The following is a 288,358-nucleotide window of genomic DNA, read 5'->3' as shown; positions in this document are numbered from 1 at the left end:
CACATGGTGTTTATACTTGCGTATTATTGTTTGTACAGATGAATGTGGTACCTTCAGGCGTTTAGAAATTGCTCCCAAGGATGAACCAGACTTGTGGAGGTCTACAATTGTTTGTTTTTTTACGTCTTGGCTGATTTCTTTTGATTTTCCCAATGATGTCAAGCAAAGAGGCACTTAGTTTGAAGGTAGGCCTTGAAATACATCTGCAGGTACACCTTCAATTGACTCAAATGGTGTCAATTAGCCTATCAGAAGCTTCTAAGGCCATGACATCATTTTCTGGAATTTTCCAAGCTGTTTAAAGGCACAGTCAACTTAGTGTATGTAAACTTCTGACCCACTGGAAATGTGATACAGTGAATTATAAGTGAAATAATAAGATGTCCTAACCGACTTGCCAAAAATATAGTTTGTTAACAAGAAATTTGTGGAGTGGTCGAAAACAAGTTTTAATGACTCCAATCTTAGTGTACGTAAACTTCTGATTTCAACTGTAAATCCATTATTTAAAAATGGAAAGAATATGGCACCACAACAAACAAACACATCAACAAACACAAGAAAATTCCACTATGCTGCATCAATTGGGCTACAGGTGATGATGCTTATTGCAAATAGCATACCTGATAACATGAACCATGCGTGGGATATATAGTGGCTTGCGAAAGTATTCATGCCGCTTGGCATTTTTCCTATTTTGTTGCCTTACAACCTGGAATTAAACCAGATAAAATTAAATACATTTTTGGGGGGGGGGGGGGGGTTTGTATCATTTGATTTACACAACATTTTTGTGAAACAAACAAGAAATAAGACAAAAACAAAACTTGAGTGTGCATAACTATTCACCCCCCAAAGTCAATACTTTGTAGAGCCACCTTTTGCAGCAATTTCAGCTGCAAGTCTCCTGGTGTATGTCTCTATAAGCTTGGCACATCTAGCCACTGGGATTTTTGTCCATTCAAGGCAAAACTGCTCCAGCTTCTTCAAGTTGGATGGGTTCCGCTGGTACAGCAATCTTTAAGTCATACCATTTGGATTGAGGTCTGAGCTTTGACTAGGCCATTCCAAGACATTGAAACGTTTCCCTTTAAATCACTTGAGTGTTGCTTTAGCAGTATGCTTAGGGTCATTGTCCTGCTGGAAGGTGAACTTCCGTCCCAGTCTCAAATCTCTGGAAGACTGAAACAGGTTTCCCCTAAACTATTCCACTGTATTTAGCTCCATCCATCATTCCTTCAATTCTGACCAGTTTCCCAGTCCCTGCCGATGAAAAACATCCCCACAGCATGATGCTGCCATAGCATTTTCATTGATGGTCAAAAAGCTAAGTCTGACCAGAGTACCTGCTTCCATATGTTTGGGGAGTCTCCCACATTCCTTTTGGCGAACACCAAACTTGTTTGCTTATTTTCTCTTTAAGCAATGGCTTTTTTTCTGGCCACTCGTCCGTAAAGCCCAGCTTGTGGAGTGTACGGCTTAAAGTGGTCCTATGGATAGATGCTCCAATCTCCACTGTTGCGTTTTGCAGCTCCTTCAGGGTTATATTTGGTCTCTTTGTTGCCTCTCTGATTAATGCCTTCCTTGCCTGGTCTGTAAGTTTTGGTGGGCGACCTTCTCTTGGCAGGTTTGTTGTGGTGCCATATTCTTTCCATTTTTTTAAATAATGGATTTAATGGTGCTCCGTGGGATGTTCAAAGTTTTGGATATTTTTTTTATAACCCAACGCTGATCTTTACTACTCAATGACTTTGTCCCTGACCTGTTTGGAGAGCTCCTTGGCAATTTCTCACATTGAATAGCCTTCATTTCTCAGAACAAGAATAGACTGACAAGTGTCACGTTGTGACCTTAAGTTCCTTTATTTTGTCTGTGTGTCAGTTTGGTCAGGGCGTGAGTTGGGGTGGGTAGTCTATGTTCTTTTTTCTATGTTGTATTTCTGTGTTTGGCCTGGTATGGTTCTCAATCAGAGGCAGCTGTCGATCGTTGTCTCTGATTGAGAATCATACTTAGGTAGCCTGTTTTCCCCATTTTGGTTGTGGGTGATTGTTTTCTGTGTCTGTGTTTCCACAGAACTGTTTCGTTTTCAGTTTGTGTAGTGTTCAGTTTTGATTAAAAATATGACGAACACTTACCACGCTGCATATTGGTCTGATCCTTCCTAATCCTCCTCAGGAGGAAAACCGTTACAACAAGTTTCAGAAAAAAGGTCTTTGTTTCTAGTCATTTTGAGCCTGTAATCGAACCCACATGCTGATGCTCCAGATACTCAACTTGTCTAAAGAAGGCCAGTTTTATTGCTTCTTTAAATCAGAACAACAGTTTTCAGCTGTGCTAACATAATTGCAAAAGGTTTTTTTAATGATCAATTAGCCTTTTAAGATTAAACTTGGATTAGCTAACACAACGTGCCATTGGAACACAGGAGTGAAGGTTGCTGATAATGGGCCTCTGTACACCTAGATAAAATATCTGCCGTTTCCAGCTACAATAATCATTTATAACATTAGCAATGTCTACACTGTATTTCTGATCAATTTGAGGTTATATTAATGGACACTTTTTTTCTTCTTTCATAAACAAGGACATTTCTAAGTGACCCCAAACTTTTGAACGGTGGTGTAGGTCCGTACATTGCCCACCCCTGCTCTAGGATCGACATCCATTGGCAAGATGCCAAATGACTCCTGTCATTGTCAACCAGGCGACAATGCACACAACCTGCATCATGATTCTATCATGTTATTCAAGCATTGTCTCATGGTCTGAGTATCTTTACAGTTACTTTCAAAGACCAGCTTAATCCCACCACTAAAACCTGGTTTGACAGTCAAGTGGGACATTGGCTCATGTTTCTACCCTCAAGGGATTAAAGGCTAATGCATTCAACTCACCACTCAATGAAGAGGATGGTGATTACTTTATTGTCCATTTCCTTGAGACAGCTTCAGAGGAAACTGCCACAAAGTCTTAGTCATTATCTATAGCCTAATCATGGAAAGGTGGAATTGTAAGATGGAAATTGCCACAAATAAAGTGACTGCTGTAAAACCATCCATCATATTATTAGAGAAATGTTCTGGTACCTATTCTTCTAGACATGCCTTTATCAAATCAAATTGTATTGAAATTCTTACTTACAAGCCCTTAACCACCAATGCAGTTAAGAAAATAGTTAAGAAAATATTTACCAAATAAACTAAAGTTGAAAAAAAGAACACAATAAAAGAACAATAATGAGGCTGTATATACAGGGGGCACCGGTACCAATTCAAATGTGCTGGGGTACAGGTTAGTCGAGGTAATTTGTACATGTAGGTATGGGTAAGGTGACTATGCAAAGATAATAAACAGCGAGGATCTGCAGTGTAAAAACAAGGAGGAGGGGGGGGGGGGGGGGGTTGGTGATGTGGACACCAAGGAACTTGAAACTCTCGACCCGCTCTACAAACAGTGCCTTGCGAAAGTATTCGGCCCCCTTGAACTTTGCGACCTTTTGCCACATTTCAGGCTTCAAACAGAAAGATATAAAACTGTATTTTTTGTGTGAAGAATCAACAACAAGTGGGACACAATCATGAAGTGGAACGACATTTATTGGATATTTCAAACTTTTTTAACAAATCAAAAACTGAAAAATTGGGCGTGCAAAATTATTCAGCCCCCTTAAGTTAATACTTTGTAGCGCCACTGTACATCTCTGCACTGTACATCTCTGTTGATGTTAATGGGGGCCTGTTCGGCCCGCCATTTCCTGTAGTCCACGATCAGATCCTTTGTCTTGCTCACATTGAGGGATAGGTTGTTTTTGTCCAGGCACCACACTCCTCTCTATAGGCTCTCATCATTGTCGGTAATCAGGCCTACCACTGTTGTCAGCAAACTTAATGATGGTGTTGGAGTCGTTTGGCCATAAAGTTGTGGGTGAACAGGGAGTACAGGAGGGGACTAAGCATGCACCCATGAGGTGCCCCAGTGTTGAGAATCAGTGTGGCAGATATGTTGTTGCCTACCCTTACCACCTGGGGGCGGCCCGTCAGGAAGTCCAGGATCCAGTTGCAGAAGGAGGTGTTCACTCCCAGGGACTTAGTTTAGTGATGAGCTTTATGGGCACTATGGTGTTGAACGCTGAGCTGTAGTCAGTAAACAGCATTCTCACATAGTTGTTCCTTTTGTCCAAGTGGGAAAGGGCAGTGTGGAGTGCGATTGCATCATCTGTGGATCTGTTGGGTCAGTATGCGATTTGGAATGGGTCTAGGGTATCCGGGATGATGCTGTTGATGTGAGCCATGACCTGCCTTTCAAACTTCATGGCTACCACCGTGAGTGCTACGGGGCAGTAATCATTTACATGTATGGCCAGCAGCATACCACCCTGCATACCACTGCTGGCTTGCTTTTGAAGCTAAGCAGGGTTTGTCCTGGTCAGTTCCTGGATGGGAGACCAGCTGCTGCTGGAAGTGGTGTTGGAGGCCAAGTAGGATGGAACTCTTTCATCTGGTCTAAAAAAAAAAATATATCCCAATGCCCCAGGGCAGTGATTGGACACCGCCCTGTGTAGTGTGCCATCTTTCGGATGGGACGTTAAACGGATGTCCTGACTCTCTGAGGTCATTAAAGATCCCATGGCACTTATCGTAGGGGTGTTAACCCCGGTGTCCTGGCTAAATTCCCAATCTGGCCCTCAAACCATCACGGTCAACTAAATAATCCCCTAACAAATTGGCTCATTCATCCCCCTCCTCTCCCCTGTAACTATTCCCCAGGTCATTGCTGAAAATGAGAATGTGTTCTCAGTCAACTTACCTGTTAAAATATTCAGATAACCCGCCTAAATTGTATTTATCTTCACTTCCTTGGGCACAAGGACTATAGTAGTCTGCTTGAAACATGTTGGCATTACATACTCGGTCAGAGAGAGGTTGAAAATGTCAGTGAAGACACTTGTCAGTTGGTCCAAGCATGCTTTGAGTATACGTCCAGGTAATCCGTCTGGCTTTGTGAATGTTGACGGGTTTAAAGGTCTTGCTCACATCGGCTACCAAGAGCGTTATCTCCCAGTCGTCCGGAACAGCTGGTGCTGGTGCTCTCATGTATGCTTCAGTGTTGCTTGCCTCGAAGCGAGCATAAATGGCATGAAGCTTGTCTGGTAGGCTCGTGAAACCCAGCTCGCATCTGGGTTTCCCTTTGTAGTCCGTAATAGTTTCCAAGCCCTGCCACATCCAATGAGTGTCAGAGCTGGTGTTGTAGGACTCAATCTTAATCATGTATTGACGCTTTGACTGTTTGATGGTTCTTCTGAGGGCGTAGTAGGATTTCTTATAAGTGTCCTGATTAGTGTCCCGCTCCTTGAATGCGGTAGCTCTAACCTTTAGCTCAATGCAGATGTTGCCTGTAATCCATGGCTTCTGGTTGGGATATGTACGTACGGTCACTGTGGGGACTATGTCGCTAATGCACTTATTTATGAAGCCGATGACTGAGGTGGTATACTCCTCAATGCCATTGGATGAATCCCGGAACATATTCCAGTCTGTGCTAGCAAAACAGTCCTGTAGCGTAGCATGCGCGCCATCTGACCACTAAGTTTTAAGCGAGTCACTTCCTGCTTTAGTTTTTGCTTGTAAGCAGGAATCAGTAGGATATAATTATGGTCAGATTTGCCAAATGGAGGGCTAGGGAGAGCTTTGTATGCGTCTCTGTGTGTGGAGTAAAGGTGGTTTAATGTTTTTTTCCCCTCTGGTTGCTCATGTGACATGCTGGTAGAAATTAGATAAAACAGATTTAAATTTGCCTGCATTAAAGTCCCCAGCCACTAGGAGTGCCGCTTCTGGATGAAGCCATTGTCTTAAAGGAGGTAGCTGTTCTGTCTTGCCGATGCATGGAAAACCCAGCCAACTGTATTTTATCCATGTTGTCATTCAGCCATGACTCGGTGAAACATAATATACTACAGTTTTTAATGTCCCGTTAGTAGGATCGTCTCGAACCGAGCTCATCCAGTTTATTCCCCAATGATTGCACGTTGGCCAATAGGACGAATGGTAGAGGTGGGTAATCGCTGTTCTGACATCAGAAGCTCTTTTCGGTCATAAGAGACAGTGGTAGAAACATTATGTACAAAATATGTTACAAACATGGCTTTTGTGGAACGATAGGCTTCGATGCTTCGATGGTGACTGTTGTCGATGTGTTTAGAGGGTCCCTGGTTTGAGCCCCAGTTGGGACAAGGAGAGGTACGGAAGGAAGTCTGCATAGCAGCATATCGGCAATAGCAGGTGATGGTATACAATTAATTAATTAGCATGAGAGGGAAGGTAATATCAGCAACATAACTTGGCATAAATTACTATAGCATTCAATGACCATAGCATATATTGGTTAGCAGAAAACTTCATGAAAATGATGCTCGGTTCTGGATTGCCAGAAAGCTAGCAACAATAACAAGAAACTGCCACTAGGTGAATCGTAGGTGGCTTGTTTCACCTTGTTTGATCTTGCTCTCAATACCATATCTTGTTTTGAGGTGTTTTGACTGACGTCTATGGTAATATGGCACAAATTTGCTAGCTAGCTAACCAACAACTGTAATGATGTATTTGTGCAACTATTTATGTTTTCAATAAACATTGAAGACTAAATATAGATTTTTGATAACATGTAAACTAAGCCAAACCTGACTGTTTTGCCCCATAGTTGCATACGTGTCGGGTTTGTTGCTGAACCCCAGCCTGTGTATAGAGCAGTAAGGGATTAGCCTAAATGACCCATAGCAGTTATAGCAGTTGAAGCAGCATATAGCAGTGCAATATTAGCCCGGGAAAAGCACACCTGATTCTACTTGTCAACAGGTGTTTTTGTCCCGGGCTACAACAAAAATGTGTGCTGTTGGGGGTACTCGAGGACCAGAGTTGGGAATATATAAGTGTTTCAGAGTGCAATGATAATGGCTCTAAAACCCTGCAACAACAGCAGTAAATAACAGCCAGGCTGGAACATAAATGCAACTAAAGACTAATTGCAAAAATAATAATAGGCAAGCACATACCACACTAATTACTATGGGAAAAGCCAGCTAGCATGCTAACCATGTCAAATGCTCCAGAAGTGATGTCATTGGAAGCCATAAGTAACTGTAGGTCTAAGTGACGGGCTACTGGGATTTCTCAGAGAACTTCAAGTTGCCATTTTAATTTTAATTGTAAAGCTATTGGCTGTATTCGAGAGGATCAAAATCGTGAAGTGTCATGGGTACGATTTGACTAACTGACTGATCAACAAATAATAATGAGCAGTTAATTATGTTGCAAGGGCCTATGTAGATCTGTCAGAATGCTCTAATAGCCTGCAAACCAGACATGAACAAATTAAAAACAAATAAAGTGTAAAGAATAAGTACAAAGTAATAACACTATAATAACCATAGCACAACGATTAATCAGCTAATGACACTCAACAAACATTATGTACATAACTCGGGGGAATGAAGAGTTCACTTACTCATCATTGACACGTTCACACCACACCAGGGATGGTTCAGAGTTTATAATCCAGTTGTTGTCCATGGAAAAAAGCCAGCTTTATGTTGATAATCCTTTCTCTGGAAAGTGAGAATGACACCTGACCACGGCCTGGGCGGGCTGACATATAATATATCAGACCAGGCCTAAAGTTATGATCTCAGGCCAGGGTCAGTGTGATTGGCAGGTCAAGGTTCCCATTAGAGGCCTTTGTAGGTGGTTTAAAATCTGATACAAATCTGATTTATTTGACCTCAAGTGGTTTTTAGACGGTTATTTCGCATATCTTGTTGCTTGCTAGCATCTCTGTAGAAAGCAAGAGCACCACCAATCAGCCTACACTACTGTGCACACACCCATCGTGACTATGACATGTCATCAAATGCCTGCTGTCTGTTTGGTCACGTCTATCTTGCTGTTTGGACAGTCAGTATTCCAAAACGGATTTGAAAAACAAAACTGATTTGAGCATTATGGCCTGCAGTGTGAACAAGGCTTTATAGTTGAGTCAGCAGGAGTTTTTATTATTATTATTTCAAATATGAGAATGATTCTAGAATATGAGAATAATAACATGTACATCAATTAATCTATCTATCTACAACAGTGCCATGTTCGGTAGCCAAACATTGTCGAACATTGCAGCTAGATCATATGAATAAATACAACGTGATACCATATTCTACATTTCAGAGAGGGGTGTTTGTTCTACATAGCATATTTTTATTTCAACATTCCAAACGTAGCAGCTCAGTGAGACAGGTTACTCATACACACATTTCTTTAGAAAATAAGGAGAGTAATAATTATATGATGATTTTGCTTCCACCTTTGGGTATCAGCCGTGGTTACTGATAGGCTATTCCTATTTTTTAAATTAGTTTACCTACCTAACTACTGGTAACTGCCAAAATACAGGAAACACTTGGAAGCATATTGAATGCAGGTGCTTCCGACAGGCGTGGTTCCTGAGTTAATTAAGCAATTAACATCTCATCGTGCTTAGGGTGTGTATAAAAATGTATAGAAATGCACAGTTGCCCATTACTTTGGCTACCATGGCTAGAAGAATAGATCTTAGTGAGTTTGAAAGAGGGTTCACAATGAAGAATAGGGATTTTAGTGTGTGTCTTAGTCACTAGATCTCAACCCAATTGAACACTTATTGGAGATTGTGGAGTGGCACCTGAGGAGGCATTTTCCAACACCATCAACAAAACACCAAATTATGGAATTTCTTGTAAAAAAATGTTGCCGCATCCTTCCAATAGAGTTCCAGACGCTTGTAGAATCTATGCCAAGGTGCATTGAAGCTGGCGGCTCGTGGTGGCCCTATTAAAATCAAATCAAATCAAATTTTATTTGTCACATACACATGGTTAGCAGATCAGGAAGTCGGCCCGTCAGGAAGTCCAGTACCCGGTTGCACAGGGCGGGGTCGAGACCCAGGGTCTCGAGCTTGATGACGAGCTTGGAGGGTACTATGGTGTTAAATGCCGAGCTGTAGTTGATGAACAGCATTCTCACATAGGTATTCCTCTTGTCCAGATGGGTTAGGGCAGTGTGCAGTGTGGTTGAGATTGCATCGTCTGTGGACCTATTTGGGCGGTAAGCAAATTAGAGTGGGTCTAGGGTGTCAGGTAGGGTGGAGGTGATATGTTCCTTGACTAGTCTCTCAAAGCACTTCATGATGACGGAAGTGAGTGCTACGGGGCGGTAGTCGTTTAGCTCAGTTACCTTAGCTTCCTTGGGAACAGGAACAATGGTGGCCCTCTTGAAGCATGTGGGAACAGCAGACTGGTATAGGGATTGATTGAATATGTCCGTAAACACACCAGCCAGCTGGTCTGCGCATGCTCTGAGGGCGCGGCTGGGGATGCCGTCTGGGCCTGCAGCCTTGCGAGGGTTAACACGTTTAAAATGTTTTACTCACCTCAGCTGCAGTGAAGGAGAGTCCGCATGTTTTCATTGCAGGCCGTGTCAGTGGCACTGTATTGTCCTCAAAGCGGGCAAAAAAGTTATTTAGTCTGCCTGGGAGCAAGACATCCTGGTCCGTGACTGGGCTGGTTTTCTTTTTGTAGTCCGTGATTGACTGTAGACCCTGCCACATATCTCGTGTCTGAGCCGTTGAATTGAGATTCTATTTTGTCTCTATACTGACGCTTAGCTTGTTTGATAGCCTTGCGGAGGGAATAGCTGCACTGTTTGTATTCATGTTACCAGTCACCTTACCCTGATTAAAAGCAGTGGTTCGCGCTTTCAGTTTCACACGAATGCTGCCATCAATCCACGGTTTCTGGTTAGGGAATGTTTTAATCGTTGCTATGGGAACGACATCTTCAACGCACGTTCTAATGAACTCGCACACCGAATCAGCGTATTCGTCAATGCTGTTGTCTGACGCAATACGAAACATATCCCAGTCCACGTGATGGAAGCAGTCTTGGAGTGTTGAATCAGCTTGGTCGGACCAGCGTTGGACAGACCTCATCATGGGAGCTTCTTGTTCTTGTATTAAGACACTTTATGTTGGTGTTTCCTTTATTTTGACAGTTCCAAGCTAGCACATAACGTTCTGAGAACCATATATTTCTTAGGTGGGAATTTCAGTAATTCAGCGTAACATTTCCTATAGGTTTTCTCATGGTTCTATTTAAAGTAATGTTCTCAGAATGTTCAGAGAATGCTAAGAAACAACATTCTGCTGTGGGAATTTCAGTACTTCAGCATAACGTTTTCTGCAGGTTTCCTCATGGTTCTCAAAACATTAAGAAAACATACCATTAAAAATCACAACTAAACATTAGTAAACAGCCTGGGTTTAATCCCAGGATGTGTCACAACCGGCCGTGACCGGGAGTCCCATAGGGCAGTGCACAATTGATCCAGCGTCTTCCGGGTTAGGGGAGGGTTTGGCCTGGGTGGCTTTACTTTGCTCATCAGGCTGTAGCGACTCCTTGTGGCAGGCCGGGCGCCTGCAGGCTGACTTCGTTGGCAGTTGAACAGTGTTTCCTCCGGCTTATTGGTGCAGCTGGCTTCCAGGTTACGCTGGCAGGTGTTAAGAAGTGTGGTTTGGCGGGTCATGTTTCGGATTACGCTTGGCTCAACCTTCGCCTCTCCCGAGACCGTAGGGGAGTTGCAGTGATGAGAGAAGATCATAATTGAATCGCAATTGTACAATGTAGAAAATAGCATAAATAAAGAAAAACCCTTGAATGAGTGGGTGTTCTAAAACTTTTTACCGGTACTGTACATTCCCACAGAGATGTGATGGAAAATTGTATGTTTGTGCTTTTCAAATAACCATATTATGTGTTCCTGCAAGTGACTGATTGAACAAACCCTCACTATCAGTATCTGCAATTTGGCAGTACGCCCAGACCCTTGTTTTGAGAATCAAAGATATCTCTGTTTCAAAGTCTCAGTTTAGAGAATAATCCTTGTGTGGTATTGGTCTGTCCCATGCATAACCCAATATTAGTTGGTCACATGAATGAAGCGAACATTAATGATTCATTAATTATGAATAAGCTAAATCGTGCAAATATGACTTGTCTGCAGTATTTAAGAGACAGACGTTCACTGTGGTGCATCAAGTTTGTTGGAACTTCTCCAGCGCGCTGATAATAAACAATGATTCATTTAAGATTGACTTTGAGTGACCCTGTGTAAGAATTTCCACAACAGAGGGGAGGGATCCCCTAAGTACTGGTGGCCCACCTTGGTGCAGGATGTCGCCCTCTACATCAACTCCTGCTACATATGTGCCCATACCAAATCTCCTTGGCACGCTCCAGCAGGGACACTCCTTCCCCTTCCCGTGCCTCAGCGGCCATGGTCCCATCTGTCCATAGATGTTGTTACTGATCTTCCCCCGTCTGATGGTTTCACCACTGTTACAGTTGTTGTGGACAGATTCTCCAAATACTGCTGTCTTATATCTCTCTCTGGTCTCCCTACCACTCTCCAGGTTGCTGATGCACTGTTCCAGCAGGTCTTCCGGCACAATGGCCATCCGGAGGACATCGTAGGTATGGAGAGCCTCTTAGGAGAAGCTGTGGGCCACGGCCAGCCTCACATCTGGGTACCAGCCTGAGTCCAACGGGCAGGTGGAGATGAATAACCAGGAGCTGGGGAGGTTCCTTAAAAGTCACTGTCAGGGCCGGCAGGGAGAGTGGGCCCTTGTCCTTCCCTGGGGAGAGTGGGCCCGGTTACTTCCCTGGGGAGAGTATGCCCAGAACTCATTTTGTCACTCCTACACCGGGTTGACTCCATTCCAGTGCATCCTGGGTTATCAGCTAGCCCTGGCCCCCTGGACCCTGAGCCGAATCCCCTGCAGTGATGTGTGGTTCTGGTGCGCAGACGAGGTTTGGAATGCTGCCTACGTGAGGCTCCAACACGCCATCCGCTGCCAGAAGGAGCAGGCGAACTGCCGCCACAGTGAGGCTCCCATCTTTCAATCTGGTGATTGCGTCTGGCTGTTCATCAGGAACCTCCTGCTCCGCCAGAAGCTGAGCCCCCGGTTTGTGGGGCCTTTTAGTCCTTTGGAAGGTCATTGAGGTAACATATCGATTACAACCCCCCATAACATACCGGCTCTTTTCATGTTTTTCTCAGCCCGGTTGATTCCTCTCCCCTGGCTGGTGCTGTCCCCCGAGACACGCCTCCGCCTCCCCTCGACATCAATGGGACCCCTGCCTATGCCGTCATGTCCCTCCTGGACTCCAGGTCCAGAGGAGTGCTGTTGGTTATTAAGCAGCATTGGTTTAGTTTTTTGTTTGACCGTTTTTTTGGTTACTACATGATTCCATATGTGTTGTTTCATAGTTTTGATGTGTTCACTATTATTCTACAATGTAGAAAAAAGATAAAATAAGAAAAACCCTTGAATGAGTAGGTGTGTCCCAACTTGACTGATACTGTTAATAATAATAATAATAATAAAAGCTCTTTCAGATTCAGAAGGGTCTATGTAGAACCCTTCTTGTCTTCCAAACAATCCTTCTTCCCTTCTAAACAATTATCAAAGAACCCTTTCTTCCAAAAACAGTTCTAGGCACAAGTCTTTGCCTTAAAAAGAACCAAAAAAAGGTTCTTAAGATTAAAACGGTTCTTGGTAGAACCTTATTACTTCATAAAGAATCCTTTTGAAACCGAAAATGATTGTGGGAATGTTGGAAGATCTGTGCATTTGCCAGAAAATCAATGCATACATGAACCTATCTTGATCGTAAAATCGAGGGCGATGTCATTTAGGGACGATACACAGTACATTCGGAAAGTATTCAGACCCCTTGACTTAATCCACATTTAGTTACGTAACAGCCTTATTCTAAAACAGATAAAAATACAAATTCAATCCTCATCAATATACACACAATACCCCATAATGACAAAGTGAAAACAGGTTTTTAGAAATGTTTGCAAATGTATTAAATATTTAAAAAAACATTGAGCTCAGGTGCATCCTGTTTCCATTGATCATCCTTGAGATGTTTCTTCAACTTGGAGTCCACCTTTGGAAATTCAATTGATTGGTCATGCTTTGGAAAGGCACACACCTGACAATGTAAGGTCTGACAGTTGACAGTGCATGTTCGAGCAAAAACCAAGCCATGAGGTCGAAGGAATTGTCTGCGGAGCTCTGAGACAGGATTGTGCCTTGGCACAGATCTGGGGAAGGGCACCAGGACATTTCTGCTGCATTGAAGGTCCCAAATAACACAGTGGCCTCCATAAGTTTGGAACCACCAAGACTCTTCCTAGAGCTGGCCTCTCAGTCAAACTGAGCAATCAAGGGAGAAGGGCCTTGGTCAGGGAGGTGACCAAGAACCCGAAATATCACTGATAGAGCTCCAGAGTTCCTCTGTGGAGATGGGATAACCTTCCAGAAGGACAACCATCTCTGCAGATCTCCGCCAATCAGGCCTTTATGTCCAGACGGAAGCCTGAGGAAAAGGCACGACAGCCCGTTTGGAGTTTGCCAAAAGACACCTCAACGTGTCAGACCATGAGAAACATGGCCTGAATGCCAAGCTTCACGTCTGGAGGAAACCTGGCACCATCCCTACGGTTAAGCATGGTGGTGGCAGCATCACGTTGTGGGGATGTTTCTCAGAGGCACGGACTGGGAGGCTAGTCAGGATCGAGGGAACGATGAACGAAGCAAAGTATAGTGAGATACGTGATAAAAACTTCTCCAGGACCTCAGACTGGTTCAACTTCCAATAGGATAATGACACAGCCAAGACAACACAGGAGTGCTTTTCGCGGCAAGTCTCTGAATGTCTTTGAATTGCCTAGCCAGAGCCTGGACTTGAACCTGATCGAACATCTCTGGAGAGACCTGAAAATAGCTCTGCAGCGACGCTCTACATTTAACCTGACAGAGCTTGAGACAATCTGCAGAGAAGAATGGGAGAAACTCTCCAAATGCAGCTGTGCCCAGCTTGTAGCGTCATACCCAAGAAGACTCAAGGCTATAATCGCTGCCAAAGGTGCTTCAACAAAGTACTGAATAAATATTTTAATACTTATGGAAATGTGAAATTTAATTTATTTGTTATGGAGTATTGTGTGCAGATTGATCCCCAAAAAACATTCATCAATTTTAGAGCAAAGCTGTAAAGTCAACGGGTCTGAATACTTTCCGAACACACTGTGGAACGTGACACCGGACCTAGCCATGTTCTATTCATTCAACATGCATTATAAGGTGACTTCCAATGTTTACCCAACTCTGAATAGGCAAGATGACCTCTACACACAAATAATTTCATTTCCTGTATCTGGAAGAGATCATACGGGGAATAATGTACTGAAATGCCATATTCATGTCCTCATAAACCATAAAGATAGTCTTTAATGTTTTCTAAGGAAAGATATTAGATTTCCTGATGAATCAGTTCATTGGCGTAATGTACATTTTATGGCCCATTGTGGTTTGTGAGGACAGTGAGGTCATGTAAAGAACTATTAGTCAAAATATTAGTCAATCCCCAGTTTCTTTGTTTTGTCCTACTGCTGTCCTACTCTGTCACCTGGGAGATCATAGGGCTTTTTTATAGGTCTGAGGTTCAAACTCAGGAATGAGAATTGAGAGGAAATTCTAGCTCAGCTGTGTGTGTGTGTGTGTGTGTGTGTGTGTGTGTGTGTGTGTGTGTGTGTGTGTGTGTGTGTGTGTGTGTGTGTGTGTGTGAGAGCCCATATATTATTAGGTTGCTAACACACAATTCTGGGAAAGGGACTAGGGATGTAGCGGTGGGTACCTAGAGAGATGCTTTCCTCCGAGACTTAGTGGCTGTGTGGTTGTAAGGAAAATCTGACCATTATTTCAGTGATATCACAGGCTTCTACACTAAGTCCCCCAAAGCTCATGGATCAAGGAATCATTAGAATTTGTATGACATTTGAAGAGATATATTTAACATAGGGGACAACAGGGGGGAATGTGATGTAATTTCCTGTCCTCAGTTATTGTGGTTTAATCACAGGGGATTTGAGCTGTGGCTGAAAACTAGCTGTCATATCCTTGTTTTGTCCTTCCTTGTTTCTTGAATTCCTCTCAAAGCTCATTGTTGGAGGAGGTCCGTGAGTAGGAACTTGGATTATGTCCTCCAATTACAGTGCCTTGCAAAAGTATTCATCCCCTTTGGCGTTTTTCCTATTTTGTTCCATTACAACTTGTAATTTAAATATATTTTTATTTGGATTTCATGTAATGGACATACACAAAATAGTCCAAATTGGTGAAGTGAAATGAAAAACCCCCAGCTTGTTTAAAAAAAAAAAATGTTTTTAAAGGAAAAGTGATGCATGCATATGTATTCACCCCCTTTGCTATGAAGCCCCTAAATAAGATCTGGTGCAACCAATTACCATCAGAAGTCACATAATTAGTTAAATTAAATCCACCTGTGTGCAATCTAAGTGTCACATGATCTGTCACATGATCTCTGTACATACACATCTGTTCTGAAAGGCCACAGAGTCAGCAACACCACTAAGCAAGGGGCACCACCAAGCAAGCGGCACCATGAAGACCAAGGAGCTCTCCAAACAGGTCAGGGACAACGTTGTGTAGAAGTACAGATCAGGGTTGGGTTATAAAGAAATATCCTAAACCTTTTACATCCCACAGAGCACCATTCAATCTATTCTTAAAAAATTGAAAGAATATGGCACCACAACAAATCTGCCAAGAGAGGGCCACCCACAAAAACCCACAGACCAGGCAAGGAAGGCATTAATCAGAGAGGCAGCAAAGAGACCAAAGATAACCCTGAAGGAATTGCAAAGCTCTACAGCGGAGATTGGAGTATCTGTCCATAGGACCACTTTAAGCTGTACACTCCACAGAGCTGGGCTTTATGGAAGAGTGGCCAGAAAAAAAGCCATTGCTTGAAGAAAAAAAAGAGAAAACACTTTTGGTGTTCACCAAAAGGCATGTGAGAGACTCCCAAAACATGTGGAAGAAGGTACTCTGGTCAGAGGAGACTAAAATTTAGCTTTTTAGCCATTTAGGAAAACGCCATGTCTGGTGCAAACCCAAAACCTTGCATCATCCCGAGAACACCATCCCAACAGTGAAGCATGGTGGTGGCAGCATCATGCTGTGGGGATGTTTTTATCTGCAGGGACTGGGAAACTGGTCAGAATTGAAGGATGGCGCTAAATACCTGGAAATTCTTGAGGGAAACCTGTTTGTCTTCCAGAGTTTTGAGACTGGGACGGAGGTTCAGCTTCCAGCAGGACAATGACCCTAAGCAGACTGCTAAAGCAACACTTGAGTGGTTTAAGGGGAAACATTTAAATGTCTTGGAATGGGGGGGGTGAATAGTTATGCACGCTCAAGTTCAGTTTTTTGTATTATTTCCTGTTTGGATCACAATAAAAAATATTTTGCATCTTCAAAGTGGCAGGCATGTTGTGTAAATAAAATGATACACCCCCCAAAAAAATCTATTTTAATTCCAGGCTGTAAGGCAAGCCTGCAAGCCACTGTAGCTTTGAGAGTAATTGAGGAAGGTTGGACAGAGAAAGCAAGGATTTGACTCAGGCATATATGTACATTCTAAAATTATCCTAAAAATTAAGAATTTTCTGTTGGTTGCACCCCCTATTTTAATTTGCTCCATTGCTCAGGCAGCCACAAGGCTGTTTGGCTCTTCTTGTGTTCTTTAATTTTTGCTTCTTCCTGAATTGTGCACTAGTTCACTCCTCCCCACAAATTTAAAAGCATTGGATTGGTGTTGGAATGGGCTAGAGGGAGTTTCCATAAGTTATTTCCTTTCAAATCGAAGAAGGAAAGCGGACAAGTGCATATTTTGGGAGAAAGGAGAGATTATTGGGATGCAGACATGGTCTCCCTCTAGAATGATGATGAACATCTGAACTGAAGAATCCCTATCACTTCCAGAATCAGATGTGAGTCTTCTGCTGTGCCTTGCTGTTATTCTTCCTGTGTCCAACCTCACAAGTCTGGAAAAACATGGGTTTGGTCTCCAGACATTTATACAAATTAATAAAAAATGAAAAGCTGAATTTTCTTGTGTCAATTAGTATTCAACCCCTTTGTTTTGGCAAGCCTAAATAAGTTCAGGAGTAAAAAAATTGCTTTGCAATACTTTAACATGATCACGCAGTGAATTTCAAACACAGATTTAACCACAAAGACCAGGAAGGTTTTCCTCCTGGCTTTAACACAACAACATGTGGAATAAGTTTAGGGGTATGAATACTTTGAAGGCTTATACATAATCAGGAATTGGGTGTGGGAATTTCTCCATGGAGTTCCTAAACATCAACAAATACGGCACATATGTAGCTGTCTGTGTAGCTAGCTTGCATGCTAACCTTATCTAGCTACTTAATGTTCTGTTGTTGCTGGAGTTTTTTTTACTTCACAAGATTAGCCAGCTGGCTCTATGGACGATTCTAGAGCTGGATTTATCATGTGTACTGATGTAGGGAATACTTTGCCACAGATGGAAACCATTGGCCTATCTTTGACTTTTCCATTTGTTGATATGTCCAAAATGTTAGTATCTTCCATAAATTGCGCCTGCTAATCTGCCATAGAAATAGCTAGAAAGAATAAGATGACTCTCCGGTAATATGGATAAAGATCGCTGATATGCATTTTTATACATTGTAATGGACACGGTGCAACATTTGGCCTGGCAGGCTGCTGGCAGGCTGCAGTACAGCAAAGCCAAATCAGGTCAACCCATGCTCAATGTTCTCACAGGGGATTTACAATGATTTTACTCATGATCATGCACTCCGCAAATAGAACAATAAGTTCCTTGAATTTTCTTTTGCGGGTGACTTTTCATCTGGATAGACACTTATGGTTTCTAAAGTTAGACCAGACAAAGCAGTGGAGTGAAGCACATATGTCGTGAATAAAGACTTGTGGACAAAGCCATTCATCTTGGGGCGACAAATGGAGCGGGTTAGCAACATGCTATCATATTAGGCAATTATACCATTTATAAAATGGTCAGATATATGTACATTCTAAAATTATCCTAAAAATTAAGAATTTTCTGTTGGTTGCACCCCCTATTATAATTTGCTCCATTGCCCAGGCGGCCACAAGGCTGTTTGGCTCTTCTCAGCCGCGAAGAGTAATAACAGCCCTGAAATGAAAGGTAGGCTGAAAATAACATAAGTGGGCAGCTCGGATGTCACTTCAAGTTCAAATATTTCATACTTTGATGAATTGATAATGTGTATGGTTCAAAGAAATGATGCAAGAAGTGGCAAACAAGTCAGGCTGCTCAGCTGACATTCTGTAAATTGATAAATGTTGTGACTAAACTTAAAAATAAGCAAATAATATTACCAAACAAAGAAATCCCAATTTAAGAAGACTTGAGTACCTTAAATAATATAATTGGCAGAAATCCCATGGATGAACCATCATTTTTGTATTAGAGATCTAAGAATGAATGAGAAGGATTTCTGTTTTGAATTTGGACAAGTTAGTATGGGAGAGGTGGAAAAACTATTGTTATGCATCAATGATAAGCCACCAGGGATAGACAACCTAGATGGAAATGATAGCAGACAGTATTGGCACTATCATGACAAGGCGAGACCCAGATGCAGACACAGGAGGCAGATGGTAGGAGTGTTACAATATTTATTCATCCAATAGGATAAGGCAAGAGAATGGTCGTGGACAGGCAAAAGGGTCAAAACCAGTTCAGTCCAAAAGGTACCGAAGGGAACAGACCATTGTGGGCCACCAGAAACGTTGTCGAAGGAAGGCTAGCGTACGACGGGACCCTGGATGACAGGTCACCCTGGAGGAATGAGCCCATTCCAGGACTCGGGACCGGACTGGGTTAGCGACAAACAGCCAGTTAACCGTGCCCCATTCAGGTCCAGGCTGGGAGCGTTGTGCCTCGCGAACCATCTTCTCAATAACCCAATCCACAGTGGCAGCAAGGCATGAGGTAGGGAGGATGGTTTCGGAAGTCGAGGGTGTGGCAGAGGAACTTTATAGGTGGGAGAGAGCATCAGGCTTCACTCTTTGACCCTGGGCGGTAGGAGATGGTAAAGTTGAATCTGGTAAACAGTAGGGCCCACCGGGCCTGCCTTGAGTTGAGACGCTTGGCTGAACGGAGATATTCCAAATCATGGTTGGTCCAGACCAGGAATGGCTGTTCTGCTCCTTCCAGCCAGTGCCTCCACTCTTCCAATGCCATCTTCAACACCAGGAGTTCTCGGTTGCCAACATCGTAGTTCCTCTCTGCAGGACTGAGATGGGACAGGAAGGCACCAGGATGAAGCTTCTGGTCCTGGGCAGATCGCTGGAACAGGATGGCCACAAAGGCTTTTTCAACAGCTGGAGACCATTTGAACGGTACCTTGGGAGATGTGAGTGCCGAGAGGGAGGCCACCAGGGTGCTTTTGTCCCGAATGAAACGGCGGTAGAAGTTTGCAAACTCAAGAAACCGTTGCAACTGCACCCTGGACGTTGGTTGAGGCCAATCCACCTGTAACAGCTCTCCTCTTCGTCTGATGATGAGGAATAGGAATCATCGGAGCAAATCGCAGCGTGCTAAGTGTTCATAGTAAATTTAATTAAGTAAACTGAATGACAAAAAAAGATGAGTGAACGACACAAAATAGTCCTGTAAGGTGAAAAACACAAAACAGAAAGCAACTACCCATAAAACACAGGTGGGAACAGGCTACCTAAGTATGGTTCTCAATCAGAGACAACGATTGACAGCTGCCTCTGATTGGGAACCATACCAGGCCAAACACATAGAAATACAACACACAGAACAAAACAAAATGCCCACCCCAACCAAAATAGAGACATAAAAAAGGAACTAAGGTCAGGATGTGACACCACCACTGCTTTCACCTTTCCAGGATCCATCTGAACATTGCCCTCAGCAATGACATACTGTATCCCAGAAAGGTGATTGAAGAGCGGTGGAACTCACACTTCTCGGCTTTCACGAACAGCTGGTTCTCCAGGAGTCACTGAAGGATCTGTCTGACATGAAGAACATGTTCTTGTGCAGATCGGGGGGGAAGAAACAGGACGTCGTCAAGGTCCACAAACTGGTTTAGCATGACCCGAAGCACATCATTGACCAAAGTCTGGAACTGGCACAGAGAGACAGGAAACACAGGGATAAATGCACTGGGGAAAATAAGCAACACCTGGAGGGGGTGGAGACAATCACAGGAACAGGTGAAACAGATCAGGGCGTGAGAGGCACCTCTATTTAACATATCTTTATCCAAAGCCGAAAGGAGTGGGTGTGTCCACAAGCGTGGAAGGAAGCTTAAGTAATTTCACTGCCTAAAAATATTAGAGTAAAGCAACCTTTGCTGGCTCTAACAGCTGCTCAATCAGTTTGCCGCTTGCTCTTAGTGATGGGTCAAATTGGGGTCATATTAGGGGCTGCACCAAATGTTTGATGTAATATAGTACTTGATTATCCTTACATTGTATTAATAGAAGGGGAGGGGCCCTAAGTCCCCTACATTTATAGGGTCCTAGACTACAGATTAACAATATATATATATTAATTGTAAGGTTTTAGAATTGTTACACAGCCTTTTCTAAGTCTGCATTTTATAAAGAAATGGGGGGGGGGGGGTCTGTGAGAAAGCATTTCAAAGACAAACAAAGAGCCCTGCAGGGGAGTAGACGAGATAAGAGGCTAGTCAGACATACCTCTATAAATCAACTTGGGGGAGTGGACATTTACTGCTGAGGCCTTAGAAAACACTGGAACTATTGTATCTCTTGCAAGTTTGTATATCTGTGTATGCATGGGCTTGGACTGAAGAGTAGCAGGTAATGATGTATGCAGTGACATCACAGGTGGTTGACGACAAGCATGATAAAAGCAACTTTGACTTTTCCTATGGGGAAGAACTCATGAGAGACATCAGTTGTATATGTGATGTTTGATCTTTGACTTCTGTCTACAGCTGTATTTTGATTAAAATTGTTATGATTTATAAGTGCACATTTTGAGTGTTCCTTATTTGTTAAGTAAATTAAAACGGAGAAAACGGAACCAACGTTAGTAAACTGGATTGTGTTTGACCAAATACAATGCTATTTTTCATAGAACAAGCTAACTACTGACTTTCAGGAGACATATAGAGAAGGGCACACAACTTGTACTGCACTGACTCAGATGATTGGTTAACATAAATGGATAATAAGATGATAGTTGGAGCTGTATTGTTAGATTTCAGTGCAGCCTTTGATATTATTTGCAGTAACCTGGTATATTTATTTTTACCAATAGATGGCAGTATTGACTCAAGACGGGGGTTTGCTTCCCGCTTTCCGTAGCTATTTCCTATGTCTGCCTATATAACTATGATTAAGAAAGCTTCAGGTAGCTTAAGCCAGGTACATTGGGTCGTAACTCTAAGAAGCCTTTAAGGATACTACATTATTGATCATATATTGTTATTAAAAAAACTCACTTGAAATTGCTTTACATCACCTGCCATCACATGGTTGGAGAGTTATTTATCCAATAGAACCCAGAGAGTGTTCTTCAATGGAATGTTCTCTAACATCCGATATGTATAGTATGGTGTCCATCAGGGCAGTTACCTTAGACCGTTACTCTTCTCTATTTGCCACGAGTCTTACACAAAGCTTGAATGACTATGTCTACAGATGATTCCACATTCTACATGTCAGCACCCAAAGCCAGTGAGCTCACTGAAATTCTAAATAAGGAGTTACAGGCAGTATCAGAATGCGTGATTAATAATAAATTATTATATAAAACTTAAAGCATTGTACTGTATTTGGTTCAAAACATTATCTAAGACCTAAGACCTCCGCTCTCTCCACTGGCTTCCAGTTGAAGCTCGCATCCGCTACAAGACCATGGTGCTTGCCTACGGAGCTGTGAGGGGAACGGCACCGCAGTACCTCCAGGCTCTGATCAGGCCCTACACCCAAACAAGGGCACTGCGTTCATCCACCTCTGGCCTGCTCGCCTCCCTACCACTGAGGAAGTACAGTTCCCGCTCAGCCCAGTCAAAACTGTTCGCTGCTCTGGCCCCCCAATGGTGGAACAAACTCCCTCACGATGCCAGGACAGCGGAGTCAATCACCACCTTCCGGAGACACCTGAAACCCCACCTCTTCAAGGAATACCTAGGATAGGATAAAGTAATCCTTCTCACCCCCCCCCTTAAATGATTTAGATGCACTATTGTAAAGTGGCTGTTCCACTGGATGTCAGAAGGTTAATTCACCAATTTGTAAGTCGCCCTGGATAAGAGCGTCTGCTAAATGACTTAAATGTAAATGTAATGTAATGTAAATCTCAACTGGAGTTGTACATAAAGAGTGTGACCATTGAACAAGTTGAGGAAGTTAATCTCCTAGATGTAAAAATGGATGGTCAATTATCATTATCATGGGCAAGTTATATTGACAAAGTTGTTGTGAAATTGGGGAAGGGTATGTTTGTTATCAAAAGATGTTCTGCATTTTTTTACACAAATCAACTGTATAATTTGTTCAGGCTATGGTCTTGTCCCATCTTGATTACTGTCCTGTAATATGGTCTGCAGCTGGCTAAAAACAGAGCAGCACACCTTTCCCTTAACTGCACATACAATACATAACTAACATCAACAACATGCATGCCGGTCTTTGCTGGTTGTGGGTTAACGAGAGTTTAACTACTTCTCTTCTAGTTTTTATGAGAAATATTACTGTGACAAAAATTCCAGATTGTTTGCAAAACCAAATAACATTCAGCTCAGACACCCATACATACCCCACTAGACGCCACCAGGGGACTCTTCACAGTCCCCAAATCCAAAATGAATTAACAGCAACGCACAGTTTTTATACAGAGCCATGATCGAATGGAACTCCTTTCCATCTCCAATTCCTCAAACAAACAACAAAATTACCTTTAAAAAATGGATTTAAAAAAACTAATGGAATGGCAGGGTCTGTAATGGGATATACACACACACACAGACACACTCTAACACACTTTCTGTCCACGCATCGCGCCGACAGAAACAAACACCTTTCTGGTAAAAAGAGGGGCGGGGGCGTATGCCTTATGGCTAACGAGACGTGGTGTGATCACAGAAACATACAGGAACTCAAATCCTTCTGTTCACCTGATTTAGAATTCCTCACAATCAAATGTAGACCGCATTATCTACCAAGAGAATTCTCTTCGATTATAATCACAGTCGTATATATTTCCCCCCAAGCAGACACATCAATGGCTCTGAACGAACTTTATTTGACTCTTTGCAAACTGGAATCCATACATCCTGAGGCTGCATTCATTGCAGCTGGGGATTTTAACAAGGCTAATCTGAAAACAAGACTCCCTAAAATGTATCAGCATATCGATTGCGCCACCAGGGCTGGCAAAACCTTGGATCACTGTTATTCTAACTTCCGCAACGCATATAAGGCCCTGCCCCGCCCCCTTTCGGAAAAGCTGACCACGACTCCATTTTGCTGATCCCTGCCTACAGACAGAAACTGAAACAAGAAGCTCCCACACTGAGGTCTGTCCAACGCTGGTCCTACCAAGCTGATTCCACACTCCAAAACTGCTTCCATCACGTGGACTGGGACATGTTTCGTATTGCGTCAGGCAACAACATTGACGAATACGCTGATTCGGTGTGCGAGTTCATTAGAACGTGCGTTGAAGATGTCGTTCCCATAGCAACGAATAAAACATTCCCTAACCAGAAACCGTGGATTGATGGCAGCATTCGCGTGAAACTGAAAGCGCGAACCACTGCTTTTAATCAGTGCAGCTATTCCCTCCGTAAGGCTATCAAACAAGCTAAGCGTCAGTATAGAGACAAAGTAGAATCTCAATTCAACGGCTCAGACACAAGAGGTATGTGGCAGGGTCTACAGTCAAACACGGACTATAAGAAGAAACCCAGCTCAGTCACGGACCAGGATGTCTTGCTCCCAGGCAGACTAAACAACTTTTTTGCCCGCTTTGAGGACAACACAGTGCCACTGACACGGCCTGCAACGGAAACATGCGGTCTCTCATTCACTGCAGCCGAGGTGAGTAAAACATTTAAACGTGTTAACCCTCGCAAGGCTGCAGGCCCAGACAGCATCCCCAGCCACGCCCTCAGGGCATGCGCAGACCAGCTGGCTGGTGTGTTTACGGACATATTCAATCAATCCCTATACCAGTCTGCTGTTCCCACATGCTTCAAGAGGGCCACCATTGTTCCTGTTCCCAAGAAAGCTAAGGTAACTGAGCTAAACGACTACCGCCCCGTAGCACTCACTTCCGTCGTCATGAAGTGCTTTGAGAGACTAGTCAAGGACCATATCACCTCCACCCTACCTGACACCCTAGACCCACTCCAATTTGCTTACCGCCCAAATAGGTCCACAGACGACGCAATCTCAACCACACTGCACACTGCCCTAACCCATCTGGACAAGAGGAATACCTGTGTGAGAATGCTGTTCATCAACTAGAGCTCGGCATTTAACACCATAGTACCCTCCAAGCTCGTCATCAAGCTCGAGACCCTGGGTCTCGACCCCGCCCTGTGCAACTGGGTACTGGACTTCCTGACGGGCCGCCCCCAGGTGGTGAGGGTAGGCAACAACATCTCCACCCCGCTGATCCTCAACACTGGGGCCCCACAAGGGTGCGTTCTGAGCCCTCTCCTGTACTCCCTGTTCACCCACGACTGCGCGGCAACGCACGCCTCCAACTCAATCATCAAGTTTGCGGACGACACAACAGTGGTAGGCTTGATTACCAACAACGACGAGACGGCCTACAGGGAGGATGTGAGGGCCCTCGGAGTGTGGTGTCAGGACAATAACCTCACACTCAACGTCAACAAAACTAAGGAGATGATTGTGGACTTCAGGAAACAGCAGAGGGAACACCCCCCTATCCACATCGATGGAACAGTAGTGGAGAGGGTAGTAAGTTTTAAGTTCCTCGGCATACACATCACAGACAAACTGAATTGGTCCACTCACACAGACAGCATCGTGAAGAAGGTGCAGCAGCGCCTCTTCAACCTCAGGAGGCTGAAGAAATTTGGCTTGTCAGCAAAAGCACTCACAAACTTCTACAGATGCATAATCGAGAGCATCCTGGTGTGCTGTATCACCGCCTGGTACGGCAACTGCTCCGCCCACAACCGTAAGGCTCTCCAGAGGGTAGTGAGGTCTGCACAACGTATCACCGGGGGCAAACTACCTGCCCTCCAGGACACCTACACCAACCGATGTTACAGGAAGGCCATAAAGATCATCAAGGACAACACCCACCCGAGCCACTGCCTGTTCACCCCGCTATCATCCAGAAGGCGAGGTCAGTACAGGTGCATCAAAGCTGGGACCGAGAGACTGAAAAACAGCTTCTATCTCAAGGCCATCAGACTGTTAAACAGCAACCACTAACATTGAGTGGCTGCTGTCAACACACTGACTCAACTCCAGCCACTTTAATAATGGGAATTGATGGGAAATTATGTAAAATATATCACTAGCCACTTTAAACAATGCTACCTAATATAATGTTTACATACCCTACATTATTCCTCTCATATGTATACGTATATACTGTACTTATATCATCCACTGCATCTTTATGTAATACATGTATTACTCGCCACTTTAACTATGCCACTTTGTTTACATACTCATCTCATATGTATATACTGTACTCGATACCATCTACTGTATCTTGCCTATGCTGATCTGTACCATCACTCATTCATATATCTTTATGTACATATTCTTTATCCCCTTACACTTGTGTATAAGACAGTAGTTTTGGAATTGTTAGTTAGATTACTTGTTGGTTATTACTGCATTGTCGGAACTAGAAGCACAAGCATTTCGCTACACTCGCATTAACATCTGCAAACCATGTGTATGAGACAAATAAAATTTGATTTGATTTTGATTTGATATAATTTTTGTTGTATTTGTTTGTGTAATTTTTTTGTTGCATTTTTGTACATCGTTGTATTTTAAATTTGTATGACTTTCCTTGTCTATCAGTGTATCAGTGTTTTGTTACTTGTCATGTTTTTTGTGGACCCCAGGAAGAGTAGCTACTGCTTCTGCAAAAGCTAATGGGGATCGAGGTAAACAAATTAACAAATACTTTGACTAAAACAATTCATTATTGACTTAAATCATTGTGTAACATAGTGAGTAAGCTCTATTGTCTTTCAGCTCGAAAAAGTGGATTTCTACTGGGGTAGGCATTTAATGGCCAAAGCAGTATCTGGAGACTGTTCAGATGCTTTGATAAATCCCCAAAGATTAGTCAATGACTAGTCATAATTTACACTGTGGCTTTGGTAGTAATATAGGTGTACAGAAATATATTTTCCCGACTCTCCTCTTCCTTTAATTGTCCCAAGCCCTGTTATTTTAGGACCTGTTAGATGTTTTACAGGCTTTTTTGTGAGGTAAACAAAGAGGAATTGGGTTAACCTCCAGGGAGAATCTGGCGCCGCTTTAGAGGGACAGGAAGTTGGCAATATGTTGGTGTCCCGTTGCCGCACTGTCTGACGTTTGGTCATAGCCAGTGGACTTGGCGGTCTCAATAGACTGGGGAGTCAGCAAGGAGTCATTTTGTAGAGGTCAAAGCGCAATATATTAGCTGATTCACCAAGGGAGCTGTTCAGGGGAGACCTGTGTGTGAGGATGGTCTTTAATTACGAAGAGTTTATGTTTCTGTAGTGTAGGTAATTGTGTGAATAAGCCATTAGTCATGAGGTATTATGACAAGGGTGAGTCAACACCATCTTGATCACTGACCAGTGAAAGCATTTTGCGTAAAAGAGACATCTGGGCTTGTTGAGCAAATACTGTAGGTCACAAATAACTCATAGAAAAATTAATCCTCCCTTAGAAAAAGAAAAGGCATGCTTTCCTTTGAAGAGACAGCAGGAGAATATGAAACATTTACGGTCCCAGAGTGTTGTCTCTTCTGGCTATGTTTCTAGCTTCTAGTCTAATGCTCTGGGATTTGCTCTCTGTGCCAAGAACAAAGCAATCAGATGCGATAGCCTCAGAAATGCTTGGGTACGCTATGGACAAAAGCAGCAGCCAAGCCAGCAGCACGGTTGTTGCATGTTTAGGTTGTCTCTAACCAGCAGAAGCCAAAGGGTTTCAGTGGGAGTTTAGTGTTAACATTTTTCTAGTCCTCCCTGGACTTTGAAATAGTACAAACCGAGAGAAAGGTTGCTTAGATGGAGTAACATATAATGAAACCTCTTGCCCTTACAGTTAACGAATTCCTTGCTCAACACCTTACAGCCAGCCGTTATTAGTAATTGTCATGTAAGTACCCTGAGACTAAGTCCTCCCTATTTTATAGAATGACTGAGACTGGAGAGAGGGGGTATCGGAAGGTAATCTTTACTGGAGTTGTTCGGTGAACTTTGTTTGGTATCACTTCATTTGACAGTCCTTCTTTTTCAGGTCCTGGTATATGCTGGGAAATGGTATGGTAACGATACTCTCTTGTGCTTACTTCAAAGAAATACAATTTTAATCTAATTTTATTGGTCACATACATATGAATTCCACACTACAGTAATTGAATCTACATTTTACACTACGTGCTGGTCTTTGTTTCAATGAAAGACACCAAAAAGTAGTTATTTGGTAATCATTGTGTAATTGGCACATACCTTTTGTTGACTTGGAATTTTCTTGAAACATGTTGAGAAATATCATTGGGTGGTGTCTAGAGAAATGTGCAATGGTCCAAGGAGAGCAATAGTATTTCTGTGTGTGTAGACATTGCAACAGATGCAATACATGACCAAAAGTATGTGGACATCTGCTCGTCAAACATCTCTTTCCAAAATCATGGGAATTAATATGGAGTTGGTCCCCACTTTGCTGCTTTTTAACAGCGTCCACTCTTCTGGGGAGGCTTTCCACTAGATTTCGGAACATTGCTGCGGGGACTTGCTTCCATTTAGCCACGAGCATTAGTGAGGTCGGCACTAATGTTGGCCGATTTAGGCCTGGCTCGCAGTTGGCGTTCCATTTTATCCCAAAGGTGTTCGATGGGGTTGAGGGCACGGCTCTGTACAGGCCAGTCAAGTTCTTCCCAACCGATCTCGACAAACTATTTCTGTATGGACCTCACTTTCTGCACGGGGGCATAGTTATGCTGTAACAGGAAAGGGCCTTCCCCAAACTGTTGCCACAAAGTTGGAAGTACAGAATCGTCTAGAATGTCATTGTATGTTATAGCGTTAAAGTTTCCCTTCACTGGAACTAAGGGGTCTAGCCCGAACCATAAAAAACAGCACCAGACCACTATTACTCCTCCACTCTGCATTGGGGCAGGTAGCGTTCTCCTGGCATCTCGAAAACCCAGATTTGTCCGTCTGGACTGCCAGATGGTGAAGTGTGATTCATCACTCCAGAGAACACGTTTCCACTGCTCCAGAGTTCAATGTCGGCAAGCTTTACACCACTCCAGCCGACCCTTGTCATTGTGCATGGGAATCTTAGGCTTGTGTGCGGCTGCTCAGCCATGGAAATCCATTTCATGAAGCTCCCGACAATCAGTTCTTGTGCTGATGTGATGTTGCTTCCAGAGACAGTTTGGAACTCGGAGGTGAGTGTTGCAACCGAGGACAGCGAATTATTACACACTACGCACTTCAGCACTCTGCGGTCTCGTTCTGTGGGCTTGTGTGGCCTACCACTTCGCGGCTGACTTGTTGTTGGTAGTAGACGTTTCCACTTCAGAGTAACAGCACTTACAGTTGACAGGGGCAGCTCTAGCATGTCAGAAATTTGACAACAGACTTGTTGGAAAAGTGGCATCGTCATCACTGGGCTCTTCAGTAAAGTCATTCTGATGCCAATATTTGTCTATGTAGATTGCATGGCTGTGTGCTCAATTTTATACACCTGTCAGCAACGAGTGTGGCTGAAATAGCCGAATCCACTCATTTGGAGGGGTGTCCACATATTTTTGCATATACAGTACCAGTCAAAAGTTTGGAGACACCTAATGTACTCATTACAGGGTTTTTCTATATTTTTTACTATTTTCTACATTGTATAAAATTATGAAATAATACTTGGAATCATACAGTAACCAAAAAAAGTGTATTTTATATTTGAGATTCTTCAAAGTAGCCACCCTTTGCCTTGATGACTTCTTTGCACATCCTTAGCATTGTCTAAACCAGCTACCTGGGGTTGTCAACTGGAATGCAATTAAATTAACAGGTGTGCCTTGTTAAACGTTCATTTGTGGAATATATTTTCTTCTTAATGCGATTGAGCCAATCAGTTGTGTTGTGACAAGGTAGGGGTGGTATACAGAAGATAGACCTATTTGGTAAAAGACCAAGTCCAAATTATGGCAAGAACAGCTCAGATAAGCAAAGAGATACGACAGGACATTATTACTTTAAGACAATCTGGAAAATTTCAAGAACTTTGAAAGTTTCTTCAAGTGCAGTCACAAAAACCATCAAGCGCGATGATGAAACTGGATCTAATGAAGACCGCCACAGGAAAGGAAGACCCAGTGTTACCTCTGCTGCAGAGGATAAGTTCATTAGAGTTACCCTGCCTCAGAAATTGCAGCCCAAATAAATGCTTCACAGAGATCAAGTAACAGACACATCTCAACATCAATTGTTCAGAGGAGACTGCGTGAATCAGCTACTAAAAGACACCAATAAGAAGAAGAGACTTGCTTGGGCCAAGAAACATGAGCAATGGACATTAGACCGGTGGAAATCTGTCCTTTTGGTCTGATATATCCAAATTCTCTTTGTGAAACTCAAGAGTAGGTGAACAGATGATCTCCACATGTGTGGTTCCCACCGTGATGCATGGACCAAGAAGGAGAGTGATGGAGTACTGCATCAGATGATCTGGCCTCCACAATTACCCGACCTCAACCTAATTGAGATTGTTTGCGATGAGTTGGACAGCAGAGTTAAAGAAAAGCAGCCAACAAGTGCTCAGTAAATGTGGGAACACCTTCAAGACTGTTGGAAAAGCATTCCAGGTGAAGCTGGTTGAGTGAATGCTAAGGGTGTGCAAAGCTGACATCAAATCAAAGTGTGGCTACTTTGAAGAATCTAATGTAAAAGTGATATTTCATTTTTTTTTTGCTAAGCCATTATGGGGTATTGTGTGTCAATTGAGGAGAAGTCAAGCGATCTGAATAGTTTCCATATGCACTGTATGTGCACATATATTTAGAAAAAAACTATGGTTGATCTTTATAGGAAGATATGTAAATATATATAAATATTTACATATCTTCCTATATATATATTTTTTTGGCCTGCCTGTTTTGCATGTTATTTTGGCATTAATACATGTCATATATCAGGTTGCAAACAATGTCAACAAAAATATATATCATTGAGTTAGCAAAGCCGCATACAAACACACTCTCTTTTTTGTTTTGTTGAGTAAGGCAGCTCCAAAATGCAGGTGTTTCAGTGCTTTCTGTGGTGGGGCGAGCCAGCAGAAAATAGGATTGCGCTGTGATTGGCTCAGTGTTCTGTTACTAATGGGGACACTACGTCATCGCCAAGTTTAAGTCCTAAGTAAGGGTAGACATCCAAAAGTTCAGCCCTTTGGGTCCTGCCATAGAGTTATATCACAAGTGCCCTTCCAAGAAGGCTCAAGGTCATTGGCCACCGATAAAAGGATGTCATCACGTTATATGTACAGTAGCTTTGATTGGACTGATCATGTCAACATCTTACTTTCAAAGACTTAGCCATCAGGCACATTAAGCGGTTTGAAGTGCCCGATCCTCCCCTCACTTTTGAAGTGGAAATGTCAAGCGGAGGCTTGAGGTCATTGCACAAGCAGGGAAGAGGAGATTGCAAAATTAAGAATCAGAGAAAGCGTGCATTACCACGAGGACCTCAATGAGTGAAACCATTATGGTTGTGAGTAATTAGCTTCTAATGAAGTGACCATAAATGCTGTGCTACTGTCCTGCCATATTCTGTGCAATCAAAACATTTGTCTAGAATTTTCAGGAATATCAAAGACAAAAAACAACAACAAAAATCTTACATAAAATAATATATAATACAAATATATATATATAATAAATATTTTATAGAATATAGAATATAATACAAAATAGCATGTTTGGATGGATGTTTAATTTGTAGAAACAAAAAGCAATGCACCTGTATATAATTTCAAATTCATTCAGGTCTCCACTGAAAAGGTTAAAAAAAATATAGAGAATTTATGTATACAAATATATTTTCTGAACATAAGGAGTTTGAATTTTGAAAGGGCATTGCACATGACTGTTTTCACTTTACTTGCATAATGCAATTCAACAACTAAAATAAAAAATGTTATCTCAAAGATAAGTGCTGTGCATTTTCTGCTGAGTCATGCACGCAAAACAATTATTTCATTTTCCTCACTGTCCATCATTGATTTGGCGGTTTTCACTGGTGCCACTCAGTATGCAGTAAGTAGTTGCCGACCACAGACACGCACATGTATGGTCAATATATCCCTAGTCTGACGGCCAGTAAGAAATGGACAAATTGAGCAAACTTCAGTCACGTCCAGAAAATGTTATTTTCTGATCTGGTGCTGTACCTTGCTGTTGAGTTTGGCCACGGTACACATTTTTACTGTTCAGAAACTACTGTCTGACAAAAAAACAAGGGGAACTAAAAAAAGGGGAATCATTGTCTGCATACAGTAGGTACTGTTTCCCAGGGGATAGATTTGAGGCCCCTTTGATGAGTGGAACTTGGAGTAAAAGGATAGGCATGCCGCACAGTAAAAACATACTCCTATCTATGACATTTTACAGTACATCGCATGGATTCATGCTGTGGTTGTGATGAGAGGTATGTCAGAGACACAATGTAGATTGGCCAACTCTGATGTCATTCTACATTGTGTTGATAGGACACTGCCCAGGTTCGCTGTGGGTGGTCTAAGCATGAGGGTTTTGCCCAAACTGAGGAAAGTCATAACGTAACACAATAACTTACATAATAACATAACAGAATGAAGACCAATGTTAGTTTTGCTGCATTTTCAAACAATCAGTGATTTGCCAAAATAGAGAAAGACTCTGCAAAGAACTCTTACCTTTAAAAATGAGAAGATATAAAAAATAAAGTAAATAATATGGTATAACAAATTCATGCCAATAAGATTTATGAATAAAATGTATATTTTGATTTCCCTATAAAGTGTACTATTTTTGACGAGGGCCCATAAGGCTCTTGTCAAAAGTAGTGCACTATATAGGGAATAGGATGCCATTTAGGACACATATTTGACACTGTCTAGGATATAGCCTAGTTAATATAATGCCGCTGGAAAGGATGGCTGCCGTTTTATTGCCTCTAAACAAACCATGCTATTTTTTTTATTTTTTTTTGCATCGTTTGTAACTTATTTTGTACATAATGTTGCTGCTACTGTCTCTTATGGCCGAAAAGAGCTTCTGGACATCAGAACAGCGATTACTCACCTTGAATTTGATGAAGAGTTTTTCTTTAATGAGTCGGACGGGAGGGATTTATTCCAGACACCCTAACAGGTCCTCATCCCAGTCATTTGCAGGAAAAAGAGATGGAGATTTCGCGGAAGGAGATTGGGGTACCTTGTGAGGATCAGGCGACAAGTGGCTAATCTGCCTTTGCCATCCGTACTGTTAGCCAATGTAGAATCGCTGGAAGATAAATGGGACGAACTAAAAGCACGTGTATCCTACCAACGGGACATTAAAAACTGTAAGAGCTTAAGGTTCATCGAGTCGTGGCTGAACAACAACATTAAGAATATACAGCTGGTGGGTTATACACTCTATCGGCAGGATAGTACTACAGCCTCTGCTAAGACAAGGTGTGGTGGTCTATGTATATTTGTAAATGACAGCTGGTGCATGATATCTAAGGAAGTTATAAGGTGTTGCTCATCTGAGGTAGAGTATCTCATGATAAGCTGTAGACCACACTATCTATTTAGAGTTTTCTTCTGTATTTTTCGTAGCAGTCAACAGTACATACCACCACAGACCGATGCTGGCACTAAGACTGTACTCAACGAGTTGTATACCGCCAAAGGCAAACAGGAAAACGCTCATCCAGAGGCGGCACTTCTCGTGGCCGGGGACTTTAATGTAGGGAAACCATTTTACCAAATGTCACATGTGCAACCACTACAGCCCTTCGAAGTTCATCCACTCCTTTCTAAACAACTTTTTTTCCGGCATAAAATCCCAGAATCGCAACATGTTTTGATGGTAATGGGGTGCAATGGTCGCTAATGTTTTGTAAGAAAGTAGTGCGAGACAAGGCTGCTCACCCGCTCCACTCACATTTGCACAATACATATACTCTGAACATTTGGATGGACTATCGATTGAGATATTGGATTACGTACGTGGATCTGTGTTACTGTGTCCTTGAGAAAAGTCACCCCTCCCCCCTTTGTCATCCTATCCTGGTAAATCTGGTAGAGTATAAATCATGTTACAGTAGCTCCCTGATAGCATCGCTGCATGTTATGCTCCTCCGTCTTGGCTGGGGCAAACAGGCTTTAATCCATTACACACAGAATGCAAAACTGAGTAATTTCATACACTTGTTAATCTTCAGACAAGGGCATGGAGGGTACAATCTCCCTGACTACAGTGCGGTCTTCTATGTTGACATTGTTTGCAGGCTCTCTCTCTCTCTCTTTCTCTTCTCTCCCCTATGTTTCCTATTATCCAAATCTTTGGACAAGGGCATAGGGTACATGCGGTGTGCAAAACTCTTAGAGACTTACGCAGAAAGACTCACATCTGTAATCGCTGCCAAAGGTGATTCTAACATGTATTGAATGTATTTCAATTTCAATACATGTGCAATAATTTCTAAAAACATGTTCTGACTTTGTCATTATGGCGTATTGTGTGTAGATGGGTGAGGGAAATAAAAACATATAGAATTCAGGCTGTAACACAGCAAAATGTGGAATAAGTCAAGGGGTATGAATACTTTCTGTAATCTGTGTTTTCTTACACAGTGGTTTTGGCAACACCATGCAGGTGTTCCTCCATTAATTAGGTAGAATTAGAAGTTATACAATCTAACAAGTGCTGTCATGTTACTTAACGAGTCCAGAAATGATTTTGTACTTAGTGGAATGTTATCCTGAGGGTTTGTTTTGTTAAAGAAAAGTGAGCTACTTGTTCCTCTCATCATAAATTAGAGGCAAGATTCAAGACTATGTTGTGTCTTGGGATGTATACGATTCTAAATTGGTACTGTCTCTTGAGGGGAGGTTAAACTCTGTCCTAAAGGATACAGGTGAGAGGTCTATCTGGACAGATAAACAAACATTGTGTCACGTCCCAAGAAAATACAGCTGGAGCACTCGGGGGAAGAGTGATAACCTCCTGAACAAGAGGAAGCGGTACTGTTACTCTGTAATAAGGGTTCATCAATCGGATTCATTAACATGAGTTAGTGCTGTTGAAAAATTATTTAATCATCATGCATTATTCATCATGACAATCTCTTATTCATGAATGAATGCATGAACATCATGTTAATCATATTGTTATCTGTTTACTTTAGCCATTAATAAGGCAGCTGGACCAGTGGGTGAAGAGTGACATCCTCTCTGGAGGAAAGGAGGAGAGGGAAAGGGGAGGAGAGGTTACATTTCGGGCAATTCCCAAATTAATACAACAACATCTACCCCCTCTAACCCACATTAGTTCCCGTGCCGCACCCTTTTTGGTCTAAGAAAAGAGAGAGTGCTTGCGTTAAATGGGACTAAGGTCCTGAGGGAGGGATATTTGGAATGTGAGGGGATATGATTTTCACATAGACCTGATGCTATCAGAGAGATAGATGTCTGGGAGAGAGAGGGGAGTTCTGTACTGAAATTAGTCTAATCTTATCTCAGACTCAATGAGGAGGTATTGCGGTGTAAGTATTGAAATTCAACTCCATGTTTTATGCATCTGGGGTATATTTTACATGGGAAGGATATGTGATACATCACTATTGTGTGTAAATTCCATTGCACATTTAATAAATACAATATGTCATCATTACTGGATATGTGACAGGCCCTCTAAGCATGTACTTGGTTAGTTGCTGGAATTACTCTTTGTGAACTCCATGAGTGGAAAAGCATTCCTTTCTCTCTTGCCTTACTGGTTTTCAAAAATGGATTTAAGATTTAACATGGTGGTCATTGACTTCGAACTCCCACCTCTTCTAGAGAGCCAGTGGTTATGGAAGGGGGAGGGGAGTGTTAACAAATATTAGACCCCTGCCCTGAACCTTAGTCAGTGTTACTCGCTGACTATCATCCGGTAATCTCCCCTGCACCTTTGAGATTGCTGCCCTATTTACATAGTCATTGAACAATGGTCACTTTAATCATGTTTACATGCTGTTTTTCCCACTTCATATGTACAGTATGTACTGTATTTTAGTCAAGGCTCATCCTATATAACTGCTGCTATTCATATACTGTCCATACTATATATACACACCACTGTATACATATACAGTGCTTTCCGAAAGTATTCACACCACTTGACGTTTAACATTTTGTTTTATGTTACAGCCTGAATTTTAAATGGATTTGTCACTGGCCTAAACACAATACCTCATGATGTCAAAGTTGAATTAAGTTTTTGGAAATTTGTCCAAATTAATTGAAAATTAAAAGCTGGAATGTCTTGAGTCCATACGAATTCAACTCTTTTATTATGGCAAGCCTAAATAAGTTCAGGAGTAAACATTTTGCTTAACAAGTCACATAATAAGTTGCATGGACTCACTCTGCGTGCAGTAATAGTGTTTAACATGATTTTTGAATGACTACCTGATCTCTGTACCCCACACATACAAGTAACTGCTCAGTCGAGCAGTACATTTCAAAAACACAGATTCAACCACAAAGACCAGGGAGGTTTTCCACTGTCTCGTAAAGAAGGGTACCTATTGACAGATGGGTAAAAATATAATATAATATAAATTTGAGTATGGTGAAGTTATTAATTACACTTTGGATGGTGTATCAATACACCCAGTCACTACGAAGATACATTTAACATTTACATTTAAGTCATTTGGCAGACGCTCTTATCCAGAGCAACTTACAAATTGGTGAATTCACCTTATGACATCCAGTGGAACAGCCACTTTACAATAGTGCATCTAAATCATTTAAGGGGGGGGGTGAGAAGGATTACTTTATCCTATCCTAGGTATTCCTTAAAGAGGTGGGGTTTCACTCGGCTACCCTGCCACCCCTACACTCTAACCACTAGGCTACCCTGCTGCCCCTACACTCTAACCACTAGGCTACCTGCTGCCCCTACACTATAACCACTAGGCTACCTGCCGTCCCTACACTCTAACCACGAGGCTACCCTGCCGCCCCTACACTCTAACCACTAGGCTACCTGCCGCCCCTACACTCTAACCACTAGGCTACCTGCCGCCCCTACACTCTAACCACTAGGCTACCTGCCGTCCCTACACTCTAACCACTAGGCTACCCTGCCATCCCTACACTCTAACCACTAGGCTACCCTGCTGCCCCTACACTCTAACCACTAGGCTACCCTGCTGCCCCTACACTCTAACCACTAGGCTATCTGCTGCCCCTACACTCTAACCACTAGGCTACCCTGCCACCCCTACACTCTAACCATTAGGCTACCTGCCGTCCCTACACTCTAACCACTCGGCTACCCTGCCACCCCTACACTCTAACCACTAGGCTACCCCACTCTAACCACTAGGATACCCTGCCGCCCCTACACGCTAACCACTAGGCCAACCTGCCGTCCCTACACTCTAACCACTAGGCTACCTGCCGTCCCTACACTCTAACCACTAGTCTACCCTGCCGCCCCTACACTCTAACCACTAGTCTACCCTGCCGCCCCTACACTCTAACCACTAGGCTACCTGCCGTCCCTACACTCTAACCACTAGGCTACCCTGCCGCCCCTACACTCTAACCACTAGTCTACCCTGCCGCCCCTACACTCTAACCACTAGGCTACCTGCCGTCCCCACACTCTAACCACTAGGCTACCCTGCCGCCCCTACACGCTAACCACTAGGCTACCTGCCGTCCCTACACTCTAACCACTAGGCTACCTGCCGTCCCTACACTCTAACCACTAGGCTACCTGCCGTCCCTACACTCTAACCACTAGGCTACCCTGCCGCCTCTACACTCTAACCACTAGGCTACCTGCCGTCCCTGCACTCTAACCACGAGGCTACCCTGCCGTCCCTACACTCTAACCACTAGGCTACCCTGCCGCCCCTACACTCTAACCACTAGGCCAACCTGCCGCCCCTACACCCTAACCACGAGGCTACCCTGCCGCCCCTACACTCTAACCACTAGGCTACCCTGCCGCCCCTACACTCTAACCACTAGGCTACCCTGTCGTCCCTACACTCTAACCACTAGGCTACCTGCCGTCCCTACACTCTAACCACTAGGCTACCTGCCGTCCCTACACTCTAACCACTAGGCTACCCTGCCGCCCCTACACTCTAACCACTAGGCTACCTGCCGCCCCTACACTCTAAACACTAGGCTACCCTGCCGCCCCTACACTCTAACCACTAGGCTACCTGCCGCCCCTACACTCTAACCACTAGGCTACCTGCCGCCCCTTTACTCTAACCACTAGACTACCCTGCCGCCCCTACACTCTAACCACTAGGCTACCCTGCCGCCCCTACACTCTAACCACTAGGCTACCCTGCCGCCCCTACACTCTAACCACTAGGCTACCCTGCCGTCCCTACACTCTAACCACTAGGCTACCCTGCCGTCCCTACACTCTAACCACTAGGCTACCCTGCCGTCCCTACACTCTAACCACTAAGCTACCCTGCCGCCCCTACACTCTAACCACTAGGCTACCCTGCCGCCCCTACACTCTAACCACTAGGCTACCCTGCCGTCCCTACACTCTAACCACTAGGCTTCCCTGCCGCCCCAGGTTACAGTAGATGAGAACTGAAAGATGGTGCCCCATCATGCAAACATTCTGATAGAAATAACATTCTGAAGATGGATGGTCATTGACCTTTCACCTTTATTGCAGGACTGGGATACAACTTCAGCCTAAAACATATAGTAACCTCGTCCTTACTGTTACATCCACATCATACTTCCACATTACATCCACATTATATTCTGCATCGTTTAAAACGCACTAATTAAACCTCCTGGCCACACATCCTTACAGGTAGACATACAACATATTACATACAGCCTGTATGGTACAGCCTGAAATCTGAACGTGGAGGTCCCCTCCCCTATTCAATGGAACATTCCAGGCAGCCCCTTTCCCCCCACATAGCCCTGATGAGGGAGGCCCCCAGGGAGGGAGGGAGCGATGCTATATGAATCACCCCCAGTCAGCTGCTCTCTCCCTGGGCTCGGGTTGGTCATACCTGGGGTCCTCTGAATGGAGCCCTCAGGTAAAGATACAGGCGTCCTTCCTAACTCAGTTGCAAGAGAGGATGGAAACCGCTCAGGGATTTCACCATGAGGCCATGGTGAAATCAGAGTTTACAAAGTTTAATGTCTGTGATAGAAGTGAGGATGAAAAGCTGAAGATGAATCAAAAACATTGTAGTTATTCTACAATACTGACCCAATTGACAGAGTGGAAAGAAGGAAGCCTGTACAGGAAAAAAATATTCCAAAACATTTATCCTGTTTGCAAAAATACTGCATACAAAGTGCTATATTTGGATGGAGCTAAGCACATGCAACATTCTAAAGGAAATTCTGGTCTGCTTTCCACCAGACACTGGAAGATGAATGAATTCCATTTTCAGCAGGACAGTAACCTAAAACACAAGGCCAACTCTACACTGAAGACAGTGTATGTTCCTGAGTGGCCGAGTTACTGTTTTGACTAAATCAACTTGAAAATCTATAGCAAGACCTGATTTAATGGTTGTTTAGCAATTATCAACAACCAGTTTGACAGAGCTTAAAGAACTTTTGAAAGAATAATGGGCAAATGTTGCACAATTCAGGTGTGTTAAGCTCATAGAGACTTACCCAGAAAGACTCACAGCTCTAATCACTACCGAAGGTGCTTCTACAAAGTATTGCTTTAGAAGGTGTGAATACTTATGTAAATTAGGTATTTCATTTTCAATACATGTGCAATAATTTCTAAAAACATGTTTTAACTTTGTCATTATGGGTATTGTGTGTAGATGGGTGAGGGCTCATAGGGCTGAGGGAACATAGGGTCGACTACCTCAAGCACCAATTGCAAACAATGATCACAAGGTTAACTATCAATACTTATTTAGCAAGTAAGCATCAATTAAACTGATCAATTTACATCCTATAGGTCCTGGTCAAAAGTAGTGCACTACATAGGGAACAGTGTGCCATTTGGCCAGTGACTAACAGACATGGCTGAACTGAACCCTAACCGTAGTCATGTGCCAGCTCTTTCATAGCAGTTTCCTAACCCTCTGTGAAGTTTCGCCTCCCACTGTAGAAAGGTCAAAATCTGTTCGAAATAACACCAGGGTACTGATATCAAACCCAGACATGTGGCTGCTTAATGCTGCCTTGTTGTTCCCGTCAAAGACAGTCTAGCCGTCATTTCGTTGAAATTTCACCAAAGGTTCTGCTAAAGTCCTTGACCGGAATAGTTGTCGATTGAGCAGATGGCAAGGCCAGGCTTTTAACTGAGTGTCAGTGATTACAGCCATCATTAGCAGGCCAGAGGTAAATGTCCCTGTGTGAGAAAATGTGTGTGTGTGTGTGTTTGGTTTTACTATCCTCACCAGGATATTAAAACAAGGAACATTCGGACAAGTGGGGTCAATTTGCCAGTTGCCACAAGGAAAAGGTTCGGGTTGGGGTTAGGGAAAATTGGATTTTGAATGTAATACATTGTTTGATCCCCACAAGGATAGTAAAACAAACGTGTGTGGGTGGTTGTTTGGGTGGGTGGTTTGGCATGTGCTTGTGCATGTGTGTGTCTACAATAGTGTGTGCGTGTGGTGAGGTTTTGTTGATGAGGCCTGCTATCCCACACAGGACACATGGTAGCCTTGGCAGATCCTCTCTTAACTCTCCACTCAAGTGATATGCATGAGTGCATGTGGGAGCTATTAAACAGTCATTTGTAATCACAAGAAATATGGGGGAAGGTGTGAGATTGATAGGGATGAGAGAAAGAGAGAGAGAAACGCAGAGAGAGAGAGAGAGACTCAGAGAGAGAGAGAGACGCAGGGAGAAAGAGAGAGAGAGAGACGCAGAGAGAGAGAGAGAGACGCAGAGAGAGAGAGAGACGCAGAGAGAGAGAGAGAGATGCAGAGAGAGAGAGACGCAGAGAGAGAGAGAGAGAAGCAGAGAGACGCAGAGAGAGAGAGAGAGATGCAGAGAGAGAGAGACACAGAGAGAGAGAGAGAGACGCAGAGAGAGAGAGAGAGAGAGACAGAGAGAGAGAGAGAGACGCAGAGAGAAAGAGAGAGAGAGAGACGCAGAGAGAGAGAGAGAGAGACGCAGAGAGAGAGAGAGACGCAGAGAGAGAGAGAGAGACGCAGAGAGAGATAGACGCAGAGAGATAGATGCAGAGAGAGAGACGAGAGAGAGAGAGACGCAGAGAGAGAGAGACGCAGAGAGAGAGAGAGAGAGAGACAGAGAGAGACGCAGAGAGAGAGACACAGAGAGAGAGACGAGAGAGAGAGAGACGAGAGAGCGAGAGAGAGACGCAGAGAGAGAGACATAGAGAGAGAGAGACGCAGAGAGAGAGACGCAGAGAGAGAGAGAGAGACGCAGAGAGACGCAGAGAGAGAGAGAGAGAGAGAGAGAGACGCAGAGAGAGAGAGAGACGCAGAGAGAGAGAGACGCAGAGAGAGAGAGAGAGACGTAGGGAGAGAGAGAGGGACGCAGAGAGAGAGAGACGCAGAGATAGTGAGAGAGACGTAGAGCGGGAGAGAGAGACTAAGAGAGAGAGACGCAGAGAGAGAGAGAGAGACGCAGAGAGAGAGAGAGAAAGACGCAGAGAGAGAGAGAGACGCAGAGGGAGAGAGAGATGCAGAGAGAGAGAGAGAGACGCAGAGAGAGAGAGAGACGCAGAGAGAGAGACGCAGAGAGAGAGAGACACAGAGAGAGAGAGAGATGCAGAGAGAGAGAGAGAGACGCAGAGAGAGAGACGCAGAGAGAGAGAGAGATGCAGAGAGATAGACACAGAGAGAGAGAGATGAGAGAGAGAGAGACGCAGAGAGAGAGAGAGAGACGCAGAGAGAGAGAGAGACGCAGAGAGAGAGAGAGAGACGCAGAGAGAAAGAGACGCAGAGAGAGAGACGAGAGAGAGAGAGACGAGAGAGCAAGAGAGAGACGCAGAGAGAGAGACACAGAGAGAGAAACGCAGAGAGAGAGACGAGAGAGAGAGAGACGAGAGAGCAAGAGAGAGACGCAGAGAGAGAGACACAGAGAGAGAGACGCAGAGAGAGAGAGACGCAGAGAGAGAGAGAGACGCAGAGAGAGAGAGATAGAGAGAGAGAGATGCAGAGAGAGAGAGAGGGAGACGCAGAGAGAGAGAGAGAGACGCAGAGAGAGAGAGACGCAGAGAGAGAGAGAGAGAGACGCAGAGAGAGAGAGAGAGGAGACGAGAGAGAGAGAGAGAGACGCAGAGAGAGAGAGACGCAGAGAGAGAGAGAGAGAGACGCAGAGAGAGAGAGAGAGAGAGAGACGCAGAGAGAGCGAGAGAGACGCAGAGAAAGAGACGCAGAGAGAGAGAGATAGACGCAGAGAGATAGACACAGAGAGAGAGAGATGAGAGAGAGAGAGACGCAGAGAGAGAGAGAGACGCAGAGAGAGAGAGAGACGCAGAGAGAGAGAGAGAGACGCAGAGAGAGAGACGCAGAGAGAGAGACGAGAGAGAGAGAGACGAGAGAGCAAGAGAGAGACGCAGAGAGAGAGACACAGAGAGAGAGACGCAGAGAGAGAGAGACGAGAGAGAGAGAGACGAGAGAGCAAGAGAGAGACGCAGAGAGAGAGACACAGAGAGACGCAGAGAGAGAGAGACGCAGAGAGAGAGAGAGACGCAGAGAGAGAGAGATAGAGAGAGAGAGACGCAGAGAGAGAGAGGGAGACGCAGAGAGAGAGAGAGAGACGCAGAGAGAGAGAGACGCAGAGAGAGAGAGAGAGAGACGCAGAGAGAGAGAGTGAGAGAGACGCAGAGAGAGCGAGAGAGACACGCAGAGAGCGAGAGAGGGGGAGAGAGAGAGAGAGAGAGAGATGGAAGTGTCGAGAGAGACGCAGAGAGAGAGAGAGAGAGAGACGCAGAGAGAGAGAGAGGGGGAGAGAGAGAGAGACGCAGAGAGAGAGGGGGAGAGAGAGAGAGAGAGACGCAGAGAGAGAGAGACACAGAGAGAGAGAGACGCAGAGAGAGAGAGAGAGACGCAGAGAGAGAGAGACGCAGAGAGAGAGAGAGAGAGAGAGACGCCCGAGAGAGAGAGACGCATAGAGAGAGAGAGACGCAGAGAGAGAGAGACGAGAGAGCGAGAGAGAGACGCAGAGAGAGAGAGAGACGCAGAGAGAGAGAGATAGACGCAGAGAGATAGACGCAGAGAGATAGACGCAGAGAGAGAGAGAGAGAGAGATGCAGAGAGAGAGAGACGCAGAGAGAGACGCAGAGAGAGAGACGCAGAGAGAGAGACGAGAGAGAGAGAGAGACGAGAGAGCGAGAGAGAGACGCAGAGAGAGAGACACAGAGAGAGAGAGACGCAGAGAGAGACGCAGAGAGAGATGTAGAGAGAGATGTCGAGAGAGACGCAGAGAGAGACAGAGAGAGACAGAGAGAGAGAGATTATTTCCTTATCCTTTGAGGGAGAAAAGAAGAGAGAAAAAGACAGACAAGGAATTCGGATGCCAGTTTGCAATTCTTCTTCATTCCTCACCCTGTCTGGTGGTTGACCATAAGGTATATTCTCTCTTCTCCGTCTTGTTAGGTACAACCAGTGCTAGAATTGGACAAGAGCACACCTCTAATGTTATACTTACTGAGTACTGGCACCTCTTCTAGAATATTGGCTTTAAAAAAGTATGGGTACAGCAGGCACCTAAAGATATTGGAAGTATTGGAAACCAAAATGACTACCACCATCTATTTAGTGCAACTCAAACACATCAATTCAGGCACAGGTAACATCCTGTATTGTGTGCATATTCTTCAACATCATGTGTTCTGTGCATATTATTTTACCATTGATATGTTCTAGATTATTTTGAGACCTTAAGGAGAATCAGGCTACTGCTGGAGCATCTACCAATGGCATGTGATGTCAGTATAAATAGCCCTCACCTTAGATTTGGGACAGCAAAAATACTTTACTAAGGATTTATTAAGCATCTTATGAATGATCTTATAAATCGTTAATACATAATCTAAAAGTTGTTTATATATGTGTGAATGTGGGAGATGATTATTAAAATATGAGCAAACGTTATTATAATGTGTTACCCAGGCACCAAGTGCTATCTTGGTGCCAAGAAAACCCTCCTACGAAATCCTTAACCATGGAGCGTGGGAATCCGAGAACCATTCCCATTTTCAGCCGTTTTCCTCTTTTAATAGGAAAGCAATTTGGCATTTTTGATTACATAAATATTTTACTTACTAGGCTAATTTAAAAACCATTCGGGGAATTCAAATAAAATACATATAAAGTGTGTGGAAGTGCTTCTTTATATTTTAATTGTATGCCATTTTATGGTAATTACTCCCAATAATTGAACATAAACTCCATTGGAACAAGCAATTTGCTGAGGTAAATATGCCGTAGGAAATTTCCAGTAGCATGGGTGGTCGTTTAAAAGTTTGAATCCCCACCAACTTCTCTATAAACTGCACCCGGGGGTGTTGCATCAAAATCGGTCCCCTGATACATTTTGGTCCCAAGAGACAAACCCCCAATTCCTTGTCCATAACTGTCGATACGCTCCACTGACTTGCACTTCCTGTTTGATAAGAAATACCACAAGAATTTCTCATGGCTCCCTTCCATGACACTTCTCTGTCTAACGAAGAGGCCTTAGTCCCCACAGGATTCCTTTTGTCTCTTGGTAGGCCATCATTGTAAATAAGAATTTGTTCCAAATTGACTTGCCTAGTTAAATAAAAAAATAAAGATCCTATTTGAAATGGATTGAGGTTGCGGTTGATTCACTGTAACGGTTTTCTTGCGGTGAAGGAGAGGCGGACCAAAACGCAGTGTGGTCTCTATTCATGGTTCTTTAATTTATAAAGACACTATACATGAACAGACTAACAAAAAACATGAAAACCTAAAACAGCCCTATCTGGTGCAAACACAGAGACAGGAACAATCACCCACAAACACTCAGTGAAACCCAGGCTACCTAAGTATGATTCTCAATCAGAGACAACTAATGACACCTGCCTCTGATTGAGAACCATACTAGGCCGAAACATAGAAATACCCAAATCATAGAAAAACAAACATAGACTGCCCACCCCAACTCACGCCCTGACCATACTAAATAAAGACAAAACAAAGGAAATAAAGGTCAGAACGTGACATTCACCCCCACCTCAAGTACCATTACTTCATTATGACAAACATTTGTGAAGCAGAAAGGAAGGAGAGGTAGGCCTATGCAAGGATCCAATTATTTGAGAGAGAGAAGCTGTGAATAGAGTGTTGCTCAGAATGTGTTGAGACAAGTCTCTAATGACACTTCTATAAAAAGACTAGGTGAGTAAGGAATCACATATGCTCAAAGAATTTTAACTGCTCTGCCACTGAGCTGACTTGGAGTTTCCCCCCCAAAAAACAAAAGGATCATGATTAGACTGGCACTGCCTACACATCTATGAATTCAACGTTACTCATGGCATTCATATACCTTTCTAATAATACTGTACATGTGCTGCACAACGTAGCCAAAATATGTTATTCACCTAGTCAGTCTTATTCATTCCTCATGAGACGCAGAAACAGAAAAATACGATATAGAAATGATACCAAATCTCATATTTTTGCAACATTCCTTCCATTTCTGTTCTTGTTGGTGGGTACACTTTATTAGGCTAGTCCAGATAGTTCAGATAGTCATATTTTAGAAAAAGGGTTAAGGTTACTGCTAGGGCTGAGGTTAGGGTAAGGGTTAAGGTTAGGGTTAGTAGTTAGTTGAAATGTTACTGATAATCTGTGGAGCATCTACAAATGGACTATCCAAATAAAGTGTTACCTTGTTTTTTCATCATTAGAAATGTCACTGCAGACTATCAGCTGACTCACTGGGTTGTAATGGTCTGTAATGGTCCCAGTGGTCTTTGAAGAGGGGTTTTTCTCAGACCAATTTTGTGGTTGATCTGAAGGAGCTTGGAAAAAAAATAGAGGAAGTTACGACCCCGGGCACTGACTCAACAAAAGTGTTGGTTCAGTCACATAATAATACATAACTATGAGTAATACAGAGAGTGACTTTCTTTATTTTTCATAGTTTATGGTCTTTGGTCTGCACCTCATTATATTTATTTGTGAGTGTCTCCATCTCCTACTTCATAAGAGGGAGTGGCCACATTGTCCACTATTTGTTAGAATTGGCTACATTGCTGTCAGAAGTGGGGTGGGGATCTCCCTGCTCGGATGGTCCCATGGAGATGAGCACAAAGCTAGTCTCAGCCTCATGAGGTCAGACAGTGCTGTAATGTTGGTCATTTGTGAATTGGGCAACGTCTGTTCTTTTTTCTCAGCGAACAAAATCTGGGGTAGCGCGGTGCTCTTGAGCAGTTGGGTAATCAGGAGTGGTTTTGTCAAAGGAAGTGGTTTGGTGAAGAATATGGTGAAAGGAGTGGGTTGGTTCAAGCATCCACAGAAAGTTGTAGATCAGGTGGTTGCGAGAATGTGATTATGGTATTTGAAAGTTCAAATCCCTCATGTGCCACTGTAAGCTGCTTTAGACAGTCTAATAAATGGCCATACTACAGTTTAATATTTGTACCACAGATAAATAGATTGATTTGATCATTTAAAATCATTGAGGATGACACAAAATATTTTTTAAACATTGTGGTCCTCTTAAATAAATGGTAAAAAAAATGAACAGACATACTGTAAATCAGTGGTGTAAAGTACTTGTCAGGATTTGGCCAGGGTTGTTCCGGGTTTTGGTCACTAGATGCCCCCATTGTGCTTTTTGACCTTATGTTTTTTCCCTTGTTCCCCATTATTATTTGCACCTGTGCCTCGTTGCCCCTGATTGTATTTAAACCCTTAGTTTCCCTCAGTTCTGTGCTCTGTGTTTGTATGTTAGCACCCAGCCCTGTGTATTCTTGTCGATTCCGGTGGATGCTCTTGTGGAATTCTGTTTTTGAGTATCTCTTGAGGCTTTTTTGTGCTATTCCTACCACCTTTTGGATTTGCCATTTTTGTATTGAAGGACTTCTCCTTTTTTACTTTATTAAATACACCGTCTTAAGTACTGCTGTGTCTGCCTCATCTTCTGGGTTCTGCTGACTATTCATGGCTCAGTTGGTTAAGTGACTGTTTCTCACTCCGGAGACCCAGGTTCGTAGCCGGGTCCTGACAGTACTTAAGTAAAAATATGTTGATCTTCCCCTGAACAAGGCAGTTAGCCCAGTGTTCCACTGGTAGGCCGTCATTGTCAATAAGAATTTGTTCTTAACTGACTTGCCTAGTAAAATAATGGTAACATTTAAAAAAATATATATTTTTATATTTTTTACAACTTACTTTCACTCCACTAAAATCCTCTCCTTACATTTTCCTTGACACCCAAAAGTACTAGTTACATTTTGAATGCTAGGCAGGACAGTAAAATTATCTAATTCACACACTTACCAAGAGAAAATCCCCCGTCATCCCTACTGCCTCTGATCTGACAGACTCACGAAACACAAATGTTTCATTTGCAAATTATGTCTGAGGGTTGAAGTGAGCTATCCGTAAATTTAAAAAAAATCAAGAAAATAATGCTGAATGGCTTAAAGGACTTTGGAATGATTTATACTTTTACTTTTCTAAAGTATATTTTAGCGATAACATTTACTTTTGATACTTAAGTACATTAAAACCAAATACTTTTAGACTTTTACTCAAGTAGTATTTTACTGGGTGACTTTCACTTTAATTGAGTTATTTTCTTTAAAGTATCTTTACTTTCACTCAAGTATGACAATTGGGTACTTTTTCTACTACTGCTGTAAACATCATAGGCCTATGCTACAAGGCATACTTAGATTACACATGATGAAACAAAGGACAAGACGACATTGTCATAGCCATAGAGCAGTAGATCTAAACTGAGTTAGATGATGGTTTAATGATGATGATCAAATCAAATTTCAAATCAAATCACATTTATTTATATAGTCCTTCTTACATCAGCTGATATCTCAAAGTGCTGTACAGAAACCCAGCCTAAAACCCCAAACGGCAAGCAATGCAGGTGTAGAAACTCCCTAGAAAGGCCAAAACCTAGGAAGAAACCTAGAGAGGAACCAGGCTATAAGGGGTGGCCAGTCCTCTTCAGGCTGTGCCGAGTGGAGATTATAACAGAACATGACCAAAATGTTCAAATGTTCATAAATGACCAGCGTGGTCAAATAATAATAATCACTGTAGTTGTCAAGAGTGCAACAAGTCAGCACCTCAGGAGTAAATGTCAGTTGGCTTTTCATAGCCGATCATTAAGAGTATCTCTACCGTATCTGCTGTCTCTAGAGAGTTGAAAACAGCAGGTCTGGGACAGGTAGCACGTCCGGTGAAAAGGTCAGGGTTCCATAGCTGCAGGCAGAACAGTTGAAACTGGAGCAGCAGCATGGCCAGGTGGACTGGGGACAGCAAGGAGTCATCATGCCAGGTAGTCCTGAGGCATGGTCCTAAGGCTCAGGTCCTCTGAGAGAGAGAAAGAAAGAGAGAAAGAGAGAATTAGAGAGAACATACTTAAATTCACACAGGACAAAGGGATAAGACAGGAGAAGTACTCCAGATATAACAGACTGACCCTAGCCCCCCGACACAAACTACTGCAGCATAAATACTGGAGGCTGAGAAAGGAGGGGTCAGGAGACACTTTGGCCCCATCCGATGATAACCCCGGACAGGGCCAAACAGGCAGGATATAACCCCACCCACTTTGCCAAAGCACAGCCCACTCACCACTTGAGGGATATCTTCAACCAACAACTTACCATCCTGAGACAATGCAGAGTATAGCCCACACAAATGTCCGCCACGGCACAACCCAAGGAGGGGCGCCAACCCAGACAGGAAGATCACGTCAGTGACTCAACCCACTCAAGTGACGCACCCCTCCCAGGGATGGCATGGAAGAGCACCAGAAAGCCAGTGACTCAGCCCTGTAATAGGGTTAGAGGCAGAGAATCTCAGTTGAGAGAATGGTGCTCTATAGGAGAAAGCCCTGCCTCCAGCTGTTTGCTTAGAAATTCTAGGGACAATTTGGAGGCCTGTGTCTTGTGACCGTAGCATATGTGTAGGTATGTACGTCAGGACCAAATCGGAAAAATAGGTAGGAGCAAGCCCATGTAATGCTTTGAAGGTTAGCAGTAAAACCTTGAAATCAGCCCTTGCCTTAACAGGAAGCCAGTGCAGGGAGTCTAGCACTGGAGTAATATGATCAAATTTATTGGTTCTAGTCAGGATTCTAGCAGCCGTATTTAGCACTAACTGAAGTTTATTCAGTGCTTTATCTGGGTAGCCAGAAAGTAGAGCAATGCAGTAGTCTAACCCAGAAGTAACAAAAGCATGGATACATTTTTCTGCATCATTTTTGGACAGGAAGTTTCTGATTTTTGCAATGTTACGTAGATGGAAAATTGCTGTCCTTGAAACAGTCTTGATATGTTTGTCAAAAGAGAGATCAGGGTCCAGAGTAACGCAGAGGTTCTTCACAGTTTTATTTGAGACGGCTGTACAACCATCAAGATTAATTGTCACATTCAACAGAAGATCTCTTTGTTTCTTGGCACCTAGAACAAGCATCTTTCTTTTGTCTGAGTTTAAAAGTAGAACGTTTGCAGCCATCCACTTCCTTATGTCTGAAATACACAGGCTTCTAGCGAGGGCATTTTTGGGGCTTCACCATGTTTCATTGAAATGTGTCATCCGCATAGCAGTGAAAGTTAACATGTTTTCAAATGACATCCCCAAGAGGTAAAATATATAGTGAAAACAATAGTGGTCCTAAAACGGAACCTTGAGGAACACCGACATTTTCAGTTGATTTGTCAGAGGACAAACCATTCACAGAGACAAACTGATATCTTTCCGACAGATAACATCTAAACCAGGCCAGAACTTGTTCGTGTAGACCAATTTGGGTTTCCAATCTCTTCAAAAGAATGTGGTGACCGATGGTATCAAAAGCAGCACTAAGGTCTAGGAGCACGAGGACAGATGCAGAGCCTCGGTCTGATGCCATTAAAAGGTCATTTACCACCTTCACAAGTGCAGTCTCAGTGCTATGATGGGGTCTAAAACCAGACTGAAACATTTCTTATGCATTGCTTGTCTTCAGGAAGGCAGTGAGTTGCTAAAACAGCTTTTTCTAAAACAATTTGAGAAGAATGGAAGATTCGATATAGGCTGATAGTTTAAAAAAATATTTTCTGGGTCAAGGTTTGGCTTTTTCAAGAGAGGCTTTAATACTGCCACTTTTAGTTAGTTTGGTACACATCCGGTGGATAGAGAGCCGTCTATTATGTTCAACATACGAGGGCCAAGCACATGAAGCAGCTCTTTCAGTAGTTTAGCTGGAATAGGGTCCAGTATGCAGCTTGAAGGAATAGAGGCCATGATTATTTTCATCATTGTGTCAAGAGATATAGTACTAAAACACTTGAGTGTCTCTCTTGATCCTAGGTCCTGGCAGAGTTGTGCAGACTCAGGACAACTGAGCTTTGGAGGAATATGCAGATTTAAAGAGGAGTCCGTAATTTGATTTCTAATGATCATGATCTTTTCCTCAAAGAAGTTCATGAATTTATTACTGCTGAAGTGAAAGCCATCCTCACTTGGGGAATGCTACTTTTTAGTTAGCTTTGCGACAGTATCAAAAACACATTTGGGATTGTTCTTATTTTTCTCAATTAATTTGGAAAAATAGGATGATCGAGCAGCAGTGAGGGCTCTTTGATACTGCACGGTACTGTCTTCTCAAGCTAGTCGGAAGACTTCCAGTTTGGTGTGGCGCCATTTCCGTTCCGATTTTCTGGAAGCTTGCTTCAGAGCTTGGGAATTTTCTGTATACCAAGGAGCTAGTTTATTATGACAAATGTTTTTTTTAGGGGTGCAACTGCATCTAGGGTATTGCACAAGGCTAAATTGAGTTCCTCAGTTAGGTGGTTATGTAACGAACCTCGTCCTCCTCTTCTGAGGAGGAGTAAAGAGAAGGATCGGAGGACCAAAACGCAGCGTGGCAAGTGTCCATAATGTTTAATAAAAACAACAGAACACTGGATCAAAACAAAATAACGTGCATCAACAAAACAGTCCCGTGTGGCGAACAAACACTGACACGGAAGACAAACACCCACGAAACACAGGTGGAAAAAATGCTACCTAAGTATGATTCTCAATCAGAGACAACTAACAACATCTGCCTCTGATTGAGAACCATACTAGGCCGAACACAGAAACCAACATAGAAAAACAAACAGACTGCCCACCCCAACTCACGCCCTGACCATAATAAACAAAGACAAAACAAAGGAACTAATGTCAGAACGTGACAGGTTAACTGATTTTTGTCCTCTGACATCCTTGGGTAGGCAGAGGGAGTCTGGAAGGGCATCAAGGAATCTTTGTGTTTTCTGGGAATTATATGCACGACTTTTGATGCTCCTTGGTTGAGGTCTGAGCAGATTATTTGTTGCAATTGCAAACGTAATAAAATGGTGGTCCGATAGTCCAGGATTATGAGGAAAACATTAAGATCCACAACATTTATTCCATGGGACAAAACTAGGTCCAGAGTATGACTGTGAAAGTGAGTAGATCCAGAGACATGTTGGACAAAACCCATTGAGAAGATGATGGCTCCGAATGCCTTTTGGAGTGGGTCTTTGGACTTTTCCATGTGAATTTTAAAATCACCAAAAAATGGAATATTAGCTGCTGTGACTACAAGGTCCGATAGGAATTCTGGGAACTCAGTGAGGAACACTGTATATGGCCCAGGAGGCCTGTAAACAGTGGCTATAAAAAGTGATTGAGTAGGCTGCATAGATTTCATGACAAGAAGCTCAAAAACGTCATTTTCTTTGTGTAAACTGAAATTTGAAAAAGCCTGAAACTATGTCTAAAGACTGTTGACACCTTAGCGAAGCCATAGAAAAGGAAATCCGGTTGATATCCCTTTAAATGGAGGATAGGCATGCATAGGAACAGAGAGGTTTCAAAATAAGAGGCATTTCCTGATTGGATTTTCCTCAGGCTTTCGCCAGCAATATCAGTTCTGTTATACTCACAGACAATATTTGTACAGTTTTGGAAACTTTAGAGTGTTTTCTATCATAATCTGAAAATTATATGCATATTCTAGTTTCTGGGGCTGAGAAATTACAAAATTAAATTACTGCCCCCAACACGCAAAAGGTTAACAACAAGCTAAGCTGTGTTTTGCTATATTGCACTTTAGCGCTTTGCAATTTAGCGGATGTTGACGAAAATGATCCCAGTAACGGGATGGATGCATCAAGAAGATAAAGCATCCGGAGTGAAAAAATTTATAAAAAAATGATGCCAGGTAATACCAGACGATGTTGATGCAGATGGCTAACCGGCTCTGTTGTTATTCTGGGCTTCTCTGTAGCCTGTGATGCCAGGTGATGGTGATGGTGATGGAGTTGGCTTGCTGGTCCTGATGTTGTCATCAGCTCATCCTCTCTGTAGCCTGGACTTTGCACTCCCTTACAACAAACATGTAGCACCCACTTGGGTGACGCTTCTGCTGCTGTTCCAGTGCAAAAAAGCCCACCACACAGTCCAGAGCAGTAGACATCCTCACGATGACTTCTCTGCTATTTACATAATGCAGTCAGGTCTCATTGATCAAGACGCAGTCTAGCGCCAACAGAGATGGCCGCAGAGAGTGCCACAGAGATGGCCGCTTCGCTTTGCGTTCCTAGGAAACTATGCAGTATTTTGTTTTTTTAAGTGTTATTTCTTACATTGGTACCCCAGGTAATCTTAGGTTTTATTACATACAGTCGGGAGGAACTACTGGATATAAGAGCAACGTCAACTCACCATCATTATAACCAGGAATACGACTTCCCCGAAGCGGATCCTCTGTTTTGCCCACCACCCAGGACAATGGATCGGATCCCAGCCGGCGAACCAAAACAACGTTGCCGTAAAAGGGGCAGATGAAGCGGTCTTCTGGTCAGGCTCCGGAGACTGGCACATCGTGCACCGCTCCCGAGCATACTACTCACCAATGTCCAGTCTCTTGACAACAAGGTTGATAAAATCCGAGCAAGGGTTGCATTCCAGAGAGACATAAGAGACTGTAATATTCTTTGCTTCACGGAAACATGGCTCACTCGAGACACAATATCGGAGCTGGTACAGCCAGCTGGTTTCTTCACGCATCGCACCAACAGAAACAAGCACCTTACTGGTAATAAGAGGGGCAGGGTTTATGCCTTATGATTAACGAGATGTGGTGTGATCATAACAACACACAGGAACTCATGTCCTTCAGTTCACCTGACTTAGAATTCCTCACAATCAAATGTCGACAGCATTATCTACCAAGAGAATTCTCTTCGATTATAATCACAGCCGCATATATTTCCCCCCAAGCAGACACACCAGAAACCGTGGATTGATGGCAGCATTCGCACAAAACTGAAAGCGTGAACCACTGCTTTTAACCAGGGCAAGGTGACCAGAAAAATGACCGAATACAAACAGTGTAGCTATTCCCTCCGCAAGGCAATCAAACAAGCTAAGCGTCAGTATAGAGACAAAGTAGAGTCGCAGTTTAACGGCTCAGACACAAGAGGTATGTGGCAAGGTCTACAGTCAATTACGGATTACAAAAAGAAAACCATCTCCGTCGCGGACCAGGATGTCTTGCTCCCAGACAGACTAAACAACTTCTTTGCTCGCTTTGAGGGAAATACAGTGCGACTGACACGGCGCATTACCAAAACCTGCGGAATCTCCTTCACTGCAGCCGACGTGAGTAAAACATTTAAACGTGTTAACCCTCGCAAGGCTGCAGGCCCAGACAACATCCCAGCCGTGTCCTCAGAGCATGTGAAGACCAGCTGGCTGGTGTGTTTACGGACATATTCAATCAAACCTTATCCCAGTCTGTTGTTCCCACATGCTTCAAGAGGGCCACCATTGTTCCTGTTCCCAAGGAAGCTAAGGTAACTGAGCTAAACGACTACCGCCCTGTAGCACTCACTTCCGTCGTCATGAAGTGCTTTGAGAGACTAGTCAAGGACATATCACCTCCACCCTACTTGACACCCTAGACCCAGTCCAATTTGCTTACCGCCCCAATAGGTCCACAGACGACGCAATTGCAACCACACTGCACACTGCCCTAACCCATCCGGACAAGAGGAATACCTATGTGAGAATGCTGTTCATCGACTACAGCTCAGCATATAACTCCATAGTACCCTCCAAACTCGTCATCAAACTCGAGACCCTGGGTCTCGACCCCGCCCTGTGCAACTGGGTACTGGACGTGTGTTGGCAACAACATCTCCACCCCGCTGATCCTCAACACTGGGGCCCCACAAGGGTGAGTTCTGAGCCCTCTCCTGTTCACCCACGACTGCGTGGCCATGCACGCCTCCAACTCAATCATCAAGTTTGCGGACGACACTACAGTGGTAGGCTTGATTACCAACACTGACGAGACGGCCTACAGGGAGGAGAGGAGGGCCCTCGGAGCGTGATGTCAGGAAAATAACTTCATACTCAACAAAACAAAGGAGATTATAGTGGACTTCAGGCAACAGAAGAAGGAGCACCCCCTGTCGTGGAAATTTCCTTAATTACCAAATGATGAGGGAGAAAATCACAAAACAGTCAGAGTTATGCTTAATCTTCATCTTTAATAATTAAGCTTTTGCAATAGCATTTTGACATTCAACAGTTCAGTATCTCTAATGAAAAGTTGAGAGTCCCAACATAATGGCAAATGGGATACTTTATAGCAAAGATCAACCCCCCTAGACGACATGACAAACCACAGGTCTTAGGAACTTACTCACAAAGAAAGACTTTACTTCAGAGAGGAGTATCCCCTAGCCAGACAGAGTTGGCTATAAATTATCGTTCAGTTTGGTCTCCTAAACAATGGTACCAAGACATTACCCCCACCCTATGATATATATCAAATTGTAATTTAGATACAACCAATTCTAAATACAACCAATCCTGGACAAGCTCATGGAGAGGAGAGTGAGGCTATAGGTTAAGATAGGGGCAACAAAAGAGGGAGCATAGAATGATTCCAGACACTGCCATCCTCCTCTCCCCGATGGGAGAAGTAGGGAGTGACTGGCACACAGACACAGTGGAGCAAAAGATATGTTTACACATGATGACACTTTGACCTCTCCCCTCTCTGCAGCCCAAGCAACTTAGTCCTGACAGAGAACAGATAACTGCCAATGGCCACCACTATAGTACAACAAAATACATTCTTATGAGAAATAACTCATAAGCATATCATGAAAATAAAACATCCTATCTATGTTACCCAACTAATTCTGATTATTCCCCAACACCCCCTATCCACATCGACGGGACAGTAGTGGAGAGGCTAGAAAGTTTTAAGTTCCTCGGCATACACATCACGGACATACTGAATTGGTCCACCCACACAGACAGCGTGGTGAAGAAGGCGCAGCAGCGCCTCTTCAACCTCAGGAGGCTGAAGAAATTTGGCTTGTCACCAAAAGCACTCACAAACTTTTACAGATTTCCATTCGAGGGCATCCTGTCGGGCTGTATCAACGCCTGGTATGGCAACTCCTCCGCCTACAACCGTAAGGCTCTCCAGAGGGCAGTGAGGTCTGCACAACGCATCACGGGGGGCAAACTACCTGCCCTCCAGGACACCTACACCACCCGATGTCACAGGAAGGCAATAAAGATCATTGTTAGGTTAGATTGTTCGGTTAAATTGTTAGGTTAGATTACTTGTTGGTTATTACTGCATTGTTGGATCTAGAAGCACAAGCATTTCACTACACTCACATTAACATCTGCTAACCATGTGTATGTCACAAATAAAATTGTATTTGATTAACTAGCTAGACAAACTAGACACGTCAACCCTCCATCAGTCCTGCAAGTCTGTGGGTAAAAATAACCAGACTTATCCCATCCACAACTCAATTACTTATCAGAAACTAAAAAGCTGATTAAAAAGCGATCAAAAAACACAGAACAACATAAAATATATGTACACGATTTACAGAGCTCTCTGTTTAGGCTGCCTTACAGCGCTGTGGCAACCATGAATCCAAACACTCTTTTCTCTGCCTCATCTGAATCCAATTGAAGCCTGAGGTTTTCTCTTTCCGTAAATCGCCATCAGCTTTTATGTTGGTGGTATGTTGTTATAGCTTCGGTTAGTATTACTCAGATCAAACTAACTGAAAACAGCTGCCATATTTAGAATTGAATTAGGATCTCCATTAGCTGCTGCCAAGGCAGCCATTACTCTTCCTGGGGTCCAAACAGGAACAAAACAACACAACAAAATAATAGTCAACATCATAAATAAAACAATACATCACACAAGACATTGAGCACTGTAACATGTACACTGCTCCACCATTACACATTTAAATGTACAATATAACAACAATACAATATTAGAATATTACAATGTGTGGGTGTTGTTTTATCTGTTTTATTTTCATCTGATTTTACTGCTCGTTTGAGTTACCATATGTGGAAGAGATAAAGTCAAGTAGTGATACAGTCAATCTCTCCTCTACTTTGAGAGATATTAGCCCTCCATTTACATTTAAGGGCCTTGCTGCTCTGTTCTGGGCCAACTGTAATTTGCCTAGCAGCACTTGACCATATAACTGGGCAGTAGTCCAGGTAGGCAGTAGTCCATGCTTGATAAAACTAGGGCATGTAGGACTTATTTGGTTGATTGTGATGTCAAGAATGCAGAGCAGTGCTTTACCATAGACAGATCTCTCCCCATCTTAGCAACCGTTACATCAATATGTTTTGACCATGTCAGTTTACAATCTAGGATTACACCCAGAAGTTTAGCCTCCTCAATTTGCTCAAAAGCCCCAGTCATTATAAGATTTAGTTGCAGTTAAGGGTTTAGCAAGTGATTTGTCCCAAATACATTGCTTTTAGTTTGTTTTTTATATATTTAGGATGAGCTTATTACTAGCTACCCATTCTAAAACTGACTGCAGCTCTTTGTTAAGCATTGCAGTGATTTCACTTGTTGTGGTAGCTGACGTGTATAATGTTAAATCATCAGCGTACATAGAGTCTTTACTTAAGGCTAGTGGTAGGTCATTAGTAAAAATATACAATTTTTTATTTTTATTTTATTTAACTAGTCATGTCATTAAAGAACAAATTCTTATTTACAATGATGGCCTGTCCCGGCCAAACTCTAATCCGGACGACGTTGGGCCAATTGTGCGCCTCCCTATGGGACTCCCAATCACGGCTGGTTGTGATACAGCCTGGACTTTAACTAGGGTCTGTAATGACGCGTCTAACACTGAGATGCAGTGCCTTAGTCCGCTGCACCACTCGGGAGCAGTAAAGAACAGTAAAGAGTAAAGAACCAAGACAGCTGCCTTGAGGTATACCATTATCAGACACTTCCTGGTTTACATTAGATAGTCTTCCATTAAATAAACCCTCAGTGTTCTATTAAGCATGAAACAGATTGAGAATCTCACTGCCGATAGACTGCCAATAGATACTTATCACAGTGGGCGGGCGTTCCTTCTGTTGCTAGAACAAAAGTGATACCTGCTGCATGCTGAATCGGTAGCAACAAACCTACCAATTCTACTTGTAGAATCGCAATGCCAGTCAAGCGGCCAACAACTTGACTTTGAGCCAATCAGAGAGCATGAACCCCCACATGGGGGAGCCAAAAAAATAAGAAAAATAAGATATTTTCTCTGTACATCCACAGATTAGCCAGTCACACTTCATATGCAATGTAGGCTATGGAATGCTAGCTAGCTAAGTTCACAATGCACACAACACAAAATACTTCCTAGTATTGATATTATAATTAAATCACAATGGAATAGCTAGTTTCCATGAAATAGCTGCCTGTGTGAGCTGCAGAGTTAGTTCGCTAGCTAGCTAAGGACACTGTACTATGTTGTGCTAGCTAACAAATATTTTAACATTAGCTAGCTAAACATTTGGCTATGGGCTGGCACTGGCCGTAAGGGATTATGGAGAGTAAATTCAATTGTTTATTCGTCCTCTTGCTAAGTAGTTATCAAGCTGTGGCCATCTGGCTAGTATTCTACAAAACAACAACATTAGCTCAGATAGCTTGGAATTTAGACCATAGGCAATACGCATGGATATGCACTGTCAAACAAAGCTACTGCCACTCTGGTTTGGAGTATTTTAACAAGGCTGAGTGGCTGATGACTTCCAAGGACTTTGCTGTGTGAACACAAAAGAGATTTACATAGGTGCTAATGCCTCGATCACACCGACAGTGTCATTGCATTTTGATACACCAGAAGTACATTTCCATTGGAACCCTGTGTCTGCCTTGCAGTTGCAGTGCGTTCTGTGTGGTGCATACGCTGGATTTATCGAAAGTATGCATCAATCTGTATGTGCAGAAGGCTTGACAGAAATGGTAGCGGAAGGTGAATGTTAAACTTTTGTTGCACACATATCCAAATGATGCTGCGTACCATTTTGCGCAATGATGCTGTGCTGTAGGCGTGATCGAGGCATAAGTACTGTTGTCAGGAAAACATTCGACAATCCTATCAGTGTGATTGAGCTTTTAGATAGGTATGTCTCAGTCCACGATATGGCAGAGGATGTAAAGCCATTACACGTACATTTTTTCAGCAGCAGATTATAATTGATAATGTCAAAAGTTGCACTCAACAGCTCCCACAATATTATTATCAATTTCTTTCAGCCAATCACCAGTCATTTGTGTCAGTGCCATACATGTTGAGTGTCCTTCCCTAAAAGCGAGCTGAAAGTCTGTTGTTAATTTGTTTACTATGAAATAGCATTGTATTAGTATCAGGCCTCCCGTGTCTATGTAATATTGTTCATTATGATCTCAAAGTCCAAACTGATCCTGGATCTTCACTCCTACTCTGTGACGCTTTATGAATACCGGCCCCAAAGTGGCTGGAACTTGTTGTGGTTTCACCATTTGCAGCTGTCTCATGAAAAGATATTCCTCAATCTTGATAAAAAGCCAGTCAAACCATCTATCTTTCCCATGTTTTCTCTGGCATGATCTCAAACTGTTGGAGTTAAAGGGAGAATGTTTGGATGTGAGGGGTTGTGCGTGCGAGGAGAGCAGATATGCAAGGACCTCTCAGAAGTTGTGGTCATCTCGTGAGCTAAAACAATATTGAGCCTTGTCCAAATCATTTGGATTTCATGGTTTGTTGTTTCCCATGGTAGTAAATAAGTGACATAGCCCCCCAGCTAAGCTTAAACTCATACAGTAGATATGGCCTCAGTACCTTTTAATCATGTTTTGAGAATATTTCACCAGTTACTTGGTCATTTAAAAAAAAAAAAAAAAAAAAATTGTAATCAAAAATAAAGTTTGTTGGGATGATTTTTGATTGTGGAAGTACAGTATCTTGTGCCAACACAGCATTTGTTTCAGAATGTTTGTGCCTACATTGATTACATTCCTTCACAAGCAACAAAGCAAGTGAGAGATGGGGCACTTTCTCTAAATGAAATAATGAGTATGTTAGAAGTGCATGTTACTTGATTACTCATATGCTTAAATATTTTCAACATGAAGAATTCTTGTAACACAGTTAAACATATGTGTATTAATTTATTTTGTAGAACATATTATGAGCCATCACGAGGGGAGTGCTAATGCATTTCTCAAACCTTGAGCCGTTTTGGTAGAACTATGCACTGAGATAGAGAAAACTACTGATACTGGATGAAGAAAAATGTTCAAAGGCACCTGAAACACACTTGAAAGCAAACATATCACACCTAATTAACTTATCGGTCCTGAGACCACAGCAAAAATCGGCTTTTCATTTATCTAACTTGAATTTCTCTGCATGTCCAGCCCTTATATTAAGCCTCACAATGAAGTGTTTTACCATTTTCTTTTCAGGACAACCAGGGCTACAAGAAGAATACAAAGCAATTTGACATAAACAGTTGTCTTCATGCATATTATTGACAAATTGAAAAAACAAGGTCCACCAAAGCAAGAACCTGAGATATTGTTTGTGTGACAATATGTTGGTCACAATTTGGTGTTTTGAGAAAGAGATCTATTTTTTCTAAGCTATTATATTTATGTATGTATGTATGTATTTGTTTTTTTGTTTTTTTTCATATACCTCCAATGGGACCTTAAAAAATGAATTTGTTGCTGCAGACTTCACACAAGTTTGTGGCAAATTTGCTGCAAACTAAATAGTGTGCCACAAAATGTTGCGAGAAATTTGCAAACGTTTGCCACTATTGGTGAATCTGCGGTAAACCTTTGGCAACAATAATATTTATTGCCACTAGTGGCAAACAGTTCGCCAGAGGTTTTTTTCTGGCAGAGAATTCTCTCATGATTCTATTTGAATCTGTGGCAAACCTATGGCAGCAACATTTATTGTCACTAGTTGCAAACAGTTTGACATTTCTGGTGAACGCACGAGTTCCAAGACCAGTAACCAATCAAGTAGATTAGAAACATCTGGAAAATGGAAACCTAGCTATCTAGCTAGCTACTGTACCTACCAAAGTGTTTAACTTCCTAATAAACTTTACAATTGTATTAGCTAAATTATGCCTCATGTCATGTTTTATGGGATAGAGTGAAACACATTTTGTTGATTCTAGTTTCAATCTTTCAGCACCACTGACTGACTGGCGAGCACATAGCTAGCTAATGTTAGCTATCATATTTTTCACAATTCATGTGATAGCTAGCTAACTAATGATTTGTCTTAACACTTATATTTTTAGGTAAATACATTGCTGTATTATAATACCAATATGCTTGTCAATATGCAAGCATCACAGTTCAGTAACATGTTAGCATGAAAGCAAAACATAACTTTTGCCTAGGATATCCTTCCTCCACAAGTGGTGTTGGAAGAGGATGTATTGGGAGGGTGTCCATCAACACCCTGGAAATATGTTTGTGATGCACTTACTCATAACACTTTTTTTGAGTGATGAATGAGTGTACCGTCTTCAATTTATAAGTTAAGGTAAGTAAATGCATGTATGTAAATTATTTTTCAATCGTCAACATAGAAATGCTACCAAAATTGTTACAAATGATGGAGTTACTCATGATTTACTGAACAATATTTTGAAAGAGGAAGTAAAGTACTTAAAACATATGTTTTCGTTTCAGTCTCCTCCATCTCCACTAACTGAAGCTGTATGGATTTCTTTCCTATTAATAATGTAAAATTAACATGCCAAATTACAGAGGCGGAACATCTTGATGCAATTAAAGCCTTTAAGTCTGGGAAAACTCCAGGGCTTGGTGACATACCAAACTTGTTTTGAGATACTCAGTGTACCATTATTAGCATGTTTTCACCATTCCTATTTAAATGGTAGATTATCAGACACTCAACAAGAAGGTCTGATTTCATTATTACTGAAACAGGTGGTATTTGAAACAAGTGGTATTTCTATCAAGATCCAGTCCATTTAAAAAATTGGAGGCATCTTACTTCAGTGTTGTGATGCAAAAATTCAAGCTAAATACTTAGTGCATAGAATTAAAAAGGTTTTGTCACATATTATTCATCCTAATCAGACCGTTTTTTTACATGGACAATCCATTGGAGATTGTAGTGGTATGGGTGTAGCTGGTGCAGAGAAGTCAGGCGCAGGACAGCAGAGATGAGTAGCACAAGTAACTTTACTCAAATATTCCAATAACATGTCGTTATACCGAGCCCACAGTAACGGACCGAACATACATAAAACAATGACGCACAAAAACCACGTGTCAAATCAAAAATCCAATCCAATTTATTTATATAGCCCTTCGTACATCAGCTGATATCTCAAAGTGCTGTACAGAAACCCAGCCTAAAACACCAGACAGCAAGCAATGCAGGTGTAGAAGCACGGTGGCTAGGAAAAACTCCCTAGAAAGGCCAAAACCCAGGAAGAAACCTAGAGAGGAACCAGGCTATGTGGGGTGGCCAGTCCTCTTCTGGCTGTGCCGGGTGGAGATTATAACAGAACATGGCCAAGATGTTCAAATGTTCATAAATGACCAGCATGGTCGAATAATAATAAGGCAGAACAGTTGAAACTGGAGCAGCAGCACAGCCAGGTGGACTGGGGACAGCAAGGAGTCATCATGTCAGGTAGTCCTGAGACATGGTCCTAGGGCTCAGGTCCTCCGAGAGAGAGAAAGAAAGAGAGAAAGAGAGAATTAGAGAGAGAGCACACTAAAATTCACACAGGACACCGAATAGGACAGGAGAAGTACTCCAGATATAACAAACTGACCCTAGCCCCCGACACATAAACTACTGCAGCATAAATACTGGAGGCTGAGACAGGAGGGGTCAGGAGACACTGTGGCCCCATCCGAGGACACCCCCGGACAGGGCCAAACAGGAAGGATATAACCCCACCCACTTCACCAAAGCACAGCCCCCACACCACTAGAGGGATATCTTCAACCACCAACTTACCATCCTGAGACAAGGCCGAGGTATAGCTCACAAAGATCTCCGCCACGGCACAACCCAAGGGGGGGCGCCAACCCAGGCAGGAAGATCACATCAGTTACTCAACCCACTCAAGTGACGCACCCCTCCTAGGGACGGTATGAAAGAGACCCAGTAAGCCAGTGACTCAGCCCCTGTAATAGGGTATCACTTCCTGACCTTAGAGAGCCGTTTTATTTCTCAATTTTGGTAAGGTCAGGGTGTGATTTCAGGTGGGCATTCTATGTTGTTTGTTTCTATGCTATGGCCGGGTATGGTTCTCAATCAGGGACAGCTGACTATCGTTGTCTTTGTTTGGGAATCATACTTAGGCAGACTTTTTCCTTTTGGTAGATGTGGGTAGTTGTCTTCGTTTGTGCAAGTATAGCCTTACGGAGCTTCACGTTAGTTTTTGTTGTATTATTGTTTTGTTGGCGACATTTGCAAATAAATAAAAAAGTACGCTCACAACGCTGCACCATGGTCGATTCCATACGACGATCGTGACAGAACTACCCACCACCAAAGGACCGAGCAGCGTGGAGAAAGGGACTTATGGACATGGGAGGAGATCCTGGACTGTAAAGGACCCTGGAGGCAGGCTGGAGAATATCGCCGTCCAAAGGAGGAGATAAAGGCAGCGAAGGAGGAGCGACGACGATATGAGGAGGCAAGTCATCGATGGAAGCCCGAGAAGCCACTCAAAACGTTTTGGGGGGAGGCACACGGGGAGGTTGGCGGAGCTAACTCCCCGTGCTCATGGCAAGGAGCGTGGCACTGGTCAGGCACCGTGTTATGCGGTAAAGCGCACGGTGTATCCAGTGCACAGCACGGTGCGTCGGAGCCAGCTCTCCGCAAGTGCCACGCTTGAGTGGGCATCCAGCCAGGGCAGATTGTGCCAGCTCAGCGCTCTTGGTATCCTGCGCCGGCTCTGCTCACTGTGTCTCTGGTGCGCTGTGACAGTTCAGTGCGTCCTGTGCCTGCGATCCGCAAGTGCCGGGCTAAAGTGGGCATTCAGCCATGAGGAGCGGTGCAAGTGTTAAACACCAGATCTCCAGTGCTCCCCCACAGCCCGGATCGACCTGTGCCTGCGCTCTGGAGGTGCCAGGCTAAAGTGAGCATTCAGCCTGGAAAAGTGGTGCCAAGGAGAAGCACCAGATCTCCAGTGCTCCCCCACAGCCCGGTTCATCCTGTGCCTGCTCCACGAGTCAGTCTGGAGCCTTCGGCGACGGTCTCCAGTCCGGAGCCTGCAGCGACGGTCCCCAGTCCGGGGCCTGCGGTGATGGTTCCCAGTCCGGGGCCTGCGGCGAGCGTCCCTGGGTCCCGCGAGGGTACTTCCCATTAAGACAGCGCACTATCCGACCGATGCCAGGATGACCAGAGGAGGGTGACTTGTGGGCCCAATAGATCAAACGGTCGCGGACAGCAGACAGAACGTACAGACGCCCAGCTGGACACTGGAGGGGTGTGGGCTCTGTACGTAACGCCCACTCGATGTCCACGTCCAGCTCCCACACCACCGGGGCCACCAGGCAAGAGGCCGAAAGTATGGGAGTGTGATCTATGGATTTCTCCTCTGTGTCATATATCCGGGACAGTGTGTCTGCCTTAGCGTTCTGGGAACCTGGTCTGTAGGACAGGGTGAAAACAAAACGGGTAAAGAACATGGCCCACCTTGCCTGGCGAGGGTTCAGTCTCCTCGCCGCCCAGATGTACTCCAGATTACGGTGGTCAGTCCAGATGAGAAAAGGGTGTTTAGCCCCCTCAAGCCAATGTCTCCACGACTTCAGAGCCTTGACAACAGCCAACAGCCAACAGCTCCCAGTCCCCCACATCATAGTTTCGCTCGGTATACCAGAGCGCTGAGAGAACACAGCTACTATCCCAGCCTCGGACACGTCCACCTCCACTATGAACGCTAAAGAGGGATCCGTGTGAGCCAGCACGTGAGCCGAGGTAAACAGAGCCCTCAGGTGACCAAAAGCGCTGTTGCCACAGCTGACCAATGCAGTCGCACCAGTCCCCCCTTCAGAATTGAGGTAATGGGAGCCGCTACCTGACCAATGCCCCGGATAAACCTCCGGTAGTAGTTGGCAAAGCCTAGAAACCGCTGAACTTCCTTTACCGTGGTGGAAGTCGGCCAATTACGCATGGCTGAAATGCGGTCACTCTCCATCTCCACCCCTGAAGTGGAAATGCGGTACCCCAGGAAGGAGACGGTCTGTTGGAAGAACAAGGGATTCGGAGACATATGTTTTGATAGCCGCTGTCTTCTTACAGAAGGCGAGAGCCAAATCGGCATACTCAGAGGGGATGCGCACGGTGGAGACCTGGTCTGGACTTTCCAAAAAACTGTCAAACTGTCAAAAACAGTCGAAAACTGCCCGAAAGCGGCGGGTGAACTCCACGTAATGGTCCATCACAGCTTCTCCTTCCTCCCATACGGCATTGGCCCACTCCAGGGCTTTCCCTGAGAGACAGGAGATGAGGGAGGACACGCTTTCACGTCCCGAAGGAGCCGGGTGGACGGTCGCCAGTTGTTCGGTCGCCAGAGTTCCAGTTGGAGTAGGAACCACTGGCATCTGGCAGCCATCCCAACATACTCCCTCTGGAGCGCGAGCCGAATCCCACTGGGACCGGGTGAAGGAGGGGTGAACAGTGGTGTCTGTTGTAGTGGTGACGGTGGAGGCGCTGGAAGAACTCCTCCTGCCTCTCATCGTTCCATCGTCTGCAGCACGCGATCCATGGCGGTGCCGAGACGTTGCAACATGGTCGCATGCTGCTGGACACGCTCCTCGATAGCCAAATAGAGGTTGTCTGTTCCTGCTGACTCCAAATTTTGGGTGCGTGATTCTGTAGTGGTCTAGGTGTATCTGGTGCACAGGAGTCAGGCGCAGGATAGCAGATGACTAACACAAGTAAGTTTAATTAAATATTCCAATAACATGTCGAAATACCGAGCCCACAATAACAGACCGAACATACATAAAACAATCACGCACAAAAACCATGGGGAAAACAGAGGGTTAAATAATGAACATGTAATTGGGGAATTGAAACCAGGTGTGTAAAGCAAAGACAAAACAAATGGAAAATGAAAAGTGGATCGCCAATCCACTTTTCATTTTCCATTTGTTATGTTGTGGGGGTGCTTTGCTGCAGGAGGGACTGGTGCAATTCACAAAATAGATGGCTTCATCAGGTATGGTAATTATGTGGATATATTGAAGCAACATCTCAAGACATCAGTCTTCCAAATGGACAATGACCCCAAGCATACTTCCAGAGTTTTGGCAAAATGGCTTAAGGACAACAAAGACAAGGTATTGGAGTGGCCATCACAAAGCCCTGACCTCAATCCCATATACATTTTGTGGGCAGAACTGAAAAAGCGTATGCAATTTATTGTGGGAAGCTTGTGGAAGGCTACCCAAAATGTTTGACCCAAGTTAAACAATGTAAAGTCAATGCTGCCAAATACTAATTGAGTGTATGTAAACTTCTGACCCACTGGGAATGTGAGGAAAGAAATAAAAGCTGAAATAAATCAGTCTCTCTAATATTATTCTGACATTTCACATTCTTAAAATAAAGTGGTGATCCTAACAGACCTAAGACAGGGAATTTTTACATTACATGCACAGCTACCATAGATAGTCTGGCCTACAATTTACCATACTTGCTTTATTGGTAATTTGCACAGATGTTCTGTCACAGTGACCAACCTGACACACAACACACACATCACAGCCTGGGAGCAGCTAATGGACTCTTAGTGGTAAAGTGCCTTACTCAAGGGCACAACAGCAGAAGTATACAGAGATATCGTAGCTGGTAAACTGGCTGACAGATCATTTCCTGACCTCCCTGCAGATTTCCCTGCAGGCAGTTCTGATGTTCAAATATCGGCCTACCTTTCTGATCTCAAAGCTACTGTCACCCCCTTTGTGCAACCATTTGACCTAGCTTATCAACCCATCCCTCAAAGTATTTCATTTGGAAATGTGAGTGAAACTATCACTTAAGATCTCCCGCCTAGTGGTTAAGATCATTGATTCGAATCCACAGGCCAGCAAGTTGAAAAATCTGCCGTTCTGCCCTTGAGCTTTGGCAATTAACCCCAACCAACAACTGCTCCCCGGGAGCCGTGGATTTGATTAAGGCAGTCCCCCGCACTTCTCTGATTCAGAGGGGTTGGGTTAAATGTGGAAGACATGCATTCATTTTTTGGTTTAATGCATTGATTAGGTACCCCTTTTACCCTCTCTTTTGCAGTGGAAGGAGATGGAACATGAAACACTCTTGCTGTTGGAGGACTCGACTATAGCCTGAAGTTAAATGCAGTGAGTATTCTGTAAAAGCTACCTTTTTATAAACGAGGGGATGTCCTCGGGACACACACATGAATAGATAGGACTGTGAACACACCAAGAGACACACAAGCTTGCGCAGTAGCAGGGTCTTGCCAGGTACATGTTTAAAGATTGATTGTGTATTTTGAAAACTGATTGTTAAAAGGAATTTATAATTAATTTTATACTTTCTGCTCACAACAGAGTCAAATGTGAGAGCACAGCCCAGATGACCAAGTGGCTGAACAACGTCTGGCTGGCAAACCAGTTTGCGGAGTACATGAAAGAGACCATGATCCAGAGGGCTCAGTGGACCAGACAGAATGGGGCCAAGACAGTCAGAGAGTATTCGTGTCTACTGGATACTCCAGCATGGTGGGTTAAATATATATGGTGGGTTAAATATTTTACAAAAAGAGACTTGAATTTAATTATGTTTGCTGTGATTAACAGACTTCAATAGTTATGTTTTAGCCATAACTAGTGATGGAAAAGTAATTGTTTGTCTGGTTACACCATAACACAATTTTGAGTATCACAGGCATTAGAAACAGCATTGCATGTGGATATGGTGGGAACATGTGGATCTGAGCAAGTGTGATGTCATTGATGTTTGTTGATACGTATGCAAATGTGAAGTTGCCTACACAGACTGATGATGTCAGACCAATCGGAACTCCTCTCTTGGCATGTCCAGCCCACTCATTATCTCAGCCAATCATGGCTAGTGGGAAGGTTGCCACTTTTTCTGTGGCTTAACCAACAAGGCTCGTAATTTAACAATTTTATTTGTATTTACAGATGGCATACAAGTATATTATTAAGGCACATGAAAATTGTGGTGTCAGAAAAATAACCTCTCACTCAATTTCAGCAAAATAAAAGAGATGATCGTGGACTTCAGGAAACAGCAAAGGGAGCACCCCCATATCCACATCGACGGGACAGCAGTGGAGAAGGTGGAAAGTTTTAAGTTCCTCTGTGTACATATCACCGACAAACTGAAATGGTCCATGCGCACAGACAGTGTGGTGAAGAATGCGCAACAGCGGCTCTTCAACCTCAGGAGGCTGAAAAAATGTGTCTTGTCACCGGAAACCCCCACTAACTTTTACAGGTGCACAATTGAGAGCATCCTGTCTGGATGAATCAAATCTAAATGTATTTGTCACATGCGCCAAATACAGTGAAATGCTTACGTACCTACAAGCCCTCAACCAAAAATGCAGTTTTAAGAAAATACCTAAAAAAAGTAAGGGATAAGAATAACAAATGATTAAAGAGCAGCAGTAAATAATATATACAGTGGTTCCGGTACAGAGTTAATGTGCAGGGGGCACCGGTGTCGAGATAATTGAGGTAATATGTACATGTAGGTAGAGTTATTAAAGTGACTATGGAAAGACAACAACAGAGAATAGCTGTAGCGTTCCAGAGGGGGAGGGGGGCAGGGGGCAATGCAAATAGTCTGGATAGCCAATTGATTAGCTATTCAGGAGTCTTATGGCTTGGGGATAGAAGCTGTTTAGCAGCCTCTTGAACATAGACTTGGCGCTCCGGTACCACTTGCCGTGCGGTAGCAGAGAGAACAGTCTATGACTAGGGTGGTTGGAGTCTTTGACAATTTTTAGGGCCTTCCTCTGACACCGCCTGGTACAGAGGTCCTGGATAGCAGGAAGCTTAGCTACCGATGCACTACCGTCTGTAATGCCTTGCGGTCGGAGGCCGAGCAAATGCCATACCAGGCAGTGATGCAACCCGTCAGGATGCTCTCAATGGTGCAGCTGTAAAACCTTTTAAGGATCTGAGGACCCATGCCAAATCCTTTCAGTCTCCTGAGAGGGAATAGGTTTTGTCGTGCCCTGTTCACGACTGTCTTGGTGTACTTGGACCATGTTAGTTTGTTGGTGATGTGGACGCAAAGGAACTTGAAGCTCTCAACCTGCTCCACTACAGCCCCGTCAACGAAAATGGGGGCTTGCTCAGTCCTCCTTTTCCTGTAGTCCACAATCATCTCCTTTGTCTTGATCATGTTGAGGGAGAGGTTGTTGTCCTTGCACCACACGGCCAGGTCTCTGACCTCCTCCCTATAGGCTGTCTCATCGTTGTCGGTGATCAGGCCTACCACTGTTGTGTCATCAGCAAACAATGATAGTGTTGGAGTCATGCCTGACCGTGCAGTCATGAGTGAACAGGGAGTACAGGAGGGGACTGAGCACGCACCCCTGAGGGGCCTCCGTGTTGAGGATCAGCGTGGTGGACATGTTGTTACCTACCCTTAGCACCTGGTAGAGTGTAAAATCCACCAGCTGCATTAATGTCGTCGTTCAGCCGCAACTCTGGGTAAATGTAAGATATTACAGTTTTATTTTGTGAAGTGCACCAGTCCCTCCTGCAGCAAAGCACCCACACAACCTGATGCTGCCACCCCCATGCCTTTTTCCTCCAAACATAACAATGGTCATTATGGCCAAACAGTTCTATTTTTGTTTCATCAGACCAGTGGTCATTTCTCCAAAAAGTATGATCTTTGTCCCCATGTGCAATTGCAAACCGTAGTCTGGCTTTTTTATGGTGGTTTTGGAGCAGTGGCTTCTTCCTTGCGGAGCGGCCTTTCAGGTTATGCCGATATAGGACTTGTTTTACTGTGGATATAGATCCTTTTGTACCTGTTTTTTTCTGAGGTCTTGGCTGATTTCTTTTGATTTTCCCATTATGTCAAGCAAAGAGGCCCTGAGTTTGAAGGTAGGCCTTGAAATACATCCACAGGTACACCTCCAATTGACTCCAATGATGTCAATTAGCCTATCAGAAGCTTCTAAAGCCATGACATAATTTTCTGGAATTTCCCAAGCTGTTTAAAGGCACAGTCAACTTAGTGTATGTAAACTTCTGACCCACTGGAATTGTGATACAGTGAATTGTAAGTGAAATAATCTGTCTGTAAACAATTGTTGGAAAAATGACTTGTGTCATGCACAAAGTAGATGTTCTAACCGACTTGCCAAAACTATAGTTTGTTAACTTCTTGAAACTCCCCATCCCGGATCCGGGATCGTGACTAAAGCCTCAGGCTCATTAGCATAACGCAACGTTAACGATTTCTGAAAATCGCAAATAAAATGAAAATAATGCGCCTGCTCTCAAGCTTAGCCTTTTCTTAACAACACTGTCATCTCAGATTTTCAAAATATGCTTTTGAACCATAGAAATTGACTAATTTGTGTAAGAGTATGCAAAGCTAGCATAGCATTTTGAGTAGCATTTAGCACGCAACATTTTCACAAAAACCAGATAACCAAATAAATAAAATCATTTACCTTTGAAGAGCTTCTGATGTTTTCAATGAGGAGACTCTCAGTTACATACCAAATGCGCAGTTTTTCCTGAAAGCGTCTGTGTGTAGGAGAAATCGTTCCGTTTTCTACATTGCATCTGGCTACCGAAACGAACCGAAAATTCAGTCACCTACAACGTAAAACCTTTTCCGAATTAACTACATAATATCGACCGAAACATGGCAAACGTTGTTTGGAATCAATCCTCAAGGTGTTTTTCACATATCTCTTCATTGATATATCGTTCGTGGAAGCTTGCTTTCCTCTCTGAATCCCATGGAAAAATACTGGCAGCTGACTTTTGCGCACCAATTTCGGCGCAGGACACCGAGCGGACACCTGGTAAATGTGGTCTCTTATGGTCAATCTTCCAATGATCTGCCTACAAATACGTCACAATGCTGCAGACACCTTGGGGAAACGACAGAAAGGGTTGACTCACTCCTCTCGCGTTCACAGCCATATAAGGAGACAATGGAAAACAGAGCTTCAAAAGTCCTGCTCTTTTCCTGGATGCCGTCTCATCTTGGTTTTGCCTGAAGCTCACGTTCTAGGGCACGCACAGAAAATATCTTGGTAGTTCTGGACACGTCAGAGTGTTTTCTTTCGAAAGCTATCAATTATATGCATAGTCGAGCATCTTTTTGTGACAAAATATCTTGTTTAAAACGGGAACGTTTTTCATCCAAAAATGAAATAGCGCCCCCAGAGCATCAACAGGTTAACAAGAAATTTGTGGAGTGGTTGAAAAATGAGTTTTAATGACTCCAACCTAAGTGTCTGTAAACTTCCGACTTCAACTGTATATGGATCTGTGTCATTCACTTTGAAATGGAATGTGCTTATAGCATGATCGGTCGTGAATAGATGAGCTTGTTTCGTGATCAAAGCGAGAGCTGCATGTAGCCCAGCATGTTTAAAAAAAATAGTCTCATGGAGTGTAGGCCTACGCTGAACACCACACATTGGCTGCTACTGGAGGCTGTATGATAGAACAGCTATTTCCATGTTAAAATGTTATGGGATGCAATTTTTGATGGTATGCCAATCTGATAGGCCTACATTACGATCAAATAGCCGAAATAGCCTAATCTACCACTGTCTGAAACTGTATCTTAAAGCGGGTACAGCTTCAGTGTTCACAGTAAACACGCACTTTTCACACAAACAGTGTGAAGAACCAGTTACTGAAGAGTGTGTCAGGATTTGGCCAGGGTTGTTCCGGGTTTTGGTCACTAGATGCCCCCATTGTGCTTTTTGACCTCATGTTTTTTCCCTTGTTCCCCATTATTATTTGCACCTGTGCCTCGTTTCCCCTGATTGTATTTAAACCCTTAGTTTCCCTCAGTTCTGTGCTCTGTGTTTGTATGTTAGCACCCAGCCCTAGTGTTCTGTGTATTCTTGTCGATTCCGGTGGATGCTCTTGTGGAATTCTGTTTTTGTTTTTGAGTATCTCTTGAGGCTTTTTTGTACTATTCCTACCACCTTTTGGATTTGCCATTTTTTGTATTGAAGGACTTCTCCTTTTTACTTTATTAAATACACCGTCTTAAGTACTGCTGTGTCTGCCTCACCTTCTGGGTTCTGCTGACTATTCGTGGCTCAGTTGGTTAAGTGACTGTTTCTCACTCCGGAGACCCAGGTTCGTAACCGGGTCCTGACAGAGTGATCTATAAATTCCCCAGTAAATGCCTCGCACACTGAACAAGTCAGACGATCCAGTAGGGACAGATGTTCATATACTATACACTAGGTCAGCCTTCACTACACATCTTACAGTCACCTCAATAGGGGCTTATAATGCACCTTATTTGCTAGTATGGGGAACAACTTGCCACTTCCCACCTCCTTACCAATTCCCCACCCATGTGTACTAAAGGACCTAAAGTGTGGAAGAAAGTTAACGAGTTGTAAATATGTAGGAATGTCAGGAGCTATCTTGTTTTTGTCAAGGAGCATGTGATACACACAACATATGTTGGTCACAATTTACTGTTTTGAGAAACTTTTTTTCGAAGCTATTATCTTTTTTGTGTTTTTTTTTTTTTCTTCTTCAGTTTTCATGAACCTCCAATGGGAACAATGTTATCCAGTGTGTACCACTAGGGGGCGCTGCAGGAGCGTGAGGGTATAGAACACATAAAGTTCTTCTATAGCCATAAAGAGGATAAAACTGCCAGACTGAAAAACAAACTTATCTCCTGTGTCTTCTTTCTCCCTGTGTAAGATGTTTAGTAATGGACACAAGTACGAAATATGACTTCAATTATTGAGATATCAAGTTCATCTAACTTTACAATGGTGTCTAATTTGAGTATAAATATATTTTTGATCGAGTTAAGCTATGTTAGCATTTCCTCCATTGGAAGCTAATTGACATGTTTTTAGATTTTATTTCAAATGTATTGAGAATTAAATACAGAAATATCTCATTTACATAAATATTCACACCCCTGGGTGTTAGAATCACCTTTGGCAGTGATTCCAGCTGTGAGTCTCTAAGAGCTTTGCACACCTGGATTGTACAATATTTGAACAATATTCTTAAAAATATTCTTCTAGCTCTGTCAAATTGTTTGTTGATCATTGCTTGACAGCCATTTTCAAGTCTTGCCATAGATTTTCAAGGCAATGTAAGTCAAACCTGTAACTAGGCCACTCAGGAACATTCAATGTCGTCTTGGTAAGCAACTCCAGTGTACATTTGGCCTTGTGTTTAAGGTTATTGTCCTGCTGAAAGGTGAATTTGTCTCCCAGGGTCTGTTGGAAAGCAGACTGAACCAGGTTTTCCTCAAGGATTTTGCCTGTGCTTAGCTGTATTCCGTTTCTTTTTATCCTAAAAAAACTCCTTAGTCCTTGCTGATGAAAAGCATACCCATAACATGATGCAGCCAACACCATGTTTGAAAATATGAAGAGTTGTACTCAGTGATGTGTTGTGTTGGATTTGGCCCAAACATTACACTTGTATTCAGGACATGAATTTAATTTCTTTGCCACATTTTTTTGCAGTTTTACTTTAGTGCTTTATTGCAAACAGGATGCATGTTTTGGAATATTTTTACTCTGTACAGGCTTCCTTCTTTCTATTCTGTCATATAGGTTAGTATTGTGGAGTAACTACAATTTTTTGATCCATCCTCAGTTTTCTCCTATCAGCCATTAAACTGTTTTAAAGTCACCATTCGCCTCATGGTGAAATCACTGAGTGGTTTCCTTCCTCTCCGGCAACTGAGTTAGGAAGGACGCCTGTATCTATGTAGTGGCTGGGTGTATTGATACACCATCAATGTGTAAGAGAACAGGCATGGGTTTTCATTGTTTGATTTATTTGTAATGAAACAGTTTATCTGTGCAGATCTTTTGACAATAACTTTAAATGTGACAGAACAGCCTGAAAGGTAATTACTAGTTTCTATGTATTGTCTGTGAAGGGAATATTAATTGACAGATTTAATGTATTTTTGTGTTTTCTTTTATATTGTGAACATACTGGTCTATATGTTTGTACTTTTATGATATTAAAATTGAATTTGGTGTGAAACTTTAAAAAATTGAAACTGGAAAAAAGAGAACAATATGCATTACTGGATATTTTAAATATGAGTGACAACTGTTTGGAGTTTCTGACAGCCACTATGTGAGCTTATTACATTATATACACTTACTTATGATCGTCTACGTGGTAGAACCCTTTACCTTCTGATGACTTGTGTAGTTTGTGAGCATCAGAGCAAAACTTGTCTCAGCTTTTCATAGATAACGTTTAATAGTTTGTAGACCAAAGCATTCTGACTAAAAACATTTTTGTAAAAAAGACCTTGGCCCCTTCTGGATCCACGAACACGGTTATAGCTCAGCCCCCGTTAATCACAGAGTCTAACGGTTGGTAACGGATACAGAAGAAATAGACAATTCTAATGGTACAACCCAGAAGTATGTAGCTCAAACACACAATGTTTAAAAGGGGTTAGAAGTCCTAAATCGCGACGTTGCGATGGTGGGACTCATTGGGTTCAATCAAACTACTCTTAGATGAGTAATATACTGTAAGATAGTGACGCATTGTGGTACAGACTTTCCAGTAATTCCTGGTGCATACAGTACCTTGACTCTGGGAGACGGTGAGATGTGTATAAGGGGTTGCAATTTCCAGGGAAGTCATGATGCTGACACACACACCTTGCACACATGCATGCACACACACACTGCTTCAACAGTGCCAAACTGCCAAATATCCCCTTTGTAGCCCGAGGCAGGGGGCTGGCGCCAGGGAACACTCAAGTCCTCTGCTCAGCAAGAGGTTTATCACTAAAGCAGCCATGACTGCCGCACACACAGTATCAAAAGATGGACAGATCAGTTGCTTATTGGTGTGTGTGCATGCACACCAGATGTGCATACGCCTACAAACAAACACCATCAAAAGCTAGATCAGAGGCTTATCTGTGTGTTTGTGTGTAGACAGATGTACCAGTGGTGAATATTAAAATCAATGGAATAACTTTACTTACCCAATACCCATATTTCAGTGTGTTTGGGGTCACTTAGAAATGTCCTTGTTTTCCATGAAAACATACATGAAATTAGTTGCAAAATGAATAGGAAATATTGTAAGGAGCGTGACTGGCTGCAGGGAAGTCAGTCGCAGGAGAGTAGAACTGGGTAATAACCGGAGCAGTTTAATATGCAAAACCAACGGCACCCAGAACAACAACATATGGGTACAAAATAACCCGTCACAAACCAGTCAGAGTGCACAAACCCTTTACAACAAACAATTTCACACAGAGACATGAGTGGAACAGAAGGTTAAATACATGACAAGCAATGAGGGAATGTAAACCAGGTGTGTGGGAAAACAAGACAAAACAAATGGAAAATTAAAGGTGGATCGGCGATGGCTGCAAGACTGGTGACGTCGACCGCCGAATGACGCCCGAACAAGGAGAGGAACCGACTTTGGCGGAAGTCGTGACAAATATAGTCAAGACGTTGACCAGGTTAGAAATAATAATTGTGTCCTTCAAACTTTGCTTTCGTCAAAGAATCGTCCATTTGCAGCCTTGCAGACCTTTGGCATTCTAGTTGTCAGTTTGTTGAGGTAATCGGAAGAGATTTCACCCCATTCTTCCTGAAGCACCTCCCACAAGTTGGATTGGCTTGATGGGCACTTCTTACGTACCATACGGTCAAGCTGCTCCCACAACAGCTCAAAGGGTTGAGATCCGTTGACTGCTGGCCACACCATTATAGACAGAATACCAGCTGACTGCTTCTTCCCTAAATTGTTCTTGCATAGTTTGGAGCTGTGCTTTAGGTCATTGTCCTGTTGTAGGAGGAAATTGGTTCCAATTAAGCGCCGTCCATAGGGTATCGCATGGCAAAATGGAGTGATAGCCTTCCTTCTTCAAGACCCCTTTTACCCTGTACAAAACTCCCACTTTACCACCACCAAAGCACCCCCAGACCATCACATTGCCTCCACCATGTTTGGCAGATGACGTCAAGCACTCCTTCAGCATCTTATTTTTTTTTCTTTCTGCATCACACGAATGTTATTTTTTGTGATCCAAACACCTCAAACTTAGATTCGTCCAGTCTTCCTCTGTCCAGTGTCTGTTGTCTTTTGCCCCTCTTAATTTTTTATTGGCTAGTCTGTGAGATGGCTTTTTCTTTGCAACTCTGTCTTGAAGGGCAGCATCCCGGCGTCGCCTCTTCACGGTTGATGTTGAGACTGGTGTATTGCGGGTACTATTTAATGAAGCTGCCAGTTAAGTACTTGTGAGGCGTCGGTCTCTCAAATTAGACACACTAATGTACTTGTCCTCTTGCTCAGTTGTGCACCGGGGCCTCCCACTCCTCTTTCTATTCTGATTAGAGCCAGTTTGCGCTGTTCTTTGAAGGGAGTAGTATACAGCGTTGTACGAGATCTTCAGTTTCTTGTCAATTTCTCATATGGAATAGCCTTCATTTTCCAGAACAAGAATAGACTGACGAGTTTCAGAAGAATGTTCTTTGTTTCTAGCCTTTTTGAGCCTGTAAGCGAACCAACAAATGCTGATGCTCCAGATACTCAACTAGTCTAAAGAAGGACAGTTTTATTGCTTCTTTAATCAGAACAGGTGTCAGCTGTACTAACAATTGCAAAAGGGTTTTCTAATGATCAATTATCCTTTTAAAGGGATAAACTTGGGTTAGCTAACACAACTTGCCATTGGAACACAGGCGTGATGGTTGCTGATAATGGGCCTCTATACGCCTATGTAGATATTCCACAAAAAAACTGCCATTTCCAGCTACAATAGTCCTTTACAATATTAACAATGTCTACACTGTATTTCCCATCAATTTTATGCTATTTTAAATGGACAAAAAAATTGCTTTTCTTTCAAAAACAACAACAGTTCTAAGTGACCCAAACTTTTGAACGGAAGGGTATGTATATTTATTCATGTACCATCTATCTCTGAGTATGCATTGCTAATCTTTCTTCAAGTGCTTGAGTCATTTTTGAGATGTTTGGCCTTTACGATTGGCATTTAGCACTCTCCACCCATGAGGTCTCCCCTATCTCACTTGAACTCTGTGTGTGTGTGTGTGTGTGTGTGTGTGTGTGTGTGTGTGTGTGTGTGTGTGTGTGTGTGTGTGCGTGCGTCTAACCAGCCGCACTCCTATCGATCAACATGCCACATAGCAGCTGTTTCCTGTCTGCCCCTTTCTGACTCTCTTCTGTAGATCTACCAGTGCCCTGCCTTTTCCTGTCCCGAGGAACGCAGTAAACACATATCAACTTTGCGAATGCTTTCTCCCTCTGCACCCATTAAACCCAGGGATGCCAAGAGATAATTATATTAACAAGGACATCTTTAATAATATGAGATTGAATTGAATTTTTGATGAAGGACGAAACAGTGCTGACATTTTGGATCTCGTGATTTGGCCCTCGGTTTAGGTGATAACTGTCTCACAGGAAATAGTAGAGTAGCTGACAAAAGGCGGGGAAAAAGAACATGGCACAGAAATCATCTGTAGTGGTACCAGCTTTATTATGTCATGTTACAAAACCAAAACATCAATCATTTTATTGACACATTTAAAAAACAAAAATCGGCCGTTGAGACACAAACCGTACTAGCTGCAAGCAACAAGGCAAAAAAGGACATACTTTGACTTTGTTTTCGAGCTGCCTTTCTTGAAATTATCATAGCCTGCAATGATACGTAGGTAAGGCCTGGAATATGTCACGTTGGGTTTCCGTCAAGGCAACCACGTGTACATTATAAATGTGCAGAACGTACGAGTCAGCTGAACCCAAATGACACCAGACAGGTTGAACGAGGGGAATCAAATGATCACGTCTGGGAGGATGGCAGCTCTTGGCGACGCGTGCCACATTAACAGACACCACATTGCAGTTGGTGATAAACACATTTCTTTCCCTCTCCGATGAGTGACTGAATTGTTTTAAAAAGATAGATGTTTGTCTATTTTCAAATTTGTTTACTATGATAACATAATCCTGTGGTTGAAATTTCACCCTCAAAACAACAGTTTGATGATTTTCTATCTATGTAGATTCCACATCACAATACGTTGACAAGTTACATTGAAACAAGTTTGTGCCCAGTGTGTTATGTCCCAAATGGCACCCTATACCCTACCGTATATATATAAAAGTGCAGTATGTAGAGAATAGGGTGCTATTTGGGATGCACCCAAAGAGAGATATGTTCAGCAGATTGATGCATGCTGCTCTCTCTAAAATATTACGGGTTCCTTTTGAAATGTGAAATGACTTTGAACAGAAACTGTATCAATAACACATTTTCTTAAAACGGACAAGGTGAATCATCTTATCTGATAAAGGAAGCACAAAGACACACATTTGTTAAGCACTTCTGAATTGTGTATCTGCTGCAGGGCTAGTGGTGGGTTGCCATGGCTTCAGCCATTGATTACATACAGTGCCTTCAGAAAGTATTCACACACCCTTTTTTTGTGATTAAATTGAGATTTTGTGTCACTGATCTACACACAATACCCCATAAAGTTAAGTAAAATTTTGTTTGTAGAACATTTTGTAGATTAATAAAAAAAATTAAAGCTGTAAATGTCTTGAGGCATTTACATTTACATTCAACTCCTCTGTTATGGCAAGCCTAAGCTCAGGAGTAAAAATGTGCATAATAAATCACAAAAATTACATGTGTTCAATAGTGTTTAACATGATTTTTGAATGACTACCCCATCTCTGCACCCCACACAATCAATTATCTGTAAGGTCCCTGAACCGAGTACTGCATTTCAAGCACAGATTCAACCACAAAGACCAGGGAGGTTTTTTAGTGCCTTGCAAAGAAGGGCACCAGTTGGTCAATGTGTATATAAAAAAAGCTGAATATCCCTTTGAGCATGGTGAAGTTATTAATTAGGCTTTGAATGGTGTACCAATACACCCAGTCCCTACAAAGCGTCCTTCCTAACTCAGTTGCCGGAGAGGAAATAAACTGCTCAGAGATTTCACCATGAAGCCGATGGGTATTTTAAAAACAATTACAGAGTTTAATGGTTGTGATATGAGAAAAATGTGGATGGATCAACAATATTGTAGTTACTCCACAATACTAACCTAAATGACAGAGTGGAAAGAATTAAGCCTGTACAGAATACAAATATTCCAAAACATGTGTCATGTTTGCAACAAGGCACTTAGGTAATAAAAAAAATGTGCCAAAGAAATTTACTTTTTATCCTGAATACAAGGCATTATGTTTGGGGCAAATCCAACACATCACTGAGTACCATGTTATGAGTATGCTTGTCAACGGAGAAAGGACTAGGGAGTTTTTTAGGATACAAATAAACGGAATACAGCTAAGCACAGGCTAAATTCTAGAGGAAAACCTGATTCAGTCTTCTTTTCAACAGACACTGGGAGACTAATTCACCTTTCAGCAGGACAATAGCCTAAAACACAAGACCAAGACAACATTGAATGTTCCTGAGTGGCCTAGTTACAGTTTTGACATAAATCAGCTTGAAAATCTATGGCAAGACTTGAAAATGGCTTTCTAGCAATGATTAACAAACTATTTGACACAGCTTGAATTAAAAATAAATAATAATAATGGGCAAATATTGTACAATCCAGATGTGCAAAGTATTTTGTGTAGATAGTTGACCAAAAAGGACAATTGAAAACAAATAATTCTCACTTTGTAACACAACAAAATGTAGAAAAGGTTAAGGGGTGTGAGTACTTTCTGAAGGCACTCTGGAAGAGGAGGTTTGTGCCTCTGGTCTCCCATTCCCCTTTGCAGGAGCTTGAGAATATAAATCCATTAAACATCCTCCCACCACGAGGCAGGGGACCTTAGGCCGCCTTACCATAACAGACCGTAGCTATGGCAGCTAAAACAGAAATTGAGCTTTTCTTATTGGAAAAGTTCAGCTAGTTCCTCCGTTTCGGTCCATTTATCTTTTGTTCTGTGCCTAATGAACATGACCCAGGACATGCAAATGACATGACTAATCGGCTTTATTAATCAATCCAGAGAATAAACCGAATTAATCACATTTGTAATCAAAATCGTATGCCTGTTCCCGGGGAGCCAGCTGCAATGTAATTAACTCCATATAATTATGATGTCATTATTCTGTTTATTTCGTTAGTATTCGTGACTAGGGATCCAATTCAAGGCTCTGCATGTTGTTAATCTAATGTTGTCTCCCAAAGGTCACATGAGCATCTGATTTGCTTGTGCAAGTTCTATTGGTGGAGCTCGTCAGATCCCTCAGTTTGTTTTGATTATGGAAGAGTAATAACTTTTTAAAGGGGTGGTTAAGAGTCTAACTTTGTTAAAACACACATCTGGATGCCATCCCTGACGTGGGCCTATGACAGGAGGTGGGGTTCCAGAAAGGGTTGGGCGAATAAAGGCTGACGGATGGATGAGTCAGGCGCATATTTACAGAAGTGTTAACACACGCATACACACAAATGCACAAACGTACACACACCCACTGGCGCACACACACACGCTGGCACATTAATACACGTCTGTCAGTCTCAATCAGGATCTTCCGCAGTACTGATTAACGTGAATACATGAACAATAGGTATAATAGGCACATGGTAGGATTCCCTGTATACATCATGTATTTTCGGTGCCATCTCTTTGACACTGACACACACACGTGCACACGGGAACGACAGATTTAGAACTGCACACTGAACATCATAAACTCCTTGTCAGCTTCGGGTGCATTAATACATCAATGAGATCTGAACACACATCATAATAAATACTCAGGCTGTCATTTCATCACAAAGAAACCTCAAGAATACAGAGGACACCTCCTTTATCTTCTTACGATTCCAGCATAACATCACCACATACATTTTGCATGCTACCCAACTTCAAATAACCGACATCTGGTTCCAAGTTCATAGTGCCACTCAACCATTTGACAAAAGAAGGTGTCAAAAATAAATGTCATTCTCGAGCTCTTGCCCTTTGGCTTTTCGAGGTGAGCACCCAGTGGGAGGAGAGGTGAACAGATCATAGCTGCAGGGAGCAGGGATAGTGTGTGTGAATCCAGCTTGCATCACATGGATGTAGTCTCTGAATGTTCTATTCATGATACGCAATTCCCCAAATCACAAGGATGTCATATGATAGTGGAAGGAACATCTCAATACAAAGAAACTTCCCTGGGAGTCCCGGGGCATGCTAAAAGGGCATGGCGCCAACAACGCAAGCCTCTGGAACATGATCAACTCATATAAAATACAGTCCTTATCTGATTTAGTCCCTTCAGTGTTGTGAATCCTATGTTGCTGTCCTTGTAGTGGTCTCTGGTTTGGGAGTCCATGCTGTAAGAACATATAACGTGTAGTGCTTTTAAGAACATGACCCGTAATGCAACCCCACTCTCCTTGGAGTTCGAGTCCAACTGTCCGTCTGCTGCTGGCCTCCGGAGTCTTCCAATTTGAGCCTCTCAGAGCTTGTTCTAAAACAAGAACGCTGCAGCCTACGTTTGCAGGAATGTGTAGGTTGCTGATCGGCTTGTCCAGCTGTTGTAGCTCAACACCTCAACACCTCTTCCCCCGCCAAAGAACCAGACCACTGGGCAGGCCGGGACATGTGGGCAGCAGCTCTATTCTATTGGCCCCAATCAGGACCAATACATCAGCGGGTCAAACCATCTGCGTGGACATGGGGGGTGGATGAACTCAGAGGAAGCACTGGGATGGCACAGCTCCAGCTGGGCGGGCGTGTCCTTCCCCAGGGAAGACTTGAAGAAGGACTACCTGGAGCGCAGGAGGGGCACCTTGCACAACGCTCCCCAGAAGAAGCGCAGCACTGACGGGCTGAGGAAGATGAACACCCAGGGGTCCACGATGGAGTTGGTGGAGAGAAAGAGGAGGGCGATGAGGTCCGTCTTGTGGCTCTCTTTCCGCTGGCCCACGGAGTTTATGTACACACGGATCTAAGAGACAAGAGAGGAAGAAAATACACTGAATAGCAAGTCCTAATGTCTTACCGCGGGATGTCTAAGTGCGGTATCCGTGCCTGAGGCTTGTTTAACAGGTAACGCCAACACCTGCAGCACATACAGTATTCCTCCACCCCTCCCCAGCGTGGGTACGAATCCCAGCCCCACTACTATTCTTCATTCCCTCTCTCTGTTGTTCCCCACTCATTTCATCCTATCCCTCTCTGAATAAAATGAAAATACCCCCAAAATAAAGTGTCACCGCTGTCACCATCAATTTTTTATTTTTTATTTAACCTTTATTTAACCAGTTAGGCAAGTTGAGAACAAGTTCTCATTTACAATTGCGACCTGGCCAAGATAAAGCAAAGCAGTTCGACACATACAACGACATAGAGTTACACATGGAGTAAAACAAACATACAGTCAATGATACAGTAGAAACAAGTCTATATACGATGTGAGCAAATGAGGTGAGATAAGGGAGGTAAAGGCAAAAAAAGGCCATGGTGGCAAAGTAAATACAATATAGCAAGTAAAACACTGGAATGGTAGATTTGCAGTGGAAGAATGTGCAAAGTAGAAATAAAAATAATGGGGTGCAAAGGAGCAAAACAAATAAATAAATAAAATAAATACTGTAGGGAAAGAGGTAGCTGTTTGGGCTAAATTATAGGTGGGCTATGTACAGGTGCAGTAATCTGTGAGCTGCTCTTACAGCTGGTGCTTAAAGCTAGTGAGGGAGATAAGTGTTTCCAGTTTCAGAGATTTTTGTAGTTCGTTCCAGTCATTGGCAGCAGAGAACTGGAAGGAGAGGCGGCCAAAGAAAGAATTGGTTTTGGGGGTGACCAGAGAGATATACCTGCTGGAGCACGTGCTACACGTGGGTGATGCTATGGTGACCAGTGAGCTGAGATAAGGGGGAATTTACCTAGCAGGGTCTTGTAGATGACTTGGAGCCAGTGGGTTTGGCGACGAGTATGAAGCGAGGGCCAGCCAAAGAGAGCGTACAGGTCGCAATGGTGGGTAGTAGTTGTAGTTGGTGAACCAGGCGAGCCAATCATTTGAGAAACCAAACCAAACAATAACTGGCAAGGCTTAAAATAGCATATTTTTTAAGCTCTCGCAAACATCCTGTTTATCTCATTCTCCCAAAAGTAAAGCAGACCAGAATGTACTCCTTGCTGGTACCTAACCAGCCAAACCACATTCCTTGTATCCTCTATGTTTGTTTTGAAACCCTCAAACACATGATCGGCAATGGGTGAAGTTGGCAAGGGCCAACTTAATTTTAGGAGATCAGCTTCAATGTCAGATTATCGGAAACAGATCGTCTTTAGTGAAACAAAAGCTTCAGAAGAGGAAGCTAATTATGGAGTAACGCTCTCAAATAAACAAAAAGGAAGGCTGTAAAGTAATAAATAAATAAATATATAAACACATTTTGGCAGGACCTCAGAGGTTAGCAGCATGGGAACCTTGGTTGTGTCCTCTCGAACACCACCCTTCACTTGCTCATAAAAAGTGATCCACTACAACACACTACTGGGCCCATGGCGTTGCAAGGGTCACAGCAATGATTGACTGTGAGTGAGAAAACGTACCAACATGACCACGCACTGACGGTATGTAACCCTATACTCAAGAGTACTGTATTTAGATGATTTAAGACGGCCTTAAACTTGAGAAATTTTTTATTTTCCTAAAATAGCCTCACATTTTTATATATTAATTGGACCAAAGAAGATGGAAATATGCAATCCTACCTATGGAGAACATTCAAATAATATAATAATATGGATCTTTACTGTAACTGTGTCCTAGTTAAAATGCCAATATGTAGCTTTTTGGACGACTCGACCAAATTCACATAGTAATGTAAGTGATAGATTCGTCATTCTACTTGAAAGCAGAGTATAAGAATAATGATGATCCATGCTTCTTTGAAAACATACTGTAAATACGGAATAACAATATAAATGCAACATGCAAACATTTCTGTGATTTTACTAAGTTACAGTTCATATAAGGAAATCAGTAAATTTAAGTAAAATCATTAGGCCCTAATCTATGGATTTCATAGGCCCATCCATTTGGAAGCCAGGTCCACCCACTGGGGAGCAAGGCCCAGCCAATCAGAATGTATTTTTCCCTGCAAAAGGGCTTTATTACAGACAGAAATACTCCTAAGTTTCATCAGCTGTCTGGGTGGCTGGTCTCAGATGAACCCGTAGGTGAAGAAGCTAGATGTGGAGGTCCTGGGCTGGCGTGGTTACATGTGGTCTGGGTCTCAGATGAACCCGTAGGTGAAGAAGCTAGATGTGGAGGTCCTGGGCTGGCGTGGTTACATGTGGTCTGCGGTTGTAAGGCTGGTTGGACAAACTACCAATTCTCTAAAACAGGCGGCTTACGTTAGAGAAATGCACATTAAATTCTCTGGCAGCAGCTCTGGCGGACATTCCTACAGTCAGCATACCAATTGCACACTCCCTCAAAACTTGGGACATCTGTGGCATTGTGTTGTGTTGTGTGACAAACCTACACATTTTAGAGTGGCCTTTTATTGTCCCTAATGCAAGGTACACCTGTGTAATGATAATGCTGTTTATGATAATCAGCTTCTTTATTTGCCACACCTCTCAGGTGGATGGATTATCTTGGCAAAGAAGAAACGCTCACCAACAGGGATTTAAACACATTTCTGCACAAAATTTTAGAAAATTACACTTTTAGTGCATATGGAACATTTTTGGAATCTTTTATTTCAGCTCATGAAACATGGGACCAAAACTTTACATGTTGCGTTTACATTTTTGTTCAGTATATAATAATTTATCAAGCCTACAAGCAACACAAGACTCTATTATTATGGTGGGAGATTATAATACGGTTTTAAATACATCAAATCAGACTACAAAATATCACCCTTATACACTTAAGGAAATCACGAATATCGTGGATATATGGAGGCTTAAATATCATGACCTAGTGAGATAGACAGTTGAAGTTGGAAGTTTACATACACCTTAGCCAAATACATTTAAACTCAGTTTTTCAAAACTTCTGATATTTAATCCTTGAAAACATTCCCTGTTTTAGGTCAATTAGGATCATCACTTTATTTTAAGATCATGAAATGTCAGAATAATAGTAGAGAATGATTTATTTAAGCTTTTATTTCTTTCATCACATTTCCAGTGGTTCAGAAGTTTACATACACCCAATTAGTATTTGGTAGCATTGCCTATAAATTGTTTAACTTGGGTCAAACGTTTCGGGTAGTCTTCCACAAGCTTCCCACAATAAGTTGGGTGAATATTGGACATTCCTCCTTACAGAGCTGGTGTAACTGAGTCAGGTTTGTAGGCCTCCTTGCTCGCACACACATTTTCAGTTCTGCCCACAAATGTTCTATGGGATTGAGGTCAATGCTTTGTGATGGTCACTCCAATACCTTGACTTTGTTGTCCTTAAGCCATTTTGCCCCACCTTTGGAAGTATGCTTGGGGTCACTGTCTATTTGGAAGAACCATTTGCGACCAAGCTTTAACTTCCTGACTGATGTCTTGAGATGTTGCTTCAATATAACCACATCATTTTCCTTCCTCATATTGCCATCTAATTTGTGAAGTGCACCAGTCCCTCCTGCAGCAAAGCACCCCCACAACATGATGCTGCCACCGCCGTGCTTCACTGTTGTGATGGTGTTCTTTGGCTTACAAGACTCTCCCTTTTTCCTCCAAACATAATGATGGTCATTATGGCAAAACAGTTCTATTTTTGTTTCATCAGACCAGAGGACATTTCTCTAAAAAGTATGATCTTTGTCCCCATGAGCAGTTGCAAAACGTAGTCTGGCTTTTTTATGGTGGTTTTGGAGCAGTGGCTTCTTCCTTGCTGCCGCTCAGGTTATGTCATATAGGACTCGTTTTACTGTGGATAAAGATACTTTTGTACCTGTTTCCTCCAGCATCTTCACAATGTCCCACAAGGTCTGACCCATTGAGAATGTGATGAAAGAAATAAAAGCTGAAATAAATAATTCTCTCCACTATTATTCTGACATTTCACATTCTCAAAATAAAGTAGTGATCCTAAATTACCTAAAACAGGACATTTTTACTAGGATTAAATGTCAGGAATTTTGAAAAACTGAGTTTAAATATATTTGTCTAAGGTGTATGTAAACTTCCTACTTCAACTGTAGGTATAGCAGAGTGACTTGCATAGTCACTTGTAGGTACATTGGATAAAAGTAGAGACTCAGAGCTACAAAATGGTATATCATACACTGCATTTGAGGAACAATGGGAAAGTAATTCTGCGTTGAAAGTTGACAGACTTGTAAATACCAAGTTTTGAGAGAATAGTCTTTGAATATTTGGTACCTACTGGAGAACTCTCCTTTGTCTACACCCATTCAGCATTGTTCACGCCCTCTTAAGCCAGCCCCACCCATCTTTTTAAGGATTCGCATGAGGTGCTAAACAGTGAGTGGTGTAGTAAAGATTAAGAACAAATGTGGTAAAAGTAGTAGCCTACAATAAGGAAAAATTCCATGTAAACAGGAAGTGTCCAGATAAAAAATATTTTATAAATATTAGATAACACTTACCCAGACACACTTGTCTAAATTGATGGGTCGACAGCTTTTACCCCCAAGCCATCAGACTCCTGAGCAGGTAATCAAATGGCTACCCAGACTATTTGCACTGTGTGCCCCCCCAACCCTTATTTTACGCTGCTGCTACTCTCAGTTGATCAAATATGCATTGTCACTTGAACAATACATTCATGTACATACTACCTCAATTGCCCGGACCAACCAGTGCTCCCGCTCATTGGCTACTGCTACTCTCTGTTCATCATATATGCATAGTAACCATATCTACAGTTGTGGCCAAAAGTTTTGAGAATGACACAAATATACATTTTCATAAAGTTTGCTGCTTCAGGGTCTTTAGATATTTTTGTCAGATGTTACTATGGAATACTGAAGTATAATTACAAGCATTTCATAAGTGTCAAAGGCTTTTATTGACAATTACATGAAGGTGATGTAAAGAGACAATATTTGCAGTGTTGAACCTTCTTTTTCAAGACCTCTGCAATCCACCATGGCATGCTGTCAATTAACTTCTGGGCCACATCCGGACTGATGGCAGCCCATTCTTGCATAATTAATGCTTGGAGTTTGTCAGAATTTGTTGTTTTTTGTTTGTCCACCCGCCTCTTGAGGATTGACCACAAATTCTCAATGGGATTAAGGTCTGGGGAGTTTCCTGGCCATGGACCCAAAATATCGAAGTTTTGTTCCCCAAGCCACGTAGTTATTACTTTTGACGTATGGCAAGGTGCTCCATCATACTGGAAAAGGCATTGTTCATCACCAAACTGTTTCTGGATGTTTGGGAGAAGTTGCTCTTGGAGAATGTGTTGGTATCATTCTTTATTCATGGCTGTGTTCTTAGGCAACATTGTGAGTGAGCCCACTTCCTTGGCTGAGAAGCAACCCCACACATGAATGGTCTCAGGAGGCTTTTTGCTTTACAGGACTGATGGTAGCGCTCACCTTGTCTTCTTCGGACAAGCTTTTTTCCGGATGCTCCAAACAATCAGAAAGGGGATTCATCAGAGAAAATGACTTTACCCCAGTCCTCAGCAGTCCAATCCCTGTACCTTTTACAGAATATCAGTCTGTTCCTGATGTTTCTCCAGGAGAGAAGTGGCTTCTTTGCTGCCCTTCTTGACATCAGGCCATACTCCAAAAGTCTTCGCTTCACTGTGCGTGCAGATGCACTCACACCTGCCTGCTGCCATTCCTGAGCAAGCTCTGTACTGGTGGTACCCCGATCCCACAGCTGAATCAACTTTAGGAGACGGTCCTGGCGCTTGCTGGACTTTCTTGGGCGCCCTGAAGCCTTCTTCACAACAATTGAACCGCTCTCCTTGAAGTTCTTGATAATCCAATAAATGGCTGATTTAGGTGCAATCTTACTGACAGCAATATCCTTGCCTGTGAAGCCCTTTTTGTGCAAAGCAATGATGACGGCACGTGTTTCCTTGCAGGTAACCATGGTTGACAGAGAAATAACAATGATTCCAAGCACCACCCTCCTTTTGAAGCTTCCAGTCTGTTATTCGAACTCAATCAGCATGACAGAGTGATCTCCAGCCTTGTCCTCGTCAACACTCACATCTGTGTTAATGAGAGAATCACTGACATGATGTCAGCTGGTCCTTTTGTGGCAGGGCTGAAATGCAGTGGAAATATTTTGGGGGGATTCAGTTAATTTGCATGGCAAAGAGGGACTTTGCAATTAATTGCAATTCATCTGATCACTCTTCATAACATTCTGGAGTATATGCAAATTGCCATCATACAAACTGAGGCAGCAGACTTTGTGAAAATGTATATTTGTGTCATTCTCAAAACTTTTGGCCATGACTGTACATTTATTTTCTATTTTTTTCATTTTACCTTTATTTATACAGTTTTTTTCTCATTGAGATAATATCTCTTTTCCAAGAGAGACCTGGTCCAATAGCAGCAGAGGGAACAGCGTTTCAGACAAAACAACTTACATACACTAACACAACATTAAACAAAACTATAAACACACATACAGTACCACAAATATTTTACATTAAAAACACAAACATCTTGACTAAAAACAGCTGGCCTCAAAACAATTACACTCTTCTATGATATATACATAGATCAAGTGTTTAAACTCCACCAACGAAACTAGATCAACACATTTTAAAATGTTCAGGAGAGAATTCCAGGACCAAGGTGCTAAGTAACTAAAACTATTTCTACCATGACCTGTTCTAATTTTTGGTACTGTTAGAAGCAAATCAGAATGGGACCAAATTGATATTTATTTACTGACCTGCCTAAAAAAAGAACAGAGATAAAATGGCATTTTACCCAATTTGGCCTTATAAATCAGTGTATACCAGTGTTTAAGCCTACGTAAGGTCAATGACGACCAGTCAACAGCGCTGTAGAGATCACAATGATGTGTTAGACGGTTCTGATTTTAAATTAACCTGAGGGCTGCATGAATCACTGAATCAAGTGCTCTCAGGGTAGTGGCTGAGGCCTGCATATATATAACATCACTAAAATCTAAAACCGACAGTAATGTACATCGTGCCAGCCCCTTCCTCAAAAGAAAAACAAGCCTAATGCTGGTAATAAAATCTTGTTTTCAGCTGGAGCTTCCTTATCAACTTTCTACATGCACAGTGAAGGTCAGCTTATCATCAACCCACAAACCCAAATATGTGTACACTTGAACTTGCTCTGTAGTATGTCCAGCCAATGTAGCAATGACATGATTTGTAACATGCCTGGCATTTGAAAATACCATGCATTTTGTTTTACCCAAATTTAGAATCAGCTTTAAATCATACAGATTCTGTTGAATGATGTTAAATACTCTTTGGGCATTTTCAAAAGCTAAAGATAAACTACTACCACTTGAATAAAGAACCGTATCACCTGCATAAAAATGAACATCCGCTGTTTCAATAAGAACCCCAATGTTGTTGATATACAAAATGAACAACAGTGGGCCCAAAATAGAACCTTGCGGAACACCTGAGCACACCTCTATGGACTCAGATTTACAACCATCCGCCATTACACATTGTGTACGATTTGATAGGTAATTTATAAACCAATCTAGAGCATGACCAGTAATTCCACAACATTTTAACCTTTGCACTAACACAGCATGGTCCACGGTGTCAAAAGCCTTTGACAAATCAATAAAAACTGACACATAATGTAACTTCTTATCAAGAGCACAGTGGATGTCATTTAAAACCTTCAATGTTGCTGAAAAAGTGCTGTGTCCAGACCTAAAACCTGATTGCATTCCATTTAAGATGTTGTTTTCTTGGAAGTAGGTCTTGTGTACATATTACCTCAATCAGCCCGATTAACCTGTGTCTGTATGTAGCCTCGCTACTTTTATAGCCTAGCTACTGTATATAGCCTTGCTACTGATATTTTTCACTGTCTTTTTAATGGGTTTTTTCTATACTTACCTATTGTTCACCTAATACCTTTTTTGCACTACTGGTTAGAGCCTGTAAGTAAGCATTTCACTTTAGGGTCTAAACCTGTTGTATTCGTTGCACGTGACAAATAAACTTTGATTTGATTTGAAAGAAATGCTATAACCCCCAGCCACATATTGCCAAGTGGATGGGTCTCTACAACAGTACAGCCAAATGCTCCCCTTCAGAAGCTTAGATAAGCCCCCAAACCAGGAAGTACCAGTGTAGTAAAAATGGCATTGAATGAGGGCAGTGGTTAGCACTCTCATGGAGTCCTTATCAAGCAGCTTGGACTTTCTAGCCAATAACTTAGTCCTGGCTTTAACTATCCATAGCACTTTAGTGGCCATGCTCACACCTCCCAAGCTTCCATCAAGATCTTGCTACCATGGAAATGAAAATAATCACCCTGATTAACTCTTTAGTAATTTCCCAGTATACCTATTTGCTTATGGTCTTGCCTACACCTAGTGACTTGTTTTTTTAATTATATGAGCAAAAAATATTCCATTTGATTTGGAACGGCATTTCAGACTAAATTAAACAGGCCTATTTATATAACAAATATGAATTCAGAGGGCAGAAATGATTAAATATTAAAGCAGTAGACCTCTCCCTAAAGTCTTCAGTCACACAAAAGTTATACTTAAACCCAAACTGGTTATCTAGCAGATGAGTAAAAATGTCTCACCCCATATTCAAGAATGGCCATTTTCCCTTTAATCAGATTACAATCTCTCACTTTCGGTTATTTGAAAATTAAAATCTAAAATATTGCTATTAAAACATGCCATAAAAAGTTGGTTGCAATTTCAGTTTAATCCACCAGAAAAGACAGAACAAATATTACAAGAAATGTTATGGTTAAACTCAAATATACTAATTGATCAAAAAATGTCATAATTAAAAAATATATATATAATCTTTGCAAATGTTATCATAAAAAGGGCTGGTGGAGTAGTCACACATGCAGCTCACAAAAATATATGGAAATGTCTGCTGTACTCAAAATTACAACCAACTAATTGCAGCATTGACGCAAAAATGGAAGAGCCAAGTGGAAGGGGGAGAAAATAACGAACTTGTCTGTTGGCCTTGCTTTAAGACCAAAATTAGTTAAAGAAGTACAAATGCCATCAATATCCCTATCAAGTAATTCCACAATAATGATTGTAAAATGTGACCATCTCACAGGTTATTACTCTCAGTATTAGTGATACACATTCCTCGACCGGGCACACACACACACAAACACACACAGCCCCTGCTCTATGTGGCTAAGCTATGTGCACTATTTGGCTTTCCCAGTGTGACACACAAGTGCTGACCCCAGTAAAAGTGGGCCAATTTCCTGAAACAACCATAATTACTCCAATATCCTGTGGGTGGAACTAGCAGTGTGAACAACCTCGAGGAGAGTGAAAAACACACCGCAGCCAGGCCTTACTTCTGTGTCTGCACGGTGCACAGGACCTTAGGTACTCACAAAGTGCAATGGGGCCAAGCTCATCCATATGAATTATTGACACTACTCAGTGTGAGAGGGTTGATTAGTGCTCTCAATACATTCGTATTCCAGTAAGCATTCGGCAAATATAGTAATGGCTTTATAAGTACCTCCAGATGTTGATTCTCTACTATTCTTTCCTTGTTTCCTTTCTCTATGGCTCCTCAGAACGTATTGGAGAAGACATGGTTCCTCCTTTCTGACTTTCTCCTCCAATGCGTTTTTGAGAAGGAAGCGATGAGATAGGACTTGAGGAATCGAGCAAAAGACGACTGAAGAAATAGCCTACATGTAATTTTGGTATTCCCTCCAACCGAGGTGCAATTTTGTTTCCCAGGAGTCAGGGGGTCAGGGAACAGCACCTTATCCCCAGGGCTTAATCTACTAAACACAAATACTTCAGAGAGCTCCTTCAAATTCTCCACTAATTATGCTCTGTCTGAACCCTACGTACCCTGGAACTTGAGAAAACGCTGGTGGGATTGTTTCACGCGGTTTCTTGTTGTTTAGTTAGAGAGCACTCTGGGTGGATGTTGATGAGACAAGCAGATAGCTGTATTCTCAGTAGGTGTCCAATCGCAACAGTGAAACTATGTTTAATTATTCATCATATCATCTGTGACTGAGGGCACAGAGGCAGGATGCAGTTTCATTATCAGCTGACCGACCTAGAGTATAGGCTTGAATCCCACAGGGGGGTCTGACTGTGTCTGCATTGCCTTAGATAGAGTCTAGTGCACTATACTGCCTATAAGGCTACCTCTGAGAGATAAGAACGATTAACCAAGACGTGGGAAATACGCTTAAAACTATAGGAACTCATTTATCACCTTTTAAGAGTCCGAATTTTCGAACACAATGGAATGTTTGAAATTGAACAAATAATGTTATTTATAACTTATACAAGTTATGTGGTTAACAACCAGACTCTTACAGTATGTGGGGTCCTGTGTTTGGCACGATAAGCAAGGCCGATGTTCCGCTTTCACGATTGATTTACAGACTCTGTCATGGGACATCCATGCGTTTGTGCGTAGGGCCGTTGTTGCTTTTCTCCATCGGGGCAGACACCTTGTCAATTTAGCAGGAGATCATTCTTCTGTAACAAGCACATGTTTCATGCCATCGACCTATTGGTGACCTTAAATCTATCAATGGATCTCATCCATCATACGGAGCGGGGGTGGTTGAGATGGAAACTGAATTGGTCCCACTGTTGGGGACCTGGACCGCCACTGTGCGACCCTTATGAAGCTCCAATTGTGAGAAAGCTGACCTGACAGATAATGCATTATGATACAGTTATAATGCATTGACCTTTCGTAATGTATGACCCCCTTATAGCCTTATAACGAGACATCATAAATGTCAATGCACTCTAAATGATTATACCTGTCAGAGTTAAATGACCAAAGTTGACTTTTGTAATGACCAGTTTTGGTTTTGTGGGGGAATTTTTCTGTGTGAAATGTCACTGGTTGGTTGGCATTTGGTTTCCTGCCTACATGACACATACAGTGATCTATAAATAGGTACCACTCTGTTTCCTATTGTTGTCTACTTCCTTTCGCTTCTGAGTGTCTTTCATAAAATATAGTAATAATAACACAACTCCATGTAGTAAGTGTTGAAATTTGTAAGTCGCTCTGGATAAGAGCGTCTGCTAAATGACTTAAATGTAAATGTACATAATGTCTTTATATCATAGCATAACTGGCACACTATCCCCAGGGAACGCTAGTCTAATCTGACATATATCAAGAGCCAGGAGGATTCAATCACCACTTTATTGAACCAGAGGCAATTAGGACTAATGACCATGTAACTCCATGAATGGTGATATATGGGACACTGGGATTGCTGTGTCTTTACAGGACTCAATCTGCTAATCACAACAAATCACAGCTGACTGAGACAAGTGTCCACCCCTGACATACCATTGCACATGGATTCACAAAATCCCATCTAAAATCTTAGGTTAATGTACATTGATCCTCAAAATATACCATGAACAAGGCATTGAGGCAATACTTCAGTCAACGACAGGCGGATTTTTAGGAGCAGGAGAAATATAGCTCCAACATATGGGCACGATTTGACATGCTAGTTGTGGTTAACCTTTAATGCTTCATCTTCGGTTGCAAAATGCTTTGAGATATAGAAGACATATGTGAATGTCTTTATTGAAATTCAATGCCCTCTTTATTGCCTAACACTGAATAAGAACATGTGTTACTCATGTTTGTCTTTCTTTTTCTGAGAAACACTTTGTTTATACATGCACATTTTTATGCTGACTGTATTAGACAGGCATCCTAATATTTTTGGATGTCAAACTGTTTGGATGTTGGCTTTGCCTTTTACTTTCAGTAGACAATATGCCAAGGTATAATGCATGGCGAGACGGGCTATTAGCTTGTCTAACTATTATCATAATAATGATCATGATTAAATAACAGTAATTTTGAGTACGTTAAAGATTTCATAGAGAGACATAGCCTACCATATGAACCTCACATGTAGCCTACCACTGTTATAACAAGTAATATAGCATTAGAGCTGTCTGCAGACAAGTAAGTTGTTATTACCTATCAAGTGAGAAATATAGCTTGACTCGATTGCGCAAAATATGTGTCAGACTATCAAAGGGACACTTGGGAGGCGAACAGTACAACATTTAGAATAGTTTAAAAAAACTTACCACCAGAGGAAGGGAGCAAATCATGAATATCACCGTCATGAACACCAGTACGATGAGATGCTCGACCTCTTCGGACATGGAGAGGACTCTCCGGTCCTTCTTACTCCGAGTTGTCACGGATCCCCCGTTTAGTTTGCGCCTCCGGTACATCAAAACCAGGTGATAAACGACAAAGGCGTTACAAGCCGCTACAGAAAGGACTAAAATGAGCATAACAGTTGCATACAGGACTGGGTAAACACGGTCTTCGGGCATTAACGGATTCATGTCAATGAAGCACCACGTCCCCGGGCAATACTGCACGTAGTCCCCGAAACCCAAAAAGGGCATGATGCAAAATACCGCGCAAACTAAATAGATGAAAGGAATGGTGATGTATCCACAACGTTTAGTGATGTGCCGCCCGTAGAAGTAGGGGTAGCCAATTGAGAGGCATCGCTCGAGCGCCATGGCGAAGAGGAGAAATAAAGTGGCCAAGCTGAAAAAAGTCATACAGAATCCAAAATACTCACACATTGCAGGAGGTTCAGTGTTAAACATAGCAATAATGGTGGTGTTTAAGGAATAGGCAGCCAGGACGAAAGGGCTGACCAGACAGGTGCCCATCAGGTCCGTGACGACCAGCGTGGTGACCAGAACGTGAAAGAGCGACAGTCGCTGCCGGCTCTGGTACTTCCTGCGGCGGATCTCCAAAAGGATCAAAGCGGCCAAGTTCCCTATCACTCCGGCGGAGAACATGATCGCGCTAATGCGCGGGTTCCCCTTGTCAATGTGCAGATTGCTGTGGCATGGATCATTCTCTGTGTCATTTGCCATAGGAAGAGTTTTGCCTCCGTCAAAAACTTCAGTCCTGCTCTATCTGGGTGATATTCCAAAACGATTTGCTGTTCCGCAGAATTAGACTTTAAAAGGCTGTGGTGTCTGGGAGCTTGTGATAAGACAGGTTGAGAGAGGAGGGCACCTAATTGTGATGGCGCCACAAGCGTCTTTCTCTCCACCTTTTCTTCACACGAATTACAACTCATCAGTGAAGTATAGTGAGTTAAGGTTTCTATATCGTGGAGCTCCGCCCCATATGGGAGCTCTCCTCCTTGTGGTTTACCCAGCTACCTAGACAAGCAAATAGCCTGAGAGAAAATTATGCACACACCTGCAGTCAATAGGGGTAAAGGGGTCCCTATATAAGGGAATGCTTCCCCTCAATCAGCCTCCCATTATCTTCAGCAACAGGACTGGTCTGAAGAACCAGAGAAGCGAGAAGTCTCAGGAAAAACCCGGCATCCTGGTCTCGACTTAGTCCTTCAATGAGCACGCATTTTCCACACCCAAAAGCTCTTTTAAGAGCTCAGTATCGCTGCTCCACTATGGCGGCTACGGACGACTTACAGTTGAAGTCTGAAGTTTACATAAACCTTAGCCAAATACATTTAAACTCAGTTTTTCACAATTCCTGACATTAAATCCGAGTAAAAATTACTTGCCTCAGGTCAGTTAGGATCACCACTTTATTTTAAGAAAGTGAAATGTCAGAATAATAGAGATAATTATTTATTTCAGCTTTTATTTCTTTCATCACATTCATTCATGATGCCATCTATTTTGTGAAGTGCACCAGTCCCTCCTGCAGCAAAGTACCCTCACAACATGATGCTGCCACCCCCGTGCTTCACAGTTGAGATGGTGTTCTTCGGCTTGCAAGCCTCCCCCTTTTTCCTCCAAAAGTAACGATGGTCATTATGGCCAAACAGTTCTATTTTTGTTTCATCAGACCGGAGGATTCTTCTCCAAAAAGTATGATATTTTGTCTCCATGTGCATTTGCAAATGTGGCTTTTTTATGGGTGTTTTGGAGCAGTGGCTTCTTCCTTGCTGAGCGGCCTTTCAAGTTATGTCGATATAGGACTCATTTTACTGTGGATACAGATACTTTTGTTCCTGTTTCCTCCAGCATCTTCACAAGGTCCTTTGCTGTTGTTCAGGGATTGATTTGCACTTTTCACACCAAAGTACATTAATCTCTAGGAGACAGAACGTGTCTCCTTCCTGAGCGGAGTTAATGCTGTGTGGTCCCATGGTGTTTATACTTGCGTACTATTGTTTTTACAGATAAACGTGGCACCTTCAGGCGTTTGGCAATTTCTCCCTAGGATGAACCAGACTTATAGACGTCTACAAAAAAAATTCTGAGGCCTTGGCTGATTTCTTTTGATTTTCCCATCAAGCAAAGAGGCACTGAGTTTGAAGGTAGGGCCTGAAATACATCCACAGGTACATCTCCAATTGACTCGAATGATGTCAATTGGCCTATCAGAAGCTTCTAAAGCCATAACATCATTTTCTGGAATTTTCCAAGCTGTTTGAAGGCACAGTCAACTTAGTGTAGGTAAACTTCTGACCCACTGTAATTGTTATACAGTGAATTATAAGTGAAATAATCTGTCTGTAAATAATTGTTGGAATAATTACTTGTGTCATGCACAAAGTAGATGTCCTAACTGACTTGCCAAAACTATAGTTTCTTAATTAACAAGACATTTGTGGAGTTTTTGAAGTTTTAATGACTCCAACCTAAGTGTATATAAACTTCCGACTGCAACTTTATGTTTCTTGTGCCTAGGTTCACAGCACAGTAGGGGCGGCCTCACAGATCCCCCGGAATGCTCTAGCTGCGCCCTCCTTTCTTTAAAGGAGAGGAAGCAGAGGTGGGAATTTTTTTAGGGTAGATCTCCCTCTAGAGGATGCCATGTCTGTGTTAGCCACATTTTCTGAGGCGTCATATGACAACGGCACCTCCAGAGAAGAAGAGGATGTTGGGAAGTGTCTGGGTTTTTCTCTGGAAAAACCCACCCCACCAACCGTGGCTGAAATGACCTCCCTCCCTAGGGAGAGCGAGGGGAATTTCACATCCTTGGGCGAAGAAGAGACGAGCTCTGAGTTTTCAGCAGCCCCCTCCTACGCAACGGCCTCTCTGCGCTCTGATTTCCATGGTTGAGCTAACATGTTGTCTGTCTAATAAAGAATGGATTCCAATTGACTTTGTCTCAAGACAACCTCTTTTCCATGACAAACCAGAGACCGTTCAGGTTCCCTTTCTCTCTCTCTCACTCTCACCACTCTGAGTGTAGCACAGCCCACCTTGCGTGTGTAGCTGAGCACACACATAGACCGGTTTGAGTAAGGTTAAAAATAAGATGGCAGGGGTGAACATGAGCCCCCGAGCTACACCTTATAAAAACCTCACACCACAGTATCCTAGGAGTAATGTGGTTCAGGTTGTACATAGCAGACTGTGTGACTGTGTGCATAGAGATGAAAACACAATCGCTGTTTGGGGACGGTGCTCTGACTCCGGCTGGCACCTCAGTCAGTGCAGCTCAGACCAGTGCTACATTCACGAAGGGCTGGAACCACGAGGTTAAACGAGAATAACCAAGGCGGCTTCACCCCTGTTTTTCACAGAACGCGCCACTTTTTCCTCTCCCTTTAGAGGGAGGCCCACCTTGGGCTGTCGCACCACTTCAATGTTGGGGGACAGCGGCTTGGGCATAGAGGAATACAGGTCCTTCCTACTGTCTGCACCACAGCTTCGCACTTTCCCGCTCTCAGAGCATTATTGTGAGTGGCAGCAAAGCTGCACCCTCTCCCCCTGGCTAAGCCGGACGCTGGACAAGGGTTTTGCCATCCAAATCCTCCCCTGTTTTTGGGCATGGTGGAGATGGTGATGAAGATGCCAGAGAAAGTAACCGATTTGGGGAAAAAGATTACAGAACTTTTGGTGAAGGAGGCAGTCACAGTAGTTCCCCAAGAGCAACAGAACAGCAGGCTATATTCGCCCTACTTCCTAGTGCCAAAAAAGATGGGGGGAATGAAGCCAATATTGGATTTACGCATTCTCAACGAGAGCGTAGTCAAATGGCCCTTTCGGAAGCTTAAGACAAAGCGTCTGCTGGACTGTGTCTGCAACAAAGCTGTATAAGCATAGACCTAAAGGATGCATACTTCCGCGTCACAGGAAGCTCCTGCGTTTCGCCTTCCAAGCAAATGCTTGGAGGCAGAAATAAACCTTTGCGCCGTCAGGTAATATAGGTTTTGGCCTACCTAGACAACCTACTGGTTCACACGGTGAAGGCACATTCTGACATGACACTCTTTGGTCTCATGTCGTCTGCCCACTCTGAGAGTCCATTGGGGCTCCTGCCATGCAGTGAATGAAATGTGTTTTTTCAAATGATAAGCAGTGCTATCCCACCACCATTAAGGTGCTCCTATGTTCTGGCCTTTCTAGGGAGTTTTTCCTAGCCACCGTGCCTCTACACCTGCAGTGCTTGCTGTTTGGGGTTTTAGGCTGGGTTTCTGTACATCACTTTGTGACATCAGCTGAATTAAGAAGGGCTTTATAAATACATTTGATTGATTGAATGAATGATATGTACGTACGGTCAGTGTTGGGACAGTCGTTGATGCACTTATTAATGAAGCAGGAGACTGACGTGGTATACTCCTTATTGCCATCGAATGAATCCCGTAACATATTCCCGTCTGTGCTAGGGAAACAGTCCTATAGCTTAGCATCCGCATCATCGGACCACTTCCGTATTGAGCGCATCACTGGTACTTCCTGTTTGAGTTTTTGCTTGACAAGCAGGAATCAGGAGGATTATGGTCAGATTTGCCAAATGTAGGGCGAGGGAGAGCTTTGTACACATTTCTGTGCGTGGAGTTTAGGTTATGTAGAGTTTTTTCCCCTCTAGTTGCACATGTGACATGCTGGTAGAAATGAGGTAAAACTGATTTCAGTTTTCCTGAATTAAAGTCCCAGGCAACTAGGAGCGCCGCTTCCGGATGACCATTTTCTTGTTTGCTTACGGCCTTATACAGCTTGTTGAGTGCGGTGTTAGTGCCAGCATTGGTTTGTGGTGGTAAACAGACAGCTACAAAGAATACAGATGAAAAGATGTAGACCACATTACTTATCAAGAGGTACTCTAACTCGAGACTTCCTTCATATTAGAGATTGCACACCAGCTGTTGACAAAGGGGCACACACCACCCCACTTGATCTTAAAAGAGGCTGCTGTTCTGTCTTGCCGATGCACGGAAACCAGCAAAATGTATATTATCCATGTCCTTGTTCAACCACGACTTGGTGAAATAAAAGACATTACAGTTTTTCATGTCCCATCTCGAACAGAGCTCATCCAGTTGATTGCACGTTCGCCAGTAGAACGGATGGTAAAGGTGGATGATCCACTCGCCAACGCAGTTTCTTCGACCTATGTAACGGAGTCTCCTCTTAATAGAAATGACAGGGATTTGGGCCTGGTCCGGGAAGAGCAGTATATCCTTCACGTCCGACTCATTAAAGAAAAAATCCTTGTCCAGTCCAAGGTGAGTAATCGCTGTTCTGACATCCAGAAGCTCTTTTTAGTCATAGAAAATGGTGGAAACATTTTGTGCCAAAAAAGTTTAAAACAGTGCAACCCCCCCACACAAAATATCACAATTGCCAGGAGACCCATAGGGCGCCGCACAATTGGGGGGGGGGCTTTACTGGTGCAGTTGGCTTTAAGTGAGCGGGTGTTAAGAAGCACGGTTTGGCGGTTCATGTTTCGGAGGACGCATGACTCGACCTTTGCCTCTCCCGAGCCCGTTGAGGAGTTGCAGTAATGAGACAATATCGTAATAATAATTGCACAATTGGTCACGAGCCCGTAAATCAGAGACCATCTCCTATGGCGCCATTACAGTTGTGGTCGTAAACATGATTTAAATAAATTCTGAGGTTAGTGAATTTTTTTCCCATGACACCTTGAGTTGGACCAGCCACAGAGCTTGAGCAGATTCAAAAACAGCCCCAGATGGTGATAAATCAGGATTTTGCCTTATAGGCTGTTTCATACGTAAAGCTGCTTGCAGGCAGATTAGCAGTAAGTGCATTATGTATATGATCAAGAGTGGGTGCACTCTATTCCTGGAAGGCTGATGAGATTCAATAGCAGCCCCAGAGAGTGATAAATTAGGATGCTGGTTTATAGGCTGTCACGGCTTTTGTTCCAGTTCTCTGCTGCCTGTGACTGGAACGAATTGCAAAAATCGCTGATGTTAGAGACTTTTATCTCCCTCACCAACTTCAAACATTTGCTATCTGAGCAGCTAACCGATCGCTGCAGCTGTACATAGTCTATTGGTAAATAGCCCACCCAATTTTACCTACCTCATCCCCATACTGTTTACATTTATTTACTTTTCTGCTCTTTTGCACACCAATATCTCTACCTGTACATGACCATCTGATCATTTATCACTCCAGTATTAATCTGCAAAATTGTAATTATTCGCCTACCTCCTCATGCCTTTTGCACACAATGTATATAGACTCTTTTTATTCTGTGTTACTGACTTGTTAATTGTTTACTCCATGTGTAACTCTGGGTTGTCTGTTCACACTGCTATGCTTTATCTTGGCCAGGTCGCAGTTGCAAATGAGAACTTGTTCTCAACTAGCCTACCTGGTTAAATAAAGGTGAAATATATATTTTTTAAATAAAATAAAATGCCCCCATCGAGTGCATTGCAATCAACACAGTCAACGAGCTCCTTGATGAGGCAGTTATCGTGCATCTGAACAAATTAATAGATGATGCGTGGTATTTTGATTATCTTGTGATCTCGACAAAACAACTTTTGTTGTGTAGTGATCATGACACAAATAAGCTGTGGTCTAGACATAACGGTCTTGATTGAGATGAATGTCATGGTAATGTAGATTGTAACGTCTGCTTCCAACTCACATCCTCAAACACGTAGCTCCCCTGAACGCAGCTCACTCTCCAGATCCTAATCACCTGAATTCAAATCACCTGTTCACACACCTGTATGTCATTATCACACACTATTTAGTTCAGTTCTTTGCACCCCATCACTGTGAGGTATTGTTTGATTTGTGACACATGTCTTTTGGAATGCTGGTGTTCCCATGAATGATAGTTTTTGCCTGCCTCACTAACAATGTATTTTGCCTATTCCCTGCCTATACTTTAGCCTATCGGATTTCCTGTTATTTACCTATTGCCTGATCTCCCGGACTACGTTACTAGCCTTTTCCCTGCCTCTACTTTCACCATTTTGGACCCCTATATTTGACCTTCTGCCTGCCCCTGTGGTCCTTTGCAATAAACACCTGCTGCGCCCTGTGCTTGAAACCAGCTCTCTGTCTCCCCTCGTGTTCATTACATTGATTAGTCATCAGATTATATGTTATAGTCATTAAGACAGGAAAACCAGGTCTGATTCAATGCATTTCACCATTTATTTCGATAAGATATTTGTTGAGTATAAGCTATTCTATTGCCAATAAAGGGGAATACATTAGATTAAGTAAAAGGCTTAAAGTGTAATAGAATTGGTCGAAGTATGGCCATGACATCAGGCACATGCACAGATAAGATTCTACCCGTGCAGAGCACATGCCCATTTGCCCTTCCAGTCTACAAAGTGCACTTTTTTTAATTTCCACTAATATTTAGTTTTTTGAATACATTTTTGTTACTGGTATTCAGAACCCACTGGCTGCACCTATAGGTTGTTATCAATAAAACTTCACAATAAGATGCTGAGCATTCGATTTGGCTGCTGGGGGGTAGGGAGACCCTCAGCTCTGCTAAAACCATTGAAAACTGCCTTCCGTTTCCAAGTCAGAACTACAAATGTCTGATGCAAAAGAGGGTTTGGCCAGCAGGGATGTCCTTGTCGGGCTGGGCGCTGTGCAACCTGACACTGTCGCCAGGTGTACGGTGTTTTCTCCGACACATTGGTGCGGCTGGCTTCCGGGTTAAGTGGGCATTGTGTCAAGAAGCAGTGCGGCTTGGTTGGGTTGTGTTTCGGAGGACGCACGGCTCTCGATATTCGCCTCTCCCGAGTTCGTATGGGAGTTGCAGCGATGAGACAAGACTGTAACTACCAATGGGATACCACAACATTGGGGAGAAAAAAGGGTAATCAAATAAAATAAATAAAAATAAAATGGTTTGTCGAGATCGGTGTGGAAGAACTTGACTGGCCTACACAGAGCCCTGACCTCAACCCCAACAAACACCTTTGGGATGAATTGTAATGCTGACTGTGAGCCAGACCTAATCAGTGCCGACCTCACAAATGCTCTTGTGGCTGAATGGAAGCAAGTCCCTGCATCAATGTTCCAACATCTAGTGGAAAGACTTCCCAGAAGAGCTGTTAAAGCAGCAAAGGGGGACCAACTCCATATTAATGCCCCTGATTTTGGAATGAGATGTTCGACGAGCAGGAGTCCACATACTTTTGGTCATGTAGTGTACGTGTGGGTAGCCTCGAGATATCCAAATCAAATCAAATATCTCCTTAGCTACGCATACAAGCACACACATACATACACACACACACATACTAGAGAAATAACATTATGTCCAGAGATAAGATTTGCAGTAAGGACAGCATTCCCTCCTCAAACCAAATACCATGAGGTGTGCTGTTATGTAATTATTATCCTTTTCTCTTCTGCCCTCCTATGGATCTTTAGGGAAACTACACCAAATACTGGTATTCTGCACTAGACTCTTGACAAATGAGCACTATCAGTGGCGATTTTAGCATATAAACCTTGGTGGGGTGAAAAATACTAATGTGGGATGCTTGCCAGCTAAGTCACTACATAACACAACACTAAACAATACATTACATGAATTGCACTATGACGGTGACAAACGGTGACCACAAACTGTTAGAGTCCCAACACCTTACTACCACTGCTACACCTGGCTATCAGCGGAGCCTTGTATGGCAGCTAAACAGTTCATTCAGCATCATTTACTGCCTATAAAAAAACATAGCTGATATGGCTGACTTGCATACACAAATATGTTTTCTACTGACAATTGAGATATACAAACTATGGCATAAGAGGACGACAAGCCGATAAGAGGCAATCCGTAATTTAGATTAAGAAATTAATGAGCGAGCGACGAGTCAATATAGTCAATATAACTATTTGTTCAGCACTTTTGAAATGGACAGCAACAGAATTTAGAACATTCTTACAGCCGTTCTTACAGCGTACTCCCTGCACACCAAGTCAGAACCGTAGGATAAATAAAGAGGGCATATAAGCAGACAATGAAAGCTCTTACAATATTTGATTATTACATTTCTCTTAAACAAGTTATAGGCTACATTCACACCACCAAGTTAGAACAGTAGGCGAAATTAAGAGGTGAAAATATACCAAATTATTAGGGTGAGGCTCATGGGCAACTACCGGCTTACTACACAACATACACTTAGTATTACTTTCTTAGCTACAGTATACATATCTCCCTGGCATAAAACATAATTTATGCATCAGCATACAATACATTTTTGGACTCACTTGCTCACTTAAACAGGAAGGTGGCACGGCGGTCATTTGTGGGCAAATTTTGTCATCAAAGTCTGGCATTCTCTGGATTTATGGTGGAAACTCGGGGAAAAAAACACACAGCCACTCCACTGAATTGGAGGCTAGTGGTTGCTTTGCAATGCTTGCAGTTAGCCACTGATTTCTTCCAAACCACTCATTGTTGAATTAGCGATTTCCAACTTGTTTTGTAATGAGTATGTCCAATGGCCAATGAGCACCGAGATGTTCATCTATACATTCTCTTCATTATTTCTCTTCATATGACAAGGATTAAAAGGATTTGCCAGTAGATTGTCGACTTGATTCATGATGATGACTGCTAGCTAAGATTTTAAAAGTAAGATGTTGACATGATCAGTCCAATCAATCAAAGCTACTGTACATATAACGTGATTTGACATCATTTTATCTGTGGCCAATGGTCTTGAGCCTTCTTGGAAGGGCACTTATTATAAAGCTCTATGGCAGGACCCAACGGGCTGACATTTTGTATGTCTACTCTTACTAAGGACTTAGACTTGACCTGTCCTCATGAGTGACAGAACACTGAGCAAATCAGGCGCAATGCTCCTATTTTCTGCTGGCTTGCCCCACAACATGCATTTTGGAGATGCCTTACTCAAGAAAACAAAAAACGAGACCATGTTTGTATACGGCTTTATTAATTAATATATATATATTTTTTACATAATTTGCAAACTGATAGGTGACACATATGTATTTTTAATTTAAAACATTTAATACATTTTTTCATATTTTTTGGGGCAAAAAATTGTGGGGCTCTGTCCTGAATGACAGGTCACCACTGAGCACCATCCACCTCAACCACTGTAGTATCCCAGATTCTTTAACCCACTGTTATGCCAAGTTCTTAGTCTTCATACGAGTGTCAGAGTCTTCATACAAACTGTATCAAACACATTTGGATACTCATTGACATAAGCTGTTTCGTAATTTGTAATTTTAAGACGTATCTTTCTCCCGCTCACTCTATCTCTTGTGTTTGCACTTTTCACAGGACTTTATTCAACGAGTGAGGGAGCTCACCCCTGAGGAGGAGCAGTGGAAAAGGGTCACATTAAATAAAAATAGTTGGAATTCAAAACAGACCCTGATGACCCACAGTGTCTTGTGACATTCACCAGTGTGGCGCTTTGAAGAATTAAAGAAATTAATAAAGCTGAACAAAGGAAAAATGCCTTGGTCGCCACACCCCCATCCTCATCCAAGTACACAATCAATAACACGTCAATTGTCCGTGCTGGTTTGGTTTAAAGGGGTAGCCCCGTCTCTTTCAGGTGGACATGATTGTTCTTAATGAGCTTTGATGGAGGTGTGTGGCAACCAATGAGGGGAGGGCTCCCTTCCTTGTAGGAAGGGAGTAAGAAGGGGTTTTGTCAGCCGCCTTTCAAAAATGTGCATGCACATTTTAATATTCTGTGGTGAATGTGGGCTGCAGATGGTGGTGTGTCTTAGCGGATAGAGGAGGCAATGGCCGCCTGATAGTGGAGTGTAGGTGGTGGCATGGCTCAATTTGGCCACCCCATGGAATGCCACCCGTTCGGGGAGCATGACATACTGGTCATTGTAGGGCAGATGTGTCGAACTCATTCCACGGAGAGCCGAGTGTCTGCCTGTTTTCCCCACCCTTGTACTTGATTGATGAATTAATGTCATTAATTAGTAAGGAACTGCCCTCACCTGGTTGTCTAGGTCTTAAATGGAAGGTAAAACATATTGGAATGAGTTTGACACCCCTATTTTAGGGGGAGTGCTCTGGGGTGGTTGGCGCACTGACCACTGAAGGGGAAGCGTTCTGGGGGTTTGGTCCATTGGAGGGAGGGGTCTTGGCACTGACCACTGAAGGGGAAAAACTCTGGAAGGGTGGCACTTTGGATTTGTGACTAGGTGTCTGATATCCATCCCAACTTGACTGGAGATGGGGGTAGGTGCCTGGCTGCTCAGGGTAGGCATAGGGAGCCTGGTAAGGCTGAGCTGGTTGCTGGATTTGGGCCCGATAAGGCTGAACTCGTTGCTGAGCTGGAGCCACTGGGCTTTTCTCTAGGTAAAGTTGGGCATGGTAGGGCTGAGCTGTTAGCAGAGGTGGGACCTGGTAGGGCTGGAGTAGAAGCTGAGCTGGGTGTTTTAGTGTCGGCGACTGGTAGGGCTGACCTGGGGCCTGTTATGGCTGTGCCAGGGGCTGGTAGGGCTGAGCTGAGGCCTGTTATGGCTGGGCCAGGGGCTGGTAGAGCTGAGCTGGAGCCTGGCATGTCATGGCCAAGTCTAATGGGGATGAGGTGGTTGCTGAGCTGGGGCCTGGTAGGACTGGGCCAGGGCATGGCATGGCCGGGACGAGGCTGATGGGAATGAGCTGGTTGCTGAGCTAGGGCCTGAGCTGGAACCTGGTACGGCTGGGCCAGAGGCTGGTAGGGCTGAGCTGGGGCCTAGGCTGGACTCTGGTATGGCTGAGCCAGGGGCTGGTTGGGCTGTGCAGGGGAATGGCATGGCCGGACCAAGACTGATGGGGATGAGCTGGTTGCTGAGCTAAGTGCTGGCATGGCTGGAACAGGGGCTGGTAGGGCTGAGCGGGGGTCTGTGCTGGAGGGTGGTATGGCTGGACCAGGGGCTGGAGGCTGGTATGGGTAGACCAGGGGCTGGAGGATTCAATTTAGCCTACTAGAAAGTGTGTGCCCTCAGGCCTGGAGGGAAGCAGAATCCATTACTCTTTCAGATGGACATGATTGTTCCTAACTAGCTTTGATGGAGGTGTGTGGCGACCAATGAGGCGATGGCTCCCCTCCAGGTAGGTTGGGAGTGGTTTTGTACAAGGACAATAACCTAAAACACAAGGCCAAATCTATACTGGAGTTGCTTACCAAGAAGTCAGTGAATGTTCCTGAGTGGCCGATTTACAGTTTTGACTTAAATCTACGGCAAGACCTGTAAATGGTTGTTTAGCAATGATCAACAACCAATTTGACAGAGTTGAAAGAATTTTGAAAAGAACCATGGGCCAATGTTGCATAATCCAGGTGTGGAAAGCTCTTAGAGACTTACCCAGAAAGACTCACAGCTGTAATCACTGCCAAAGTTGCTTCCATAAAGTATTGACTCTGGGGTGTGAATACTTATGAAAATGAGATTTATTTGTCTGTATTTCATTTTTAATACAAATCTATTTAATTAAAACAAAATCCGGCTGTAACACAACAAAATGTGGAGTAAATCGAGGGGTATGAATACTTTCTGAAGGCACTGTGACACATAGCCACTGTTCTATTACCAATGGCAGTCTGAATAGTTGATATCTGACACACAAATAGATACTATGTTGAAGTTTGAAGAAGTCACCAACCTAATTCTGTTCTCCCCATCGACAAACCGTTGGTGAGCTGGCAAGAGGTGAGGCTGGAGGTGAGGTTTTTGCCAGAGCCCCATAGCAGTATAGATCGAATTTCCGAGCTGACAAGGTACATATCTGTCATTCTGCCCCTGAACAGGCAGTTAACCCACTGTTCCTAGGCCGTCATTGAAAATAAGAATTTGTTCTTAACTTACTTGCCCAGTTAAATAAAGGCAAAATATATTTTTTTGAATTGATCAGCTCTTGGGTCCTCATCAAAGATACTGGTCGGTCTCTCTCTCTCTCTCTCTCTCACTCTCACTCACTCACTCACTCACTCACTCACTCACTCACTCACTCACTCACTCACACCGTTGATTACATTATCAATGGTGGTTATGATTAGACTGGTGGAACCAACTTGATCACTATGTTCACTGTTCTATTTCACTTCAGTTATCTATGTATCAAAGCAGTGAAGTGGGTTACCTTCTGTATTTGTAGAAATGATGAGCCTGCAAAAGCCGTTGCCGCTGACAGGTGAAGGTTGCTGGCCAGATACTTGCCAACATGTGGCTGACTGTTCCATTCATAGGAATGCTCACAGCGAGGGCATGTCTGCATGATGCAGATAAGGGCACCCTTACTGGTCGTATTGGGCCAGTAACCCAAGCCGACAAGGTGAAAAATCTGTCGATGTGCCCATGATCATGACACTTACCCCTAATTGCTCCTGTAAGTCGCTCTAGATAGCGTCTGCTAAATGAGTAAAATGTAAATTTACAGTGCATTCGAAAAGTATTCAAACGCTTCACTTTTTCCACATTTTGTTAAGTTACAGCCTAATTCTAAAATTAATTAAATAAAAACAAATCCTCAATCTACACACAATACCCCATAATGACAAAGCGAAAACAGGTCTAGAAATGTTAGCAAATGTATTAAAAGTCAAAAACAGAAATAACTTATTTATGTAAATATTCAGACCCTTTGCTATGTATCTCAGGTGCATCCTCTTTCCATTGATCATGCTTGAGCTGTTTCTACAACTTGATTGGATTCCACCTGTGGTAAATGCAACTGATTGGACATGATTTGAAAAGGCACACACCTGTCTTATAAGGTCCCACAGTTGAAAGTACATATCAGAGCAAAAACCAAGTCATGAGACCGAAGGAATTGTCCGTAGAGCCCCGAGACAGGATTGTGTAGAGGCACAAATCTGGGGAAGGGTACCAAAAAATGTGTGCAGCATTGAAAGTCCCCCAGAACATGGTGGCCTCCATCATTCTTAAATGGAAGAAGTTTGGAACCACCAACGCTCTTCCTAGAGCTGGTCGCCAGTCCAAACTGAGCAATTGGGGTTGAAGGGCCTTGGTCAGGGAGGTGACCAAGAACCCAATGGTCATTCTGACAGAGCGCCAGAGATCCTCTGTGGAGATAGGAGAACCTTCAGAAGGACAACCATCTCTGCAGCACTCCACTGATCATGCCCTTATGGTAGAGATGCCAGACGGAATCCACTCCTCAGTAAAAGGCACATGCTGTGGGGATATTTTTCAGCAGCATGGATTGGGTGACTCGTCAACATCAAGGGAAAGATGAACAGAGCAAAGTACAGACTGATCCTTGATGAAAACCTCCTCCAACAGGACAATGACCCTAAGCACACAGCGAAGACAAAGCAGGAGTGGCTTCGCGACAAGTCTCTGAATGTCCTTGAGTGGCCCAGCCAGAGCCCGGACTTGAATCCAATCAAACATCTCTGGAAATAGCTGTGCAGCAACGGTCCCCATCCAACCTGACAGAGCTTGAGAGGATCTGCAGAGAAGAATGGAAGAAACTCCCCATCTACAGGTGTGCCAATCTTGTAGCATTATACCCAAGAATACTCAAGGCTGTAATCACTGCAAAAGGTGCTTCAACTGAGTAAAGGGTCTGAATACTTATGTAAATGTGGTATTACATTTTTTTATTTTGCATTTTAATCTAATGAAATGACATCTTTTTGCTAATGCACTTCACAACCAAAAGTACTTTACTAGTTGTATCTGCTTGGATGGGGAATTAGCCTACTAGTATATCAAGCTGGGTATTTTTTAATACAACGTTTCACATACTGTAACACACATTACCTGTCGTTGTTGATGAAGCATACATAATTTAACGCTGGTCTGACCAATCGGAATCCACACGTCAAGATTGTTTTGATCATGCAGACTGGGAAATGTTCCGGAAAGCCTCAGAGAATAATATTAATTTATACGCTGATTCGTTGAGTGAGTTTACAAGGAAGTGCATTGGAGATGTTGTACCCACTGTGACTATTAAAACTTACCCTAACCAGAAGGTGGCTGCATTAGGTTGCGGCATTCGCGCTAAACTGAAAGCGTGAACCACCACATTTAACCATGGAAAGATGACTGGAAATATGGCTGAATACAAACAGTGCAGTTATTTCCTCCTCAAGACAATCAAACAAGCAAAATGTCAATATAGAGACAATGTGGAGTCACAATTCAACAGCTCAGATACGAGACATATGTGTCAGGGTCTACAAGCAATCACGTACTACAAAAAGAAAACCAGCCACGTCATGGACACCGACTTCTTGATTTCAGACAAACTAAACACCTTCTTTGCCCACTTTGAAGATAGTACAGTGCCCCCGACGCGGCCCGCTACCAAAGACTGTGGGCCCTCCCTCTCCTTCTCTGTGGCCGACGTGAGTAAGACATTTAACATGTTAACCTTTGCAAGATTGCCGGCCCAGACGGCATCTCTAGCCGCGTCCTCAGAGCATGCGCAGACCAGCTGGCTGGTGTGTTTACAGACATATTCAATCCCTCCCTATTCCAGTCTGCTGTCCCCACATGCTTCAAGATGGCCACCATTGTTCCTGTACCCAAGATGACAAAGGTAACTGAACTAAATGACTATCACCCTGTAGCACTCACTTCTGTCATCATGAAGTCGCAGGAATCTCCACTTTCACTGTTGAAATTGAGACTGGTGTTTTGCGGTTACTATTTAATGAAGCTGCCGGTTGAGGACTTGAGGCATCTGTTTCTCAAACTAGACACTCTAATGTACTTGTCCTCCTGCTCAGTTGCACCGGGGCCTCTCACTCCTCTTTGTATTCTGTTTAGAGCCAGTTTGCACTCTTCTGTAAAGGAAATAGTTCACAGCGTTGTACGAGATCTTCAGTTTCTTAGCAATTTCTCGCATGGAATAGCCTTCATTTCTCAGAACAAGAACGAGTTTCAGAAGAAAGTTATTTGTTTCTGGACATTTTGAGCCTGTAATCAAACCCACAAATGCGATACTCCAGATACTCAACTAGTCTAAAGAAAGCCAGTATTATTTCTTCTTTAATCACCACAACAGTTTTCAGCTGTGCTAACAGAATTGCAAAAGGGTTTTCTAATGATCATTTAGCCTTTATAATGGTTGCTGATAATGGGCCTCTGTACGCCTAAGCAGATATTCCATGAACCATTTGCTGTTTCCAGTTACAATAGTAATTTACAACATTAACAATGTCTACACTGTATTTCTGATCAATTTGATGTTATTTTAATGGACAAAAAACGTCACGCAGGTACCACAACAAGAGAGGGAGAGGACGCGGAAGAGGCCAACACGGACAGGGAGGAAGAAATCAAGACTATCCATTCACACGGAGTAGGACCAGAACAAGGCTGTGATCAACATTTATTGAGAACCCCTTTTTGATGATTGCATAAGGGTATTGTCTAAAGGATTGTCCTTTGCCCCCCCATATACTCAACTAATGAATTTAATACAAAGATTGACCTATTTCGTTTCTACAGGAATCTACACCTGAAGTCCTGGTACAAGCAAAACATCTCTCAAACTACAGACGCCAGTGTCTCAGGTCAGACAGTTTCTGTTCCCTCAAAAACACCTTTTAAGCCCAAGTCCACCCTTTGTCTCATCGTCCAGAATCCCACACTAAATACATTTGCCAAGAAGGTGAATTTTGATGTGGAGAATCTGTTTAAGGGTAAAATTGACTCCAACCAAACACGACGTAACCTTTCTAAGACAGAGCAGGATGCAGTTGAATCATTGTCCAAAAATGAACAGATTGTCGTTAAAAAAGCAGACAAAGGTGACGCTACAGTAATGTGGAGTAAAGACAAATATGTGACAGAAGCCTACCGTCAATTAGACAATGATGAATTCTACCAATATCTTACCTTCAACCCTACAGAGGACCTAAAAACTGAATTGAAAGGAATCCTCACAGAAGCTAAGGAGAATGGCTACATTTCAGACAATGAGTTCAAATTGATTTTCAATGGCAGTCCGTGTATGGCTTCTTCCAAAAGTCCACAAAAATCTTGAAAATCCCCCAGGCAGGCCAGTCATTAGTGGCAATGAATGTAGATTGATTACTTTATTAAGCCTTTTCTGACGTCACTCCCAGCCTATCTTCAAGATACCACAGATGTGTTGAACAACATTAACTTGTATCACCATATCTGCATCCAATATTTATTTGTTCCCTAGAGGCTAATGTGACTGTTTCATCTACAGTAAATTAAACCCCAGATAGCAATGAGGACTCAGCCCAATCTCAGCCCGGAACTGATTTAATTGACCCGAATCCGGGTGCCAGGCTCGATTCAATGTCATATTGACTGACTGCCCAGAATCGGCCCATCACGTCTGCCAGAAGTAAGCCGACACTGCCGGTGTCTTCCCAGAATCCCCCAGATGTGGCCCGATGCAAATTAATATTACCTAGCCATGCCCTTGATAGTTTTCAATTCAGTTGCATTATACTATATCAAACTACAAACAGCTGTAAATAACAACTTTAAACAATTAATAAGTAGACATTTACTAATTGCTCAGAATCGTATTTTATTTATTGAGAAAACAGGAAAGATATTATTACAATTCATACAGCAAAATACAAGGTAGAGAGTAGGGAGCAGAGGCCTGTGCCACACATGCACAACAGCAGTGTCCCCTTATACACATACACACACAATAAAACAAATATCAACCACGGTCTCAGATCAAAGCAATTCATATAACAAATCACAGGGTAGGGAGTAGGGAGCAGAGTCCCATCCACAACAGCACACATATTCACTCAGAGAGGAGTTGCAGTACTAGGCCTGGGAGATGAGGGTTGGCCATAGCTCTGAGATCGACGGGACTAAAAGAGAGCGAAGGTGTGAATAATTTGGACTTTAGCTAGAAGCAACTGTCTAACTACACACTGCTGGTTGTAACATTTTAATAACTCACTCAGTGAGTAGTCGCAGGTCTGGTCAATAAGACTGGAGAGAATGATATTCTGACTGCAATGACATTCTCACTCTCATACTGTAAGTAGACTGTAGCAGTAATTACCTGTTGATGAGGAGCTCACAGAACTTGTAGTAGCCCTTGTCTGCAGCGGTGGTGAGCACGTGTCTCGGGAGGCACTTGCCCCACCCCAGCCTCCGTGAGAGGAGTCAGAACAGTCTGAGCGAGAACCACCGCATCTGCCTATGTTGCCCTTCCTCTTCTCCAAGGTGGCCGAGCTACAGCTGTGTTTGTCAGACCATGAGACATCCCAAAATCGTTCTTCTCACGGGACTTGTCTGACGGTAACACATACAAAATAATAGAAGTATGGAGGTATTTTTGTTCCAACAGAAATAAGGGATAAAAAAATATATATTGCCTGAGCTTTCTCCAAGATGTAGGACAGAAACTTCAAAACCTTATTCCTTATTTTGTGCCTGTTTGTTCTGCCATTTATGAATGTATTAATCAGCACATTTCAATGGGCTATATTAGCAAAGGCCAAATTCAATATTTTATCAAATAATTTGTAAATATATAAAATAAATACATAAAGGGTATGACCCTTTATCCAATTATACATGGTATGACAATCTTAAAACAATTCAGTATGTTGGCTTAGTAGAACCCCTTACCCCTCCAACGGCTTAGACCTTTAAAGTCATCATTGGCCTCATGGTGAAATCCCTGAGTTGTTGTCTTCCTCTCCGGCAACTGAGTTAGGAAGGACGCCTGTATATTTGTAGTGACTGGGTGCATCGATACACCATCCAAAGTGTAATTAAGAACTTCACTGTGCTCAAATGGATATTCACTGTCTGCTTTTTAAAAATGTTTACCCATGTCGGCATTGGAAAACCTCCCTAGTCTTTGTGATTGAATCTGTGTTTGAGATTCACTGCTCGACTTAGGGACCTTACAGATAATTGTATGCGTGGGGTACAGTAATGAAGTAGTCATTACAAAATCATGTTAAGCAGAATGATTTCACACAGAGTGAGTCCATGCCACTTATTAAGCACATTTTTACTCCTGGAGATATTTAGTCTTGCCGTAACAAAGGGATTGAATAAAAGGGATTGCAATAATTGTATTGAGTACACACATCCAGATTATTATTTTTTTACGGCTGGTTGAGATTCTCCGAATATTCCTTTGTATGACTGTGGACACTCAGGTCGAGGTTATCAGGACATTAGCTTATTACGCCTAGTCTTATATTTTTGGATAACAAAAGAAGGCTGTATTGATGAAAGTTTAAAAAAACTATTGACTATAAAAGTGTGCTGTTTTCTGTTGATTTATCTTGTGTCATAACGGGAGGTCCAAGGCAGGTTGCATTCATTTGAATACAAGGAGGGACCAGCGAATCTGGGCAGATAAGAGACACATTTTATTACCATGTGTAGACACAACAAATCTCGATCAGATGGTGATCGGATCATCTTGATCAGATGACAACAACCACATGGAGTAGCGAATGGGAGAGTAGTAGTCCAGTGGTTCTTAAACGTTTTAAAACCGTGGCATACCTTGATGGGATAAAAAAAATTCTGCTGCACACCTGAAATTTCCCTATTCATGTATTTAGTGGTAATAACCTCCATCTCATCTGATCCACACTGCAAATTATCTATTTTGACAAACGTTTGTTTTCTCGATTTTATAGACTTTATTTGAACTTTTTTCATAATTCCTTACTCATAATGATTCATTTGTGTACCCCTTTAAGAGCATCCTGTGAATCCCTACTAGAAACATATATTATTTAGCTCCAGTAAATAGGTCTTTTGTTTTGAATGGTGTGGGCAAGAGACGAGTGGTTCTCTGCAATGTAAAGGTACAACCAACAAAACAAAGGCATGCTTCAACCAAGGATACAAAGCCTTTCAGACTTATACATTACTTTGCTCGTAATGCTTGCCCCTCAATAATGATATTATATTATGATATTATAAAATTGGTGGTTCGAGCCCCGAATGCTGATTGGCTTACAGCCATGGTACATCAGACCATATACCATGAGTATGACAAAACATTTATTTTTACTGTTCTAATTGCGTTGGTGACCAGTTTATAATAGCAAAAATGCACCTCGGGGGTTTGTGGTTGATGGTCAATGTACCACGGCTAAGGGCTGTATCCAGCCACTCCGCGATGCGTTGTGCTTAAGAACAGCCTTTAGCCATGGTATATTGGCCATATACCAAATCCCCTTGGGCAATATAGCTTAAATACAACAACCAACAGCCTGAGAGCACCGGACTTGAAACAACGATACAGATGTAACCATGTGCCATTCAAGTATTATCTGAGTGGCACTTGTACTCCCAAGTAAAAATGTAATGTGCATGTTTATAAGTGAGTGTTCCAAAAATAATCAAGAATAGGAAAAGTTTCGCTGCACACCTGAGAGTTCCACTGTTGCAAACCACTGGTGTAGTCTCTAGACGTGGGCCTGGGGTAGACTAATATGTTAGTTGATGCATGCAATTTGCTAAATTATTCATAACGTAGGCAGGTTTTTACTTAATTACAATCTCTTACACATTTATCATTAGGTAGCCTACAATACGCCCAAAGAAAAAACAGGTACAACTGGGAGGGACCACAGAGGTAGGACATATTCTCTCATCTCTGCATCAAACGTGAGCAAAGGGCACCAACAAACACATTTTCTTTTAAATTGCTCTTACCATCACTAATAAATAAAAAAAGTACAGTAGTATGGTTTACATTTTTAACCGGCTGGCTGACTCTATGTTCTCTTACAGGACTCATCATCACCCAAGAAGGTAAGGTAATGTATTCCCGTAAACCGTATGTTCACAGTATCATAACCACAGATTGACGTTAATTGTCCTTGAGTCTTGTCCTTGAGGACAAGCGTTTTCCGCTAGATGGGCCAACTGCAAAGTCAAAATTGTCTATATTCATGAATACAATTTTTGTGGGGATTCTTTTTGGTAGTTAGTCTAGCCAGCTTTCTAAGCTTGTAGGAATCATGGCTGAATAATTTACCGGGCACATGCCCAGGGGCCCTGACATCCAGGAGGCTCCCATTGATTTTGTTAGTCATTCTTACTCAGATATCATAATAACATGGCATAAATCAATGAAAATGTATAGAATTGTAGAAAACGTGCTTTAAAACCTGCAACATTTCGCTACACCCAATGGAAAAATGTGTAGAATTGCATGAAATGTACTTTAAAACAAACAAAAAAATGTCTCCACCATTAACAGGGGGACAACTAAAATGTTTTGCCGCAAGGTGGGGGGCCCCCCATCCAAATCTCGCTTAGGGCCCCCAAAAGGCTATAGGCGGCCGTGAGTGGTGACACCCACACATGCACTGTCATGTCTTGTTATGTCTGTTCCTGTCCTTTCTCTTCACTCTGTCTCTCTCTGCTGGTCTTTTTAGGTTACCTTCTCTGTCTCTCATTCTTCAGCTGTTCTACATCTCCCCTAACTAGCTCATTCACTCTTTCACACCTGTTCTCTCTTCCCCCTCTGATTAGGTCTCTATTTCTCTCTCTGTTCCTGCTACTTTCAGTGTCTGATTCTTGTTTGTGTTTTTGATGCCAGAAGCAAGCTGTCGTCTCGTTTGCTTCCACCTTGTCCTATCCCGTCGGAGTCTGCCTGGCAGGTGCATCCTGCACTATACAACGTTCTTTTTGTTCCATTGTCAACGTTGGAAGAGGATTTATGCCATTCCTGTTTTTTATTAAAGAACTCTGTTTTCTGTTAAAACCGCTTTTGGGTCTTCACTCAAGTACATAACAGAAGAATCAGACCAAGAATGGACCCAGCGGCTCCGGACCCTTTTCACTCCGCCGTCGAGATCCAGGGAGCGATGCTAGGCAGACACGAGGAGGAATTGTCTGCTGCTCGACATGCCGTTGAGACCCTGGCCGTCCAAGTCTCCGACCTCACAAGACAGGTTCACCAACTCCACCTCGATCCACCGCCCACTTCCAGGGTTTCCGAGTCTCCGGAGCCCAGGATCAACAACCCGCCCTGTTACTCTGGGGAGCCCACTGAGTGCCGCTCATTCCTCACTCAGTGTGATGTGGTGTTCTCTCTCCAGCCCAACACTTACTCCAGGAGCGCAGCCCGCATCGCCTACGTCATTTCTCTCCTTACCGGACGGGCGCGTGAGTGGGGCACGGCAATCTGGGAGGCGAGGGCTGAGTGTATTAACCAGTTTCAGGACTTTAAGGAGGAGATGATACGGGTTTTTGACCGTTCTGTTTTTGGGGAGGAGGCTTCCAGGGCCCTGTCTTCCCTATGTCAGGGGAATCGATCCATAACGGATTATTCTATTGAGTTTCGCACTCTCGCTGCCTCTAGTGACTGGAACGAGCCGGCTTTGCTCGCTCGTTTTCTGGAGGGTCTCCTCGTCGAGGTTAAGGATGAGATCCTCTCCCGGGAGGTTCCTTCCAGTCTGGACTCCTTAATAGCCCTCGCTATTCGCATAGAGCGACGGTTTGATCTTCGTCGCCGAGCTCGTGGAAAGGAGCTCGCGTTCTCCGTTGCTCCCCTCTCCACATCACTGCCACCTGCCGCATCACTGCCACCCTCCTCCGCCGGCTCGGATGCTGAGCCTATGCAGCTGGGGGTATCCGCATCTCGGCCAAGGAGAGGGAACGGAGAATCACCAATCGCCTCTGTCTCTACTGCGGCTCCGCTGGTCATTTTGTCACCTCATGTCCAGTAAAAGCCAGAGCTCATCAGTAAGGGAGGGCTACTGGTGAGCGCAACTACCAGGCCTCTCCTTCTGGATCACGCACTACCTTTCCGGTCCATCTCCGCTGGCCCGGTTCATCTGCTTCCTGCAGTGCCTTGATAGACTCTGGGGCGGAGGGCTGTTTTATGGACGAGACCTGGGCTCGGGAACATGACATTCCTCTCAGACAGTTAGGGAGCCCACGGCCTTGTTCGCTTTAGATGGTAGTTCTCTCCCCAAGATTCAGCGTGAGACGCTGCCTTTAACCCTCACTGTCTCTGGTAATCATAGCGAAACCATTTCTTTTTTAATTTTTCGTTCACCTTTTACACCTGTTGTTTTGGGTCATCCCTGGCTAGTGCGCCATAACCCTTCTATTAATTGGTCTAGTAATACTATCCTATCCTGGAATGTTTCTTGTCATGTGACCTGTTTAATGTCTGCTATCCCTCCTGTTTCCTCTGTCTCTTCTTCACAGGAGGAGCCTGGCGATTTGACAGGGGTGCCGGAGGAGTATCACGATCTGCGCACGGTGTTCAGTCGTTCCAAGGCCACTTCTCTCCCTCCACACCGGTCGTATGACTGTAGTATTGATCTCCTTCCGGGAACTACTCCCCCCTGGGGTAGATTATACTCTCTGTCGGCTCCCGAACGTAAGGCTCTCGAGGATTATTTGTCGGTTTCGCTCGACGCCGGTACCATAGTCTCCTCCTCCTCTCCCGCCGGAGCGGGGTTTTTTTTGTTCAGAAGAAGGACGGGTCCCTGCGCCCATGCGTGGATTATCGAGGGCTGAATGACATAACAGTTAAGAATCGTTATCCGCTTCCTCTTATGTCTTCAGCCTTCGAGATCCTGCAGGGAGCCAGGTTTTTCACCAAATTGGACCTTCGTAACGCCTACCATCTCGTGCGCATCAGGGATTTGGGACGAGTGGAAGACGGCGTTTAACACTCCGTTAGGGCACTTTGAATACCGGGTTCTTCCTTTCGGCCTCGTTAACGCTCCAGCTGTCTTTCAGGCACTAGTTAACGACGTCCTGAGAGACATGCTGAACATTTTTGTTTTCGTTTACATGGACGATATCCTGATTTTTTCACCGTCTCTCTCGATTCATGTTCAGCACGTGCGACGCGTTCTCCAGCGCCTTTTGGAGAACTGTCTTTATGTGAAGGCTGAGAAGTGCACTTTTCATGCCGCCTCTGTCCCTTTCTCGGTTCCGTTATTTCCGCTGAGGGCATTAAGATGGATCCCGCTAAGGTCCAGGCTGTCATTGATTGGCCCGTTCCTAAGTCACGCGTCGAGCTGCAGCGCTTTCTGGGCTTCGCTAATGTCTATCGTCGCTTCATCCGTAATTTCGGTCAGGTGGCAGCTCCCCTCACAGCCCTTACTTCTGTTAAGACGTGCTTTAAGTGGTCCGTTTCCGCCCAGGGAGCTTTTGATCTTCTTAAGAATCGTTTTACATCCGCACCTATTCTTGTTACACCTGACATCTCTAGTCAGTTTGTTGTTGAGGTTGACGCGTCAGAGGTGGGCGTGGGAGCCATTCTTTCTCAGCGCTCTCTCTGACGGCAAGGTCCATCCTTGCGCGTTTTTCTCTCATCGCTTATCGCCGTCAGAACGTAACTATGATGTTGGTAATCGCGAACTGCTCGCCATCCGCTTAGCCCTAGGCGAATGGCGACAGTGGTTGGAGGGGGCGACCGTTCCTTTGTCGTTTGGACTGACCATAGGAACCTTGAGTACATCCGTTCAGCCAAACGACTTAATGCGCGTCAGGCTCGTTGGGCTCTGTTTTTCGCTCGTTTCGAGTTTGTTATTTCTTATCGTCCGGGCTCAAAAAACACCAAGCCTGATGCTTTATCTCGTCTCTTCAGTTCTTCTGAGGTCTCCACCGACCCCGAGGGGATTCTCCTTGAAGGGCGTGTTGTCGGGTTGACTGTCTGGGGAATTGAGAGGCAGGTAAAGCAAGCACTCGCTCACACTCCGTCGCTGCGAGTTTGTCCTAGGAACCTTCTGTTCGTTCCCGTTCCTACTCGTCCGGCCGTTCTTCAGTGGGCCCACTCTGCCAAGTTAGCCGGCCACCCCGGCGTTCGGGGTACGCTCGCTTCCATTCGCCAGCGTTTCTGGTGGCCCACTCGGGAACGTGACGCGCGTCGATTTGTCGCCGCTTGTTCGGTCTGCGCGCAGACTAAATCTGGGAACTCTCCTCCTGCCGGCCGTCTCAGACCGGGGCTTCCCATTCCCTCTCGACCGTGGTCTCACATCGCTTTAGATTTCATCACCGGACTGCCTTCATCAGCGGGGAAGACAGTTATTCTTACGGTTGTCGATAGATTCTCTAAGGCGGCTCATTTCATTCCTCTCGCTAAGCTCCCTTCTGCTAAGGAGACGGCTCAGATCATTATCGAGAATGTTTTCCGAATTCATGGCCTTCCGTCTGACGTCGTTTCCGACAGAGGCCCGCAGTTCACGTCTCAATTTTGGAGGGAGTTTTGCCGTTTGATTGGGGCTTCCGTCAGTCTCTCGTCCGGCTTTCATCCCCAGTCTAACGGCCGCCGAACGGGCCAATCAGACTGTTGGTCGCATTTACGCAGTCTTTCTTTTCGTAACCCTGCGTCTTGGTCAGAACAGCTCCCCTGGGCAGAGTACGCCCACAACTCGCTTCCCTCGTCTGCTACCGGTCTATCTCCTTTTCAGAGTAGCCTCGGGTACCAGCCTCCGCTGTTCTCATCTCAGCTCGCCGAGTCCTGCGTCCCCTCCGCTCAGGCTTTTGTCCAGCGTTGCGAGCGCACCTGGAAGGGGGTCAGGTCGGCACTTTGCCGTAATAGGGCGCAGACTGTGAGGGCCGCTAATAAGCGTAGGACCAAGAGTCCTAGATATTGTTGCGGTCAGAGAGTATGGCTCTCCACTCAGAACCTTCCCTTAAGACAGCTTCTCGCAAGTTGGCCCCGCGGTTCATTGGTCCGTTCCGTATTTCCCAGGTCATTAATCCTGTCGCAGTGCGACTTCTTCTCCCGCGCTATCTTCGTCGCGTTCACCCGGTCTTCCATGTCTCCTGTGTTAAGCCCGTTCTTCGCGCCCCCGCCGTCCCCCCCCATCCTTGTCGAGGGCGCACCCATCTACAGGGTTCGTAAGATTTTGGACATGCGCCCTCGGGGCCGTGGTCATCAGTACCTAGTGGATTGGGAGGGGTACGGTCCTGAGGAGAGGAGTTGGGTTCCCTCTCGGGACGTGCTGGACCGTTCGCTGATCGATGATTTCCTCCGTTGCCGCCAGGTTTCCTCCTCGAGTGCGCCAGGAGGCGCTCGGTGAGTGGGGGGTACTGTCATGTCTTGTTATGTCTGTTCCTGTCCTTTCTCTTCACTCTGTCTCTCTCTGCTGGTCTGTTTAGGTTACCTTCTCTGTCTCTCATTCTTCAGCTGTTCTACATCTCCCCTAACTAGCTCATTCACTCTTTCACACCTGTTCTCTCTTCCCCTCTGATTAGGTCTCTATTTCTCTCTCTGTTCCTGCTACTTTCAGTGTCTGATTCTTGTTTGTGTTTTTGATGCCAGAAGCAAGCTGTCGTCTCGTTTGCTTCCACCTTGTCCTATCCTGTCGGAGTCTGCCTGGCAGGTGCATCCTGCACTATACAACGTTCTTTTGTTCCATTGTCAACGTTGGAAGAGGATTTATGCCATTCCTGTTTTTTCATTAAAGAACTCTGTTTTCTGTTAAAACCGCTTTTGGGTCTTCACTCAAGTACATAACATGCACACTCAAGCATGAAGAGAACCTGCGACGTGAACACACATGTGAAGATGGCAGGTGTCAAATCATGGGTAAACTGGAGAATGTGTGTGTATGCCAGACATGAGCTCTCACTCTTCCCCCACGTCATCAAAGTGGGTAATTGGGTAAAATTTGGTTGAGGCGCCGATCAAAGAAATTACAACCTATTTTCACCCACTCAAAAGACAGCCAAAAGTTAGTTGCATTTCCAGTGTGTTTTCACTATGCTTTCAACCATCTAAAAGCACCAAATTCCAATGGTAAAACAAGATTTCTGGTTTAGATTTCACCCAAATTGTCACACCCTGTTCTGTTTTACCTGTCTTTGTGATTGTCTCCACCCACCTCCAGGTGTCACCTGTTTTTCTCATTGGTCCCTGGGTAATTATTCCTGTGTTCCCTGCTTGTTTGTTGCCAGTTCGTCTTGTTTTGCCAAGTCAACCAGCGTGTTATTCCGTGCTCATGTTTTTTCCTTTTCTCTGTTTTTGCCTGCCTTGACTCTGAACCCGCCTGCCTGACCATACTGCCTGCCTGACCATACTGCCTACCCTGACCTCGAGCCTGCCTGCCATTCTATACCTCCTGGACTCTGATCTTGTTATGGTCTTTTGCCTGTCCATGACCATTCTCTTGCCTGCATCTTGGATTATAATAAATATCAGAGACTCGAACCGTCTGCATCTGGGTCTCACCCTGTGCCCTGATACAAATATCTATCACTGTGCATTCAACCATTGAAAAGCACAACAAAGTTTGTGAATACAATGTTGAATTATGTTTATTTATACAACAAATTACTGTGTTATTACTGTGCTTCATCTAATAGCAGAACCACATTACCTGGATCGCAATTGAGACAATGATGCACCCATTGTTATTGTCATACCTGTTTTATTTTTGTTATTTATTTTTTTCTCTTTGTGTATCTACCATTGGTATTATCAACAATACATTTTTTATAAAGTATTTTTCTATTTTGTTAATCAATGCAATGCTGTCACTGTTGCCTTGGTGTTTTCTCCAGGCACTGTGTGGACCAGCTTCTCCCGCTCTGGTCCTGGGCGGGTACGCATCTTTATTCTTGCCCTGATGCTGGCGCACTCAACTCAACTTACCAACTCATTATCAAGCCTTTGACCAACTCTGGGTCCCTGGGTCCGGGATTGGGGGCGCTATCATATGCTAAATAGAGAGCTGCTAACAGAGAACAGCACTGCATCCGAAAATGTTTAGACTGATCTGGATTAAACCCTCTTGGGGCTAGGGGGCAGAATTTTCACTTTTGGATAAATAGCGTGCCCAATTTCAACTTCCTGCTACTCACGCCAATAATATAAGATATGCATATTATTCATAGATTTTGATGGAAAACACTCTGAAGTTTCTAAAACTGTTTGAATCATGTCTGTGAGTATAACAGAACTTATGTAGCAGGCAAAACCCCGCAAACTAACTGTTCCAATTTTTTTTCTTCTTTTGCCTCTCTCTGTTCCCTGATTTGTTATTGCCAAGGAATATTTCTTAGGAACCTGTTTTCAGTTCCTCTTGGCAAAGTTAATAGGCAACTTTTGAAATATTTTGTAGTGACTGAGTTTTTTGTAAGCTGTTTTTTTCTGGATCAAACGTGCTTTATAAATGAACATTTTGTATACAGTGGGGCAAAAAAGTATTTAGTCAGCCACCAATTGTGCAAGTTCTCCCACTTAAAAAGATGAGAGAGGCCTGTAATTTTCATCATAGGTACACTTCAACTATGACAGACAAAATGAGAAAAAAAATCCTGAAAATCACATTGTAGGATTTTTATGAATTTATTAGCAAATTATGGTGGAAAATAAGTATTTGGTCACCTACAAACAAGCAAGATTTCTGGCTCGCACAGACCTGTAACTTCTTCTTTAACCTCTAGCGTCGAGCAATCCGGGGGCGTAATCATAGCCTCAAGCTCATTAGCATAACGCAACATTAACTATTCATGAAAATCACAAATGAAATGAAAGAAATATATTCACTCACAAGCTTAGCCTTTTGTTAACAACACTGTCATCTCAGATTTTCAAAATATGTTTTTCAACCATCGCTACACAAGCATTTGTGTAAGAGGTATTGATAGCTAGCATAGCATTAGCCTAGCATTCAGCAGGCAACATTTTCACAAAAACAAGAAAATCATTCAAATAAAATCATTTACCTTTGATGAACTGCGGAACTGCTGTTTTCAATGAGGAGACTCAGTTAGATAGCAAATGTTCAGTTTTTCCAAATAGATTATTTGTGTAGGAGAAATCGCTCCGTTTTGTTCATCACGTTTGGCTAAGAAGAAAATAAACGAAAATTCAGTCATTACAACGCCAAACTTTTTTCCAAATTAACTCCATAATATCGACAGAAACATGGCAAACGTTGTTTAGAATCAATCCTCAAATCCTCACATATCTATTCGATGATAAATAATTTGTGGCAGTTGCCTTTCTCCTCTGAACCGAATGGAAAAGTGGACGCAGCTGGAGATTGCGCAATAATTTTGACGGAGGACACCTGGTAAATGTAGTCTCTTATGGTCAATCTTCCAATGATATGCCTACAAATACGTCACAATGCTGCAGACACCTTGGGGAAACGACAGAAAGTGTAGGCTCATTCCTGGCGCATTCACAGCCATATAAGGAGACATTGGAACACAGCGCCTTCAGAATCTGGGCCATTTCCTGTTTGAAATTTCATCTTGGTTTCGCCTGTAGCATAAGTTCTGTGGCACTGACAGATAATATCTTTGCAGTTTTGGAAACGTCAGAGTGTTTTCTTTCCAAAGCTGTCAATTATATGCATAGTCGAGCATCTTTTCATGACAAAATATCTTGTTTAAAACGGGAACGTTTTTTTAATCCAAAAATTAAAAGAGCGCCCCCTATATCGAAGAAGTTAAGAGGCTCCTCTGTCCTCCACTCGTTACCTGTATTAATGGCACCTGTTTGAACTTGTTATCAGTATAAAAGACACCTGTCCACAACCTCAAACAGTCACACTGGCTGACTAAATACCTTTTTGCCCCACTGTATATATGGACGGAATTAATCGAACAAAAGGACCAATTGTGATGTTTATGGGACATATTGGAGTGCCAGCAAAAGAAGCTTGTCAAAGGTAATGCATGTTTTATATTTTATTTCAGTGTTTTGTGTAGCGCCTGCAGGGTTGAAATATGCTAACTCCTTTGTTTACTACTGGTGCAGATGGTGCAGGCTATCAGATAATAGCTTTCATACTTTCGCCGAAAAGCATTTTAGAAATCTGACATGTTGGCTGGATTCACAACGAGTGTGATTTAATGAAAGTTTTAATTTGATAGTATTTTATTTGAATCTGGCGCTCTGCATTTTCCCTGGCAATTGGCCAGTTGAGGCATTTGCGTCCCGCCTATCCCTAATGAGTTTTTTTAAGTTGCTTGCATAAATATTTTTTATAGTGTTTATTCTTTTTAAACTATTAAACTTTGATTAAACTTCAGCCACTTTAACAGGACGTTTTCATTATTTTACACCTCCCATTGTTTAAAAACGGTTGGTTTTGTTTAAAAACTCCAGTGAAATCATGACTTCAAACATTTTATGCACTGTAAACTTTTGACAGACCCAAATCAGCTACTTTGACCACTTTCCCAAAAAGTTAGACAAAAAGTTGGTGTATGAAATCTTCCTCGACCTCTCTGCTTTTTAAATCAGAAATCGAAACAAAATTATATACTTCCAATCAAACATTAGTTGTTTAAGTAACCGCATCAACTGCAATTTCTAAACTCTAAACTCTCTTTTGATTCATTCATTCAACCTTTCCTCACCCCTCCATTCACCTCTCCTACTCTCCCCCAGGGGGACTAGTGCGTCTTAATCCATTACTAGGGGAAATGAAAAATTATCCCTGGGTATCCCACCAAATGCTGTCCTGATCTTTATATCAGCACTCCTGCCTGGAAAACAAAATACTTACCAATGACAAATCAGTATGATAAAGTCTTAATTAAGGAAGGGACAAACTTGCTATCATATCATTGTGTCTAGGAATTTATATCCATCCATCTCCCCAATTACGTTTGTTGGAAAATGTAAAAATTGGTGACCATTATTAAAGAAAGCTTGGTAACTTAGGTCTAATGTCACGACTTCCGCCGAAGTCGGGTCCTCTCCTTTTCCATTTGTTTTGTCTTGTGTTTCCACACACCTGGTTTCAATTCCCTCATTTATTTGTTGTGTATTTAACCCTCTGATCCCCCCATGTGGGATTGTTCATTGTAGTGATTGTGCATGTTCCCCGTGAGCGCACAACAGGTTATTTTTGTGCCCATTTATCTTGTTGTTCTGGATGCTGTTGGTTTTGCTTAATAAATCTCCGGTTATTACCCAGTTCTGCTCTCCTGCGCCTGACTTCTCTGCCGCCAATTACGCACCACATCTAATTGCTGCATGAAATGTTTTATAGCTGTCAATTGGAAAGCATCATACTCACCCCAGTCATCACGTGACTACCATTACATGTGATGACTGTTTACATGAATAATTTAATCACGTAATAATAAATGTAACAATTAACTCATTAGGAATCTTGGGGCACCACGGGAAAAGTTATTTAACGAGTTACTATCTCCTGACTTAAACTCTAAAGATATAAATATCTCTTACATCAATAACAGTCAATTATTAATTATTATTAAATCATATCAGTCTTATTTTCTGAATTTCGTTGACTTCATAAATCTGCACGAACCCTAGTCTAAATGATGATTCAGCGATACACAAATTATCTTAATTATTTATTTACTAACTAAATATTCACACAGAAATACATAAACACACACAATATAGGTTGAATATCTTTCTGGTAAGAAGTGGGGTGGGGGCGTATGCTTCATGGTTAACGAGACGTGGTGTGGTCACAACAACATACAGGAACTCAAGTCCTTCTGTTCACCTGATTTAGAATTCCTCACAATCAAATGTCGATCGCATTATCTACCAAGGGAATTCTCTTCGATTATAATCACAGCCGTATATATTCCCCCCCAAACAGACACATCGATGGCTCTGAACGAACTTTATTTGACTCTTTGCAAACTGGAATCCATATATCCTGAGGCTGCATTCATTGTAGCTGGGGATTTTAACAAGGCTGATCTGAAAACAAGACTCCCCAAATTGTATCAGCATATCGATTGCGCAACCAGGGCTGGAAAAACCTTGGATCATTGCTATTCTAACTTCCACGATGCATTTAAGGCCCTGCCCCGCTCTCCTTTCGGAAAAGCTGACCACGACTCCATTTTGTTGCTCCCTGCGTACAGACAGAAACTAAAACAAGAAGCTCCCGTACTGAGGTCTGTTCAACGCTTGTCCGACCAATCTGATTCCACACTACAAGACTGCTTCCATCACGTGGACTGGGATATGTTTCATATTGCGTCAAACAACAACATTGACGAATACACTGATGCGGACTCTCCTTCACTGCAGCCGACGTGAGGAAAACATTTAAACGTGTTAACCCTCGCAATGCTGCAGGCCCAGACGGCATCCCCAGCCGCGCCCTCAGAGCATGCGCAAACCAGCTGGCTGGTGTGTTTACAGACATATTCAATCAATCCCTATCCCAGTCTGCTGTTCCCACATGCTTCAAGAGGGCCACCATTGTTCCTGTTCCCAAGAAAGCTAAGGTAACTGACCTAAACGACTACCGCCCCGTAGCACTCACTTCCGTCATCATGAAGTGCTTTGAGAGACTAGTCAAGGACCATATCACCTCCACCCTACCTGACACCCTAGACCCACTCCAATTTGCTTACCGCCCAAAAAGGTCCACAGACGATGCAATCTCAACCACACTGCACACTGCCCTAACCCATCTGGACAAGAGGAACACCTATGTGAGAATGCTGTTCATTGACTACAGCTCGGCATTTAACACCATAGTACCCTCCAAGCTCGTCATCAAGCTTGAGACCCTGGGTCTCGACCCCGCCCTGTGCAACTGGGTACTGGACTTCCTGACGGGCTTGCTCCAGGTGGTGAGGGTAGGCAACAACATCTCCACCCCGCTGATCCTCAACACTGGGGCCCCACAAGGGTGCGTTCTGAGCCCTCTCCTGTACTCCCTGTTCACCCACGACTGCATGGACACGCACGCCTCCAACTCAATCATCAAGTTTGCGGACAACACAACAGTGGTGGGCTTGATTACAAACAACGACGAGACGGCCTACAGGGAGGAGGTGAGGGCCCTCGGAGGAAAATAACCTCACACTCAACGTCAACAAAACTAAGGAGATGATTGTGGACTTCAGGAAACAGCAGAGGGAACACCCCCCTATCCACATCGATGGAACAGTAGTGGAGAGAGTAGCAAGTTTTAAGTTCCTCGGCATACACATTACAGACAAACTGAATTGGTCCACTCACACAGACAGCATTGTGAAGAAGGCGCAGCAGCGCCTCTTCAACCTCAGGAGGCTGAAGAAATTCGGCTTGTCACCAAAACCACTCACAAACTTCTACAGATGCACAATCGAGAGCATTCTGGCGAGCTGTATCACCGCCTGGTAAGGCAACTGCTCCGCCCTCAACCGTAAGGCTCTCCAGAGGGTAATGAGGTCTGCACAACGCATCACCGGGGGCAAACTACCTGCCCTCCAGGACACCTACACCACCCGATGTTACAGGAAGGCCATAAAGATCATCAAGGACATCAACCACCCGAGCCACTGCCTGTTCACCCCGCTATCATCCAGAAGGCGAGGTCAGTACAGGTGCATCAAAGCTGGGACCGAGAGACTGAAAAACAGCTTCTATCTCAAGGCCATCAGACTGTTAAACAGCCACCACTAACATTGAGTGGCTGCTGCCAACACACTGACACTGACTCAACTCCAGCCACTTTAATAATGGGAATTGATGGGAAATGATGTAAATATATCACTAGCCACTTTAAACAATGCTACCTTATATAATGTTACTTACCCTACATTATTCATCTCATATGCATACGTATATACTGTACTCTATATCATCGACTGCATCCTTATGTAATACATGTATCACTAGCCACTTTAACTATGCCACTTTGTTTACATACTCATCTCATATGTATACACTGTACTCGATACCATCTACTGTATCTTGCCTATGCTGCTCTGTACCATCACTCATTCATATATCCTTATGTACATATTCTTTATCCCCTTACACTGTGTATAAGACAGTAGTTTAGGAATTGTTAGTTAGATTACTTGTTGGTTATTACTGCATTGTCGGAACTAGAAGCACAAGCATTTCGCTACACTCGCATTAACATCTGCTAACCATGTGTATGTGACAAATAAAATTTGTTTGATTTGATTTGATTATGCTCGCCTGAAGTAGAGTATATTGGGATAAATTGCAGGCCACACTACTTGCCTAGAGAGTTTTCGTGGCTGTTTATTTACCACCACAGACAGATGCTGACACCATGACCGCACTCAGTCAGCTGTATAAGGAAATAAGCAAACAATAACCCACTCACCCGGAGACATTAATGCAGGGAAACTTAAATAAGTTCTAATACATTTCTATCAACATGTTAAATGTGCAACCAGAGGGGAACAAATTCTAGATCACCTGTACTCCACACACAGAGATGCATACAAAGCTCTCCCTCGCCCTCCATTTGGTAAATCCGACCACAACTCTATCCTCCTGATTCCTGCTTACAAGCAAAAATTAAAGCAGGAAGCACCAGTGACCCGGTCTATAAAAAAAGTGGTCAGATGAAGCAGATGCTAAACTACAGGACTGTTTTGCTTTCAGAGACTGGAACATTTTCCGGGATTCTTCCGATGGCATTGAGGTGTACACCACATCAGTCGCTGGCTTTATCAATAAGTGCATCGAGGACGTCATCCCCACAGTGACTGTACGTACATACCCCAACCAGATGGATTACAGGCAACATTCGACCTGAGCTAAAGGGTAGAGCTGCCGCTTTCAAGGTGCGGACTCTAACCCGGAAGATTACAAGAAAACCTGCTATGCCCTGCGATGAACCACCAAACAGGCAAAGCGTCAATACAGGGCTAAGATTGACTCATACTACACCGGCTCCAACACTTCTATGTGGCACGGCTTGCAAACTATTACAGACTACAAAAGGAAGCACAACCGCAAGCTGCCCAGAGACACAAGCCTTCCAGTCAAGGTAAATCACTTCTATGCTGGCTTCGAGGCAAGCAACACTGAGTCATGCATGAGAGCATCAGATGTTCCGGACGGCTGTGTGATCACGCTCTCCGTAGCCGACGTGAGTAAGACCTTTAAACAGGTCAAAATACACAAGGCTGATTACAGACGGATTATCAGGACGAGTGCTCCGGGCATGTGCTGACCAACTGGCAGGTGTCTTCACTGACATTTTCAACATGTCCCTGATTGAGTCTGTAATACCAACATGTTTCAAGCAGACCACCATAGTCCCTGTGCCCAAGAACACAAAGGCAACCTGCCTAAATGACTACAGACCAGTAGCACTCACGTCTGTAGCTATGAAGTGCTTTGAAAGGCTGGTAATGGCTCACGTCAACACCACTATCCCAGAAATCCAAGATCCACTCCAATTTGCATACCTACCAAACATATCCACAGAGGATGCAATGTCTATTGCACTCCACACCGCCCTTTCCCACCTGGACAAAAGGAACACTTACGTAAGAATGCTATTCATTGACTACAGCTCAGCGTTCAACACCATAGTGCCCTCTAAGCTCATCACTGAGCTAAGGATCCTGGGAAAAAACACCTCCCTCTGCAAATGAATCCTGGACTCCCTGATGTGCCGCCCCCAGGTGGTGAGGGTAGGTAGCAGCACATCTGCTACACTGATCCTCAACACTGGAGACCCCCAGGGGTGCGTGCTCAGTCCCCTCCTGTACTCCCTGTTCACCTACGACTGCATGGCCAGGCACAACTCCAACACCATCATTAAGTTTGCAGATGACACAACAGTGATAGGCCTGATCACAGACAACAACGAGACAGCCTATAGGGAGAAGGTCAGAGACCTGGCCGGGTGGTGCCAGAATAACAACCTATTCCTCAATGTGACTAAGACTAAGGAGATGATTGTGGACTACAAGAAAAGGAGGACTGAGGAGGCCCCCATTCTCATCGACGGGGCTGTAGTGGAGCAGATTGAGAGCTTCAAGTTCCGTGGTGTCCACATCACCAACAAACTAGAATGGTCCAAGCATACCAAGACAGTTGTGAAGAGGGCAAGACAAAGCCTATTCCCCCTCAGGAAACTAAAAGGATTTGTCATGGGTCAGGAGATCCTCAAAAGGTTCTACAGCTGCAACATCGAGAGCATCCTGACTTGTTGCATCACTGCCTGGTAGCATCACTGTGTGCCACCCCCCCAACCCTTCTTTTATGCTGCTGCTACTACTCTCTGTTTGTCATATGCATAGTCACTTTAGTTATACATTCATGTACATACTACCTCAATTGGCCCGACCAACCAGTGCTCCCGCACATTGGCTAACCGGGCTATCTGCATTGTGTCCTGCCACCCACCACTTGCCTACCCCTCTTTACGCTACTGCTACCCTCTGTTCATCATATATGCATAGTCACTTTAACCATATACATGTACATACTCCCTCAATCAGCCTGACTAACCGGTGTCTGTATGTAGCCTCGCTACTTTTATAGCCTCGCTACTGTTTTTCACTGTCTTTTTACTGTTGATTTTATTTCTTTACTTACCTATTGTCACCTAATACCTTTTTTGCACTATTGGTTAGAGCCTATAAGTAAGCATTTCACTGTCAGGTCTACCTGTTGTATTCGGCTCATGTGACCACTAAACTTTGATTTGATTTGATTTTAAATGTCCTCTGGTCTGATGAAACAAAAATCGAACTGTTTGGCCATAATGAAAAATTGTTATGTTTGGAGGAAAAAGGGGGAAGGCTTGCAAGCCGAAGAACACCATCCCAACCGTGAAGCACGGGGGTGGCAGTATCATGTCGTGGGGGTGCTGAGATACTGCGGTGCAAAAGGAGCTAAATAAATAAATACGGTATGGGGATGAGGTAGATAGATGGGATGTATACAGATGGGCTATGAACAGGTGCAGTGATCTGTGAGCTGCTCTGACAGCTGGTTCTTAAAGCTAGTGAGGGAGATGGGAATCTCCAGCTTCAGTGATTTTTGCAGTTCGTTCCAGTCAGTGGCAGCAGAGAACTAGAAGGAAAGGCGACCAAAGTAGGAATTGGCTTTGGGGTGACCAGTGAGATATACCTACTGGAGCGTGTGCTACGAGTGGGTGCTGCTATGGTGACCAGCGAGCTGAGATAGGGCGGGGCTTTATCTAGCAGAGACTTGTAGATAACCTGTAGCCAGTGGGTTTGGCGACGAGTATGAAGCGAGGGCCAGCCAACGAGAGCGTACAGGTCGCAGTGGTGGATAGTGTATGGGGCTTTGGTGACAAAACAGATGGCACTGTGATAGACTACATCCAGTTTGCTGAGTAGAGTGTTGGAGGCTATTTTATAGGTGACATCGCCGAAGTCAAGGATTGGTAGGAATGTCAATTTTACGAGGGTATGTTTGGTCAGCATGAGTGAAGGAAGCTTTATTGCGAAATAGGAAGCCGATTCCAGATTTTATTTTTGATTGGAGGTGCTTAATGTGAGTCTGGAAGGAGAGTTTACAGTCTAGCCAGGTATTTGTAGTTATCCACGTATTCTAAGTCAGAGCCGTCCAGAGGAATGATGCTGGATGGGCGGGCAGGTGCGGGCAATGATCGGTTGAATAGCATGCATTTAGTTTTATTTGCTTTTAAGAGCAGTTGGAGGCCACGGAAGGAGAGTTGTAGGGTATTGACGCTCGTCTGGAGGTGAGTTAACACAGTGTCCAAAGACGGGCCAGAAGTATACAGAATGGTGTCGTCTGCGTAGAGGTGGATTAGAGAATCACCAGCAGCAAGAGCGACATAATTGATGTATACAGAGAAGAGAGTAGGCCCGAGAATTGAACCCTGTGGCAACCCCATAGAGACTGCCAGAGGTCCGGACAACAGACATGACCCAAAGCATACTTTCAAAGTTGTGGCAAAATGGCTTAAGGACAACAATATTGGAGTGGCCATCACAAAGCCCTGACCTCAATCCTATAGAAAACCTGACTCAATTCCACCAGCTCTGTCAGGAGGAATGGGCCAAAATTCACCCAATTGATTGTGGGAAGCTTGTGGAAGGCTACCCGAAATGATTGACCCAAGTTAAACAATTTAAAGGCAATGCTACCAAATACTAATTGAATGTATGTAAACTTCTGACCCACTGGGAATGTGATGAAAGAAATAAAAGCTGAAATAAATCACTCTACTATTATTGTGACATTTCACTTTCTTAAAATAAAATGGTGATCCTACCTGACCTAAGACAGGGAATTTTTACTAGGATTAAATGTCAGGAATTGTAAAAAAAAACTGAGTTTAAATGTATTTGGCTAAGGTGTATGTAAACTTCCGACTTCAACTGTATAATACCCTACAATGACAAAGTGAAAACATACTTTTATACATTTTTGCAAATGTATTGAAAATGAAATATGTAAATTAGATATTTCTCTAGGTATTCACCCATGTTAGAATCACCTTTGGCAGTGATAACAGCTGTGAGTCTTTCTGGGTAAGTATCTAAAAGCTTTGCACACCTGGATTGTTGTAACAGTAGTCGTATGAAGAAGGTGTGGACCAAGGTGCAGCGTGGTAAGTGTTCATATTATTTATTGAACTGAACACTAAATACAAAAATAACAAGAGAATAAATGAAAACCGAAACAGTCCCGTAAGCTGCAAACACTGATACGGAAAACAACTACCCACAAAAACCCTGTGGGAAAAAGCTACCTAAATATGGTCCTCAATCAGAGACAACAATAGACAGCTGTCCCAGATTGAGAACCATACCCGGCCAAAACAAAGAAATACAAACACATAGAAAAAGAACATAGAATGCCCACCCAAATTTTTTATTTTATTTTATTTCACCTTTATTTAACCAGGTAGGCTAGTTGAGAACAAGTTCTCATTTGCAACTGCGACCTGGTCAAGATAAAGCTTAGCAATGTGAACAGACAACACAGAGTTACACATGGAGTAAACAATTAACAAGTAAATAACACAGTACAAAAAAGGGGGAGTCTATATACATTGTGTGCAAAAGGCATGAGGAGGTAGGCGAATAATTACAATTTTGCAGATTAGCACTGGAGTGATAAATGACCAGATGGTCATGTACAGGTAGAGATATTGGTGTGCAAAAGAGCAGAAAAGTAAATAAATAAAAACAGTATGGGGATGAGGTAGGTGAAAATGTACAGCTGCAGCGATCGGTTAGCTGCTCAGATAGCACATGTTTGAAGTTGGTGAGGGAGATAAAAGTCTCCAACTTCAGGGATTTTTGCAATTCGTTCCAGTCACAGGCAGCAGAGTACTGGAACGAAAGGCGGCCAAATGAGGTGTTGGCTTTAGGGATGATCAGTGAGATACACCTGCTGGAGCGCGTGCTACGGATGGGTGTTGCCATCGTGACCAGTGAACTGAGATAAGGCGGAGCTTTACCTAGCATGGACTTGTAGATGACCTGGAGCCAGTGGGTCTGGCGACGAATATGTAGCGAGGGCCAGCCGACTAGAGCATACAAGTCGCAGTGGTGGGTGGTATAAGGTGCTTTAGTGACAAAACGGATGGCACTGTGATAAACTGCATCCAGTTTGCTGAGTAGAGTGTTGGAGGCAATTTTGTAGATGACATCGCCGAAGTCGAGGATCGGTAGGATTGTCAGTTTTACTAGGGTAAGTTTGGCGGCGTGAGTGAAGGAGGCTTTGTTGCGGAATAGAAAGCCGACTCTTGATTTGATTTTCGATTGGAGATGTTTGATACGAGTCTGGAAGGAGAGTTTACAGTCTAGCCAGACACCTAGGTACTTATAGGTGTCCACATATTCAAGGTTGGAACCATCCAGGGTGGTGATGCTCGTCGGGCATGCGGGTGCAGGCAGCGATTGGTTGAAAAGCATGCATTTGGTTTTAGTAGCGTTTAAGAGCAGTTGGAGGCCACGGAAGGAGTGTTGTATGGCATTGAAGCTCGTTTGGAGGTTAGATAGCACAGTATCCAAGGACGGGCCGGAAGTATATAGAATGGTGTCGTCTGTGTAGAGATGGATCAGGGAATCGCCCGCAGCAAGAGCAACATCATTGATATATACAGAGAAAAGAGTCGGCCCGAGAATTGAACCCTGTGGCACCCCCATAGAGACTGCCAGAGGACCGGACAGCATGCCCTCCGATTTGACACACTGAACTCTGTCTGCAAAGTAATTGGTGAACCAGGCAAGGCAGTCATCCGAAAAACCGAGGCTACTGAGTCTGCCGATAAGAATATGGTGATTGACAGAGTCGAAAGCCTTGGCAAGGTCGATGAAGACGGCTGCACAGTACTGTCTTTTATCGATGGCGGTTATGATGTCGTTTAGTACCTTGAGTGTGGCTGAGTTGCACCCTCAGAAGGTACGGTGGGATTCGAGATGGTCAGTGACCTGTTTGTTGACTTGGCTTTCGAAGACCTTAGATAGGCAGGGCAGGATGGATATAGGTCTGTAACAGTTTGGGTCCAGGGTGTCTCCCCCTTTGAATAGGGGGATGACTGCAGCAGCTTTCCAATCCTTGGGGATCTCAGACGATATGAAAGAGAGGTTGAACAGGCTGGTAATAGGGGTTGCGACAATGGCGGCGGATAGTTTCAGAAATATAGGGTCCAGATTGTCAAGCCCAGTTGTTTTGTACGGGTCCAGGTTTTGCAGCTCTTTCAGAACATCTGCTATCTGGATTTGGGTAAAGGAGAACCTGGAAGGGCTTGGGCGAGAAGCTGCGGTGGGGGCGGAGCTGTTGGCTGAGGTTGGAGTAGCCAGGTGGAAGGCATGGCCAGCCGTTGAGAAATTCTTGTTGAAGTTTTCGATAATCATGGATTTATCAGTGGTGACCATGTTACCTAGCCTCAGTGCAGTGGGCAGCTGGGAGGAGGTGCTCTTGTTCTCCATGGACTTCACAGTGTCCCAGAACTTTTTGGAGTTGGAGCTACAGGATGCAATCTTCTGCCTGAAGAAGCTGGCCTTAGCTTTCCTGACTGACTGCGTGTATTGGTTCCTGACTTCCCTGAACAGTTGCATATCGCGGGGACTATTCGATGCTATTGCAGTCCGCCACAGGATGTTTTTGTGCTGATCGAGGGCAGTCAGGTCTGGAGTGAACCAAGGGCTGTATCTGTTCTTGGTTCTGCATTTTTTGAACGGAGCATGCTTATCTAAAATGGTGAAGAAGTTACTTTTAAAGAATGACCAGGCATCCTCAACTGACGGGATGAGGTCAATGTCCTTCCAGGATACCCGGGCCAGGTCGATTAGGAAGGCCTGCTCACAGAAGTGTTTTAGGGAGCGTTTGACAGTGATGAGGGGTGGTCGTTTGACTGCGGCTCCGTAGCGGATACAGGCAATGAGGCAGTGATCGCTGAGATCCTGGTTGAAGACAGCGGCGGTGTACCTGGAGGGCCAGTTGGTCAGGATGACGTCTATGAGGGTGCCCTTGTTTACAGAGTTAGGGTTGTACCTGGTGGGTTCCTTGATGATTTGTGTGAGATTGAGGGCTTCTAGCTTAGATTGTAGGACTGCCGGGGTGTTAAGCATATCCCAGTTTAGGTCACCTAAAAGAACAAACTCTGAAGCTAGATGGGGGGCGATCAATTCACAAATGGTGTCCAGGGCACAGCTGGGAGCTGAGGGGGGTCGGTAGCAGGCGGCAACAGTGAGAGACTTATTTCTGGAGAGAGTCATTTTCAAAATTAGTAATTCGAACTGTTTGGGTATGGACCTGGAAAGTATGACATTACTTTGCAGGCTATCTCTGCAGTAGACTGCAACTCCTCCCCCTTTGGCAGTTCTATCTTGACGGAAGATGTTATAGTTGGGTAAGGAAATCTCAGAATTTTTGGTGGCCTTCCTGAGCCAGGACTCAGACACGGCAAGGACATCAGGGTTAGCAGAGTGTGCTAAAGCAGTGAGTAAAACGAACTTAGGGAGGAGGCTTCTGATGTTGACATGCATGAAACCAAGGCTTTTTCGATCACAGAAGTCAACAAATGAGGGTGCCTGGGGACATGCAGGGCCTGGGTTTACCTCCACATCACCCGCGGAACAGAGAAGGAGTAGTATGAGGGTGCGGCTAAAGGCTATCAGAACTGGTCGCCTAGAGCATTGGGGACAAAGAATAAGAGGAGCAGGTTTCTGGGCATGGTAGAATATATTCAGGGCATAATGCGCAGACAGGGGTATGGTGGGGTGCAGGTACAGCGGAGGTAAGCCCAGGCACTGGGTGATGATGAGAGAGGTTGTATCTCTGGACATGCTAGTTGTAATGGGTGAGGTCACCGCATGTGTGGGAGGTGGGACAAAGGAGGTATCAGGGGTATGAAGAGTGGAACTAGGCGCTCCATTGTGAACTAAAACAATGATGACTAACCTGAACAACAGTATACAAGGCATATTGACATTTGAGAGAGACATACAGCGAGGCATACAGTAATCACAGGTGTTGAATTGGGAAAGCTAGCTAAAACAGTAGGTGAGACAACAACAGCTAATCAGCTAGCACAACAACAGCAGGTAAAATGGCGTTGACTAGGCAACGGGGCCGACAGATAAAACATAAACAAACAGAATGAGGTACCGTGATTAATGGACAGTCCAGCGTGCATCAGCTATGTAGCCAAGTGATCAGTGTCCAGGGGGCAGGGAAGCTGGATTAGTGAGTGTTATCCAGGTTAAAAAAACTAACAATGACTAAATAGCTTGTAGCTAGTTAGCTAGTTAGCTTCTGGAGGTTCTTGAGTGTGTTCTAAAAATTAAAAATAATAGCGATTCCGTATCACATTGGGTGAGGCAGGTTACCGGAAGGTATGAACAAATTAAAAATCGAAAAGAGATAAGAGAGTAAATATGGGTCCAAACACACCCTGACCAACCCAAAATTAGAGACATAAATAAAAAGCTCTCTACGGTCAGGGCGTGACTATTGTACATTATTTGCACGTTATTTTTTAAAGAATTTTCAAGTCTTGCCATAGATTGTCAAGCTGATTTAAATGAAAACTGTAACTAGGCCACGGCCTTTGCATAGCTCTATTCCGTTTGCCTTTATATATAAAAAACTCCCTAGTCCTTGCTGATGACAAGCACACCCATAACATCATGCAGCCACCACCGTGCTTGACAATATAAAGAGTGGTACTCAAACATAACGCTTTGTAGGAAGTTAATTTCTTTACCTCATCTGTTGCGGTTTTACTTTAGTGCCTTATTGCAAACAGGATGCATGTTTTGGAGTATTTGTATTCTGTACAAGTTTCCTTCTTTTCACTCTGTCAATTTAGGTTAGTATTGTGGAGAAACTACAATGTTGATCCTCATGTTTTCTCCTATCACAGCCATTAAACTCTGGAACTGTTTTAAAGTCATTATTGGCCTCATGAAACCCCTGAAAACTTACCTTCCTCTCCAGCAACTGAGTTAGAAAGGATACCTGTATTTTTGTAGTGACTTGGTGTATTGGTACACCATCCAAAGTGTAATTAATAACTTCACTTTGCTCAAAGAGAAATTCAATGTCTGCTTTTTTTTTTACCTATCTACCAATAGGTGGCCTTCTTTGCGAGTCATTGCAAACCTCACTGCATTGTCGGAACTCGAAGCACAAGCATTTAGCTACACTCGCATTAACATCTGCTAACCATGTGTATGTGACAAACACATTTGATTTGATTTGGTCTTTGTGGTTGAATCTGTGTTTGAAATTCCTTACAGATAATTGTATGTGTGCGGTACAGTGATGAGGTAGACATTAAAAAATCATGTTAAGCATTATTATTATTATTAAGCTTATTTAGGCTTACCAATATTATTTTCAAAACATTTAGAAAAACATAATTCCATTTGGACATTATGGGGTATTTAATGGAGGCCAGTGACATTTAATTTTTTTTTAATCAATTTAAATTAAGGCTGTGACATACCAAAATGTTGAAAAAAAGTCAAGGGCTATGAATACTTTCTGAAGGCAATGTATATTTGATACGTTCAAGGACAGGTGTGGGCATGTTTTGCTGTGTATCGGGTGTGGTGGTTGTGTTGTTATTGTGTTGTTTCTGTTTTTATAAAATAAATGAAGTAGACGGTGGCAGTGGGAGGGAGTCTGGACAGAGAGAAAGTTATCAGTGAAGGGATGTTACTGTTTAGAACTCTTTCTTAATGCATGTTAATGAATCCCCGTTGAAAAAAATCATCTTTAGAGCTACAATTCAGCTTTGAAGTCTGGGTGAGAGGTTTTCCAGGACTTGCGACTCGTCGCTCACAGTTCTTCATCTTTGCCCTGATTTCAGTCAGGAGGAAGAGAACCTTTCTCTGAAATTCTTTCCCTCCATGGGCGAGGGAAGGAATTTCTCCGGGGGCGACTCATGGAGTATTCTCCTACACACAGGTAAGGACAAATATCAACAAAGGGAGAGGTTTTGATTTTGAGATGGAAGTGTGGGCTAACTGACATTGTAATCACTCAGGTTAATTCTTTGATTGACAAAGGGAGCAGGGTCCCTGTGGTGGACTTGGAAGTTGAGGATAACAGCATAGGAATGCCAAGCTGGAGTAAATACATGCTCCCACCTTAAGCAGGTAATGTCTGAATAGTATGATAAAAGTGAATTATATTTGTGAACATGCCCCTTCATTATTTGTCTCATCATCATCATCCATTTCCTCAAACAGAATCAAACTCTCTGGCTGAGGACAGGCAAGTACAGGACCGCAGGCAGGATCAGGGTCAGGACAGGCAGAAAGGTCTGAACTGGGAAGGCTAGGAAAAACAGGATTACAAAGGGTTGTGAGACAGAGGTTTAATCTTAGACAATTGAAAAGTTGGATGTATGGTGAGGGTGCGGGGCAACAGAAGACAAACAGCAGAGGGGCTAAGGATTTTAGAGATGGGGAAAGGGCCGATGAAACGGGGGTAAAGTTTACAGGACTCCATCAGGAGGGCTAAGTCCCGAGTGGAAAGCCATACCCTCTGCCCGAGCTGATAGCATGGAGCAGGGGTCCGGTGGTGATCCGCCTACCGCCGATACCTGGATGTGGTCTTCAGGAGAACCGCCCAGGCTCTCTTCCAGGTATGGCGACATCTGCGGACAAACATCTGAGCAGAGGGTATGCTGACTTTTTCCTCTTGCACAGGGGAGAGCAGGGGCTGATATCCCAAGGAATACTTGAAGGGCGAGAGACCAGTGACCGAGCAGGAAAGGCTCTTACGGGCGTATTCCACCCACATGAGTTGCTGGCTCCAGGTGGTTGGGTTGGCGGAGACGAGGCAAGGAAGAGCCGTCTCCAAGTCCTGATTGGTTCGCTCCAACTGAGATAACGTTGCGGAGCTGATCCGAGTCTGCTGGGTCAGTCATTGCCAGTTCGTAATAATACATCAAAAGATTGGTCAGAAAACCAGTGGTTTTAATTAGCTTATGCTTCCTTCGATTTCTTTTTATTTACGTTGATTAAGGTAAGCAGAGTAAAGTGTTTACATGACTGTTGCCATACTTGGCCAACTGCCATAATCAGTTAAATATTGAATTATTAGTGTGCATGTAAACATAATTAATTATTAGTGTGCATGTAAACATAATCACAGAGAAACATTTATTTTTAACCACAGCTCATAGAAATGCGCTGTTTTCACATATGTAGACCCTGGTTTGGTGCTGGAGATGATGAATATGAGGTTGAAAAGTGGCGGAATTGTCCTTTAAGTTGGCTAGTAAATAAAGATGCATCTGGTATGATCATCGTGACCCACTAGAGACAGACGTAAATTCAAAGTAATTTCGTAAAAATTATGTGGAAATAACGTTGATTAAATCAGTGTGTTCCCATTGGGAATGCTTAAATTACATCGCAACTGCAAAACGAGGCCCTGGTCTCTCTCTCTTTTTCTCAATTCAATTCAATTCAAGGGGCTTTATTGGTATAGGAAACATATGTTAACATTGTCAAAGCAAGCAAGGTAGATAATATACAATGATATTTCTCTCTCTCATCAATGGGCTGGCCCTGAAAAAAAAGAGACATGAACCCACGAGAACTGATATATAAAATGTTTATAATTATAAGCCGTGTGAAATAATTATATGAATTACATTGTTATAACTAAAGTTCAACAATGAAAATCCTGTCAATGGTGTATCTAATGTTCCCATTCATTGTTGTGGATAATAGTTGCGAAAAGGTCGTGTGGATTTAAAAATGCTATTTTTCTTTTCCCAATGGAAACCAGATGTGTCCAGGATCTTGTCAGTCAAGACAAGTGGAACCAATCAACAGTCCCTAAACTTTTAAATCCCTCCCGCTTAACTTCGGGAAAGCTTGGGTCAGACGTAGAAGTTTATGTGGGTTGAAATTCCTATAGAACGCTCTGTCGCCGCGTCCGCTTCTTCTTATCTAGATGCAAGAGCCGCCCGCTGAATTCCTATCAACCTCTGTTAGATCAATGCATAGCTTTTAAAACATTTATAATGGCGATGGGAAAATTAACTATATTTCTACTTCAGTTGTCGTGGACTGTTCATCTTGTAACAGCCATTCAGAGGAAAGATATATTTCCTTATGGGACACTGAGCGGCGATTTGACTCTACAGGAGGGGGACGACGAGACGTCCAAAGTACTCGCGTTGAAGAGACCTCTCTATTTCTATGAGTCGCAGTTCAATGAGCTATACGTGAGTATGAACTATGACTAATATTTGCCTTGAACACTAAGCATTCGGAGTACATTTGGGGCTCTTGGTCATTGCACATATATGAGCACGATAATTAATATGTCAAGAGAAATTTCCTAGTACGGTCACTTAAGAAATAACACGTTTAGTAATATTTTAAAACGTGTCAAACGGTGTTCTGTCGAGGTACATTGCATGTGAACATGGAGTTTAACTAGGCAAATTCAGGGTAAGGAAATTATTAAATTAATAACATCTCATTACTCGTAGCATAGCCTACTGTTTCTAAATACGACTTTGTCATTGTCAATGGGTCGATTTTGGACATGATGGACTAGCAAAATATGCCGATATATAAGGACATTTGAATAATTAATATTAATCATTCAATTGAGTATTTTGGTTCTATGTACCAATCATGAAACACTTGCTTTCTTTGCATCTGTTACATGAGTTCATTAAAAGAAAGATTCAACCATTTGAATGTTACATCCTATTTGTGCGTCTCTGAGCGATATTCTATCGATTCCCATGGTCATTTCATGTTTTTATGTGTATCTGGGCTATTCGCGGTTTAAGCAGGCAGACATTTAGCCGGTCTGACACGTTTTGCATAATGCGTCATACTGGCTGTATTTTTGCCTACTTAAATGGCGAATATCTCAGATATACACATGAACAACTGAAATGATCCCAGGAATCGATCAAACATCACCCAGAGATGCACAAAGACGATACGACATTCAAAATGGGTGAATCTTTCCTTTAAGTTACTCTTAGGAATCTGTGACCATTGACCCCTTCAAGGTTGTCAGAGTTTAACTCCCATGGGAAAATCACCAATTTACTCATATCAATAGATCACTTGTTAGAATCCATTCGGGGTCAGCGAAAGAGTTGTAACACTAACATTTTACATTAAATGTAGTACAACAAAGCCATATTTAGTGCTGCATGTCAGACTAACCTTGTTTTCAACTCTATAAACTATCTGAGGAAATGTATTGTACACATGGTAACTTTTCTCAGAGCATAGAAATATCAAGGCACAATTCGCCAGACAGACAACTCGACTCAAATATATATATATATATATATATATATATATATATATATATATATATATATATATATATATATATATATATATATATATATATATATAAATATATATATTTATATATAAATATATATATTTATATATAAATATATATAAATATATATAAATATATATATATATATATATATATATATATATATATATATATATATATATATATATATTTATATATATATATATATATATATATATATATATATATATTTATATATATATATATATATATATATATATTTATATATATATATATATATATTTGTCAGTTTTGAAAACAGTTATCAGTTAGCAGTGGTTTTCAACTGGTTTTGTCACGGGAACCAGGTTGTCTCAGCCGCGACCCAATATTCGCATAGCGAAAAAGAATCGACGAAATACAATCGGGAAAACTATTTTTAATGCTATATTTATAGCAATTGTAGCTATTATATGACAACATTCCCATCTCTTTCATTGTCAATAATACATTTTTGCCCATACTCTCGATGAAGAATGTTAATAAACTCACTGGGAGAACACCAAATCAACAAAAAATAGTGCTGCAAATGGCCCTATATTGAAAACACTGATTAAAGAAAAAATGTTCAGATTAAAAGATAAAAAAAATGTAAGTTCATTATAATTTCGACACAATTTTTTTACAGGTTTAAGTTCAGACTGGAGTATTTTTTATATTTTAAAGAAACATTAGTATCATTATTTATTTATTTTTACTGACACCCACCAGTTGAGAATCACTGAGCTAAAGTGCATGTTTTTGACACCAAGGTGAAAAAAAAGTCCTTTGTAGGATCTGGTAACCCTTACAACAGCTGTACTATCACTGAGTCTAACAGACTTCTTGAGAGGTCTTCCCTTTGGCCTTTGGAGCAATAAATATTGAATTCCAAATTGCCCCTCATCCCGAACTCCAAACCCCTAAGGCATCCTCTAGCTCGGAAGGATTGGATAAGCTATCTAATTACGCCAGCTCGCCCTATGATAGGCTGGATTACATTTTTTGCTCTATTGTATCCATTCATGAAACAGTTTCAGATCTACAGGAGTGCCGAGGGGCCAGGGTTCACTTGTTAAAAATAGATGTCAATCTCAATGTGACCCAGGTTAAATTAGGGGTCGATTTGCTATTCAGCAATCATTCCTATTTCCCACACTGCACTCTTTCCCCATTCTTTCTTCTCCAGGTGGCAACCAATGGCATCATCTCAGCCCAGGACCTGCCTATGGAGAAGCAGTACGTGGACGATGGCTTCCCCACCGACTTCCCCGTCATCGCCCCCTTCCTGGCAGACATCGACACCAGCAAGGGGAATGGTGCCATCTACTACCGAGTCACCGAGTCGCCCACCCTTCTCAACCGGGTGGCACAGGAGGTGCACCGGGGCTTCCCCGGCGGCCACTTCACACCCACGCATGCCGTCATCGCCACCTGGGAGAACGTTGCCGCCTATGAGGAGGTGACACGTGCCACCGGGCCATCCGATAGAGTGAGTCTGCCTGTATGACTAGCTGTCTGTCTGTGCACCTGGCTGGCCGTCTGGCTGTCTGTCGGTCAGTCCTTTGGTCTGTCTGTCTATCATTTTGTTTGTCTGTCTTTCTATCGGTCCGTCTATCTCTCTGTAGCTGAGTCTGTAGCCTGTAGGGAGTTACTAAGTATACATGACTAACCCCCCCCCTCCCCCTAGGGATTTGGGTCTCCCTCATCCCTAAACTGCCTCTTGACCTTTGGTCACTGGCCAGAGGTCATCAATCCAGGTCATCAGCCGTCCACTTCAACTCGTCGCCCCTCGATCCCTCTACCCTTCTTCCCTCTCCTACCCCCAAGGGTGACTGGGCATCTCTCTCCCACCCTCACAGTCTATTAGGGATCAAGTCATCATAGTATGTGTATTACCCATAGAAATAGAACTACTAGAATGGATATTCCCATTCAAGTCAATGTTCAAGTAATTATATTTCTATGGTATCGTCACGTATTACTCGCAGAAAAACATGGCATGTGAAAGTCTCTCAAACCCTCCATTAGGCATTAGGTAACTTATCATTAAGAGTGCATATTTCTGGCTAGCTACTAAAGAGATATTGCAGAGATTATGAGGACAAAAACGTAGAAAGCAGCTTGGTTTAATCAGATAACATCTACTCTACTCTGACTGTGCCAAGATCCTAGAATCTGATCAGATGTTTCAGAGTCTTATTCTCTATAGAGCCTCTGTGGAGTGTTACCTTTCACTATAAAAACACTTGATATAAGTCTATGGGGAGAAACCAGAGAAACCATACTCTTGCCCCCTGCTCAATGGAGAGGCTTGTGCTTTCTAATAGGAGAGCAGTGTGAGACTGCCACTGCTAGTGCTAGCGGTCATTATCATAATGCTTGGGCTTTACTTCATAAATTAATATATTCAATGTATTGGATTCAAATCGCACAGACAGGCTATAGTGGCTTGTGCATCACACTGATAGCTCTTAGGGTTGCTTGTTCTAGAATCTATAAGGTCCTGGATAGACATATTCACAGAATACAAACCTAGATTTCACCTATCCCATTTATAATTGAACCTTCGCTAATCCCTGCCCCGGGATTTGGGCCACCAATTTTATCGCTCCAATGGATAGCAACTGCTGTAGGGTCCGACGCCTCGGAAAAGCTCACAAGCTCATGTTTAAATTGCATAAAAGACCGTGAGGGCTATAGCAAAACTGAAACTTTTCTTTAAAAAATAACTAAATAATTGAACAGTGCACCAGTAGTACTTGCTACTGTGATTCCTGAAATGCAGTGTCTTGATGGAGTATTTTTTCAAATCTAAAATTATACTTTTGTTACATTGTTTGCTACCTCGCTGGTTAGCTAGCTTGCAGTCTCATTGACCACCAAACGTTGCTTACGCTAGCTAGCTAACCAATTAATATAACTTGTTTTCTCAAAATGTATATTAGCTAGCAAAGTTAGCTGTTTTGAATACAACTCCCATCTGCTGTCAACATCAGGTTATGGTTTGAGAGCACTAGTTAGCTCCAAAAGTGGTTATAGCTTTGACTGCATGCTGATTCAGAGCCATTCAGTGGCTATCCACAATACAAACATCATTTTACCAGGTTCCCGTGAAGCAATTGTAATGACAGTCCACCACTTCATGATTAGCAAAGGGTCGTTTGTGTTTAATTTCATTGTGTATTAAAAACACAGTATGAAATCATTGTGAGGGGATTTTGCCAGCGGTTAGAAGGGGGGCGGGGTTTAGCAAAGGGTCAATTGGAATAACTAATATGTTCGCTAAGCATGAGGGTAATGTTTGTGAAAATGTTGTCTTAGACACAGTACACCAATAATGCAATACCTTTCATGAAAAATACCAAGATTTTCCCTTCAGCTGCTATTTCATGGACTCTTGGAATCTGGAGAAACGTACACGTTCTATCTTTTAGCCGGGGCTCAGATAATGACGTTTTTAAAGGGTCCCCTTTCCAGCCGGGGCAGTACAGCGATGCCAAACAGCTTTTGTTCCATCCCACCATGAAAAGCTGAGTGTGTTCAGTCACTACCCACAGGTAGGCTACAAACAAACCTGGGGTATTAAGAGTGACTGGTTGTTCGCTATGGGGGGGGGTTCTGTGTATGTGCGTGCACATGTGTGTAATGAGGAAAGTCCCACTGACTTGAACTGAACAGCCATAATATTCAGTGTCGCCTAGTGATTCTAATGCGCGTGAATGAATAGGCTTTTCTGTTGGACCAGGGCCCACGCCTTCTCTCTCAGTGAGAGAGAACAGACAGCTGTGAAGGCACACTGGAAATATTGTCTTTTGTTATTTATTAGTTCTGGGGACGCCTCTGCTCTTGCCCTTAACAAGAGTCCTCCTTGGAAACACCTCCCTTCTTGTTGAAGTCTCTAAGTGCAAGGGAACATGAGTTCCACCCTCTCTTTCCCCCAGACACCAGATAAACCAAACAATCTGAATCAAAACCGTACAGCTTGTTGATTAGAGGCCTTACTGTTCTGTTTCTGTTGGATCATGTTCAGGGGGTATTGGTGCCAAAACCAGATTTTGTCCCCCTAAATCACAACCTATCCCCACATTTTATTACATTGGTCTAAGAGAACATGAAAGCGGGCTGTAAAATTAGCAGACCTGTCTGGCAACCCTGTGTGCGTGTGTGTATTCTTGTCTGTCCGTCCCTGTGTGTCTGTCCATCTGTCCGTCTGTGTGTGAATTCCCATATCGTTGGAAATGCCTAATGGACTGGTTGGCAGCCTGCTCGTCTGCAGCTGCGGACGCTGCCTCAAAACCTGGCAACAAACAAACAACGGCATCTGTCTTGTGGCATTTTTGCCATTCCTCTCTCACACACACCCACCTCAAGAGGGTCTGGGAGACGTCTGGTGTGTCTGTGTCTGTGTGTGTTTGTGTGCTCCGATCCCAGACTGGCCCCGAGTCATCATTGACTCACCCAACAGATCCTTGTGGTAGTCTCCAGTTCAAATGTTGCTGTGACATGACCAGGAATACACTCCTTGAACATCTTCGATAGACAGTATTAATAAAGTTTGTGTGTGTGTGTTTTTCTGTGTGTTTGTGCATGCGTGTTTTCCGTGCGCATGTGTGCGTAGGAGTTGGACTCTACAGTAAAAGCACACGCTCTTCCTCTGGCTTTTGGTTATTTACTATGTTTCCGCTTGACGGAACGTGGAGGGGAAGAAGAGATTGTGCCAGCCAGTGTGTTCCACTTCGTTTTGGAGGAGGGGAAGTGACATTTCAAGGGGAAAGGAAAAACCTCTGCATGATCCCTCTGTGTTTTCCTTTGGGATTGGAATGGCTTTATCTCTTGGAACAACACAGCTCTCTAGCCTACCACCTCTCCAGCTCATCCAAGCCTCTGCAACCACCCCCAGCTCCAGATGTCCATCTCCCCACCTCCCTACCTCCCCTGCTGGGGTTGGGGTTGGTGGTGGGTGTGTGTGGGGGGGGGGTAGAGATTGTTGGAGGTCTGTTGAAGTGTTAGCCCTTGAGCAAACATGCAGTGGTGGAAGTCTGCTCTAAACCTTGAGTATTTGGAGCAAATCTCAACAATGAGAGGGTCTGGGTGCTATCATCTCATCAGGCTCGGCACAGTGTCTCCATTACCAGTCCCCTACCTCCACATCAATTCCAACACCCCCTTCCCCCAAATGTATGCTTGCCACCCCCCCATCTAAGCTTGTCCTCGTCCTATAGCCACACGTGGGAAGAGTAATTTACAATAACATCTTTAAACAATCTTGTATATGGGCTTGTTTTCTAAAGCTGCTCCGAGGCAGTGTGGTCTTGTAATTAGGGAACTTTTCTGTGGCGGGGGTAGGTTGGGGTAGGTTGGGGGGGCTGTGGAATTAGTAAGCCTGAGGTTCTTTCTCTCTTGTCTGTCTCTTGTCTTTCTGTCTCTTGCTTTTCTCACTATTTCTCTGTCTTCTTTCTCTCTCTTTCTCTCACACCTCTCTCTCTATTCTCTCTCCCTTCCTCTATTCTCGCTCCCTCTCTCTCTGAACCAGATGCACGATTGTCTCTGGGGTCTGGAATGGGGGAATGAGGGTGGAGGAGGGGGTTGTTTTTACTGTGACAGTGGTGATGAAGGTGATAGCTCTGCTCTGGGATAGCTTCTTGGATTACTAGAGCTGGGGGGGGGGATTTCATACAGGTCTAGGGAGAGATAAGAGAGGTTGGGGGGTATCTCTGTCCTCAAAGTTGAAAATACCATGCTGGGTGAGATATGGGCCTCTATCACCATTTGCTCTCATTCCCAAACTATATCAGTCTAGGTCTGTAAACTGTGTGTGGCCATCGAAGTCGTCTTCTCCTCTTCAACGGTTTAAGACGTAACTCCCACTCAGCCGCTCTCTTGAAGTTTTTGTGTTCCCACACTTCCCACACATTTAATTAAACGGCTCAGAAAACCACACTGCTTGTAATAATAACAAATTGCACGAGACAAGACATCAAGAGCGGTTCCCCTCACAAGCCCGCTACACATTTAATTATGGTCTTTTAAGCCTTTTAGTGGTGTGCTGGACCTCTTTTAAAAAGGGTGTGAAAACCAGCTTGGAGGGGGAAGAGGACAGCCTTTAAAAAACTCTATAAAGGGCATGGGGGGAAATGTTTCCGGGTGGGGGCACATTTGGTGAGAAACCCCGGCTTGTAAAAACGGTGACGCTCCTGTAAAAGTTGGAATGATATTCGGTCAACATTTTGGAGTGGGGGGTAAGGGGGAGAGTGGTGTGAAGTTTAAACATGGGGAGTGAGTGTTAAAATGTTAGAAGATGACTGTTTGTCCCCTGGGCACTAATAGGCAGAGGATAAGAAATGGAATCCAGTGCACTGTACTATACTGTACATGGAAAGAGCTGTTACAGAGTTTGATTGAAGCTCTGTTCACTTTCAGTTGGCTCTTTAAGATGTGTGGCTTTTTGATTCTGGACTCTAAACACTCTAAACACTTAACCACTACACGGTTAAATCCTTACTTGAGACTTATACACAAAATGTCAACTTTTGTGTGACTCATACATTGATGTCAATGGGAGTCCAAAATACCCATTTTTATTCTGTTTCAATGTTTTCCATAAGCACCGGCCGTTGGCTAAACAGCCAGCTACTTTTTCCATGAGAATGCCCCTGTCTCTGTGTGTGTGCGGGGTGCGCGTCATCATGCTAACGAAAACAGTCCTATTGTAAATAGAATCGCATCAGTAAATGAGCCATTCAAGTGGCTCCCTAATTTGTATTCCGGTAGTCTACCATTTCCTTTTGGCCATTATCTGCAGTTAAATTTTGAAAACATTCGATGAAGATGGTGAATCCTCACTGCAGGAAAACAATTGGTAGTGGAGAGAGCTTTTTTCTGGTCCAAAATATGATAAAAGAAATATTGAATTATTATAAAAGCCCATGATACTTATATGCTATTTGTTAAAGATATTCATATAGACCTACTTATTTAATGAAAGTGTAGACAATGGAGTAGTCAACTGCTGCTTTCTGTGTAGCAGAAACACATGCTTCATCATACATGTTGCTATCAGGTTTCAGGTAAGACCCAAGTGCAGACTGTGTTGAAGTAACAATGTTTATTGCAACAACAGGGGCAGGCAAATGACAGGTCAAGGTAGGCAAGGGTCAATAATCCAGAGTAGTGGGGCAAAGGCACAGGACGGCAGGCAGGCTCAGAGTCAAGACAGGCAAGGGTCAAAACCAAGAAGATGAGAAAAAGAGAGATGGGGGAAAAGCAGGAGCTGAGCCAAAATGCTGGTTGACTTGAACAAACAAGACGAACTGGCAACAGACAGACGGAGAACACAGGTATAAGTACCCAGGGGATAATGGGGGAAATGGGTGACACCTGGAGGGGGTTGGTGACAAGCACAAGGACAGGTGAAACAGATCAGTGACAGTTGCAGATAGCTGAGAAAATGCCTAATAAAAGAAAGCTAAAAGCAATAATATCATGTGGAACAGTGCCAGGGAAACTAAACTAAAGCCAGGATTTCTGTCATACCTTAACTGCTTACAGGGTAAGGAAACCAATATGTCATTTTGTATCCCTTAAATGTTCTCTTAGAAAATAGCCCTGGTCATATAGGCCTAGGCCTAGACGATATCAAAAACAATTAAACATACACTGAATTAATTTCAAATTGTAAAGTCACAGCTTTCTACTTAATATCACAACTCATTTTAGCAATCTGGGAGGTAAAGTTGTTAAACTATTCAATAATTTAGCTTTGTGTTTCAGATGGAATCAAGGCATTAGAATGTGCCAGAGGCCACCAAAATAGAGCTTGTTCAGCAAAAAAATACTTAGGGGGGCATGGCACCCCGGACACCCCGAGCTCGGAGAACTCTGGCTGGCTACTCCATGTACTTAGGAAAAACACTGCTGTTAGCTAGTCACTTGAAATAAAAGCGTCTTCAAATTCCATGAATAGTAAATTCCATGCAAAACATTTCCAATGAAACTGTAAAGGTAAAATGCAAGATTGCAAACTAAAAGGGCTTTGTGCGAACAGTGCACTTACTCCACCCTCTTATCTCCTCTGTAGTTGAACACGTTCCAGGCGGTGGTGGCCTACGATGAGAATGACTCCTATGCTCTCTTCCTCTACCCCGAGGACGGACTGCATTTCTTTGGGACGCGCCCTAAAGAGTCCTACAATGTGGAGATTGAGCTGCCGGCTAGAGTTGGCTTTAGCAGGGGAGAAGTGTCCTTCATATTTTCTCGGATGGAGGGACCCTACTACAGCGTCACCAGCAATGAGCAGAGTCTAAAGAACCTCTACCAGTAAGTACAGGACATCACTACTCCTTATGGCATAAGTCCCAAACATAGAGTTAGTTACAGTTGAAGTCAGAAGTTTACATACACTAAGGTTGTAGTCATTAAAACTCATTTTTCAACCACTCCACAAATTTCTTGTAAACAAACTATAGTTTTGGCAAGTCGGTTAGGACATCTACTTTGTGCATGACACAAGTAATTTTTCCAACAATTGTTTACAGACATATTATTTAACTTATAATTCACTGTGTCACAATTACAGTGGGTCAGAAGTTTACATACACTAAGTTGACTGTGCCTTTAAACAGCTTGGAAAACTCCAGAAAATGATGTCATGGTTTTAGAAGCTTTTGATAGGCTAATTAACATAATTTGAGTCAATTGGAGGTGTACCTGTGCATGTATTTCAAGGCCTACCTTCAAACTCAGTGCCTCTTTGCTTGACATCATGGGAAAATCAAAAGAAATCAGCCAAGACCTCAGAAAAGAAATTGCAGCCCTCCACAAGTCTGGGTTACAAGTCCTTGGGAGCAATTTACAAATGCCTGAAGGTACCACGTTCATCTATAAAAACAATAGTACGCAAGTATAAACACCATGGGACCACGCAGCCGTTATACCTCTCAGGAAGGAGATGCGTTCTGTCTCCTAGAGATGACCATACTTTGGTGCTAAAAGTGCAAATAAATCCCAGAACAACAATGAAGTGTCACGATTGTCTTTGGAAGCATACTCGGGCCAACGTGCAGCGTAATCTGGGTTCCATATCTTTTTTTAATTTAACCTCTCTGTCCCACCCGACACGCTAGCGTCCCACCTTGCCAACAATAAATGCAAATGCGCTACGCCAAATGCTAATAGCACTCGTTAAAACTCAAACGTTCATTAAAACTCACATGCAGGGTACTCAATTCAAGCTACACTCGTTGTGAATCTAGCCAACGAGTCAGATTTGTAAAAGGCTTTTCGGCGAAAGCATGAGAAGCTATTATCTGATAGCATGCAACACCCCGAAATACCAGAAGGGGACGTAAACAAAAGAATTAGCGTAGCCGGCGCTACACAAAACGCAGAAATAAAATACAAACCATTCATTACCTTTGACGAGCTTCTTTGTTGGCACTCCTATATGTCCCATAAACATCACAATTGGGTCTTTTTTTTATTAAATCGGTCCTTGTGTACCCAAAATGTCAATATATGAACACCGTCCTGACCTACTACACCATAGAGAAACAAAGGCTCTCTATGGTCAGGGCATGACAGTACCCCCCCCCCCCCCTCCTCCCCAAAGGTGCGGACTCCGGCCGCAAAACCTGAAACCGAATGGGGAGGGCCAAAGAACCCGCTCATCCCGCAGATCCAGCCATGGACCCGGGCTGAACACTGTGCCTGGACCTCGGTGTCAAGGAAGGCTCCTGCCCTGCAGCGGGACTGGGCACCGGCCCTGGGCCTGGACATTGGTGCAGAGGAAGACTCCTGCCATGGATCGGGACTGGACGCCGTGTCTGGACTGAGCACTGGCACAGAAGAAGACTCCTGCCATGGATCGGTACTGGACGCCGTGTCTGGACTGAGCACTGGCACAGAAGAAGACTCCGGCCATGGAGCGGGACTGGACGCCGTGCCTAGACTGGGTATCAGCGCAGAGGAAGGCTCCGGCCTTAGAGCGGGACTGGACACCGTGAAGGACTGGGCACCGGCGCAGAGGAAAGTTCCCGGCCTTGGAGCTGGACTGGACACCGTGCCCGGACTGGGCCCCGACACAGAGGAAGGCTCTGGCCCTGGAGCTGGACTGGACGCCTTGCCTGGAAGCTCTGGACTGTGTACCGTCGCAGGAGGTTCCGGACTGTGTACCGTCACAGGAGGTTCCGGACTGTGTACCGTCGCAGGAGGTTCCGGACTGTGTACCGTCGCAGGAGGTTCCGGGCTGTGTACCGTCGCAGGAGGTTCCGGGCTGTGTACCGTCGCAGGAGGTTCCGGACTGTGTACCGTCGCAGGAGGTTCCGGACTGTGTACCGTCGCAGGAGGTTCCGGACTGTGGACCGTCGCAGGAGGTTCCGGACTGTGGACCGTTGCCGGAAGCTCCGGACTGGGAATACGCACTGTAGGCCTGGTGCGTAGAGCCGGCACAGGTGGCACCGGAATGGTGACACGCACTTCAGGGCGGGTGCGTGGAGCTGGCACAGGACGTATTGGACTGTGGAGGCGTACTGGAGACCTGCTGCGTAAAGCCGGCACACATGGCACTGGACAAGTGACACGCTTCTCAAAGCAAGTGTGGAGAGCTGGCACAGGACTTACTGGGATGTGGATGGGTACTGGAGACCAGGTGCGTGGAGCCGGCACAGATTTCACCAGACTAATAGCTCGCTCCTCAGGACGAGTACGGGGAGCTGACTCAGGTGGCATTAAACTGCTAACGCGCTCCTTAGGGCATATGTCGTGCATCTTCCACCAACTCCACAACTCTCTCCGTTCTTTCTCCTCCAATATCTCCATCCACTCACTAACGGTCTCTGACTCTCTCCGTTCACTCTTGTCCAGTTTCTCCCTCTTCTCCCAGACTGGCTCTGGTTCACTCCTCGGCTCCGCCGACCACCGCTTGTGCCACCCCCCCCAAAGAAATGTGCGCTGTTTCTTCAGCTCTCCATGTGGCCATGAAACACGGTGCCGCGCTGTCCTCCCGTCTCTCCGTGTGTCTGCCGCCAAAGATGGGGATCCTGTCCTGCCAGGATTTCCTCCCAAGTCCAGGATCCCTTCCCATCCAATATCTCCTCCCAAGTCTAGGATACCTTATCCTCCTGAGCACGCTGCTTGGTCCTGTTGTGGTGGGATATTCTGTCACAATTGTCTTGGAAGCATACTCGGCCCAACGTGCAGCGTGATCTGGGTTTCACATCTTTTTTGTTTAATTAAGTGAACCGCACAACAAAACAACAAAGAAACAACAAAACGTGACTACGTGGTGCAGATGCACAAAACACAAAATAATATCCCACGAACACAGGTGGGAACAATAACTACTTAAATATGATCCCCAATTAGAGACAACGTTTACCAGCAGCCTCTAATTGGGAATCCTACAAATCACCAACATAGAAATAATAAACTAGAACCCCACATAGAAATAATAACCTAGAATACCCCCCAGTCACACCCTGACCTACAACACCATAGAGAAACAAAGGCTCTCTATGGTCAGTGCGTGACATAAAGAACCTTTGAAGATGCTGGAGGAAACAGGTACAAATGTATCTATATCCACTGTAAAACGAGTCCTATATTGACATAACCTGAAAGGCCGCTCAGCAAGGAAGAAGCCACTGCTCCAAAACCGCCATAAAAAAGCCAGACTACGGTTTGCAACTGCACATGGGGACAAAAATTGCACTTCTTGGAGAAATGTCCTCTGGTCTGATGAAACAAAAATAGAACTGTTTGGCCATAATGACCATCGTTATGTTTGGCGGAAAAGGGGGGGGCTTGTAAGCCGAAGAATACCATCCCAACCGTGAAGCACGGGGATGGCAGCATCATGTTGTGGGGGTGCTTTGCTGCAGGAGGGACTGGTGCACTTCACAAAATAGATGGCATTATGAGGATGGGAAATGATGTGGATATATTGAAGCAACAACTCAAGACATCAGTCAGGAAGTTAAAGCTTGGTTGTAAATGGGTCTTCTAAATGGACAATGACCCCAAGCATACTTTCAAAGTTGTGGCAAAATGGCTTAAGGACAACAAAGTCAAGGTATTGGAGAGGCCATCACAAAGCCCTGACCTCAATCGCATAGAATATTTGTTGGCAGAACTGAAAAAGCGTGTGTGAGCAAGGAGGCCTACAAACCTGACTCAGTTACACCAGCTCTGTCAGAAGGAATGGGCCAAAATTCACCCAACTTATTGTGGGAAGCTTGTGGAGGGCTACCTGAAATGTTTGACAAAAACAATTTAATGGCAATGCTACAAAATACTAATTGAGTGTATGTACATTTCTGGTCCACTGGGAATGTGGTGAAAGAAATAAAAGCTGAAATAAATCATTCCCTCTACTATTATTGTGACATTTCACATTCTTAAAATAAAGTGGTGATCCTAACTGACCTAAGACAGGGAATTGTTACTAGGATTAAATGTCAGGAATTGTGAAACTGAGTTTAAATTTGGGTAAGGTGTATGTAAACTTCCGACTTCAACTGTATATCGAATAGCTTATCTGAGGTTATAAAGCTGGGATCTGTTATTTAAGGTTTTTAAGTGTTCCAACTGTTTTGACACATTTTACAGAGACCTTATGTAAGGACTTCGTAGCAAGATAGATAGTACATGCAGTTTCCTTCTCCTGAAATGCATAAAGATGCTTCTTCTCCTTTTCTTCCGTTCCTCAGGGTTGGCAATACTGGCGTACCTGGTGTATGGCTCTTCCACATCGGCAACCGCTACTCCTTCGAGAATGTTGTGCCCGCCGCTGTGGGTGGTGCTCTCGCCACGCCACCTCCTAGAGGCCAGGAGGGCGATGACAGCACCACTGCAGGGTACTCAGAGGTAGAGTACCCCGAAACCTTCGAAGAAGAACCCGACGAGGACTACCCACCCATCGCCGACCCTGACTTCCAGTCCCCCACTATCCCAGAGTTCCTCCAGCCCTCACACTTGGACCATGGCGCCCTCCCGGGTCAAGCCCGCCTACAGCCCTATGGAGGTGACCATCCTTTAACCTCTGACCCCCAGTATCGTGAACATGACAACCATGGCAAGCCACCTCCAGCATCCGGTCCGTCGGGTCCAGGGGAGTTCCCAGCCAAGTACCCAGCCCAGGAGCCCGAGCCCAGGAACCAGCCCCACCAGCCCCCTCTAGAGGACATGAAACAACAGCAGCAGCTCCAACCCCAGGCACAAGCCCCCCAGGTGGTCCCTCGACCGGAGCAGACGGTCCTGGAGGTGTTCCCCATCAACAGGGGAGAGAGCAGCCCTCATAGGGAGAGCGATCCCCCACTTGCCCCCCATGGCGGACATTTTGTTAGCGTGGTGGAGGAGGAGGACGTGGACTTTGACACAGGAGGTGGGTTCAAGTCTGAAGTTCTCTCTTAAGCTAGCTAGTTTGGTCAGTGTTCTTCACTGTAGGGTCCTGAGAAGCCACAGTGGATTTGCAGGCTTTTAGTCCAACCCAGTACTTGTAACATACCTGATGCAACTCATGACCTCCTCTTGTATACTCATGTATATCACCTTTTGTCTTTTTTGTTTTTTTTGTCCGCCTTTCACTCTGTCCATCTGTAAACCAGCTTTGCACTCAAGGCTGGATAGGACCTGTTCTCATTCACCATAATGCCTTGGTTTCATTGTTTATATCTCTGATACACTCTTGACCTGTAAGCTGGTCACTTCTGTTTATAATTTAAACAGCCTTTCCTCACTCTGACACCATCCAAGGGTCAGTATTTGTATTTATTAGGGATCCCCATTAGCTTAATGTGTTTGGAACCCAGGAAGGGTAGTTGCTGCCTTGGGGATTGTGAAGAGACCTCTGGTGGCATGTCTTGTGGGTATGCATGTGTGTCCAAGCTGTGTGTTAGTAGTTTAAATAGACTCCTCTGTGCATTCAGCAGGTCAACACATCTTACAAAAACAATAGTGATGAAGTCAATCTCTCCCCCACTTTGATCCATGAGCGATTTACAATATTAGCTCTCCGTGTACATTTAAGGGCCAGCCGTGCTGCCTTGTTCTGAGCAAGTTGTAATTTTTTGAGGTCCCTTTTTGTGGCACGTGACCACTAGACAAAACAATAGTCCAGGTGTGACAAAGCTAAGGCCTGCCTTGTTGATAGTGTTGTTAAGAAGGCAAAGCAAAGCTTTATTATGGACAGACTTCTCCACATCTTAGCTACTGTTGTATCAACATGTTTTGATAATGACAGCTTACAATCCAGAGTTTCTTCAAGCAGTTTAGTTTAGGATTTAGTGATTGATTTGTCCCAAATATAATGCTCTCAGTTTTTGAAATATTTAGGACTAACTTATTCCTTGCCACCCATTCTGAAATTAACTGCAGCTCTTTATTAAGAGTTGCAGTGATTTCACTTGCTGTAGTAGCTGACATGTATAGTGTTGAGTCATCTGCATACAAAGACACTCTGGCTTTAGCCAAAGCCAGTAGCATGTCATTAATAAATATTGAAAAAAGTAAGGGGCCTAGACAGATGCCCTGTGGAATTCCTGATTCTATCTGGAGAGGCTTCCATTAAAGAACACCCTCTGTGTTCTGTTAGACAGGTACTCTTTATCCACAATATAGCAGGAGGTGTAAAGCCATAACACATACATTTTTCCAGCAGTAGCATTTTATCTGGTCAAACACAATTTTGGGATGAAAAAATAGTTTGAAAATGTCAGTGAAGACACTTGCCAGTTGGTCCGCACATGCTTTGAGTACACGTCCTGGTAATCCATCTGGCCCTGCAGCTTATTGAACGTTGACCTGTTTAAAGGTCTTGCTCACATCGGCTACCGAGAGCGTTATCACACAGTCATCCAGAAAAGCTGGTGCTCTCGTGCATGCTAAATATCATATGTCCTAATTGTAGAGGTCGGGTATATTATAACTTAAAAGCTGTTATATAGTGCGGCCCTTGTTCGCCGTTGTGAATCAGAATGATTTGCTTTTAAAATGTAATAAATATGAATAGATGTATTATAGAGCTAGGATGAAGGATTATATCATTGTTTTAAACTGCCTAGGTTCTCTATTGGAGTAGGCCTATATGATTCTAAAATAATTGTTATGACCTTTTACATTTAAAAAATACATCTCAGTATAAAAAATGTAAAGGATGATAATTCTTCCGATACACACCGGCAAATAGATAGATTAGGTATTGTCAACAGGGTTGTTGACTCTAGTGTATGTGGGCTGGTTAACACTGGGATAAAGTGATTCAAGTTAACGGTTAAACTAATACATCAATTGGCATATGGAAGCGAGAGAAAGGTGTATTATATATTTCTATATAAGCTATTTATGCTACCTATTATATTCTTGATCCTAATGATATAGGCATATGTGTAAAACAGCTGTGGTGATAGTGCAACGGCCCTGGAATAAAAAACAATGTGTAGGGTGGAGAGCGGGTTGGTTTTACAGGTTTACTCGTTCTGGATTGTCAGTACTGCATGTGTTCTTGGCTGTCGTGCCGTGGCTGTGTCGGAATCAAATTGTGAGTAGAACTTGAGTATGCTTTCCTATAAGAGAATGCCCGGGGTTGGCTTGCGGTTGGCTCTGGCACAGCCATAGCATGATACAATAGGATATAATGTGATGCCTAAGCAGAATTTTTACTTGCAGTCGTTAGCGGCCGTTAGAATCTATGTTCCTTTTTCCTTCTTCTTTTTCTTCTCTTGACTTTATATTGCTCTTGACATCTTTGATAAATTAGGTCCATTACTGCCGCAGACCTTGTTCGTCTTGGGTACCTGCTTCTATAAACCAATGAGGAGATGGGAAAGGCAGGACTTGCAGTCCTTGGCAACACAGACGCTTGTTGGCGCCCACGGGCAGTGTGGGTGCAATAATTGAATAACTTGCATTTCTACATTTATTTTTGCAATGCTTGCGCACGCGACGCGAGCAGTGTGGTCAGCCTGTTAGAGCCTTGCTAGGGCTTTCAAATATTAGCATGTATAAGATTGTGCTGTTATTATTGTTATTTCCTGACTGTTTTCCATTTTATTTGGTTAGTTCTCTTAGGCATCCTCATAGATAATTATGTTATCATGGGACTACCCATATTTCCCTCTGGTCAACGCCAATTGGCGGCCAAGGGTATGCCTCAGGGCACAAATGTGCGTCATGAGTCAGGGAGATGGTCTGATGGTCTTAGTGACAACAGACCTAGATATGGGGGAGGTTTTAGTGGGTGGAATATTAGGACAATTGGAGGTTTACAAAGTTGCAGCAACAGTATGCTTAACAGTGCACATTATTATGATACAGCTATATGGACACTTAATTATCATTGTACTTTTTAATGGTAAGTTTGCAAACATTGGTTGTGGTAAGTATAATTGAAACTTGGGTATCATTATGGTAAGTGGGGAAATAAGTATAGCAAGCTGTAATGGCTTAGCAGATCATAAATAAAGAAGATACATTTTTACATGGCTAAAAGAGCAATAATATAATCTGTTGTTTACAGGAAACTCATTCTACAAATATAGATGAGGTTGGGTAGAAAAAGGACTGGGAGGGAGAAATATATTTTTGTCATAGTCAAAGAAACTTAAAAGGGGTGATTATATTAATTAATACAAATTTTGATCCGATTGTGCAAACAGATCCGCAAGGAAGATGGATTATTTTAAATATGCTATTGGACCAAAAACAGATCTGGCTAATTAATCTATATGGGCCAAATAATGATGATCCATACTTTTTTGAAAATATATATCATAATCTATTGAGCTCACAAGTAACAAAATAATCTATTATTATGGTGGGAGATTGTAATATTGTTTTAAGTACCTCAATGGATCATAAAGGAAATCATTCTACAAATGATCACCCTCAAGCACTTAAGGCGATTACAAAGATCATGGAAAACCCTGACCTAGTGAGATATGCATGGAGGCTTAAACAAGCTAGACGTTTTGATTACTTCCTAGTCTCGTTCTTGCTGGCATCAAAAGTTTAAAAAGTATTAATAGCAGACTGAATGGGACCGGACCACCATCTAATTGGCCTCCATATAACTCTTACAGAATTTCCACATGAATGGGGATATTGGAAAATTAATCAAAGCCTTTGGGATGACAATTTGTTAAGACAAAATAATTAATAATTAACTTTTTTTGTACCTTATACAGTAGGTACAGCAGATCCCCTTATTGTATGGGACACTTTCAAATGTACTTTTAGAGGCCATTCAATACAATACTCATCATTAAAACAAAAGCAGTTTAGGTCAAAAGAGATTAGACTAATAAAGGAAATAGAGAAGTAACAGCAGAGGTAGATGGTAATGGAACTGTACTATAGAGGCACGAAATAGGTTATGGGAAAAAAAAGAAAAAGGGGGTAGTTATTCAAGAATGATCAAGTGTAATGTATTACAAAAATAAAGCAAATTGAATGGAAAATGGGGAAAAATGCATAACATCTTTCTTGAATCTTCAACACAGAAATGCTACCAAAAAGAATGTACAGAAACTCGTTACAAATGGAGTTATCCATGATTCAACAAATTATATTTTGAAAGAGGAAGCAAAATGTTTTAAGTGTGTTTTCTTTTCAGTCTCCATTTCCACATAATAATAATAATGTAAAATTTACAAATTTACAGAAAGACCGGTGTGAAGGATAATTTACAGAAGAGGAACTTTTTGAGGCAATACAATCTTATATTGGAGATAATGTACGACAATTACTTGAAACAATTTAACAATATGAAACATTGAAGATACCAGGTCTGGTCATCATAGTAGATTTTAAAAAGGTGTTTGATAAATTATGATTAGAATTTATATAGAAATTCCTGGAATACTTTAATTTTGGTGATACAGCAACCCCGGATGTAAAATAGGTAACAATGCTTACTTCTCAGAAACGGTTGTGCTTTTAAGAGGAGTAAAACAAGGCTGTCTGTTGTCTCCATATTAAAATTAGATCCAACAAGAACATCAAGAGGTTAGAAATCCAGGGTATAAAAACATGTGTCAATGTATGCTGATGACTCTTCAAGTCCTTGTTTTTTTTCTTAATCTGGATCCCTGCACAGTCTCATTGAATATATTGATTCGTTTTCTAGCCTCTCTGGATTAAAACCTAATTATGACAAGTGTACCATATTACGTATTGGATCATAAAAAAATAGTGTTTACACTACCGTGTAGTTTACCAATAAAATGGGCGGATGGTGAAGTAGACATACTTGGTTTTCACATCTAGAAAAATATAAATAAACTTACCACAATTCATTTCAATAGAAAGTTATCAAAAATAGATACGATTTTGCAACCATGGAGAGGTAAATACTTGTCTATTTATGGAAAAATTACATTGATTTTTTCTTTGGTCCTATTACAGTTTACTTACTTACTAATGGCTTTGCCTACTCCAGATTATTCGTTTTTAAAATCATATGAGAAAAAAATATTTTATTTGGAATGCTAAGCCAGACAAAATGATATGTGTCTACTTATATAATGAATATACTTAAATGGTTCTCCAGTAGATTATTAAGAAAAGCTCATCCTTCATACAGATTACAACTTCTCATTTCCGACTAATTAAAAATTTAATTTTGTGTAAAGTATCGCCCTTTCTTAAACAAGCCATACAAAGATGTTTACAATTTCAGTTTTATCCTCCAGAAAAGATAAAACATTTTTAAAGTTAAACTCAAATATATTGACTAATAAAAACATTCTTTATGGAATAAAAAAATTATGCAGTTATATGCAGTTGTCGAAAATATATGGAATTATCTGCTCAATCCAAATTTTAAACCAACTGATTGCAGCACTACCACAAAAATGGAGAAGGTAAGTGGAAAAGGGAGAAGGTAGGGAAGTTGTTTGCCTGGCATATATTAAAGACACAAATTGGCTGAAAGGAAATGGCATAATTAGAAAAATATACCAGTTTCATCTGAGGACAAAAATGTTGACAGCTGCGCCATACAGGTTGCAAAATAAATTGGAGCTTTTCGATGTACAAATTCCATGGCACATGGATTATGAACTGGTACAAACAACTACACTAGACTCAACACTTTAGTTTTTCAATTTAAATGATTATATAAAATTCTTGCCACCAACAGAATGCTATATATATAGGGCATACAACAATCTCAGCTCTTTAAATTTTGTTGCGAAGAGACCGAATCAATAGATCACTTATTCTAGTATTGCCCCTATGTAGCTTGTCTCTGGTCACAGGTTCAGGAATGGTTAAAAAAAATCACAACATGCACTTAAAATGAACATTACAAATAGCAGTGATAGGCGATCTGGAAAGCCATAGCCAATCAATCAATAATATAATAATACTTTTTCTTGAGTGGGCAGCTTGATGAAAGCCAGTCAATATTTAAATCACCCAGAAAATATACCTCTCTGTTGATATCACATACATTATCAAGCATTTCACACATATTATCCAGATACTGACTGTTAGCACTTGGTGGTTGACAGCAGCTTCCCACAAGAAGGGGCTTTTGGTGAACCAGATGAACCTGTAGCCATATTACTTCAACAGTATTTAACATGAGATCCTCTCTGAGCTTTACAGGAATGTGGTTCTGAATATAAACAGCAATACCTCCACCTTTGGCATTTCTGTATTTTCTGTAAATGTTATAACCATGTATTGCTACCACTGTATTATCTAAGTGAGTTTCAGAGATCTGATACTAGCAAGTTATTGATTTCATGAAGCTTGTTTCTTATGCTACATGGGATATTTTTAGAACTTTTCTTGGATGCTTGATTGTTTTTTATTGCTTTACTGGGAAGCTTAGCAGAAGTATACATGCACATATTACACGGTGGACTTCCTACTAGGGTACACCGTCTCAGTGCGAACAGTATCTCTGGAAAAATAGGCACATGATTACTGCATAAAATAGCTGTAGGATCAATAGAGGCAATCCCAGATAGTTAGAGGGACATACAGTACATTAGGTTACTCACATTGTGTCTGCCAACACCCCTGGGATAACATACATTTGCTGCAGCATAATGACAACTCAGCGACACAATGGTAGGGATTACTGAGCTTGGCTTGGCGCATTGATAAGTCATTGTCTCAACACAGCCTTTAAATGCGTGGACAGGGTCCAGGAGTCAAGGTGATTCGGATGGACTCCATTATTTCTGTAGAGCATCTTCTGTCTCCAGAAGATGTCAAAGTTATCTATAAAAGTGATTCCAACAGAGCTACAGTAATCCTTTAGCCAAGTGTGTAATGCCAGTAGCCTGCTGAATCTTTCACACCTGTGGCTCAACAATGGTACCGGACCTGAAATAATTGGCCGCTTTTGGGAATAAATCAGTGCTGAAATCAGGAATTTTAAATACATTTTCAGAAGTTCCGAGCCCTCCCAATGCCGTTTGACCCCACATGGATTTAGATGGCATCAGCTCCTGGCAGCTGTCATAGAATAGACGGAAGCAACCTTGTGAGATCCTGTACTCGTGCTCCAGGAGAGCAGAGAGTTTTTCCCCGGGAACCAAGGTGTTTCTTACCATAGAACTGCCGATGAACATCCACCAACTCATCCAGGAGCATCCCACCAACTCCATTCTCCAGGGAAGGGGGAACCCCTTCTGGGAGGGATCCCTGCAAAGAACCAGCCTGTCGGCTGTGGGGAGCCGACACGGCGGCAACACTTCCACCAGGCCAGAGCGGCGTCCGGCTACTGGGGTGGAGAAGAAAGAAAAAGTAGGCGGGCGTGGATTCCCCAGTAGTTTGTGTAGGTTCACTACCCGTTTTCTAAAAGTAGCCACTTCACCCCTGTAGTCCTCAGCAAGTGAACATGTCCTACATTGAAGGTCTTGGCGGTCCACATTGTCCCAGAATTAAGCAAAATAAACACAGCTCTTGCAGCATTGAAAAACTTTGTTAGCGTCCTCTATTTGAGGTTCCCAGTCTTCCTCTGTGAGATGGGGCAGCAGTGTTTATGAGTGAGTGTTGTGTGCGTGTGTACAAGTGTTCATCTGTATGAGTGTGTGTGCATGTGTGTATGTGTACCTTAGCCACAGACATGTAGCAAACAAGCCTGGCATACAGGCTCCTCCGAGCAAAGGGAGAGTCCCCACTCGGGTGAGGAAATGCAGTATCCAGAAAACCAGAGAGTCTTTCTCTCTCCTCGCTAGCTTGCTAAGGGTTGTTTTGCTAAAGCAGACAAGCAGGTGTAGAGCATTAGCCTCTTATCTGGCAAGCTGCTCTAGCGCTAAACCCTCCATGTTTAAATAATTGATTTGGCAAGCTAGTTTATTGTAATTCTGGATGACGAATGACTTGAAGTTTGAGTTTCTCCACAAAGATTTACTGTATGAGTCTGGCGTTTTAGTTGGGCTCCCAGCAGCTTACGTTGTAAAAACCTGCTAAAACATTCCAAGAAAGAAAATGAAAAGTTACTCGGAGTTCGTAGTGATGCAATGAATTATCAAATTAAATATTGTCAAAAGAGCTATAGTAAAAGTATCTCTCTCTCTGCGTGTCACGAGGGTGTGCTCTGACTTCTACTGAACCTACTTTATGGTGAGAGGATAAGCTAATAGGGTTTTAGGTTTGCTGAGCTGTTGTTTTCTCTGCAAGGTTCTCAGATCTGCTATGGTCGGGTATGTAGTGCTGCCATAGAGCGGGGGAGCAGCGCTACCTCCCTTTTTTCAATTTGAGAATACATTGAGCCGGTAAAAATATTTCTGGAACAATGACCACTAAAATTCCACGAAAACCATAGAATGACTAAATACATATACATATGTAGGCTATAAGAGCCTATAGGTAGGCAACTTATGTTTTCTTCTGTCTTCTCTCTCTCTGGCAGTGGTGTGAATGATGAATGACTGTAGGCGTGTGCTGAGGCTCGTCAGTCTGAGGCAAGACCACTTTGAGCGGGCCAAATCCGACGTAACTTCCACAGACAGAAAACTAAAATGTCTGTCCTCAAAACAGTTTTGTTATGGACTTGGGGCTCTTGTACAATGCACTTGAACTCGCCCTACTGTCCTAGTGCTTAGCTTACAGAAACGTACCACCTCTATTGTGTATGCAGACAAACTGATCCACCGCATGAACCTTATCTCACCAACGAGATCTAGGATCCAAATTCACTGCCTGTCTGCCTTGATGTTCGTAAAACTCCACGGACCTCCTCTTGCGTAGTGAAACCCAGAACGATATGTTGACCACTTGGTTACGGTTCTGTCCTTTCAGCACCACGATTCGTGTCTCGCATATCACATAATGATTCATAGGTATTTAAAAAAACAGAAAACAGAATATAATAGCATGCTCTAGCATATTAGGCCTATAGTATGTTACACCAAAACACCTCCTCAGTCATTTCTTATCTGAAGCTGAATAGTCGAAACAAGTTCCTCATGCTGCCAAAACTCAACAGTGCCCGCCACTAGGCAGGATATGCTTTGTTGAATCAACGTAGGCCTGCAAGAAAGGCTTATAGTTTGCTAACAACATCTGCTTTAACCTCTCTGGGATCATTCGGGACGCTAGCGTCACACCTCGCCAGCAGCCAGTGAAAGTACAGGGCGCCAAATTCAAAACAACAGAAATCTCATACTTAAAATTCCCCAACCATACAAGTATTTTACACCATTTTAAATATACACTTCTTGTCAATCCAACCACAGTGTCTGATTTCAAAAAGGCTTTTCAGCGAAAGCAGAACATATCATTATGTTAGGTCAGCAACGAGTCACAGAAAGCATTCAGCCATTTTCCAACCAAAGAGAGGTGTCACAAAAAGCAGAAATATAGATAAAATGAATCACTAACCTTTGACGATCTTCATCAGATGACATTCCCAGGACTCAATGTTACACAATACATGTATGTTTTATTCAATCAAGTTCATATTTATATCCAAAAACCTCAGTTCACATTGGTGCCATGTTCAGAAATTCCTCCAAAACATCCGGATAAATTGCAGAGAGCCATATCAAATAACATAAATACTCATCATTAACTTTGATGAAAGATACATGTTTTACATAGAATTAAAGATAAACTTATTCTTAATGCAACCGCTGTGTCAGATTTCAAAAAATCTTTACGGCAAAAGCACAATATTCAATAATCTGAGAACAGCGTTCAGCCACAAAAGCAAGCCATACAGTTACCCGCAAAGTTGTGGAGTCAACAAAAGTCATAAATAGCATTATAAATCTTCACTTACCTTTGCTGATCTTCGTCGGAATGCACTCCCGGGTCTCCCACTTCCACAGGAAATGTTATTTTTGTTCGATTACGTCCATATTTATGTACATATACCACTTTTTTTGTTCGCACGTTTAGTTCACTATTACAAAGGCACAATGCGCGAGCACAAAATCCAGATGAAAAGTCAAGAGTTCCATTACAGTTTGTAGAAACATGTCAAACGATGTTTACAATCAACCCTTAGAGTATTTTTATAATAAATCTTCAATAATAATCCAACCGGACAATAGAGTATTCATTACAGAGGAAAAAGAAGGCACGGCTCGCCCGCGTGACCGCGCAGTAAAAAACTGATTGGCCAGAGCCTAGTCCACTTGTTGAAACAGCTCTTATTCGAAGCCCTTCCACAATAGAAGCCTCAAACAACTTTCTAAAGACTGTTGACATCTGCTGGAAGCCTTGGGAAGTGTGATCTGACCCCATAGACATAGCATATTGGATAGGCAATCACTTAAATGAAATGACAAACCTCAGATTTCCCACTCCCTGGTTGGATTTATCTCAGGTTTTTGCCTGCCATCTGAGTTCTGTTATACTCACAGACATCATTCAAACGGTTTTAGAAACATCAGTGTTTCCTATCCAATACTACTAATAATATGTATATATTAGCATCTGGGACAGAGTAGCAGGCAGTTTACTCTGGGCACCTTATTCATCCAAGCTACTCAATACTGCCCCCCTGTCACCAAGAAGTTCATTCACTCACGAAACAGTCATTCAAAAAGATCTAAATGCATATTCCCATGAAACTGATGGAGATCAAATGATTGGCATAAAGGTGAATATTTCACCGGTAAAACATGAAGAAATATAATTTGCGATTCCCTATTTTGAAATTGGGTATGCCTAACTTAGTGTTTGAGGTTATTAAAAATATAAAATTTTCTTGATAATATGTGGTAATAGCTAGACGTTGCAATTGGAGGATGCATTTCATGTATAGGCCTATTGTACAATGATATTTAATAGGGTACATCTGTCGGTACGAACTTTGAGAAATTATGACGTCATGACATTTTCCAACACCTAAAAAACATAGCACTATACCACTGGCAATGGTGCACATGCTCTGACCCTCCCTAGGGTTCCCCCAACCACATCCAACAGAGTCAGCTTATTTTGACAGATTCAAGTTTGACTGTTTTCTCTTCTCGTCCTCCCCTCTTTCTTTCTTTCGTCCTCCCTCCCATCTCTCACTCCCCCTATTTTTCTCTCAATTGAATTCAATGAGCTCTATTGGCATCCAGTAATATGAAAACATCTTATCTTACATTGCGAAATCTATATGAGAAACATATTAGGAAATAATCTCTCTCTCTCTTTCTCTCTCTCTCTTTCCATCTCTCTTTCTCTCTCTTTCTTTCTCTCTTTCTCTCTCTTTCTCTCTCTTTTTCTCTCTCTCTCTCTCTCTCTCTCTCTCGCAGTGATCCAGTACAGCACAGAGACCAAGGAGACGTGTGCTCGCTTCCAACAGCAGTGCTCTCAGAACGCTGACTGCACCGACTACTCTTCCGGCTTCTGCTGCCACTGTCGCTCCGGTTTCTACGGCAACGGTCGTCACTGTCTCCCTGACGGTGAGTACTGGGGATGACGGTATAGGACGTGACACAGGTTCCAAGGATCACCGGCAAGGTCATAATATCGCAAAATGTCACTCAATTATATTTATGGAATTGAATTAGTGTGGTTTTGTCAGCCATTCAACATCTGTGAACAATATTTTTGGTTATTGGTGAGAAAATGGTTATTTGGCTGTAAATGTAAATTACTTTTGTAGCTGGAAACGGATGATTTTTAATGGAATATCAACATAGGCGTACAGAGGCCCATTATCAGCAACCAGCCCTTTTGCAGTTACAGTGGGGCAAAAAAGTATTTAGTCAGTCGCCAATTGTGCAAGTTCTCCCACTTTAAATGATGAGAGAGGCCTGTAATTTTCATCATAGGTACACTTCAACTATGACAGACGGAATGAGGAACAAAAATCCAGAAAATCACATTGTAGGATTTTTAATGAATTTATTTGCAAATTATGGTGGAAAATAAGTATTTGGTCAATAAACTTTTATCTCAATACTTTGTTTTATACCCTTTGTTGGCAATGACAGAGGAAAACATTCAATCAAATGTATTTTTAAAGCCCTTTTTACATCAGCCGATGTCACAAAGTGCTGTACAGAAATCCGGCCTAAAACCCCAAACAGCAAACAATGCCGATGTAGAAGCACGGTGGCTTGGAAAAAATCCCTAGAAAGGCCAGAACCTAGGAAGAAACCTAGAGAGGAACCAGGCTCTGAAGGTTGGTCAGTCCTCTTCTGGCTGTGCCAGCTGGAGATTAAAACAGAACACTGGCAAGATGTTCAAACGTTCATAGATGACCTGCAGCGTCAGATAATAATAATCACAGTGGTTGTAGAGGGTGCAACAGGTCAGCACCTCAGGAGTAAATGTCAGTTGGCTTTTCATAGCCAATCATTCATAGTTAGAGACAGCAGGTGCAGTAGAGAGAGGGTCCAAAACAGCAGGTCTGGGACAAGGTAGCACGTCCAGTGAACAGATCAGTGTTCCATAGCTGCAGGCAGAACAGTTGAAACTGGAGCAGCAGCATGACCAGGGGACAGCAAGGAGTCATTAGGCCAGCTAGTCCTGAGGCGTGGTCCTAGGGTTCAGGTCGAGAGAGAGCAAACTAGAATGCTGAAACAGAGCAAACTAGAATGCTATTTGGCCCTCAACAGAGTACACAGTGGCAGAATACCTGACCACTGTGACTGACCCAAACCTAAGGAAAGCTTTGACTATGTACAGACTCAGTGATCATAGCCTTGCTGTTGAGAAAGGCCGCCGTAGGCAGACCTGGCTCTCAAGAGAAGACAGGCTATGTGCACACTGCCCACAAAATGAGGTGGAAACTGAGCTGCATTTCCTAACCTCCTGCCCAATGTATGACCATATTAGAGATACATATTTCCCCCAGATTACACAGATCCACAAAGAATTTGAAAACAAACCCGATTTTGATAAACTCCCATATCTACTGGGTGAAATACCACAGTGTGCCACCACAGTATGCCATCACAGCAGCAAGATTTGTGACCTGTTGCCACAAGAAAAGGTCGACCAGTGTAGAACAAACACCATTGTAAATACAACCCATATGTATGCTTATTTATTTTCCCTTTTGTACTTTAACCATTTGTACATCATTACAACACTGTATATATACATAATATGACATTTATAATGTCTTTATTCTTTTGGAAATTCTGTGAGTGGATTGTTTACTGTTCATATTTATTGTTTATTTCACTTTTGTATATTATCTACCTCACTTGCTTTGGCAATGTTAACATATGTTTCCCATGCCAATAAAGCCCCTTGAATTGAAATTGGGTCAATAGAGAGAGAGAGAGAGCGAGAGGTTGAGAGAGCGAGAGGTTGAGAGAGCGAGAGGTTGAGAGAGCGAGAGGTTGAGAGAGCGAGAGGTTGAGAGAGCGAGAGGTTGAGAGAGCGAGAGAGAGACCCTGTACACCCACTTTGCCAAAGCACAGCCCCCACACCACTAGATCTTCAACCTACTACCCTAAGACAAGGCCGAGTATAGCCCAGAGTTCCTCAGTCCAGTGTCTGTGTTCTTTTGCCAATCTTAATCTTTTATTTTTATTGGCCAGTCTGAAATATGGCTTTTTCTTTGCAACTCTGCCTAGAAGGCCAGCATCCCGGAGTCGCCTCTTCACTGTTGACGTTGAGACTGGTGTTTTGCGGGTACTATTTAATGAAGCTGCCCGTTGAGGACTTCTGTTTCTCAAACTAGACACTCTAATGTACATGTCCTCTTGCTCAGGTCACCGCGGCCTCCCACTCCTCTTTCTATTCTGGTTAGAGCCAGTTTGCGCTGTTCTTTGAAGGGAATATTACATAGCGTTGTACGAGATCTTCAGTTTCTTGGAAAGTTCTCACATGGAATAGCCTTCATTTCTCAGAACAAGAATAGACTGACAAGTTTCAGAAGAAAGTAATTTGTTTCTTTGCCATTTTGAGCCTGTAATCGAACCCACAAATGCTGATGCACCAGATACTAAACTAGTCTAAAGAAGGCCAGCTTATTGCTTCTTTAACCAGGACAACAGTTGTCAGCTGTGCTAACATATCTGCAAAAGGGTTTTCTAATGATCAATTTGCCTTTTAAAATGATACACTTGGATTAGCTAACACAACTTGCCATTGGAACACAGGAGTGATGGTTGCTGATAATGGTCCTCTGTACGCCTATGTAGATATTCCATAAAAAATCTGCCGTTTCCAGCTACAATAGTCATTAACAATGTCTACACTGTATTTCTAATCAATTTTTGCTGCATAGAGGGAAAAGAAACTCACACACTACCACTCTCTGTCTCCTAAATACACACACACCAATACTCACCCAAACTCTCACAGACCCATAAAAACCTGGTCTCCACCTCCTCCTCTCCAAACCCCCCTGGCTCTCTCTCTCACATGACAGCATCATCTTGTTTCTAGGCCCTGCAACCATTTCCTGCCAGATCAACACCTCTGATGCAGTGGTGGGCTCCTCAAACAATCCTCCTATTGGTCACTGGGCCATGCCGAGCTCCTCTAGCCCCTCGCTGGCTGGCTAATTACCTGGAAGTGGCATGACAGACATTCCTATTTGGAGAGCAGTACAAATGCACGCACGAACACACACACACACACACACACACACACACACACACACACACGCACACGCACACACACACCCACCCTCTGCACTCTCAACCGACTCCCTTTATTAGTCTGGCTGCTTGTTATTAACCCAGGGGTTTGGGTTTGTGTATGTGTGTCGAAGGGCATGTAAAGTAATGGGGGTGGTATTTAAATGTTAGCTTTATAACCGGATGTTTTGGCAGCCAGTCAATGCTTTGACAAATACAGTCAGTCGACTACTTGAAAGAGTTGGAGGGGATGATGTCACCCTGACTGACTTTCCACTGGGTTGGTTCATCCTCAGGAATGAGGTGTTTTGTTAGAGGCTGAAGTTTCACAACAAAATGTGAACACATTGTTCCAGGTAGAAGTGTCAAGGCAAACTTGTGTATATTCCAGGGTTGGAGTGTCAAGACTTGTCAAACGTGGTACTTGTGAAGCCTTTGTGATTTGAGAGACAGTGGGAGACACTGACAGACATGCATGCGGGATGGTGTATTCAGTCTAAGTTATTGTGGGTGCTTTGATGGAACAGGAACACAAACACACACAGGGTGCTTTGTAGTAAATAGAGGAACATAACAAATTGGGACTGTCAACAGTGTCAACAAAGTGGGGACCTGAGCCATATTTTCACAGTGAGATAATTACTACAGTAATTCCATATCAATTCAGTCAATTACCAAAATAGGTAAGAATAAATGTCACTTTTCAATTCTTGAATTGTAATTTCATTTATTTGAATTTGTCACGTCGGTATAAAGGGATCGGGAGACAGGCGCAGGATTGCGTAATATTTTTTTAAATTATATCCAAATTACGGCGTGCCGTGTAAAGGCACGGGGACGAAGACCAAACAAACACGTATACAACAGACAGGGTTGAAACCCAAACAAAAGAGCGAGGAGTACCTCGAATAAATAGCACAAGTGCACAATGATTAACACATGGGATGAGACCGGTAATCATCTGCGCATTCCACAATGGCATGAAAGCCAAAACACGCCGCACAGGTACTCACACAAACAAACGGACATTGTAATAATAATCGACAGGGCACACTTATACAATTACTAATCAATGGGAATAGGGGCCTGGTGTGCGTAATGAAAGTTCTGGAGGGATCCGTGACAGAATTGATGGAAGTGAAATGGAATTGATGCCAATGCTGGTACCTATACGCCCAGTCTATGTGCCCAAAATACACTCATGTCCATTCCTGCTTCCTCAGTAGCTGTGTGTTTGTTCCTTAAGTCATACACTTCAAAGACCTGTTTTTAAGCTAAAAATACAGAAATTATTTTTAAAATTCCATTGCTGTCTGTTTTGTCACTTTGTATGTCTATGGAGTTGTATTTGGTGCAGATGCGTGCTGTTTGTGGTATTGGTGTTCTCTACATGTTTTGTGTTGGATACAAGGACACTGATTGGTTGACAGGCGATGTGTGGGGAAACTTTCTGGTATCCGTTCTGAAAAATGCGAGCAGCATGAATTGGGGAGACTGCATTCTCAGTTTTGACCGGATTAAGCATAAATCTGCATTTGATGCATGCCCAATACATTGACTCATTATTTGTAGTATACATTTGTTACCATGTCTTTCTTTCCCCCCTTCTATTCTCTCAGGTGCTCCCCATCGCGTCAATGGCAAGGTGAGCGGGACAGTGATAGTAGGTTCCACCCCTGTGGACCTTAACAGCGTGGACCTGCATGCCTACATCGTAGTGAGTGACGGGCGGGCATACACCGCCATCAGCGAGGTGCCCGAGCCCGTGGGATGGGCACTAATGCCTGTGGCGCCCATCGGAGAGCTCTTTGGCTGGCTTTTTGCCCTGGAGCTGCCCAACAGCCAGGCTGGCTTCAAGATCACAGGTGAGCTGAGTCATAATGTTACTGGCGCTTAGTGAAGTTGTCACTGGGTTAACAAAACATCCTTTTACAAACAGTATTCAACCTGAACATGACATCATTGCAACCAATTTTGCCTACTGGGCACTATAGGGGGGGTCCCAATTCTCATCAGATTCCTAGTACCTCACTCAACAGTCTCCCTCAGAGTTAGTGTGGCACTGTTGCCTACATGTTACCTTTATTTAACTAGGCAAGTCAGTTAAGAACAAATTCTTATTTTCAATGACGGCCTAGGAACAGTGGGTTAACTGCCTTTTTCAGGTGCAAAATGACAGATTTCTACCTTGTCAACTCGGGGATTCGATCTTGCAACCTTTGTTACAAGTCCAACGCTCTATCCACTAGGCTACCTGCCACCCACATATTTTAATCTCTACATAAAACCTGTTCTCCATGATGTCACCACTGCCTTTATTGCTCTGTGTGCATGGATGCATGTGCTTAGTTAGTTATGTGTGTGTGTGCGTCTGTGGTGTGTGCGTGCGTGGTGAGTGTGTGTACGTGCGTGCTTCGTTTGTGCGTCTGTGTGTGTGAATGAGGCTGCCCCCATGCTGGCAGACTTCAGGTCGCTCTGTGTGTTTGTGTAAAGTCAGTTTAAAGTCGTACAGCTGTGTTGTCTCCAGCGGGGGGATATGCCTACTCCACCCCTCGCAGGCTAATTTGAGTCAGGTGTTCCGTTGATGTGTGTTTAGACTCGTTGTATTAGCTAAGAGGCTTGTGGATTCAACCTGTCAGAATTATAGTATGCTCAGATTCCCTGTCTGTATTGAATAGTTTATCATCTGGCAAAACTAATAAGATTGACCTACTATTGGAGGCATTAATGTTATTATGGAGAATTGAGAGACTGGGTGTAGTAGTGAGATTCTGCTGGGTCCCAGCCCATTTGAATGTGGAAGGGAATGCAATTGTAGACCAGATAGCCAAAATAGCTTTAAAACGAGTTCGAGGTGAGGCCAAATGTGAGATCAGATCCTTTTTGATAGATGTGTGGCAGAAGAGATGGGACTCGGAGCCCAAGGGCTGGCATTTATATGCCCTCTTAAGAAATTTAGATGGACCAAGATTCAAAGGTCAGATTAGGAAGGACGAGGTGGAGTTTGCTCAATTGCGTCTAGGATATTGTACATCTGGTTGGCAGCATGTGAATGGTTTGTGTCTGGAGTGTATAGTCAATGAAATGGTGGAGCATGTGTTGTTATATTGTTGTAGCTATGTTGAAGCGAGGGAAAGCTTGAAGTGTAGGGTCATTGAGGTTGGACAGTGTTTTGGGGATGGGGAGGGTCTATTAGAAGTTAGTAGGGCTCTTTTTTTTACTGAGGTAGGTAGGAGGATTTAGAAATGTGGAGCTAATGTTGTAAACCATGATTGACCACACACTCGAGCACAGTAGGTGGGGGTCATGCACCTTTAATGTTTGTTTGCGGATCGTCATTATATCACAGAAGAAGAAGAAGAGGCTTGTGGAAGATGTGTAGGATCTTCGCGAAGAGCAAGCAGGCTTGTGTGAGAGTTTTCATTCAAGCCAAATATAATGGATATTTTTCTCATATGTGCTAAGTTCACCTAAGTTAAAACATGTATAAAACATTATCTCAATGAAGGCCGAATAGCAAAGACCTTACTCAATTGTTATAGTTGTAACATGAAAATATCAGGTTCAAACCATCCAAGGTTAAATCTCATTGCCATGTATTCATTATGACATCTCTTCGTGTCGCTTATATAGCGATATCACTTCCTTATGATGTCACGTCCTGTCCCACAGGTGCTGAGTTCACACGCCACGCCGAGGTTACCTTTTACCCCGGCAACCAGCGCCTGAGCATCGTCCAGACGGCCCAAGGACTGGACAGCGAGAACCACCTCAGTGTCGACACCCGTCTCCACGGCGACGTGCCCTTCATTGCCCCCGGCGCCACCGTGCAGATGGAGCCCTACAAGGAGACCTATCAGTACTACCCTTCAGGTGCGCTAGCCAATAAGTAGCCAATCACTGCCCAACAGGGTTGGGAAGAATTACATTTACATTCAGGAATTAATTAACTCAAATTTGAATTATCATTGCTTTTCCATGTGGAAAATTTCAATTTGTATTGGAATTTCAGTTTGCTTCCTGAATTAACCAAATTTAAATTTCAGTTGTCCACCTCCACCCCACCTTACCTCACAGGCATTCTGGGCCTTCCGTGAATCTGTTCCAATATCCACACTAGCATACTAGCATACCACCTAGAATTAAGTTTTGCGCATATATACATTATAAGTGGTAAGCTAGTATAGACATTGGAGGATAGCCATAACTGGAGCCCAGTGGTTTTACCGACTATGGAATCTGATCAGGAAAACCTTTGAGTATTAGATTGAGTATTAGGTGGTAGTTTCAGGAGGTTCTCCCTAGCCCGAGTCATGACTTCCTCTCATCTTGTACTCCACTGACTATTTCAAAAGAAAGAGTTGTTGGTAGTACTTAGACAGTGGGAAAGCAGATGTGTCTCTTATATCTCCTCGCAAATGAATCCTAACTTGATAAGCCAAACTAAATAATCTTTCCATAACCTACACTACCATTTAACTGGTCCCCATCTGATCTAATGTCATGATGCAACAAAGGCGCCACTAGCCTCTCTCTCCCCTTCCTGAGTGTCTCAGCTATCTCTCGTTGCTTGGAGATAAGGATCGGAGGGGGGCTAGTCGCTAGTGGACGGTTGGGACTATAAAAAGAACCAACCTCTGAGACTTCACTGCCTCCACTTCCTTTTAGAGGAAGCCGGGGACAGATTTTTTTACGTGCTCCCCAGAACATAAACTGTGTTTCATCTGAAAGGCCCACTGGATGAGGAAGTGTTCAATTAGCAGAGCCACTCATCCTGCCAGGGCTGATTATAGACCAGGGTCGTTAGTTAGGGTCATCAAAAAGAAAAGGGTTTCCTGGTCTTGGTAAAAATGTTATTTCAAGGTACACTGCTCCAGACCAAACTGTAGTACATATAGTTGAAGTCTTAAGTTTACATAAACCTTAGCCAAATACATTTAAACTCAGTTTTTCACAATTCCTGACATTTAATCCCAGTAAAAATTCCCTGTCTTAGGTCAATTAGGATCACCACTTTATTTTAAGAATATGAAATGTTAGAATAATATTAAAGAGAATGATTTATTTCAGCTTTTATTTCTTTCATCACATTCCCAGTGGGTCAGAAGTTTACATAGACTCAATTAGTATTTGGTAGCATTGCCTTTAAATTGTTTAACTTGGGTCAAATGTTTCGGGTAGCCTTCCACAAGCTTCCCACAATAAGTTGGGTGAATTTTGGCCCATTCCTTCTGACAGAGCTGAGTCAGGTTTGTAGGCCTCCTTGCTCTCACAAGCTTTTACAGTTCTGCCCATAACTATTCTATAGGATTGAGGTCAGGGCTTTGTGATGGCCACTCCCAACACCTTGACTTTGTTGTCCTTAAGCCAGTTTGCCACAACTTTGAAAGTATGCTTGCGGTCATTGTCCATTTGGAAGACCCATTTGCGACCAAGCTTTAACTTCCTGACTGATGTCTTGAGATGTTGCTTCAATACATCCACCAAATTGTCCTCCTCATGATGCCATCTATTTTGTGAAGTGCACCAAAGCACCCAAACAACATGATGCTGCCACCCCCGTGGTTCACTTTTGGGATGGTGTTCTTCAGCTTGCAAGCCTCCCCCTTTTTCTTACAAACATAACAATGGTCATTATGGCCAAACAGTCCTATTTTTGTTTTATCCGATCAGAGGACAATTCTCAAAAAAGTATGATTTTTGTCCCCATGTGCAGTAGCAAACCGTAGTCTGTCTTTTTTATGGCGGTTTTGGAGCAGTCGCTTCTTCCTTGCCGAGCGGCCTTTCAGGTTATGCGGATATAGGACTCGTTTTTACTGTGGATTAAGATACTTCTGTACCTGTTTCCTCCAGCATCTTCACAAGGTCCTTAGGTGTTGTTCTGGGATTGATTTGCACGTTTCGCACCAAAGTACCTTCATCTCTAGGAGACAGAACACGTCTCCTTCCTGAGCGGTATGACGGCTGCGTGGTCCCATGGTGTTTATACTTGCGTACTATTGTTTGTACAGATGAACATGGTACCTTCAGGTGTTTGAACATTGCTCCCAAGGTAGGGAGCATCCAGGTAATGCGTCCACAGGTACACTTCCAATTGACTCAAATGATGTCAATTAGCCTATCAGAAGCTTCTAAAGCCATGAAGTCATTTTAGGGAATTTTCCAAGCTGTTTTTAAAGGCACAGTCAACTTAGTGTATGTAAACTTCTGACCCACTGGAATTGTGATACAGTGAATTATAAGTGAAATAATCTGTCTGTAAACAATTGTTGAAAAAATTACTTGTGTCATGCACAAAGAATATGTCCTAACCGACTTGCCAAAACTATAATTTGTGAACATAACATTTGTGGAGTGGTTGAAAAACGAGTTTTAATGACTCCAACCTATGTATGTAGGTTGTATGTATGTATGTAAACTTCCGACTTCAACTGTAACAGATCATAAGCATTCTAGAAACAGCCTACTGGGAAAAAACAGGTTGCATCAACATTATTTCCACGTCATTTCAACAAAACAATTTTACGTGATGACATTGAATCAATGTGGGAAGCTGATTGGATTTGCAAAAAGTCATCAACATAAGGGAATTTCGTATTTTTGTCACCCAACTTTGAACCTAAATCCAATGACATGGTCATTTTGAATTCACATTAGTTGCCAAATATTAATAATAAAAAAGATGTTGAACTGATGTCTGTGACCAGTGGGAGATCCGCACAGACCTGAGTCAAAATGGTGCTTGTTTTCTTTAGAATACTTTGTGCGTTTGATTGAGCCTGCCTAGAGTGCTAGACGGGTGGGTATTGCACTTTTGGGACTATTCCATTGGTTCCATTGCACCAGGCAAGTTCAATCGAGTGCTGCTCAAGTATTTGAAAGAAAATAAATACTATTTGGACTGTGGTGTTTCTAGAATGTGTCTATGATCAGTTATAAAACTATGACAAATGGTGCTTGTAAAAAACAAATGTAACGAGCATTCATGACACCCAGTAACACCAATGCTAAATTGTTTCATATGCCATGACTCTATAAATGACTTAAAAGCTTTATTACAGCACGGATACGTCAACAACAGACAATTTACATATGATATATTGTTGATAATGTACTCTGTCAACAGACTATTTCAACTCGTACGTCGTAGGTAATGTAGTCTTTCTACAGGCTTCTACTGGTGCATAGTGGGTAATGTAGTCTCTTCTCCTCTCCCCACTCTCAGTGGTGAGGTCCACGTCAGTGCGGGAGTTCACAGTGGTGTCGGCGGAGCGCGGCTCGGAAACATTCACCTTTCAGCTACATCAGAACATCACGTACCACGACTGCCGCTACGGGCTCAGAGCGGGGCCTGAGACGCTGCAGCTGACCACGGAGCGTGTCTTTGTCATGTACGTCAAGGACGAGAACATCTTGAGATACGCCATCACCAACAAGATAAGCCCAGTCGGAGGTCAGTTCAAGTTTAAAGTTCGGACGTTTGTGTCCATTTTTCTGGTTGTTAGTGTTGTCTGTGAGGTTGTGTGATGGGAAAAGGTATGGGGCTGGGTATGTGTTTTGTTTGGTTGTGCAGACGTTTGTGAAAGATGACAATTAAAGGTAAAGTTTCCGGGTAATTTTGGCATACAATAGCAATTATAAACCTGTTATTAGACTAGTATTAAATGAAGTAGAGTCAGTTGAGTGTGGGCGTATGTCAACTGTGAACATGTATTTTTTTGGGTGATGTCTTTGCTAACATTAGCCATAGAAGTCCAGTATCTGCTGTTGAATCACTGCTGAGTATGTACAGTACTCCCCCTCAGCCTCTAGTGCCCCTCCCTCCTTCCCCTCATTTTTGGGATGGCTCCTTTATTAACACGTTGACAGATGACACTGAGTAATCCCCCTCTTTCTCTCCTCTCACTGGATATCTGTGCCGGCGTGAGTTGCTCTCTCTCTTTCTCACTCCTTATCCCACTCCCTCCATCTCACTTTTTCATTTCCCACATCCCATGAGCTCAAGATAGATCTCAGCCCACCTGTCGCTGCTGTTCAGATCCTGTAAAGAAAGGAAAGCCACCTGCCTCAGGTTTCCGACAGCCAGTAGAAACTAGACAACGATCCATAATTCAGTGAAGCATATATAGGTTTGTGTCGCAAATGGCACTTTATTTCCTATAGAGTGCACTACTTTCCACCAGGGCCCATAGGGCTCTGGTCAAAAAAAGTACCCAAATGTCATACTGTAGTAAAAGTAAAGATACCTTAATAGAAAATGACTCAAGTAAAAGTGAAAGTCACCCAGTAAAATACTACTTCAGTAAAAGTCTACAAGTATTTGGTTTTAAATATACTTAAATATCAAAAGTACATGCAAATTTCTTATATTTAGCAAACCTGACAGCACAATTTTCTTGTTTTTTTTTATTTACAGATAACCAGGGGCTCACTCCAACACTCGGACATAATTTACAAATGAAGTATTTATGTTTAGTGAGTCCACCTGATCAGAGGCAATAGGGATGACCGGGGATGTTCTTTTGATAAGTGCATGAATTTGACCATTTTCCTGTCCTGCTAGCCATTCAAAATGTACTTTTGGGTGTCAGGGAAAATGTATGGAGTAAAGTGGTACATTATTTTCTTCAGGAATGTAGTGACGTAAAAGTGGTCAAAAATATAAATAGTAAAGTACAGATACCACCAAAAACGACTTAAGTAAAAAATATTTTAAGTACTTTACACTACTGGTCAAAAGTGGTGCACTACGTAGGGAGTAAGGTCAGATTTGTGATGCAGACTACTATGGCTTTGGCAGACATGGCTGCATGCCTTTAATACAGCCCAGCGTGTACAGAGCCAGACTCATTGTCAGTGTAAAAAACAAATCAGTTAGGAAATCACTCCCCTATGTGCGATAAATCCAAGCACTAAAACCCATCTAGACATGTGGATCACACTTGATTTCTCACTTGATTTCTTCCCCCATAAAATAGCTACATGCTTAAGCTAGGTCTCCGCAGCGGTAAGGCTAGAGTCAGTAAAGATGTATGTCTTTATGGTACCCGTTTGGGTCAAGGTTTGTTCACGGTTGTAACAGAAATGAGCTTGTTGCGACGTCAACCCAGTTACAGTGCTTTCAAGTTCCAGAGATGAGGTTACTCATACACACTGAGTACACACACAGTTCACCCCCCCCTTCCTTTACATCACTCATTCACACCGGTGAAGACAGGGTGAGTCTGGGATATGTCTCCTTGCATCTTTCTCCCATCCCCCCTCATAGAGAGTGTGAGGTTAGCGTGCGCCTCCGCTGAGGTCCCATCTGAGGCCGTGGCCTCATGTTCCTCAAGGACAACCTGTACCCCTTTCACCTCACCATCCTCCTCATCCTATTATTCCTCATCCTCCCTTCCCACACACTTGAGGCTGACGCGGTCCATTTGTATGAAAGATATAAGGAAATCCGAGGGGAGGAGGTTTGCTGCGGCAGCACCTGCGTCTGTGAGAGTCTTGCTTCTCTGTAATGCTACCCTCTTTTGAAAAGCCGTTCGTCTTCTTTGTCTTAAGCAATATTGTAAGACGCTTACACTGAAATGTTTTGAACGGACAGGCCTCCAGTGCGATGGAGGAAGAGGGAGATGCACTCACACACAGATGCACGGACATGCACACACTTACACCACGGACACACATACACACACACATACACATACACACTAGTATTTAACTCAACCCCATCAGTGGAAAGCTGTATTGCGATGAGCTGTCATGCGGAGGGGGATGTCAGTGCTAGAGGAAGGGGGGTTATTGTTAATCTCTGCTGCTCTCTGGGAAATAATATCCCTTCCAATGACAGATTTACAGGAAGGGGGGGGTTCGTGAGGGATAGCTAAGGAGTGATGTCATGGGAACCAGAGCAGAGACCCGGGAGCGATACCATGTTTCCGATGCCCCAGGAGAGAGCTCCGATCACAGGGAAGGAGGGGGGCTGGAGGACATGGGGGCCAAACCAGCTGTGTGTGGGGGTCTAGCGTTGGGGGGGGGGGGGGGGGCAGCTGGTGCTGTCTGGGAGTTCTTGGGTACAATACATGTAATTACTCTGGCTGAGTGAGTCATGATTGTGGATTGGGATGAACTGACTGTCATGGCTGTGATGGACTGTAGCCCTAAATGGCATCCTATACCCTTATATAGTGCTCTACTTTTGGCCAGGGCCCATGGTGCTCTTCAAATCATCCAGAAATTGTTGAAGTAAAATGCAGCCATTGTCCTTCCTCCTCCCCTCCCAATTCCTTTGCCCGTTCTTACATTTAGTTTGTTTTTAGGGTCACACAAATGCACACACTAACACAAACAATTGAACACAATCACAGTAGGATATTTGATTGTTACCCAGTAATGATTTAATATTGAGATACAAATGGCTGTGTTCGACCTTTATGTACCTTACGTTGATTGTTTTCAGTTAAAATGGTCGAAAAGAAATAAAAGAAATTCAGGCAAGAATTTTGCTAGGACTAACCGGGAATGGAATGAGTGGGGAAGCTGTTATTGGCAGAGAGGTTTGGAACTCTCTTTCTTATTGGCCTATTAACTGACTGGTGATGTCATCAGGCAGGTCAAAACTCCATCCCACCAAAACAAGCCAAAATTTCAGCCGGTCTTTTCAAACAACTCTTACACTAAAGGGGATTATCATAATTTTCACAATTTCACAGTATTATTCCAACCTCCATTGTGTGCGTGTGTGTGTGTGTATATATATATATATATATATATATAAATATAAATAAATCAAACACAGGAAATCACGTTTATGACTGCACTGGTGTCGGCGATTAGGTGAATGGATAAGGCGGAGTCAGGCGCAGGACACAGGTATGAGTAATAATCAGAATTTACTCAATAATATATGCAATGTTCGAACAAGGAAAAACACAAAATCCAGAGCACAAAGAACGAACCCACATGACAATGACAATCACGCACAAAACAGAAAGGGAAGCCAGAGGGTTAAATAAGGAACATTAATTATGGAATGGAAACCAGGTGTGTATAATGAAGACAAAACTAAACGAAAATGAAACATGGATCGGTGGTGACTAGAAAGCCGGTGACGTCGACCACCGAACGCCGCCCGAACAAGGAGAGGGACCAACTTTGGAGGAAGTCGTGACAACTGGGCCTTTAATGTGACTGTGGAAGGATGGAGGGAAAGAGAGAGGGTGGGAAGGAAGGAAGAGTCTCTGAGAATTGAGGAGAGAGAGCGAGAGCGGCAGAATGAGGGGCACGGAAAGAGGGAAGAAGAGCAAGTGAAGAGGACTAAGGAGAAGAGTTAAATGAGAAGGAGAGAGGAATAAAGGCATCAGCGTGCTTCTGTTCGGCTGGCGCATCCCTTATGAAAAAAATATTGCAGTCAGAGTGCAGTATAACTGCAGTACGCTGCAAATACTGTGTCCAAAATAAGTTTTTTTTTTATATATATATTTTGTTGAATTTGACCCCTTTTCTCCCCGATTTCGATCTTGTCTCATCACTGCAACTTCTCAACGTGCTTGGGAGAGGCAAAGGTGGAGTCATGCGTCCTCCGAAACATGACCTACCTAACCGCGCTCCTTAACACCCGGCATGCTTAACCCGGAAGCCAGTTGCACCAGTGTGACGGAGGAAACACATTTCAACTGGCGACCGGGGTCAGCCCGCGGGCACCTGGCCCAACACAAGGAGTCACCAGAGCGCGATGAGCCAAGTAAAGCCCCCCTGGCCAAACCCTCCCCTAACCTGGACGACGCTGGGCCAAGTGTGCGCCTTCCTATGGGACTCCCAGCCACGGCCGGTTGTGGCACAGCCCGGGAATGAACCCGGGTCTGTAGTAATTTTGTACACTGCCGTTATTCTGCAATTACTGTATCCACAATACCACAGTCGACTGCAGTTGCTGCACTTTTACTGCAGTTGTAACTGCAATCTTTTTTTGTAAGGGTTAGCCAAACTGAATGAGTTTGTCATTCATTTTGACGTTTTTGCTGAGGAGATCTTAGACGTTACATCTAACTAAGATTTTTGCTGCAGTATTTATCATTGAAAAAATAGGAAAGTGAGTCATCTCTCGAATGACAACAAAGACTTTATTGAAGAATCCCTACTGTCGACCAATCACCGACGAAGGGGCGCAGACTTTAGCTTGCCTGCAGAAAAAATGTTGTGTGCCCGAACAAAAACGTCACAAAATGTTGTCATAATATGTGCACAAACTATGAAGAGACAGTAAAGAGGGAAGAGTGGGAGGAGTGAAGGGAGAGAGGACAGTACAGAAAATGTTGGTCGAGGGGCCCCTTTGAGGGGCCCCTAAATACTGGGGCCCCTTTGACTCTTTCCCAGGAAAGTTTCTTATTTTAAACACAATGGGGTCCCGTCTTCTCCCTTTAAAATTGAAGATCAGAGAGAACGAGTGTAGTTAACCCCCCTAGCGTGTCTTTAGGAAGCTTGTGTAAGGGACCCCCCTGCTCGTAAACACTGAGAAGAGAGTGAGGGGTGTCTTTTGTTGTGTTTTACTGCCATTTTAAGCGTGTCATGCGAGCCAGGTCAAGTGCTTTGACCCTCAAGGTCGCCCAGAGCGGCTATGGCGGAGCACCAGCTGTGTTAAAATCCTTTGCCTCCAGTATCGACACAGTTAGCCAATGCAGCTACAGTAAAAGTTGTTTTCAAATGGGATTATTATATTGGGCTTTCACATTGTACACATCACCCCATACTGTTGCTCAGAAGCCATTTTATGCTAGAACACTCACTGCTCATCAGTTTGATGTGGAACCATTGTGACTGACTGGGTCTCCCGGGTCTTTTGCTCACCATATCATTGCGTTAGCCCGCCGAGCTTAAGCCTTAACTCGGGTAACTCATCATGCGAGTGTGGTTCACTGAACCATCATCTCCTTTACACCATCATACTCCTACCATAACACAGTAGACATACACTGCATCGTCATACCATGTCAACCCTCCACATTTCTTATAGTCGCATCCAATAATGGTGGGTTTAGACATGTAAAGACTGTGGTTATTTGGCTATACGATTTGGACATTTCATAATTCTTCCCATACACATTCCTATTTCCAACTCGATATTTCTGTGTTCTGAGTCATCTGTGGTTTTGGGGAATCCCTGGCCTGCACTCATCCGGTTACTCATCCAGCTCTTTCTCCCTCTCTATCTCTCTTTATCTCGGTCCCTCTCTTTCTCTCTGTGTGTTTGTCTCTGTCTCTCTCACTGTCTCTCTCTCTCGCTCTCTCTCTCTCTCTCTGTGTGGTAGTCTGGTATTTATTTGCCTTCTCTGCCATGTGGTCCATGGCTGTGTGTGAATGTGTCTTGTCTTACATGGATAATTGTACATAAGGTTGTACAATTAGGCCAGGAATGCTTTTGTTTCTGTCTGGTTTCCAGGGAATCGAGTCGACTTGCCATTCACCATTGGATAGATTAAAGACACAACTCCGGATTTCAATCTTCACATATGATATATACACTCACCGGTCAGTTTATTAGGTACACCACCATGTCCATGAAAATGTATTGCTCCTACAGACAGTGAGTCACATGGCTTGCTATATAAAGCAGGCGGACAGGCATCGAGGCATTCAGTTACTGTTCGATTGAACATTAGAATGCAACTTTTTAAAGTGGTTTAATCATCGGTGCCAGGCGCACCGGATCCAGTATCTCAGAAACGGCCGCCCTCTTGGGCTTTTCAGGCACAACATTGTCTAGGCTTTCCAGACAATGGTGCATACAAACAATAATACGCAAGTATAAACACCATGGGACCACGCAGCCATCATACCGCTCAGGAAGGAGATGCATTCTGTCTCCTAGAGATGAACGTACTTTGGTCGAAAAGTGCAAATCAAACCCTGAACAACAGCAAAGGACCTTGTGAAGATCCTGGAGGAAACAGGTACAAAAGTATCTATATCCACAGTTAAACGAGTCCTATATCGACATAACCTGAAAGGCCGCTCAGCAAGGAAGAAGCCACTGCTCCAAAACCGTCATAAACAAGCCAGACTGGTTTGCAACTGCACATGGGGACAAAGATCAGACTTTTAGGCGAAATGGAGGAAAAAGGGGGAGGCCTGCAACCCGAAGAACACCATCCCAACAATGAAGCACGGGGGTGGCAGCATCATGTTGTGGGGTGCTTTGCTGTAGGAGGGTCTGGTGCACTTCACAAAATAGATGGCATAATGAGGGAGGAAAATCTGGTGGATATATTGAAGCAACCAAAATCTCAAGACATCAGTCAGGAAGTTAAAGCTTGGCCGCAAATGGGTCTTCCAAATGGAGAAGGGCCCCAAGCATACTTCCAAAGTTGTGGCAAAATGGCTTAAGGACAACAAAGTCAAGGTATTGGAGTGGCCATCTCAAAGCCCTGACCTCAATCGCATAGAAAATGTGTGGGCAGAACTGAAAAAGCGTGTGCGAGCGGAGGCCTACAAACCTGACGCAGTTACACCAGCTCTGTCTGGAGGAATGGGCCAAAATTAACCCAACTTGTTATGGGAAGCTTGTGGAAGGCTACCCAAAACATTTGACCCAAGTTAAACAATTTAAAGGCAATGCTACCAAATACTAATTGAGTGTATGTAAACTTCTGACCCACTGGGAATGTGATGAAAGAAATTAAAAGCTGAAAAATAATTCTCTCAACTATTATTCTGACATTTCATATTCTTAAAATAAAGTGGTGAGCCTAACTGACCTAAAACAGGGATTTTTTTACTAGGATTAAATGTCAGTAATTTCTTCCCAAGACCTCAAAAGGGGTTTCCTGGTGTGGTTTAAGCATTGTTGTGGAATAAGGACATCTAATGTTGTTATTTTTTTCTATTAAACAAGTGTGATTTTGATAGTGAAAAAAAAAGTTTTTCTGTGGTTTTTGGTATTACAATGGCGAATACATTTATTCCCCGGTTAAAAATTCTGAGTGGCTGGTTAGATATTTGATCTACCTGCCACAGTGGCTGGTGGACCAAAAAGTTTGTTTTTAGGCCGTGTTCATAAACCATAAACCATGTATATTTAAACATTTGGGGGCACAGAAAAAAAGGAAAAGGGGTAGCTTCTTTAGAAGAGCAATTATTATACCAGTGAATGAATGTCTGATCTTTTGCACGTCATCACTCAAACTTTTGTATCAACATTTTAGCTTTTTATAATATAATAAATTCACAAGTTAAATATTAGTTTCTAGAGCACATGTTCATCAAAAGTAGTTAAAGCATATTGGGCCTATATAAATGCTATATCAATCAATAAAAATAAAAAAATCTTCTGGTGCTCCTGGATTTTATGTTGTGCACCTAACTTTAAGTTGGGATCACCAGTGCTGGGAACACAAATGTTTAATATAGAGCCCTGCCTACGTTTATTGTATTGTATCTACACCAACAATGCGTCATGTGCGTAATGATCATGTGGGGTGAAATATGTATATATTTGAAGACTGGATCACTCAGTCTGCTTGACCAGATGAAGACCCGTGTTGGATCTAAACGTTGTCATTAAAGGTGGTAAATTAGAAGCATTTTCAGTGTGCGGGCCTTTCTGTTCTTAACAAGCAGTATTGACCACAAACAAATGGTACGTGAAGGCACTTTGAATCACATACATTTAAGTTGGTCCCACGTTAATAAACTAACAATTTTAGGCTTGAAGGCTTCATAGTGGCTTTACAAATACATTCTAAGTCGTCATCCGATAGAGGCCACGTGACAAAGCGTGAGCTGTAAGTACGTCTTATAACGCCTTTTTTACATAGTATGAATTTGCTTATAGATCATTTTTTCATAATCTAGGCCATACTAAGGCTTCAAAATATGTTAGTTTTAGGTGGTACCGTAAATCCCAACTGACTTGGTCTGTAACTAAAGATATGCTCCTTGTCTCCTCAATGGAACCGCCAGAACCTATCCAGGTGAACCCGTGCTACTCAGGAACCCATGACTGTGACACCACCGCCCAATGTCTGCCCGGAGAGGGCCAGCAGTACCAGTGCCAGTGTGCCACTGGGTACATGGGCGACGGGCGCAACTGTTATGGTAAGAGAGGGGTACTGTGGATGGGGTGGGTCTTGGGGGATGGAAGTGTTATAAGGAGCAAAGCTTTTGAAAAATAGTTTTATTTTTTGGGGGTGTAGATCAGCTTTAATAATGCAGATAGATTGTAGCTTCCATCATTGTAATTGTCTGCATAATTTCCAATCCCCCATAAACAAATTTGCATATACACTACCGTTTAAAGGTTTGGGGTTACTTAAAAATGTCCTTGTTTATGAAAGAAAAGCATATTCTTTAGTCCATTAAAATAACATCAAATAGATCAGAAATACAGTGTAGACATCGTTAATGTTGTAAATGACTATTGTAGTTGGGAACGGCTGATTTTTTTAAATGGAATATCTACATAGGCGTACAGAGCCCCATTATCAGCAACCATCACTCCTGTGTTCCAATGGCACGTTGTGTTAATCCAAATGTATCACTTTAAAAGGCTAATTGAGCATTAGAAAACCCTTTTGGAAGTATGTTAGCACAACTGAAAACTGTTTTCCTGGTTAAAGAAGCAATTAAACTGGCCTTCTTTAGTCTAGTTGAGTTTCTGGAGCATCAGCATTTGTTGGTTCGATTACAGGTTCAAAATGGCCAGAAACAAAGACCTTTCTTCTGAAACTCGTCAGTCTATTGTTGTTCTGAGAAATTAAGCCTATTCCATGTGAGAAATTGCCAAGAAACAGAAGATCTTGTTCTACTCCCTTCACAGAACAGCGCAAACTGTCTCTAACCAGAATAGAAAGAGGAGTGTGTTCTTTTGCCCATCTTTATCTTGTCTTTATATTGGCCAGTCTGCGATATGGGTTTTTCTTTGCAAGATATGGGTTTTTCTTTGCAACTCTGGCTTGAAGGCCAGCATCCCGGAGTCGTCTCTTCACTGTTGATGTTGAGACTGGAGTTTTGCGGGTACTATTTAATGAAGCTGCCAGTTGAGGACTTGTGACCATTTTATTGGTAAACTATACAGTAATGTAAAAGTTATATATATTTTTGTGATCCAATACGTAATACAAGTACACTTAATTTTGTTGTAATCCAAAGAGGTTAGAAACAATATCTGGATCCTCTATTGAACATTTGGCAGACTATGTTTGAGATTTCACATTTTCATGGGTGCCATATTGATACGAAAAGCTCTATGACAATCACATTGTAGCTACTGACTTTGATGAACTCATGGCTAACTAGGAGCTGCATGGCTAGCTAGGAGCTGACACGAGGGAGTTATCATGAGAGGTCCTGTGCAGTGGAAAGAGATGGGGCAACATTGGGTTGGATAAGAGTAGATGAAATGTACAGTATAAGGCATTGGGGTACAATGTTTCTGGCCAGTAGAGAAGGGAATGTGGGCTCTGGGACTTGAGATGGCATTGTTTAGGGAGTGGAGAGGAATTTCCCTCCATCCCCCTCTCCCACCAAGTGTCTCGCTCTCTCTCTCCTCTTCTGAGTCATCCATCCAGCGAGGAGACAGGGCTGTGACACTGTTTACTCTCAGTGGAGTGTCCTGGATACTCCCTTCTTATGCCTCTCCTCTCTGCTCTCTCCAAAGCCCCCCCGCAGTCCAAGGCTGCATCTGCAGGGAGTGGAGGTAGGGAGGAGAGGAGTGAAGGAGGGAGAGAAGAGAAGAGGAGAGAGGAGGGAGAGGAAGGAGACAGGAGTGGAGAGGAGTTTATTTGAAATTAATTGAGTTAGACAGCAAGGGAGTGCATGTTTCTATAACAATCTTGGTAACCCCCCCCCCCCACCCCACTCTCTGGTTTGTCTCTTGACACGCATGTATGCACGCACACACCTCACCTTCACCTTCACCTATTCCCACCACTCCACTCTACTGCAGAGGAATCTGGAGCTGATTTCCTGGCTGCCGAAGGTCACCTCTCATGTTGGTTGGGTGAGGGGGATCTGACAGTGTGTTATTTCGTCACCTGTTATAATGCCCCTCTCCCTCCCCTCCAGGGCAGGTAACAGGGGGTCCAGCCTCCAATGTCATTAGCCAGATGATCAAAACCAGCTCCCACGCTGCGTTCGCTACGACCACCCTCATCAACTCCCAGCTGCCCTTGGGGCTCCAAGGCCCCATTCTCACGAGGTGTGGCGCGGAGCCTTCACCCACCAGCCTCCCGCTGTCATCACAAACAGCCGTGATTGCAGTGCATAGTTTATATCCCATGTCTCAAGGCGCCATGCACAGAGCCTTCTTTACATTCACCAGGACACCAGTAATGGCTCTTAAACAAATGTCAGACTAATTAATGTTTAGTGTCAACTGTGGGATCCCGGCTCCCCTGTGGAGTGGAGCTTTATAGGACTGGGTTACGTTGTGTTTCTTAGGGCAGGCAGATAATACCAGATACCTGGGTTCAAATACTCTGTCTCTGATTAATTGAGCGTGCCTGGCCTGATGGAAACAATGGAACCGTTCCAAATGTGAACATTTCAAACCCCGCCCATCCAGGCAGACTCAATCAAACATTGAAGTATTTAGAAAGAAAGTAAAGGCTATTTTAAGAAAGGCTAGTTTCTAAGATTAGAAGACATATAGGGCTTGCTTAGCCCAAAAACAGTAGGGAGGTCCAGGGGCATTCTCCCCCGTCCCCAAAAAAACTGACCAAATTTCAACAGCTAAATGCATGAATTTGGTGCACTTTGAGATGAACATTGAGCGATTAGATATTTTTCAAGGTAACTTGCACCTTCCCACCTGCTACATGTTTAGTGTCAAAAGTGGGATCCAGGCTCCCTGTGGTCTCTCTACTCTGGAGCACTCTCTACTCTCGAACACATACATATACAGTGTATTGCCAAAGACCACTCAACAACGTAAAACACAGACTCTGACACGTTCAAACTGATTAAAGAATCCCACAGTACTCTGACACACACACACACAATGTGTAATTAGAATCCATAGAGCAGTTTTAAGTGATAGTCTTACCCCTCTTCTGCCTCTCCCCATCATTTTCTGTGTGTCGTCTGTTGCTGTCTCTCTTGTCTGCCTTCTGTTGCTGTCTTTTAGTACTCTGTGTTGCTGTTTCTTGTCTACCCTCCTCTCTCATCCTGTCCTGGTTGTAAAAAGTGTAAAAGTAAACAATTGTTTTAATAGTAATTTCACAGGCTTATTCACTTCACCAGTAATTTACATGTTTTTGGTGCAAATAAATAGAACTAATTAGAATATATAGCAGAGCTTGAAGTGATACAGTCTACTGTGTGCTCAACACACCTCTGTTCTCTCCCCACCTGTCCTCCTCTGTCACTTTCACTGTGTCTTGTCTGTTGCTGTCAAAATCAAATCGTATTGGTCGCTTACACATATTTTTCAGATGTTATGGCATGTGTAGTGAAATGCTTATTTTTCTAGCAGGATACCTAACAACACACATACAGTGGGGCAAAAAAGTATTTAGTCAGCCACCAATTGTGCAAGTTCTCCCACTTAAAAAGATGAGAGGCCTGTAATTTTCATCATAGGTACACTTCAACTATGACAGACAAAATGAGAAAAAAATCCAGAAAATCACATTGTAGGATTTTTAATTAATTATTTTGCAAATTATGGTGGAAAATAAGTATTTGGTCAATAACAAAAGTTTTCACAGACTGTTGCTGGTATTTTGGCCCATTCCTCCATGCATATCTCCTCTAGAGCAGTGATGTTTCGGGGCTGTTGCTGGGCAACAGTCTTTCAACTCCCTCCAAAGATTTTCTATGGGGTTGAGATCTGGAGACTGGCTAGGCCACTCCAGGACCTTGAAATGCTCCTTACGAAGCCACTCCTTTGTTGCCTGGGCGGTGTGTTTGGGATCATTGTCATGCTGAAAGACCCAGCCACGTTTCATCTTCAATGCCCTTGCTGATGGAAGGAGGTTTTCACTCAAAATCTCACGATACATGGCCCCATTAATTCTTTCCTTTACGCGGATCAGTCGTCCGGGTCCCTTTGCAGAAAACCAGCCCCAAAGCATGATGTTTCCACCACCATGCTTCACAGTAGGTATGTTTTTCATTGGATGCAACTCAGCATTCTTTGTCCTCCAAACACGACGAGTTGAGCTTTTAACAAAAAGTTCTATTTTGGTTTCATCTGACCATATGACATTCTCCCAATCTTCTTCTGGATCATCCAAATGCTTTTTGCAAACTTCAGACGGGCCTGGACATGTACTGGCTTAAGCAGGGGGACATGTATGGCACTGCAGGATTTAAGTCCCTGGCGGCGTAGTGTGTTGCTCATGGTAGGCTTTGTTACTTTGGTCCCAGCTCTCTGCAGGTCATTCACTAAGTCCCCCTGTGTGGTTCTGGGATTTTTGCTCACCGTTCTTGTAATCATTTTGACCCCACGGGGTGAGATCTTGCGTAGAGCCCCAGATCGAGGGAGATTATCAGTGGTCTTGAATGTCTTCTATTTCCTAATAATTGCTCCCACAGTTGATTTCTTCAAACCAAGCTGCTTACCTATTGCAGATTCAGTCTTCCCAGCCTGGTGCAGGTCTACAATTTTGTTTCTGGTGTCCTTTGATAGCTCTTTGGTCTTGGCCATAGTGAAGTTTGGAGTGTGACTGTTTGAGGTTGTGGACAGGTGTCTTTTATACTTTTATATTTTATACTGAAGTTCAAACAGGTGCCATTAATACAGGTTACGAGTGAAGGACAGAGGAGCCCCTTACAGGTCTGTGAGAGCCAGAAATCTTGCTTGTTTGTAGGTGACCAAATACTTATTTTCCACCATAATTTGCAAATAAATTCATTAAAATTCCTACAATGTGATTTTCTGGATTTTTTTTCTCATTTTGTCTGTCATAGTTGAAGTGTACCTATGATGAAAATTACAGGCCTCTGTGATCTTTTTAAGTGGGAGAACTTGCACAATTGGTGGCTGACTAAATACTTTTTTGCCCCACTGTACAGTAAATCCCCAAAAATAAAGAAATATCAGAACAAGAACAAAACTCCCTAGAAAGGCAAAAACCTAGGAAGAAACCTAGAGAGGAACCAGGCTATGAGGGGTGGCCTGTCCTCTTCTGGCTGTGCCGGGTGGAGATTATAGCAGAACATGGCCAAGATGTTCAAATGTTCATAAATGACCAGCATGGTCAAATAATAATACTCACAGTAGTTGTCGAGGGTGCAACAAGTCAGCACCTCAGGAGTAAATGTCAGTTGGCTTTTCATAGCCAATCATTGAGAGTATCTCTACCGCTCCTGCTGTCTCTAGAGAGTTGAAAACAGCAGGTCTGGGACAGGTAGCACGTCCGATGAACAGGTCAGGGCTCCATAGCCGCAGGCAGAACAGTTGAAACTGAAGCAGCTGCACTGCCAGGTGGACTGGGGACAGCAAGGAGTCATCATGCCAGGTAGTCCTGGGGCATGGTCCGAGGGCTCAGGTCCTCCGAGAGAGAAAGAGAGAATTAGAAAGAGCATACTTAAATTCACACAGGACACCGGATAAGACAGGAGGAATACTCCAGATATAACAGACTGACCCTAGCGCCCCGACATAAACTACTGCAGCATAAATACTGGAGGCTGAGACAGGAGGGGTCAGGAGACACTGTGGCCCCACCCGATGATACCCCCGGATAGGGCCAAACAGGCAGGATATAACCCCACCCACTTTGCCAAAGCACAGACCCCACACCACTAGAGGGATATCTTCAACCACCAACTTACCATCCTGAGACAAGGCCGAGTATAGCCCACAAAGATCTCTGCCACGGCACAACCCAAGGGGGGGGAGGCGCCAACCCAGACAGGAAGATCACGTCAGTGACTCAACCCATTCAAGTAACGCACCCCTCCTAGGGACGGCATGGAAGTGCACCGGTAAGCCAGTGAGTCAGCCCCTGTAATGGGTTTAGAGGCAGAGAATCCCAGTGGAGAGAGGGGAACCGGCCAGGCAGAGACAGCAAGGGCAGTTCGTTGCTCCAGAGCCTTTCCGTTCACCTTCACACTCCTGGGCCAGACTACACTCAATCATACAACCCACTGAATAGATGAGTCTTCAGTAAATACTTAAAGGTTGAGACCGAGTCTGTGTCTCTCACATGGGTAGGCAGACCATTCCATAAAAATGGAGCTCTATAGGAGTATTTCTGTCTAAAAATAAAGCCCTTTTGTGGGGAAACCCTCATACGGATTGGCTGAGCCTGGCTCCCCAGTGTGTCAGCCTATGCCCTCCCACGCCCACCCATGTATATAATGGTGGGTATAGACAGTATGGACTCTATATGAATAGGAACGTTGTGTACATTAGCAATGGGATGAGCCTTGACCTGAATACAGTATATACATACGAAGTGGGTAAAACTATGTCAGCACGTTATAAAACATTGCCTTAGGTTCTTGGTTGTTGCCGTCTCCTTTGTTTATTTGGATTTCTGATTTTATTAGGATCGCCGATGGTGACAGCTAGTCTTACTGGGTTCTGACAAAAAAGACATTACAGACAAAATACTTTTTACATACATTAAAAACATTTACATGTAGTGTGGGTCTATGTTCTTCTGTTATGGCCTGTTCTGTTCTTCTGTTGTCTCTCTTCATCATATCCTATTTTTCTGTTGCTGTCTCTGTGTCTTGTCTGGTGTATCTCTCTAAATCACCTATTCTTCTGTTGTGGTCTCTGTCTCTTGTCTGGTGGTGTGTCTCCCTGCATCATATCATACTCTTCTTCTACTCGTGTCGCTTTAGTTTTGCAATCCAAACTGGTCAAGGGGCTACTGGGGTAGCTTAACTTGTTTTGGGCCTGTGTCTGTGTCACCTAAATCATCCTCTCTACCATTTGCCATTGGCTGCTGCTGTTCTAAGTGCTCCACTGGCCTTTACTCATCTCTCCTCCTTGGCTCATCTGAAAGATAGAAAGGTAGAGGTGCAACATGTTATTAGTTAGTTGTAAAGAATGACTGCACTTCCAGATTTGGCCTAATTTTAGATTTAAGAAATGCTAGCGGCCATGACTGAATTCAAATGTGAGTTGGTTTCATTTTACATTTACATTTTACATTTAAGTCATTTAGCAGACGCTCTTATCCAGAGCGACTTACAAATTGGTGAATTCACCTTCTGACATCCAGTGGAACAGCCACTTTACAATAGTGCATCTAAATCATTAAGGGGGGGTGGTGAGAAGGATTACTTATCCTATCCTAGGTATTCCTTGAAGAGGTGGGGTTTCAGGTGTCTCCGGAAGGTGGTGATTGACTCCGCTGTCCTGGCGTCGTGAGGGAGTTTGTTCCACCATTGGGGGGCCAGAGCAGCGAACAGTTTTGACTGGGCTGAGCGGGAACTGTACTTCCTCAATGGTAGGGAGGCGAGCAGGCCAGAGGTGGATGAACGCAGTGCCCTTGCTTGGGTGTTTCGGGTTGTGGTTTGATGTGGGTGTCTCGTGTTCGCAGCTGGGAAGAGTTAGCCCAAAATTATTTAGTCAATTAGCTTCAGTCAACGAGTGTGCGACCTGACTTTGACTTTAGGTAACCTATCTCCGGGGCTAGTTAGGGATCGTCAATAAATTACTAAATGTAAATTAAGCAATTTCATGTACACCTTTTAGTTCTCATTAAATGCTATCAATATTTGCATTTGAATTTCTACAATTTATAGTTGGTTTGAGGTTTTACCCATGGTCCCTAAGGCTATGAAAGGCTATCCAAAGTCAACCCAGATTTACCGCAAGCATTACAATTATCCTATTTACACTTTGTAGTCAATTTTGACAGTAAATTCAATGTTTCTGACTCATATTGATGTCAATATTTTCTAAATTAGAGATTGGTTTTTAGGGGCATTTGCTCTTTAAAGTTACTGTATACTGACACGACCAGGGCAACTCAATTGTAAAGAAAAATTAAAGTGTCCGCATAACAGCCCAACAACTCCAAACGTGACAGATAAGAACCTACATACTGTAATAAGTTATAATTGTCAGTTCTACCAGCTAATGTGAGATTTTTAGATGGCATAACATTTGAGGGCACATCATTTAAGGGCCTATGTATTTTTTATGTTTTCTTCACCTACCATCTGACCACAAAGCTGGCCTTCTTTCCCACTCTATTTCTGGCTGCCCTCCCACTTCCATTCTAAGTTCAAGTTTGTTAATTTGTCATATACACGTGGTATATAGTACCTTCAGGCAGTATTCACACACTGTCATGGATCCCTCCGGTACTGCTGCTCATTCCTTTCACCAGCTCCGGAGGTCTACGTCACCGGCCTTCTAGGTGTCACTGAACTGGATTAATTACCACCAACCCCAGATTGTCTTATCTCATTACGCACACCTGGTTCCAATTCCCCCTGATTAGTATGTGTATATATCTGCCCTCTGTTCCCTATTGTCCTTGTCGGTTATTGTAACCATGTTCATTGGTCCTGGAAGTACCTGTGCTATTATATTGGCTTCCATGATACGTGTTATTGTGCATTTGTTTTACAGGTCTCGTCCCACGTATTATTTAGAAGTTTCCACCTCGCTCTTTTGTTTGGGTGGAAGAAATTAAACCCCCTATTATGTATTCCTTCCCCTGTCTCCAATCATTAGACAACGTGACACACACTGACTTTTTCAAAATTTTGTTGGATTACAACCTGAATTTAAATGATAGTGTTGAACATGATTTATGAATGACTACCTCATCTCTGTACCTCACACATACAATTATATGTATGGTCCCTCAGGTGAGCAGTGAATTTCAAACACAGATTCAACCAAAGACCAGGGAGGTTTTCCAAAGCCTCGCAAGAAGGGCACCTATATGTATTGGTAGATGGGTAAAAATAATAAAAGCAGAAATTGAAAATCCCTTTGGGCATGGTGAAGTTATTAATTACAATCTGAAGGGTGTATCAATACACCCAGTCACCACACAGACACAGGCGTCATTCCTAACTCAGTTGCCGGAAAGGAAATAAACTGCTCAGGGATTTCACCATGACGCCGATGGTGATTTTAAAACAGCTACAGAGTTTAATGGCTGTGATTGGATAAAACTGAGGTTGGATCAACAACATTATAGTTCCTCCACAACACTAACCTAATTGACAGAGTGAACAGAAGTAAGCTTGAACAGAATACACATATTACAAAACATGCATTCGGTTTGCAACAAGGCACTAAAGTAATTCTGCAAAAAATGTGGCAAAGAAATGTATTTTTGTCCTGAATACAAAGTGTTATGTTTGGGGCAAATCCAATGCAACGCGTTACTGGGTAATATTCTCCATATTTTCAAGCATAGTGTTGGCTGCATCATGTTATGTGTATGCTTGTAGTCATTAAGGACTCGGGAGTTTTTCAGGATAAAAATTCAACAGAATGGAGCTAAGTACAGGAAAAATCTGGTTGTCTGCTTTCCACCAGACACTGGGAGATTAATTCACCTTTCAGCAGGACAAGAACCTATAACACAAGGATTTGCTGGAGTTGCTTACCAAGAAGACAAAGGATGTTACTGAGTGGCCGGGTTAGTTTTGACTTAAATCGTCTTGAAGTCTATGGCTAAACCTGAAAATGGTTGTGTCTAACAATGATCAACAACCAATTTCACAGAGGTTGAAGAATTTGTCAAATTCAGTGGAGACGTAACCAATAAGACTCACACCTGAAATCACTGCCAAAGGTGCTTCTACAAAGTATTGATTCAGAGGTGAGATTAAATTAAATATTTAATTTTCAATAAATTTGCAAACATTCTAAAACATGTTTTCACTTTGTAATTATGATGTATTGTGTTTAGATGGCTGAGAAAAAAAGATTTCATAAATGTTGAATTCAGTTTGTAACAAGAAAGTGTGGAATAAGTCAATGAATACTTTCTCTAGGCACTGGAGTACACAGTGCATTGAAATGGTTACTTGCAGGATAACCTTTCGACAATGCAATCACAACAGAAAAAGTAAGTAGCAAAGTGAATAAAAAGAGTAATACAAAAAAAGCTAAATTAAATCATTTCAACAATATAAAAACAGTGTTTTTGTTGCAAATAGTTACATAGCTTATATCGAAATAAGACACGAGCCAAGCATGCTTACCTGTAGAATGGCGTTATAAGACCTCTGATTCATTTAGTTTGTTTTACCACGTCAACATTGCTCATTTTAAACGGGGTTAAATATAATGCTGTAGTAAAATTCAGCTTCAGTCCACAGGTGGGCACTGTGTCACTGAAGATATGTGCTTCAGTCAGAAAAACATTCTCTCTTATATTCAGTCTCAGCTAGCTAGCGAGTGGCTAGCCAGCCAAGCTAGCTAAAGAAGCGAAACACATTAAATACACTCGCTGTAAATAAACTTTTTCTAATATCATGACTTAACATCCTTAGCTTGCCCATTCAATAAATATACTATTAAATAACTCTGACACCCAATAGTTTAAGGATCCCGAGTGCTAACTCTAGCTTATTAGCATTAGCCAACCTTTATGCTGAGGGAGACTAACTAGTTAGCTTCCACCAACCCTGCGCAAACCTCAGGCTAACTGCTGCTGCTACTGCACTATAACTTTCTCCACCTCATTCACTGATACCTCAAGCTGCTCAACCTGAACTCTTTCGGATGAAGTTCTGAATATCCATATTTGCTCTTTAATATGCTGCAGCCTCTGATTGCCTGACAGGCATTTTGCTGAGTGATGAACTTGACATCTCACCGGTGCTGTGGGGAGGGTTCAAGGGACGTGAGCGGTCCACTGTGTTGTAATATCTCGACCAATCACAGCAGGCACTGCGTCTTTCCATGGGCTTCTTGCAGTACCTGGTACTGCCTAGCACAGAATATTGTATTGTTTCTTTTTGTCCTAAAAGTTTTGCTCTAAGCAGCTGAGTATAAACATGTTTTTATACTGCATAGGGCAAGTGATGTGTGGTTATGGAAACTTATATCAGACTGAAATGTACAAAATTAAATAGGTTTGGGGCTTGATCGAAAACATCCGGGGCTGAAGCCTCAGAAGCCCAGGCCTAATGACACCACTGAACCTAAGTCTGATCTCAGTAGTGGAAACGGACAGAGAATCTACTCAAACTGATGGTCTGATGATACTATAACTGTGACATAAGAGTTCTGTTTTCTCTCTCTTCTCCCTCAGATGTGGATGAGTGCGTTGAGGGTCTCAGCCTGTGTGGTGCCCATGCCCAGTGTGTCAACCTACCAGGGAGTCATCGCTGCCAATGCCAGAGCGGCTACAAGTTTGGCTTTGATGGGCGTACCTGTATAGGTAATTGATCTGGACTATTGGAAACCTGCCAAACAGGTGGTGATTCAGTCTGTTTTTGAATGTGACGATGAAGTCAGAATTGCGGGGAGTTCCAGTGTTTAGGGGAAGCGGCGCTGAATACTCGGTCCCCTGTGGTGAAGTCTTATTTTTGGGATGGTAAGTAGTCCAGAGTCAGTGGAGCGGAGACAGCGGGAGGGGATGTGTGTATGGAGGAGGTGGCAAGGTCATGGAGGGCCTTGTAGGATCTTGTAGGTGATGTGGAATTTGACAGGAAGCTAATGAAGTTGGTGCAGAGTGGGGGTTATGCATTCCCAGGGTTTGGTGTGTGTGAGGACCCCTGGCAGTGGAGTTCTGGATGTACTGGAGCCTATTACAGGCTTTGCTGATCACCAGTAGTCCAGACATGATGTGACAAAGGCATGTATGAGGGACTCCGCTACTGGGTCCGTGAGGGATGGTCGGAGTCGGGAGATGTTACAGAGGTGGAAAAAGGAGGAATTGGTGATGTATTTGATGTAAGGCTCGAAGGAGAGAGTGGGGTCCAGGATGACACCCACTTTTTTGATGAGAGCCTTGGGAGGCTCCAGCATGACCTCAGTTTTATTGCTGTTGAGTTTGAGTAGATTAGATGTCATCCAGTTTTTTATATCCTGGAGATGAGAAGTGGGTTTGGTGTGGATGTAAATCTGGGTGTCATCCGCATAGCAGTGGAAGTTGAGACCATGGCGGCAGAAGATCTGGCCCAGGGGAAGAATGTAGCTCGCTGTGTTTATTAAAAATCCCATTGCACTTATCGTATAAGCAGAGGTGTTAACCCCGGTGTCATAGCGAAATTCCCAACCTGGCCCCATTCCATTATGGCCACCTAATCATCCCCCTCATTCCAAGTTGGCATATATAACTCCTCACCTCTCCACCTGATAGCTGATGTGTGGTGAGAGTTCCGGGACAAAAATGGTCGCTGTGCATCATCTCGGTGGGCGTTCCACATTGGTGGCGGATGAGGTGATTTTCCCCCTACTATGTAAAGTGCTTTGAGTACCTAAGTTGGTAGAAAAGCTCAGTATAAATCCAATCAGTTATTATAAGGCTGGGGGAGAGGAGTGTGTCACAGTGAGACACAAGCTCCTCGGCAGAGGATAGAAGGATGAGGGCTGTTGTGTGTCTGAAGCCTGTTTCTGAGAGACTTTATGTTCCTGTGTGTAATGGTCCGATTTTGCCTCAACTTGGTTAGGGGGAAAGGCACATTAAAGAGGATGGCAAAGTCTTTGTAGTTACACATAGCCTGGTGGTTTAGCTTGATTAAGCACTGTTAAGTCATTTGGCTGCTGCCAGTTTTCTGTTAAGCACATCAGGTCAATATCTTTATCGATGATAGCACCATGAACCAGCAGTGAGTATACTGTTCAGCAGAGCAAACTAACTGGTGTTGTAGGGGTGGATGAGGGGTCAAGGGATGTGAGAGATCCATTGTGTTGTGAAATCTCGACCAATCACAGCACACGCCACCTCACTCCAGGGGCTTCTTGCAGTACCTGGTACTGCCTAGCGCAGCATATTGTATTGTTTCTTTTGGTCATAAAAATGTGTCAGTAAAACAATGTTTTAATACTGCACAGGACAAGTGATGTGTGGTTATGGAAACTCATATTAATCTGAAATATAAAAAAGGTTTGGAGTTTGATCAAAAACATCCGGTGCTGAAGCCTCGGAAGCCCAGGCCTAATGACACCACTGAACCCAAGAGAACCACAGAGAATCTACTCAAACTAATGGTCTGATGATACTATAACTGTGACATAAGAGTTCTGTTTTCTCTCTCTTCTCTCTCAGATGTGGATGAGTGCGTTGAGGGCATTGGCCTGTGTGGTGCCAATGCCCATTGTGTCAACCTGCCAGGGAGCCATCGCTGCCAATGCCAGAGTGGTTACGAGTTTGGCTTTGACGGACGTACCTGTATAGGTGATTGATCTGTACTATTGTAACTTATACTGAACTGCAGACTATCTGGGTATTGCTTTCAATTCACCATTGCTGCCTGCAATCCCTTAAATATTATGCTTGCACAGTACATTCCCCAGATAAGATCTCTATCTTGTCCTTGTCTTCATTTTTACTGAGGAAATTATTCATTGTAACCACACTATCACCTACAGTTGACTAGCAAATCAATAGCATTCATTAATTTAAATAATAATAATATATTGGAGAGAAAAAAACATAACAAGAAATTGAACAAGTTCAAATTGAAAAGACACTTAGCTTTGCTAGAGCCGAGTTAAGTCTGTTTTTGAAAGTGGCGATAAAGTCAGAATTGTGTGGTGGCTGGGGGGAGATAGTTCCAGAGTTTAGGGGAAGCTGCGCTAAATGCCCACTCCCCTGTGGTGTACAGTCTTATTTTTGGTGTGGTGAGTAGTCCAGAGTCAGAGGAGCGGAGACAGCTGGAGAGGATGTTTGTGTGGAGGAGGTCGGAGGGGTATGAGGGGGAAAGGCCATGGAGGGCCGTGTAGGAGGAGTAGGATCTTGAATGTGATGCGGAAGTTGACCGGGAGCCAATGAAGGTGGTGCAGAGTGGGGGTGGAGTTCTGGGTTTGTGTGTGTGTGAGGACCCTTGCAGTGGAGTTCTGGATGTACTGGAGCCGCTCCAAGGCTTTGCTGGACAACTTGAATAGGATTCCATTGCAGTGGTCCAGATATGATGTGACAAAGGCATGTATGAGGGGCTTCGCTACTGGGTCCGTGAGGTGGTCGGAGTCAGGAGATGTTCCGGAGGTGGAAATGTCTCCAATCAGAATATAAAGAGGAGTGGGAGGCCCTGGTGCACAACTGAGCAAGAGGACAAGTGCATTAGTGTCTAGTTTGTGAAACAGACACTTCACAAGTCCTCAACTGGCAGCGTCAATAAATAGTAGCTGCCAAACACCAGTCTGAACATCAACAGTGAAGAGGCGACTCCGGGATGCTGGCCTTCTAGGTTCCTCTGTCCAGTGTCTGTGTTCTTTTGCCCGTCTTAAGTTTTTCTTTTTATTGGCCAGTCTGAGATATGGCTTTTTCCTTGCAACTCTGCCGAGAAGGCTAGCACCCCGGAGTCGCCTCTTCACTGTTGATGTTGAGACTGGTGTTTCTCAAACTAAACACTCTAATGTACATGTCCTCTTGCTCAGTTGTGCACTGGGGCATCCCACTCCTCTTTCTATTCTGGTTGATCTAGTTTGCGCTGTTCTGTGCAGGGAGTAGTACACAGCGTTGTACGAGATCTTCAGTTTCTTGGCAATTTCTTGCATGGAATAGCCTTCATTTCTCAGAACAAGAACAGACTGACAAGTTTCAGAAAAAAGGTCTTTGTTTCTGGCCATTTTGAGCCTGTCATCAAACCCACAAATGATGATGCTCTTGATCAGTGGTTCTCAACCCTGGTCCTCGTGACCCAAAGGGGTGCACATTTGTGTTTTTTCCCTAGCACTACACAACTGATTTAAATCATCAAAGCGTGAAAAGGAGTTGTTGATTTGAATCAGGTGTGTAGTGCTAGGGCAAAAACAAAAATGTGCACCCCCTTTGGGTCCCCAGGACCAGGGTTGAGAACCACTGCTCTAGATACTCAACTCGTCTAAAGAAGGCCATTTTTTATTGCTTCTTTAATTAGAACAACTGTTTTTAGCTGTGGTTTTCTATTGATCAATTAGCCTTTTAAAATGATAAACTTGGTTGCTGATAATGGGCCTATGTAGATATTCCATTAAAAATCTGCCGTTTCCAGCTACAATAGTCATTTACAACATTAACCATGTCTACACTGTATTTCTTATCAATTTGATGTTATTTGAATGGACAAAAAAATGTGCTTTTCTTTCAAAAACAAGGACATTTCTAAGTGAGCCCAAACGTTTGAACGGTAGTGTAAATCCAATCAATTATTAGAAAGCTGGCCGAGAGCAGTGTGTTATAAGAGTACATGGCCAGTAAGAACAGATTGTTCTTCTAGATCTTCAAATGTTCATAGATTCCCAGCAGGGTGAAATAATAATCAAAGTGGTTGTGTGTGGGGAAACTGCACATGTTGTGTGATGTTGATACGATCCAGGAGAGACAGGAACTTGATAGCAAAGGCATACCTGTTGGAAGGACTTTAATCTTTAAGTCTATATGACGGATAACAGCAAGCCGCCCACCCTGATCCACAGAGCAAGGTTTTTATAGTTACACATATTCTGGTGATGTAGCTTGATTAAGCACCATAAAGTCATTTGGCTTCTGCCAGGTTTCCGTGAAGCACATCATGTCAATATCTTTATCCATGATGTGTATGTATTTTCTGCACAAGAACCTATGTCTGTAGGCCCTCTGACAAACAATATCCAGGTCGCGGTGCATCCGTAGGGAAAACACAGTTTTAAAACTGGCAGTTAGTAAAAAGAGATGCTAACACTTGGCAACCAAGACTCAGCAGCCAAAAGGTCAAACTATTAGCAAGAAATCCTATTAAGACAAAAAAATCACAATGATCAACGGTAGTTAGCAAACAAGAGGCAGCCAAAGCGCAGGTTACTCACAAAATTAAAAGGGAGTCCCATGTATTATTACTACTATTGGTTCAATGTTAATTCAGTTTAGTTATCATTATTGTAGCAGTAGAGGAGGAAAAGCAAGGCAAGTAAATGTGTAGTTATGTACCAGTTTATAAGCCTGGCTAGCGTGGCTACTAAGTTAGGGAATTTGCCTCCAGGCCGCTTAACACCACCTTCTATTTAACCCCTTCCTCCCTTTCTCCTCTCCTGATGTTGGCCATAGAACTGGAATCACTAGAGTGGACATTCAAGTTAAGGCTCTATAGTGGGTGAAAGACCCCTCCCACCAGATCCCAGTTCTATGATATTGTCCACTTGGCCTCATTTCTCATGTTTGGTGATTGAATCTACAGTATGCTTGTTGTGCCACAGACTTGGACGAGTGCCGCTCTCAGCCCTGTCATCCCCAGGCCACCTGCTCCAACACTCTGGGCTCCTTCCAGTGCCAGTGTCAATATGATTTCCAAGGAGACGGCTTCCAGTGTGTCCCTAGCAATGGTGATGCTCATTTAAACTTAGACTTCAAAGCAAACTAGATTAGCTTTTGTGCCACACTGTCTCAAAATCTTAAAATGTGCACTCGGACTAGTAGTTAGTGGCACTGTCTTCCAACAAGCTTTGAGTCACCATAGATATGGGACTTAGGCTAGTTGTACTGAATCTTGTCTCAGGTCTTGTTTGCCATGTGTCATGGTTCTCAGGGCATCCGGAGCGCCCTAAGACACAGTGTGAGCAGCACAGAGACAGCCTGCAGGGTGGGCTGTCTCCCCGAGGGCCTCGGCCTGCTCCGGGGGCCTTTGTCCCCCAGTGTGATGAGCAGGGTCAGTACAGAGCCCTGCAGTGCCATGGCTCCACAGGACACTGCTGGTGTGTGGACAGTAGGGGGCAGGAGAGAGCAGGGACCAGGACTTTGCCAAGAACTCCCCCCACCAACTGCGACAGACCAGGTGAGACCTGCTCAGACACAGCATATCACATGCACACACATACTGAACACACTTTTAAAAGAGATAGCACTTAAAAAATATATAATGTTGAGCAAATTTTTCGATTTCACACAAAGTTGAAAATATTGATAATAGCCTCTCTCTGATGTAAAACATTTTACACCATTTCACATTTTTTCTCTGATGAAAAAGGCAATATGATCAAGCGCGGAACACTGTGGTGTGTAGAGACTAGAAGAAGTGTATGGTCTTTTTACACTAAGGAAATCTGTGAAGTAAGATCTGCCTTACTTCAATGTCAGATTTGCTGTGTGTAAAAAGGCTCAATGTTCATCTGGATCTTACGTCCCCAGTATGATCTATTGTCAGTTTGTTGTGTTAAACTGTTATGTTATCCCATCAAGTTTGTCTTTTGGTAAACCTAAACTCTTCTGACCCCCATCTTTTGACTGTCGATATTTCTGACTGACCGTCTCAACTCAGGTATATGTAGCACAAAATTTGAAATTGCGTTTTTTACATTGGTTAAAAGTAGAGTTAGAAAATGCTATATCATACACTACAGTTGAGGAACAATGGGAAAGTAAATATGCTTTGAAAGTTGATAAACTTGCTGCCTCACTTTTGAGAAAATGACCCTTGAATGTTTTTGTAAACCTACTGGAGAGCTCTTATTTGTCTACACCCATTCAGCATTGTTCACACCCTCTTAAGCCTTAGCCCCACTTAGCCCCACCCTTCTCTTTAAGGATTGACATGTGAGGCCATGTACTAAACAACCAAAGATTTCAAGACGAAAGGCTGGTTTATATTACATCTATCGACAGTTGGCCCAGTGACATCATGGACATTCTATTGTCATCCGACATCAAACTTGTCATTGTCGTTATGAAAAAGTATAAACACAAAAACTACAGTCTGCATGATATCAGCAGCCTGGTGGTCCAAAATAGCTAGTGTATTTTAACACCAATAAACTAATCCGTTTAAAAATGAATTTAGTATATGTCAATCTAGCAAACCAGGAAACTAAAAGCAACTTTCTAAACAATGTTTTGGTTCATTTCTAGCTTGTTAGCTAATGCTAAGTTAGCTGGCTTGCCAGTTCAAATAATAAACATATCATATAGCTGACATCTTCACTTTAGCAAATTTGTATTCATTATTACAGGAAAATAAACTCACAACATGATCATTATTTACAAGGTAATGGCGAGCCAATTATAGAAAATAGTTTACCGTTGTGAGTGTGACAAAATAGAAGCAGGGCATTCTACCGGAGAATATTAGAACTTGGACATTGTCTTGTTGGCCGAAAGTTATATCCTAATTTCACTTTGGTGCAGGTCATTTTGTTCTTCACAATACCATCTCTGGTAAACACATACATAGAAGGTGTAGTAAAATGGTTACTTGCATAGTGAAGTCTTTTGTTTAGACATGTAGCTAGCTAAACTATGAACCATAATCACAACTCATAATGTTAATACCCTGCATGAATCTGCAGGTAGCTAACCAACCAGGTTCAATGTCTGCTAGTTAGCTAACATAAGGCTATAACTAGCAATGCAAATGGCTCTGAGATCCGAATAATATTACTACACAGATCATACATGTAACATTAGCTAGCTAGCTAACAGTACGCTTTAACTTGAAATGAGAACGACTTTCTGGCTAAATGAAATGTATAATATCTGAAAATGTAGCTAGCTAGACTATCTTACCCGTGGATGGACGCTTCTCCTTCTTTGTCACGTATGCCATGGTTGCCCTTAGTTTGAAGATGTAATCCGGAGACAGGTGTTTTATAAAACAGACTTCTGTGTGTCCTCTTTGACTCCCTCTGCATATGTGCAATCAAATGCCATAATTTTCTCCATTTCGTTAGCTATCATACTCTAATTCCACCGGGCATTCGACTGATTTCAAAACTCGGTCCTCCAGAAAGTGGAGAGTAACACTTTTGCAATTCTACTACGTGATATTTTTTTTAAAGCTGCGTTAGAAAGGATTACTTACACATCCTGACCAGCTCATGTTATAGACATAACATGGCAGACCAATCCAAACTCATCTCTCGGCATGTCCAGCCCATCAAATCAAATCAATTTATATAGCCCTTCTTACATCAGCTGATATCTCAAAGTGCTGTACAGAAACCCAGCCTAAAACCCCAAACAGCAAGCAATGCAGGTGTAGAAGCACAGTGGCTGGGAAAAACTCCCTAGAAAGGCCAAAACCTAGGAAAAAACCTAGAGAGGAACCAGGCTATGAGGGGTGGCCAGTCCTCTTCTGGCTGTGCCAGTTGGAGATTATAACAGAACATGGCCAAGATGTTCACATGTTCATAAATGACCAGCATGGTCAAATAATAATTATCACAGTAGTTGTAGAGGGTGCAACAAGTCAGCACCTCAGGAGTAAATGTCAGTTGGCTTTTCATAGCAGATCATTGAGAGTATCTCTACCGCTCCTGCTGTCTCTAGAGAGACAGGTAGCACATCCTGTGAACAGGTCAGGGTTCCATAGCCGCAGGCAGAACAGTTGAAACTGGAGCAGCAGCACGGCGTCATCATGTCAGGTAGTCCTGAGGCATGGTCCTAGGGCTCAGGTCCTCCGAGAGAGAGAAAGAAAGAGGGAATTAGAGAGAGCATACTTAAATTCACACAGGACACGGGATAAGACAGGAGAAATACTCCAGATATAACAGACTGACCCTAGCGCCCCGACACAAACTACTGCAGCATAAATACTGGAGGCTGGACAGGAGGGGTCAGGAGACACTGTGGCCCCATCCGATGATACCCCCGGACAGGGCCAAACAGGCAGGATATAACCCCACCCACTTTGCCAAAGCACAGCCCCCACACCACTAGAGGGATATCTTCAACCACCAACTTACCATCCTGAGACAAGGCCGAGTATAGCCCACAAAGATCTCCGCCACGGCACAACCCAAGGAGGGCGCCAACCCAGACAGGAAGATCACGTCAGTGACTCAACCCACTCAAGTAATGCACCCCTCCTAGGGACGGCATGGAAGAGCACCGGTAAGCCAGTGACTCAGCCCCTGTAATAGGGTTAGAGGCAGAGAATCTTCGTGGAGAGAGGGGAACCGGCCAGGCAGAGACAGCAAGGGTGGTTCGTTGCTCCAGAGCCTTTCCATTCAACTTCACACTCCTGGGCCAGACTACACTCAATCATACGACCCACTGAAGAGATGAGTCTTTAGTAAAGACTTAAAGGTTGAAACTGAGTCTCCGTTTCTCACATGGGTAGGCAGCCCATTCCTTAAAAATTGAGCTCTATAGGAGAAAGCCCTGCCTCCAGCTGTTTGCTTAGAAATTCTAGGTACAATTAGGAGGCCTGCGTCTTGTGACCGTAGCGTACCTGTAGGTATGTACGGCAGGACCAAATCGGAAAGATAGGTAGGAGCAAGCCCATGTACTGCTTTATAGGTTAGCAGTAAAACCTTGAAATCAGCCCTTGCCTTAACAGGAAGCCAGTGTAGGGAGGCATATGATCAAATTTTGATGATCAAATTATCTCAGCCAATCATGGCTAGCGGGTAGGTTCCTTTCTTTTTCCGTGGCTAAACTAACTAGGCTCGTAATTTAACAATTGTATTCGTATTTACAGATGGCATACAAGTTTGTTATTAAGGCACATGAAAGTTCACATGTTCCAAAAGGCATATCTGCCAAAAAAAACGCATTTTGAATTTAAAAAAAGTTTACGTTCAAATGCCGCTCCTGTGAAGTAGTGACACGCGATATACGCCTAGTTTCCTGAAACTAGTCACATTTACTCTTTGGCGAAACCTGTTGACATATTCATCTAGACACTTTCTATTATAATCCTACATATTAAAACCATCCAGCGACGATCTCCCTCTCTCTTGAACCTCATATACGATATGTCTACATTGTCTGTAAGTGCTTATTTTTCTGAGAGAAGCAGTAATTGCCTCATTAAACATACTATACCAGTGGTACAAACTTCCAGATGCCACGACAGATTCAACACAGCTTTTGAAGGACTTGGGGAAAATAAAAATAAAACTTTTTTTTTTTTGACCCTGAGAGGGAAGTGTGGATGGGACCACTCATCAGATGGGGGTTTTCATCCACAAAGTTGTCAGGGAGAGTGAGAGGCCTCGGTGTCAAGGAAACACCAGTTAAGTGTTGACACCCCCTAGAAACAGGTTTTTCAAAAGGTCGAGGTGTTTCTCTCTTGGCAGATGGTTTTGCCTACTGGAATCCATGTTATATCTACACTTTCCGATGGCTCATTGGTGATTTCAACTAAGTAGACACAGCAATGCTCAAAGAAAACAGCAATATCGGGCTGATTTCCACACTGGATAACTTCTGGCTTCTCAAATTTTTTAGAAAACTGTTTGCCTCAACGAAAATAATTTAGGAAACTTAAATAGCTGACTTTATGATTTCTCTATACATAAAAACACTAGTTAAATTAAATATATATATGGTGAAGTGAACACGACAATCTTTTTTTAAGTCAGTCACTTAATAAGTATAAGTTGCAGTACTTGAAAGGCTTGAGTTTAGTCAAATCCACCTTACTTAAAAACGATAATTTACCATTACTCAAATGTAACTAAGTTTACAAAAAAATGTGGAAAACAGATGACCTTAATTGGATCAATTAGCCTTAACTCAAATATAATCAGTAAACACACAGCTGTTAGTTAACTACACTGAAATAGCAAAAGTTCAGAAGCGTGCTGTCTTCCTCTGTATTGGCTTTAGCCTAGAGCTCAGAGAGCAGAGAGCGGTTGAGACATGAGACACGTTTACGTAGTTGATCGGCCCAAGACAGCAGTGTCCCCGGCCCTCTCTCCCCTATTCCCTCACTGCAAACCCCAATGTGCTGTCATTACTCCATTTAAAAAAACTGTTGCACTAAGTATATCTGAGTACAGTTACATGAAGTGATTTTGTAGTTATTACTCAAACCGATAGTCACTGTGACCCTGTAGGTCGTCCACATTTAAGTTGTATCAACTTGAAAATGTTGATTAATGCCCCCACTAAGGCATGCCTGCAATATAATTTGGAAAGTTACCACCCAATAACTGTATTTGTTAGAAACAGAGACATGGTTGTTAAACTCATTAATTTTCAGTCTTTTTGCCTCCACCAAGTGAGTTCCTAGGCAAATGTTATCATTATAATTAAAGTCGGAAGTTTACGTACACCTTAGCCAAATACATTTAAACTCAGTTTTTTCACAATTCCTGACATTTAATCCTAGTAAAAATTCCCTGTTTTAGAACAGTTAGGATCACCACTTTATTTTAAGTATATGTCAGAATAATAGCAGAGAGAATGATTTATTTCAGCTTTTATTTCTTTCATCACATTCCCAGTGGGTCAGAAGTTTACATACACTCAATTAGTTTTTGGTAGTTGTTTTACTTAGGTCAAACCTTTTGTGTAGCCTTCCACAAGTTTCCCAGAATAAATTGGGTGCATTTTGGCCCATTCCTCCTGACAGAGCTGGTGTAACTGAGTCGGGTTTGTAAGGCCTCCTTGCTCGCACACGCTTTTTCAGTTCTGCCCACAAATTTTCGATAGGATTGAGGTCAGTGCTTTGTGATGGCCACTCCAATACCTTGACTTTGTTGTCCTTAAGCCATTTTGTCACAGCTTTGGAAGTATGCTTGGGGTCCTTCTTCATTTGGAAGACCCATTTGCGGCCAAGCTTTAACTTCCTGACTGATGTCTTGAGATGTTGCTTCAATATATCCACCAAATTTTCCTACACATGATGCCATCTATTTTGTGAAGTGCACCAGTCCCTCCTGCAGCAAAGCACCCCCACAACATGATGCTGACTTTTGTACCTGATGATACTTTTGTACCTGTTTCCTCCAGCATCTTTCCAAGGTCCTTTGCTGTTGTTCGGGGATTGATTTGCACTTTTCGCACCAAAGTACGTTCATCTCTTGGAGACAGAACGCGTCTCCTTCCTGTGCGGTAGGACGGCTGCGTTGTCCCATGGTGTATATACTTGCATACTATTGCTTGTACAGATGAACGTGATACCTTCAGGTATTTGGAAATTGCTCCCAAGGATGAACCAGACTTGAAGAGGTCTACCATTTTTTTCTGAGGTCTTATCTGATTTCGTTTGATTTTCCCATGATGTCAAGCAAAGAGGAACTGAGTTTGAAGGTAGGCCTTGAAATACATCCACAGGTTCACCTCCAATTGACTCAAATTATGTCAATTAGCCTACCAGAAACTTCTAAAGCCATGACATCATTTTCTGGAATTTTCCAAGCTGTTTAAAGGCACAGTCAACTTAGTGTATGTAAACTTCTGACCCTCTGGAATTCTCATACAGTGAATTATAAGTGAAATAATATGTCTGTAAACAATTGTTTAAAAAATTACTTGATGTCCTAACCGACTTGCCAAAACTATAGTTTGTTAACAAGACATTTGTGGAGTGGTTGAAAAACGAGTTTTAATGACTCCGACAACTGTGCATTAGCTATCTCATAAGGCCTTTATTATGAGGCCTAGCTTTACCCTAATACAGTGGCCTGAAACTCATCATTTACAGGCCACATCAGGTCTGCAAGTATGGTTGCAAAATTCTGTTTGAAGGATTTCCAGGAATTTTCCATCCAGGATTTCTGTAAAACCTTGGAAAATTGCCATCATTTTGCAACCCTACCCTACATTATGCAGGCTTGCAAAGTGAATTGTACATTTTATTTTTTAATTTTACCCCTTTTTCTCCACAATTTTGTGATTTCCAATTGGTAGTTACATTCTTTTCCCATCGCTGCAACTCCCGTACGGACTTGGGAGAGGCGAAGGTCAAGAGCCATGCGTCCTCTGAAAGCCACACTGCTTCTTGACACACTGCTCTCTTAACCCAGAAGCCAGGCGCACCAATGTGTCGGAGGAAACGACCGTGTCAGCGTGCATGCCCCCGGCCTTCCACAGGAGTCGCTAGAGCGCGATGCAACATGGACATCCCGGCCGGCCAAACTCTCCCCTAACCCGGACGACGCTGGGCCAATTGTGCGTTGCCTCATTTGTCTTCCGGTTGCTGCTGACTGTGACACAGCCCGGGATTGAACCCGGATCTGTAGTGACGCCTCAAGCACTGCCGGGCCTTAGACCGCTGCGTCAACTGGGGAGGCCGTGAAATTTAATTTCTATTGGAATCCACCCAGACTTAAGACATCCAACAGTTTTTAAATTTGTATTCACCCACATCCTGCATTCATAATGACTGCCAGGGTTAGGAACAGTGGGAGGAGACCTAAGCCATTTTAACTGGAACAACCATTTCATTAACAGATGCAAAAGTTCAAACTAAATGATTGGATTACTTTAGAAAAATGTATGTATTTGATATTTGTGTAGCATAAGATTAATCAATCAATCACTCAATGTACATGAATAAACACAGATATATTTTTAAGTAGAGCACACTGGGAAAGTTAATTTGTTATCATAACTTTAAAAAATAAAGTTGGTTTGACTCCTCATTGAGTTGAATCTGTGCCACATAAACATTTTAAATTCAACTTACTATAAGTATTTAAGTTGGCACAACAACTAAGAGAATTGTGTCTCTGTATGTGCGTGTGTGTCTGAGCACCCTTTACCTGTCTCTACAGATCACACTGAGAGGCCTAAGACTCAATGTGAACACCATAGAGACAGTGTCCAGACAACCGGTCCTGAGGGGTACTCCATCGTGGAGGGTTTTTTACCCCAGTGTGATGAGCAGGGTCAGTACAGAGCACTGCAGTGTCACAGTTCTACAGGACACTGCTGGTGTGTGGACAACAGGGGGCAGGAGAGGGCAGGGACCAGGAAACCACCCGGTACTGGCCAGCCTAACTGTGATGAACCAGGTAAGAGTTTTAACTTTAATGACCCGCTCTGCTGATTTTTATGTGTCTTGCACACAGACAAACTTTTGATGGCCTTACAGGAGTAGCATCCCACACTGACACCAATGCAGCAAATTCAGGGACTGGGACTCAAACACATGTCAGTCCAATGCCTAAGTTATTACACTAAGTGTCCCAAACCTGTTGACAAGGTCGCTAGGTGTTGTACTATCGACCATACACTATACTAGATTTTGACCAATCCCATGGCCACTCGCAAAATCGGTTGTTGCAGCATTACTTTTGTTACGAATTGCATGTGGAGATGCACATATTGTAAAATGTAAAAACATACCAAAATATGTAAAAACTGATTTTTTTTAGACTATACTGTATACCTTTAATTACCAATGGCATATGTTCAAGCTCAATATATTCCTTGAGCCCGTTTGCTTTGTTATACTTAACTGTGGTGCATAGTGTGTAGATTTCTGGAACATCATAAGCCAAAAAACTGCAAATCCCTATCTCCACTAGCCTTCCCATAGACGAATGTTACTAAATTTACTAGCGGTAGCTAGCTGACAAGCTAACTGAAGCTAGCAAGCTTGGTAAGGAATACTGGATTTTAACTGGTCGCTGAACACAAGCTATCGATCTTTTCGTAGCTAGCTAATTAAGTTGCCATTTGGGCGACGTAAAAAGTTTTCCCTATCCCCATTTAAATTTTACCTAGCCAGTTAACTTGTTGGCGAGCTCCAGTTAACGCAACTCTGCTAGCTTTTGGGCTAGCTAACAAAGACAATACCTAGCAAGTTACCACATGTAATACACGATAATAAAGCAAACACCTTGACTCAAGGCTTGAGCATAGACATTTACTACCAGAATTAAGGTATAATCCATTGCTTTGACATATGTGGTCATTTTTTAACATTTAGTTTTACCAAGTTAGTATTTTGTACCGGAAGTACCACCACAACCTATTTTTTATTTTACTTCACCTTTATTTCACCAGGTAGGCTAGTTGAGAACAAGTACTAATTTCCAACTGCGACCTGGCCAAGATAAAGCAAAGCAGTGTGACACAGACAACAACACAGAATTACACATGGAGTAAACAATAAACAAGCCAATAACACAATAAACAAATCAATGACACAGTAGACAAAAGAAAGTCTGTATACATTCTGTGCAAAAGGAATGAGGAGGTAGGCCATAGGAGCGAATAGTTACAATTTAGTAGATTAACACGGGAGTGATGAATGAGCAGATGATGATGTGCAAGTAGAGATACTGGTGTGCAATAGAGCAGAAATGTAAATAAATAAAAACAGTATGGGGTTGAGGTAGATTGGGTGGGCTATTTACAGATGGACTATGTAGAGCTGCAGAAATCGGTTAGCTGCTCAGATAGTTGATGTTAAAGTTGGTGAGGGAAATAAGTCTCCAACTTCAGCGATTTTTGCAATTCATTCCAGCCACTGGCAGCAGAGAACTGGAAGGAAAGGCGGGCCAAAAGAGGTGTTGGCTTTGGGGATGATCAGTGAGATATACCTGCTGGAACGTGTGCTACGGGTGGGTGTTGTTATCGTGACCAGTGAACTGAGATAAGGCGGAGCTTTACCTAGCATCAACGTATAGATGACCTGGGTCCAGTGGGTCTGGCGACAAATATATAGCGAGGGCCAGCCGACTAGAGCATACAGGTCGCAGTGGTGGGTGATATAAGGTGATTTGGTAACAAAATGGATGGCAGTGTGATAGACTGCATCCAGTTTGCTGAGTAGAGTGTTGGAAGCTATTTTGTAGATGATATTGCCGAAGTCGAGGATCGTCAGTTTTACTAGGGTAAGTTTGGTGATGTTAGTAGGGTGGGCGGGTGCGGGCAGCGAACGGTTGAAAAGCATGCATTTGGATTTACTAGCGTTTAAGAGCAGTTGGAGTCCACGGAAGGAGTGTTGTAGCTCGTTTGGAGGTTAGATAGCACAGTGTCCAAGGAAGGGCCAGAAGTATACAGAATGGTGTCATCTGCATAGAGGTGCATCAGGGAATCGCCCGCAGCAAGTGCGACATCATTGATATATACCTGGGGCGGCAGGGTAGCCTAGTGTTTAGAGCGTTGGACTAGTAACCGAAAGGTTGCAAGTTCAAATCCCCGAGCTGACAAGGTACAAATCTGTCATTCTGCCCCTGAACAGGCAGTTAACCCACTGTTCCTGTTCCTAGGCTGTCATTGAAAATAAGAATTTGTTCTTAACTGACTTGCCTAGTAAAATAAAGGTACAAAAATAAAAAATAAAATAAAAAAAGAGTCAGCCCGAGAATTGAACCCTGTGGTACCCCATAGAGACTGCCAGAGGTCCGGACAACATGCCCTCCGATTTGACACACTGAACTCTGTCTGCAAAGTAGTTGGTGAACCAGGCGAGGCAGTCATTAGAAAAACCAAGGCTATTGAGTCTGCCGATAAGAATACGGTGATTGATAGAGTCGAAAGCCTTGGCCATGTCGATGAAGACGGCTGCACAGTACTGTCTTTTATCGATGACGGTTATGATATCGTTTAGTACCTTGAGCGTGGCTGAGGTGCACCCGTGACCGGCTCGGAAGCCTGATTGCAAAGTGGAGAAGGTACGGTGGAATTCGAGATGGTCAGTGATCTGTTTATTAACTTGGCTTTCGAAGACTTTAGATAGGCAGGGCAGGATGGATATAGGTCTGTAACAGTTTGGGTCTAGGGTGTCACCCCCTTTGAAGAGGGGATGACCGCGGCAGCTTTCCAATCTTTAGGGATCTTGGACGATACGAAAGAGGTTGAACAGGCTGGTAATAGGGGTTGCAACAATGGCGGCGGATTGTTTTGGAAAGAGAGGGTCCAGATTGTCTAGCCCAGCTGATTTGTACGGGTCCAGGTTTTGCAGCTCTGTCAGAACATCTGCTGTCTGGATTTGGGTGAAAGGGAAGCTGGGGAGGCTTGGGCGAATAGCAATGTATGATTGGGTTGATCGGTTCCCTAGTTTAACCCCTTACCTGTCTCTACAGATCTTCCTGAGAGGGCCAAGACTCACTGTGAGCAGCATAAAGACAGTGTCCAGACGATCAGTCCTGAGGGGTACCCTATCCCGGGGGTCTTTGTGCCTGAGTGCGATGAGCAGGGTCAATACAGAGCCCTGCAGTGCCACGGTTCTACAGGACATTGCTGGTGTGTGGACAGCAGGGGGCAGGAGAGAGCAGGGACCAGGAAAGGACCCGGCACTAGCCAGCCTAACTGTGATGAACCAGGTAGGAGTTGTAACTTTAATGACCCCCTCCACTCATTTTTATGCGTCTTTCACACAGACACACATTTGATGGCCTTACAGGAGTAGCATCCCACACGGACACCAATGCAGCAAATTCAGGGAGAAGACCGACTGGGACATTTCTCGTCAATCGCCAAACATTTCTGTAAAAAAAACAACGATAAAGCCTTGTGTTCCTATTTTTTTTTAATTAGTCTCGGCTGTTGGTGGTAGGTGCAGCCAATTCAGCTGCCCTGCGCGCCAGGTAGGCAAACTGTTGCCATTTAATGTGTCTGAAGGTACAACCTCTGCCTTCTCGGTGAGCCTGGAGAGGAAATCAAGTGCACTATTCCATTGCTGGCCAATCAGATTGCTCAGATGACCGAGTCTGCATTAACATAGCAGGCATAAAAGAAAGCTACGGCAAAATTGATACTGTGAGATTTCAAAACGTTTAAAACCATGACTAGAGAGAGACTCAACGAATACAGCAAAGAGCTACTGTTTTTATGAGTAAGTTCATGTTTAAGTTCTTACTCAGCACGGTCACTACTTTGTATTCAAACTTTTATAAGCCATTAAATGCGCATTCTTCCTATTTCCACTCAATGCTACAACAAGCAGTGCGGCAGTAATGAATGAGAAGGTAAGTGTAGCTATAGGCTTGCGTTGTTGTTATTATTAACGGCTTGGGTCTTTTTTAATATCAAGGAATATTTCACTTTCTTTGTTCATAGGAGTAACAACATAAATTTGTGCATGAGGCAGAAATAATGCGGTGCGACTCGAGTTTTCGCCATCAGCTGGAAGACTGTGTCCCTTTTTGGTCAGTGGAGGAAAGGGAGAGCTGAGGGATGGACCCTCAGTCTGCTGCTCTCTCCCTCCGCTGAGACTGACCATCAGTAGCAGGCACCATCAGCCCAGTAAAATAAAAAGCAAATTATTTAAAAGTATGCTCACTCAGCTGTGCATCAATGGATCTACAACAATGGATATATTACCGGTGTGATCATATAGCCTACCTCAAATTTTGAAATATAATTTTTAAAATGTCCTGAACAACAATTAATTGGCAGGTAAATTCAAGCAAAGCCAGTATGCGGCGATAATGTATTGTGCCTATAGCTTACTGCAGAAACCTCATTGCTACAGTACTGTTTTTAATTGGTTATTGTTGCATAGGCTTACATTTTTTAAGTCATGTTAATAAAAAAATCACCGGTAGATCTCGGCGTGCATTTTGACTCAGAAAGTGATCTTGACTCAGAAAAGGTTGGTGACCACTGGACTAGGCCTACGAACCTTAGCAAAAAAAAGAAACATTACTTTTTCAGGACCCTGTCTTTCAAAGATAATTGGTAAAAATCCAAATACCTTCACAGGTCTTCATTGTAACGGGTTTAAACACTGTTTCCCATGCTTGTGCAATGATCCATAAACAATTAATGAACATGCACCTGTGGAACAGTCGTTAAGACACTAACAGCTTACAGAAAGTAGGCAATTAAGGTCACAGTTATGAAAACTTAGGAGACTAAAGAGGCCTTTCTACTGAAAAACACCAAAGAAAGATGCCCAGGGTCCCTGCTCATCTGTGTGAACGTGCCTTAGGCATGCTGCAATGAGGCATGAGTACTGTAGATGTGGCCAGGGCAATAAATTGCAATGTCTGTACAATGAGATGGCTAAAACAGTGCAACAGGACGGACAGCTGATCGTCCTTGCAGTGGCAGACCAGGTGTAACAACACCTGTACCGGATCAGAAAATCCGAACATCACATCTGCGGGACAGGTATACAGGATGGCAACAACAACTGCCCGAGTTACACCAGGAATGCACAATCCCTCCATCAGTGCTCAGACTGTCCGCAATAGGCTGAGAGATTTGGGATTAATTTGGGATTTATTGCACCCCACAACTGTCCCAGACCATGTTTGGAATATTTATTTCTCTCACAGAATAGGCCAACTTTTGTACTACGGGGATAGTCGATTGACATAGGCTAGTGCTTTTTCTGTTTGTCAGGCCTACTCATCTTGAGTTGGCTGATGAATAGTAAATGGGGACAGTTCTTCCAATATCTTCAATATGTACCTCGGAATTGGATAACAACGCGGGCAGTTGCATCCCCGATGTGTCTGTCTTCACTTGTAGCCTGTGAGAAAGACCCGATCACGTGACGGAGAGACATGTGAGTGAGAGGCGCTTCGGATTGCTCAGCACACTCAGGGAGAATGGCACAATGCAGCAATCAGGACAGCAGAAGGCATGGATGTCTCCATTAAATTCAAGGCATTTTCAAGTGCTTGTCAAATTGTGATTGAGAGACTTGGAGTACATCCTTCGCAAAAAAACAAAGCTGAGCTCATGCCTTTCAAGCAACTTTTTTCAAATCATCATTAGTTTCATTATGCTGCCTTACATGCTGACCAGACCACTCGTCCACGTGCGCCATCACACGCTTGTTGATTTTGTCCACCCACACCAGACGTGATCAAGACTCACAGGTTGAAGTATAAAAACAAACTCTGAACCAACTTTATTAATTTGGGGACAGGTCGAAAAGCATCAAACATTTATGGCAATTTAGACAGATAACTTGCAGTTGCTAGCTAATTTGTCCTAGGATATAAACATTGGGTTGTTATTTTACCTGAAATGCACAAGTTCCTCTACTCTGACAATTAATCCACAGATAAAAGGGTAAACCGAGTTTGTTTCTAGTAATCTCTCCTACTGTAGGCTTCTTCTTCTTTGGACTTTATATGGCGGTTCGCAACCAACTTTATAGTGCATTACCACCACCAACTGGGCTGGATTGTGGACCTCAGATCATCTTTCAATCACCCACGTGGGTAAATGCTCCTAAAAACCAATGAGGAGATGGGAGAGGTGGGACTTGCAGTGCGTCAAGCATCACAAATAGAACCAAGTCCCATTTTAGTGCCTGACTACGCAGACGGTCGTTGACGCACGCGAGCAGTGTGGGTGCAGTGATTAAATAACATGTATGTGTACATTTATTTTGCAACGCTTGCGCATGCGACGCCATCGGTGTGGTCAGCATGTTACAATGTTTTAAAACTCAAAACATATAGCCCAATGTTTGTAGAACAACTAAAGTTACGTTTTTAACTCTAAATTAAGCATTTCTTTGTTAACCGCTCAACACAGAATGTGCACAATCACACAAATCGTTTGGAGAACATATTTATATTTTATTCAGCTTTGTTCGATTGTATTCTTCATACTATAAAATACTATAAAATAATGCCACTGAATTATAAGTAAATCTTGTCTGCTAAATTAACTAGTGTAGCCCACAGCCATTTGGCATAGCTACATCAGGACCTAACATAAGGACAACTCAGAGTATGGTATTCTTTTCTTCTGAAATAGACTACATTTTCTTCATATCATGCTTCTTTAGACCTGTCTAAAATAAAAATGGATGTATTCGACTTTTTAGAAACCAGGCGATGTTAAATGTGTTTATGTTAATTAATGGTCAATTACCGTGAGACTGACAGTTATTTGCCATGACCAGTCGGGAAAAAACTAGGTTATTCCAGCATTACTTTTGTTACGAATTGCATGTGGAGATACAAATTTAGTAAAAAAAACAACTAAAAAAGCCTAAATACATAAAAACAATAGTTTAAACTGTGACCTGGTTTAACCCCTTACCTGTCTCTACAGATCGTCCTGAGAGGCCCAAGACTCACTGTGAGCAGCATAAAGACAGTGTCCAGACAACCAGTCCTGAGGGGTACCCTATCCTGGGGGTCTTTGTGCCTGAGTGCGATGAGCATGGTCAATACAGAGCCCTGCAGTGCCACAGTTCTACAGGACACTGCTGGTGTGTGGACAGCAGGGGGCAGGAGAGGGCAGGAACCAGGAAAGGACCCGGCACTAGCCAGCCAAACTGTGATGAACCAGGTGAGTTTAATGTTAAACACATTACGGATAATAACAGTAACATCCATGTTGTCTCTGTAATATCGTCTGTAAAGGGTACTTGTTTGTTCAGAATAACTAACTATAACCAGTGGGAAAAACTGGTTACAATAAAGTCCTTATGACGACTTGTATGATGTCATGGTCAGGTTGTATGCTGGTTGTAATCTGGTAATAAAAACCAAAAGATGTCTTGATGTTGTCATAAGCGTCTAGTTGATTGTAATCTAGTTATATGACATTGTGTCAACCAGAAAAACAATATCCACCAGACAACGCCGTCATTAAGATGGCATGTGCCTAATAACCCCGTACCTGCCTCTACAGATCACCCTGAGAAGCCCAAGACTCATTGTGAACACCAGAGAGACAGTCTGCAGACAACCAGTCCTGAGGGGAATGTTGACGGGGCCTTTGTACCTCAGTGTGATGAGCAGGGTCAATACAGAGCCCTGCAGTGCCACGGAGTTACAGGACACTGCTGGTGTGTGGACAGCAGGGGGCAGGAGAGGGCAGGGACCAGGAAACCACACGGTACTTTGCAACCTAACTGTGATGAACCAGGTGAGATGAGTTCACATGTGTTGTGCATACATTTGACGTACACAACACACGAATACACATGCATAAACACTACCAATTGCAAGACCACACACACACCCACCTAGAGGTTCATCAAATCAAATCAAATTTTATTTGTCACATACACATGGTAAGCAGATGTTAATGCGAGTGTAGCGAAATGCTTGTGCTTCTAGTTCCGACAATGCAGTAATAACCAACAAGTAATCTAACTAACAATTCCAAAACTACTGTCTTATACACACAAGTGTAAGGGGATAAAGAATATGTACATAAAGATATATGAATGAGTGATGGTACAGAGCAGCATAGGCAAGATACAGTAGATGGTCTCGTACAGTATATAGATATGAGATGAGTATGTAAACAGAGGGGGACCCCCGACAGAACTAATTACTTTCAGTGACACTTTATCTGGCTAGTCCCCATAGATGCTCGCACTATCAGCAAACTATCAACTGCAGTTGATATGCAACTGCTTGCCAGGGTTACAGTTAGGTTTAAGGTTAGGGAAAGGGTTAAGATCAGGGTAAGAGTTAGGGTTAAGTTTAGGTTAAGTGTTAAGGTTAGGGTTTGTAGTAGTTAGTTAGTTGAACACTTACTGAACATCTATAAACCATCTATTTGGGATTAGTCAAATAAATTTAATTAATTCAGGAAAAAAATACCTGAGTTTCTCCTAGCCCCTGTACGTATATGACCCATGTGCCATCTCCCTCTGCCCCCCTCTCTCCCTCAGCGGTTGTGCCCCCCACCCAGCGGCCGGGGACGGTGTGCGAGCGTTGGCGGGCCAGCCTGGTGGACCACTACGGGGGCCTGCCCGGGCCCCACCACTACCTGCCCCAGTGCGACCCCCAGGGGCAGTTCAACCCCATCCAGTGCTACGGCGACAGCAGCTACTGTTGGTGTGTGGACCGGGACGGCCGCGAGGTGGCCGGGACGCGCTCGCACGACGTGGTCAAGCCTGCCTGTGAGTGACGTTACTGACGCTGCTGGTCATCTTTTCACATTTTCACGTTTGTACTGTAGGATTAAATGTTGAATGCTAATCTGTGACATGTATCTTAAACTGTATAAACATTTGTTGATGTTAACTTGAGGTTTGGGAGGAACATTTGAATTATGATAATGTGAGGTATCATTTAGTTAATTAGTTATCTACACAGGTAGGTTCATTAACAATGTCTAATACAGTATATCTGTCAGTGTTTTATCCGGACTTTCTTCTTTCTTCTCACCCACCCCCTACAGGTGTCCCCACTGTAGCCCCTCCCACCATGCACCCTCTGCCTCGCCCTGATGTGACCCCGCCCCCCTCAGGCACCTCCCTCCTGTATGCCCAGGGACAGCAGATTGGGGCACTGCCTCTCAATGGCACACTCATGGACTCGGAGCGCTCCTCTACACTATTGGCTCTGCATGTAAGGAAGAATACGAGGCTACTCCATGCTAGTCCTTACAATAGCTTAATGTAGAATTTGTACTATTGAACAGCTAGGAATATCTCAATGTATGTCAACCATTCACAATTTCTCAGTGTTCTTTCTAGGCATTGTGTGAAGTTCACGGCACTCACCACGGTATTTGTAGATCCATATAGTTTTGTGTCACGTGTTCTGATTGTGGCTAAGGTACAACCTGTGTTGAACTGGTAGACTGTAAGTGTAAGTGTAAAATGTATGTGTCTCTCCACAGGGCTCCATTGTGGTGGGCATCGACTATGACTGTAGGGAGAAGAAGGTGTACTGGACCGACCTGGCAGGCAGGACCATCAACAGAGCCAGACTGGAGCCTGGGGCCGAGCCTGAGACTCTCATCAACACAGGTACACTTACACCAGGGTTGCCATTATGAAAATGTGGCACCGAACATTTTACATTATTATTTAGGCTAATAATATAACTCAATCACTGTTCGTAAAAAAGACTGTTCAATGCATGGCTGCATATAGCGTAGAGGCCTGGGCTATAGGCTGTATGAGATATGTTTCTTCTTTCATTGCTACTTTTTTTACCTTTTTAAAAAATATATTTTTTAACATGAAAAATGAGAGAGATCAATAAAAGCGTCTACCCTTCCTATGAGAAGGGGAGACACAAATAGAATACGTCCAGCTAGAGGAAGAAATTATTGGCCAAAAACAGAACTTTTAAGAGGCACTGAACCAACAATGATAGAGGGTGAATATGTGCAGTGTGCACTCACCAGGGATATGGCCAATACTCTCCGCTGGTGGCAATAAGATGAGAATTTTGATGACTAAAAGACAGATTCATCTTTTCATTGTCTTTACAGCAATAGTTTGGAAAGCAAATGGCTATGTTTTTCTTCGATTTAATTTTGAAATATTGCTTTATGCCTGGCTGGGCCTCTCTACTTTTCACTGACAGTCGCAACTCAACAATAATCTATTAGGTATTTGCTGCCCTCGCTCACTGTCTAAATTGTGCACGCTGCCTTTCCTTCTGACTGTAGGTAATGCGATTTAAAACAATCCCAAACTTATTTTTGTAAGGCTAATGATGCTCTGTGGCCAAAATCATGCTTTAGTAGCCTATTTTGAATTATTTGATTTATTTCTGTTTAGACAGGAGTAAGCTAATTAGGCTATATCATTCTGGCAATTGAATTCAATTTACTTAGGGAAAGCTTAGCTTCCCCTAGCCTTATAAACACACTGCCTATGAGCCTATGTCAATCTACTATCCCCTAAATTGACCTATTTACCTATTGGTGACCTATTGGTCAGCTTGTCGAGAAAGAAATAGCCAAAACAGACTCTAGGGCATTTGTGGGGCGATAGATCCCAAATTCATACAACCAGTAGGCCTAGGCGACATAATTATTATTTTTTAAAGCTATGAATCTGATGCAACAGATCAGAACGTTTAGCTTAAAATGTTGATAAACTATTATTTTGTAATATTATTAGCGCAGCAATGCACACAAGGCAGTAGGCTACGCGCAAATGTGCATTTGGCTAATGGACAATGAAAGAAAGTTGAAAACCAATAGAACATGAAAGAATTAGGCTCTTTTTAAAATAATTGCCTCCACAATATGGTCGGATTTAGCTTAGGCTACTTTGAAGCAAGGTAAAACATGACATCATAATATGCAGTAAAGCAGCTATATTTTTTTCAAAATGCGTACCACCTCCAGCTCATTGCAAAGTGGTGTGTGACCCGCTGATGAAGCCTGCCTTCCGTTGCCTAAGCATTTGAATGGCGAATGGGAAGCGGGGGGTCGAGAAATAAACATAGTAGCTCTTTTTTATCTTGGGCCAAAAATTATTTTAATAACAGGGTTGCATTTAGAATTGTTGCGCAATGATTGGACTTATAAAAGCGCCGTCTGAAATGTTTTGCTAAAAGGCTCTGTATCTGTATGCTGTGCGCTTGTGATAAGGTAGTACATAACGCATATACACATGCAGCAATTTAATTCCATAGGCCAATAAACATGTATGTACATCAACTGGTATTTCCATCTATGAATAGGCTAAAAAGCAATGTTTTTCTATCTTCTCTCTGACAATTGGCCGTTGCCAATTTTATTTATCAGCTCTTTTTTTTTATACTCCCAAAAGCCGACTATTACCGGCTAATGGAAACACTGACTCACACCCACTGGTAACACAGACAACAAGGGCATATCACACAGCCAGCACAGATAACACACACTCTGCAACCAGAGTTACCGCAGTCACCTTCACAGATAACTGACAAATACATATACATTTCAGGTATTTACGACAGTATGTTCAACTGAATAACCTTTATGACTGTCCATTGTCCGTAGGTCTAACCAGTCCAGAGGGCTTGGCGGTGGACGTGGTGCGCAGGGCCATGTTCTGGGTGGATAGCACGCCGGACAAGATCGAACGTGCTAACCTGGACGGCAGTGGGAGACAGACTCTCTTCGACACTGACATGGTCAACCCCCGTGCTATCATAGTGGACTCTTCCACTGGGTAAGGTTGAGGTTTAAAGTGAGTCATGTCAAAATCTCTCACAGTGGTGTGTACATTAACACAAAAATACATCATGTAATAAAGAAAGCGTACTTGCACATTAATGTACACTCCCAATAGTTTAGGTTTTACAGTCTATTAGTCAAGTCAGCACATCTACTATTCTCACTTTTTTTTTCTAGAATAAAACATAACTTTTTGAGAACATACAGTAAATGTACCGGTTGGTTTTCTACATAGTAGTGACTATTGGCCGTGGCTGTCTTATGTTCTGAGTTCAGTTGCTGCGCCACTGCTTTCATAACATCTCTGACTTAAAGGAGACTTTCCCGAAAGTCATAAACTGTTCCGTGGAAAGGCGTTTGACGAGCTAGGGTGACTGGAGGAAATAAAAGCAGAACTGGAGGTGGATTGTTTAACTCCCACACTAATCTAAGTTTGCATCCCAAATGGCACCCTATTCTCTATATATTGCACTACTGTTTAGGGTCATAGGGTCCTTGTGAAAAGTAGTGCACTATGTAGGGAATAGGAAGCAATTTGGGACACTGATTCACGTTAGTGAGACAAGGACGGCCTTGGGAGACCCTAAGGTCAAGGGTCACAGGTTTTTCTGGGTAATCTCACTCTGACCTCATCAGCTCCAAAACCGAGCCTCACTAAGATATCTCTTCTGAGGCAAGAAGTGTACTTCAGGTGGTCCCTTAGGAGCAGGTTACCCTACCCTGTCAGATCCAGGTTGTGTGCGTGTGTGTGCTTTTAAGTGAGTGTATGTCTTTACTTAAGTGTGGTGTATGTCTTTACTGAAGTGTGTTTTTTGTTGTTGACATCTATGAGTGTGTGTGTGTGTGCGTGTGTGTGTGTGTGTGTGTGTGTGTGTGTTTGTGTGTGTGTGTGTGTGTGTGTGTGTGTGTGTGCTTTTGCATCAGCATGTGTGTGTTTCATTTGAGTTGGTGCATTTCCCTTCTCCTTTAATTAATAGCCACGTTAATTAGGCTTAATTTCCTGTGGCCCGGCTGTCTTCCTGTGATGTGCTTACTAACAATACACTATCTGCACATCAACAGTCACTGGGGGGGAGGCTGGGCCTGCGTCCCAAATGGCACCCTATTTCCCATATAGTGTACTACTTTTGACCAGGTTCCATAGGGCTCCACATATTAGGTATACTCAGTGTATACCCCCCTTTTGCCCTCAGAACAGCTTCAATTCATTAGGGCATGGACTCTACAAGGTGTCAAAAGTGTTCCACAGGGATGCTGGCTGATGTTGACTCGAAATCTTCACACAGTTGTGTCAATAGTCTGGATGTCCTTTGGGTGGTGGACCATTCTTGATACACATGGGAAACTGTTGAGCGTGAAAAACCCAGCAGTGTTGTGGTTCTTGACACAAACCGGTGAGCCTTGCACCTATTCTCATACCCTGTTCAAAGGCACTTCAATCTTTTGTCTTGCCCATTCACCTTCTGAATGGCACACATACACAATCCATGTCTCAATTGTCTCGAGGCGTAAATATCCTTCTTTAACCTGTATCCACCCCTTCATCTACACTGATTTGAAGTGGATTTAACAAGTGACATCAATAAGGGATCATAGCTTTCACCTGGATTCACCTGGTCAGTTTATGTCATGGAAAGAACAGGTATCCTTAATGTTTTGTACACTCAGTGTATAGGGAATAGGGTGCCATTGGGGACCTACCCTGAGGTTGACAGAGGATGGAGACAACTGGAGAAGGAGAAGGCAAAAGAGGGATAGAAGGAGAGATTGAAGCAGAGACAGAAACAGGGAAATAGAGAGGGAGGTAGTTAGTTGAGATAGGAACTGAAGGGAAAAATCAAGATATCTAAACTGGCCCTGTCTCTCCCAATCTCTTTCTTTCTCTATCGCAATTCAATTCTAAATGCTTTATTAGCATGACGAAAGTATACACTATATATACAGAAGTATGTGGACACCCCTTAGTGGATTCGACGATTTCATTAGTGGATTTGACAATTTCAATCACGCCCGTTGTTTACAGGTGTATAAAATTGAGCACACAGCCAACAATCTCCATAGACAAATATTGGCACTAGAATGGCCTTACTGAAGAGCTCAGTGACTTTCAACGTGGCTCCGTCCTAGGATGCCACCTTTCCAACAAGTCAGTTCGTCAAACTTCTGCCTTGATAGAGCTGCCACAGTCAACTATAAGTACTATTATTGTGAAGTGTAAATGTCTAGGAGCAACAATGGCTCAGCCGCGAAGTGGTAGTCCACACAAGCTCACAGAACGGGACAGCCGAATACTAAAGCGCGTAGCACGTAAAAATCGTCTGTCCTCGGTTGCAACGTTCACTACCGAGTTCCAGGCTGTCTTTGGAAGCAACGTTAGCACAATAACTGTTCGTCAGGAGCTTTATGAAATGGGTTTCCATGGCCGAGCAGCCGCACACAAGCCTAAGATCAACATGCGCAATGCCAAGTGTCGGCTGGAGTGGTGTAAAACTCGCCGCCATTGGAGTTAGTTCCAGTGAAGGGAAATCTTAACGTTACAGCATACAATGACATTCTAGACGATTCTGTGGTTCCAATTTTGTGGCAACAGTTTGGGGAAGGCCCTTTCCTATTTCAGCATGACAATGCCCCCGTGCACAAAGTGAGGCCCATAAGAAATGGTTTATCAAGATTGGCGTGGAAGAACTTGACTGGCCTGCAGAGAGCCCTGACCTCAGCCCCATCGAACACCTTTGGGATGAATTGGAATGCCAACTGTGAGCCAGGCCTAATTGCCCAACATCAGTGCCCGACCTCACTAATACTCTTTTGGCTGAATGGAAGCAAGTCCCCGCAGCAATGTTCCAACATTTAGTGGAAAGCCTTTTCAGAAGAGTGGAGCAAATGGGGGGCCAACTCCATGTTATTAAAGCCCATGATTTCGGAATGAGATGTTTGGAGAGCAGGTATCCACATACTTTTGGTACTGTACATAGTTGTATTGCGAAACTGACAGGAGGAAAACAGGAGATTGGTCCATAGGGCAAGAGCCTTTCTGGCTCGTACAAGGCTTACTTACTTACTAAATGCCAAAGCAACCACTCTCTCCTTCCCTCTCTCTCTCTCCCCCTCCCTCTCTCCCTCTAAGGAACCACACATTCTGAGCCTGTCTTGTCTATCTAAGCCCCACAAGATCAGCAATCAGCACAGCTACAAGTGCACGACTGTGTGTTCTGTGTGTGAGTGAGAAATGGGTTTTGTGTATGTGTATTTAGGATATAGGCTTGTGTGTTTGTGTCGGCAAAATGTATGCGTTTGTTTGCTTGTGTTTGCCATACATTCAATTTGGGTTTATATCTGGTAGAGGAATTGGCTGTGAGTGGGTGCACATGTCTGTCCAGCCTCAGGAATCAAAAAGCACATGGTTAATCATGAAGCCCAATCACGCGAAGCAAAATTACACTGAAGTCACGTCCAAAGACCTGGCCTTTTCCCAAATACAATGACTTATGTTCGCTCTGGAGTAACTCGAGCGTTCTATCTTCTTTTATTATTTAGTGTTGGTCCCATGTTTCATGAGGCAAAATAAAATATCCACAAATTTTTCCATACACAGAAAAAACTTATTTCTCTCAAATATTGTGCACAATTTTTGCACATTTTTGTTAGTGAGCATTTCTCCTTTGCCAAGATAACTTAAGTGACTTAAGCACATTTTTACTCCTGAACGTATGTAGGCTTGCCATAACAAAGGGGTTGAATACTTTTTGACTCATTACATTTCCGCGTGTTATTATTATTATTCATTTGTAAACATTTCTAAAAACATAATTCCACTTTGACATTATGGGGTATTGTGTGTAGTCCAATGACACAAAATCTCAACTTAATCAATAAAAAATTTCTGAAGGCACTGTATATACCTATCTGGTTTCATATTCAGTGTGTGCTGGAATTGAACCCACAACCTTGATGTGTAGCGGAATTGATTTGGAATCACTCCCTCCCATGAGACTTGTAACCGCAAATGCCCCCTCAGATCTAGAGGAAGTTAAGACTTGGGTTGGAGAGCAGGTGACCTGGGTTCGATCCCACCAGTTACCCTTGCACACACCATTTATGAACCAAATGAGCCACCATCCACACCACCATAATTGCCCTTTCTAAGTGCTTTCTACCTGTGTGTTGTCTCTCTAGGACCCTCTACTGGACCGACTGGAACAGGGAGGCCCCAAAAATCGAGAGATCCTCAGTGGATGGCCACAGCAGGAAGGTGCTAGTGAAGGACGGGATTGGCCTGCCCAACGCCTTGACCTTTGACACAGCCACGAGACAGGTGTGCTGGGCGGATGCAGGTAGGAATCCCGTGACTCCTCTAGGAGCATATAGAACCACACCTAAGGCATATAACTAGAACCAGCTTACTTTCCCAAATCCTCACTCTCATAAAGAGGGGGAAAAAATGCTAAACTGATCTTGGATCACGATTTTTATTTATTTTTGATTTTTTTAACTAGGCAAGTCAGTTAAGAACAAATTCTCATTTAGAATGACGGCTTGCCCCGGACGACGCTGGGCCAATTAGGCACCACCCTATGGGACACCACCCTATGGGACTCACATCCGACTGTATCAGCCTGGATTTGAACCAGGGACTCTAGTGACGCCTCTTGCACAGAAATGCAGTGCCTTAGACCGCTGCACCACTCGGGAGGGCAGGGCTCCAGACATTTTAACCTGGTGGCACCAGCCCATGATTTGGTCGCGCAATAGAAACATTTGTAATCATTATACATTTCACAATGCTTAATAAGAAGTGTAAGAGACTACTGAGATGGTATTGTTGCTAATAACAAATACATTTCATATATGCTATTGCAAAATAAAATTCATTTGGTTGTGTTTATGAAAGTTTTAGGTAGGCCTACTATTAGAATATAAAAAAATAATATTTTCATTACTTTTGTTGCTGTAGGCTATATGTAAAAACGATAAACCACAAAAACACCACAATTCAAGTGTTATACACGTCACATAGGGCAGCCTAGTGGTTAGAGTGTTGGACTAGCAACAGGAAGATTGCAAGTTCAAAACTCCTGAGCTGGAAAGTCTGTTATTCTGCCCCTTGAACAGGCAGTTAACCCACTGTTCCTAGGCCGTCATTGAAAATAACAATTTGTTCTTAACTGACTTGCCTAGTTAAATAAAGGTAAAATAAAAACAAAGAAATAAATGATTATTTAATTAAGACAGATCTTTAAAACATACAAAACACTAATACGTTGTATTATGTTATTAGTCTGTGCTTAGTAGCCTATGCTGCCTCAAGTGCTCACATGTAGAACATGGAACATGGAATAACAGCTGTAATATTCTACAAAAAAAAGTGATATTTTGAAATAGAGCCCATACCTTATGGAGGAGAGATTAATCAAATAACTATGTTTTCCATTTTTATCTGTGGATTAATTGTCGGAGTAGAGTAGAGAACACAAGATTTTGTATTACTCAAAATGGGTCCAAATTCTACAATTATAATAAAAAAATTTTTAAAAGGACCACATGTAAAATAACAACCCAATGTTTATCTCCCAGGACAAATTAGCTAGCAACAGCAAGTTGGCTAAGTTACATGTCCTGATTTGAAGCTTTAGCACCATTCTCTCACTCCTTTCCTGTTGCCTTGCGCGTCGATCACACCAACAGCATGCAGCATCATCTGGATATGTGTGCATCAAAAGTTCAACATTCACCTTCTGCTACCATTTCTGTTCAACCTGTCTATGCATACAGTTTGACGCATACGCTCTATAAATCAAACGTATGCACCACACAGAATACACTGCTGCCTTGCAGTGCACCATTGGAAATTAATGTACTTCTGGTGTACCCAAATGCACCGACACGGTTGGTGTGATCAAGGCGTTACATGCATGCTGCTGAGGAGGGCGATAGAGAGGAGTCTTGGGCTACTATTGATTGCGAAGATTGAGGCCTTTTTGATTGAAGTAAAACAAAAAAGTTAGAGTGTCTGTAGTGAAATTTGGACAAGTATTACTATTGTATTGAACAAAGATGGAAAGAACGTTGGCGCGGCCAAATGCAGGCACATGCAACTCGCTATTCAGGTAGGTTGCAATTTTAGAACGTTATTTATTTTTTCATATTTAGAGTATTTTGTCATTATTATTATTACTGTATGTCATTGTAGGCATATTTATGAATTATATGCAGTGTGTTTTGTTTCATTGTATTGAGACATTTTTGTTGGCTAAATTAAGTTTGATCTGTTTTTTTAATTGTGTGCTCAGTTTAAAATGGATTATAAGTAAACCAGTTGTAAAATAAATATCATTAGCCTATTGCTGTCATTTGTTGGGGACGCACTAGCCTTTCTTGGTTGCCTAATTGCTGCAATACAGCCTATTCAAAACTTTTGTGACATTTAAACCAGATAGCAATACACCACTGATAGTTGTTACAGTTGATTTTGGTATTTTAACCTGCTTGTCATGAACTCGTCTGGTGGGGATAGACAAAATCAGCAAATGCACGGCTGGAGCCAGTTTGGTCAGCATGTGAATGCCGATTTATGGTCAATCTGGCTCTGTATTGGCCGTACAGCATTTACTGCTATGAGGCCTCTGCGGAAGTCAGGGCATTCATACTTCTTGCGCTTCGCAGAGCAGAGCTGTTCTCAAGGAAGTGAGTTTGTGTTTATACAGGACCTCCCACGGTCCCACACCCACCTACCCTCAAGCAATCGTGTCAATGCCGAGCTATACAGAGCCCTCTGTATTGTCACAAAATTTGGGAGGTGATTGAATAATGGCCATTTCTCGAGTTTGCATGTTAGTGGGGATGGGGCCAAGCTGTTTTGGAGCAGAGTAAGAGGTGATACACAGTTCAGATGCATACAGACTGTATACTATGAAAGGGACTTATACTGTTATCAACCTGATGAAACCTATAAAATCTCTCCCTTACCATCCCCAATCTCTTATCTTTTCTCTGTGTCCTCCCCTCTTTCCCTCACAGGGACCAAGCGTCTGGAGTGCATTGCGTCCGATGGGACGGGTAGGAGGGTGATCCACAGCAACCTAAACTACCCATTCAGTATGGTGTTCTATGCCAACCACTTCTATTTCACAGACTGGAGGAGGTAAGAGAGGAACATATCTGGGTTTAAATAGTCGTAGTTATGTCAAATACTTAAGCTGTGCTTGGAGGTCGATGGGTGCAATGTTTGCATGCAAACCCTGTAAGTAATGTTTAAAGTAGTGTTATTCTTAGGTTCAGTGTAATGGTATGTGTTTTTTTTAACCAATCTTCAACAATACATTGCACAACTGGCAGCAACCAGCTGAATTGTGAATACAATTTATATTGAAAAAAAATAGTGTACCAAAACACAAAAGACCAATGAGGTCCAAGCAAGCGCAATGAATGAAAGTATCTAGTAATGTTCATCATTAGCTGTTGTCTTGAAGCCAGGGAGAAACAGTTAGGGCTCAATTCAATTTGTATTGCTTCAGTGTTACAGATTGCGTGATTGAAAAGTAAAAGTAATTTCAAATTGAGCCGACACAAGCATTTACCGTTAATGCAGTCCCGCAAAATGCTGAAACATTGCCTTTAAATTTCAATCATACTGTAATGCCGAACTTCAGCACCACGGATGGAATCTAGCCCTCCATCACAGGCCAGGAGCTCTTCATTAGGTTACTTTGTTCAAACTTGAATATGCATTTGTTTTTCTGTGGTGTTTGTAGGGACGGAGTCATTGCTCTGAGTCGGGACAGCAGCCAGTTCACAGACGAGTACCTACCTGACCAGAGGTCTCACCTGTACGGCGTCACCATAGCTACCACCCACTGTCTATAAGGTAACAGTGTACATCTTTATAGCATCCTGTCCATGGGGTCAACTTTTACATCAAGCTGCCTCATGCTACAGAAACATAATTATGTGGGCTCACACACAAATCTTGACTCATGTTATTGGTGATGTTCCAGGTTGTCTGTTTTGCAGTCGTGCTTGTGCATCTCAGACGATTGCTATATCATATGAATTGGTAACAAGACACTTTCCTCTCCATTGAAATCTGATAATCTATGCAGCGCCTGCAAAACAATATGGAACACCAGCAATAGCATTGTTGTCAGTGGTTTTACACATCTGGTGGAAATAAATCAGATGAACTGTTCCACTTGAATTGTACTGTATGGCTTATGCCTTTTTGGGTGTCAGGTAAGATAAAAGCTGTCTGTGTAGCCTGAAATGCTTATCTTTTTGCAACTCTGCAGATGAAGTATGGTCCCCAGCGTTAAGGCTCCCTGCTTTCTCACAAGCTTAGTTATGTGACAGTATCAGAGCGGACTGTAAAATGCCAAATAACAGAAGCATTTACAAACAGCCTTGAAACAGAACCTGTCAACTCGGAAGTTCCTCGGGGGATGGGTAGAAGGCACCTGCTGCCAAATCACTGTACTTCAGACCTAGGTGACGAAATTTGACCGGTCCTCGCTTAGACATCAAAGCACTTCAAAGCCATGGAAATCTAGCGGCAAGAGCCCTATGAGATGAGTCTTGCGTTTGTTGGGAGCACTCTTGAAAAGTAAAAAGAGGGGTATTTATGGAGATTTTTTTTAAATGACAAGTTTGGAAAGTAATGTTTGTTCTGTGACTGACGTTAATTTTTTTTTTTTTAGCTGAGTGTCAAGGATGTATGCTATCCTTCCTGTGGCCCTAATGTGGTTGTCATCTGTTGCAGGGAGACAATGAGAGACAATCGTGTTTATGGTGCTATTTTGGCAGGCTTGCCCGTGAGAACCCTTCCGTCGTACACTGCTACAGAGGCAGCGAAAGAAGACTCGCGATGGAGCAAGTATTCCACCAACCAGAGCAAATTTACAAAACACCAACTGCGACAACCCCCCCCCACCCCGCAAAAAAAGTTTTGTACATTTGTTTTATACCTCATTTCTTACTTTCTACTGTATTTTTGTATGTGACTTTTAAAGAAAATAGCTTTAAAATAAGATCTTTGAGCCATAAGTCCTGTTATAACTGTCAATGTGTATTGAATGAACACACAGCAATGCAGTATGAGTATTCTGTGAACTAATAAGAATTGTCTTCTCAAATATCTGTTTTACCATATTTTATTTTAATCCTTTTTTATAAGATGTGATATTTATAACAATAAAATGTGATTCAGGACTTAAACAGAAATGGGTCATTTCAGCAAAGAATCTGAGAACTTAACATTTCTTATTTAAAAAAAATAATTATTTCATACATTTTCATTCCAAAAAAAGGCTCCCCCCCTCCAAAACAAGACAATTTAATTCCAGTCCTCCCATCTCCTTATCAAAAAGGGGGAGGTGAAAATAGAGTAAGAACAGGGTCCTGGACAATGTATAGTTTGTGTGACTGGTACTGCTTTTCCACAGACTGCGTGTATTGGGAGTTATAGGGCAGAGGTCAAGGGTTCAGGCAGGCCAGGTCATCTGCCGACCTTGCCCAGGCGGTGGTCTGTCTTGGGGTCTGCGATGATGGCCTGGACAGCTACGATAGCCTCGTTGATCCGGGTCTGCAGGTCTCGCAGCTCCTCAATGTGGAGCAGACGCAGGATCTGAGCCGCCTCGTTCAGGGTAGCGTCTGCAGAGAAAAGAGCAGCACACAGTTTGGAGGCCGTGTTCCAGGACATGAGATTATGCTCAGTCAGTGATCAAGGTCACAGTTGAATTCTTGTATTCCTACATTCATACGTTGACAGGATTAAGGATGCATGCAATCATGATTTTGTTTTCCCTAGGTTCTAAATGCTGTGTTAAAAATAAAATTAAAAAAAGCCATTTGTAGTGACCCGAAAAAAATTAAAAACTTCCATACATACACTACCGTTCAAAAGCTTGGGGTTACTTAGAAATGTCCTTGTTTTTGAAAGAAAAGCATATTTTGACCATCAAATTGATCAGAAATACAGTGTAGGTTCATGTTCTGAATTACTATTGTAGCTGGAAAAAGCTGATTTTATGGAATATCTACATTTATCAGCAACCATCACTCCTGTGTTCCAATGGCAGGTTGTGTTAGCTAAAAAGTTGTTTCTGGACATTTTGAGCCTGTAATCAAACCCACAAATGCTGATGCTACAGATACTCAACTAGTCTAAAGAAAGACAGTTTTATTTCTTTAGTCACCAGTTTTCAGCAGTGCTAACGTAATTGGAAAAGGGTTCTGTCATGATCAATTAGCCTTTTAAAATTATAAACCTGGATTAGCTAACACAACGTGCCATTGGAACATAGGACTGATGGTTGCTGATAATGGGCCTCTGTACACCTATGTAGATAATCCATTCAGGAAATATAAACTCAGCAAAAACAAGAAACATCCTCACTGTCAACTGCATTTGTGTGTCAATATTTGTATGAACATAAAATTCAACAGACAAACTGAGCAAGTTCCACAGAGATGTGACTAACAGAAATGGAATGTGTCCCTGAACGTCCCAGACGTGCCCAATGGGATTGAGATCCGGGCTCTTCACTGGCCATGGCAGAACACTGACATTCCGGTCTTGCATGAAATCACACACAGAACGAGCAGTATGGCTGGTGGAATTGTCATGCTGGAGGGTCATGTCAGGATGAGCATACAGGAAGGGTACCACGAGGGAGGAGGATGTCTTCCCTGTAACGCACAGCGTTGAGATAGCTTGTCGCCATTGCAGGCACAGTCCGATGATGCAGTGACACACCGCCCCAGACCATGACAGAACCTCCACCTCCAAAAATCGAACCCGCTCCAGAGTACAGGCCTCGGTGTAACGCTCATTCCTTCGACAATAAACGCATATCTGACCATCAACCGCGACTCGTCAGTGAAGAGCACTTTTTGCCAGTCCTGTCTGGTCCAGCAACGGTGGGTTTGTGCCTGTAGACGACGTTGTTGCCGGTGACGTCTGGTGAGGACCTGCCTTACAACAGGCCTACAAGCCCTCAGTCCAGCCTCTCTCAGCACTGATGGAGGGATTGTGCGTTCCTGGTGTAACGCGGGCAGTAGTTGCCATCCTGTACCTGTCCCGCAGGTGTGATGTTCGATGTACCGATCCTGTGCACGTGTTGTTATGCGAGGACGATCAGCTGTCCGTCCTGTCTCCCTGTAGCTTTGTCTTAGGCGTCTCACAGTACGGATATTGCAATTTATTTATTGCCCTGGCCACATCTGCTGTCCTCGTACCTCCTTGCAGCATGACAAATGGCACATTCACACAGATGAGCAGGGACCCTGGGCATCTTTCGTTTGGTGTTTTTCAGAGTCCGTAGAAAGGCGTCTTTAGTGTCCTAAGTTTTCATAACTGACCACCAGCTGTGAACTGTTAGTGTCTGAACGACCGTTCCACAGGTGCATGTTCATTAATTGTTTATAGTTCATTGAACAAGCATAGGAAACAGTGTTTAAACCCTTTACAATGAAGATATTTTGATTTTTACGAATTATCTTTGAAAGACAGGGTCCTGAAAAAAAAAAAAAAAGCCGTTTCCAGCAACAATAGTTATTTACAACATTAACAATGTCTATACTGTATTTCTGATCAATTTGATCTTTAAATGGATCCCCCAAAAAATAAAAAGCATTACTTTCAAAAACAAGGACATTTCTAAGTGATCCAGAACTTTTGAACGGTATTGTACATACTTCTCGGCAAGTACAAGTACAACTCCTGCACTGACACAGCTTGATTATGTTGACATGACAGGCCACTTCAAACAGTGGTTCACAAGAAAATGTCACTCTTCTCCACTGACACATTCCATGTCGTTTTCTTTGCCCGGATGCATCTCCAACAGATCTGGATCAGATCTCGACTATGTGATGGCCCTAGCAATCCTACATCAACAGTAGTCAAGATAAATTCCATTACTATTCTGTCAATCATATCAATAGGACAGAACAGGTTTGCCATGGTGCCCTAGGGGGCAGCCTAGCTGGGTTGTTAGCTCCTGCAAATGTATTGTTCATTTTATTATGTTGTTTTAGGAAGATTGCGATCACACATCTCGTGATCTGAAATCATATTTTCAATAATATAATAAATCGATTATTAGATTGATTGCACTGCTAGCTTGCTTTACAGCTAGCTTTGTCAATGCAGTTTTGATTTGGGGAGCTCATGCCGGGGATGTCCTCTTGAGGTGTCGGACAGCTTGGACAGTGTTGAATCGTGTCGCTGTAATGGAAGCCTGCTACATTGGGACTGGGAGACAATTCAGCCTGGAGAACACCACTGGAGATTACTTGGACTGAGGTGGTACGGGATGCGATTTAACTCAGCGAGGGTGGCTAAGCAGTGGAAAGATTTGCAAGGCAAGGCGGAGCCAGTGGTCGCAACCAACGTGGTTTGGACAGTGAAGAAAGCTGGCTGGCTAGTTCTGCAAGCTATTCCCAAGGAACAACCACTTATCTGGAGGACTATTCAAATGTGTTGTTTTGGTATTTGCAGTATTTAATTATTTGGGCCATGTGACATTTACTGCAATTCAGCTTTTGGCTGTGATTGTGTAACATGTTTGAAGAGGACCACAATGGAAATACGTTTCTTTACTTAAATGCTTTGTATCCTCATGTTTGTATTGCGTTTTATAATTGTCAAATAAAACTGTGTAGAGACTTACGATAATAATCATCTTGGGCACAACAGGGAATTGACAGCGTAAGCATTTGCAGTTACAGAAGTACTTCAAAATGTCATTTAGGGACTAGTCCCTTTGAGGATAAAACACTGCCGTTTGAAATGTGTCTCGTGTGCATTACTTAAAATACTCGACTGCGAGCACTCACCTCCAGTATCAAAGCCAAGGATGTGCTTGTCCAAGGCCACGGGGAGACCCTTGAGGTAAAAACAGGAATAGACATCACAGCAATTAGGGGACACAGGAAGTGCCAATATACAGCAGTCCTCTTAAAATAGCGTAGCCACGGAGATGACTTCCAGACCACTGCACACAGGCCTAACCCATCACACTGAAGCTCTATGTACAGTGCCTTGCAAAAGTATTAAACCCCTTGGGGTCATTCCTATTTTGTTGCAATACAACCTGCAATTTAAATAGATTTTTTATTTGGATTTCATATAATGGACATACAAAAAAGTCAAAATTGAAGTGAAATGAAAACTTGTTCAAAAAAATAAAATACAACTGAAAAGTCTTGGGTGCATATGCTTTCACCCCCTTTACTATGAAGCCCCTAAATAAGATCTGGTGCAACCAAATACCTTCAGAAGTCACATAGTTAAATAAAGTCCACCTGTGTGCAATCTAAATGTCACATGACCTATCACAATCTCATATACATACACCTGTTCTGAAAGGCCCCAGAGTCTGCAACGCCACTAAGCAAGGGGCACCACCAAGCAAGCGGCACCATGAAGACCAAGGAGCTCTCCAAACAGGCCAGGGACAAAGTTGCGGAGAAGTACAGATCAGGGTTGGGCTATAAAAAAAAAATCTGAAACTTTGAACATCCCACAGAGCACCATTAAATCCATTATTTTAAAAATAAATGGAAAGAATATGGCACCACAAACCTGCCAAGAGAGGGCCACCCACCAAAACTCACAGACCAGGCAAGGAGGGCATTAAATCAGAGAGGCAACAAAGTGACCAAAGATAACCCTGAAGGAGCTATAAAGCTAAACTGTACACTCCACAGTACTGGGCTTTATGGAAGAGTGGCCAGAAAAAAGCCCTTGCTTAAAGAAAAATAATAAGCAAACACATTTGGTGTTCGCCAAAAGGCATGTGGGAGACTCCCCAAACATATGGAAGGTACTCTTTTTGGCCATCAAGGAAACCTAACACCTCATCACCCCGAGAACTTCATGTTCGATGTCCCCCCCAATCGGCAGGGACTGGAAAAATGGTCAGAATTGAAGGAATGATGGATGGCGCTAAATACAGGGAAATTCTTGAAAGAAACCTGTTTCAGTCTTCCAGAGATTTGAGACTGGGATGGAGGTTCACCTTCCAGCAGGACAATGATCCTAAGCATACTGCTAAAGCAACACTTGAGTGGTTTAAGGGGACACATTTAAATGTCTTAGAATGGCCTAGTCAAAGCCCAGACCTCAATCCAATTGAGACTCTGTGGTATGACTTAAAGATTGCTGTACACCAGCGGAACCCATCCAACTTGCTGGAGCAGTTTTGCCTTGAAGAATGGGCAAAAAAATCCCAGTGGCTAGAAGTGACAAGCTTATAGAGACATACCCCAAGAGACTTGCAGCTTTAATTGCTGCAAAAGATGGCTCTACAAAGTATTGACTTTGGGGGGGGGTCAATAGTTTTGCATGCTCAATTTCAGTTTGTCTTATTTGTTTGTTTCACAATTTTTTATTTTTCATCTTCAAAGTGGTAGGCATGTTATGTAAATCAAAGGATACACAAAAAAAATATTTTTATTTTATTTCAGGTTGTAAGGCAACAAAATTGGAAAAATGCCAAGGGGTGTGAATACTTTCACAAGCCACTGTGTCAAGTGTCTCAGAGTAGGAGTGCCCCCACCCCTGTCCATATAATTGTATTCATTGTGATTTTAAAAAAGGCAGATCCTAAACCAGTACTCAGATGTTTTGTACACTTAAGTGTGCTTGCCTTGTGCAAATGGTCCCAAAAATACAAAACCTGTCCTATTTGGACCCAGTTCTGAAATATTGTGGGCATTCTTTCAGATCGCGTTTTAAAACCGTTGTCATTTTGATGCGGTTTAAATGTGTAGGCGGGAGGGTGGATCTGCCTCAGTATCTCACCTCTTTAGACTGCCTGGCCTTGGCTATAGCTTCTGGGGTCAGCCTCTCTTGGATGAGTATCCTTATAGCCTGTTGGACAAGTGGAATAACCACACCATTGCTACCAAATCTGCACAGGGTCATCATTTACAACATGGTCATAAGAACTGAGTAACACCCTTTTCACAGTATAGCGCCAATCCGAACTGGCTCTGATATTTTCATTTTACATTGTCCTTTCCAGCAAGGTTCCAGTAACTATGGTGGGTGCGTAACTAGGCCATCGCACTACCGCTAGGCACAGCTTGGCTCAGTAGTGTGAAAAGGGCCTTAGTACATTTGTCCCACTTCATAGACATGGTGCTTGATGGCTGCTGGTTCTCACCTTCAGCATGACCAGGTAGTCGTCGTGACGCTGGATCTTCAGCATGTTAGCCAGGCCCATCACGCCAGCCTTAAAATCTGGGTTGTTGCCTTGCGGCGCAAGAAGGGAACACACCCAGTCACCTTAACACTATACATATCTACCCCTACCACTCCAGGATCCCTGCACATTGTGAATATGGTATTCGCACTGACCTTGTACATTCAGTAGCTTACTTTCTCGTTTTCCTCTCATTTCTATTCCTTGTGAGTTTGTGTTCTACTTTACTTTATAGTACTACAAATATTGATTACTGCATTGTGAAAGAGTTAGTCATTTCACTGTAGTTGTGCAAGTGACAATAAAACTTAAAACACTTATTTTATTTTCAATACATGGGCCTGTTGACATTCATAATATCAGCTGGAGTCACAACTGTCCCTGTTGGTTTGATTATCATCTTGTTTTGCATGGTAATCAAACAAAAGATAACCATATGTAATCACTAGGAATAAACCATCTTCAAGGGAAGTCGAGCCTAAGCAGGCCAGGTAGGTAATAATGAGCATAAAGCAAAGGAATGGTGCCTACGCTAGAAGAGTAGCTAGTGAAAGGCACCACATGAGCCTGAGGTATCCAATGTTTCTAGTCACCACTGTCAGCCTCTACATTCCCATAGCAGTGGTAAGTTGCTGTGTGCAATGGTGATTTTATCACAAAACATGAGGGACAGAGGAAGAGGAGTGAAGAGAGGATGAGAGAGATGAGTAGAGGGGTAAGGGGAGAGAGGAGGATAGGCATATAGAGGAATAGATGAAAGAGTGGTTAAGCTCACTGTCCAGATGGATGAGTGGATCCGAGGGTTTCTCCGCCTTGGTGGCCGTGGCTGGCGGACAGTTCTTGTACTTCTCAACTGGGGAGCCAGTGGGACACACAACATCCAGAAAGTGACCACTTAGTCCATGCCCCCCACTTATTACATACTACTTTTACAACAAAATACTTGCTTTAATAGTGTGTAAACTCAGTAATTTAACACTCCTGAACACTAACAACAGTGTATGGCAACAGAGGGTGGAACCACAATTAGATTATCCCTCTAACCACTAGGCAGGCAGGCAGGCAGCCTAGTGGTTAGAGCGTTGGACTAGTAACCGAAAGGTTGCAAGATCAAATCCCCGAGCTGACAAGGTACAAATCTGTTAACCCACTGTTCCTAGGCCTTCATTGTAAATAACAATTTGTTCGTAACTGACTTGCCTAGTTAAATAAAGGTAAAATAAATGACCCCTTATGGTGGAGCAGTCAAAGTTAAAAAGTTTCCACTGTTAATACAATGCTACCATCTAGTGGCTGACATTCAAAGTACCAAATCACACCTAGGACAATAACACTAGTCCCTTCAATAATTTTAGGAGTAAATGGATGGTACAGTACCATTGTCTCCATACTCGAACCGAACTGCTAGACCCAGCAACCAGTCCACCGACTCCTGTCTCTCTTGGACACTGAATGGGCAGTTTACATCTTGAAGATACTACGTAGGAAACAGAAAATCAAGCTCACAGTGTGCCTTACAGAATATGAACCAGGGTACTTTGAATACAAGGTTCCTGAGACCATAACCGTTATACAATCTTCTTCAAAATGGTTTACTCCATCGGAGTGGAGTCGTTACTAGCTCTCACCAGGTAGCTCTTTGATTCAGAGCTTGTGTATTCATCAGCGCTCACCGTAAAACTAAAAAGTGAATTTATTGGACAAATGCACGTAGGTCCCTCCCTGTTTGGTTCCTATTGAATACACCGCAGGTGAGACATGGCTGACCAATTGTTTTCAAATGCTGCCATTCACATTTCATGAAAAAAATGGTAGTTTCTCCTTGAGCAGCATGCCTTACCCAGAGGAACCTGTACTGTCCAGACTCATCACACTGGGGAACTATTCAAGCCTGGAGACAAAGGTTTCTGATGCAAGCGCTGACATGTGCTATGTCTCAAGAGTCTTTCCTCATCCCGTTCTCCCCTCGCTACTTTCTTAAAAATGGCAGTTGGTAGCAAGAGGAATCGTGGAGAGGGTGCTTCCTGGACAGAAAACTGGATGGTAACTTCACAACCCCAATGGAGGTTCTCCAATGAAAAAGAGAGTGTCACAGCTATAGAGACCAGTGATTAGGCCGGTAAATTGGATTGCTTTCAGCATTCTAGGATGATTAGGTCTACAGACTAATCCTGGGGTGTGTTCAGCAGGACGTTTTGGAATGTTCAGATAGAAATATTTCATGTAGAACAAACATTCATGTCTGCTCTATTCATGGGATTTCCATCTGCAACACTTGACACCATTTGGCCTTGGACTGGCTCTATTGTTTTGCCTGTGATGGAAACAGTTAGGGAAGTAGTTGAGAACAGATCCTCCTAGATACGCTGATAAAGTGGAAAAAGAACCCAGTTCAGTAAGGAGACAATTATGAAACATGGAGATACTACGTGAACTTGCACAATAATAAATAACACAGATTTTCATTTTCCATCGCAAATGTATTACAGTGGGCCCTACTGAACACAATCCAGGTTGTAATTTCTCAGATGTAATATGAACAGACCTTTGACTGACCCTGCAGCAAGTCTTGCTGCTCACCTGCTCAAAGGACTTGGGCCATTCCGAGCTGGGGATATTTCTTAGGTTGCCCCGGTCTTCAATTTTGTAGTGTCTGATTTTCTGGTCTTCCAGCCACACAATGAAATTCCTGAACTCTGTCTCATCTGTGCAAAGCAGAACATGAAGACAGTGACACAATAACTAGATGCACAAATAGTGGAAATAATATAGGCTGTGTTATAACTGGGGAGCCAGTGGGAATAATGTGTTATGTAATAGGACAAATATAAAGCACTCATTTATTTTGAACCGGCAGAAATTCGCATAAGAAAATTCTGTAAAATTCCTAAGACAATTCACTTGTAATATACGAACAAGGAATAGAGAGAGTATCACTTTCAGATGCCACCCATAGCCTAGCTAAAGTGAGCTAATTATCTAACATTACCTAGTTGCGTTCTCCGTCTCCAATGCCTCGCTGGCGCTGCTGTTAGTAAACTAGCTATGCTAGTTAGCCAACTATCTGGCTTAGCTAGCTCCCAAAAAGCTAGTTAGCTTTGCAAATGCACACAACCTGAACCACCTAACAAGACTCACAGGTTAATAATTTTGTATTATTAAACACAGTCAAGATAAACAAAACATGCATACATATTACAGACATGGCTGTATCGAAATGTTTTAGACTAGAGTAACATCAAAAGACGGTACGGTAACGACTAACGTTAGCTAGCTAGATGCTACACATTCTGAGCATAGCCATGGGTGGCTCTGAAAGTGCACGTCATTCACTTGCAGATAGCTTGTTTATCGTGGTTTTGTTATAGCTACCGTTGCAGTCAAATCCAGAGGGGTTATGGTAATCCAACGCTGTCAGTTTTCTTCGAAACATTTTGGCAAGTGGTTCTACCTTTATCGGTTACAAACAGTGGAACTCCTAGCAGAGACGCACAGAGTTCTTCTGTGGGTTTTATGGCGGACTACAACCCAACAAGGTGTATTGCCGCCACCAACTGGACGGGTTGAAACCAAAATAAGGTCAAAAGAAAATGCATACATTTTATTTAACTAGGCAAGTCAATTAAGAACACATTCTTATTTACAAATCACGGCCTACCCCGCCCAAACCCTTCACCACGACGACGCTAGATCAATTGTGCACTGCCCAATGGGACTCCCAATCAGGCTGTTGTGATAAAGCATGGAATTGAACCAGGGTCCGTAGTGACACTGAGATGCAGTGCCATAGACCGCTGCGACACTTGGGAGCCCCCATTCATGATAGGGAAACTAACGCCTAAATTTAAAAAAAATAGTACATTGACAAAACAAAATTAAACTCCCACTTCTTTCAATTCTCCATATGTCCCTTCTCAGGCTCTAGGGCCTGAGAGGGTGCTACGGCTTGTGATAATATTCCATATAACTCCTTCGCAGAGAAATCTTTCCGCCCCAGGAAACGCTCTGACACTTCTACAATGATTTCTATCTTCCTGGACTTTCTCTCCACCTTGGCCGTGCAATTTATCACCATAGCTATAAAGGCCACAAAGTCCACCTTCTTAACCTTTAAAATGTCAGGATCCAGCTGGTGAAAGGCAACCCCTGCAGCCTGCAGTGAAGATCTATCCACCACTATGGACTCTTCAAGTGCACCATTCAAACCCTCAACCCTTTTTTTATATCCCATTTAGCAGACGCTTTTGTCCAAAGCGACTTACAAGTCGGCTGGGGCCACTACTTTTACATATGGGTGGCCCCAGCGGGAATCGAACCCACGACGCTTGGCGTTGCAAGCGCCATGCTCTACCGACTGAGCCACACAGGACACTCCTTTTATTAACAGCTGCTGCGTATGATATGCTCTGGATAGCTCTGACTTTGGGCATTCGAAAGACGTGGCTTCATGGTTCCCACCACAATTGCAACACTTTTATAACGCATATGATATTTTCCAGAACTTGGACATTTCGGCTTCTCCCTTCTGCAAACACTTGAAACATGACCAAAAGCATTGGTCTTGGGATAAATGCTCCGATTCTGTAGTTAATATACCCTAACTGCACTTGAGTAGGGAGAGACTCCATATCAAAATACAAAAGAACATATAGACTCTTCATTTTTCTTCACTCACCACACGATTCATCCAACGTGCATCAATCACTCCAGGAATATTTTTCATTTCTTAAACATCTACTTCCTACGAGACTCCAGATATAACCCCCTTGAGGGGTGCCCTGTTTCTAAGAGACACACACGACACTTGTAAAATCGGGTGAGACGCAACAGACATTCATTCTGATCCTCAGAGACACAAAAAAATCGAAACAAGCCCGCCTCTCGTGATCCTCACAACCTTCACTCTACCCAGCACTCTCGCCACCAATTTGGATATCTCAAATGGATTCCTCAAGATTGGTAATTCAATCAGCTGCTCCTGATTTACAAACTATACTCCTACAAGATACGAAGTGACATTCTCATCACTGTTATCTACTTCGCTGTTTTCCTTTATTTTGGACAATATTCCATTTCTTCTTGATTCTACCACCATTAGATTCAGAATTCACTTCATCATCTGCTTCAGCCAGCTTTCCAGAAAATCCTTTCTCGTTGTCCCACCACTGCTACACACATCAACAACCCATTAGGGCATTTGGAGAATGGGCGCCTGTGATCCTCTGGAAAACAGAGTTCTTCTTCTTCTTTAAAGTTTTATGGCAGACAAAATCTATTGTTGTATTGCTGCCACCTTACTGTACAGGGTATTGAAACAAAAACAAAATAATATATATTCCATTGGGGGGGGGGGGGGGCAGAGATAATACAAAATACAAAAGCCTACCATTTTGACAAGGAACTACCATTACTTATTCAACTTCACTCCTTTCTTCCGCTCTTCTCGCCTCCAGATAGGAGACATTCTGGACAGCTCTTATTCTTGCCACCTCCATCTCCTTCACCCTAACAGGACACTTCAGAAGTTCAGATGCATATTCACCACCACAATTGCAGCATTTAAGCTCAGCTGGCATGTAATACTCCTCCTGTCTACATACACTTGACACATGACCAAATCATTTACATTTATCACACTGCATGGGTTTGGGCATCCAACCCAAATACACGTGAGAAGGGAGAGACTCTTCATTTTTTTTTAAACAATAGAATGGATGGACTGGGCTTCCACACTCCATCTACCATGTGAGTTAGTTGTTGTGCACCAACCACTTGATCCAATTCTTCACGTATATCCTTTGAACTTAATTCTAACGCCACCCCAGAGATAACACCCTGCTTTGAAGATCCACACACGACACATTCCAATCCAACATTTTGATGCGCAAAGCACGCTCCTTCTGTTTCATAGAAACACAAAAAAATGATTTCTCGTTATTATCATCGATGCCATGCAGACACACATTTAAACAAAACAAATATATATTTTTTTTTTTCTCGTGATCACTGATAAATTCATTTATACATTTATAATTAGTAGGTTTTGTTATCTTTTTTATTTTTGTATTGTATATTGTTTCGTTTTTTTGGTTGTGGTTTTCATACAAGCCCTTGGGCTTCCAACCACACCAGCACACCGTTTTTTTAAATATGTTTTTTTTTATCTGTGTTGTTGTCTATCACTTGTTATCTTTGGTGCAAATAAATAAATAAGTGTGAATTACACATTTGGGACCCAGAAAAAATTATTCAACATCCTGTAGCTCTTCTGCAGTAAATCTGTCTCTCCCGAAAACTTCTCTGCTGCTGCCACTACCAAATGAATATTCTGGGATTTACATTCCATCTGTACAGTACAGTTAATAACCATAGCAATGACTGCTAAGAGACCAACCTTACTAAAGCACAAACTGTTGAAAGAGAGACATGTTTACACGCCTTTCCATCCACAGTTTTTATGAGAGTAAAGTCATATCATATAAAAAATATCACGAAGGCTGTGATGGAAACAGGAAGTTTGGTTGTAATTTTATAAATGCTGGAAGATCATTTGTGGGATCATTTTGTGTATTATGTGGGAATGGCGGTGGAAACGCCTTCATGAGCAAATATTGATATAATAACCATCATATCGAAGGAAATTTTGAGTCACACGATGATATGGTGTGTGGTCCTCCCACTACGACTCGGTAAAGCATGCAGTTTATTAGGCTACAGATTAAATCATGTATGATGAACTTCATAGGGTGGTGAAAGTGTACGGTGATGAGTTTCATGCTGCTTTCCAATAAATATTGAGGGTCTTACTCTGGTGACATGATGATCGATACTTGATTTCCATTTGACAAGTAAAAATATTCTCTCTCTTATCCATAATAATCTAGTCTATTTTGATCACAGGATGACAAAGCCTGAACATTTCAGCTATATTTTTTATTGATTTAGCTCTACAGACTTTACTGACTTTATTGTCCCCATGGGGAATTTTTTTTGCAGTGTCATGTACATGTTTAAAGTGGCGTTTAAATACAAAACAAATTGACAATACAACTTTCATACAAATAAAAAGAGCCTGCTGGCCTTGGTCAATAGTAACATGAGCCCAAGCTATTTAGGAGGGATATCACACCTGCCACAAATTATTGTCTAGTTCTGTTTTTCCTGCCTAGGGGTGCCCTATACCTGCGCCCAGAGGGGAGTAGTTCAAAGTCTGGGTACAGCGGGTGGCTTGGGTCTAAAATTATTTTGTGAGCCTTGCCGAGGGCCTCTTACAGGTCTGTGAGAGCCAGAAATCTTGCTTGTTTGTAGGTGATCAAATACTTATTTTCCACCATAATTTGCAAATAAATTCATTAAAAATCCTACAATGTGATTTTCTGGATTTTTTTTCTCTCATTTTGTCTGTCATAGTTGAAGTGTACCTATGATGAAAATTACAGGCCTCTCTCATCTTTTTAAGTGGGAGAACTTGCACAATTGGTGGCTGACGAAATGCTTTTTTCCCCCACTGTATATCACTCCAGTAGTAATGCTAAGTTGTAATTTTTTTTGCCCCTATGACCTATTTATTGCCTGCCTCCCTACTCTTCTACATTTGCACACACTGTACATAGATTCTTTCTATTTTTCTTTTCTTTTGTGTTATTGACTGTACGTTTGTTTTTGTCGCACTGCTATGCTTTATCATGGCCAAGTCGCAGTTGTAAATGAGAACTTGTTCTCAACTGAACTACCTGGTTAAATAAAGGTGAAATAAAATAACAAATAAAACACAGTAGTGGTGGAGGTCAAGTATACCTATGGTGCAAGGGACCTTACTATTGAAGAGGCAGTGAAGTCGAAGGATTTCTATATCAAGGAGGGAGGGCCTCCGTGAAGACCATCCTTACTGGCACCAGGTCCAAGGTCAGCTCCATATCACTGGAAGGGACACCTGCTTCTTGGTTGTGTGGACCACCAAATCCTCCATCACTATCCTGATCTTGAGTGATGACGTCTGACAGACCCATATTGCTCCTCCTATCAGTACCTGTTTTCAGGGAAGCAAATTGTCCAGAAATATGCTACCGGTCAAAAGTTTTAGAACACCTACTCATTCAATGGTTTTCTTTATTTATTTATTTATTTTACATTGTAGAATAATATTAAAGACATAAAAACTATGAAATAACACATATGGAATCATAGAGTAACCAAAAAAGTGTTTAAAAAATCGAATTGTAAATTTGAGATAGCAACCCTGCTTCTGCCACCCTTCAAATAGCCCCCTTTGCCTTGATGACAGCTTTGCACACTCGTGTCATTCTCTCAACCAGCTTCATGAGGTAATCACCTGGAATGGATTTCAATTAACAGGTGTGCCTTCTTGAGAGTTAATTTGTGGAATTTCTTTCCTTCTTTGCGTTTCAGCCAATAAGTTGTGTTGTGACAAGGTATGAGGGTATACAGAAGACAGCCCTCCCCCTACTTGGTAAAAGCTCGAATAAGCAAAGAGTAACGACAGTCCATCATTACTTTAAGGCACAAAGGTCAGTCAATATGGAAAATGTCAAGAACTTTGAAAGTTTCTTCTAGTGCAGTCGCAAAAACCATCAAGCGCTATGATTAAACTGGCTCTCATGAGGACTGCCACAGGAAAGGAAGACCCAGAGTTACCTCTGCTGCAGAGGATAAGTTCATTAGAGTTACTAGCCTCAGAAATTGCAGCCCAAATAAATGCTTCACAGAGATCATGTAACAGACACTTCTCAACATCAACCGTTCAGAGGAGACTGCGTGAATCAAACCTTCATGGTCGAATTGCGGCAAAGAAACCACTACTAAAGGACACCAATAATAAGAAGAGACTTGCTTGGGCCAAGAAACACGACTGGTGAAAGTTGTCCTTTGGTCTGATGAGTCCAAATTTGAGATTTCGCCATGTCTTTGTGAGACGTAGTGCGGGTGAACGGATGATCTCTGAATGTGTATTTACCACCGTAAAGCATGAAGGAGGAGGTGCTTTGCTGGTGACACAGTCTGTGATTTATTTAGAATTCAAGGCACACTTAACCATCATGGCTACCACAGCATTCTGCAGCGATACACCATCCCATGTGGTTTGGGCTTAGTGGGACTATGACCCAACACACCTCCGGGCTGTGTTAGGGTTATTTTACCAAGAAGGAGAGTGCTGCACCAGATGAGTGCTGCACCTGGCCTCCACAATACAATCACCTGCCTCAACAATATTGAGATGGTTCGGGATGAGTTGGACCGCAGAGTGAAGGAAAAGCAGCCAACAGGTGCTCAGGATATGTGGGAACTCCTTCAAAAGACTGTTGGAAAAGTATTACAGGTGAAGCTGGTTGAGAGAATACCAAGAGTGTACAAAGCTGTCATCAAGGCAAAGGGTGGCTATTTAAATTATTTCAAATATAAAATATATTTTTGGTTACTACATGATTCAATGTGTTATTTCATAGTTTGATGTCTTCACTGTTATTCTACACTGTTATTCTACAATGTAGAAAACAGTAAAAATAAAGAAAAACCCTTGAATGAGTAGGTGTTCTAAAACTTTTGACCAGTAGTGTATTCCACATGGTTCATACAATCACACTAGTCTCCCAGAATAGGTTATATTACATTCAAGCTTTGCTCAAAGCAGCCAACTAAAGTAATGTAGTTTACATAAGTTTGATCACAAAGGCTGGTCTGAGTGCATCTCCTCACAGTTTCATTCAGTAGTACAAGACAATTCAAATGTAATTTTATCATGGGCACAGTGGGAATTTATATCTGTGATGGTTAAATGATGTCTTACCCCAAGGTGTAAAAGAGAGTACATCACTTCCAGCACATCTCCTTGCTGAGGGTGGCGTTGATCAAGCACTGCTTCTCGTGGGGTGAGCCTGACGTTCTGCATATCACGCCGCATGTCTAAAACATGAGGAAAAGGGGACATAAAGTAAAAATGTCCATGCATCTACCAATTCAATGTTTTACATAATATTATATCATATATGATGAGTTTACTGACCTGTCCGTCCACAGGCTCGATGTGCTGGAGTCTCCACAACTGGACGCTCGCTCTCGGATCACACTGGCACAGGATGTCCATGCACCATATGGTCTGAGGGATGCACTCCTTTTGGACTGGAAAACAAAAAGACATTTGGTCAGTGGTGGGTCATTTCCAATGCCGTATCAACATCTTCATCTGGACAGAAAATGCATTTTTATCACAACACAAAGCCACCTTGGACAATGTGACGAGTGGTCCTTCAAAACCCAATCCTTATGCCTCATTGTTTGCTCTTGTTTCCCAATCAACAGTCTGGATCTTCCTCTACTGCCATGGTGGATTATCAATTTTTTTCTGGTAAATACAGGACCATTTCTCTTTCCCACCAAAAAATGGCAGCTGCAGACCTAAGTGTTGTCATTTGGTTTCTGGTCCGCCCATCTGAAAGATGAAGATGCAGGAGGAGCGGGGGAAAACATGGTTTCCGGTTAGGAGAGGGAGATTGTGGGCGGGTGGATGGATGGGGACTGAGGGGTTTGGGGGGGAATGGGTTGGGGAGGGGGAGGGGGAGCTTTTTAGTTTCTATTCTTTGCATACAAAATATGACAAAACTGTTGACACTGTTCTTCATATTTGTATGCATTTTTCTGATTGTTTATTTGTTTCTTCTTTCTAGTAGCAGCCCACAGGTACAATAAATATATGTGAAAATATGAAATGTAAATATGATAAATGAATATATCTGAATTAATATGACTTTGAATGTTTACCTGAACCTGTAACCCCCTTCTGAACAAATTGCAAACCAAGCCTTTTTGCCTGCCACGATCACAAACAAATGCTGCAGGAGTGACCCAGCTAGCACATTTGGTTCCTTGGAAGTTGTGGGAACATAACTTTTTGGTTTCCCATTGGTTCTGGGAACAAAGCCATATGTTTCCTGACCAGTAAAAAATACTTTTAAAAAAAACGCTGTGAGAACAGAAGTGAACATTTTGCCTGCTCTGGGAACGTTGGCGGTGTTTGCTTGGACTTTTAGCACAGCGTGTAATGGGTGGTATGGGTGGTATGGCAGCGGGCCAAAATGTATTGACAACCCAAATCATTGCGCAGCCCAGATAGAAATATTTCACGGACTGGATCCAGCCTGCGGGCATTGAGTTTGACACGTGATCTAGCATTTCTTTACCTACCTTCACTGCTCCATTCAGACAGTTACTGACAAATTAAATATAACACATTGATCTATTACTTTGGTGTTACATACACACACCAGCAAATCTCTCAAACGCAAACCCGGCACACACACGCACGCACGCACACACACACATACACACGACAGCAACTTAATTTATGTCATTTAGAAGGATTATCATACAAGTTAACTTCAGAGAGTAGGCATTCCCTATGGGAAATATGCAAATACATGCTGAAACAGGACAATAGGCTTTGCCAAACCTCTTTCCTTGTTCTACCCACTGAAGGGAGAGTTAAGGTACAAAGTGTTTCACTGATACACCTCATCACTGTAGGAACCAGTTGTTCCACATTGTATTGCCATGCCTTATGATGCATCTGACAGACACCTTTATGAACACAGATCAGACCTGCGTCGGCTCAAATACTGCAATGATTGAGCTTGTCTGTCCCAATTGAATAGTCCCAAAAGTGCAAACCGGTTGAGTGAATGCAGAGAGTGAAAATCACAGACCACCTGGGGTGGACTGATGGTGTCACCATTGTTCTAGTCTCATTTAAAGTCTTGGGGATTGTCGTCACCCTTCTGATGGTAATTTTGTTTGCCCATGGCCAGAGGCTACTTCTGCTTCCTGGAAATGATTCCCCTGCTGGCCTGCTTTTGCTGTATCCGTTTTTCTTGAGGCAGCCAACGTAGACCACCTGCCAGGTCAGTCTCCCTTTCTTTGGCATGGCCTTCACTCTCTGCATCCCCTGCATCCTGGCCAGCCTTCTCCAGATCTTTGTGGGCTTCACCTTTGACCTGAGGGATCAATTATCAATGACAAGAATGCCATCAGAAACATAATCTGAAAACACTACGAACAGAAGGGCATTGCTATTGTAAATAAATCGGTCACCAGTGATAGCAATTGGAAGCATGGAACTTTGCATAAAACAATATGCAAAAAAATCGGTATCTATTAGCATTAACATTAACATTGGATGCTTTTTTGTAACAAAGTAATTGAGTTTCTAATGACAACTCTTTTATGAACCTGTATACTGAAACTCCAACAAACTAATAATCTAAACTAATCTAAACTAATTAATGATATAAATATTAATGATATAGGCCTCATAAATTGTAGTTGTGTTAGATGTGTATTAGATAATTGAATTGAGAATCAAATTGAGAATAAAACTGATCACACCAATAAGCTTGCATGTGCTTGTATGTAAACGCTAGAGGTCGCACTTTGCATGAACAATTAAAACAAAATTACGTCCCTTTTCTCCTCCAGAATAACATCACATAGTTTGCCTTCCATAGCCACTGTTCGGGTCGCACAAACCAACCCACAACGTGTGTAATGCTTTCTTCTCACCTCTGGATTGGACGACCTTCTCCCACGCGTTTAGCCTGGTGATGGTTAAATATGCCCCCAGAGAGCAAATGTTTGTATTCATGGTTTAGTATTCTGAATTGCTTCTTGAGACGTAGCTCACCTAAGAGAACCAACTGCCACAGGATGACATTGTTAATTGGAGGACTCGTCTGTTGCATGTCTTTGATCGCTATGGAGGTCCAAGGAACATACCGATTTCATGGAGGATACCATCCTCGGCAGCATCACGCAGACAGCTCTGTCATGCCACCGCAAACATTTCAGCGGAGCATTCAACAGCAACAACCGTTTCAGAGTGCTCCACAAGGACAGCAACAAATTGGAAATGTTCAGCAACCAGCTCAGTTGTCTAAGAATCAAAAAACGATTGATTTGGGAGGTTGGTTCATTTTCGTACAATGTAGGCTATTTTGTAATAGTACGCACATTTATTTTACTTTAAAGTGTTATTGCTCTTCATGACTTTTGAGACATTTGAGATTATTTGGCATGGGCGCCAATGTATTATAAAAGTTCTGAAATTTAAGCGGGTATTGGCCAATCCTCGGTTATTCCAGAATAACGGCAGATATACATTTTTACTGTAAATATACTTTCTTATCTTGCCATACAATTGCATTTTGAAATTCGTTAGCTGGAAAATATTAACCAAGTAGCACACCAAAGGAAGGACTGGTGTCAATGTGTACTCAAACCTTTGGGCTAGGCTATATTAAACGTTATGGCTATTATTTCCATACAATAATGGATTTATTAAGCACTTTTCCAGGAGTTCAGAAAGCTTTACGTTGTGTGAAATTGAGAAACAACCGACTGTATGTTGGTAGCTGCAATAAGCATAAACAAATGCTGATGGATAATAGTCTCAATTGCTAGCAGACTCTCACTGATGCTTAATTAAGGCTAATAACTGCAGGCTAATGTACTTCACACCATCCCCATGTAAGTCATAGGCCTCTTATTGCGCTTGAGGCAAACAAAATAACCAATGCTCTACTACTTCTCCCTCTTCCTCCGTCATGGTGGCCCAAAGTACATGACAATAATTACAGGTTTAATAGCTATCACCAGCCACCCGGGAAATGGCCAGTCATGTACCTCCGGCCCACAGCACCACCCCCTCCACTTGAACAGCCGGTCAGTACCCCAAGCGGCACCACCACTCCCATCATCAGTGCTGACACAGGTAGAAGACTTTAGGCAAAAAACAAAAACCTCCTTTTGATTGAATCCCTCATGGACTGATTGGTTTCTGGGTATAAATTTGAATCGGACCCCCCCCCCCCCTTCTGTTGGTGTTTTTATGTGGTTTTCTTCCTTTTTTCTTCCTTTTACAATGTCTTTGCCCTGGGATTGAGCAGATGCTGTCATATAAGTCACTATTTGTAGTTTTTTCCTCCTCTGCAGGTGAATCTTGAGAGAAGCAAACCTATTTGGTTTACTATATTACATTGAAATTGGTTTGGTGTCCATGTTTACTTTCCTCAGACATGTTCAGAATCTTCTCTCACTAAGCTTTCATCCACTTTTTCTTCAGACTTCTTGAACTTGTTCTTTTTACTGCTGTTTGTAGTATTATTGCTGTGTGTGCTGAAGCATAAACGGTTGCCCGCTTAAAACTAACGCTGCAATCTATTTGAAATAGTAGCACCTAGTAAACTCACCAGTAAAACATATCAAGCTGACTTGCTAAAACCCTCAGTAACTCTAGACCTGAATGTGAAGCCTGAATGTGTTTGATATACAGTAGATGTGACAGAGGAACTTGCAGTTCTCTGTCAAAGTGTGTAGAGAACCATTCCACACTGGGTGGTAAAAACCAATGTCACAATTTTCTCTCCGCAGGAACCCACTGCAAAAGCCGGCCCCTAGACCTGGTGTTCATTATCGACAGTTCACGTAGTGTGCGCCCCACAGAATTTGAGAAGGTCAAAATCTTCCTGGCTGACATGGTCGACACCCTCGACGTTGGCTCGGATGCCACGCGGGTGGCCGTCGTGAACTACGCTAGCACGGTGAAGATCGAATTCCTTCTCAAGACGCACTTCGACAAGGCAGGCCTGAAGGTAGCGCTGGCCCGCATCAAATCTCTAGCTGCTGGTACAATGACTGGCCTGGCTATCAAGACGGCCATGGAGGAGACCTTCACTGAGGAGTCAGGCTCCCGGCTAGCTAACAAGAACATTGCCAAGGTGGCCATCATCGTAACCGATGGACGTCCCCAGGACACGGTGGAGGAGGTGGCCGCGGCAGCGAGGGTGGCAGGCATCGAGATCTACGCAGTGGGGGTGGACAGGGCGGACACGAAGTCCCTGCGTCTCATGGCCAGTCTGCCCCTGGATGAACACGTGTTCTACGTGGAGACCTACGGCGTCATTGAGAAGCTCACGTCCAAGTTCAGGGAAACCCTGTGTGGTAAGAGAGTGCGGCAATTTATTTATTTATTTAATCTGTATTTAAGCAGGGAGCCATGCTGAGACCATGGTTTCTTTTGCAGATGAACCCTGCATGAAAACATCAATAAACAACAATTACACTATACATACAGTATCAGTCAAAGGTTTGGCCACACCTACTCATTCCAGAGTTTTTTTTAAACTATTTTCTATAGTGAAGACATCAAAACTATGAAGTAACACGTATGGAATTATGTAGTAACCAAAAACGTGGTAAACAAATCTAAATATATGTATTTTTTATGACAGCTTTGCACATTCTTGGCATTCTCTCAACAAGCTTCATGAGGTAGTCACACAGAATGCATTTCAATTATCAGGTGTGCCTTGTTAAAAGTTAAGTTGTGGAATTTCTTTCTTAATGCGTTTAAGCCAATCAGTTGTTTTATGACATGGTAGGGGTGGTATATAGAAGATAGCCCTATTTGGTAAAAGACCAAGTCCATATTATGGTAAGAACAGCTCAAATAAGGCAAGAGAAATGACAGTCCATTATTTTAAGACATGACGATCAGTCAATATGGAACATTTCAAGAACTTTGAAAGTTTCTTCAAGTGCAGTCACAAAAACTATCCTCCTCCATGCTTCACGGTGGGAACCACACATGAATAGATCATCGGTTCACCTCCTCTGTGTCTCACAAAGACACTGCGTTTGGAACCAAAAATCTCCAATTTGGATTCATCAGACCAAAGGACAGATTTATTGGCCCAAGCAAGTATCTTCTTTTTATTGGTGTCCTTTAGTAGGGATTTCTTTTCAGCAATTTGACCATGAAGGCCTGATTCACGCAGTCTCCTCTGAACAGTCGATGTTGAGATGTCTCTGTTACTTGAACTCTGTGAAGCATTTATTTGGGCTGCAATTTCTGAGGCTGGTAACTCTAATGAACTTATCCTCTGCAGCAGAGGTAACTCTGGGTCTTCCTTTCCTGTGGCATTCCTCATGAGAACCAGTTTCATCATAGTGCTTGATGGTTTTTGTGACTGCACTAGAAGAAACTTTCAAAATTCTTGAAATGTTCCGTATTGACTGACCTTCATGCTTTCAACTCCTCCAACTTGAAGGACTTTTGGAGATCGACAGGCTAAGTCATGTTAAGTCCTCCTATAACATGGGTGTACAATCCCTTAAGGGCCAAAGTCCAGCTGATTTGTGTGTCTTCCTGGACACCTACTTGATTAACTATTGTTATTGATCACCCAGGAAGTACACATATATTATTTCTCAGGTCGAAACTAGTTGTTGCAGAACTGGTGTTGTGCACCTGTACCCAAAAAACATTGATTCATGTGTTAGGTACGCAAATCATAGAATAATAATTATGTCAACATTTAATGTGGAACAGCAGTCTTTGATTAGATTCCGTATGATAACCCTCAACTGACCAATTAGAAAGTAATTGGTAATTTACATGAATCCAAAACGGATTATTCCTGTTCACGATGATGATGTTGTCAGACTAAGCCAATCAGCTGTGAGGATGTTTGTTTACAGGTGTGAATGCCTGTGCTTTGGGACACGACTGCAACCACATATGTGTCAAGAACAACAACAACTCGAAATGCCTTAGACCGCTGCGCCACTCAGGAGGTCCTAACACCATTTTGAGTGTAACATTTCAGAAGTTGTAAAACTCTAAAATGACTCCAGATATCTTCCCCTCCAAATGTAAAGCCAGTTGTCCCCCCCCCACACTCAAGTGTTTTATATGAATGAATGTTTCCTCATTCCATAGCTCTGTAATCCTTAGACGTAGGTTACTTTCTAAATGCAATACAATCAAATTGTATTAGTCACATGCACCGAATACCTTACGGTAAAACGCTTACTTACAGTGTCTTGTATTAATCCCCCTTGGCGTGTTTCCTATTTTGTTGCATTACAACCTGTAATTTAAATTTATTTTTATTTGGATTTCATGTAATGGATATACACAAAATAGTCAAAATTGATGAAGTAATTTAAAAAAAAAGAAAAAAAAAAGAAAAACTGTAAAGTGGTGCATGCATATGTAGTCACCCCCTTTGCTATGAAGCCCTTAAATAAGATATGGTGCAACCAATTACCTTCAGAAGTCACATAATTAGTTTAATAAAGTCCACCTGTGTGCAATCTTAGTGTCACATGATCTGTCACATGATCTCAGTATATATACACCTGTTCTGAAAGGCCCCAGTGTGCAACACCACTAATCAAGGGCCACCACCAAGCAAGCAGCACCATGAAGACCAAGGAGCTCTCCAACCAGGTCTGGGACAATGTTGTGGAGAAGTACAGATCAGGGTTGGGTTATAAAAAAAATATCAGAAACTTTGAACATCCCATGCAGCACCGTTAAATCCATTGTTAAAAATAGAAAGAATATGGCACAACAACAAACCTGCCAAGAGAGGGCCGCCCACCAAAACTCGCGGACCAGGCAAGGAGGGAATTAATCAGAGAGAGGCAACAAAGAGACCAAAGATAACCCCGAAGGAGCTCAAAAGCTCCACAGCTGAGATTGGAGTATCTGTCCATAGAACCACTTTAAGCCGTACACTCCACAGAGCTGTGCTTTACGGAAGAGTGGCCAGATAAAAGCCATTGCTTGAAGAAGAAAAAAAGCAAACACGTTTGGGGAGTTTCCGACATGCTTTTTGGCGAAAACCAAACATTGAAGAAGGTACTCTGGTCAGATGAGACTAAAATGTAGCTTTTTGGCCATCGAGGAACAACGCTATGTCTGGCGCAAACCCAACACCTCGCATCACTCAGAGAACACCATCCCCACAGTGAAGCATGGTGGTGGCAGCATTATGCTGTGAGGATGTTTTTCTTTGGCAGGGACTGGGAAACTGGTCAGAAGGAATGATGGATGACGCTAAATACAGGGAAATTCTTGAGAGAAACCTGTTTGTCTTCCAGAGATTTGAGACTGGGACGGAGGTTCACCTTCCAGCAGGACAATGACCCTAAGCATACTGGTAAATCAACACTTGAGTGGTTTGAGAGGAAACATTTAAATGTCTTGGAATGGCCTAGTCAAAGCCCAGACCTGAATTCAATTGAGAATCTGTGGTATGACTTAAAGATTGCTGTGCACCAATGGAACCCATCCAACTTGAAGGAGCTGGAGCGGTTTTGCTTTGAAGAATGAGCAAAAATCCCAGTGGCTAGATGTGCCAAGCTTATAGAGACATACCCCAAAAGACTTTCAGCTGTAATTGCTGCAAAAGGTGTCTCTACAAAGTATTGACTTTGTTGGGGTGAATAGTTATGCACGCTCAAGTTTTGTTTATTTGTCTTATTTCTTGTTTGTTTCACAGTAAAGAATATTTTGCGTCTTCAAAGTGGTAGTCATGTTGTGTAAATCAAATGATACAAACCCCCAAAAATCAATTATAATTCCAGGTTGTAAGGCAAGAAAATTTGAAAAATGCCAAGTTGGTGAATACTATCGCAAGCCACAGTACGAGCCTTAACCAACAATACAGTTAGAAAAATATGGATAAGAAAAATCCATTAAAGGAAAAAGTAATTAAAGAGCAGCAGTAAAATAACAATAGTGAGATTATATATAGTGGGGTACCGGTACCGAGTCAATGTTCCGGGGGCACCCCTTAGTTGAGGTAATATGTAGGTGGAGTTATTAAAGTGACTATGTATAGATGATGACAACAGAGAGTAGCAGCAGTGTAAAAAAGGGGAAAAGGGGGGAGCAGTGCAAATAGTCTGGGTAGCCATTTGATTAGATGTTCAGGAGTCATGGCTTGGAGGTAGAAGCTGTTTAGAAGCCTCTTGGACCTTGACTTGGTGCTCCGGTACCGGTTGCCGTGTGGTAGTAGAGAGAACAGCATATGACTAGGGTGGCTGGAGTCTATGACAATTTTTAGGGCCTTCCTCTGACACCGCCTGGTATATAGGTCCTGTATGGCAGGAAGCTTGGCCCCAGTGATGTACTGGGCCGTTGGCACTACCCTCTGTAGTGCCTTGCAGTCGGAGGCCGAGCAGTTGCAAGACCAGGCAGTCTTGCAACCAGTCAGAATACTTTCTATGGTGCAGCTGTAGAACCTTTTGAGGATCTAAGGACCCATGCCAAATCTTTTCAGTCTCCTGCAACCTTCCGGTTACTAGTCCAACACTAATCACTAGGCTACCCTGCATGTGGCAATGGGTTTATGTTATGATGAACAAGTGCTTGAATGAATGGCTGGCCCACCGCCTTGGTTAAAGCCTTAAAGTGATTGTTAACCTTTTGCAAAACCCAATTGATTTACCACTGACTTCCATTCAAAAAGCACTTGACACCACTTGACTGTATGCAATGTCTGTATTTGTAGTATTGACTTTACATTAAGTCAACTAGTTGTCACACTTTTCATTAAGTAGATCCAAAACCACGTAGTAACAGGCAATTATAATATTTGTTAGCAATTTGTAACTCCACAATTTGTTTCCATGTAACCAATATTGAAAAGGGTTTTAATAGATTCCTAGGTGTGGATGAAGTGTCACGTTATTACATTTTACTGTGTAATACTGAGTAGCCTATCAACTTGTTTAAAATGGGAACTGGAGTTACTTAACGTACATTTCTATATAGAAATGTACAATTTATTCATGATTCACTTCTGCCACTGATGTCTCTTTCAGAGGATGCGAACAAGATGAGTGGGAATAAGCTGAGTGAAAACGTGTGCATGTGTGAGGCTCAGATTGCCTTCCAGATGAAGATGCAGTTCACCATACAGGAGCTGACCAGCAAACATATCCTTATAATGGGTGGTGGCAATTTTACAAGAACTCAAAGCCACTACAACCAGCAGCAATGTTGTACATACAGTATGTCTGCCAGTGGTGTAGAACAGTTCTGAGTGGATTTATTTTTCTTCCATGGGAAAGAGAGAAACATTTGCAGTTGTATAGCTAATCTCATGCTATTGTACACATTTTCCATGAGGCTGAGAGAAAATGTTGCTGTTTTTGAGCTCAGGGATTCTTGAAAGATGGGAAAATCTCAATATTAACAACATTTTAAATATATACACATCTGTTCAAAAGTTTGCAGTCACTTAGAAATGTCCTTGTTGTCCATTAAAACATACCTAAAATGAGTTGCAAAATGAATAGTCAAGACGTTGACAAGGTTATAAACAATCATTTTTAATTGACATAATAATTGTATCTTTCAAACTTTGCTTTCATCAAAGAGTCCTCCATTTGCAGCATTGCAGACCTTTGGCATTCTAGTTGTCATTTTGTTGAGGTAATCTGAAGGGATTTCACCCCATGCTTCCTGAAGCACCTCCCACAAGTTGAAGTGCTTGATGGGCACTTCTATACATACCATACGGTCAAGCTGCACCCACAACAGCTCAATAGAGTTGAGATCCGGTGACAGTGCTGGCCACTCCATTATAGACAGAATACCAGCTGACTGCTTCTTCCCTAAATAATTATTGCATAGTTTGGAGCTGTGCTTTGGGTCATTGTCCTGTTTGGCTCCAATTAAGCACCGTCCACATGGTATGGCATGGCGTTGCAAAATGGAGTGACAGCCTTCCTTTTTCAAGATCCCTTTTACCCTGTACAAATCTCTCAATTTACCACCACCAAAGGTCTGGGACCATCACATTGCCTCCACCATGCTTGAAAGATGGCGTCAAGCACTCCTCCAGCATCTTTTCATTTTTTTTCTGCGTCTCATGAATGTTCTTCTTTGTGATCCGAACACCTCAAACTAAAATTTGTCTGTCCATAACACTTGTTTCCAATCTTCCTCTGTCCAGTGTCTGTGTTCTTTTGCCCATCGTAATCTTTTATTTTGATTGGCCAGTCAGAGATATAGCTTTTTCTTTGCAACTCTGCCTAGAAGGCCAGCATCCCGGAATCGCCTCCAGTATGCCAAGAAACGGAAGATCTCGTACAACGCTGTGTACTACTCCCTTCACAGAACAGAGCACACTCGCTCTAACCAGAATAGAAGGAGTGGGAGGACCCGGTGCACAACTGAGCAAGAGGACAAGTACATTAGAGTGTCTAGTTTGAGAAACAGACGCCTCACAGGTCCTCAACTGGCAGCTTCATTAATTAGTACCTGCAAAACACCAGTCTCAATGTCAACAGTGAAGAGGCGACTCCGGGATGCTGGCCTTCTAGGCAGAGTTGCAAAGAATAAGCCATATCTCAGACTGGCCAATAAAATTTTTATATTTAGATGGGCAAAAGAACACAGACACTGGACAGAGGAACTCTGCCTAGAAGGCCAGCATCCCGGAGTCGCCTCTTCACTGTTGACGTTGAGACTCAAAACAAGCATTTGTAAAATATTAAAAATGATCAACTGGAAAATCCCCTATTAAAAACAACCACTCAGGACTCTGAAAGAGTTGACGTTAAGACAAAAATCTGACCGAGTTGATATTTTACGGAGTTGACAAAAATCATTCAAGTGGTATACACAGTAGCAATTTAGTTTTTCCTCAGTTGCTTTATGACTCTAGAACCTAATTAAAAATGACATATTTTAAACAAAATTAACATTCTATTTTAATCTATCAGGCAGATGGAGTTGACCATTTATGGTTGTGACTGTGGTGATTCCAATATTGTTTGTTTAAATCTATCAAAAGTGGAGAACTTTACACATTATGAGTTGTCTTGTTTCACTACAAGTAGTGAGGACACAAATAAAGGGTCCTTATGGTATAACTGACCCTGCTCATTCCTGATTAATTTTAGACAAATCTGATGCAGTTAACCAAATCTCCATACGCAATGTTTTGAGAGAAATATTCTTTAATGCAAGGAACATACGACCATTTTCAGTTAATATTCATTTTTGGACGTTTTTTGAATTTTAAACACTTTTTTTGGAGAGTTTGAAATTGGGATCCTTAGGTCCGGACGAGGGCATTTCCAGACATAGAGCCGACATGGAAATAAATTATTAATTATTCCCAAAACAATTTTTTTCACTTATAACATTCCTGAAAAATTTCAGCTCAAATAAATGCAAAATAAATACTATAAAAAATAACGTTTCCTGACTTTCAAGAATCCCTGAGCTATTTTCCTGCTATTCTACACATTTTGCCATGGCTGAGAGATAATTCCACATAATAAAAGAAAATCATGTTTTATGATGTGTTCATATGCTATCTGGGGGGACCCCAACCTCCCCATAAGGAGGCCCCTAAAACCTTTCGGGGGCTACAGGGGTATGTGATACACCAGTAATGTTTACATATATTGCTCTACTTTAAACTGTTACCCTTTCCGATTCCCGAGACAAAGAACTATGACAGTTTAAGATTGCTGATATGTATATAGTGTATATGTATTGAAGAAGACAAATGTTTCCTTGACTGTTATGTCCACTAGATGATCTGTCGAGGAAAGTGAAACAGTTTGGACAAATGTGTTGATTCTAAAGACGATTCTGCAAAGAGACCATTCAGAGCTCACCCAGTTAACCTCAATCTAAAATGGCTGTATAGTTTTCCTGTTTTAGCAACCTTCATTATTAACAACAGTCCATTTTGGAGGTATAGATTGAAGGAGGTTATACAGTAGATGTGTTTTACATATCAAACATTTTGTTTACCATTGAATTACTTGGCCAGTATTGTTCCATTTGCTCACAACAGATAACCCCCATTTCATCCCATTTAGGCTAAGAATAAAGACCGAAGTAGATTTCTTTGCACAATAATTTGCTCCCCATGGTAGCACCTTTCCAGTTAACAATATTCCATATGTATTTTATCTTCCACTTATAATGAAAGTGTAGAGGAAGCAATAGGCTATATCACTGACAAGTGATTTGTTTCCTTATTGTGGCATTTGCAAGATAAATGAAATACACATTAAATGTAATTTATGTTAATGCATAATTATTGAGTATTCCTTAACTTGTATGTAAATAAGAAAATGAGCTTGTCATATTCATGTGGCTTACGGTTTGTGTTGATGAGGTAAAAGGAAGTGTGCATTTTTGTGTAGTTTGTGTGTGTGTATCAAAATACAGTGCCTTCGGAAAGTATTCAGACCCCTTGACATTTTCCACATTTTGTAACGTTACAGCCTTATTCTGAAATGGATTAAATAAATAAAAATCCTCAGTAATCTACCCCATACCCCAAAATGACAAAGTGAAAACAGATTTTTAGAAGTTTTTGCAAACGTAATACAAAAGAAAAATTGCTTATTTACATAAGTATTCAGAGCCTTTGCTCTGAGACTCAGTTAGGTGACCAAGAACCCGATGGGAGAACATTCCAGAAGGACAACCATCTCTGCAGCACACCACCAATCAAGCCTTTATGGTAGAGTGGCCAGACAGAAGCCACTCATCAGTAAAAGGCATATGACAGCCCGCTTGGAGTTTACCAAAAGGCACGTAAAGACTCTCAGACCATGAGAAACAAGATTCGCTGGTCTGATAAAACCAAGATTGAACACTTTGGCCTGAATGTCAAGCATCATGTCTGGAGGAAACCTGGAACCATCGCTATTGGGAAGCATGGTGGTGTCAGCATCATGCTGTGGGGATGTTTTCAGAGGCAGGGACTGGGAGACTAGTCAGGATCGAGGCAAAGATGAATGGTGCAAAGTACAGAGAGATCCTTGATGAAAACCTGCTCCAGAGTGCTCAGGACCTCAGACTGGGATGAAGGTTCAACTTCCAACAGGACAACAACCCTAAGCAACCAGCCAAGACAACACAGATGTCGCTTCGGGAGAAGTCTCTGAATATCCTTGAGTGGCCCAGCCAGAGCCTGGACTTGAACCCGATTGAACATCTCTGGAGAGACCTGACAATTGCTATGCAGCAACACTTCCCATCCAACCTGACAGTAGAATCTGGATAGAAGAATGGGAGAAACTCCCCAAATACAGGTGTAGCATCATACCCAAGAAGACTCAAGGCTGTAATCGCTGCCAAAGGTGCTTCAACAAAGTACTTTTTATAATTTAGCAAAATCTTCTAAAAACCTGTTTTTGCTTTATCATTATGGAGTATTGTGTGTAAATTGTTGAGGAAAAAAAATAATTAAATCAATTTTAGAATAAGGCTGTAACGTAACAAAATGTGGAAAAAGTCAAGGGGTCTGAATACTTTCCAAATGGGTTATATTTTGGATGTTTGTACAAATGTGTCATGACGTTGCCCTCTTTGGGTACAGCAAGCCCTATCCCCCTGTCTCCTACACCCAGGCTGCTGTGGTTAGAGAGAGGTCGTAAATTATCTCCTCATGGCCACAGTATAGAGACAGAGTGAATTTTCATAGGGAACAAAGGAATTTCTTCCACATCACAGATCTTGAGGTCCGAACAACATTTATGTTCTGGAGAAGGTATAAAAGATCGGTGAAGAATCCAGCTACGAACAGGTCCGTTTGGTACAATTTTGTGAAACTCATGTGAGACAATATGGCCACATTACCATAATGCTGTTTATATAATAGCCTCAGATATGAGGCTTACATCTAATTGTTGTATAAGATGAATGAGAATGATACTGCTTGTGAAATTGTGTCATGTGATTTTGGACTGTTTAATGAAGGAAACTCAAATTCCCTTTGGAGTTTAACTAAATCAGAGGACCGTCCATGAGCACAGTTATGGTCGGGCATCCTGGGACAGGCCCTTTTCTGCTCTCCCGAATAAAACCCCCACTTTGAGAATTTCTCAACAGACCATGTTGCTCTCAATTACAAGAGGACAAAGGTTGCAGACCAGCTTACCTCGATAACGAGAGGGCCAAGGTTTCAGACCAGACTGCTGAATTTTTTAACCATACCACGTGGTTAAACTCTTAGACTATCGATACCGACAGAATAAGAACAAGTCTTTGATATGAATTACTAGTCTGCAGCTAGGAATTTGGTATCATTGAACGTGAAGACCGACAACCGCCGAAACATCTATCCATAATGCCATGAATGAATGTCACTCTGAACTACCCATTCTAATCACAACAGAGAGGGAGGAAAAAACTCTCCAACAGAAACAAACTTTTCAACAGAGACCCCGACGACACACTGAGCGTAAATATATATTTTGATTGCAATTGTTCCCAAATGAGTGAGCGTTCATGTGCAAATGATTAGCATTTCAATTGTTATAATTATCAACTGTGTGTTGTCTTATCTCAGCCGACCCCCACTTCCCTTTTGTACAACAAGCTGCCATGCCAGTTTAGCCCACTAGGGCACATTCCCCTATCATTTCTTGTAACCATATTTACTTTGTTTGTTTGTGTGTGCACTTCTGTGATTGTTTAGTTAGTTAATAAATAAATGATTTAAGACAATTGATGTATGGATGACTCATAGTGAAGACTGGGTTCGCACAGATAACCAACAATTTACGACGTTTGGAATGAGACTCGCAAAGAAGAATTCATTAATCAGAATTGAAAATATATTAGGAAAATTATAACTTTTTAACTAAATATTTTCCTTGGTGTCCCGAATTTCTAGTTGATTACAGTTACATGATTAATCAGTTTAATCGCATAAAAATGAATCTTCAGTTTAATGATGCCAAAAACATGACAAATGTATCCATTAAATACATATTTTGAACAAATGTAATTTTGACATTGTTTCTGACTAATTGGTTTTGCACAGTAAACATTTCGAAATGTCTTAAAGACATGTGTTACATGGATATAAATAAGTCAAGCACAATATAACAAAGATAACAAATATACCTTTGCTGGCTGTCTATCAGCTACCAAACAATTTGTAAAAAAAAAAAAAAAAAAAGATTGTGAACTTCAAATGGAATGTTAACAGACTATAACTGTAGGATATAAACATGGCATAATGTTGCCAATGTGGACAAGCATGCCACATTTCCCAGACTGAGCCATAGATATTCTAATACATCGCTCTGGCATTTCCCATTTCAGAGGTGTTTACATAAATGAATGGGATATTCTCTCTTTTGAGATAATAATCTTGGAATAAAGAGACAAACATGTATATGCTCACTCTTCACAAGTTTCTAAAAAGACGCAGAAGGGAGTGCAACCAACAAGGATTACAACACAACACAGAAATCATTATGGACTACAGTTACCACAATGTTGAGAGCTGAAGCCTCGATGATGAACTTTCTAGTGTGTGGTTACCAGGGATAACGTGGAAGTAATGCAAAAAAGCTAGCTTGTTAAACGAATTCATGGAGGAAATCATACTTTTCAGATATAATAAATACATATCTACCAATGAATGTATCTTGTGTGGTGTTAGCTATATTCAGTATCTAGTAAGGAAACTGTTTGACAGCAAAGTCTGAATCTCAAGCTAACTTCAATAAACAAGCAAGCTGCTAGGTAGTTTACCACTTCTATTCAACGGGTTACCAACATATTCAAATAAAGATTTACATATTTTCATTAACGTTATTTTGATTAATTTATTCATACTATTTCATCCTTCCACAAGATATAGTCCTGACACAAATCTAGGGTTGCTACCAAGTGTCACGAATATTAATGACGGTGGCTCCCCTTCTGGTTCAGGTGGTGCTCGGCGGTCGTCGTCGCCGGTCTACTTGCTGCCACCAATCCTTTGTTCTGTGTTCGTTTGGTATTGTCTAATTGGTTTCACTTGTTCCTTGTTTGGTTGTTAGGGTGGGGTTATTTAAGTTCGTTTAGCCCGCTTCTGTTTGTGCGGGCTTGTTCATTCTGTATGTGTTAGAGTGGTTAGTATTTTCAATGGGTTTCTCGCTGTCCTTATATTTCACGTTAGGGTACATTTCTGTTTTTGTAGTTATACCAGGTTTGGGTATACTATTTTGTTCCTGTGATTATTTTGGACATTAAAGCGTGTTTTTCCCGCATCCTTTGCTCTCTGCGCCTGACTCCACACCTATTCACTCATTGATCGTGACACCAAGCTGGCTGGTCGTTCATTCTATCGGTTCGGTTGCCAGAGACGCGACCCAATCATTAAATCTTTTTGTTCTGTATCTATGGACGCAACCCCGTCGTTCATTATAAGTATTCTATTGCCAAACTGGCTTATCTCTTGCTTGCTAGCTAGCCAACTACGGCTAATTTACAGTCACGTCAAACAGTAGAGCCAGAAAAACAAGACAGTAGCTGCATTTGCATTTGTTTAACCTCTAGCGTCGAGCAATCCCGTATCCGGGAGCGTAATCATAGCCTCAAGCTCATTAGCATAACGCAACGTTAACTATTCATGAAAATCGCAAATGAAATGAAAGAAATATATTCATATTACAAAACGGAGCGATTTCTCCTACACAAAGAATCTTTCAGGAAAAACTGAACATTTGCTATGTAACTGAGAGTCTCCTCATTGAAAACATCCGAAGTTCTTCAAAGGTAAATGATTTTATTTGAATCCTTTTCTGGTTTTTGTGCAAATGTTGCCCGCTAAATGCTACGCTAAATGCTACACTAGCTATCAATACTCTTACACAAATGCTTGTTTTGCTATGGTTCAAAAGCATATTTTGAAAATCTGAGATGACAGTGTTGTTAAGAAAAGGCTAAGCTTGAGAGCTAGCACATTCATTTCATTGCATTTGCGATTTTCATAAATAGTTAACGTTACGTTATGCTAATGAGCTTGAGGCTATAACTGGATACAGGTTTTTTTCATAGCCAAACGTGAACAAAACGGAGCGATTTGTCCTACACAAATAATATTTTTTGAAAAACTGAACATTTGCTATCTAACTGAGAGTCTCCTCATTGAAAACATCTGAAGTTCTTCAAAGGTAAATTATTTTATTTGAATGGTTTTCTTGTTTTTGTGAAAATGTTGCTGGCTGAATTCTAGGCTTATAGCAATGCTAGCTATCAATACTCTTACACAAATGCTTGTTTAGCTCTGGTTGAAAAGCATATTTTGAAAATCTGAGATGACCGTGTTGTTAACAAAAGTCTAAGCTTGAGAGCAAATATATTTATTTCATTTAATTTGCGATTTTCATGAATAGTTAACGTTGCGTTATGCTAATGAGCTTGAGGCTATAAATAGGATCCCGGATCCGGGATTGCTCGACGCAAGAAGTTAAACTGAAGCTGGAAAGACTGCAAACTAGCTACACTTTGTTTCTTTTGACCTGTTTTCTATTGATATTTCTTTGTATACATCCATAAAAATTATGCTGAATCATGATTTCGACTAGCTGAGAAAAGCTGCCAACTTGTCTGTCTCATCCCGACTCATTCATTACTATGCGACAACTGGAGATAGAATTTGAATTTTACAACAATGTTGCAGAGAGCAAGGTTTATACAAATCGCCAATGTTGAAAACTAAATGTTAGACTAAAATAAATTTGAGATACTGTCTAGATGCTTTTTATAGTGGAGATCAAGTTTATAAATTGCCTGGCTGGGCTGATGGAGTGGACTGCGCAATCAGATGGAACAGAGTAAATAGGCATTTTGAAGTCATAGATTTAGCTGGTGGTAACTTGTGGAATAGACACCAGCTGGAGTACGGTTTTAACCAATCAGCATTCAGGATTAGACCCATCCATTGTAAATTAGAATTGCCAGCAACAATGTTTATCTATCCATTTCCATGAAATTAAGCTATCAGATATTTGTGATGATAAACGTGAAACAGCTTTGCATTTTTTTGTTGCCAATCAGAGAGCAACAACATGTATTGTCATATGACATTGCCAATCTTTGGTGTTGCATGCGCTGTAATTATTGTTTTCATGACCATCATGCACACAGTCTCTACCATGTGTGAACCAGCCATTTACAGGTCATGAAATAAGTGGTTCCCATCTTGGGTAGCAGTCTTATTTTTCAGAGGTTCTGTTGGCATGAGTGATACAATCAGTGTCCTTTCTCAGCCTACACCAGTACAACATAAAGTTATTTTTCTAGCTAAATTGCACAACCCTCTTTCTCTCGCAGATTGCCATCCCAAACAACACATGGCTGAAGTGTATGTCGTGGAAGTGATGAGGGTCTTCTCAAAGTCATGAAGCTGGAGACAAAGACAGGTGAGCTGGTTTTCCAGCACAAGTTACCTCTATAAGATCCAGATTTGCTTAGCTAGTTATGCAATGTTTACAAGCCCATGTGATTCAGATTCAAAATGTTTCTGAAACAGCTACAGTAGCTAATTGTGTGTTAAAATCCATTTAAACCCCATAATGAGCTTAGCATATTCTGCCAGCAGTATTAATCCACCCGTGTTAATCAGAATGTAGACCTACGGTGGTATGGTGTCAGGAACCAACTTGCTCAGTCTTCTCTATATTAGGCTACTTTAGAGCTATTGTATAATTCAAGCAGCTTGTGAAGTTGACAGGATTATTTAACTTACTGTAGGCTATATACACAGTTAATTAGGTACACCCATCCAGTACCGGGTCAGACCCCCTTATGCAGAAAAGCCTGAATTACTTGTGGGATTTTTCAGGGCATGTAAACGTTGCTCAATTGGTGTCAAGGGGCCTAACTTGTGCCAGGAAATCATTCCCTACACCATTACACCCCCACCGCCAGCCTGTACCGCAGGGCCATCACCAGAGTTTCATAACATTCGGGGCTCAGTCTTGAAGACAAGGGGCTGAGGAGTTTGTGGGTCCGAGAAAGAAAAAATGTATTTTCTAAAATAATTTTCTGCAATTGTACATCATTTTACATGACTGGAGACATTACAATAATATTTTTAATTGCCTCTAGCTTCGAGCAATCCCGTATCCGGGAGCGTAATCCTAGCCTCAAGCTCATTAGCATAACGCAACGTTAACTATTCATGAAAATCGCAAATGAAATGAAAGAAATATATTCACTCACAAGCTTAGCCTTTTGTTAACAACACTGTCATCTCAGATTTTCAAAATATGCTTTTCAACCATAGCTACACAAGCATTTGTGTAAGAGTATAGATAGCTAGCATAGCATTAAGCCTAGCATTCAGCAGGCAACATTTTCACAAAAACAAGAAAATCATTCAAATAAAATCATTTACCTTTGAAGAACTTTGGATGTTTTCAATGAGGAGACTCTCAGTTAGATAGCAAATGTTCAGTTTTTCCAAAAAGATTATTTGTGTAGGAGAAATCGCTCCGTTTTGTTCATCACGTTTGGCTAAGAAAAACCCCAGAAAATTCAGTTATTACAACGGCAAACTTTTTCCAAATTAACTCCATAATATCGACAGAAACATGGCAAACGTTGTTTAGAATCAATCCTCAAGGTGTTTTTCACATATCTATTCGATGATAAATCATTCGTGGCAGTTGACTTTTTCCTCTGAAGCAAATAGTAAAATGCACGCAGCTGGAGATTACGCAATAATTTTGACTGAGGACACCAAGCGGGCACCTGGTAAATGTCGTCTCTTATGGTCAATCTTACAATGATATGGCTACAAATACGTCACAATGCTGCAGACACCTTGGGGAAACGACAGAAAGTGTAGGCTCATTCCTGGCGCAATCACAGCCATATAAGGAGACATTGGAACGCAGCGCCCTCAAAATCTGGGCCATTTTCTGTTTGAAATTTCATCTTGGTTTCGCCTGTAGCATCAGTTCTGTGGCACTCACAGATAATATCTTTGCAGTTTTGGAAACGTCAGAGTGTTTTCTTTCCAAAGCTGTCAATAATATGCATAGTCGAGCATCTTTTTGTGACAAAATATCTTGTTTAAAACGGGAATGTTTTTTTATCCAAAAATTAAAAGAGCGCCCCCTATACCGAAGAAGTTAAATGCAACCAATAGCATAGGCTAAAGAAAAGAGTGGATACACAGATTTTAGGCGAGGAAATTATAGTCCACCAACTTTGTAGTGGCACTCACCTATTCAAAGAGAGTTTGGCATTTTGTATTTATTTTGAAATATTGCGAAATACCTTCTAGCTGCTGCCTGCTGTTCATTGACAGCCACACCTAAACAATCAGCTGTTTCATATTTGCTGCGCAGGCTGCCCAATTGCAGGATTCCAGACTGTAGATTAGGTCATTGCGCTCATAATGCGACAAAACACAATGTACAGCAATTTTTATTAAACAAGCTATTGATCCTCTGTGGCTAAATTATGCTGGTGTAGTATTTTCAATTGATTTCCTTAATTTATAGAGATAATTGTATAATTTAGCATTTTTTTTCAATTTATCTGCAGCACCTCTTCCTGCAGAGCTATATTTTCTTCAATGTGCTGTGCTCTCCACAAAGCCAAATTATGGTCAGTAACCCCATATGAGGTTATTGTGTAGGTAGGCCTACTCTTACAATAATATTTAAAATAATCTATCATTAAGTAGCCTAGCCTACATTTATGAGAATAAATTCAGTAAGTCAATGAAGCCAATAGTGGTTTCAGCTATATTGTTATTGAAATGCTGTAGGCCTGATAGCCTTTTTAAACAATAGATAAAATATGTCAAATGACTTGAATAGCCTATGAGAACAGTGTACAAATGTGTATTCGCATCAGTAGGAAAAGAGACTAAAATGCATCAGAAAAGTTTCGGAAAGTTTCGGAAAACATCAGGGAAGCTATAGGCCTAGTGTGTGTGTGTGTAGAGAAGATCTGCATTGCTTTCAATTGTTAGACCAATGATCATGAGCACTCATCTCAATTTAGCTAACATTTCCCATCCTAATTGTAACCAAATATCCAAACAGATTCAGTGAAAACAAAAATGAGACTGATTGATTTATCAAGATGATTTCCTGTGCTTGTCTCAAAGCAGCACAATGATGTTGTCCCAATCAAAACGGAGGGGGAATTATCAGTTGACCACACATGGCAATTGCTTTACATTTATTATAACCAGTGCTATAAAAAGACAATTATTTTATTATTATTATGTCATCATTTCTGAATGAAGGTTGGCACCGACACGAAGCCTATTGGTTAAAATAATTTTAGAATATACATACAATGAATGCATAATCAAAATTGCATGATTGCCTGTGACTAAAGGAAAAGGTTATATTTTTAAAAATCCTAAAAGACCAAATTAGGCCTACCTTATATAAATTGTCAACCGGGAATGATAATTCTTCACGTTTTACAGGTGAAACGTCCATGCTGCATGCATGCCAACCATTTGATCCAATTCAGTTTCATGGGAATATTCATTTCGATCTTCTTGAATGATGTAACAAAGGGTGGTTCACTGGCCGAAATTAATCGAATTTTAGAGCAGATGGAGTTAAACACAAATCAAATCAAATTTTATTTGTCACATGCGCCGAATTCAAGTGCTTACAGGCCCTTAACCAAAGAAATACCAGAAAAAAAACAGAAAAATACAATACAAATAGTCTGGGTAGCCACTTGATTAGAAGTTCAGTAGTCTTATGGCTTTGGGGTAGAAGCTGTTTAGAAGCCACTTGGACCTAGACTTGGCGATCCGGTACCCCTTGCCGTGCGGTAGCAGAGAGAACAGTATATGACTAGGGTGCCTGGAGACTTTGGCAATTTTTAAGGCCTTCCTCTGACACCACCTGGTACAGAGGTCCTGGATGGCAGGAAGCTTGGCCCCAGTGATGTACTGGGCCGTGTGCACTACCCTCTGTAGTGCCATGCTCTCGATGGTGCAGCTGTAGAACCTTTTGAGGATCTGAGGACCCATCCCAAATCTTTTCAGTCTCCCGAGGGGGAATAGGTTATGTCGTGCCTTCTTCACAACTGTCTTGTTGTGCTTGGACCATGTTAGTTTGTTGGTGATGTGGACGCCATCACAGCCACCACATGAGAACAACTACTTCCGGCGCCGACAGAGATGGCCGCCTCGCTTCGCGTTCCTAGGAAACTATGCATTTTTTTTTTTACGTGTTATTTCTTACATTAGTACCCCAGGTCATTTTAGGTTTCATTACATACAGTCAAGAAGAACTACTGAATATAAGATCAGCGTCAACTCACCATCAGTACGACCAAGAATATGACTTTCGCGAAGCGGATCCTGTGTTCTGCCTTTCAACCAGGACAACGGAATGGATCCCAGCCGGCGACCCAAAAAAACGACTTCGTAAAAGAGGGAAACGAGGCGGTCTTCTGGTCAGACTCCGGAGACGGGCACATCGTGCACCACTCCCTAGCATTCTTCTCGCCACACAACAGTGGTAGGCTTGATTACCAACAACGACGAGACGGCCTACAGGGAGGAGGTGAGGGCCCTCGGAGTGTGGTGTCAGGAAAATAACCTCACACTCAACGTCAACAAAACTAAGGAGATGATTGTGGACTTCAGGAAACAGCAGAGGGAACACCCCCCTATCCACATCGATGGAACAGTAGTGGAGAGGGTAGTAAGTTTTAAGTTCCTCGGCATACACATCACAGACAAACTGAATTGGTCCACTCACACAGACAGCATCGTGAAGAAGGTGCAGCAGTGCCTCTTCAACCTCAGGAGGCTGAAGAAATTCGGCTTGTCACCAAAAGCACTCACAAACTTCTACAGATGCACAATCGAGGGCATCCTGGCGGGCTGTATCACTGTCTGGTACGGCAACTGCTCCGCCCACAAGGGGGGTGTTCCCTCTGCTGTTTCCTGAAGTCCACAATCATCTCCTTAGTTTTGTTGACGTTGAGTGTGAGGTTATTTTCCTGACACCACACTCCGAGGGCCCTCACCTCCTCCCTGTAGGCCATCTCGTCGTTGTTGGTAATCAAGCCTACCACTGTTGTGTCGTCCGCAAACTTGATGATTGAGTTGGAGGCGGTGGGTGAACAGGGAGTACAGGAGAGGGCTCAGAACGCACCCTTGTGGGGCCCCAGTGTTGAGGATCAGCGGGGAGGAGATGTTATTACCTACCCTCACCACCTGGGGGCGGCCCGTCAGGAAGTCCAGTACCCAGTTGCACAGGGCGGGGTCGAGACCCAGGGTCTCGAGCTTGATGACGAGCTTGGAGGGTACTATGGTTTTAAATGCCGAGCTGTAGTCGATGAACAGCATTCTCACATAGGTATTCCTCTTGTCCAGATGGGTTAGGGCAGTGTGCAGTGTGGTTGAGATTGCATCGTCTGTGGACCTATTTGAGCGGTAAGCAAATTGGAGTGGGTCTAGGGTGTCAGGTAGGGTGGAAGTGATATGGTCCTTGACTAGTCTCTCAAAGCACTTCATGATGACGGAAGTGAGTGCTACGGGGCGGTAGTCGTTTAGCTCAGTTACCTTAGCTTTCTTGGGAACAGGAACAATGGTGGCCCTCTTGAAGCATGTGGGATCAGCAGACTGGTATAGGGATTGATTGAATATGTCCGTAAACACACCAGCCAGCTGGTCTGCGCATGCTCTGAGGGCGCGGCTGGGGATGCCGTCTGGGCCTGCAGCCTTGCGAGGGTTGACACGTTTAAATGTTTTACTCACCTAGGCTGCAGTGAAGGAGAGACCGCATTTTTCCGTTGCAGGCAGTGTCAGTGGAATTGTATTGTCCTCAAAGCGGGCAAAAAGTTATTTAGTCTCCCTGGGAGCAAGACATCCTGGTCCGTGACTGGGCTGGATTTCTTCTTGTAGTCCGTGATTGACTGTAGACCCTGCCACATGCCTCGTGTCTGAGCCGTTGAATTGGGATTCTACTTTGTCTCTGTACTGACGCTTAGCTTGTTTGATAGCCTTACGGAAGGAATAGCTGCATTGTTTGTATTCAGTCATGTTACCAGACACCTTGCCCTGATTGAAAGCAGTGGTTCGCGCTTTCAGTTTCACACGAATGCTGCCATCAATCCAAGGTTTCTGGTTAGGGAATGTTTTAATCGTTGCTATGGGAACGACATCTTCAACGCACGTTCTAATGAACTCGCACACCGAATCAGCGTATTCGTCAATGTTGTTATCTGACGCAATACAAAACATGTCCCAGTCCACGTAGAGCTCCATTTTTATGGATGGTCTGCCTACCCATGTAAGAGACGCAAACTTGCTCTCAACCTTTAAGTCTTTACTGAAGACTCATCTCTTCAGTGGGTCATATGATTGAGTGTAGTTTGGCCCAGGAGTGGGAAGGTGAACGGCAAGGCTCTGGAGCAACGAACCTCCCTTGCTGTCTCTGCCTGGCCGGTTACCCTCTTTCCACTGGGATTCTCTGCCTCTAACCCTATTACAGGGGCTGAGTCACTGGCTTACTGGGGCTCTTTCATACCGTCCCTGGGAGGGGTGCGTCACTTGAGTGGGTTGAGTCACTGATGTGATCTTCCTGTCTGGGTTGGCGTCCCCCCCCCCTTGAGTTGTGCCGTGGCGGAGAACTGAAAACTGCTGTTCACAAATGCTCTCCATCCAACCTCACTGAGCTTGAGCTGTAATCACTGAGCTGAGCTTACAGCTGTAATCGCAGCAAAAGGTGGCGCTACAAAGTATTAACTTAAGGGGGCTGAATAATTTTGCACGCCCAATTTCTCAGTTTTTGATTTGTTAAAAAAGTTAGAAATATCCAATAAATGTCGTTCCACTTCATGATTGTGTCCCACTTGTTGTTGATTCTTCAAAAAAAAATACAGTTTTACATCTTTTTGTTTGAAGCCTGAAATGTGGCAAAAGGTCGCAAAGTTCAAGGGGGCCGAATACTATCGCAAGGCACTGTATATGAGGGGAAAAGTTGGTCAGTCACACGCCTCCAATGACTTGACACATCCAAAGTTAGGCTCTGTGTTTTTAGCTTGCTTAAGTAATTAGCTAACTACATAAATAGATCCGGTAGCCCAGGGGTGTTAAATTCAATCAGAGCATGGGCCATATTATAATGTCCACTTATGTACATAGGAAGCTGTATATAGCATTTTAACATTTTAAAATAAAAGAAGAGAAATAGTATTTGTCCAGCCTTTGCACATGTGCATAATATGCTGCGTCCCTAATCAAAAAGTATTTAAATAACACAAACATAGCTATAGGTGTTTTTGTACTGCATGGATCACCGGTGCGGTTGAATGCAGCATTGCTGAATGGTGCACTCAAAATGTAGTGTAGCCAGCCTAGGCTACTTCTATATGTCACCTCAGGGATATGAACTTGCAACTTTTTGGTTACTAGTCCAACGCTCTAACCACTAGGCAACCCTGCCACCCCGACATGTGCCTATTACCCACGTTATGACTGGCTTGTGATCAGTGCCTTTGCTAGTTTGATTGTGTTGACATTCCCAGCCTTAGTTAGTTGTCCGTTTTTGTTCAAAATATTGAAACTGAAACAGTGCATCCCGAATGGGTGGAGGTAGCAAACAATATACCAGGCAGGCCAGCTAGGACTTACAACCTGATAGCAATATTTTTATTTGACTTTATTAGGATCCCCATTCGCTGTGGCGATAGCAGCAGTTACTCTTCCTGGGGTCCACACAAAGCATGAAATATGGCATAATACAGAACATTAATAGACAATAACAGCTGAAGGACAGAACTACATACATTTAAAACGGCACACATAGTCTTCATTTCAATACGTACGTACACATTTCTAGGTCAAATAGGGAGAGGCATTGTGCCTTCATCATTTTTCATCATCGTGTTACTTCATCATTTTTATTAAAACATGTTTGATGTTCGTTTGAGCAATATGAGATGGAAATTTGATGCAATAATGGCTCTGTATAGTACTGTACACTTTCTTGAATTTGTTTTGGATTTGTCAACTTTGAAAAGACCACTAGTGGTATGTCTGGTGGGGTAAGTGTGTGTGTGTCAGAGATGTGTGTAAGTTGACTATGCAAACAATTGGTAGTTTTCCACTCATTAATATTTCTTATAAAAAGAATGAAGCAGTCAGCCTTCCCTCATCTCTTAGCCAAGAGAGACTGGCATGCATAGTATTTATAGTAGTCCTCTAATTACAATGAAGAGCAAGATGTGCCGCTCTGTTCTGGGCCAGCTGCAGCTTAACTAGGTCTTTCTTTGCAGCACTTGACCACATTTCAGGACAATAATCAAGATAAGACGACACTTCAGCCTGCAGGACTTGCTTTTTTGAGTGTGGTGTTAAAAACGCAGAGAATCTCTTAATTATGCACAGACCTCTCCCCATCTTTTCAACCATTGAATCTATTTGTTTTGACCACGACACTGTACAACCTAAGGTAACACCAATTAATATGGTCTCCTCAACTTGTTCAACAGCCACACCATTCATTACCAGATTCAGCTGAGGTACAGAGCGTAGGGAATGATTTGTACCACATACAATGCTCTTAGTTTTAGAGATGTTGAGTACCAGTTTATTGCTGGCCACCCATTCCAAAACTGACTGCAATTCCTTGTGAAAGATTTCAGTGCCTTCATTAGCTGTGATTGTTGACACGTATATGGTTGAATCATCAGCATACATGGACATACAGTCTTTTTTCATGCCAGTGGCAGGTCATTGGTAAATATAGAAAAGAATAGAGGGCCTAGAGTGCTGCCCTGTGGTACACCAACATTAAAGAAAGCCCTGCTAGATGGATACAGTGCATTTAGAAAGTATTTAGACTCCACAACGCTTTCCACATTTTGTTACATTAGTCTTATTCTAAAATGGATTAAAATAAATACTTTTTTCCCTCGTTAATCTACACACGACTGGCGAGGCGGAAGCCATTCATCAGTAAAAATGCTGATGACAGCCCACTTGGCATTTGCCAAAAGGCAACTAAAGACTCTCAGGCCAATTCAACTTGTATTTTACCTTCTGTCTCTCCTTCTTTATCTAGGTTAAACATCTTGCTCTAGCAAGAATCTCTCTGCCTCCATGTTGTCCTTAAATCATTTTCTTTCCCTTCCAAGTAAAGAGCAGGGTCGCTGGGAATGCCAGTGTGTGCCTGACGTTCTTCTCGTGTAGTTGTTTCTTCACCTTGCAAACTTCCTCCTCATTGCCAGTTCCTTGGACAGGTCTGGGAAAAAAGACAGCCGGCAGCCTTCCCACTGAACGCCACCCTTTTCTTTAGCCACTTTAAGTACCTTGTCCTGGGCTGTAGATCGTAGAATGCGGATGAGAAACGTTCTCGGGGGCCCATTCTCATTAGGCATTGTTAAGCTGCAAAGGGTTCGGTCAATTTCGAATTCATGCCTGTCGTCAAATCCAAATCCTTCTGCGATGATTTTCTGCACACATGCGATTAGTGCACCACCAGCCTCACTCCCCTATTTCAGATTAAGTAATCTCACCATATTTGTCCTAGTTTTGTTCTCAAATTTTTCGACACGATTCCACAATGTCTAGCTTTTTCTCATGATTCTCATTATCCTTCTACAAACGGGAGGGTTTCCTCCACTGTCAAAATCTGCCCCATCCATCCTCGTATCAACTTTTACCTTTTAGCTCGAAAGTTGTTGTTTTTATCGTGGAGACATCAGATGCAACATCCAGCAAAGTCGTGTTCATCTTTCCCATTTGATCATTCAGATTTACTGTTTTCTTCCCTCTTGGTTTATATTTTTATCTATATCTTGGTGGGGGGATTCAGGAGGACTTGCTGTCTGTTTGCTAGTCAATGTGGCAATACCACGTGTTAGGCTTTAAGACGTTTTTTGAGTATGTCTGCATTCCAATAACGCCACTTTAGTGTAATGTTTCAAACTGAAAATTATCTTTATTTTAAACTGTACTTCAAGTCAATATATTAAGACAAAAATGAAAGCGTATGCTGTTGAATTCCAGTATTTACATGCAGGTATTAGGAGCTCTCGTGCTGCCATATCTTTCAGCGGTCCCACATGACTCCCCATTTTTAGGATTCTTTGCACATTTATTGAAAATGAAATACAGAAATGTCTAACTTACATAAGTATTCAAAACACAAAGTCAATACTTTGTAAAAGCATCTTTGGCAGCAATTACAGCTGTGACTCTTTCTGGTTAAGTCTCTAATAGCTTTCCACACCTGGATTGTGCAACATTTGCCCATAATTGTTTTCATAATTCTTCAAGCTCTGTCAAATTTTGTTGTCGATCATTGCTAGACAGCCATTTTCAGGTATTGCCATAGATTTTCAAGTAGATTTCAATCAAAACTGGAACTATGAACATCAGGATTATTCACTGTCTTCTTGATAAAGAAATCCAGTGTAGATTTGGCCTTGTGTTTTAACCTTTTCTCACATACCAAAAATCGTGTGTGATCATTCTACGGTGGGATTAGAACGCTTATTTAGAAGGTCCCATTGCGATTGACACAACAGTCAGCATTTGATCTGGCCACACTGTTTTTTCACAGAAACATTTTGCACTAACACAGTCCATACCAAGTAAAGTCCGGAATGTGACCAGTTTATTTTTGGATGCAATGTTTCGACATTCACAAAAGTAGCTACAGCATAACACAATCATCCAAACTGGAAAATGTAGGCTATATTTGTCCTACCGCTAACTGAGGAGAGATCGATATAACACAAGCATCATATTTTTATAACTCTCAGCTGACAAAAACTACAATATCAATTAGCTAATAGCAATTACTTTTTATAATAATCACATTACGGGTGAGCTCACCATTCATCAAAATAATTGAGTAAAACACTTTATAGAAATCTAAAGTAATCCGACGATGGGTAGTTCGTGCTTGCTGACATGTTTTATTTTTTCACATCAACCAAAGATAATAAGAGGAGACAAGATGAGTTTGGTCTGTTTATAGTATACATGTTGAAGGGGGTGTGTCGTCTACCATGTTCATTCTCTTCTGGAAGTTTACTCGAAAAATGAGTGAACCCTCCCTCACTCCATTTTGTTATAACATCTTTGGTCTGACAGACCAAAGATAAATAAGATAAATAATTACCCCACAAAACATTTTCTGATAGTGATTTATTGATACAAGTGGCATGTGCTGGCAGTCAATCACGTAACCTCTCACTCCCACTCTGAGCAATTCAGTGTTGTTGTTTATGTATGTAGCTAGTGAGCTGAGCTGTAGCATTAGCAATATCTCTCAAAAGGAGACAACTCACAAATGCGGAAATTCTGGAGATTTTAATAAATTCTGACAATGAGTCTGAGTATGAAAGTCAGGAATCAGATTTTCACAGTGACAGTGAGGAGCTGCCCCCAACATTGTAGCCATTGAGAACCCTGAACCTGAGGACCCCTTGTCCACTGACGAAGTTCCAGGTCTCTTTGAAGATGCTGGTGGTGATGGATGCAGACCGACAGTGGATGAAGTACAGCAGGTCTGTGGTAGCTGGAAGGCCGCCAGCCATTTCACCCCTCCTGGCCCTGCTGTTTGCTTTGAGTCCCAGTCTGGAATGCAAATCCCCTTGCCATTTCCCTCTGAGGCAGAGTGCTTGAAGCTGTTTCTGACAGAGGAGCTGGTGGGAGACATAGTAGAGATGACTAATCGGTTTGCCTTGGAGCTAGAGGAAAAGAAAGAGCCAGGAGTGAGGGGGAAACTCACTAAATGGGTGACAACCACAATTCGTGAAATGTATATCTTCCTGGTGACAGTCCTTCTCATGGGAATAGTAAAGAAGAACTCCCGAAGAGAATACTAGAGTACAGATCCTATGTTTGCAACTCCTTTCTTTGCCGCCCTCTTTTCCCAAGACCGCTCCTTAGTTCTGCTGCGATGACTGCATTTCGTCAACAATGCTACTGCCAAACTAAATGAACCGTTACACAAAATTAAGAAATGTGCATACCAGCCTGATATCAGCATTTGGTCGGGTCTTGCGCCATACCAGGAGCTATGCCTTTATGAGTCCCTGGTGATATAGAAGGGTAGGCTGGCGTTCCGTCAATATATTCCCTACAAAAGGCACAGGTTTGGGGTCAAGTTCTTTGTTATGTCCCTTGCCAAGATGAGGAGCCAGCATAGTCAAAACACATACAGTTTCATTATACAATTATAGTGACAATATCTCCCCCACTGCTTCATACTCCCCACACCCCCATAGGTGAAGTAATTACCTACCAAAAGTTCAGAGAACCTAATACCTAATGAGGGAGCTGCTGGAGGAGCACCACACCCCTCGGCGCCAATCCACTGGGGGCCGTCCTGCTGCAGACAATCCCCTACGCCTCATTGCATAGCATTTTCCCTGTGAAGTCCCTCAAACTGCTACTCAAGGTAGTCACACACAGAGGCACTGCAAAGTCTGCCTGTCTGGCACCAGGAGAAGGAAGCAGAGGAGGTTGACAAAGTACGTGTTAAGCTTGAGCCACACCACTGTGTTTCACCATGCTTTGGGGAGTACCAGATGTTCAAGCTTTGAGCACATCTGCATCAATTACTGACTGACTGACATGACCGATGATCTGCCATGATGCGGGGTGGAAATGCAGTTGTTGTTCAATCACTGCAGGAATATGAGATAAGGGTTATGCATATTCATAAGTTGTCAGTATATTCTTGCAGTTTTTTCCCTCAAGTAAACACGTTTTTGTTGTTCAACCACCACCAATACTTAAATAAAATAGACAACTATTACATATAGGCCTATGTGTTTTCTTGCTGTGTTTTCATCCAGTACAACTGTAAAGGAGAGTACGCTAGCACACAAAATCTGGCCTCGATCTTCAGCTCCAATTATGATATTGGCAAATGCTGTTTGTGTGTTTGGTTTCTGAAAGTACAGAATAAAGAGGAATTATTAGTTTCACGTTCTGACCTTTATTTCCTTTGTTTTGTCATGATTTAGTATGGTCAGGGCGTGAGTAGGGGTGGGCAGTCTGTTTGTTTTTCTATGATTTGGGTATTTCTATGTTTCGGCCTAGTATGGTTTTCAATCAGAGGCAGGTGTCATTAGTTGTCTCTGATTGAGAATCATACTTAGGTAGCCTGGGTTTCACTGTGTGTTTGTGGGTGATTGTTCCTGTCTTTGTGTTTGCACCAGATAGGGCTGTTTAGGTATTCTCACGTTTATTGTTTTTGTTAGTCTATTCATGTATAGTTTTTTTCTTTATTAAAGAACCATGAATAGAAACCACGCAGCATTTTGGTCCGCCTCTCCTTCACCACACAAAAACCGTTACAATTAGTCATTAGAATACAATATCAGGATATACTGTAGCGATTAAACAATGTTACAAAGTGACATAGTAACACTTCCAATAAAATTATAAATTGCATTGACAAAATCACAAATGAGTTATATAAAACAGCAAGAAACAGTAACTGTTGAGCTCCACAAAGGGGCAGGGCAGAACAGAGCTATGCTAAACAGGCCAAATGAAAACAAACCATGGTCATAAGGCCAGTGTAGCTTCAAATGACAAAACAAATGAATACTTCTCTGACGCAATTAGCATTGTTTTACAGAGCTAATAGAAGAATGTAGCTAGCTACATAAGCACGATTGAGTATAACACCATAAAGATTATGAAAATAGTTTCTTTAGCTAGCGTGCCTGCAGTTATAAGGAATACGCATAAATATATTAAGCTCCATACATAGTGACTTAAAATAGAAACAACATAACACGACATACAGAAACTATTATAACGTAATAAGGCACTTGTTTTGATAGAAATGCACACATGTCCAAAGTTATCATGTAGTAATGAAATCAACAATGAAGGCGAACCTGGCGCCAGCCGGAAAATGTGAAAAAGTTTGTACATGTCCTGTTCCGACTGGAGATGCGCAAATGTCTGCATATGGCACGCCCTGGCCTTAGTTATCTTTGTTATGTTGATAAGGTCAGGGTGTGACATGGGGGATTTATGTGTTTTGTCTAGTCTAGGGGTTTTGTATGTTTACGGGGTGTTTTCTAGTCTCTGTGTTTATGTAAGTCTATGGTTGCTTAGATTGGTTCTCAATTAGAGGCAGGTGTTTATCGTTGTCTCTGATTGGGAACCATATTTAGGCAGCCATGTTCTTTGGGTATTTTGTGGGTGATTGTTTCCTGTGTCTGTGACACAGGGGACTGTTTTGTTGTCAGTTCACTTTGTTATTTTGTATTTGTGTTCATGTTGAGTTTTCTAATTAAATAACATGGACACCTATCACGCTGCATTTTAGTCCGATCCTTGCTCCACCTCCTCCTCCTCTGACAGCATACTTGATCTGCGGAAACAATTGGGAGGTGCTTGGGGAAGTTTGTCCAGCTAAGTAGTGCACAAAAAATAAATTGCCCGCAAATTGAAATGACCTACTTTTATGTGAATTAATGAGGAGGCAGAACACACCTCAATTATTTTTTCTAAAATACAACTTGTTGGAAAATCATTTGAAATTGACAAGTTGAAACAGCCTATAAATAAAAGAAGGCAGAGTGCCTTAGTTTGAGGTCAGCGTGGATGAACTGTCCTGTTGCGTGCATAAAAAACTCATGCTTGCCCCACTTTATATTCAGGACAAATAGTTAATTGCTTTGCCACATGTTTGCAGTATTTCTTTAGTGCCTTGTTGCAAACAGGATGCAGGATTTGAAATATTTGATGTCAATTAGGGTATTATTGTGGAGTAACAACAATGTTGTTGATCCATCCTCAGTTGTATCATATCCCAGCCATAAAACTCTATAACTTTTTTAAAGACACCATTGGCCTCATGCTGAAATCCCTGAGCAGTTTCCTTTCTCTGGCAACTAAAGACCGACACCGGACAGGACAAGCAGGTACAGGGGAGTCAGACATTTATTTGAGAACAGACAGACAACAAGACAGGAACAGCGTCAGCACACGGGTAATGCAGACATATGACAAACAATTCAGCAGCGGGGAAGAGAGCTGGGGAACTGACAAATATAGGGGAGGTAATAAACAGGTGATTGAGTGAGTCCAATATCGCTGAAGCGCGTGACGAGGGAAGGCAGGTGTGCGTAAAAGCGCCAGGGGGGGAAGAGCGGGAGCAGGCGTGACACAACTGAATTAGGAAGGACGCCTATATCTTTGTAGTGACTGAGCGTATTGATATAACATCCAAAGTGTAATTAATAACTTAAGCATGCTGAAAGGTATATTCAATGTCTGCGTTTTTTTGTTTGTTGCCATCTTCCAATAGATGCCCTTCTTTGCGAGCCATTGGAAATCCTCCCTGGTCTTTGTGGTTGAATCTGTGTTTGAAATTCACTGCTTGAATGAGATACAGATACAGATAACTATTATGTGTGGGGTAGAGAGATGAGGTAGTCAATACAAAAATCATGTTAAACACGATTATCACACACAGAGGGAGACCTTGCAACATATTATGTGACTTGTTAAGCACATTTTTATTCCTGAACTTATTTAAGCTTGCTATAACAAAGGAATTGAATACTTACTGACTCAAGACATTTCATCTTTTAATTTTGTATTAATTCGTAAAACTTTCGAAAAACATATTTCCATTTTGACAATTTGACAGTATTATGATTTGGCCAGTGACAAAACATCTAAATGTAATCCATTTTAAATTCAAACTGTAACACAACAACATTTGGAAAAAGTTAGTGGGTGTGAATACTTTCTGAAAGCACTGTATCACTAAGGTTTGAACTTTGTTTGTTGACAGAGTACATATTATATGTTCTTAGCTCTTATTAAGCAGTATTTTCTCTTAATATTAAATATTTAAAGACGAGAATATTTGATGTGTCCGCCTTTAACTTCCAGTTGAGCAGTAATGCTGATCAGGGAGGTTGTTGTGATGAAATTAATAACTGATGTAAACCATGTTAAAGGAATTTCATAATCTCCCTGCATGAGCTGGTCCTAGTTTGCAAAAATATCTTTAACTCTATTTGAGCCATGTTAATTAATGTCTGCAACAAGTATGCAACAGAAAAATAATTGTTTCATATTGGACAAGTCCAAGTAGTCCCAGTTTCAGTCTGTCTTATGAATACAGCCAAGTTCAAAATCAGGATGATTAAGGTCAGGCTGGCAACAGGAGTGGGATCCTTGGCTTGTGTACATTTTTTTCTGCCACCTATTGGTATCACACAGAACAATACATGACATATCAGCATTGGGAGTTACTATAAAGAACACCTATATTTGAAGTGTGGATTCAATGAAGTAGATGTCAAATAATTGTATTGTAATTGTATTGTTGAGTCCATTTTCTTCAAGGTCCCAAAAAAGCAGATCTCAGTCATTTGAGTATTTATGGTGAGAGATAAGCTTATTCTTTCTCCACCTGGTTGATCCATAGCTAAATTGCAGGGATGATATTTTTACAAACTTAAAAAGGCTCTAAATTGTGAATGAGGAAAACATGAAATGCATAAAATCTCATTGACTGAAATACATGATTGAGTGGGCAAATTTGTTTTATTACTTACATGGGTAACAGTATGAACAAATATATAAAATTCCACAGAACCGAGACCACACAAAAAGCTACAATCAAACATTATTGCCCCATGAGGCACAAACATACAGTGCCTTGCGAAAGTATTCACCCCCCTTGAAATATCCAATAAATGTCGTTCCACTTCATGATTGTGTCCCACTTGTTGTTGATTCTTCACACAAAAATACAGTTTTATATCTTTATGTTTGAAGCCTGAAATGTGGCAAAAGTTCGCAAAGTTCAAGGGGGCCGAATACTTTCTCAAGGCACTGTATATGCAATATCAAGTGAAACTGAACATTTTGATGCAGAGAATAGTACTTTTGAGTGAAAAACATACATTTAAACAAATATGTTAAGTTGACCTACTGAGATTTCAATGGACCTTGATTGAGAAGCCATTCACCCCATGCTCAGTCTTAGTGCTTAAACAGTTGCATGCTGAGATAAAGGACACACTCTCTCCTTATAAACATTGTTGTTATTGTGTGGTATAGCTGTAGTTTTATATTATTATTATAGTTATTATTGGGTGTTATTATTACAGTTGAGAGGATGGGAAAAGTCTACAGTAATAATGCATTAGTAGAAACAACCCTTTGCTTGTGGATACCATTCTTATATTAACTGTATAAGGCTCTGGTAGATACCATTGCATGTCCCTTGTTAAACCTGTAGATGGAGATAGAGGATTATTTATGGTAGCTGGCTTCTCAAGGACATTTATACTAACTGCTCCTGCCGTCCACTCTAGCCCTTTGTCTTATCATGGACCTCAGTCATCCCGGTCATGGACCAGCGGAGGATATTATTAAAGAGGCAATCACCCTTCCCGCAACTTGTTTTGGTAAACACAGCAGAGGGATGGAGGGTTAGAAAAATGTAATCACTCTCAAATGTATATATGACAGAACTATGGATGCAAGGGCTGACCATCCATGAGATAAAAATGATAGTTTTAACCATACACAGTACTGATCGAAACATATTGAAATGCTGAAATGTTGCATGTTGACAGTTGAACTAAGCATTTTTAAGTTATATTCTGGAAGAAACAATGGCGATTGTTTATTATTTTGGTTAGTGCGCAGCTTGGGGAGTGAGAGGTGCGAGCGCGCATGCACACAGGCCTGTTCCACAGTGCTACTTTATCAGTCAAAAGTCTGGATACCCCTACGCATTCAAGGGTTTTTCTTAATGTTTTTGTATTTTATACATTGTAGAATAATAGTGAAGACATCAACACCATGAAATAACACATATGGAATCATAGAGTAATCAAAAAAGTGTTAAACAAATCCAAATATATTTTATATTCTCAAAAGTATCCACCCTTTGCCTTGATGACAGCTTTGCTCACTCTTGGCATTCTCTCAACCAGCTCTTTGCTCCAAAATACTCCAATCATCGCCAGATGATTACATGACCCATCAAGTTAGCCAGGTGTGTCTGACGGTGATTACAGCTATCGTAAAATAATGCCAAAATATTTGTATCTGGAATTTGTCTCTCAGCATCAATAGAACACGCCTGACTCTCCTCCACCAGTCATACGAAGAGAAAATCAATTTCATTGCATTGTATGAGGTCATTCTTATTATCTAAACTTAGGAGGTGAATTGATGTTATGCAAGGTTGTAATGTGTGTTATTTCCTGTTTTACAGCTTTGATGCTCTGTAGCCTGGTGTTGTAGCCAAGGAGCGTTCGGACTGTCGGGACCAGGTTTCAGCTGCTGCGCAAAGCTGACATCCTTCCTCCCATAGATGGTCTGCCTGTACAAGCCCCACCTGGACTGAACACAGCTAGACAAACTTATGTTTTTGAGAAGATCAGGGAGATTTGCAACGAAGAGGATCTGGACATCAACATGCCCTGCACCAAAATCAAGGGCAGGACAGAAACAGGCTCTCCGAATATAGATTCCCTTGTTCATGCGTGGTTCTTACAGACCAGTGATCAGCACTATCTGCAGTGCCTCTATTCAAATAATTATCACCTAACACACAGCATACGTTGCTGCTACTATTTTTTTTATCCTGCTGCTCAGCCATTTTACCCCTGATTGTATGTAGATATATAAATACCTAATCTATCACTGATACTGATATTGTTCTTGTACATACTGTATATTATTTTATTTATATTGACCCTATCTATTTATGATATTGCTACTATGCAAGTAACCATTTGGCTGTACTGTTTACACCTTCTGTAGAGACCCATGCACTTTGCAAGATGTGGCTGGGGGTTATAGCATTTCTTTCACATGACCCATCAATTTAGACAAGTGTGTCTGGGTAAGTGTCATCTAATATTTATAAAATATTTCTGTTTACCTGGAATTTTTCCTTATTGTAGGCCACTACTTTTACCACACTACTCACTGTTTAGCACATGACCTCACATGTGAATCCTTAAAGAGATGGGTGGTGCTGGCTTACGAGTGTGAACAATGCTGAATGGGTGTAGATAAAGGAGAGCTCTCCAGTAGGTACCAAAAAATTCAAAGGCCATTTTCTCAAAAGTGAGTTGACAAGTTTATTAACTTTCAAAGCAGAATTACTTGCTCATTGTTCCTCAAATGCAGTGTATGACAAACCATTTTGTAGTGTTGAGTCACTAATTTTATCTAATGTAAGAAACACAATTTCAAATTTTGCTACATAAGACCAACTTGAGCAGGTCCGTCACAAATAGTAAAGTAAAGTAGATACCTAAAAAATAACTACTTAAGTAGTTCTATAAAGTATTTATACGTAAGTACTTTACACCTATGTATATCATTCAATTGTAATATTATACAGCATAATACTGTCCTATACTATGATATTGGTCATGCTTTTGTGGTGAAGTAGTAGTCTAATTTAAGTAGGTCCAAACATTCAACATTTGTCAATGTCAACTAATAACAATGTTAGCTGAGACTGGTGAGCCATCATGCAAAACGCTTTGTTCATCTTGCTTTTGGAGTTGTCAATTCAGCATTTCTTGCACGTTCCGTGTTTCAAGCTTAATTTACACTGAATAGCCTTGAAATGTGAGATCTTACTTCGATTTCCCTTGAAGAAACTTTCCCGTCTACTCAGCTTATTTTCCGCGTGCGTCTCTCTCTGTGGACGCCTCGCGCACGAAGTGAATAGTGCGCAGCTTGAGGAGTGAGAGGTGCGAGCGCGCACGCTACTGGTAAATGGACCACTGAGTGACGCATTGATCCTTCCCTTGGCCATTGATCACTTTGCTCCTCTTCAAAATGCCCGTAGCATCCGGACCGAATCAGTATGATGGGACGTGGGAGGAGCGCGAGTTGACGAGCCTTTCAGAAAAATTTGTTTGCCTCTGGAATAATGTTCTTTAATATAAAGGGGATCCCGGAAGGCAGGTATGTCATTTTGTTGTTGAAGTTTTGTTGTTTGTGGGGAGTCTAACCTTCTTAAATAGTGATCTGTGCTGTGGTTTCTATTGTGTTTTTGTATTGTGTCGCATTAACTTCAGTTTCAGCTCTTTGGCTTGGCACAACTCTTCTGAATATATTTTATTATCCATTATTACATTGATGTAGGAACGTTCTGAAGTACTTTTAATAATGTTATCTAGGTTAAATAAAAGTACTAAATGAATAAACCAATAACTTATCAAATAATGTTTATTTTTATGTTGGTTAATAATGTTTATTTTTATATTTGTATGATCGGTTTATAAAGCACAGGGATTGTAGCATGGATCTGGGCCATCGATAATTGAAGTCTCGATACATAATATCTCAACTTGAGTCTCAATGAGCCCAACACTGTGGAACAATATCAAGGTATCATGTTCATATAAAGCACTGTAATGTAGGCCAAAGCACTATGATAAGGTATGTTTTATAAGATACATTTATTTGTGATAAATAAATTATATACTATTTGTTTGCTGAAAGCTCAAAGCTTTTTAGAACCAAAATATATTGTGGAAGAAATATTCATTTGCCCAATGTCTCAAACTCAGGCCAGAGTTTGCAAGTCGTGTGCAAATCGTTTTTTCTCTCAGTTTGAAACAGATATAGTATACCAATGCTGTGGTTTGTGCAAGTCACTGATGTTGGTATATTGTTTTCTTGTGTAGGTGATGGATCTTCAGCCTGGAAATGACCTGTGCAAGGATTGACTAGTGAACGCCTCCCCCTTCTCATAAGGCTCCACCCATGCCACAGATCCACCATGCTGTATGGCCAGATCCTTCACAGGCGTGGCACAGACGAAAGCTTCCTCAACCTTAACGTGGGCGGCTTTAAGCAGCACGTGGAGCGCAGCATCCTGCAGCGCTTTCCCAGGACCCGCCTGGGGTGCCTGTTGGGCTGCGTCTCCGAGGACGCCATCCTGGAGCTTTGCGATGACTTCAGCCCCACCGACAAGGAGTACTATTTTGACCGCAACCCGCGTTTCTTCCGCTATGTCCTTAACTTCTACCACACGGGCAAGATCCACCTGATGGAGGAGCTGTGTGTCTTCTCCTTCAGCCAGGAGATTGAGTACTGGGGCATCAAGGATCTCCACCTGGACTCCTGCTGCAGCAACAAGTTTCAAGAGCAGAGGGAGTTTGCAGAGGACAAGGACTGGGACCGGAGGAGCGATGAGCAACATCAGCAGTTCAGGAGCATTGACTCATCCATGGAGGATCTCTCAACTATAGACCAGGACTTGGAGAAGTTTGAGGGTACCTGGTGCTCGGAGGTCCGCAAGAACATCTGGCTGCGCCTGGAGAACCCAGGCTACTCACGTTTGGCCAAGGTGATCGCCGTGGCCTCACTGGCCATGGTGCTGACCTCCATCGTGGCCATGTGCATCCACAGCATTCCCGAGTTCCACCAGGTGGACCTCAACGACAAGGAGATTGAAGACCCAGTGCTGGCTATCTTCGAGGCTGTGTGCGTTGTCAGCTTCTCTGTGGAGTTCCTGGTGCGGCTTTCCGTGGCACCGTGCCCCCGGAAATTCCTGAGTAACGCGCTCAACATCATCGACTTTGTGTCCATCGTGCCTTTCTATGCCACGTTGGCCTTTGAGATGGTGGACGAGGAGAACGAGGAGTTGGAAAACGTGGGGAAGGTGGTGCAGATCCTGCGGCTGATGCGCATCTTCCGCATCCTCAAGCTGGCCCGCCACTCAGCGGGGCTGCGCTCTTTGGGTGCCACGCTAAGGCATAGCTACCATGAGGTGGGCCTCCTGATGCTCTTTCTCTATGTGGGCATTTCCATCTTCTCCACCCTCATCTACTTTGTGGAGAAGGAGTCAGAGGAGTCGGACATAACGACCATCCCTGTGGGCTGGTGGTGGGCCACTATTAGCATGACGACGGTAGGCTACGGCGACACCTGCCCAGTGACGGTGTTAGGGAAGCTAGTGGCAACACTGTGCATCATCTGTGGGCTGCTGGTTGTGGCCCTGCCTATCACCATTATCTTCAACAAGTTCTCCATGTACTACCAAAGGCAAAAGGCCATGGATGCTGATCAGACCAATAACGAGGCGGACCAATGCAATAATAATGATATTAATATCCCTGACCCCAGTATACCTTACTTTAATGCCGGGGACATGTACACCCAAAAGATGAACTCATTCATCGCCAGTATCTCTGTCAGGAGCAGCATCGGCAGTGATAAGGACACAGACATACTAGACTTAAACCCTTTTACTCCTTGAGGAGCATAGGTCATCCACAAATGATCTTCTTCACTTTTGGGCCAGTTTCTCAAGTTCCATGAGTATTTCAGTTCTTCAATCTTTACATTACAGATCTTCTCCAGGTGTTCCTTGGTCTCCCACAGTTTCCTTTACCTTGTGGGATCCATATAAGGGACTGGAACAGTGGATGCTGACTTTCTTGGAGTGTGGCCACAGTTGAGAGCGAGGAGGAGAAATAGTACCACCCTGCTTTCACCTGAGGCTTTTGAAATAGCTGTACATGGCCAAAAGCACTTTCTGGTTCCCAGGGTGAAAATAAGTGTGCTGTATCTCTCCACATTATTGTCCTTAGAGACTATGATCCATTAGGCCTAAGACTTGGCCTGTTTTGCATTAGTGACTTGAGGACCTATTTTAATGCTCAGCAGTATCTGTCAACATTTATTTTGAATCAATACTTTTTATTTTCGCATGGCAACCATATGGAATGAAATAGCCATGGTTTGAAACAAAATGACATTTAGCAAAGTCTGGCAAGCATCTACTCAATGGCATGCTACTGCATTTCTCCTTCTCTTCTATACTAATAATTGAAAGAGACGACTGCACGTGTGCTTTAAGGATGAAGTCAGTATAGGGTGTCTATTGCAGTAATAAAG

General features: G+C 42.7%; 5 protein-coding genes and 1 long non-coding RNA gene across 8 annotated transcripts; 3 read left to right on the top strand and 3 right to left on the bottom strand.

The window, feature by feature from the left end:
* Positions 1 to 47,555: 47,555 nt before the first annotated feature.
* On the bottom strand, positions 47,556 to 94,593 carry ptger2a (prostaglandin E receptor 2a (subtype EP2)). Of its 2 annotated transcripts, none has more exons than XM_064954244.1 (2): positions 93,527 to 94,593; positions 47,556 to 48,008 (listed from the first exon to the last, which is right to left on the bottom strand). In XM_064954244.1, the coding sequence occupies exons 1-2, from the start codon at positions 94,340 to 94,342 to the stop codon at positions 48,000 to 48,002; spliced, it is 825 nt and encodes a 274-aa protein (XP_064810316.1). In that variant the 5' UTR covers positions 94,343 to 94,593; the 3' UTR covers positions 47,556 to 47,999. The 2 variants fall into 2 exon arrangements, with proteins under 2 accessions (XP_064810316.1, XP_064810315.1); XM_064954243.1 differs by lacking the exon at positions 47,556 to 48,008 and adding an exon at positions 76,769 to 81,239.
* Positions 94,594 to 139,657: 45,064 nt separating this feature from the next.
* Positions 139,658 to 230,665, top strand: nid2a (nidogen 2a (osteonidogen)). Its single transcript, XM_064954240.1, has 25 exons — positions 139,658 to 140,016; positions 142,318 to 142,620; positions 149,209 to 149,447; positions 153,836 to 154,509; positions 165,839 to 165,988; positions 170,749 to 170,994; positions 172,802 to 173,002; positions 176,355 to 176,582; positions 185,078 to 185,212; positions 196,309 to 196,437; positions 198,271 to 198,399; positions 201,378 to 201,503; positions 201,707 to 201,952; positions 209,619 to 209,858; positions 212,883 to 213,122; positions 216,823 to 217,062; positions 217,408 to 217,644; positions 218,402 to 218,632; positions 218,914 to 219,083; positions 219,358 to 219,487; positions 221,464 to 221,635; positions 225,817 to 225,974; positions 228,658 to 228,781; positions 229,392 to 229,504; positions 230,393 to 230,665. Exons 1-24 carry the CDS (start codon positions 139,813 to 139,815, stop codon positions 229,501 to 229,503), a joined length of 5,064 nt encoding a protein of 1,687 aa, XP_064810312.1. The 5' UTR covers positions 139,658 to 139,812; the 3' UTR covers position 229,504; positions 230,393 to 230,665.
* A 102-nt stretch (positions 230,666 to 230,767) lies between these two features.
* Positions 230,768 to 240,411, bottom strand: rtraf (RNA transcription, translation and transport factor). 2 transcript variants are annotated; one of them, XM_064954241.1, is made up of 8 exons: positions 240,216 to 240,411; positions 239,424 to 239,548; positions 238,223 to 238,320; positions 237,619 to 237,707; positions 236,805 to 236,893; positions 236,441 to 236,509; positions 234,472 to 234,520; positions 230,768 to 231,282 (listed from the first exon to the last, which is right to left on the bottom strand). In XM_064954241.1, the coding sequence occupies exons 1-8, from the start codon at positions 240,274 to 240,276 to the stop codon at positions 231,128 to 231,130; spliced, it is 735 nt and encodes a 244-aa protein (XP_064810313.1). In that variant the 5' UTR covers positions 240,277 to 240,411; the 3' UTR covers positions 230,768 to 231,127. The 2 variants fall into 2 exon arrangements, with proteins under 2 accessions (XP_064810313.1, XP_064810314.1); XM_064954242.1 differs by having other exon boundaries at positions 237,619 to 237,696; positions 238,221 to 238,320; positions 240,216 to 240,406.
* A 6,274-nt stretch (positions 240,412 to 246,685) lies between these two features.
* On the bottom strand, positions 246,686 to 247,266 carry LOC135527004 (uncharacterized). Its single transcript, XR_010453379.1, has 3 exons — positions 247,084 to 247,266; positions 246,865 to 246,980; positions 246,686 to 246,764 (listed from the first exon to the last, which is right to left on the bottom strand). It is a non-coding gene; the product is annotated as an uncharacterized LOC135527004 (long non-coding RNA).
* Positions 247,267 to 250,526: 3,260 nt separating this feature from the next.
* Positions 250,527 to 259,300, top strand: LOC135527210 (matrilin-3-like). Its single transcript, XM_064955822.1, has 4 exons — positions 250,527 to 250,620; positions 251,280 to 251,849; positions 256,527 to 256,640; positions 259,254 to 259,300. The coding sequence occupies exons 1-4, from the start codon at positions 250,527 to 250,529 to the stop codon at positions 259,298 to 259,300; spliced, it is 825 nt and encodes a 274-aa protein (XP_064811894.1).
* A 26,935-nt stretch (positions 259,301 to 286,235) lies between these two features.
* On the top strand, positions 286,236 to 287,717 carry LOC135527209 (potassium voltage-gated channel subfamily S member 3-like). Its single transcript, XM_064955821.1, has one exon. The coding sequence runs from the start codon at positions 286,236 to 286,238 to the stop codon at positions 287,715 to 287,717; it is 1,482 nt and encodes a 493-aa protein (XP_064811893.1).
* Positions 287,718 to 288,358: the final 641 nt, after the last annotated feature.

Source organism: Oncorhynchus masou, chromosome 32, assembly GCF_036934945.1.
Source record: "Oncorhynchus masou masou isolate Uvic2021 chromosome 32, UVic_Omas_1.1, whole genome shotgun sequence".
Lineage (NCBI taxonomy): Eukaryota > Metazoa > Chordata > Actinopteri > Salmoniformes > Salmonidae > Oncorhynchus > Oncorhynchus masou.
This window is presented reverse-complemented; position numbering and strand designations above follow the sequence as displayed.

Bases quoted from the DNA above. Each gene is read 5' to 3' on its own strand.
- LOC135527210 (XM_064955822.1), top strand. From the start codon at position 250,527: ATGTACCTCCGGCCCACAGCACCACCCCCTCCACTTGAACAGCCGGTC. The intron at 250,621-251,279 runs GTAGAAGACTTT...TTCTCTCCGCAG, and splicing joins CATCATCAGTGCTGACACAG to GAACCCACTGCAAAAGCCGG. The intron at 251,850-256,526 runs GTAAGAGAGTGC...TGTCTCTTTCAG, and splicing joins GTTCAGGGAAACCCTGTGTG to AGGATGCGAACAAGATGAGT.
- ptger2a (XM_064954243.1), bottom strand. From the start codon at position 94,342: ATGGCAAATGACACAGAGAATGATCCATGCCACAGCAATCTGCACATT. The intron at 81,240-93,526 runs GTAAGTTTTTTT...CTTGTCTCTTAG, and splicing joins TTTGCTCCCTTCCTCTGGTG to ATCCGTGTGTACATAAACTC.
- rtraf (XM_064954241.1), bottom strand. From the start codon at position 240,276: ATGTTTCGAAGAAAACTGACAGCGTTGGATTACCATAACCCCTCTGGA. The intron at 236,894-237,618 runs GTGAGCTTAACC...TTGCGCCGCAAG, and splicing joins TCCACTCATCCATCTGGACA to GCAACAACCCAGATTTTAAG. The intron at 234,521-236,440 runs GTGAGATACTGA...TTTTACCTCAAG, and splicing joins AGGCCAGGCAGTCTAAAGAG to GGTCTCCCCGTGGCCTTGGA.
- nid2a (XM_064954240.1), top strand. From the start codon at position 139,813: ATGGCGATGGGAAAATTAACTATATTTCTACTTCAGTTGTCGTGGACT. The intron at 201,504-201,706 runs GTGATGCTCATT...CATGGTTCTCAG, and splicing joins CCAGTGTGTCCCTAGCAATG to GGCATCCGGAGCGCCCTAAG. The intron at 228,782-229,391 runs GTAAGAGAGGAA...TGGTGTTTGTAG, and splicing joins TATTTCACAGACTGGAGGAG to GGACGGAGTCATTGCTCTGA.
- LOC135527209 (XM_064955821.1), top strand. From the start codon at position 286,236: ATGCTGTATGGCCAGATCCTTCACAGGCGTGGCACAGACGAAAGCTTC.